At 52.4% G+C, this 210,388-nt stretch overlaps 5 protein-coding genes and 1 non-coding gene across 20 annotated transcripts; 4 read left to right on the top strand and 2 right to left on the bottom strand.

Annotated features, from left to right (window-relative positions):
• Window positions 1-13,765: 13,765 nt before the first annotated feature.
• SERTAD3 (SERTA domain containing 3) lies at window positions 13,766-18,302 on the bottom strand. 4 transcript variants are annotated; one of them, XM_074386330.1, is made up of 3 exons: window positions 18,059-18,302; window positions 16,199-16,364; window positions 13,766-15,008 (listed from the first exon to the last, which is right to left on the bottom strand). In XM_074386330.1, the coding sequence occupies exon 3, from the start codon at window positions 15,000-15,002 to the stop codon at window positions 14,415-14,417; it is 588 nt and encodes a 195-aa protein (XP_074242431.1). In that variant the 5' UTR covers window positions 15,003-15,008; window positions 16,199-16,364; window positions 18,059-18,302; the 3' UTR covers window positions 13,766-14,414. The 4 variants fall into 4 exon arrangements, with proteins under 4 accessions (XP_074242431.1, XP_010329323.1, XP_010329324.1 ...); XM_010331021.2 differs by lacking the exon at window positions 16,199-16,364 and having other exon boundaries at window positions 18,059-18,300; XM_010331022.2 differs by lacking the exons at window positions 16,199-16,364; window positions 18,059-18,302 and adding an exon at window positions 17,972-18,038.
• A 3,289-nt stretch (window positions 18,303-21,591) lies between these two features.
• BLVRB (biliverdin reductase B) lies at window positions 21,592-41,750 on the bottom strand. Its single transcript, XM_003943169.4, has 5 exons — window positions 41,526-41,750; window positions 35,096-35,260; window positions 34,870-34,959; window positions 26,517-26,645; window positions 21,592-21,853 (listed from the first exon to the last, which is right to left on the bottom strand). Exons 1-5 carry the CDS (start codon window positions 41,602-41,604, stop codon window positions 21,696-21,698), a joined length of 621 nt encoding a protein of 206 aa, XP_003943218.1. The 5' UTR covers window positions 41,605-41,750; the 3' UTR covers window positions 21,592-21,695.
• A 335-nt stretch (window positions 41,751-42,085) lies between these two features.
• On the top strand, window positions 42,086-151,179 carry SPTBN4 (spectrin beta, non-erythrocytic 4). 6 transcript variants are annotated; one of them, XM_074386328.1, is made up of 37 exons: window positions 42,847-43,183; window positions 47,761-47,842; window positions 49,802-49,988; window positions 69,004-69,155; window positions 71,749-71,922; window positions 75,147-75,238; window positions 77,061-77,141; window positions 80,463-80,578; window positions 82,339-82,451; window positions 82,554-82,741; window positions 82,816-82,933; window positions 83,202-83,360; window positions 85,063-85,365; window positions 87,278-87,428; window positions 95,525-96,455; window positions 98,558-98,695; window positions 102,313-103,063; window positions 106,191-106,393; window positions 112,506-112,596; window positions 116,061-116,207; window positions 117,498-117,761; window positions 126,570-126,794; window positions 127,766-127,855; window positions 130,663-130,941; window positions 131,031-131,161; window positions 132,310-132,514; window positions 133,564-133,944; window positions 136,623-136,867; window positions 141,487-141,625; window positions 141,725-141,809; window positions 142,222-142,418; window positions 143,989-144,617; window positions 145,984-146,053; window positions 146,700-146,992; window positions 148,178-148,351; window positions 148,497-148,539; window positions 150,126-151,179. In XM_074386328.1, exons 3-37 carry the CDS (start codon window positions 49,817-49,819, stop codon window positions 150,282-150,284), a joined length of 7,689 nt encoding a protein of 2,562 aa, XP_074242429.1. In that variant the 5' UTR covers window positions 42,847-43,183; window positions 47,761-47,842; window positions 49,802-49,816; the 3' UTR covers window positions 150,285-151,179. The 6 variants fall into 6 exon arrangements, with proteins under 6 accessions (XP_074242430.1, XP_074242429.1, XP_039321782.1 ...); XM_074386329.1 differs by lacking the exons at window positions 42,847-43,183; window positions 47,761-47,842 and adding an exon at window positions 42,086-42,799; XM_039465848.2 differs by lacking the exon at window positions 47,761-47,842.
• Window positions 56,402-56,508, top strand: LOC120362841 (U6 spliceosomal RNA). Its single transcript, XR_005578642.1, has one exon. It is a non-coding gene; the product is annotated as a U6 spliceosomal RNA (small nuclear RNA).
• Window positions 151,180-151,578: 399 nt separating the features above from the next.
• On the top strand, window positions 151,579-167,316 carry SHKBP1 (SH3KBP1 binding protein 1). Its single transcript, XM_039466249.2, is given in 20 exon segments — window positions 151,579-151,724; window positions 151,949-152,002; window positions 152,114-152,159; window positions 152,276-152,349; window positions 152,846-152,904; window positions 153,152-153,232; window positions 155,227-155,388; window positions 155,469-155,559; window positions 155,649-155,839; window positions 157,780-157,895; window positions 159,418-159,505; window positions 159,621-159,737; window positions 160,295-160,465; window positions 162,982-162,989; window positions 162,991-163,138; window positions 163,439-163,535; window positions 165,924-166,102; window positions 166,721-166,798; window positions 166,801-166,834; window positions 166,958-167,316. Coding segments are annotated over 20 exon segments (2,112 nt in total). The 5' UTR covers window positions 151,579-151,638; the 3' UTR covers window positions 167,190-167,316.
• An 8,324-nt stretch (window positions 167,317-175,640) lies between these two features.
• Window positions 175,641-209,945, top strand: LTBP4 (latent transforming growth factor beta binding protein 4). Of its 7 annotated transcripts, none has more exons than XM_039465861.2 (33): window positions 175,641-175,819; window positions 177,626-177,684; window positions 177,850-177,991; window positions 178,488-178,597; window positions 183,417-183,608; window positions 183,789-184,036; window positions 184,113-184,215; window positions 184,617-184,691; window positions 184,789-184,911; window positions 186,098-186,262; window positions 186,946-187,095; window positions 187,210-187,341; window positions 188,300-188,431; window positions 188,516-188,641; window positions 189,301-189,426; window positions 189,932-190,174; window positions 190,631-190,756; window positions 190,849-190,968; window positions 191,846-191,974; window positions 192,181-192,306; window positions 193,383-193,505; window positions 193,782-193,913; window positions 196,294-196,425; window positions 196,505-196,630; window positions 198,957-199,103; window positions 201,422-201,679; window positions 201,962-202,033; window positions 202,894-203,022; window positions 203,508-203,654; window positions 204,928-205,080; window positions 205,945-206,325; window positions 206,991-207,143; window positions 209,528-209,945. In XM_039465861.2, exons 1-33 carry the CDS (start codon window positions 175,668-175,670, stop codon window positions 209,674-209,676), a joined length of 4,881 nt encoding a protein of 1,626 aa, XP_039321795.2. In that variant the 5' UTR covers window positions 175,641-175,667; the 3' UTR covers window positions 209,677-209,945. The 7 variants fall into 7 exon arrangements, with proteins under 7 accessions (XP_039321795.2, XP_074242425.1, XP_074242424.1 ...); XM_074386324.1 differs by having other exon boundaries at window positions 183,417-183,617; XM_074386323.1 differs by lacking the exon at window positions 175,641-175,819 and having other exon boundaries at window positions 177,450-177,684.
• Window positions 209,946-210,388: the final 443 nt, after the last annotated feature.

Genomic DNA, 210,388 nt, shown 5'->3' with positions numbered 1-210,388 from the left:
GAGGCGGAGGTTGCGGTGAGCCGAGATCGCGCCATTGCACTCCAGCCTGGGTAACAAGAGTGAAACTCAGTCTCAAAAAAAAAAAAAAAAAAAAAAAAAGAAATAAAATGAGGGAAAATAGCGCCTAGTTAGAGGATTGTTTTGAGGATTAAATAAAACAAGTCATGCAAAATCCTCAGAGTAGGGTGCAACGTGTTTTATTATCATTATTATTATTTTGAGACATTCTCATTCTATTGCCCAAGTTGGAGTGCAGTGACACGATGTCTGTTCACTGCAACCTCTGCCTCCCAGGTTCAAGAAATTCTCCTGCCTCAGCCTCCCAAGTAGCTGGAACTACAGGCATGATCCACCACGCCCGACTAATTTTGGTATTTTCAGTAGAGATGGGGTTTCACCATGTTGACCAGGCAGGTCTCAAACTCCTCACCTCAGGTAATCCTCCCGTCTCAGCCTCCTAGAGTGCTGGGATTACAGGCGTGAGCTACTGTGCCCAGCTTTTTATTTTATTTTATTTTATTTTTGAGACAGGGTCCCGCTTTGTCATCTAGGCTGGAGTGCAGGGGTACCATCTCAGCTCACTGCAGCCTCAACTTCCCAGTTCAAGCCATCCTCCTGCCTCAGACCCCCAAGTAGCTGTGACTATAGCTGCAGGCCACCATGCCTGCTTAGCAATGTGTTTCTTTGTTAGTAGTAATGGCTGTTGTAATAAGAGGAGTCCTTAGTTCAAAGTGGATAGACAGGCAGGATAGGGCTAGAGGTAGAGTAGAATACTTGTTTCATGGCTGAATGCGGTGGCTCACACCTGTAATCCCAGCACTTTGGGAGGCCAAGGTGGGCAGATCACTAGATCAGGAGTTTGTGAACAGCCTGGCCAACATGGTGAAACCCCATCTCTACTAAAAATGCAAAAATTAGCTGGGCATGGTGGCATGCACCTGTAATCCCAGCTGAGGGAGGCTGCGGCAGGAGAATTGATTGAACCCGGGAGGCACGGGTTGCAGTGAGCTGAGATTTTGCCACTGCACTCCAACCTGGGTGACAGAGCGAGACCCTGCCTCAAAAACAAAAAAAAATCAAAAAACTCCTGGGCTCAAATTCCCCGCCTTGGCCTCCCAAAGTGCCAGGATTATAATCATGAGCCACAGCATACAGCCTAGAGATAGGATCCTGACAGGCTCTAAAGCATTATCTCAAAGGTTATTTGCTAACTGCAAAGGACGAAATCCTTTTATGATGTAGTCCTCATAATCTTAATCATGTAATGAAATTCTGCATTATCAATGGTGGGACATCCTGACACTGGGTGCCACCTACCAGACTCAGGCAAAGCTGTACAGTTGGATTTAAATTTAATTTAATTTAATCCTAATACATTAGGATTAGGAAGTACATTAATAAGAATTAGGACATACCCTGTGGAGTCTCCCAGTTCACTGCATAAGCAGAATCTCTCCAGGCCTTTAGATCCAAACTTCAGTTTATTGGCAATAGAGAGGAACAAATTAAACACAGTCAGACAAATCCAGAATATGGGACACTCTACAGCACGACTTGGCTATTTTGCCAGAAATTCAATGTCAAGAAAAGATAAAAAATGGTTTGGGGCTGAGTGTGGTGGCTCACGCCTATAATCGCAGCACTTTGGGAGGCCAAAGCAGATGGATCACCTGAGGTCAAGAGTTTGAGACGAGCCTGGCCAACATGGTGAAACCCCATCTCTACTAAAACTACAAAATAAATCATCTGGGCATGGTGGCGCATGCCTGTAATCCCAGCTACTCAGGAGGTTGAGGCAGGAGAACCACTTGAACCCAGGAGGCAGAGGTTGCAGTCAGCCAAGATTGTGCCACTGCACTCCAACCTGGATGACAGAGTGAGACTGTCTCACACACAAAAAAAGGATTCAGGTGGGGGAATATCCCAGAATAAAATATAGTATGTAATTTTTTCATTACAACCAAATTAGCATGTGACCCTTCACTGGATCCTGATTTTGGAGAAAAGAAAGCGACTATAAAGGATATTCTTGGGTCAGCTGAAGAGATTTGAATATAGACTGGATATTAGTTGTTACTATGGAATTCTTGATTCTATTAGAAGTGAAATAGTATTTTTGGGGCTTGTACGTGAATGTCCTTATTCCTTTTTTTTTTTTTTTTTTTTTTTTGAGGCAGAGTCTCGTACTGTCAGTCTGGTCTCAAACTCCTGAGCTCTGGTGATCTGCCCGCCTTGGCCTCCCAAAAAGCTGGGATTACAGGTGTGAGCCACTGCGCCTGGCTTAATGTCCTTACTCTTTTTTTTTTTTTTTTTGAGACGGAGTTTTGCTCTTGTTGCCCAGGCTGGAGTGCAATGGCGTATTCTCGGCTCACCGCAACCTCCGCCTCCTGGGTTCAGGCAATTCTCCTGTCTCAGCCTCCCGAGTAGCTGGGACTGCAGGCAGACGCCACCACGCCCAGCTAATTTTTGTATTTTTAGTAGAGACGGGGTTTCACCATGTTGACCAGGATGGTCTCGATCTCTGGATCTCGTGATCCACCCGCCTAGGCCTCCCAAAGTGCTGGGATTACAGGCGTGAGCCACCACGTCCGGCCAATGTCCTTATTCTTAAGAGATGCTGGCCGCACATGGTGGCTCACACCTGTAATCCCAGCACTTTGAGAGATTGTAGTGGATGGATCACGAGGTCAGGAGTTGGAGACCAGCCTGGCCAACATAGTGAAACCCTGACTCTACTAAAAATACAAAAAAATTAGCCAGGCATGATGGCGGGCTCCTGTAGTCCCAGCTACTCAGGAGGCTAAGGCAGAAGAATGGCTTGAACCCGGGAGGCAGAGGTTGCAGTGAGCTGAGATCCTGCCATTGCACTCCAGCTGGGAGACAGTGTGAGACTCTGTCTCAAAAAAAAAAAAAAAAAAAAAAAATTCCTGCTGAGCTGTTAAGGATAGAATATCAAAATGCTTGCAATTTTCTTTCCAAAGGTTTTGCAAAAGAAACAATATATATATACCTATGTAGATAAAGGCAACTAGCACAATGTTATCAACTCATTACTTTTTTTTTTTTTTTTTAAGACAAGGTCTTGTTCTGTTACCCACACTAGAGTGCAATGGCATGAACATGGCTTACTGCAGCCTTGACCTCCTGGGCTCAAGGAATCCTCCTACCTCAGCCTCCCGAGGAGCTGGGACCACAGGCACATGTTACCATTCCTGGCTAATTCTTCTTCTTCTTCTTTTTTTTTTTTTTGAGACAGAGTTTCGCTCTTGTTACCCAGGCTGGAGTGCAATGGCGCGATCTCGGCTCACCGCAACCTCCGCCTCCTGGGTTCAGGCAATTCTCCTGCCTCAGCCTCCTGAGTAGCTGGGATTACAAGCACGTGCCACCATGCCCAGCTAATTTTTTGTATTTTTAGTAGAGACGGGGTTTCACCATGTTGACCAGGATGGTCTCGATCTCTCGACCTTGTGATCCACCCGCCTCGGCCTCCCAAAGTGCTGGGATTACAAGCTTGAGCCACCGCGCCCGGCCTCTTCTTTTTTTGTTTGAAACAGAGACTCGCTCTGTTGCCCATGCTGGAGTGCAGTGGTGCCATCTCAGCTCACTGCAACCTCTGCCTCCTGGTTCAAGCAATTCTCTGCCTCAGCTTCTTGAGTAGCTGGGATTACAGGTGCCTGCCACCAGGCCTGGCTAATTTTTTGTATTTTTAGTAGAAACAGGGTTTCCCCATGTTGGCCAGGCTGGTCTCGAACTCCTGACCTCGTGATCCACCTGCCTCAGCCTCCCAAAGTGCTGGGATTACAGGCATGAGCCACCACACCCAGCCCACACCTGGCTAATTCTTAAATTTTTTTGTTGTGATAAGATCCACTATGTTGCCCAGGTTGATCTTGAACTCTTAGACTCAAGTGATCCTTCTGCCTGGGCCTCCCAAAGTACTGGGGTTACAGTTGTTGCCTGGCCAATAACTATCAATTAAATCTAGATGAGAGAGTATTTCAGACGCTCAGAATACTTCCCCTCACCCCCCATCTTTTCTTTGTGCTTGAACTTTTTATAATAAAATGAAGGTAAGATGCTAATGAGAACTAGGACCCTGCTAGGCAGATTCACATCTCTGTCCTCCAGAATCCTCCAGAATTTTTTATGGTTGGCAAAAGTGAGGCCTGGACCTGGAGTCTCCCAGTGACTCACTCCAGGTCATACACTGAAGGAAAAGGAAAAGGCCCAGAGCAGTAGCTCATGCCTGTTGTTCCAGCTACTTGGGAAGCTAAGGTGGGAGGATCACTGAACCTGGGAGGCAGGGGTTGCAGTGAGCCAGGATCAGGCTGCTACACTCCATCCTGGGAGACAGAGCAAGACTCTGTAAAAAAAAAAAAAAAAGAAAGAAAGAAAGAAGGAAGGAAGGAAGGAAGGAAGGAAAGAAAGAAAAAGAAAACAAAGTAAAACAGAAAAACTCAAGAGGAATCACTGATTCATTCATTAAGTACCTACCATGTGGTGGCCATTATTGTACATGGTGAGGATATAGCACTGGATAAACCTCACAGATTCTCCCCTCTCATGGATCAGGGTAAGAGGCAGAGAGAGAGAAAATATATATGAACACAAATGCATTCATTGATTTGCAAACATTCATGTCTTGCCTCCCTTTTGAGTGTCAGACACTGTTACAGGCACTGAAGAAACGGTAGTTAAATTATAGAGGAAAATCTCTGGCCAGGCACAATGGCTCACACCTGTAATCCCAACACTTTCGGAGGCTGAGGGGCGCAGTGGCTCAAGACTGTAATCCCAGCACTTTGGGAGGCCGAGGCGGGTGGATCACGAGGTCAAGAGATCGAGACCATCCTGGTCAACATGGTGAAACCCCGTCTCTACTAAAAATACAAAAATTAGCTGGGCGTGGTGGCACGTGCCTGTAATCCCAGCTACTCAGGAGGCTGAGGCAGGAGAATTGCCTGAACCCAGGAGGCGGAGGTTTCGGTGAGCGGAGATAGCGCCATTGCACTCCAGCCTGGATAACAAGAGTGAAACTCCGTCTCAAAAAAAAAAAAAAAAAAAAAATACAAATACAAATACAAAAAATTAGGCAGGCTTGGTGGTGGGTGCCTGTAATCCCAGGTACTCTGGAGGCTGAGGCAGAGAATTGCTTGAATTCAGGAGGCGGAGGTTGCAGTGAGCCAAGACCACGTGACTGCACTCCAGCCTGGGTGACAGAACGAGATTCCATCTCAAACAAAACAAAACAAACAACAAAACAACAACGACAACAAAACAAAAAAGAAAATCAAGAAATTTGGGAGCAGATGAACAATAAACAAATAAATTACCTAGTACCTTAGGAGCAGATAGATGCAAAGGAAAGTAAAAGAAAAAAAGCAGGCCAGGCGCAGTGGCTCAACACTTTGACAGGGCAAGGCAGGCAGATAGATCACTTGAGGTTCGGAGTTTGAGACCAGTCTGGCCAACATGGTGAAGCCCCCATCTCTACTAAAAATACAAAAATTAGCTGGGCTTGGGAGCCTGAGGCAAAATTGCTTGAATCCAGGAGATGGGGGTTGCAGTGAGCCCAGAGAGATACGCAGCTTTGGGGAGGGGCATGTGTTATGTCTGAAGAGGTGACAATTCAGCAGAGACCTGATGAAACAAAGAAAGTAGACCAGCCAGTTGGCTCACTCCTGTAATCCCAGAACTTTGGGAGACAGAGGCAGGAGGATCACTTGAACCCAGGAGTTCAAGACCAGCTTGGGCAACACAGGGAGACTTTGCTTCTACAAATAAAAAATTTTAAGGCCGGCAGCAGCGGCTCAGGCCTGTAATCCCAGCACTGGGGGAGGCTGAGGTGGGCGGATCACCTGAGACCAGCCTGATCAACATGAAGAAACTCCGTCTCTACTAAAAATACAAAGTTAGCAGGGCGTGGTCGCGCATGCCTGTAATCCCAGCTACTCATGTGTCTGAGGCAGGAGAATCACTTGAACCCGAGAGGCAGAGTTTGCAGTGAGCTGAGATCGCCCCATTGCACTCCAGCCTGGGCAACAAGAGCGAAAATCCGTCTCAAAAAAAATATATATATATTTAAAGACTGCCTGGGTGCAGTGGCTCAAGCCTGTAATCCCAGCACTTTGGGAGGCCGAGGAGGGCGAATCGCCTGAGTTCAGGAGTTTGAGGCCACCCTGACCAATATAGTGAAACCCCGTCTCTACTAAGAATACAAAAATTAGCTGGGTGTGGTGGTGGGCACCTGTAATCCCAGCTACTCCGGAGGCTGAGACAGGAGAATTGCTTGAACCCGGGAGGTGGAGTTTGCAGTGAGCTGAGATCGTGCCGCTGTGCTCCAGCCCGGACGACAGAGCGAGACTCCACCTCAAAAAAAGAAGAAGAAAAAAAAAAATTAGCCGGGGGATGCCTGTAGTTCCAGCTACTTGGGAGGAGGATCACTCGACCCTGGAGTTTGAACCTGCAGTAAGCTATCATCGCCCCACTGCACTCCAACCTGGGCGCCAGAGAAAGACTCTGTCTCAAAAACAATAAACGGAAACACGAGAGACGTAGGAAAACTGGAGGAAGAGCCTTCCAGACAGAGGGGCGAGCCAGTGCAAAGGCCCTGAGGTGCTGCCTGGCAGGAGGCAGGGCCAGGGCAGCTGGACGGGGGGAGGGGCTGCCGGGAAGGAGGTCCAAGAAGGGAGGCTCTTAGTCTGCCCTATGGACCTTTGTTTTTCACTCCGAATGGGATCGGAAGGCCCTGGAAGGTGAATCGATGAGCAAAATAATTTTCCTTTCCGTTCAGTGACTTGAAGAATACAAAAATAAGACGGGATAATCGCCTGGAACCAGGGTGGTCCCAGAGAGAGATTCCTCGGGGAGCCGACACAGGAGCTGGGACCAGAACCTGGAGAAGGAGCCGGGCATTCAAAGGCTGGGGGAAGGGAGAAGAAGAGAGGCCGGGCCCGGGGAAACGAAACCTTCAGCCACGCCACGGGGCTCGGCAGGCCCGGGGAGAAGCCTCCGCCCGCTGGGGCGGCGCGGGGGGAGGGGAGCGGGGGGGAGGCGCGGCCCGCCCCGTCCGGCCTCTGGGGAGGGAGGAGGCGCCAGGCCGGCTCCAGGCCGCCGCCACCTCCCCGGTACCCCGGCCGGCGCAGGGCGGAGGGTGGGCAGCGCGGAGGCACCCGGCCTTCCTGCCACGCCCGGGGCCGGCCGCGGGCCCATCCCCCGCCGCAGAGGAGGGCAGGTTGGGGAACGGGTCCTCTGCCCTCGGGGACCCGGCTCCTTCTGCAGAGCCAGGCTTTCCACTTCTGCGGCCAGTGCTTTTTAACCAGTGCGGTGTTAGGGAAGGAGCCGAGCCTCCCGGAGCCTCCGTTTTTTCCATCTGGAAGCGGGGCGCCCCTCCCCGGCTCCACCGCGGTGCCAGGGAACTGCGCGACTCCCCCCCCCGTTCCCTAAGTTACCTGCAGGGCAGGTAGAGAGCTGCGGGGAGGGGGAGGGGGGCCGGCGGCTCCCTTGTTTGTTCGTTTGTTTGTTTTTGAGACGGAGTTTCGCTCTGGAGTGCAATGCCCAGATATCGGCCCACTGCAGCCTCTGCCTCTCGGGTTCAAGCGATTCTCCTGCTTCAGCCTCCGGAGTAGCTAGGATTATAGGCATGTGCCACCACGCCCAGCTAATTTTTGTATTTTTAATAGAGTCGGGTTTTCGCCCTGTTGGCCAGGCTGCTGTCGACCTCCCGACCTCAGGTGATCCGCCCACCTCTGCCTCCCAGAGTGCTTGGATGCCAGGCGGGAGCCACCGCCCCCGTCCAGTTTGTGTACTTTGTAGTAGAAATGGCGTTTCACCGTGTTGGTCAGGCTGGTCGCAAAGTCATGAACTGAAATCCACCCGCTGTGGCCTCCCAAAGTGCTGGGACTACACGGGGAGCCACCTTTCCTGGGGCTTCTTCAGGATTTACCTAAATGACACTTTATCACTGAGGCCCTATCTCGCCGTCCTATCTAAATACCAACCCCTACCTCCTTACTCGCCTGCTTCCTCCCTCCCCCCACAGCGTTTATCACTACCTGGCAGACTTAAACATTTTCACTTCTTTTTTTTTTTTTTTTTTTTTTTTTGAGACAGAGTTTCACTCTTGCTGCCCAGGCTGGAGTGCAGTAACTCGAACTCGCCTCACCACAACCTTCACCTCCCAGGTTGAAGCAATTCTCCTGCCTCAGCCTCCCAACTAGCTAGGATTGCAGGCGTGTGCTACCGTGGCCCGCTAATTTTGTATTTTTAGTAGAGACGGAGTTTCTCCATGTTGGTCAGGCCGGCTGTAAACTCCTGACCTCAGGTGATCCATCTGCCTCAGGCTCCCAAAGTGCTGGGATTGCAGGGGTGAGCCACTGCACCCGGCCTGGCTGATTTTTCTATTTTCAGTAGAGATTGGGTTTCACCATGTTGGCCAGGCTGGGCTTGAACACCTGACCTCAAATAATCCACACACGGCCGGGCGCGGTGGCTCAAGCCTGTAATCCCAGCACTTTGGGAGGCCGAGGCGGGTGGATCACGAGGTCAAGAGATCAAGGCCATCCTGGTCAACATGGTGAAACCCCGTCTCTACTAAAAATACAAAAAAATCAGCTGGGCATGGTGGCACGTGCCTGTAATCCCAGCTACTCAGGAGGCTGAGGCAGGAGAATTGCCTGAACCCAGGAGGCGGAGGTTGCGGTGAGCCGAGATCGCGCCATTGCACTCCAGCCTGGGTAACAAGAGCGAAACTCCGTCTCAAAAAAAAAAAAAAAAAAAGAATCCACACACCTTGGCCTCCCAAAGTGTTGGGACTACAGGCATGAGCCCCAGCACCCGTCCTTATTTATGTATTTATGTATTTATTTATTTTTGAGAGAGTCTTGCTCTGTTTCCGATGCTGGAGTGCAGTGGTGTGATCTTGACTCACTATCACCTCCACTTCCCAGGTTCAAGCTATTCTCCTGCCTCAGCCTCCCGAGTAGCCTGCCATCACACCCAGCTAATTTTTTGTATTTTTAGTAGAGATGGGGTGTCACCGTGTTGGCCATGCTGGTGTTGAACTCCTGACCTCAGGTAATCCACCTGCCTCAGCCTCCCAAAGTGCTGGGATTACAGGCATGACCGGTCCTTTTAATTTATTTGTTTGTTTTATTAGTCTCATTCTGTAACTTAGGCTGGAGTGAAGTGTTGTGATCACAGCTCAGTGTAACTTCAACTCCTAGGCTCAAGGGATCCTCCCACCCAAGTCTTCTGAATAGCTGGGACTAGCATGCCCAGCTAATTTTTTTTCCATTGTTTTAGAGATGTGGTCTTACTATGTTGCCCAAGCTGGTCTTGAATTCTTGGCCTCCGACGATCCTCCTGCCTCAGCCTCCTAAGTTACTAGGATAGTAGTCAGGTGCTGCTGTGCCTGGCATTATTTTTCTTCTGTATTTCACTCTTCCCCCATGGCTACACGTCATGAGAGCTGAGATTGCCTATTTTATTCATGTTCCTGCTGAAGAGTGCCAGGCCCACAACAGGCACTCAGTAAATCTGAGCCATTATTGGAGTCCTTGGTATACCTCAGGCTCCCTCTGACACTTTGTTCTGTGAGGCAGGTATTACTCCACATCTTCAGTTTGGAGTGTGGTGTATATATATATATATATATATATATATATATATATATATATATTTTTTTTTTTTTTTTTTTTTTTTTTTTTTTTTTTTTTTGAGACAGAGTTTTTGCTCTCGTTACCCAGGCTGGAGTGCAATGGCGCGATCTCGGCTCACCGCAACCTCCGCCTCCTGGGTTCAGGCAATTCTCCTGCCTCAGCTTCCTGAGTAGCTCGGATTACAGGCACGTGCCACCATGCCCAGCTAATTTTTTGTATTTTTAGTAGAGATGGGGTTTCACCATGTTGACCAGGATGGTCTCGATCTCTTGACCTCATGATCCACCCGCCTCGGCCTCCCAAAGTGCTGGGATTACAGGCTTGAGCCACCGCACCCGGCTGGAGTGTGGTATATTTAAGGAACAGCAGAGAATGGTGTGATGGGAGTATAGGAGTGAGGGTATGTAGGGGAGATGAGTTCAGAGAGTTGGGAGGGAAGGTTAGCCATTGCTAAGTCTAGAGTTTATTTTTTTTCCTTATTTTTTCGTTTTTGAGACAAGATCTCACTCTGTCACACTGATAGAGTGCTGGAGTGCAGTGGCGCTCTCTCTGTTCACTGCAGCCTCTATTTCCTGGGCTCAAGCAATCCTCCCGTCTCAGCCTCCTGAGTAGGTGGGACTACAAGGGCATACTACCAGCCCAGCTAATTTTATATTTTTGTGGAGATGAGGTCTCCCTATGTTGCCCAAGCTGGTCTTGAACTGGACACAAGCAATCTTCTTGCTTCAGCCTTCCGAAGTGCTGGGATTACAAGCATGAGCCACTGCACCTGGCCGAGTTTTTCAACAACAAATAATTTTTGAGAGCGCACTTGTGCCAAGCATAGTTCTAGGCACAGACCAACACAACTCCCAGAGTTCCCAGGAGTAGGAGGCTACCTAGAGTTGGAAAATAAGTAACTCGAAATTGGGTAGGTGCTACTAAAAGAAAATCAAGGGGCCGGGCATGGTGGCTCACACCTGTAATCCTAGCACTTTGGGAGGCAGAGGTGGGTGGATCACCTGAGGTCACGAGTTCGAGACCAGCCTGGCCAACACGGTGAAACCCCCTCTCTTCTAAAAATACAAAAATTAGCCAGGCGTGGTGGTGTGCACCAGTAATCCCAGCTACTCAGGAGGCTGAGGCAGGAGAATTGCTGGAACTGGAAGGTGGAGGCTGCAGTGAGCCAAGATCACGCCACCACACTCCAGTCTGGGTGACAGAGCAAGACTCCATCTAAAAAAAAAAAAAAGAAAAAAGAAAATCAAACAGGTTGTGGTGGAGTGGTGACCCACCTGGATGTGTTGAGCTAGGAAGGGCAGGGAAGGCCTCTCTCAGAAGGAGATATTAGGATTGGTGAAGCTATTGGGGAAAATGTTGACTGGGCAGATTTAACAGTAAGGGCAAAGGCCCTGGGGTGAGAAGGAGCTGGGGTCAAGGGAGCTGAGTGAAGGAGAGAGTGGGAGATGGAACTGAGAAAATTGTCTAAAGTGAGAGTAAGTCAGTCTTTCTAGGTCTTAGTGGAGTTGGAGTTTTATTCTGAGTGTGACAAGGAGTCACTGGAGGCTGGGTGTGGAGGCTCGTGCCTGTAATACCAGCACTTTGGAGGCTGAGACGGGAGAATCACTTGATTCCAGGAGTTTGAGACCAGCCTGGTCGACAAAGCTAGACCCTGTCTCAAAAAAAAAGGCACTGGAGGTTTCAAGGAGGAAGACGTGATTCAATTGCCGTCATATTGCAATGCAGACCTGGTGGCTTGCTTTTATTTATTTTTATTTTCATTTTTATAGAGCTGGGGTCTCTCCATGTTGGCCAGGCTGGTCTCGAACTCCTGACCTCAGGTGATCCGCCCACCTTGGCCTCCCAAAATGCTGGGATTACAGGTGAGCCACCATGCCAGGCCTTTTTTTTTTTTTTTTGAGACGGAGTTTCGCTCTTGTTACCCAGGCTGGAGTGCAATGGTGCGATCTCAGCTCACCGCAACCTCCGCCTCCCGGGTTCAGGCAATTCTCCTGCCTCAGCCTCCTGAGTAGCCGGGATTACAGGCATATGCCACCATGCCCAGCTGATTTTTTTGTATTTTTAGTAGAGACGGGGTTTCACCATGTTGACCAGGATGGTCTCGATCTCTTGACCTCGTGATCCACCCGCCTCGGCCTCCCAAAGTGCTGGGATTACAGGCGTGAGCCACCGCGCCCGGCCTGTTTTTATTTTTTATAAGCCCACAGCAAACATCATACCTGGTTGCTTTCTTGAGATCCCCTGGGCCACCTCATTCCTCTCTCTCTGATTGGCAGCCCCGTTCAGGTATCCTTTCACTTTCTGACAAGGACGCCTTTCAGGTTGAGAAATCTGTCTTTGACCCAGAAACCACAAGCAAAATCCCCACTCTTTCTTGTCCCGTGGACTATACCCAGGGGTGGTTCCTCCTTGCAACCCCTCTGGAAAAGTCCCTAATGCTGTGTAAGCTTACTTGCTTCATCTCTTCAAAGACCACTGTAAAAGCACAGCCAGTACAGGTAGGTATCACTTTACTGCCTCCTTCACCTCCGTTCTCCTTTTCTGGATCTCAGCAGCCTGGGCCTGCACCTCCCAAATAAAGCATCAGCACAGGCCAGGCACAGTGGCACACGCCTTGTAATCCCAGCACTTTGGGAGGCCAAGACAGGCGGGTCACTTGAGGTCAGAAGTTTTGAGACCAGCGTGGCCAACATGGTCAAACTGTCTCTACTTAAAAAAAAATTCAGGCCAGGCGCAGTGGCTCATGCCTGTAACTCCAGCACTTCGGGAGGCTGAGGCAGGCAGATCACGAGGTCAGGATTTCAAGACCAGCCTGGCCAACATGGTGAAACCCCGTCTCTACTAAAAACACAAAAATTAGCCAGGCATTGCGGCACATGCCTGTAATCCCAGCTACACAGGATGCTGAGGTAGAAGAATTGCTTGAACCCGGGAGGTGGAGGTTGCAGTGAGCTGAGATGGGGCCAAGGCACTCCAGCCTGGGTGACAAGAGTGAGACTCTGTCTCAAAAAAAAAAAAAAAAAAAAAAAAAAAAAAAAAAATGGCCGGGCACGGTGGCTCAAGCCTGTAATCCCAGCACTTTGGGAGGCCAAGGCGGGTGGATCAGGAGACCATCCTGGTCAACAAGGTGAAACCCCGTCTCTACTTAAAATACAAAAAATTAGCTGGGCATGGTGGCGCGTGCCTGTAATCCCAGCTACTCAGGAGGCTGAGGCAGGAGAATTGCCTGAACCGTGGAGGTGGAGGTTGTGGTAAGCCGAGATCGCGCCATTGCACTCCAGCCTGGGTAACAAGAGCGAAACTCCGTCTCAAAAACACAAACAAACAAAAAACATTAGCACCATAACTCTTAATCTGGGCTCTGCTTACTAGCCAACTCTCCTAAAAAGGTCTTTTAGTACATGGGTCTTTGGGCATTTCTTGTCCCTCTGGGCTTTAGCAGCCCATTCAGTGATACATACTCCATGTAACTCAGTTTCTCCCTCCTGTGTCTACCCACGGGGCTGGAGTCTAAGCAGCACCATTTGTAATAGTGAAGGACAAGGCTCTGGAGGCCTAGTTTCAACCTAGCTCCCTGGTCCTTGCTCTTCCTAAGCTGTGTGGCCCTGAATTCTGTGACTTGGCCTCTCTGAACTTCAGGTTCCTCCTGTATGAAAAGTGGGAACAGTACCTACTTCCATGTAATTATGAGGATTAAAGGACTTAATTCAAATCAAGTGGCTAGAAAAGTGCTCCTGACACACACTCATTTTTCTGAGGCTGGAGTGCAGTGTTGCGATCATGGCTTATTGCAGCCTCAACCTCCCAGGCTCAGGTGGTCTTCCCAACTCAGCCTCCCCAGTCCAGTAACTAGGACTACAGGTGTGTGCCACCCTACCAAGGTACTTTTTTGTAGAGGCGGTGCTTCGCCATACTAGCACTTTTGGCCACCCGAAGTGCTAGGATTACAAGTGGGAACTAGAGCACCCAGCCAATAAGCACCCAATAAATGTCATGTACGATGGGACACTTGCCCCAACTATGCAGGGAAGTGGGGCAGATGTTTAGGAATTTACTAGGTCCCTCCCACTGACCCAGTGAAGTTTAGAAACTTAAGACAACATCACTCCTTCCAAAATACTTTTATTAAAAAAAAAATTACAAACAATAAAAAAAAAAAAAGCCACCACAAATTCTGCCTTTCTTTTTAAATAATGTGGCATGGAGCAGTTTGGTTTCCACCCTATTGCACGTGGTCCGGCCAGGCTTTGAAATCAGGCCACTGAGACTGTGGTCCTGCCAAGGAAGTGGGGTTCAGCCTGGAGGGAGGAGACCAGCCCCTCCCACCCCTCAAGGTGCAAGAGGCCGAGCCTGGGTTTCTACAGAGTCCTGGGTTTCTGCAGAGTCCTGGCGGCACATCCCTGCCATCCTTCTACAGGCCCAGCTTTCTTTCTTCCCTGAGGCCCCAGTGGTCACAGGGGAGTGGGAAAGAGCGGGAAAGGCAGAAGATATGTGTAAGTGGAAAATCAGACTCCCAGGAACAGAGTCTCATTAAGGCATTTGGAACAGATAAATTAATTCAAGAAGACCCACCTTCACAGAAGGCTGGGGTAACCAGACACACGCACACATGCAAGACAGTTTGTGGAACCCTGAAATGGGAGGAAAGGAGGCCATAGTCAATGCTTAGAGCCCCCACAAAAACACACCCAGAGTTGCATTCAAGGATCCAGCCCCCCTGAAGATGACACAGGAAGGATCCCCTGCATGACAGTTTTAGGATCCCAGGATGATTTCCATGATGTGATCCAGTTCATTCCACTCCCAGGAACCTGGGGCACAGAAGAGATTGTGAGGAGGCTCCGGTGGGGCCCATGCAGGCTCCTTTTCCACCACAGATGTGTCAATGTCCAGAAAGAAGTCGTCCAGGCCAGAGTCCCCCAGGTACCGGGAGCTCAGAGCTTCTAAGAAGACTGGATCAGGCTGGGGTGGCACTTCATTCTGGAGGCTCAAGGGAGCCACTGGATTCTGAGGGGACTCATCCATGGAGGTCTCCAGCTCCCTGAGGATAGAGCCAATGGTGGCCGACAGGGAGAAATCCTCCTCGCCCAGGAAGAGGGGCTCGGGGGGCAGGGCAGGGGCAGGAGCCAAGGGAAGTGTGGCCTGCAGCTGCTGGAGGGTGTTGTGGATGAGGACATGCCTGCGGAGGCTGGGTGCTCGGGGGCCCAGGCTGCGCTGGACTTTGTCTAGGGAGATGCGGAGCAGGGCTTGCTGGTAGCTCCGAAGGCCTGCTGGACTCCACTCCCACCTCTCCTCTTCCTCCTCTTCTAAATCAGAGTGTTTCCGCTTCAAGCCTCCCACCATGATGCCCTGTGGAGAGAAGAGGGGCACAGGAGCATGTCAGACACCAGGCACTGTACTGCTGGCTCACATCCCACCTTCTCAGGCCAACTGAATTGTTGGTGATTTTTTTTTTCTTTTTTTTTTTTTTGAGACGGAGTTTCGCTCTTGTTACCCAGGCTGGAGTGCAATGGCGCATTATCGGCTCACCGCAACCTCCACCTCCTGGGTTCAGGCAATTCTCCTGCCTCAGCCTCCTGAGTAGCTGGGATTACAGGCACGCGCCACCATGCCCAGCCAATTTTTTGTATTTTTAGTAGAGACGGGGTTTCACCATGTTGACCAGGTTGGTTTCGATCTCTCGACCTTGTGATCCACCCGCCTCGGCCTCCCAAAGTGCTGGGATTACAGGCTTGAGCCACCACGCCTGGCCCATTGTTGGTGATTTTTAATCATCTGAATCTCAGTTAATCATCTATAAAATGAAGGCTGTCTGAACCCTACAAGGTTAAGGAGGTGAGTACATAGAGATCAAGAAAATAAGGGCTGGGCAGGGTGGCTCACGCCTGTAATCCCAGTACTTTGGTAGGCCAAGGTGGGTGGATCACTTGAGGTCAGGAGTTTTGAGACCAGCCTGACCAACATGGAGAAACGCCATCTCTACTAAAAATACAAAATTAGCAGGGCGTGGTGGCTCGTGCCTGTAATCCCAACTACTCAGGAGGCTGAGGTAGGAGAATCGCTTGAACCCGGGAGCCAGAGGTTGTAGTTAGCCATGATCTGACCATTGTATTCCAGCCTGGGCAACAAGGGCAAAACTCTGTCTCAAAAATAAATAAATAAGGCCGGGCGCTGTGGCTCAAGCCTGTAATCCCAGCACTTTGGGAGGCCGAGGCGGGTGGATCACGAGGTCAAGAGATTGAGACCATCCTGGTCAACATGGTGAAACGCCGTCTCTACTAAAAATACAAAAAATTAGCTGGGCATGGTGGCACGTGCCTGTAATCCCAGCTACTCAGGAGGCTGAGGCAGGAGAATTGCCTGAACCCAGGAGGCGGAGGTTGCGGTGAGCCGAGATTGCGCCATTGCACTCCAGCCTGGGCAACAAGAGCGAAACTCCGTCTCAAAAAAATAAAAAATAAAAATAAAAATAAATAAATAAATAAATAAAAGAAAATAAGATCTGGACTTAAGTACAGCTAGATTTAAATCCTACTTACTTGCCTGTTGTGGCCTCAAGCAGTAGTGCATTTACATCCATGAGAATTTCCTCATCTGCAAAGTACGGATCCTAACTCAAATTCCTCTGAGCCTTAAAACTGTTCTTCTACAATACTCATTTCTTCAAACATGGAGCACGCAAGATAAGTGTGGAGCAAATGAGACCTGGATTAGAAGTAGGGAACCCTAAATTTGAATCCTGTCTTGGAAACCGCTCAGCTGCGTGATTGTGGGAAGTGACCTGAGTGAATTACCTCTTAGGGCCTCAGGTTCCTTATCTGTAAAATGGGGACCTTAAAAAAATACTTCTCACCACCGCTGTCAAGGAGATGAAAAGTATGCATAGAGCTCATCACACAGGAACTGCTTAATGAACAAGAGTTGTGTTTGTTTTGTTAGAGACAGGGTCTAACCCGGGGCTGAGTGCAGCTGCGTGATCATAGCTCATGGCAGTCTCCAAGTCCGGAGTTCAATGGATCCTCTAGCCTCAGTTTCCTGAGTAGCTGGGATTACCACCACAGCCGGCCTCGATCAAGAGTTAGTTGCCAGTTATTCACCCAACAGATTTACCGAGTGCTTACTATATTCGAGCCTCTTGGAGCACCTGAATGTTGAGATTCTTCTTCTACAGTCAGGATATTTCGGTCTATGCCCTCTTCCTTTACCGACTGGGAGCGCTCCCAAGAGTAGGAAAGGGGCCTGCCTCATTCCCGCTGCTGTGCTTTCAGCTTCCCCCAAAGCGCGCCCCGTAGGAAAACTTGCTAGAACTCAGCTCAGACCAAGCCCCGCCTCTAGGGGACCCAGCCAATCAGACCTCGGTGCTGCAAGGCTCCGCCCCTTCACGGGTCTTTAAGAGCATCCAGAAACGCCCCAATTTGGCCCAAGGTCTTCTGGGAAACGGGGGCCAACAGCCGCCAGGTACACGAATAGACGTCGAGCACGCACCACAATCCCCAGAGGGCTTCGCTCCTCCAGGGGACGAACCCACTCCCCCGCCCTCCCTCAGGGCATGCGCACAGGGGCAAGGGCGGGTGGGGGAAGGGCACCCGGACGTCCAGCTGCAGGCGCCCGCCGAGCCCCGCCCTCCGTTGCCTCCGGGGCGGCGAGTCTGAGCTCCACGCCCGGAACACCCCTCCCCCACCCCACACTCCGGCTCTAAATCTGCCTTCTCCTGGTGCCTCCGTTCCTTCAAAGTCCCCGATTCTCCTCCCAAACTGCCCTTGGGTCCAGAGATCCAAGTCCGAACACATCGCTCAATGACTACAATGCTACGATCTAGTTCGGGAGACTACGTATCCTAATTTTGATACTTCCTCCCACTTCTATTCTCCTGACTTTCAAACGCCCCTGAACTTCACCTCCAAACTCGCTGTCCGGCTCCAAGACCCGAACACTGAAATCTTTCCGGCAACCCCCTTTCTTTCCCCCACCAGTGAGTCTTGGAGTCCGAGAATCCTTGACTCTATCTGGCTTCTCCAAATGCTCAGGATCTCACTCCCAAATCTCATACCTTTTCCAAGAACACGATAACGCCCCGAATTCATCCTGTCCCGAAGACCCAAGTGGAATCGAATCTCCAAGTTCCCCATCTCAAAAGTTCCTCCCCTCTGTTCTCTCGCTTCTTCAAACGCCCCACGTCCCAACTTCAAACTCCCTCCACTTGAAAATGCTGCCCCAACCTTGCCTCCCCTCCGGGGTCTCAAACTCAGTCTCGGGTCCCCAGACCGTCCCTATCAACACCCTGAATCTGAGACCCCGACCCCGGGTCTCACCCAGACCCAGCCTCCGCAAATCTCCGGGGCGCGCCTCTCCCTCGTCCAGCCCAAGGTAGATTCCCAAGCCAGGCGATCGCTCTTCACCTCAGCTGCCAGGTTCGCCCCGACCACCTTCAGGAACGCCCGCAGCGTCGTGACCAGCCAGTGCCGGGACCCACCAGTGACGGGATGTGGCCTCGCTCACCGCGGCGGGGCCTCTCCGTCTGGTCTCGGGCCCACCCATTCCTGCCCCGTAGCCGAGCCGCGATTGGCTGGAGGCCTGCCCGCCGCGGGGCGTCGATTGGCTGGGCGGAGCCACTGGTCCGTGCCCGGAGACGCCGGACCCGCCTCCCCTTCCCCAGCGCCCTGAGCCATTTAAAGGAGTGCTACTGGCAGGGGGCGGAGCAGCGCCTCGGGGGTGGAGGGCGGCGGAGCCAGCAGACCCGCTTCCTTCCACTCAGCTACTGTCCTTGCTCCAAGATCGTCACCATTGCTTCCTCTGGTCCCTTTTTGATAGGCCTGGACCCTACCGCGGAGCCAGAGGGGCTCACATGTCCCTCCCCACCCCGATGTCCAGGAGGGCGGGGTCTAGCAGCCCGAAGAGGCCGTGCCCCGGGGGTTCCGAGGGCGGACGCTGGGGATGACGTACAAAAGACCAGCCAATAGTGTGGTGCGGCCCGCGTTGCCTAGGCGACTAGAGCTCCGCCCCCTTACTGCCCTTCTCTTGCCTCCCCCGCTCACGTTACCCCTCTGCCCCTTCTCAATCCCCTGGTTTTCTCAGCACGTCCTCTGGTGGTCCCTCCTGGGACACCGTCTCTCCTTCCCCGCTCCATAAAGATGACTGCTCCGCTTCTGTTCATGGCTTCCTACCGCCTCGTGGACAAACTTCAAACTCCTTCCTTTTGCCACAAAGCCCCTCACGACCTGGCCTGAGGCGCTCTCCTGGTTCCTGCCCCACTGAGTCACATCGTTTTTCTAAAATGGCTTCAAGCTCCCCTTCCCCCATCACGAAAACGGAAGGATTTTGCATGTTTTCTTCCCTGCCTTAACCAGTGTCTACAACAATGCCAGGTATGTAATAAGTTCTCAAACATGACAACAAAAGGCTTCTAAATCTTTATTATTAATTATATATATATATATATATATATATATATATATATATACACACACACACACATTTTTTTTTTTTTTTTTTTTTGGTCGGGCGTGGTGGCTCACGCCTGTAATCCCAGCACTTCGGGAGGCTGAGGCGGGCGGGCGGATTACCTGAGGTCGGGAGTTCGAGACCAGACTGACCGACAATATTGAAACTATCTCTACTAAAAATACAAAAATTAGCTGGATGCGGTGGCGCACGCTTGTAATCTTAGCTACCTGGGAGGCTGAGGCAGAAGAATTGCTTGAACCCGGGAGGTGGAGGTTGCAATGAGCCGAGATTGCGCCACTGCCCTCCAGCCTGGGCGACAGAGTGAGACTCCATCTCAAAAAAAAAAAGAAAGAAAGAAAGAAAGAAAAGCCGGGTCTGGTGGCTCATGCCTGTAATCCCAGCGCTTTGGGGAGGCTGAGGCGTGTGGATCACCTGAGGTCGGGAGTTCGAGACTAGCCTGACCAACATGGAGAAACTCCGTCTCTACTAAAAATACAAAATTAACCAGGCGTGATGGTACATGCCTGTAATCCCAGCTACTTGGGAGGCTGAGGCAGAAGAATCACTTGAACCTTGGAGGCAGAGACTGTGGTCAGTTGAGATTGCACCATTGCACTCCAGCCTGGGCAACAAGAGTGAAACTCCGTCACACACACACACACACACACACACACACACACACACACGTTTCCTGTGTTGCCCAGGTTGACTTGATCTCCTGGCCTCAAGCAGTCCTCTTGCCTCAGCCTCCCAAAGTGTTGAAATTACAGGCATGAGCCACCGCGCCTCGAAGGCCTCTGGATATTTAAACTTGTTTCTCCATCCTGAAAATATACCCTCAGTTCCCAGGTTGCTTCTTATTAGAACTCATCTCAAAGGTTTCCTCCTCTCAGAAGCCCTCCCTGGTAGTCCAGGTTGGGTCAGGATCCATTTTAGGATCTCATGGCCTCCTGTGCTGCCATCCCAGTCCTGGACTGTCAGGATATCTCTGTCAACCACCGCTTGGTCTGCAGGAGCACCTAGCACCAGGCTGGACATATAGCAGGTGCCAGTGAAAGTTTGCTAAATGCTTAGCAATGTGACAAAGAGAAATAAGGCAGGAAGAAAACACTGCTAGTGCCCTACCCCTACCACGAGTTTCCCTAAGGGGAGAAGGCAGTTTTCTCCAGGCTACCTCTGGGAAGGGAGGTTTAAGGCTCCTCAGACCAGTTCTTGCTGGTTGGAGTTTGCCAACCAAGTCATTCTGTAGTTTGCAATGTAAGACGAAAGGATTTCTGGGAGGATGAGAGGGAGGGGCATAGGTAGGTGGGTGGTGTGGGTTAGAGGTGGGGAGAAAAAAGCGTCTCAGCTCACCCAGGCCTGGGGAAGGTGTCGTTGGAAACAAAAGAAAGGTACAGTAGATTCCCAAAATAGGACATAATTAGGAAGGAGCAGTTCTTCCCCTTCCTCCTCCGAAATTTGCTCTCCTGTAGGGTCCCCAACTCAGGAAAGCCCTACTGCATTTGGGTTTTTGTTTTTGAGAGGGGGGTCCCACTCTGTCGTGTCTGCTGGAGTGCAGTGGCGTACCTCGGCTCACTGCAGCCTCAGCCTCCCTCCCCAAAGTGCTACTGGAATTCTGTCCCCAGGTTACAGCTCTGAGCTTCTTCCTGATGCCTCCCTTCCATCCCTCAACAACTGTCCACCCAGACTCCCAGGCATTCCCCCCACCCTCTCTCTCCCCGCCTCCTCACAGCTCAGGCTCCAACTTGAACTCCCCCTGGGCTCTGAGCCTCCACTCCTGTGCCCTTCCCATCCGTCTTCACAGAGTAGCCAAAGGAAGCTTCATAAAACCCACACCCAACTGTGCCCCCAACACTCTTACCTCTCTGGTGCTCCACTCCGTGCATAAATCCCCAAAATAAAACACAAACGTTTTTTATTTTCAGAGACAGGGTCTTGATCTGTCCTATAGTTGGAGTACAGTGGCTAGCCTTGACCTTGTGGCCTCAAGCTGTCCTTCCATCACAGCCTCCTGAGTATCTGGGACTACAGGTGCACACCACCATGCCAAGCTAAGTTTTTAAAGATAATTTTGTAGAAATGGGGTCTTAATGGGCCAGGCGTGGTGGCTCACGCCTGTAATCCCAGCACTTTGGGAGGCCAAGGCAGGTGGATCACGAGGTCAAGAGATCGAGACCATCCTGGTCAACATGGTGAAACCCCGTCTCTACTAAAAATACAAAAAATTAGCTGGGCATGGTGGCGCGTGCCTGTGATCCCAGCTACTCAGGAGGCTGAGGTAGGAGAATTGCCTGAACCCAGGAGGCGGAGGTTGCGGTGAGCCGAGATTGCGCCATTGCACTCCAGCCTGGGTAACAAGAGCGTGGCATGAGCCACCACACCTGGCCAGATTCAATAAACTGCTACTGAATAAATGAATGAAAATCTTACACATAGGCAGGCAGACACACTGAAATAGACAGAGGCAGAGAGACGAGGAGTCACAGAGTTGGGTTCTCTAGAATAATTTGAAGCTCTTGGCTCAACATTTATTGCCTCCTTCCTGTGCTCCTCATGTCCCAGAATGCCACCCTCCCTGATGGGGATTGAGTGCTACTGGTACTGGTGGGAGGGATAGGTGCTGTGCCCGTCATACTCATCGGTGGTGAGGCAGTGCAGCATGAAGTGGCCCAGGTCATGTTTGGAGATGACCCTCGAGGGCCCTCGTCCATCCAGGGTCACCGTGTACGCCCCAGTTAGCGGCTGGTCTCCTGTGAAGTAAGAAGACAGGGGCTGGGTGAAGCAGACACCTTTCCCCTCCTGCAAAATTCGACCCCCAGAAAGACCTTCCCAGGGTGCCTACTGTGTGCCCAGCCTGGGTGGCGTGACAGCCAAGAATGGACTTCCCACGTGCAGGTGCTCTTCTGTACCCTTTGTTTTATTCATGCAAGAAATCCTTATTGATTACCTATTATGTGGCCAGGTGCTGGGCACCCAGCAAGCGACATAGCAGACAGGAATCCCCTGCCCTGGCTGGGCACGGTGTCTCACGCCTGTAATCTCAGCACTTTGGAAGGCCAAGGTGGGAGGATCACTTGAGCTCATGAGTTCGAGACCAGCCAACATGGCAAAACCACATCTCTACAAAAAATGCAAAAATTAGCTGGGTGTGTTGGCTTATGCCTGTAGTCCCAGCCACTTGGGCAACTGAGGCAGGAGAATCTCTTCAACCCGGGAGGTGGAGGTTGCAGTGAGCCAAGATTGTGCCACTGCATTCCAGCCTGATGAGGGAGACCATATCTCTCTAGCTCCCGGGTTCAAGTGATTCTCCTACCTCAGCCTCCTGAGTAACTGGAATTACAGATACATGCCACCATGCCTGGCTAATTTTTTTTGTATTTTTAGTAGAGACAGGGTTTGGCCAGGGTGGCCTCAAACTTCTGGTCTTAAGCGGTCCACCCTCCTCAGCCTCCCAAAGTGCTGAGATTATAGGCATGAGCCACCACACCCAGCCTCTGAGTATTAACTTTAAACCTGGGAGATCAAGAAGGACCATGTGGCCAGGAGTGGTGGCTCACGCTGGTAATCCCAGGAACACATACCCTCACCCATGTGGCATTCCTGCCCAACACGTTTATTCTGAATTTGTGGCAGGACGGCTAGAAAATTCCAGAATGTGGGCCATTTAAAGTTACCTGGCCTGGTTAATGTTGTGAGAAATTTTTTTTGTTTGTTTGAGGCGGAGTTTCGCTCTTGTTACCCAGGCTGGAGTGCAATGGCGCGATCTTGGCTCACCGCAACCTCCGCCTCCTGGGTTCAGGCAATTCTCCTGCCTCAGCCTCCTGAGCAGCTGGGATTACAGGCATGCGCCACCATGCCCAGCTAATTTTTTGTATTTTTAGTAGAGACGGGGTTTCACCATGTTGACCAGGATGGTCTTGATCTTTTGACCTCGTGATCCACCCGCCTCGGCCTCCCAAAGTGCTGGGATTACAGGCTTGAGCCACCGCGCCCGGCCTTGTGAGAAATTTAAAGAAAAAGGCATGAGAGATTGTTCCAGACTAAAGGTGGCATGACATGGCAACTAAATTTGATACACAAGCTTCATCTGGATCCTCCTGATGAGGGGCAGGGCAGGTTGAAAAGTTTTTGTTTTGTTTTGTTTTAAACACAAAGTCTTGCTTTGTCACCCAGGCTGGAGTGCAGTGGCACAATCTTGGCTCACTGCAACCTCCACCTCCCAGGTCAAGCAACTTGTGCCTTAGCCTCCCAAGTAGTTGGGATTGCAGGTGCCCACGACCATGCCCGGCTAATGTTCGTGTTTTTCATAGAGATGGGGGTCAGGGGTGGGGGGGCTCTCACCATGTTGGCCGGGCTGGTCTCGAACTCCTGCCCTCAAGTGATCTGCCCGCCTCAGTCTGCTAAGTGCTGGGATTCCAGATGTGAGCCACCTCGCTGGCCCGACAATTGGGGAAATTTGACTATAGAGTGGATGCTAAATGGTGTGACAGAGTAAATGTCACTTCCCTTAGGTGTGATAATGTTTTGTGTTGAGGTATTTAGGAATGGAGCGTGACAATGTAGCAATTCCTCTCAAACGATGAAGCCAAATATAGATGCATATATTTTTACATAATATACACAGCAAAATTATTCGTATATTCACGGAGAGGGGGTGGAGAGAGAGAGAGAGAGAGAGAGAGAGAGAACAGGACAAAATGCTGACCACTGAACCTAAATCAAGGGTTTCTGTGTATTCATAATCCTTTAATGCTTTCCACTTCTCTGGAGGTTTGAAAGTTTTCACACACACCCCCGCCCCCGCCAAAACAAACAACAACAAAAAGCCACTTAGAAGAAAAATCCTTCAAAATACTACTCTGTGCTAAATAATTCTCAGGCCTGATCTCTATTGACTTTTTTTTTTTGAGAACGAGCCTTGCTTTGTTGTCCAGGCTGGAGTGCAGTGGCGCCATTTCAGCTCACTGAAGCCTCCAGCTCTCTGGTTCAAGCGATTCCCCTACCTCAGGCTCCTAAGTAGCTGGGATTACAGGAGTACGCCACGACCACCTAGCTAATTCTTTTGTATTTTTAGTAGGTCGGGGTTTTGTCATGTTGGCCAGGTTGCTCTCAAACTCCTGGTCTTAACCAATCCACCCTCCTTGGCCTCCCAAAGTGCTGAGATTATAGGCATGAGCCACCACTCCCAGCCTCTGAGTATTAACTTTAAACCTGGGAGGTCAAGAAGGACCATGTGTCCTGGTACGGTGGCTGACGCCTGTAATTCCAGCACTTTGGGAGGTTGAGACAGGCGGATCACCTGAGGTCAGGAGTTCTAGACCAGTCTGGCCAACATGGTGAAACCTGTCTCTATAAAAATACATAAATTAGGGCCGAGCACAGTGGCTCATGTGTGTAATTCCAGCACTTTGGGAGGCTGAGGCAGGTGGATCACCTGAGGTTGGGAGTTAGAGACCAGTTTGACCAACATGGAGAAACCCCATCTCTACTGAAAATATAAAATTAGCCACGTGTGGTGGTGCATGCCTGTAATCCCAGCTACTCAGGAGGCTGAGGCAGGAGAATCACTTGAACCTGGGAGGTGGAGGTTGTGGTGAGCCGAGATCGCACCATTGCACTCTAGCCTGGGCAACGACAGTGAAACTCTGACTTGGAAAAAAAAAAACTACAAAAATTAGCTGGGCATGATGGCAGGTGCTGTAATCCCAGCTACTTGGGAGGCTGAGGCAGGAGAATCGCTTAAACCTGGGAGGTGGAGGGTGCAGTGAGCCGAGATCGCACCATTGCACTACAGCCTGAGTGACAGAGCAAAACTCCATCTCAAAAAAAAAAAAAAGAGAGACTTGAGGAAAAACTCACTGAAGTCCATACAGTACACTGCTGGGGATGGGATTCTCACTCAGCTTCTCCACCACACAGCTTCACTGCTGATTCAAAGCTTAGAATTCTGGTCCAAGTAGGGTCCTGCTAAGTCTCCCTTAATTGAACTCAAAATGTTGAACCGTATTTGAACCTGTAAGTTACAGACCTCTTCCCGTCAGGGTCCTCAGAAGGCAGAGGGCAAAGCAGATTTGCTCTTCTAGTGGGCAGGCAAATGTGGAGGAGATGCCAGTGGTGGCCTCAGGGCCTTTGCACTGCTGTCCTGTCACCACAGATCCTGCTTCCTTCAGATATTCACTCGCCTTGCTCCCTCACCGCATAAAGCTATCTCCTTAGAGAGCTAAAAAAACAGCACTCCACCACTCCCTTTCCTGAGCTTTAGTATTTATTCATCTAACTAATCACTACCCAATATTAATATCTATCTTGTCTCTCTCTCTTTTTTTTTTTTTAAATGGAGTCTCACTCTGTCACCCAGGCTGGAGTGTAGTGGCGTCATCTCAGCTCACTGCAACCTCCACCTCCTGGGTTTCAGCGATTCTACTGCCTCAGCCACCCTATTAGCTAGGATTACAGGTGCATGCCACCGTGCACAGCTAACTTTTTGTATTTTCAGTAAAGACCGGGTTTCACTGTGTTAGCAAAGATGGTCTCAACTTCCTGACCTTGTGATCTGCCCGCCTCTGCCTCCCAACATGCTGGGATTACAGGGGTGGCGGCCTTCCTTTTTTTAAGACAGTGTCTCACTCTGTTGTGCAGCCTAGAGTGCAGTGGCTCTATTACAGCTCACTGCAGCCTTCATCTCCTGGGCTCAAGCCATCCTCCCGCCATAGCCTCCCAGTAGCTAGGACCACAGGTGTGTGCCACCATGCCCAGCTAATTTTTTTTTTTTTTTTTTGGTAGAGATTGGTCTATGTTGCCCAGGCTGGTCTCAAATGTCTAGGCTGAAGCTATCCTCCCCTCTTGGCTTCCTTAAGTGATGGGATTACAGGTGTGAGCCACCACACCTGGTCTGTCTATCTATCTATCTATCTATCTATCTATCTATCTACCTATCTACCTACCTACCTACCTACCTACCTAATCTCTATCTCCCACATTATAAATGTAAGCCTTGGTTGGGTGTGCTGATACATACCTGTAATCCCAGCTACTTAGGAGGCTGAGGCACAGAACCCATAGACATAATGGATTAAACCATTAGCCAGTGGTAATCCCCCTCAGCCTTCAATCCCTCACCACTCCCCAGAGCTTAAAGTCCCAACCCTCTAATCCAGCCTTGGTCTTTCTGCCTGGGGGCTGCCAGCTATCAGTCAACTCATTAGCATATAAAAAGACATTTATCATTTTGGAGATTCCAAGGATTTTAGGAGTTGTATGCCGGGAAACAGGGTCAAAGACCAAACATATATGCCGCAATATCATAGGAAGGTTTGCAATGTTAAGGGGGTCAGGGAAGGCCTTGTGGATCTCCAGAGGGCAGGAGGGAACAGGCAGATGAGGAGGGTGCCACCGGGTCCCTGCCCCGCTTACCTATGTGTGGTGGCATCACAGCCACATACTTCAGGCCTGACTCCTGCAGCACCTTGTGCATCCGGATGTGGTCATCGGTCACGGCCTGCAGTCGTGGGGGCACCTTGCTGGGGTCCCAGAGCAGGAAGGCTGGAGGGGGACACATGGCAGAGTTAGCCTGGGCTCTTTTTAAATTAATTAATTTATTTTTATTTTTATTAATTTTTTTAATAACCCTTTTTTTTTTTTTTTTTTTTAAATTTTATAAAGAATGGGGTTCGGCCGGGCGCGGTGGCTCAAGCCTGTAATCCCAGCACTTTGGGAGGCTGAGGCGGGTGGATCACGAGGTCAAGAGATTGAGACCATCCTGGTCAACATGGTGAAACCCCGTCTCTACTAAAAAATACAAAAAATTAACTGGGCATGGTGGCGCGTGCCTGTGATCCCAGCTACTCAGGAGGCTGAGGCAGGAGAATTGCCTGAACCCAGGAGGCGGAGGTTGCGGTGAGCCGAGATTGCGCCATTGCACTCCAGCCTGGGTAACAAGAGCGAAACTCCGTCTCAAAAAAAAAAAAAAAAAAGAAGGGGGTTTCACCATGTTGGTCAGGCTGGTCTTGAACTCCCAACCTCAGGTGATCCACCTGCCTTGGCCTCCAAAGTGCTTGGATTACAGGCGTGAGCCACCACACTTGGCCGTAGACTGGGCTCTTTTTTTTTTTTTTTGAGACAGAATCTCACTCTGTCACCCAGGCTGGGGTGCAGTGATGCAATCTCGGCTCACTGCAACCTCCTGCCTCCTGGGTTCCAGCAATTCTCCTGCCTCAGCTTTCCCAGTAGCTGGGAATACAGGTACATACCACCACGCTCGACTCATTTTTGTATTTTTAGTACAGACAGGGTTTCACCATGTTGGCCAGGCTGGTCTCAAACTCCTGATCTCAGGTGATCTACCCACCTCTGCCTCCCAAAGTGCTGGGATTACTGGCATGAGCTACTGTGGCTGGCCAAGGGCTGGCTTGTCTTGATGCTAGGACAAAACCCTGCCATGGCTCACCATCGCCTTCCTGTTGCAAAAACAGGGGAGTCCTCTGGGCCTCTTCTTTCCCTCACACCCCTGATAAGAGCTGTCTGCTGATCACTGTCATTCTAAATCTGATCTCTTCTCACTCGGCCTGGTCCTGTCCACTGTTACCTCTTGCCTGGACCAGCCCAGCAGCCTCCTCCCTGGTCTCTCAGCCCCTCCTTCCCTCATGCCAAGGAGCCCATGAACACCCCTATCAGTTCACATCCATAGATCCATATCACTCAGGGGAGAAGCAAAGTCTTCATGGCCCTACCTGATGTGGCCCATCAGCTCTGTCACATCCCTGCTTACCCTGCCTACCACTCTCCCTTACACTGCTCCAGCCTTCTGCCTCCCAGCCTTGGCAACGTCTGATCCCTCTGCCCCGATGCATTTCCCTCTCTTTTTCTTCCCCTCTGAGACGGGCAGATCAAGAGGTCAAGATAATCGAGACCATCCTGATCAACATGGTGAAATCCCGTCTCTAAGAAAATCAGTCAGTCAATCAATAAAAATAAATAAAATACAATTTCAAAACCCCGCCTCCCCGGCCCAGCTTACCAGTCTCTTTTCAAAACTCCGTCTCCCCAGCCCAGTTTACCAGTCTCTTTTCTTGGGGCCTTGATTTCTCCCTAGGACCCTTCCCCTGCCACCACACCCTAGAGTTATCCTGTGACTCTATCACATTTCCTGCTCTAATCCCAGCCCTTCGAAGCGCCTGGAACATTGTAGGTACTCACTAAATATTTGTTCAGGAATTATCAACAAGCTGTAACTTGGCCAAGCTATACCAGCTGACATTTATAGAACATTTACCTCGAGCCAAGAACTATGCTAAATATTTTAGGAGCAGTTTGGTGAATAGTTAAGAGCTTGGGTTCTGCCTCAAGTCAAGTTCCAGATCGACCACTGGCCAGCTGCCTGTTTTCTCAAGTGCACACTGGGATGATATAAATTGTTCAAAGCCTGTGGGCACAGTGGCTTACGCCTGTAATTCCAGCATTTTGGAAGGTTGAGGTCGGAGGATCAGTTGAGCCCAGCAGTTTTAGACTCACCTGGGTAAGATGGTGAGACCCGTCTCTACAAAAAATTTAAAAATTAACCAGGTTGGCCGGGCGTGGTGGCTCACAGCCTGTAATCCAAGCACTTTGGAGGCCAAGGCGGGCAGATCACCAGAGGTCGGGAGTTCAAGACCAGCCTGACCAACATGGTGAAACCCTGTCTTTAAAAAAAAAAAAAAAAAAAAAAAAAAATTATCCAGGCATGGTGATCCACACCTGTGGTCTTAGCTGCTCAGAAAGCTGAGGTAAGAGGATTGCTTGAGCTCAGGAGTTCGAAGCTGCAGTGAGCTATGACTGCACCACTGCACTCTAGCCTGGACAACAGAGCAAGACCTTGTCTCAAAGAAATAGGCTGGATGTGGTGGCTCACACCTATAATCCCAGCACTTTGGGAGGCCAAGGTGGGTGGATCACCTAAGGTTGGGAGTTTGAGACCAGCCTGATCAACATTGATGAAACCCTGTCTCTACTACAAATATAAAATTAGCGAGTGTCATTGCGGGCACCTGTAATCCCAGCTACTCGGGAGATTGAGGCAGGAGAATTGCTTGAACCTGGGAGGTGGAGATTGCGCTATTGTACTCTAGTCTGGGCAACAAGAGCAAGATTCCATCTCAAAAAAAAAAAGAAAGAAAAAGAAAAAAAAAATAGTTTGAGTAATGTTAGTGGTTATAAAAAGGTGTGTGACAGAGACCAGCCTGAGCAACATAGCCAGACCCTTGTTGCAATAAAAAACTTTAAAAATTAGACAGGCATGGTGGCACATGCCTGTGGTCTCAGCTACTCAGGAGGATCCTTTGACCCCAGGAGTTGGAAGCTACAGTGAGCTATGATCACATCACTGCTCTCCAGCCTGGGTGACAGAGGCAAGACCTTGTCTTAGGAAAGAAAAAATAAAAAAGAGGTGTGACACAGAGTAAAACACAATCAGTGGTCCCTATGATTGTGTCATTCATTCGTAGAGAGCAGGTGTTCCGATTTTTTTTTTTTTTTTTTTTGGAGTGCAGTGGTGTGATCTCCACTCACTGCAACCTGCACCTCCAAGTTCCAAGTGATTCTCCTGCCTCAGCCACCCGTGTAGATGGAATTACAGGCGCCGGCCACCACACCCGGCTAGTTTTTGTATTTTCGCTAGAGACGGGGTTTCACCATGTTGGCCAGGCTGTTTCTCAAACTTCTGACCTCAAGTGATCCACCCGCCTTGGTCTCCCAAAGTGCTGGGATTACACGTGAGCCACCACACCTGGCCAACAAACATATTCCTTATTTTAAATTTGTGACTGTCTCAAAAATACCAAAAACAGGCCGGGCGCGGTGGCTCAAGCCTGTAATCCCAGCACTTTGGGAGGCCGAGGTGGGTGGATCACAAGGTCAAGAGATCGAGACCAACCTGGTCAACATGGTGAAACCCCGTCTCTACTAAAAATACAAATAATTAGCTGGGCATGGTGGTGTGTGCCTATAATCCTAGCTACTCAGGAGGCTGAGGCAGGAGAATTGCTTGAACCCAGGAGACGGAGGTTGTGGTGAGCTGAGATCGCGCCATTGCACTCCAGCCTGGGTAACAAGAGCGAAACTCCGTCTCAAAAAAAAAAAAAAAAAAAGGGAGGCCGAGGTGGGTGGATCACGAGGTCAAGAGATCGAGACCATCCTGGTCAACATGGTGAAACCCCGTCTCTACTAAAAATACAAAAAATTAGCTGGGCATGGTGGCGTGTGCCTGTAATCCCAGCTACTCAGGAGGCTGAGGCAGGAGAATTGCCTGAACCCAGAAGGCGGAGGTTGCGGTGAGCCAAGATCACGCCATTGCACTCCAGCCTGGGTAACAAGAGCGAAACCCCATCTCAAAAAAAAAAAAAAAAAAAAAAAACAAAAACCAAAAACAAACGAAAAAACCCAAACAGTTTAGGAGAACAAAACCAAAACCAAAACTATTTGTGTACGTGCATGTGCATAGTTAACAAATTATAAAACACAGTCACAATTCTGAAATAAGGAATACGTTTGTTGGCCAGGTGTGGTGGCTCACATGTAATCCCAGCACTTTGGGAGGCCATGACTGGTGGATCGCTTGAGTCCAGGAGTTCGAGACCAACCTGGGCAACATGGCAAAACAAAATTATGTCTCTACCAAAAAAACAAAAATTAGCCAGTCTCATAACCCAGTCTCAAAATAAGTTAAGTAGATACAAATTAAAAAAAAACAAAACTTTTTTTAAAGGAATATGGTTGTTCACACAACTATTCTAACTTTTCTGTTTAAATTTTTTTTTTTTTTTTGAGATGGAGTCTTGCTCTGTCACCCAGGCTGGAATGCAGTGGCGTGATCTCAGTTCACTGCAACCTCCTCCTCCCGGGTTCAAGCAAATCTCTGCCTCAGCCTCCTGAGTAGCTGGCATTATAGGCGCCACCACCACGCCAGCCTAATTTTTGTATTTTAAGTAGAGACAGGGTTTCATCATCTTGGCCAGGCTGGTCTTGAACTCCTGACCTCGTGATCCACCTGCCTCAGCCTCTCAAAGTGTTGGGATTACAGGCATTAGCCACCACACCCAGCTGTTTGAAAATTTTTACAATAACAATTTTAAAAAGTATGTTAAAGACCTACACATTGAAATAAGCAGCCATGATATATGTATGCTGACTTAAAATGGGTCAGAAAAAAACCACTGTGTGTCTGTGAACAGATAGGGGTAGGTATACTGGTCTCCTTTCAATTTTTCATACGTTTCAGATCATTTCCAAATAAAAAGTTAAGCTGGATTCAATGGCTCACACCTGTTGTCCCAGCTATTTCAGAGGCTAAAGTGAGGGGATTCCTTGAGCCCAGAAGCTCAGTGGTATGATGAGCTATAATCAGGCCATTATCCTCCAGCCTGGGTGACAGAGCGAGACCTTGTCTCTAATGTTTTTTGTTTATAAGTGAAAAAACAAAAACAAAAACAAATCCTGGCACACATAAGACTTTAATATTTAGAAAACAATCAGGCTGGCGCGGTGGCTCAAGCCTGTAATCCCAGCCTTTGGGAGGCCGAGGCAGGTGGATCATGAGGTCAAGAGATCGAGACCATCCTGGTCAACATGGTGAAACTCCGTCTCTACTAAAAATACAAAAAATTAGCTGGGCATGGTGGCACATGCCTGTAGTCCCAGCTACTCAGGAGGCTGAGGCAGGAGGATTGCCTGAACCCAGGAGGCGGAGGTTGCAGTGAGCTGAGATCGCGCCATTGCACTGCAGCCTGGGTAACAAGAGCGAAACTCTGTCTCAAAAAAAAAAAAAGAAAGAAAAAGAAAACAATCTAAACAAAAAAATTTTGAATAAAAGAAAGCAAATTAAATCAATTTTACAGATTTGTTCTCTTTTTCATGGAAGCAAGACTTAAATCGGTTTTCAGGACATAGGAGAGTCTGGGCACGGTGGCTCCCACCTATAATCCCAGTCCTTTGGGAGGCTGAGGTGGGCAGATTGCTTGAGACCAGGAGTTCAGCATCAGCCTGGCCAATGGCCAACATGGCGAAATCTTGTCTCTACCAAAAACACAAAAATCAGCGGGGCGTGGTGGCGGGTCCCTGTAATCCCAGCTACTCGGGAGGCTGGGACAGGAGATTGCTGCAGCCCACGGTCTCGGTCCGCGGCATCATGAACCAGGGAGGTGGAGCCGCAGTTGCAGTGAGCTAATACCGCATCACTATGCTCCGGCCTGGGCGATGGAGTGAAACTTCATCTGAGAGAGAGAAAAAGCCATGGGAGAAAACAACAACAACAACAACAAAACTAACAGCAGACCAGTTCAATCTGGGAACAAAAGTAAGACCTTGTCTCTACAAAAAAATTAAACAATTAGCCAGGCTTGGTGATGCATGCCTATAGTCCCAGCCCTGGGAGGCTGCGTGGGGAGGATCTCTCTCTTTTTTTTTTTTTTTTTTTTTTTTGAGACAGAGTTTCCCTCTTGTTACCCAGGCTGGAGTGCAATGGCGCGATCTCGGCTCACCGCAACCTCCGCCTCCTGGGTTCAGGCAATTCTCCTGCCTCAGCCTCCTGAGTAGCTGGGATTACAGGCACGCGCCACCATGCCCAGCTAATTTTTTGTATTTTTAGTAGAGACGGGGTTTCACCATGTTGACCAGGACGGTCTCGATCTCTCGACCTCGTGATCCACCCGCCTCGGCCTTCCAAAGTGCTGGGATTACAGGCTTGAGCCACCGCGCCCGGCCGGGGAGGATCTCTTGAATCCAGGTTGAGGCTTCAGTGAGCCATGGCTGCAGCACTGCATTCCAACCTGAGTGACAGAGCAAGACCCTGTCTCAAAAAAAAAGAGTGAGCCGTTCTGAAATCACAAGTTTAGTATTACTTTTCCATTTCAAAGCTTTAGGGAAAAAAAAGCCATAAATGATTTTGCTTCCTACCCTCCAGCTAGCTCTGGCCTCCAGGCCTCTCTGCTTGCTTTGTCCTCTGCCTGGAGCGTAATTACAATCATCAGACAGCCCTCCCTCTTGTGACTTCCCTTTCCAGGGATGCAATTTGTGTGATGAAACACACTCGAGGTCAGGAGTTCAAGACCACCCTGGCAACATGGTAAAACCCCCTCTCTACTAAAAATACAAAAATTTGCTGGGCATGGTGGCAGGTGCCTGTAATCCCAGTTACTTGGGAGGCTGAGGCAGAAGAATTGCTTGAACCTGGGAGGCAGAAGTTGCAGTGAGCTGAGATCACATCATTGCACTCCAACCTGGACGACAAAGCAAGATTTCGTCTCAAAAAAAAAAAAAAAAAAGCAACACAGAGATGAGGAGACGGACAGCTGGGTGCACATCCCAGCTCTGCCAGCCGCAGCTATGTGAACTCTGGCAAGCCAACTGGTCTTGTGCCTCAGCTCCCTGAGCTATACCAGGGACACAATCATAACAACAGCTGGTATCTTCTGAGCACCTGCTGTGTACCTACAAATAGTAGGTGCTCAGAAGATAGCAGCTGTTGTTATTATTGTATAAGCACTTAGAGGGGTTTTGGGAGAATTTAGTGGCATTCATCTCTAAGGTGCTCAACTAGCACCCAGTACACAGTAAATGCTCAGTAAATGCTGTTAAAATGAACTGCTCCTGGTCAGGCATGGCTCACGCTTGTAATCCCAGCACTTTGGGAGGTTGAGTCGGGCAGATCACTTGAGCCCAGGATTCAAGACCAGCCTGGCCAATATGGCAAAACCTTGTCTCTACTAAAAATACAAAAATTAGCATGGTGGTGCATGACTGTAGTGCCAGTTACTCGAGGGGCTGAGGTGGGAGAATTGCTTGAACCCAGGAGGTGGAGGTTGCATTAAGCTGAGATTGCACCACTTCACTCCAGCCTGGGAGTGACACCCTGTCTCAAAAAAAAAAAAGAATTAACTGCTCCTGTTACGCACTGTGTAGCCTTCCTTTTAGATTATGCAGGACAGTCTGGGTGCAGTGGCTCACACCTGTTATCCCAGCACTTTGGGAGGTTGAGGTGGGCAGATCACCTGAGGTCAGGAGTTTGAGATCAACCTGGCCAACATGGTGATCCCCGTCTCCACTAAAAATACAAAAATTAGCTGAGTGTGGTGGTGCACGCCTGTAGTCCCAGCTACTTGGGAGGCAGCGGCAGGAGAATCGCTTGAACCTGGGAGGCGGAGGTTGCAGTGAGCCAAGATAGCTTCACAGCACTCCAGCCTAGGCTTCAGAGGGAGACTCCATCTCAAAAAAAAAATCCCAAAATAATTAAAAATAAATCAATAGATAGATTATACAGGATAACTATTTGCCTAATGTCCTTGTCCCCATAATCGGGAGCTCTGTAAAGGCGGAGACCTAGTGTATATCCACGCTCTATCACTTCCTCTGGGAGGCCCACCCTGACGTCTCTCACTCAGCCTGGGTCAGACGCCTCCTCTGGACTCCCACAGTCCTGTGACAGTTTCTCCTACCCTGGCCCTGTCCGCTCTGCCTGTGCCTCCCCCATCCCAGCTCTGATTATCTGGATGTCCGTTTGATCATGGATCTGTTTACCCCTCTCTCCCATCTGTGATCCTTGTGTGTAGAGGGCCCCGGGCTGTGCAGGTCACCACTGTGTCCCCAGCATCACCCAGTAAGGTTCAGACACAGCTAGCTGGTGCTCAGTAAATGCACAGTAACACGGAATGGCTTCAGTGTCACCTTTCAGAGGGCCATGGGCTGCCTCCCCAGTACTCACCACCCAGTTCAGACCCACCACCATGATCCCGCCACCCACCCGAGGTACAGGCCACGACCTTGTCCACACCGTGAGCCTTCATGGCTGCCACAATGTTCCGGGCACCCTCGGACATCACTGTAGTGGGACCTTAGAGGGGACAGAGAGCGGCTGTCACTGGTGGGTGGCGGTGGCGGCAAGGGTGGCAGGGGTGGGGCTGGAGGCGGGGGTGGCGCTGGGGGCCGAGGTGCAGGGGAGGGCCGTGGGCAGAGGGGGGGCTCAGTACTGAGGTCATTGCGGGTGCCCAGCAGCACGATGACAGCGTCCTGCCCAGCCACAGTCTTGTCCACATCGGCTGCCTGTAGAACATCCCCCACTACGACGTGGGCCGGCTGGGGCCCCTCCGAAGGCAGCCTGGAGGAGTCCCGCACCAGCACCGTCACTTCGTAACCTGTGGGCAAAGAGGAGCAGAGAGTCTTGTCAGTGGGCTCACTGGCTGGCACTCTGGGGCTCCAAGGGCTGGGTTCTGGAAGCCACCATAAACTCTCAAATTCATCCCCTCCTCTGTTCTGGGGAAGTGGTCTTCAAACATTTTTTGTTTTTGTTTTTTTTTTGTTTTGTTTTTGAGACGGAGTTTCGCTCTTGTTGCCCAGGCTGGAGTGCAATGGCGCGATCTCGGCTCACCGCAACCTCCGCCTCCTGGGTTCAGGCAATTCTCCTGCCTCAGCCTCCTGAGTAGCTGGGATTACAGGCACACGCCACCATGCCCAGCTAATTTTTAGTATTTTTAGTAGAGACGGGGTTTCACCATGTTGACCAGGATGGTCTCGATCTCTTGACCTCGTGATCCACCCACCTCGGCCTCCCAAAGTGCTGGGATTACAGGCTTAAGCCACCGCGCCCGGCACATTTTTTGTTTTTTGTTTTTGAGACAGGGTCTCCCTCTCTTGCCCAGGCTGGAGTGCAGTGGCGCAGTCACAGCTCACTGCAGCCTCGACCTCCTGGGTTCAATTGATCCTCCCATCTCAGCACCCCAAGGAGCTGGGACTACAGTGTGCACCACCATGCCCAGTTAATTTTGCAATTTTTTTTGTAGAGAAGGGGTTTTGTCATGTTGCCCAGGCTGGTCTTGAACTCCTGGGCTCAGGTGATCTGCCTGCCTCAGCCTTCCCATGAGCCACTGTGCCTTGGCCTTCAAACATTTTTGCTGGCATACCTACAATTGATGTTTAGTATTGGGCTCATTGTTAAAATAGACCACACCTTGGCCAGGCGAGGTAGCTCACACCTGTAATCCCAGCACTTTCGGAGGCTGAGGCGGGAAGATCACCTGAGGTCAGGAGTTAGGACCGGCCTGGACAACATGATGAAACCTCATCTCTGCTAAAAATACAAAATTAGCCGGGTATAATGACACATACCTATAATCCCAGCTACTTGGGAGGCTGGCGCAAGAGAATCACTTGAACCTGGGAGGTGGAGGTTGCAGTGAGCTGAGATTGTACCAGTGCACTTCAGCCTGGGTAACAGATCAAGGCTCCATCTCAAAAAAAAAAAAAAAAAAAAAAAAAAAGCTACCTGGTTGTTTGCCATTATTATGCTGTTTTATTCTTTTATTTTATAGAGTTAGGATTTCATTCTACTGAGCAGTCTAGGGAAATATAAAGATACAATAAGGCCAGGTGTAGTGTGGCTCATGCCTGTAATCCCAGCACTTTAGGAGGCTGAAGTGGGCAGATCACTTAAGGCCAGGAGTTCGAGACCAGCCAGCCTGGGCAATATGGTGAAACACCATCTCTACTAAAAATACCAAAATTAGCCGGGCGCGGTGGCTCACGCCTGTAATCCCAGCACTTTGGGAGGCCGAGGCGGGTGGATCACAAGGTCAAGAGATCGAGACCATCCTGGTCAACATGGTGAAACTCCGTCTCTACTAAAAATACTGAAAATTAGCTGGGCGTGGTGGCGCATGCCTGTAATCCCAGCTACTCAGGAGGTTGAGGCAGGAGAATTGCCTGAACCCAGGAGGCGGAGGTTGCGGTGAGCCGAGATCGCGCCATTGCACTCCAGCCTGGGTAACAAGAGCGAAACTCCGTCTAAAAAAAAAAAAAAAAAAAAAAAAACCAAAATTAGCCGCGTGTGGTGGTGCACACTGTAATTCCAGCTACTCAGGAGGCTGAGGCATGAGAATTGCTTGAGCCTGGGAGGCAGAGGATACAGTGAGCCGAGATCACATCACTGCACTTAAGCCAGGGAGACAGAGCAAGACTCTGTCTTAAAACAAAACAAAATAGGCTGGGCACAGTGGCTCATGCCTGTAATCCCAGCACTTTGGGAGGCCGAGGTGGGTGGATCACTTGAGGTCTGGAGTTTGAGACCAGCCTGGCCAATGTGGTAAAATCCTGTCTCTACTAAAAATACAAAAAATTAGCCAGGCATGGTGGCAGGCAACTGTAATCCCAGCTACGTGGGAGGCTGAGGTAGGAGAATTGCTTAAACCCGGGAGGCAGAGATTGCAGTGAGCCAAGATCATGTCATTGCACTCCAGCCTGGGCAACAAGAGCGAAACTCCATCTCAAAAACAAAACAAAAAACCACACAAAACCCCCAAAGAGATATGATAAAAAATTTAAAAAAGAAACGGGGTTTTGCCATGTTGGCCAGGCTGGTCTTGAACTCCTGGGATCAAGTAATCTGCCTGTCATGGCCTTCTATAGTGCTGGGATTACAGGCATGAGCCACTGAGCCCAGTCTTTTATGCCCTTTAATCATTTTGTGACCTTATCTCCTGGCTTGGTGGAGTCCTGAGTCTCCTTGGCCCCTTTCCTGGGTCCTCCCTGGGCTCCTGGACCCAGTCCTGCCCTCTCCAATCCACATTCCACACAGCAGCCACCCAGAGCTTTCCGCAGTGATATTTAAGTGCTTCCCTGCTCAGGTGCCTCCTGAAATCCTGAAATGCCCTGTGATAAAACTCATGCTTCTCATGCCAGCCTTCCAGGACCCTTGGGATCTGGCTTCCCCTCTCCAGCCTCTGCTGAAGCCTTTGCCCTCTTCACCCACGGCACTTCTTTTTAGTTTTTTTTTTTGAGACAGAGTCTCACTCTGTTGCCCAGCTGGACTGCAGAGGCACCATCGTGGCTCACTGCAACCTCCACCTCCTGGGTTCAAGTGATTCTCCTGCCTCAGTTTCCCGAGTAGCTGGGACTACAGACACCTGCAACCATGGCCGGCTAATTTTTTTGGTATTTTTTTAGTAGAGATGAAGTTTCAGCACATTGACCAGGCTGGTCTCTAACTCCTGACGTCAGGTGATCCACCTGCCTCAGCCTCCAAAAGTACTGGGATTACAGGTGTGAACCACTGCGCCCAGCCCCCACTGCACTTCCTTCAGTTCCTCAAATGCATGGTGCTGCTTCCTGCCTCCTGGCCTTTGCACATGCTGTCCCCTCTGCCAGGAACACCCTTCACCCTCTTTACCCGGTCCCCCCCAGTCACTTGTACTTCCTCTGTCACGGCCCTCCTTATGCTGACCTGCAGCAAACCAAGCACCCTGTGGGTTTAGGGACTGTGTCATATTTACTGCCATCTCCCTGGCCCCCCCCCCCTTTTTTTTTTTGAGATGGCATTTCACTCTTGTCGCCCAGGCTGGAGTGCAATGGCGTGATCTCACAGCAAACTCCGCCTCCCAGGTTCAAGTGATTCTCCTGACTCAGCCTTCCAAGTAGCTGGAATTACAACTGCCTGCCACCATGCCTGGCTAATTTTTGTGTTTTTAGTAGAGGTGGGGTTTCTCCATGTTGGTCAGGCTAGGCTCAAACGCCTGACCTCAGGTGATCCACCTGCCTCGGCCTCCCAAATTGCTGGGATTACAGGCGTGAGCCACCACACCTGGCTTTTTTTTTTTTTTTGAGACAGAGTCACTCTCTTGCTCAGGCTGGAGTGCAGTGGCACGATCTCTGCTCACTGCAACCTCTGCCTTCCAGGTTCAAGCGATTCTCCTGCCTCAGCCTCCCAAGTCGCTGGGATTACAGGTGTGTGCCATCATGCTTGGCTAATTTTTGTATTTTTAGTAGAGACAAGGTTTCACCATGTTGGTCAGGCTGGTCTTGAACTCCTGACCTCAGGTGATTTGCCCACCTGGGCCTCCCAAAATGCTGGGATTATAGGCATGAGCCACCATGCCTGGCCTTGTCCTGTCCACATTGATGGGGAAACTGAGGCAATTTTAGGCAACTGGGCCAGGATCACACAGCTAGTAGGTAGAGAAGGTTGAATTTTTACCTGAGTCTGATCCAGAGACTGCAAAATTCAACGCTAGTCTAAGTACTTCCTATATAATATCTCATTTAATTATCACAAGAGCCCTAGGGCAAGCACTACCAGTTTCGTCTCCACCTTACACATATTTGGGTACACAGATGACAAGGCATTTGGCCACACAGGCTGTAAGCTTGAATGCGGGAAGGCTGGCTCCAGAGTTCATGCCTGTCAAGACTCTTGGCCCTACAGAACCATTGTGAACTCGTTATTCCAAGCCCTTTCTTTTCCTTTTTTTTTTTGAGACGGAGTTTCACTCTTGTTACCCAGGCTGGAGTGCAATGGCGCGATCTCGGCTCACCGCAACCTCCGCCTCCTGGGTTCAGGCAATTCTCCTGCCTCAGCCTCCTGAGTAGCTGGGATTACAGGCACAAGCCACCATGCCCAGCTAATTTTTTATATTTTTAGTAGAGACGGGGTTTCACCATGTTGACCAGGATGGTCTCGATCTCTTGACCTCGTGATCCGCCCGCCTTGGCCTCCCAAAGTGCTGGGATTACAGATGTGAGCCACCGTGCTTGGCCCCCTTTCTTTCCTCTTTCTTTTCTTTCGCTTCCTTCTCTCTCTCTCTCTCTCTCTTTCTATCTTTCTCTGTCACCCAGGCTGGAGTTCAATGGTGCAGTGGCAGGATCTTGGCTCTCTGCAACCTCTGCCTCCCGAGTTCAAGCGATTCTTGTGCCTCAGCCTCCCAGGTAGCTGGGACTACAGGTGTGTGCCACAACGCCCAGCTAATTTTTGTATTTTTAGTAGAGATGGAGTTTCACCATGTTGGCCAGGCTGGTCGCAAACTTCTGACCTCAGGTGATCCACCTGCCTTGGCCCCCTAAAGTGTTGGGATTACAGGCGTGAGCCTGTAATCTTTTTTTTTTTTTTTTTTTTTTTTCATTTTAGATACAGGGTCTCACTGGGTCACCCAGGCTGGAGTGCAGTGGCACAAACACAGCTCACTGTAGCCTTTGGCTCCTGAGCTCAAGCGATACTCTCACTTCAGCCTTCTGAGTAGCTGGGACTACAGGCATGCATCACCACGCCCAGCTAATTTATTTTTATTTTTTATATTTTTGTAGAGATGGGATCTTGCTCTGTTGCCCAGGCTAGTCTGAAACTCCTGGCCTCAAGCTATCCTCCCGCCTTGGCCTCCCAAAGTGCTGGGATTACAGGCATGAGCCACTGTGCCTGGCCTGCCCTTCCTTTGGCTATTGGGGACAGCAAAGCTGAGAGCTGGGAAGAGATTTTTCAGCACCACAGCTTTGAAGCTCCCTGGGCTCCAGTTTTCAGTTCCCCTGAGTGCAGTCCCAGCTATGACCAGCAGGGTGGGTGAGTGGAATTCAATGGAATTCAGTGGTTTTTCCAGGTGACTCAGCACCTCTCAACTTCTCTCTCTTACTTCCTTCTCCAGTACTCCCCAATAAATGCTTATCAGCAAATTGGTTTTTACTGAGGCCCACAGCTCCCCACTCTCCACCAGTCACGATCCTCACGTGGTCTCCCTGGGGAAGGGAAGAGGTATGGATGGGCCTAGTGAAGAACTTTCAGATTCCCTCCAAGGGAGGCAGCAGAGTGGGGTCCTGGCGGCCTCCACCCTTTTGGGGCATGCAGATAGTCAATATCTTTAGAGTCACCAAGGCCTGCTGGGGTGGGGCCCCATATCTGGAAGTCCCAGGCCCAGCTGGGAGTTGGTCAAGTCTGGGCTGTGGGGGCAGGGGGTGCTGGGAGATGGTTATCTCCTTTCCTGCCCTCTCTCCTGGGGCAACTCCAAATTTTCAGCCCTCAATGGCTTTCCCAGGACTCCTGTCCTCAGGTCTTCACTCACGTCTCTCTGTGACTCCTTCCCATTAGGTACTCACAGCAATCTGAGCCCCCAACTTTTTCATTTTGCAGCTCCGTGCACCAGCCGAGAGCCTGAGGACTCGTGATTAAGAGCATGAGCTGTGTTCAAATCCCAGCTCTGTCAGTTACCAGCTGTGTGATATTGGGCAAGTCACTCTCTGGGCCTCAGTCTTCTCATCTGTCAAGTGGGGTAACACAAATTCCCATTCCATTTTGAGAGCTCCCATGTGAAGAGACGACAGAGCAAGACTGGCTTGCGAACAAACACCACCTTGACCACAATAATGACAACGGCATTGCATAAGAACCCTGGACTTATATACACACACTGTGCCTCTGGATTCCTCCCAGGGCTCCCATGGTCCATTCCTCTCTACCTTGAACTCACATAAACTTGGATCCCACAACCTTCCCCATTTCTGCCCCCGTGGCCACATGCTTTGGCCACTGAGTCCTCACCTGGCTGGGGCGCTCAAGGCTCCAGCCGGCCTCGGCCCGGCCGCATGGTGCCCCTTTTTAAAGCTCTGCCCGTCTTTCCCCTGACATGCCCCGCCCGCCCCAGCTCATGCCTGCTTGCACCGCCTGCGCCAGAGTGGTGAGCCCGGTCTGGCCAGTGGCGCCGAAGATCGCGATCTTCTTGACGGCCATCCTGCGGGGTCGTGGGGGGTGCAAGGCCTCAGAGTCTCGGCACGCGCGGGAACCGACTGGCTGGTGGGCGGCGCTCTCTGCGTTGTTCCTTCCTACTCAGGCAGGAACAACGGGGCGGAGCTGGCTCTCAGGGCCACTCCTCAGCCTCGCTCCGCCCGCGGTTGAGGCTGAGGGGCGGAGCCTAACGCGGGTGGGCGGGACGAGTCAGTTTGCATTCGCTCATCGCCCAGCACCGCCCTCTCTGCCCGCCACTTAGACTGGGAGGCGGGGCCACAGAAGGCCACGCCTCCACGTAGCCACAAATAGAGTGGGCGGAGCCGGGATAACGTCGCTCAGCGCCCTGCCTCCGTGCTCTACCTCCCAGGAGGGGCGGGGCAAGGCGAGCCACGCCCACGGGCTCTCGTAGCTCCCGCCCCCTCTCCCGGCTCCAGGAGGGATCTTGGGCGCACGCTAAGCCGCAGGGCCTCTCAGAACCAGCAAGGGGAGAAAGTGAGGGAGGACCGAGTGCGTGTGTGCACTTGCTTGTAAGGCACTGTGTCACTGCGTATCTATGCACTTGTATGACCTGTGTGACTCAGTGACTAGGAGGGCAAGCATGACTGTGGCAACACCTCGTGTCATTCTCCGTGTGTGATCCCATGTTACAGTGCTACTACACGTGCATGACACCACGTGTGGCAGGCATTGATTCTGTTCTTTTGTGACCTTGTGGTGACACGGTGGGTGACACTGTGTCAGCCTGTGCGGTAGGGTGAGGTGTCTTACATGGAAGCGTGCGACTATTAGACCGTGACAGTGTGTGACGCCACATGTCTCATGTGAGGATGTGTGACACTGGGGCCCCATTCGTGTGTGTGGCTGTGGGTGTCTGTTGTGCTGCTGTTTGCGACCCCCTGCGACTGTGATGTGTGCGGTGCGGCGGTGCAGATTCGAGTGTGTAGAGTGTGTGACACTGTGGCTGTGACACTGGGCGCGATTTGTGGGCCTATGACACTGCTGGTGATTGCCGGGGAATGTGCGGTTGTGTGTGACAGGTGCGTTTGTGTGTGACGCCGCGTGGGTGGTGGTGACTATTGGAGTATGTGGTGGTGGGTGACACTGTTCCAGTGTGGACGCCGCGTGTGACAGCGTGAGGGTGTGACCCCGTGGGACCCCACAGGAGGGAGTGACGGTGGGCGAGCGCGTGGATGCGGGGGTGAGTTTCTGCGCCGACGCCCCCGTGAGTGTGGCAGCGTGGCGAGCGTGACCCCGTGGGAGTGTGCAGCGCGTGACGCCGCCGTGCCCGTGCAGCCGTGCGCCCCACGCCGCGGCCGGGTGTGACTGCGCGTGGGCCTCAGGAGGCTGGGCGCGGGGACCGCGGGCGGGAGGGGGTCCCGGGGGCGCGCGGAACGCGGCGGCGGCGCGAGCGAGGGAGGCGCGGCGGCGCATGCGGATCTGGCAGAGCCGCGGGCCGGCAGGGCCGAGCTGAGCCGGGCTGGGCCGGGCCGAGCCGGGCCAGGTCGGGCCGTGGACGCCGACAGGGAGGGCTGTCGGGCGCGGCGAGCAGCGGGGACAGCGGCGCCAGCGGCCGCCGGCCCAGGTGAGCGGAGAGGGGGTCGACAGCCCCTCCCCCAGCATGTCCCCACCTGCCGAGCATCCCTCCTCCGCGCGCGCCGGGCATGGCCGGAGCCCCGGGTCTCCTCAGGTGGAGGGAGGCAGAGGGTCGAGGGGAGGACAAGGCCCCAAGCCCCACCCGGCCCAGCCTCCGCGCAACGCGTGGGTCTTACCTTCAGCCTTGTCCTTCCCAGGCCCCCTCCTTGGGCGCGGTGTCTGGACCTCAGGGAGAGGCGGGGCCTGGGAAGGGTTAAAGCCTCTGATGCCACCGCAACCCAGAGCCCCCCCAGCCTTTGTGGGGGGCCTCCTTCCCGGCTCTCCCCCACTACCTGCTTTCTTCCTTCTCATTCAATCACATAATGGCCAGAGCTGATCCTCGGCCTGGCAGAGTGCTCAGGAGTGCGAAGGGCCTCCCCATCCCTAAGTGTCCTCCACTGAAGAAAACAGTTGTAACCACTGTTTAACAGGGAGGGAAACTGAGGCACAAAGAGGCCAAGTTAAAGATACTCGGTTAAAGATACAGCAAGAATAAAGCGGGACTTGAACTCATTTCTGTCTCACTCCAGATCAGGCACATGAATTTGCTGAGATAGGTGAGGGAAAGATGATGATAGCAAGCAACATGGATCGAGGGCTTGCTGTGTATCTATACCATGATCTTGCATTATTAACTTACTTCTTCTTCAAATGGGTATGATTATCATTAACTCTTTTTTTTTTTTTGAGACGGAGTTTCCCTCTTGTTGCCCAAGCTGGAGTGCAATGGTGCGATCTTGGCTCACTGCAACCTCTGCCTCCCGGCTTCAAGCAATTCTCCTGCCTCAGCCTCCTAAGTAGCTGGGATTACAAGCATGAGCCACAATATCTGGCTAATTTTGAATTTTTAGTGAAGACAGGGTTTCACTATGTTGGTAAAGCTGGTCTCCAACTACTGACCTCAGATGATCTGCCCACCTCCTCGGCCTCCCAAAGTGCTGGGTTTACAGGTGTGATCCACCACCCAGCCTACTTTTTTTCTTTTTTTTTTTTTGAGAGGGCATCTCGCTCTTGTTGTCTGGGCTGGAGTGCAATGGCACCATCTTGGCTCATTGCAACCTCCGCTCCTGGGTTCAAGCAATTCTCCTGCCTCAGCCTCCCTAGTAGCTGGGATTACCCATGCCCACCACCACACTTGGCCAATTTTTGCATTTTTAGTAGAGATGCGTTTTCACCATGTTGGCCAGGCTGGTCTCAAACTCCTGACCTCGGGTGAACCACCTGTCTTGGCCTCCCAAAGTGCTGGGATTACAGGCATGAACCAACATGCCTGGCCTACCTTTTTTTAAATTTTTTTGGTGACGTAGTCTTACTCGGTTGTTCAGGCTGGAGTGCAGTGGCCTGATCTCCGTTTATTGCAACCTCCACCCCACAGGTTCAAGCGATTTTCCTGCTTTAGCCTCCCGAGTTGCTGGGACTACAGACACGCACCACTAGGCCTGGCTAATTTTTGTTTTTTGTTTTTTTTTTAGTAGAGATGGTTTTTCGTCCTGGCCTCAGGTGATCCACCTGCCTTGGCCTCCCAAAGTGCTGAGATTACTGGCTTGAGCCACCATGCTGGGCTGTCATTACTATTTTGCAGATGAAAAAGAGTGGAACTGCTGGGCACAGTGGCTCATGCCTGTAATCCTAGCACTTTGAGAGACCGAGGTGGGTGGATCACCTGAGGTCAGGAGTTCAAGACCAGCCTGGCCATCATTGTGAAACCCCATCTTTAAAAAAAAAAAAAGAGAGAGAATGGAGGTGGTCCAGCCACAGTCACACAGGTGATAGTCAGCTGTGTGCTTACTTTCACTTTTCCATGGAAGGAGGGAAAAACAAAAATGGATTTGGGATTGAGCACAGTGGCTCACATCTGTAATCCCAGCACGTTGGGAGGTTGAGGTGAACAGATATCTTGAGCCCAGAGGTTTGAGACCATCCTGAGCAACACAGCAAGACCCCATGTCTACAAAAAATACCAAAATTAGCTGCGTATGGTGGAGCTTGTCTCTAGTCCCAGCTACTCAGAAGGCTGAGGTGGGAGAATTGGTTGAGCACAGGAGTTGGAGGCTGCAGGGAGCATGATTGTGTCACTGCTTTCCAGCCTGGGTGATAGAGCAATACCTTGTCTCAGGAAAAAAAAAAAAAAAGGATTTTAGTGTGTCCCCCTAAGGGACAAATTCTACTCTACTCACTTTATTGACCAAGACCCAGACCCTCCCTTCCTAGAATTCAGTGGGTTGGCAATTATCTGGGTCTTTTGAGAACATTGATCTCCTAACTTCCTCCCTTGTTAGTCTTAGAATCAGGCCTGGGGGCCCAGAAGGTAGAGGAGATACATCTAATGTCACTCACCCCTTTAAATTTTATCATTTTCAAAATTATTTTTTATTTGTTTTTTACTTTTATTTTTATTTTATTTTTTATTTTAGATGGAGTTTCGCTCTTGTTGCCCAGGCTGGAGTGCAATGGCATGATCTTGGCTCACTGCAACCTCTGCCTCCCGGGTTTAAGCAATTCTTCTGCCTCAGTCTCCCAAGTAGCTGGCATTAAAGGCATGCACCACCACGCCCAGCTATTATTTTTATTATTTATTTATTTATTTATTTATTTTTGAGATGGAGTCTCACTCTGCCCAGCTAATTTTTGTATTTTTAGTAGAGGTAGAGTTTCACCATGTTGGCCAGGCTGGTCTCAAACTCCTGACCTCAAGTGATCAGCCCAACTCGGCCACCCAAACTGCTGGTATTACAGGTATGAGCCACTGTGCCTGCCCCCAACTTTAAGTTTATTTTCTTCTTTTTTAATTTTCTTTTATTCCCCTTTAAATGGACAATATAGGCTGTGACCATATAGTAGTTAGTACTCTGCATTGTGCCCACAGCAACTTCGGTTCAAATCTGAGTCACGGCACCAAAAAATAAACATTAAAAAAAAAAAGGGCCGGGCGCGGTGGCTCAAGCCTGTAATCCCAGCACTTTGGGAGGCCGAGGCGGGTGGATCACGAGGTCAGGAGATCGAGACCATCCTGGTCAACATGGTGAAACCCCGTCTCTACTAAAAAAAATACAAAAAATTAGCTGGGCATGGTGGCACGTGCCTGTAATCCCAGCTACTCAGGAGGCTGAGGCAGGAGAATTGCCTGAACCCAGGAGGCAGAGGTTGCAGTGAGCCGAGATCGCGCCACTGCACTCCAGCCTGGGTAACAAGAGCGAAACTCCGCCTCAAAAAAAAAAAAAAAAAAGAACAATATAGCGGTGTTCAAGAGCATAGCTCTGGGGTCAGGCAATGTGACAGTTAGCTATTGCTGCAATAATGCTGTATACAAAGCCACCCCAAACTCGGTGTCTTTTTTCCCCCCTTTAAGATGGATTTCATGCTGTTGCCCAGGCTGGAGTGCAATGGCCTGATCTCGGCTCACTGCAGCCTCCACCTCCCAGGTTCAAGCCATTCTCCTGCCTCAGCCTCCCAAGTAGCTGGGATTACAGGTGCCTGACACCACACCCAGCTAATTTTTGTATTTTTAGTAGAGACAGGGTTCCACCAAGTTGGCCAGGCTGATCTGGAACTCCTGTCCTCAGGCGATCCACCCGCCTTGGCCTCCCAATGTGCTCTGGGATTACAGGCGTGAGCCACCATGCCCAACCGAATCACTGGAGGCCAAGAGTCTGAGACCAGCCTGGCCAGTGTGGTGAAACCCTATCTCTACTAAAAATACAAGTTAGCTGGGCATGGTGCCACGTGCCTGTGGTCCCAGCTATTCGGGAGGCTGAGGCACGAGAATCGCTCGAACTCGGGTGGCAGGGGTTGCAGTGAGCAAAGATTGTACTGTTGCACTCCAGCCTGGGTGACAGAGCAAGACTGTCTCAAAAAACAAAAAACACAAAACACAAAACACAGAACCTTTACTTAGCTGTTGAGTCTGAGCTCAGCAATTTAGGTTGGACTCAGCTGGGCCGTTCTTCTGGTCTCTGCTGGGGTCAAAGTTGAGGGTGGTGTTGGCAACCTTAGGTGGCCTTGGTTAGAATGACTAGAGCCTTGCACATAGTCTGGCCCAGGTGTGTTTTTCTCATGGCAACAGTAGAGTAGAAACACGCAGTCTCCTGAGTCCCAGGCTCAGAACTGGCACAGCAGCACTTCCACCTAATTCTGCTGGCCAAAGCAAATCATATGGCTAGAGTCAATGGGTAGGGCATGCGCCCGCTGTATCCTACCGTAGCAGTAGGAGGACACTGAAGAGAGTTACATGGCAAAGGGTGTGGCTACAAGGGTGAAGAATTATGGCCATCAGTGCAAACATTCTATCACCTAGATTTTTATTGTTGTTTTTTCGAGACGGAGTCTTGCTCTGTCAGCCAGGCTGGAGTGCATCGGCATGATCTTGGCTCACTGCAGCCTCCGCCTCCCGGATTCAAGTGATTCTCTTGCCTCAGCCCCCTGAGTACCTGGAATTACAGGTGCACACCACCACACTCAGCTAATTTTTCTTTTCTTTTCTTTTCTTTTTTTTTTTTTTTTTGAGACGGAATCTTGCTCTTTTGCCAGGCTGGAGTACAGAGGCACGATCCCGGCTCACTGCAACTTCCATTTTCCAGTTTCAAGCGATTCTCCTGCCTCAGCCTCCCAAGTAAGTGGGACTACAGGCATGCACCACCACACCAGGCTAATTTTTTTCTATTTTTAGTAGAGACGGGGTTTCACCATGTTGGCCAGGATAGTCTGGATCTCTTGACTTCGTGATCCGCCCGCCTCAGCCTCCCAAAGTGCTGGGATTACAGGCGTGAGCCACTGTGCCCAGCCCTATGACCTATGTTTAAATCCTAGCTACTTACTAGCTGTGTAACCTTGGAAAAGTAGGTCAACTCCTCTGTGCCTCAGTTTCCTCCTCTGTAAAACAGGTGTAGTAATGGCCAGCCGTTAGGGAATTAAATTTGTGCAAATAATAAGAGAATGTAGATGAAGTACTGCCCACAGTGCAAGTGTTCAGTATCTTTTCATTATTGTTATTACTGCGTTACAGAACTCTATTGTTCTAATAATAACAGTGACAATTTGCTGAGCCCTTAATATGTGCCAGGGGCTAAGCCATGTGTTTTACCACATCCTGTGAAGTGGTGAGGGTGAATATTATTATTATTAAGAAATAAGTCTCAAAAAACAAAAAAAAGTTAAAAATAAATAAATAAATAAATAAATAAAGGCTGGGTGTGGTGGCTCATGCCTGTAATCCCAGCACTTTGGGAGGCCGAGGTGGGCGGATCACCTGAGGTCAGGAGTTCGAGAGACCAGCCTGGCCAACATGGAGAAACCCCATCTCTAAAAAAAGAAAAACAAAGAAATAGGTTTCACTATATTGCCCAGTTTGGAGTGCAGTGGTGCTATCACAGATCACTGTAGCTTTGACTTTTTGGGCTCAAGTCATCCTCATGCCTCAGCCTCCTAAGCAGCTGGGATTACAGGTGGCAGCCACCACACTCAGCTAACTTTTTTGTTTTTTTATTTTTTAATTTTTAATTTTATTTATATATTTATTTTTAAAGATGGGGTTTCACCATGATGGCCAGGCTGGTCTTGAACTCCTGACCTCAGGTGATTCACTCCCCTCGGCCTCCCAAAGTGCTGGGATTACAGGCATGAGCTACCGCGCCTGGCCAACTTTTTTGTTTTTCTCAAGACAGGTACTGGCTTTGCTGCCCAGACTGGAGTGCAGTGGCACAGTCTCGGCTCACTGCAACCTCCATCTCTCGGGCTCAAGCCATCCTCACACCTCAGCCTTCCGAGTAGCTGGGATTATAGGCACGTGCGACCACATCCAGCTAATTTTTGTGTGTGTGTGTATATATATATATATATATATATATATATATATATATTTTTTTTTTTTTTTTTTTTTTTTTTTTTTTTTTGCGATGGAGTTTCACTCTTGTTGCCCAGGCTGGAGTGCAGTGGTGAAATCTTGGCTCACCGGAAACTCCGCTTCCTGGGTTCAAGTGATTCTCCTGCCTCAGCCTCCCAAGCAGCTGGGATTACAGGCATGTGCCACCATGCCCAGCTAATTTTGTATTTTCAATAGAGATGGAGTTTCTCCATGTTGGTCAGGCTGGTCTTGAACTCCCAACCTCAGATGATCTGCCTGCCTTGGCCTCCCAAAATGTTGGGATTACAGGTGTGAGCCACTGCGCCTGACTAATTTTTGTATTTTTTTGTAGAGACAGGGTTTCACCATGTTGTCTGGGCTTGTCTCGAAGTCCTGGGCTCAAGCAATCCGCCCTTCTCAGCCTCCCAAAATGTTGGAATTACAGGCCTGAACTACTGCGCCTGGCTTATTTTCATTTTTGTAGAGATGAAATTTCGCAATTTTACCCAGGCTGGTCTCTAACCCCTGGGCTCAAGCTATTCTCCTACCTCTGCCTCCCAAAGTGCTGGGATTACAGGCATAAGCCACTGTGCCGAGGCCCTATCGTTATTATTATGGCCACTTTAAAGACAGAGAAACTGAGGACAAGAGAGGGGACAGGACTCAATGACAGTCACTGTTAGAAATGGGACCTGATCCTAGACCTAACCCATCTCTCCCCATGTCCAGGCCTCACTTTCCCCGATGGCGCAGGTACCAGGGGAGGTGGACAACATGGAGGGCCTGCCTGCCCCTAACAACAACAACCCTGCCGCCCACTGGGAGAGTCCGGATCGGGGCTGGGAGCGGGAGCAGCTGGCCGCCTCCACCGCAGCCGCCTCGCTCTTTGAGTGCTCCCGGATCAAGGCCTTGGCAGGTACCTGGGGGAGGGCTGGGGTGGGATGAGGAGGAGGGGGAAGGGGGAAAGGTACCCAAGAACCTTGGTGGCTGGGAGGGTGGGAAGAGAGACCAACCCTGTCCAACAGAACTGTCAATGGCGGCGGAAATAGTCTATATCCGTGATGTCCAATATAATAATCACTAGTCTGTGTGGCTTTTGAGCACTCGAAATGTTGTTAGTGCTATGTGACAGACTGAGTTTTAAATTTTATTTGGTTTTAACCGAATTTATTTTTATAATTTCCGAGACGGAGTCTTGCTGTGTTGCCCAGGCTGGGGTGCCGTGGTGTGATCTTGGTTCACTGCAATCTCCACCTCACTGTTCAAGCCATCTTCCCACCTCGGCCTCCCGAATAGCTGGGACTACAGGTGTGCACCACCGCACCCAGCTAATTTTCTTCTTGTATTTTTAGTAGAGACAGGGTTTCACTGTGTTTGCCAGGCTGGTCTCAAACTTCTGACCTTAAGTGATCCACCTGCCTTGGCCTTCCAAAGTGCTGGGATTTCAGGTGTGAGCCACTGCATCGGGCCCAATTTTAATTAAATTTAAATAGCCACATGTGGCTTGTGACTGCTGTGTGGGGGCCGTGGAGCCTTAGAAACTTAGAAATGCGCTGGGCGCGGTGGCTCAAGCCTGTAATCCCAGCACTTTGGGAGGCCGAGGCGGGTGGATCACGAGGTCAAGAGATCAAGGCCATCCTGGTCAACATGGTAAAACCCCGTCTCTACTAAAAATACAAAAAAATTAGCTGGGCATGGTGGCACGTGCCTGTAATCCCAGCTACTCAGGAGGCTGAGGCAGGAGAATTGCCTGAACCCAGGAGGCGGAGGTTGCAGTGAGCCGAGATTGCGCCATTGCACTCCAGCCTGGGTAACAAGAGCGAAACTCCGTCTCAAAAAAAAAAAAAAAAAAAAGAAATTTAGAAATGTACAGTCCCAGAAAGGTAGGACTTTGTAAGCATATTCCCTTAGAATCCCGAAATGCAAAAAAAAAAAAAAAAAAAAAAAAGTGGGCAGGGGGAGTTGGGGTCTGAGAAAAAAAAAAAAAATCCCAAAATGCAGAGCCATCAGATCCTAGGAACTTGAAATGTGGTACTCAGAGATTCTTAGACCTTTCGAAATGAAGACCTTTGGCCAGACACAGTGGCTCACACCTGTAATCCCAGCACTTTGAGAGGCAGAGGTGGACAGATTGCTTGAGCTCAAGAGTTTGAGACCAGCTTGGCCAACATAGTGAAACCCTGTCTCTACTAAAAATACAAAAACACTTAGCCGGGTGTTGTAGTCCCAGCTATTTGGGAGGCTGAGGCAGGAGAATCACTTGAACCCAGGAGATGGAGGTTACAGGGAACTGAGATCACGCCTTTTCACTCCAGCCTAAGCAACAAGAACGAAACACCATCTCAATTTTTAAGATGGGGTCTTGTTATGTTGCCCAGGCTAGTCTGGAACTCCTGGGCTCAAACAATCCTCCCACCTCAGTCTCTCAAAGTGGTTTGATTACAGGGGTGAGCCACAGTGCCTAGAGGTCACCCTATTGTGATGTATCAGAACAATATTAGCAAAGATCATAGAACTTTACAGTTATAGAAAGACCTTAGACCTTCAGAATTGCAGACCCTTGAACCTTAGTACTTAGTATTCAAAGGGGTTGGAACCTTAGAAGTGTTTGATCATCAGCATTAAAACTGACAGAGACCCTGAGGAGCCTCAAAGATATGTAACTTCATAATCATAAGCCTTTAAAACATGACACCCCGGCACTTTTACCCTTCAGACCTTAACATCTTAGAAACACGGAGTACTAGAATCATAAAATATAGATGATCATAATCATGAATTCTTAAAACCAAAGATCAGAATCAGTTCCCTCAGAATTTTAAAACTTTAGTAACTCAGCAGTTTATAATCACAGGATCTCTGATACTAAGATTTTTGGAACTTTATTTTTATTTTTATTTATTTATTTTTTTTGAGACGGAGTTTCGCTCTTGTTACCCAGGCTGGAGTGCAATGGCATGATCTCGGCTCACCGCGACCTCCGCCTCCTGGGCTCAGGCAATTCTCCTGCCTCAGCCTCCTGAGTAGCTGGGATTACAGACACACGCCACCATGCCCAGCTAATTTTTTGTATTTTTAGTAGAGACGGGGTTTCACCATGTCGACCAGGATGGTCTCGAACTCTTGACCTCGTGATCCACCCGCCTCGGCCTCCCAAAGTGCTGGGATTACAGGCTTGAGCCACCGCGCCCGGCGGAACTTTATTTTTTTATTTTTATTTTTTTTTATTTTATTTTTTTTTTTTTGAGACGGAGTTTCGCTCTTGTTACCCAGGCTGGAGTGCAATGGCGCGATCTCGGCTCACCGCAACCTCCTCCTCCTGGGTTCAGGCAATTCTCCTGCCTCAGCCTCCTGAGTAGCTGGGATTACAGGCACGTGCCGCCATGCCCAGCTAATTTTTTGTATTTTTAGTAGAGACGGGGTTTCACCATGTTGACCAGGATGGTCTCGATCTCTCGACCTCGTGATCCACCCGCCTCGGCCTCCCAAAGTGCTGGGATTACAGGCTTGAGCCACCGCGCCCGGCCTGGAACTTTATTTTTTAATTAAAAAAAATTTTTTTTTGAGATGGAGTCTCACTCTGTCACCCAGGCTGGAGTGCAGTGGCGCGATCTCTGCTCACTGCAACCCCTGCCTCTCAGGTTCAAGTGATTCTCCTGCCCCGTATCACTACGCCTGCCTGAATTTTGTATTTTTAGTACAGACAGGGTTTCACCATGTTGGCCAGGCTGGTCTTGAACTCCTGACCTCATGATCCGCCCACCTCAGCCTCCCAAAGTGCTAGGATTATAGGCGTGAGCCACCACTCCCAGCCTTTTTGGAACTTTGTAAGATATCAAGCAGAGGTGTCCAACTCCAAGGCTTCTGGGGAAGCAAGTGACACAAAAAAGTGAGTGGACTGGGGACCATGGTCAACTGGAGAGCAGTCACTAGCTCCAGCCATCAGGAAACACAGGCCCAAAGTTACTAGCTCTGATATTTGTCGGGAATTTCTCAATTAAAACAAATCTGGGGCCAGGCACAATGGCTCACACCTGTAATCCCAGCACTTTGAGAGACCAAAGCAGGCAGATCGCTTGAGCCCAGGAGTTCGAGATCAGCCTGGCCAACATGGTGAAACCCTGTCTCTACTAAAAATATAAAAATTAGCCAGGTGTGGTGGTGCACACCTGTAGTCCCAGCTATTTCGGAGGCTGAGGTGGGAGAATCTCCTGAACCCAGGAAGTGGAGGTTGCAGTGAGTGGAGATCACACCACTGCACTCCAGCCTAGGTAACAGAATGAGACCCTGTCTCAAAAAAATAAGAAATCTGGCTGGACACAGTGGCTCACATCTGTTATCCCAGCACTTTAAGAGGCTGAGACAAGCAGATCACCGGAGGTTGGGAGTTTGAGACCAGCCTGGTCAGCATGGCAAAACCCTGTCTCTATTAAAAATACAAAAATTAGCTGGGCATGGTGGCATGTGCCTGTAATCTCAGGTACTCAGGAGGCTGAGGCAGGAGAATTGCTTGAACCCAGGAGGTAGAGGCTGCAGTGAGCTGAGATGGTGCCATTGTACTCCAGCTTGGGTCACAAGAGCAAAACTCCATCTCAAAAAAAAAAAAAAAAAAAAGAGAGAGAGAGAAATCTGTATGTGCCACAAAGTATGAACCAGATTCAGCTGATGGCTTGCCAGCTTTGTGTGATCTAGAAACCTAGACTGATGAAAACATACACTCGTGGAAACTTACAATCATATTTTCAGAGTCTTAGAATCTTAAAAAGGTAGGAACATATCAAATTAGAATTCTAGAATTTACTACTTTAGTGTAAGTGAGTTTGTTTTCAGTTTGTGTTTGTTTTTTTGGAGGAGGGGGTCTTCCCATGTTGTTCAGACAGGTCTCAAACTCCTGGTCTCAACTCAGCCTTCTGAGTAGCTGGGCTTACAGACCTGTATCACCACTCCCAGCTTTAGAATTTTTAATTATTATTATTATTTAGATTGCTGCCCAAGCTGGAGTGTGGTGATACAGTCATAGCTCACTGCAGTCTTCAACTTCTGGGCTTGAGTGATCCTCCCACTTTAGCCTCTAGAGTAGCTGAGACTATAGGCATGTGCCACCATGCCTGGCTAATTTTCTTATTTTTCTTATTTTTGTAGAGACAGGGTCTTGCTATGTTGCCCAGGCTGATCTTGAACTCCTGGACTCAAGTGATCCTCCCTCCGTGGCCTCCCAAAGTGCTGGGATTACAGGCGTGAGCCACCACGCCTGGCCTATACGGTTTTCTCGATCTGTCACCGAGGCTGGAGTGCGATGGTGTGATGACGGCTCACTGCATCCTCGACCTACCAGGTCACCTGTCATCCATCCTAGCACTGTGGGAGGCTGAGATGGGAGTATCAGTTGAGCCCAGGAGTTTGAGACCAACCCGGGCAACATAGTGACACCCTGTCTCTATCCATTTTTTCAACATTGAAGAAAATTGCAAGCTGGGCACGGTGGTTCACGCCTGTAATCCCAGCACTTTGGGAGATGGAGGCGGGTGGATCACGAGGTCAGAAGTTCGAGACCAGTCTGGCCAATGTAGTGAAACCCCCCTCTCTACTAAAATTACAAAAAAATACAAAAAATTAGCCAGGTGTGGTGGTGTGTGCCTGTAATCCAGGCAGGAGAATCTCGTGAACCCAGGAGGAGGAGGTTGCAGTGATCTGAGATCGTGCCATTGCACTCCAGCCTGGGTGACAGAGTGAGACTCTCTCTTTATTTTGAGACTCCGTCTCAAAAAAAAAAAAAAAAAAAAAAGGAAAAAAGAAAAGAGAGAAACAAAGAAAGAGAGAGAGAGAGAGAGAGAATGAATGAAAGAAAGAAAGAAGGCCGGGCACGGTGGCTCACACCTGTAATCCCAGCACTTTGGGAGGCCGAGGCAGGTGGATCACGAGGTCAGGAGATCGAGACCATCCTGGTCAACATGGTGAAACCCCATCTCTACTAAAAATACAAAAAATTAGCTGGGCTTGGTGGCACGTGCCTGTAATCCCAGCTACTCAGGAGGCTGAGGCAGGAGAATTGCCTGAACCCAGGAGGCGGAGGTTTCGGTGAGCCGAGATCGCGCCATTGCACTCCAGCCTGGGTGACAAGAGCGAAACTCCATCTCAAAAAAAAAAAAAAGAAAAGAAAAGAAAAAAGAAAGAAAGAAGGAAGAAAGGAAAGAAAGAAAAAGAAAGAAAGAAAGAAAGAAAAAAATTGTTTGGACCCATATTCAATGTGTTCTCCTAGTCACCCTCCGCAGTTTGTGGCTCAAAATTGCCATTGATCTGTGTGAGGCCTTTCTCCTTGTATTTGTTAATTCTCTTTTATTCCCATATCTCAAATCAATTTTGTCTCCCCTGCAGGCAACCATTGAGATTGTTTCTTCTTTTTTTTGAGACAGAATCTGGATCTTTCGCCAGGCACCAGGCTGGAGTGCAGTGGTGCGATCTCGGCTCACTGCAACCTCCACCTTCTGGGTTCAAGCGATTCTCTTGCCTCAGCCTCCTGAGTAACTGGGACTACAGGCATGCACCACCATGCCCGGCTAATTTTTGTATTTTAGTAGAGATGGGATTTCACTGTGTTGGCCAGGATGGTCTTGATTTCTTGACCTCGTGATCTACCCGCCTCGGCCTCCCAAAGTGCTGGGATTACAGGCGTGAGCCACCGTGCCCAGCCTTGTTTTTGTTTTGTTTTTTGTTTTTTGTTTTTTGTTTTTTTTGAGACGGAGTTTCGCTCTTGTTACCCAGGCTGGAGTGCAATGGCGCGATCTCGGCTCACCGCAACCTCCGCCTCCTGGGTTCAGGCAATTCTCCTGCCTCAGCCCCCTGAGTAGGTGGGATTATAGGCACGCGCCACCATGCCCAGCTAACTTTTTGTATTTTTAGTAGAGACGGGGTTTCACCCTGTCGACCAGGATGGTCTCGATCTCTCGACCTTGTGATCCACCCGCCTCGGCCTCCCAAAGTGCTGGGATTACAGGCTTGAGCCACCGCGCCCGGCTGTTTTGTTTTTTAAATAGAGACGGGGTCTTGCTATGTTGACCAGGCTGGTCTTGAACTCCTGGACCCAAGCAATCCTCCCATCTCAACCTTCCTGTTGGGAGGCCACCACTTCTGACTCCATTCAGATAGTTTTAATGTGAATCCTTTCCTTTGTGTGGGGATAATTGCATTGCTAATGAGTAAGCATATATATATATATATTTAACTTTTTATTATTAAAGTGGTTCATGCATGAATGGCAGATAAATCATGCCAGTATTTCCACAAACGAGCACTCTCTTGTAACCAGCACCCATATTAAAAAGCAGAATAGTGCTCGATTCAGCAGCATATATGCTAAAATTGGAATGATACAGAGAAGATTAGCATGGCCCCTGTGCAAGGGTGACATGCAAATTCGTGAAGCATTCCCTATTATAATTTTGTTAAAAAAAAAAAAAAGACAGAATATACAATGGGGTATGGTGACTCATGCCTGTAATCTGAGTGTGTTGGGAAAGTAAGGTGTGATGATCACTTGAGGCCAGGAGTTCAAGACCAGCCTGGGCAACATAGAGAGACCCCATCTCTCCACAGAAAAAAAAAAAAATTTTTTTAATTCACTGGGTGTGGTAGGACGAGCCTGTAGTCCTAGCTACTCAGAAGGCTGAGGTGGGAAGATTACTTGAGCCCAGGAGTTCGAGGCTGCAGTGACCTAAGAAGGTGCCCCTGCCCTCCAGCCTGGGCAACAGAATGAGATCCCATCTCTAAAAAGCAAACAAACAGAATGTGACATATGACAGCCCCAGGAAAGCATCCTCAGGCCACCTCCCTATCACTGTAGTCGAAAGGTGTTCTCTCTTCTGACAGCTCAGCTTTATTTGCTGGTGTTTTAACTTTATGTAAATGGAAGAATGCATTGCTGTTCTGTGTCTGCCTTTATTCACTCAACATTATGCTTGTGGGAGATTTGTCCGTGTCTCCCTGTGCTCGTGGGTTGTTCCTTCTCCTTGCTGTACAGTGTTCCGTGGTATGAATGTACCACACTCTGTTTATCCATTTGCCTGTCAATGAGTGTTTGGGTTACTGCTGGTTTGTGACTACCATAAATGGTGGTGTTAGGCTGGGTGCAGTGGCTCACACCTGTAATCCCAGCGCGTTGGGAGGCCAAGGCAGGCAGATTACTTGAAGCCAGGAGTTCAAGATCAGCCTGGGCAATATAGCAAGACCCCATCTCTACTAAAAGTCCAGAAAAGTCTGCTGAGTATAGTGATATGTGTCTGTAATCCCAGCTACTCGGGATGCTGAGGGGGGAGAATTGCTTGAACTCAGGAGGTGGATGTTGCAGTGAGCTGAGATTGTGCCACTGGACTCTAGCCTGGGTGACAGAGTGAGACTCTGTCTTAAATAAATAAATACATACATAAAGTAAACGGTGGTGTTCTTGAGTTTCTATTTCATAATTCCGGTGGGCCTAAGCACTTGTTTCTGGCGGTTTACACCCACCCAGGAGTGAAGCTGTCCAATCATACAGTAAGTGTATATCTTTGTTTTTTGTTTTTTGTTTTGTTTTGTTTTGTTTTGTTTTGTTTTGTTTTTGAGACGGAGTTTCGCTCTTGTTACCCAGGCTGGAGTGCAATGGCGCGATCTCGGCTCACCGCAACCTCCGCCTCCTGGGTTCAGGCAATTCTCCTGCCTCAGCCTCCTGAGTAGCTGGGATTACAGGCATGCACCACCATGCCCAGCTATTTTTTTTGTATTTTTAGTAGAGACGGGGTTTCACCATGTTGACCAGGATGGTCTCGATCTCTTGACCTTGTGATCCACCCGCCTTGGCCTCCCAAAGTGCTGGGATTACAGGCTTGAGCCACCGCGCCCGGCCTTTTGTTTTGTTTTTTTTTTTTGTTTTTGAGACGGAGTTTCACTCTTGTTACCCAGGCTGGAGTGCAATGGTGCGATCTCGGCTCACCGCAACCTCCGCCTCCTGGGTTCAGGCAATTCTCCTGCCTCAGCCTCCTGAGTAGCTGGGATTACAGGCACGCGCCACCATGCCCAGCTAATTTTTTGTATTTTTAGTAGAGACGGGGTTTCACCCTGTTGACCAGGTTGGTCTCGATCTCTCGACCTCGTGATTCACCCGCCTCGGCCTCCCAAAGTGCTGGGATTACAGGCTTGAGCCACCGCGCCCGGCCTTTTTTTTTTTTTTTTTTTGAGACGGAGTCTTGCTCTGTTGCCCAGGCTGGAGCACAGTGGTGCAATCTTGGCTCACTGCAATCTCTGCCTCCCGGATTCAGGTGATTCTCCTGCCTCAGCCTCCTGACCGGCGGGGATTACAGGTGTTCACCACTACACCTGGCTAATTTTTGTATTTTTAGTAGAGACAAGGCTTCACCATGTTGGCTAGGCTGGTCTCGAACTCCTGACCTCAGGTAATCTGCCCGCCTCCCAAAGTGCTGGGATTGCAGGCCTGAGTCACCGCACCCAGCCTGAGTAAGTGTATATCTTTTATTTACATGTATATATGTATTTGTTTTGTTAATTGAGATGAGGTCTCACTGTGTTGCTCAGGCTGGTCTCCGACTCCTGGGCTCAGCCAGTCCTCCTGGGCTCAGCCTCCCAGAGTGTTTGGATTACAGGTGTGAGCCACTGCGCCCAGTCTCTTGTCTTTTGTCCATTTTCTCATTACTTTGTCTGCCTCTTCCTGATGGTTTTGCAGGAATATAAGCACTTAGGCAGACATATGTGTTGTGAATGTTTTCACCCACTCTGTGGCTTATCTTTTCACTGGCTTAATGGGGCCTTTGATGAACAGATTTTTCCTTCTTCCTTCTTTCCTCCCTCCCTCCCTCCCTTCCTTCTTCTCTCTCTCTCTCTACAAGATCGCACTCTGTTGTCCAGGCTAGAGTGCAGTGGCTCAGTCTCTGATCACTGCAGCCTCAACCTGAGGAACTGGGATCACAGGCATGGGCCACCATGCCCGGCTAACTTTTTGTATTTTTAGTAGAGACAGGGCTTTGCCATGTTGCCCAAGCTTGTCTGAAACTCTTGACTTCAAGTGATCCCCCTGCCTCAGCCTCCCAAAGTGCTGGAATTATAGGCATGAGCCACTGTGCCCGGCCTAAAAGTCTTATTGTAGTCCTTTTACATTTAGATTTGTAAGCTGAATGAAATTTATTCGTGTGTATTATTGTGTACAGTGCAGGTCAGTTTGCTGTCTTCCCCCATACAGATGTCCAGTTGACTCAGCTCCATTAATTAATTTATCCTTTCCCTACTGAACTGCAGTGTCATTTTGTCATAAATCTGAGAGCCACTTACCTATGGGTTTCTGCATGCAGGTATTGCTAACTCATATAGTTTTATCATGTTCCAGAGTGCATTCCTTCCTTTTTTTTTTTGAGACAGAGTCTTTCTCTGTTACCCAGGCTGGAGTGCAGTGGCGCAATCTCAGCTCACTGCAACTCTGCCTCCTGGGTTCAAGCCATTCTCCTGCCTCAGCCTCCTGAGGAGCTGAGATTACAGGCGCACAGCACCACACCTGGCTAATTTTTGTATTTTTAGTAGAGATGGGGTTTCGCCATGTTGGCCAGGCTGGTCTCAAACTCCTGACCTCAGGTGATCCACCCACCTCAGCTTCCCAAAGTGCTGGAATTACAGGCATGAGCCACTGTGCCTGGCCTATTTGTTTATTTTTAAGACAGGGTCTGTTGCCGAGGCTGGAGTGCAGTGTTGTGATCTCAGCTCACTGCAACCTCCAGCTCCTGACCTCAAGCGATCCTTTCACCTCATCGTCTCCAGCACTACAGGTACTGGCAAGCATGTAGCAGGGACCACAGGTGCACCCCACCATGCCTAGCTAATTTCTGTATTTCTGTAGAGACGGGGATCTCCCCTGGGCTTGAACTCTTGGGCTCAAACAATCCTTCTACCTCGGCCTCCCAATTTGCTGAGATTACTGGCCCATAATGAACCACTGCATCCAGCCAAGTTAAAGTCTTACTCTCAGGAAATGTGTTTCACCTGTGATTGTTACGGGAGAAGAATGCATAAATGGTAAAAAGCGGGCATAAGAGCACTTGCCTATAGTCCCAGCTATTTGGGAGGCTGAGGGTGGGAGAATCATTGGAGCCCAGAAGTTTGAGATCAGCCTGGACAACATAGCAAGAACCCCATTGCTACAGAAAGTAAAAATGAAAGGCTGGGCGCGGTGGCTCACGCCTGTAATCCCAGCACTTTGGGAGGCCGAGGCAGGTGGATCACGAGGTCAAGAGATCGAGACCATCCTGGTCAACAAGGTGAAACCCCGTCTCTACTAAAAATACAAAAGTTAGCCGGGCGCGGTGGCTCAAGCCTGTAATCCCAGCACTTTGGGAGGCTGAGGCGGGGTGGATCACGAGGTCGAGAGATCGAGACCATCCTGGTCAACATGGTGAAACCCCGTCTCTACTAAAGATACAAAAAATTAGCTGGGCATGGTGGCACGAGCCTGTAATCCCAGCTACTCAGGAGGCTGAGGCAGGGGAATTGCCTGAGCCCAGGAGGCGGAGGTTGCGGTGAGCCGAGATCGCGCCATTGCACTCCAGCCTGGGTAACAAGAGCGAAACTCCGTCTCAAAACAAAAACAAAAACAAAAATTAGCTGGGCATGGTGGTGCATGCCTGTAATCCCAGCTACTTGGGAGGCTGAGGCAGGAGAATTGCTTGAACCCAGGAGGCGGAGGTTGCAGTGAGCCAAGATTGTGCCATTGCACTCCAGCCTGGGTAACAAGAGCGAAACTCCTTCTAAAAAAGAAAGAAAAAGAAAAAGAAAAACATAGCCAGCTGTGCTGCACACTTGGAGTCCCCTTCGGGAGGCTGAGGTGGGAGTGTCTCTTGAGCCTAGGAGGTCGAGGCTGTAGTGAGCTGTGATTGTGCCCCTGCACTACCACCTGGGTGACAGAGTGGGACTGTCTCAAAAAGAAAATAACTCAATATAAGCACAATAGCAGGCATAGGAAAACTGTCATTTGGCCTGGAGTATTTACGTTTGTTTGTTTTGAGTCAGGGTCTCCTTCTCTTGCCCAGACTGGAGTGCAGTGGTGTGATCACGGCTCACTGCAGCCTCGAACTCCCAGGCTTAAGCGATCCTCCCATCTCAGCCTTCTGAGCAGCTGGCATCACAGGTGCACACCACCATGCCTGACTATTTTTAATTTTTTGTTGTTGTTGTTTAGAGACAGGGGTCTCACTATGTTGCCCAATCTGGTCTCAAACTCCTGGGCTCAAGTGATCCTCCCACCTTGACCTCCCAAAGTGCTCAGATTACAGGTGTAAGCCACCACACCCAGCCTGGTCAGGATTCTTGGCACCCCAAAGGTATGTGTCAGCTATGGTCCTGGCAGGAAGCATATGGCACCCCACAAGGGGTAAGGTTGGGGCGAGTTTAATGAAGGGGTATTTACATAGGGGTAGGTGGGGCTAAGGGAACCTACCAGTGCAGTTGAGACCCCCAGTGACTGGAGCACAGGAGGGAGTGGTGAGAGAGGAGAGAGGCGTCGTCAGCAGTAGCTGGGGATGTAGGAAAGGAACCAGGCACTACCAGGAGCAGGTCAGGCAGGGAGGGAGGGAGCAGGAAGGAACAAATCCCTTGACCCCTTCTCTCTCCTCTGATCTCCGGCTGGTCAAACCTGGCTGGAAGTCTGAGGGGCTCTGAGGTTTGCAGAGGCCATTCATATGGTCCACACTGGCCAGCCTCCCTGAGCCCACCACAGCACAGGGAAGAGGAGTGGAAGGTGGCACCAGAGGGGCAAACGGAGGACCCCTGCACAATAAACACACCAACATTGTTGGCATTCAATGTCGTCTCAGGTCAGAGCAGCACTCTGATTATATATATATATGCATATATATATATATATAAATATATTATTATTTTTTTTTTGAGACAGAGTCTTGCTCTCTCACTCAGGCTGGAGGGCAATGGTGCAATCTCTGCTCACTGCAACCTCCACCTCCCAGGCATAAGTGATTCTCCTGCCTCAGACTCCCAAGTAGCTGAGATTACAGGAGCGTGCCAATACGCACAGCTAATTTTTGTATTTTTTGGTAGAGAGAAGATTTCGCCATGTTGGCCAGCTGGTCTCAAACTACTGACCTCCAGTGATCTGCCTGCCTCGGCTTCCCAAAGTGCTGGGATAACAGGAGTGAGCCACCATGCCCAGTCCCATGACAGTATTTTTTGTTTTGTGATTTCATTTTGATGATACCCAAAGAAAGTGAATGGAACTGATCCTGGGCTGGGTGTGGTGGCCCACACCTGTAATCCCAGCACTTTGGGAGGCTGAGGCAGGAGGATTGCTTGAGCCCAGGCGTTTGAGACCAGCCTGGGCAACACGGCAAGATCCTGTCTTTACCAAAAATTAACCAAGTGTGACATGCACTTATAGTCCCAGCTACTGGGGAGGTTGAGGCGGGAGAATAACCTGAGCCCAGGGAGGTTGAGGCTGCACTGAGCCTTGATCACACCACTACACTCCAGAGCCTGGGTGGCAGTGAGACCCTGTCTCAAGAAAGAGAAAGAGAGAGAGAAAGAAAAAGAAAAAGAAAGAGAGAAAGAGAAAGAGAGAGGGAGAGAGAAAGAAAAGAAGAAAGAGGAAGAAAAAGAAAGAAGAAGAAAACAAAGAGAGAGATCCTGGACCATCCGAATGGCAACTTCATAAAGGATGTTACCCTCAGATATTTTGTTTTTTTGAGACAGGGTTTCACTCTGTTACCCAGGTTTAAGTGTAGTGTTGCAACCATAGCTCGCTGAAGTCTCAGCCTCCTGGGGTCAAGGGATTCTGTCGTTTCAGCCTCCTGAGTAGCTAAGACTATAGGCACAGACCACCATACCTGGCTAATTTTTGTATTTTTAGTAGAGACAGGGTTTCACCATGTTGGCCAGGCTGGTCTTGAACTCCTGACCTCAGGTGATCTACCTACCTCGGCCTCCCAAAGTGCTGGGATTACAGGTGTGAGCCACCATGCCCGGCCTAATTTTAAATTTTTTATAGAAATGGGTTCTCGCTATGTTGCGGAGGCTGGTGTGGAACTCCTGGCCTCAAGCAATCCTTCTGCCTCGGCCTCCCAAGGTGCTGGGATTACGGACATGAGCCACCATGCCTGGCCTGATTTTTCCATTCCTGACTACAGTCTTGTTAGCATGGAGCAAGAGTCAAGAACTGAAATGCCCACTGAGACCAGATGGGCCACATAGGCTGAGAGAGCTGGGACCTCCCATAAGCGGGCAGCGGCCACACAGCCCCTGTGACGGATGGCAGCCTGGCAGGAATGGAGGTTTGGGTTGCTGTATCATGTGTGATATTTCATGAGAAGTAAAAAATCTAAATTTTTTTTTTTTTTTGAGATGGAGTTTTGCTCTTGTTGCCCAGGCTGGAGTGCAATGGCTCAGTCTTGGCTCACTGCAAACTCTGCTTTCCGGATTCAAGCAATTCTCCTGCTTCAGCCTCTGAGTAGCTGGGATTACAGGCATGTGCCACCATGCCCGGCTAATTTTGCATTTTTAGTAGAGATGGAGTTTCTCCATGTTGGTCAGGCTGGTCTCGAACTCCCGACCTCAGGTGATCCGTGTGTCTCGGCCTCCCAAAGTGCTGGGATTATAGGCGTGAGCCACTGCACCCAGCCAAAATCTAAATTTTTTTTTTTTTTTTTTTTTGAGACGGAGTTTCGCTGTTGTTACCCAGGCTGGAGTGCAATGGCGCAATCTCGGCTCACCGCAACCTCTGCCTCCTGGGTTCAAGCAATTCTCCTGCCTCAGCCTCCTGAGTAGCTGGGACTACAGGCATGTGCCACCATGCCCAGCTAATTTTCGTATTTTTAGTAGAGACGGGGTTTCACCATGTTGACCAGGACGGTCTCGATTTCTTGACCTCGTGATCCACCCGCCTCGGCCTCCCAAAGTGCTGGGATTACAGGCGTAAGCCACTGCGCCCGGCCTCAAAATCTAAATTTTATTTTTTATTTACTGTTTTGATTCTTTTTTTTTTAAATTGCATTTTAGGTTTTGGGGTACATGTGAAGAACATGCAAGATTGTTGCATAGGTACACACATGGCAGTGTGGTTTGCTGCCTTCCTTCCCCTCACCTGTATCTGTCATTTCTCCCCATGCTATTTCTTCCCACCTCCCCACCCTCCCGTCCCTCCCCCCAAAATCTAAATTTTTTAAAGACAAAATCTTCTTATTTTAAAATGTTGATAACTGATTTACATTTTTATAAAATGCAGTGGGGGTGCAACCAAATATATTTCAAAGGCTGGGCGCGGTTAAGTTAAAAAAAAATACAGATAAGTAAATGTATATTTTCTACTGCTGGAGTAAGAAGCAATACTTTTTTAAAAAATTGTATTTTTAATTTTAATGGGTACAGAGTAGGTATATATATTTATGGGATACTTTTGTGTTGCAGACAATCCAATTATACTATTTTAGTTATTTTAAAATGTACAATTACACCAGGCGCAGTAGCTCATGCCCGTAATCCCAGCACTTTGGGAGGCTGAGGTGGGTGGATCACTTGAGTAAAGGAGTTTGAGAAAAGCCTGGGCAATATGGCTAAACTCCAACCACTGAAAATACAAAAATTAGTGGGGCATAGTGACACATGCCTGTAGTCCCAGCTATTTGCAGGGCCGAGGTGGAAGGATGGCCTGAGCCCGGGAGGCAGAGGTTGCAATGAGCTATGATCTCACACCATTGCTCTGCAGCCTGGATTTGATACAGGGCAGACCCTGTATAAAACAAACAAACAAAAAACAGAGAAAAAACTTCAATTCAATTATTATTGAGTATAATCACTCTGTTGTGCTGATATCAAATACTGGATCTTACTCATTCTTTCTGTATTTTGTACCCATCACCCCAGCCCTCCACCCCGCTATTGATAGTGTTACAAAAGGCAGATTTTATAAAATTATTCAGAGATTTCAAATGATTGAAGGGGAAATGGACTGGAAATACACATCTTTATTTCTGAATTAATAGAAACTTGGCTGGGCGAGGTTGCTCACTCCTGTAATCCCAGGACTTTGGGAGGCTGAGGCGGGCAGATCATGAGGTCAGGAGATCGAGACCATCCTGGCTAACACTGTGAAACCCCGTCTCTACTAAAAATACAAAAAAATTTAGCTGGGTATGATGGCACGCACCTGTAGTCCCAACTACTCTGGAAGCTGAGGCAGGAGAATCGCTTGAACGTGGGAGGCAGAGCTTGCAGTGAGCCAAGATCATGCCACTGCACTCCAACCTGGGAAACAGAGTGAGATTCTGTCTAAAAAAAAAAAAAAAAAAAAAATAGGAAACAATAATACAAGTGCTATTATTTAGTAATGAAATTCTAATAGTAACAGTACAGGCTAAGCTGCCAACAAATTGATATAACAGTACAGTGGCTTAATGGAGAAGCTATTTCTCCCTCCCAGATAACCTTGAAATAAGCAACCCAGTTGGTAGGAAGACTTAGAGTGGTCAGTGTAGATTCCAGGTTAATTTAATCTTGTGTTCTGCAGACCTTGACCTTGCTTTTCTAGTTTATGGGAGTCGGGAAGAAAGAGGAAGTCCAGGGAGCAATTTTCTTTTTGTTTTTTAAACTTTGTTTATTTATTATTTTTTGAGATGGAGTCTCACTCTGTCACCTAGACTGGAGTGAGGTGGCACGATCTCCACTCACTGCAACCTCTGCCTCCTGGGTTCAAGCGATTCTTCTGCCTAAGCTTCCCGAATGGCTGGCATTATAGGTGCCCACCACCATGCCTGGCTAATTTTTGTATTTTTAGTAGAGACGGGGTTTCGGCATGTTAGCTAGGCTGATCTCAAACTCCTGACCTCAAATGATCCACCCGCCTCAGCCTCCCAAAGTGCTAGGATTATAGGTGTGAGCCACCATGCCCAATCTAAACTTTATTATTTATTTATTTATTTATTTTTTGGACGCAGAGTCTTGCTCTGTAGCCCAGGCTAGAGTGCAGTGACACGATCTTGGTTCACTGCAAGCTCCTCCGCCTGGGTTCAAGTGATTCTCGTGCCTCAGCCTCCTGAGTAGCAGAAATTACAAGCGTGCACCATTAAGTCGTGATAGTTTTTTATATTTTTAGTACAGACAGGGTTTCGACAAGTTGCCTAGGCTGGTCTCGAACTGAGCCCAGGCAATCCACCTACCTTGGCCTCTCAAAGTGCTAGGATTACAGGTGTGAGCCACTGTGCCCAGCCTTTTTAAAGCTTTAAATTATGAAATAATTACAGATTCTTAGGAAGTCACAAAGATAAAACAGATGATAAAAAAGATGGCTGGGCACACAGTGCCTCACACCTGTAATCCCAGCACTTTGGGAGGCCGATGCAGGTGGATCACGAAGTCAGGAGTTTGAGACCAGCCTGACCAACATGGTGAAACCCCATCTCTACTAAAAATACAAAAATTAGCTGGGCGTGGTGGCACGTAACTGTAATCCCAGCTACTCAGGAGGCTGAGGCAGAAGAATCACTTGAACCCGGGAGGCAGAAGTTGCAGTGAGCTGAGGCCACTGCACTCCAGCCTGGGCAACAGAGTAAGACTCCTTCTCAAAAAAAAAAAAAAAAAAAAAAAAAAAAAAAAAAAAGAAAGAAAGAAAAGAAAAAGAAAAGAAGGAAAGAAAGAAAGAAATGTAACTGGCTAGGTGTGGTGGCTTGAGTTTGTAATCTCAGCACTTTGGGAAGCCTAGGTGGGAGGATTGCTTGAGCAAAGAAGGTTGAGACCAGACTGGGCAACATCCCGAGGCCCTTGTCGCTACAAAAATAAAAATAAAAAAATCAGCCGGGCGTGGCGGCATGTGCCTGTAACCCCAGCTACTCAGGAGGCTGAGGTGGGAGGACTGCAAAAGCCCGAGAGGTTGAGGCCGCAGTGAGCCATGATCGTGGCACTGCATTCTAGCCTGGGCAACAGAGCGAGATTATGACTCAAAAAAAAAAAAAAAAAAGATGAGTAATTCTACTAAAAATGTTCAAAGGATTTGAATAGACAATTCTCCAAAGATATACAACTGTTTGATAAGAGCATGAAAAGATTCTCAGCATCATTAGCCGTTAGGGAAGTGCAGAAGGAAACTACAGTGAGGTAACACTTGACACCCACTAGGATGGCCGTAGTAAAACAAAAAAAAGTCGGGGGAGACGACCCAGCGCAGTGGCTCACACCTGGAACCCCAGCATTTTGGGAGGCCGAGGTGGGTGGAGCGATTGAGTCCAGGAGTTTGGGACCAGCCTGGACAACATAGTGAGACCTGTCTCTACACCAAATACAAAAATTAGCCTGGCCTGGTGGCAAGTTCCGGTGGTCCTGGCTACTTGGGAGGTTGAGATGGGAGGATCACCTGAGCCTAGGAGGCAGAGGTTGCAATGAGCCAAGGTCATACCATTGTACGTCAGCCTGGTCAACAAAGTGAGACCCCCATCTCAAGAAACAAAAAAGGAGGGGGTGGGAAATGGCAAGTGTTGGCGAGGATTTGGAACCTTCACACATTGCTGGTGGGAAGGTGAAATGATGGCGCAGCAACTTTTTTCTTTTTTTTTTTTTTTTTGAGACGGGGTCTGGCTCTGTCCCTCTTGCTGGAATGCAGTGGCTTGAGCACAGGTCACTGCAGCCTCCATCTCCCGAGCTTAAGCAGTCCCTCTTGCCTCAGCCACTCAAGTAGCTGGGACTACGGGTGCATGCCACCCTGCTTGGCTAATTTTTTGTAGAGACAGAGTCCTCACCATGTTGCCCAGTCAGGTCTCAAACTGCTGATCTCCAGCAATCCACCTGCCTCAGCCTCCCCAAGTGCTGCGATTACAGGCCTGAGCCACCACACCTGATCTGTGGTGCAGCTACTTTGGAAAACAGTTTGACAGTTCCTTAAGACCAGGTGCGGTGGCTCATGCCTGTAATCCCAACACTTTGGGAGGCCGAGGCCATGGCTGTATTTATCTGTGTCCCCACTGAACTGAGCTCTGCGAGAGCCCTGTCTGTATTCACAGAGCCTTGAACAGGCACAGAGTGTGCATTCAAATATTTATTGAATTAATGAATGACTAGAGCCAACTGGGGTCATGAGCAGGGAAGGCTTCCTGTGCAAGTGATAGCTCAGGAAAACTTCAAAGGATAGGAAGGTTATCACCAGGTGGGTGGTAGAGAGTAGAGGAAGGCGTCCCAGGTAGGAGGAGGCGTGGCTGCTAGGTCTCTCTTTTTTTTTTTTTTTTTTGAGACTGAGTCTCACTCTGTCACCCAGGCTGGAGTGCAGAGGTGCGATCTTGGCTCACTGCAACCTCCACCTCTGGGTTTAAGCAATTCTCCTGCCTCAGCCTCCCAAGTAGCTGCGATTACGGGCATGCACCACCGCACCTATTTTTGTGTGTGTGTGTGTGTGTGTGTGTGTGTGTGTGTGTGTGTGTATTTTTAGTTGAGACAGCGTTTTACCATATTGGCCAGGCTGGTCTCGAACTCCTGACCTTGTGATCCACCTGCCTTGTCCTCCCAAAGTTCTGGGATTGCAGGTGTGAGCCACAGAGCCTGGCCGACTCTCTCTCCCTCTCTCTCTGTCTCTCTTTTTCTTTTTTGAGACGAGGCTTGCTCTGTCGCCCAGGCCACAGTGCACTGGCAAGATCTTGGCTCACTGCAGTCTCCGCCTCTCTGGTTCAAGCAATTCTCCTGCCTCAGCCTCCCAGTAGCTGGGATTATGGCCGTTGGACACCATGTCCGGCTACTTTTGTATTTTTAGTAGAGATGGGATTTCACCATGTTGGCCAGGCTGGTCTCAAACTCCTACCTCAAGTGATCCACCTGTGAAGCTGGACTCTTGCAGAGAGCTGGGACTGAGCAGGCTTGGCTGGCGGAGGGCTGGGATGAAGGTGGAAGCGCTTGGGGGCTCATCAGGGCCTGTCCTCCAGATGAGCGGGAAGCTGTGCAGAAGAAAACCTTCACCAAGTGGGTGAATTCGCACCTTGCCCGCGTGGGCTGCCACATCGGGGACCTCTATGTGGACCTCCGGGACGGCTTCGTGCTCACAAGGCTCCTGGAAGTGCTGTCTGGGGAGCAGCTGGTGAGGGGGTCTTCATGAAGGGCTGGGGCAGGGGTCCTCCCTGGGGTCTCAGGCTGGGGTTTGGGCTTCTCTGGAAGGGCTTAACTGCAAGCAGGGGCCTGGCTCATGGGCGAATGGAGCGTGCTAGAAGGGCCCTATGGGTAAGAGGTCCCTGTACTCGGCCGTGTGGGGCTGTGGCGCAGGGGCGGAGCTCGGTTGTGGGAAGCCTGGGCGCTTGGCTGAAACCGAAGCCAATGACCTGCCAGCTCCGGTTGCGAGGCGGGGCTTCGGTGGCAGGGGCGGGGCTCTGCTGCAAGGGGTGGGGCTATTGGAGAAGGCCCGAGCCTTGTTAGAAGGGTCTGGCCTGGGTTATGAGCTATCAAGGGCATGGCTATAAAACGGGGACAGAACTGTGTTGCGGGTTGGGAGTGGGTAGTGGATGAAGGCGCGGGGCTCTAGGCTAGCGGGCAGTGTTCGTTGGTAGGGTGAGACCTAGGTCGTGGGTGTCTAGGGACGCAGACGATGTTCTGGGGTGTGGCTTGTTGTATGAGCTAGGCTGTGTCTCCGGGCTTGAATGAGGTTTCATCTAAAAGCGTGGGATTCTCATGGGGTAGAGATTAGTTAAAGGACTGGAGCCTGGATCTCAGGGACTTGTGAGAGGCATGGCTATAGAATAGGAACAAACGGCCGGGCGCGGTGGTTCATGCCTGTAATCCCAGCACTTTGCGGGGGCCAAGGTGGTAGGAACACTTGAGCCCAGGAGTTTCAGACCAGCCTGAGCAACATAATGACACCCAGTCTCTATGGGTTTTTTTTGTTTTTTTTTTTTTGTTTGTTTGTTTTTGGCCCGGCGTGGTGGCATGAGCCTGTAGTCCCAAGTACCCAGGAGGTTGAGGTGAGGGGATTGCTTGAGCCCGGGAGGTCGAGACTGCAGTGTTCCATGATTGCACCACTACTCTCCAGCCTGGGCGACAAAGCAAGACTCTCTCTTTTTTCTTAATTTTTTTTTAATAGATGTGGCCTCACTATGTTGCCTAGTCTGATCTAGAATTCCTGGACTAAAGCGATCCTCCAGCCTCAGCCTCCCAAAGTGCTGAGATTACCGGCATGAGCCACCGAGTCCGGCAGAGACACTGTCTCAAAAATAAATAAATAAACCCGAGCGCTGTGGCACGACGCCGTCTCAAAAAAAAAAATAATTAAAAATCAAAAAGCATTAGCCGAATGTGGTGACGGGCATCTGTAGTCCCAGCTACTTGGGAGACTGAGGCAGGAGAATGGCTTGAATCCAGGAGGCAAAGGTTGCAGCGAGCCAAGATCGCGCGACTGCACTCCAACCTGGGCGATAGAGTGAGACTCCGTCTTAAAGACAACAACAACGAAAACAAAACTCAAAAAAAGAATAGGAACAAACGCTATTGGAAGGAATTGGGCTACGAACAAGGGAAGAGCACTGGGGCTGGGCGGAACTTGAATGAATAGGCGTGGCCCTAGATAGGGACAGGAAAGGGAAGCAGTGAGGGGTGTGACGCAGGATTTTTTTTTTTTTTTTTCTTTTTTTTGAGACGAAGTCTGGCTCCCTCATCCAGACTGGAGTGCAGTGTCGCGATCTCGGCTCAACTGCAGCCTCCTCCTCTCAGGTTCAAAGGATTCTCTTGCCTCTGCCTCCCGAGTAGCTGGGGTTGCAGGAGCGCGTTACCACGCCCAGCTAATTTTTGTATTTTTATTTTATTTTATTTTAAGATCGAGTCTCGGTCTGCCGCCAGGCTGGTGTGCAGTGGCGCAATCTTGGCTCACTGCAACCTCCGCCCCCCAGGTTCCAGCGATTCCTCTGAGTAGCTGGAAATACAGGTGCGCGCCACCACGCCTGGCTAATTTTTTGTGTTTTAGTAGAGACGGGGTTTCACCATGTTAGCCAGGATGGTCTCGATCTCCTGACCTCGCGATCCACCTTCCTCGTCCTCCCAACGTGCTGGGATTACAGGCGTGAGCCACTGCGCCCAGCCCTAATTTTTCTGTTTGTAGTAGAGACAGTGTTTCACCATGTTGTCCAGGCTGGTCTCGAACTCCTCGACTTAAGTGATCCATCCTCCTCGGCCTCCCAAAGTGCTGAGATTACAGGCATGAGCCACCGCGCCCGGGCGGCCACGGGGTTAGTGGCAAAACATGGGTGGATGAGAGAGGGATCCAACGTCAGGACCAGGGATGTGGCTGTGGCTGGGGGTGAGGGCGGTGGTTGTCAAGGGGGCGTGGTTGTCAGGTTGGAAGTGGGGCGCCGGTGAAAGGGGCAGAGCCAGGGATGTGAATAAGCCTTGAAGAGATGTGACTCTTGAAAGGGTCTGACTATGGGAAGGAGCAGGACTTCTTCTTCTTCTTTTTTTTTTTTTTTTTCCTTTTTTGTTAGTTTATTTTTCTTTCTTTTTTCTTTTTCTTAGGCAGGGCTTCTTTAGGACTGTGTCCTGCGTCTTTAATAAAACGGGAGGAGGGCGGCCTGATCCTGGATACTCAGGGGGCGTGGCCACGGGAGGCGGGCTTCTTTGGAAGGGGCGGGGCCGAGGGCGCCGTACTCCTGTCTGTCCAAACCTCCGATCGCCCGACGCCCCTGTCGCCCTAGCCCAGGCCCACGCGCGGCCGCATGCGGATCCACTCACTGGAGAACGTGGACAAGGCGCTGCAGTTTCTGAAGGAACAGCGCGTGCACCTGGAGAACGTGGGCTCGCATGACATAGTGGACGGGAATCACCGGCTGACGCTGGGGCTGGTCTGGACCATCATCCTGCGCTTCCAGGTGACCCTGGGGTGGCCCCTGCCAAGCCCCGCAAGGGTAGGACTTAGAAAGGCGTTCCCCGGCCGCGCACGGTGGCGCCTGCCTGTAATCCCAGCACTTTGGGAGGCCGAGGCGGGCGGATCGCTAGGTCAAGAAATCGATATCATCCTGGCCAAGATGGTGAAACCCCGTCTCTATTAAAAATACAAAAAACTAGTGGGGCATGATGGCGGGCGCCTGTAATTCCAGCTACTCAGAAGGCTGAGGCAGGAGAATCGCTTGAACCCGGGAGGTGGAGTTTGCAGTGAGAGATAGCGCCACTGGACTCCAGAGTGAAACTATGTCTCAAAAAAAAAAAAAAAAAAAAAAAAAAAGGCATTCCCCACCATTTACCCATTCATTCATTCCTTCAAATAATGTCCTAATATGCTCCAGGAACCCTATTCCAGGTCGTAGGGATGAAAATAATGATAAAAATAATTGTCACGATCACCATTGTCATGATCATCGTCTTGTAGCAACCCTGTTCCAAACACTGTTCTAAACACTCGACATTTAATACACACAGCAACCCCATAAAGTTGCTGTTCTCAAACCCCAGGAGTTTGAGAACAAGTTATTATCCCATTTTACCAGTGAGGAAATGGAAGCCCAGATAGGTGGCGTCATCTGCCCAAGATCACACGTAGCTGGGTGCTGGAGCTGAAATTCGAATCCAGGCAATCTTGATCCAGTACAGAGACAAATAGACTAATGTGTGCCTTTTAGGAGCTTACATTGGGGTGAGGAAGACAAATGATAAATACACAAATATGTAAAGAAGACATACATGGGAAAAGGACCAGCTCTAGGTAGAGAAGAAGTTTAAAAAGTTATGCAGGGCCATGTGAGGTGGCCTATAATCCCAGCACTTTAGGAGGCCGAGGTGGGAGGATCACTTGAGGTCAGGAGTTTGAGAACAGCCTGGTCAACATAATAAAACCCTTTAAAAATTTTAAAAATCAGCCAGGCATGAAGGTACATGCCTGTGGTCCCAGCTACTTGGAAGGCTGAGGCAGGAGGATCGCTTGAGCCCAGTAGTGTGAGGCTGTAGTGAGCGATGATTGTGCCACTGCATTCCAGCCTGGGCAACAGAGTGAGACCCTGACTCAAAAAAAAAAAAAAAAAAAAAAAAAAGCTAGGCAGAAAAGAACAGATTATGATAAAACAGTAATAGGGATATAAAATGTCAGGTTGGTGGTGTTGAGATTTTAGACGTGGTCAGAAAAGTACAGTCTGGGAAGCTGATGGCTGAAAAACATACAAAGATAAAGGGAGAATGCATTCCAAGCAGGAGGCACAGCAGATGCAAAGGCCCTGAGGTAGAAATGAGCTTGGCATGTTGGAAGTATAGAGGAAGAGCAGTGTGGCTAGAGCATGGGAGGCAATGGACATGAAGGATATGAGGCACATGGGGTGACAGGGGCTAGGTGATCTGTGATGAGCAATTTGGATGTTTTTCTGTCTGAGATGGGGAGAGGTTGCAACATTTTATCAAGGGTAGTTGCATACAAGTTTAGAAAGATCCCTTTGGCTGAGCCGCAGTGGCTCATGGCTGTAATCCCAGCACTTTGGGAGGTTGAGGTGAGAGGATCACCTGAGTTTAGGAGTTTGAGGCCAGCCTGGCCAACATGGTGAAACTCTGTCTCTACTAAAAATATAGAAATTAACTGGGCTTTGTGGTGCATGCCTATAATCCCAGCTACTCAGGAGGCTGAGGGAGGAGAGTATGAGTGTGTGAGCCAAGACCACACCACTGAATCCAGCCTGGATGATAAAGCAAAACTCTGTCTCAAACCAAAGAAAAAAAAAAAAAAAAGATCCCGCTGGGTTGAAGGTGTTCACCAACATTGGCAGCTGAGAGCCCAGGAGGCAGGAGGGGAAGACACTCAGGGAGTGGAGTGGATGGGCCTTAGGGGAGGGGAGAGGGAGAGGGTGTCCATGGAAGACTGAGAGCTCTGACCTGGGGACTTGTGGATGGTGGGGCTATCCTGAGACAGGGACAGGGAGAAAGGGCAGGTTTGAGGAACACCCTGAGGCCAGTTTGAGATGGGTCTAGTGGTTCTGGGTCCAGGTCATTGGAGTTGAGGGACATCTTGGAGTTCACTGGGTCCTGGGGATGGAGCTCAGGGGACAGGGAGACACTGGAGACAGGAATGGACACTGTCAGTACAAAATTGAGGAATGAGATTATGGGAGTGGGAGATCACAGCTGGCAGCTGGATCCCTGCAGTAGGCACTGGGACCTCCTTGGAAGGGTCCTGGTTCTCTCCCTTAGAACCTACATGGCAAACCCAGTTCTTGAGTCCAGGACCCAAGTCTCAGATCCCCACCTTAGACTCTAGAATCCACTCTAGATTCTGGGTCATTCTGAACGTTATCAAACACTACTAAGTGAGATGCAGCGGCACTCAAAGCAGGTAAACATCCCTGTGGTCCTGGAGCAGTCACATTTTAGTGAGGAAATCTGATGAAAAGATAAAACGTATAGGTGGTGATAAATGCTGAGAGGATAATAAAACAGGGAAGGGGATATGAAATTCGGGTGTGCGATGAGATTTGAAATCAAGTGGTCAGTGAAGGCCTCACGGAGAAGGTCACGTTTGAGTAAAGACCTGAAGGAGACTGGAGCCATGTGGGGACTTGGGAAAAGGCTGTTCCAGGCAGAGGGAACAGCCAGTGCTAAAGCACCAAGGATGCTGGTGACTCAGGGAAGAGGCCAGCAGGTGTGGAGTGGAGTGAGCTGTTGAAGATGAGGTCATCAACTTCATGAAGGGAGATCATGGGGACTTCTTTTACCTCCAATGAAATAGAGCTACGGAGGGTGTTGAAAAGAGGAGCAAGGATCTGATTTGAGTGTTCACAGGGTCCCTCTGTCTGTCATGTGGGGAACAGACTGTGGATGCAGGAGTAGGGAGGTCAGCATGAGGGCCTCTGCTCTAGCCTAGGCAGGAGAGGGCGGTGTCTCAGACAAGGAAGGTGCCCAGATGCTCAGTTTGGAGGCTTCCTTGGAAACTGAGACCTGAGTCTCAACTGCTGCTCCGCCAATTGTGGCTATCCCAGCCCACTCCAGAACTTATCCTCACACTCCCCTGTCACCTGCCACCCTCTCTAGTAGCAGATGGTGAGTGGGGTGGGGGTGCGGGGGCGTCTCCAAGCCTCAAGCTCTCCAGGCTCCGGTAGCCAAATTTTTTGTATCTTCACAGATTCAAGTCATCAAAATTGAGACTGAGGACAACAGGGAGACGCGCTCAGCCAAGGATGCTCTGCTCTTGTGGTGTCAGATGAAGACAGCCGGGTAAGCACCCCTACACCTTCTTTAGGAGCTTAGGCAAGTAGACCCTTTACCTCTGCAGTTCCTTCCCAGACAACAGCTCAAGGGGCATCCCATTGTCCTCAGGGTCAAAATGTTACATCTGAAGCTAACCAACTGATAAATGAAATGTGTCTACTTCTCCAGCCTTGACAAATAATCTTTCCTAACATGCTGGAAGGCCAGGTTCAAATTTATTTGTTTACTTAGACACAGGGTCTCACTCTGTCACCCAAGCTGGAGTGCAGTGGCGTGATCAGAACTCACTGCAGCCTTGACCTAGGTTCCAGTGATCCTCCCTCCGCAGCCTCCCAAGTAGCTGAGACCACTGCATCCCACCCAGTTTCAAATGTATGCCTCTTGGGCTTCCTGGGCACAGTGTCTCACACCTTTTACTTTGGGAGAATGAGGTAGGAGGATTACTTGAGACTAGGGATTTGAGACCAGCCTGGGCAAGATAGCAAGACCCCATCTCTACAAAAAGCTTTTTCTTTTTAGTCAGCCAGGTGTGGTGGCACATGCCTGTAGTCCTAGCTTCTCAGGAGGCTAGGATGGGAGGATCATTTGAGTACAGGAGTTCAAGGCTGCAGTGAGCTACGATCATGCCACTGCACTCCAGCCTGGGCTACAGAGCAAGACCCTGTATTGAAAATAAATAAAAACAGAACTCTTGGACTCCTCAGAGCTCAATGCTGGAAAGAGATAGACTGTCCCTAGCCTGCTCCCTTCTCTCTGTCCCCCACTCTATTTCATCCTATACTTCAAGAGATCTCACAGTCACCTATGTGGACCCCAGCGCTATGTCCAAGCTCTGGCCACCCTGGTCCCCTGTGAGTGTCACCTTTCTGCCTCACAGAGCATACACAGGAAAGTTCAAAGTCCTGGGTCCCTTCAGTGTGGCCGAGCTGATGGCAGGGTGGGGCGCAGGCTCTACTGGGCATGTTCCCTTGGGCGCCCAGCTCTCTGCCCTGCAGGGCGCAGTAAGACATGAATCTCAAGTGCCCTCTGGAGAGCAGCCCCTGGGAGAAAGGAAGGAGGGGTGGGTATGGGAGGGAGGTGGGCTTCTCTGACTCATCCTTCTGGGCTGTCTGTCTGCCTTGCAAGGAAGACCATGGAGACTTTTGGCGTCTGTTCCTCCACGTGTCTGTCTGTTGTGTGCCTGCTTTTCCTTGTGCTTATCTCTCCTCTTCTCCCTCCCTCCTTTCCTCCTTCCCTTTTCTCTTCCTTCATGTCTGTCTTTCTCCCTCCTCTCCTTTCTCTTCCCATCTCTGCCTATATCTTGCTCTCTCTCCTTCCTCCCTCTCTCCTCCTCACTCTTCTCCTTTCTTTTGCTTCTTTTTCTCTCCTTTCCTGTCTCTCCTGCTGTCTATCTCTCTATCATCTGTCCATGTATCTATCTATATCTGTCTATCTATCATCTGCCCGTGTATCTATCTATCTATATCATCTGTTCATGTATCTATCCATCTATATCAATCTATCTTCTGTTCATCTATTACTGTCTATGTTTATCTATCATCTGTCCATCTGTTACTATCTATCTTCTGTTCATCTATCTATTGTCTATCAATCATCTATTATCTATCATCTATCAATCAATCTACCTGTCTGCCATCTATCTGTCATCTGTCTATGTATCTACCTTTCTCTTTTCTACCCACCTGCTGACCCACCCCTCTTTCTTTCTATGTTCTACCCTCTGTCTCACCTTCCTTCCCTATCATTCGATCTCCTTCTGCCTTTTTCCCTCCCTCCTCCATCCTGCCTCTCCCGATCTCTGCCTCTGTTTCTCCCTTCACACTTCCAGCTACCCTGAGGTAAACATCCAGAATTTCACCACCAGCTGGCGGGACGGATTGGCCTTCAATGCCCTCATTCACCGGCACAGGTACCACCTGGTCTGGGGCACCATGTCCCCACAGCTGCACACCTGTACATGTACCTGTGTAGATGGCATACACAGGCACAAAGACCCATCCCTTCAGCGCTACACACACATACACTTTCCTTTCCCTTCACTCACATGTCCTGCACATTTACACGCAGGAACACACACCCACACAGGCTCCTGTCCAGGCCACATACCCTGTGCACACGTGAGCCCTCACACAGATGTGCGCACACACAGATACCCAGGCACGTGCACAGCCTCTCCCCAAGGTAGGGAGCTCTCTCCCCTATCGCTATCTATGCTGCTGTGTGCCCAACACCTCCTCCTATCAGAAAATGCTTTCTGGGGCTGGGCTCGGTAGCTCACGTTTATATCAGCACTTTGGGAGGTGGAGGTGGACGGATCACCTGAGGTCAGGAGTTCGAGACCAGCCTGGCCAACATGGCCAAACCCCATCCCCACTAAAAAAATAAAAATAAAAATAAATAAACAAATAAATTAGCCAGGCATGGTAGGGGCATGGTTGTACACACCTGTAATCCCAGCTACTGGGGAGGCTGAGGCAGGAGAATCACTTGAACGTGGGAGGTAGAGGTTGCAGTGATCTGAGATAATGCTACTGCACTCCAGGCTGGGCAACAGAGTGAGACTCTGTCTCGAAAAAACAAAAATGAAAACGAAAAGAAAATGCTTTCTGGCCGGGAACAGTGGCTCACGCCTGTAATCCCAGCACTTTGGGAGGCTGAGGCGGGTGGATCACAAGGTCAAGAGATCAAGACCATCCTGGTCAACATGGTGAAACCCCGTCTCTACTAAAAATACAAAAAATTAGCTGGGCGTGGTGGCGCGGCCTGTAGTCCCAGCTACTTGGGAAGCTGAGGCAGGAGAATTGCCTGAACCCAGGAGGCAGAGGTTGCGGTGAGCCGAGATCGCGCCATTGCACTCCAGCCTGGGTAACAAGAGCAAAACTCTGTCTCAAAAAAAAAAAAGAAAAAGAAAAAGAAAATGCTTTCTGAAAGTGAGCCCCAAGAGTTCCCGTCCCTGGCTCCTGCACACCCATGGATTCATACCTTGGGGCCTGCCATTGAAATGGCTGAGGGCCAGGCACCCACTCAAATTATACCCACATTATGATCGCTCACATGACATATTGGGGAAACTGAGGCCCAGAGGCTGGAAGGGGCTTGTTGTAGCATAGCAGAAGCCAGAACCCAGCTTGTTCTGTTGTGGACACTCAGAACCCCGTCCACTCAGAACCCCTGCCTCTCACAGCTACGCACACTCGTATGCACATAGGGAGACTCAGACCCACTTCCATACACACAAACTCACAAGCTGCACCAGGGTCATACACTAGGTGACATTTGCTCAGTGTTTTCTATGCACCAGGCATGGTTCTAAGTGCTTCCCACTAAAGCATTCAATAGTCAATGTATCCACTGAATGTGTCCAATCCACCTATGGGCTGGCTATTATCTATCCATCTATCTATCTATCTATCTATCTATCTCTCTCTCTCTCCATCTATCCATCTATCTAGAGAGGGAGTCTCACTCTGTCACCCAGGTTGGAGTGCAATGGCACGATCTCAGCTCATTGCAATCTCCTCCTCCTGGGTTCACGTGATTTTCCTGCCTCAGCGTTCTGAGTAGCTGGGATTACAGACATGTGTCACCAAGCCTGGCTAATTATTATTATTATTATTATTTTTGGTATTTTTAGTAGAGACATGGTTTCACCATGTTGGCCAGGCTGGTCTTGAACTCCTCGCCCCAGGTGATTCGCTCTCCTTGGCCTCTCAAAATGCTGGGATTACAAGCATGAGACACCACTCCCAGCCTATTAATTTTTTGTTTTGAGATGGAGTCTCACTCGGTCGCCCAGGCTAGAGTACAGTGGTGCAATCTCCACTCACTACAACCTCTGCCTCCCAGGTTCAGTAGATTCTCTAGCCTCAGCCTCCCAAGTAGCTGGGATTACAGGTATGTGCCACCATGCCTGGCTAATTTTGTATGTTTAGTAGCAATGGGGTTTCACCATATTGGCCAGGCTGGTCTCAAACTCCTGGCCTCAAGGGATCCGCCTGCCTCAGCCTCCCAAAGCGCCGGGATTACAGGCGTGAGCCACCACGCCTGGCCAGCAGGTGCTATTATTATTCCCATTTTAGAGGAAACCAAAGCACAGAGAAACGAAGTAGCTCACCCAGAGTGATACAGGCAGGATGTGACAAAGCTGGAGCTCAAGCTTTGATGAGCTGGCTCTGGTCCTCACACTTCTTCTTCTTTCTGAGATGGAGTTTTGCTCTTGTTGCCCAGGCTGGAGTGCAATCGCTTGATCTCAGCTCACTACAACCTCTACCTCCTGAGTTCAAGTGATTATCCTGCCTCAGCTTCACAGGTAGCTGGAATTACAGGTGTCCATCACCACACCCAGCTAATTTTGTATTTTTAGTAGAGATGGGATTTCACCATGTTGGTCAGGTTGGTCTCGAACTCCCAACCTCAGGTGATCTGCCCGCCTCAGCCTCCCAAAGTGCTGGGATTATAGGTGTGAGCCACTGCTCCTGGCTTGGTCCTCACACTTCTAACCACTGCATAACACTACACAGGTATCCCCAAAGTAAGTATATGTGTCCTGGCCAGGCGCGGTGGCTCACACCCGTAATCCCAGCACTCTGGGAGGCCTAGGCAGGCGAATCACTTGAGGTCATGAGTTCAATATCAGCCTGGCCAATATAGTAAAACCCCGTCTCTACTAAAAATACAAAAATCAGCAGGGTGTGGTGGCACATGCTTATGATCCCATCTACTTGGGAGGCTGAGGTACAAGAATCACTCGAACTCAGGAGGTAGAGGTTGCAGTGACCCGAGATCGTGCTGCTGCACCCCAGCCTGAGCAACAGAGTGAGACTCCATCTCAAAAATAAAGAACAGAAAAAAAGGACATGTGTCCTCACACAACACACATAAGGGCAGTACACACTCGTATTGTCATATGATTTCACAGAGACACACAGCAGGCAGGCACTGTGTGAGCTCATCTCTTCCAAGCACACGCAGGCTGGTCTACCCATACGTCTGTGCATGCAGGAAATGCACATGCACACACACATTCCTGGGAACCCACGGAGACATGCCCGCGTCCATCACGCTCACATCACAGCTAAATGCTGCACAGCACACACAGCTTGCCCCTTGGCTAGATGGTGCCCTTCTGCCCCTCGCCTTGAGTGGCGCTCAGACAAGGGTGGCTTCTTCCCTGCTTGCCCAACGGCTCTGGAGCCTGCCTGCTGCCTGCCTGCTCTGTGCCCCTGCCCAGGCCCGATCTCGTGGACTTCAGCAAACTCACCAAGTCCAACGCCAACTACAACCTGCAGAGAGCCTTCCGCACAGCTGAGCAGCACCTGGGGCTGGCGCGGCTGCTGGATCCTGAAGGTGAGCCCCGAGTGGGCCCAGTCCAGACTTCCTCTTGGGGGACACCCAACCTTAATGTCGTGTCAGACTCCACTCCCTCCCACCCTAGCACCATCCCAAATCCTGAGGTCTCTCCAAATCCCAACCCTCTCCCCAGCCTCCTCCCCTTCCACCTCCCTTCCTCATGTGCAATCCCTCCCAAGTCCCATCCTCACACCACTTCTTCTCTCATCCCCAGCCCTGTCCCCGTGTAACCCCTCCTCTTCCCCATTCTCAGTTTCCTCCCATGCCCAACTCCCCACAACCCTGCTTTCAACCATCTCCGAAAACCAACTCCCACTCCCCTATCCCAACCTCAAACCCAATAGCATCTCCAATCCCATCCCCATCCCCATCCCTAACGCCAAAGCCATGGTCACGTGTCCCCATCCCCTCCACATCTTCAGCTCTAGCTCCATTCCTATCCCCACCCTAATCCCTTTTCCAGCTGCATTTCGCCCTAGCCCATTCCCACGTCTGTCTCTCCCACAACTCCATCCTCATCCTCAACTGCTTTTCCACTTCTAGTCTAACCCCAACCTCGTCCCTGACTTCAGCCTCAGCCCCAATCCAGGATCAGCCCTGACACCCATCTCCCATCATGAACAAAAGCTGCTCCCTTCCTCTGAGCATCCACTGTGTGCCAAGCATGGGGCTGGGAACTTCATGAGAGCTGTTCAGTTTCATCTTCACACTGACCTGATGATAGAGAATTTATCAACTCTGATTAATTATTATTTTTTTGAAACAGAGTTTTGCTCTTTTCACCCAGGCTGGAGTGCAGTGGCGCAATCTTGGCTCACCACAACCTCTGCCTCTCAGGTTCAAGAGATTCTCCTGCTTCAGCCTCCCGAGTAGCTCGGATTACAGGCATGTGCCACCATGCCTGGCTAATTTTTGTATTTTTAGTAGAGATGGGGTTTCTGCATGTTGGCCAGGCTGGTCTTGGACTTCCCACCTCAGGTAATCCACCCACCTCGGCCTCCCAAAGTGCTGAGATTGCAAGCATGAGCCACTGCACCCAACCTATTTTTATTTATTTATTTATTTATCTTTTGAGACAGAATCTGGCTCTGTCGCCAAGGCTGGAGTGGAGTGGCGCTATCTCAGCTAACTGCAACCTCCGCATCCCCGGTTCAAGCAATTCTTCCATCTCAGTCTCCCAAGTAGATGGGACCACTGGTGCCCACCACCACACTTGGCTAATTGAGAGGTTGAGGCGGGCAGATCACATGAGGTCAGGAGTTCGAGACCAGCCTGACCAACATGGTGAACCCCCATCTTTACTAAAAATACAAAATTAGCCAGGCATGGTGTTGCATGCTTGTAACCCCAGCTACTTGGGAGGCTGAGGCAGGAGAATCACTTGAACCCAGGAGGCGGAGGTTACAGTGAGGTGAGATTGTGTCATTGCACTCCAGCCTGGGCAACAAGAGCAAAACTCCATTCTTTTTCTTTTTTCCCCACCCAGCCCCAAAACTCCATTAAAAAAAACAAAAAACAAAAAACAACAGTATACCTTTTTCTCCGCAGTGGTTTATATGTGTCAGGTCAGCCACTATTTAATCCCAGGAGGTAGATTTCTGTTTGGCAGATACAAAACCCGAGGAACAGAGAGATTAATTATCTTGCCCAAGGTCACACAGCTAGTGAGAGTGGCTCCTCTATCTCTCCACCCAATACCTTCAAGTGCCCTGTCAAAGTGCCCGCTGTCTTGTTCCCTGACTCCCTCTTCCTTCCAGATGTGAACATGGAGGCTCCAGATGAGAAGTCCATCATCACTTACGTGGTCTCTTTCTACCACTATTTCTCCAAGATGAAGGCTCTGGCTGTGGAGGGGAAGCGTATCGGGAAGGTATAAGGAGCCAAGGAGTGGGTGAGTGGGAAGCTGGGAGCTGGCGGCAGGCCCGGGTGGGGTGAGGCTGACCCCACCCGCCACCGTCCTCTGCTACATCAGGTCCTGGACCAGGTGTTGGAGGTGGGGAAGATCATAGAACGCTACGAGGAGCTGGCGGCCGAACTGCTGGCCTGGATCCACCGTACTGTGGGCCTCATCAGCAACCAGAAATTTGCCAACTCCTTAAGTGGGGTGCAGCAGCAGCTCCAGGCTTTCACGGCCTATTGCACGCTGGAGAAGCCTGTCAAGTGAGGCCCAGCTCTGGAGGGAGGGTGGGCAGGGATGGCATGATGGCAGGGCTCCTGAGCTCATGCCCCTTCAGGTTCCAGGAGAAGGGAAACCTGGAGGTGCTGCTCTTCAGCATCCAGAGCAAACTGCGAGCCTGCAACCGTCGTCTCTTTGTGCCTCGGGAGGGCTGTGGCATCTGGGATATTGACAAGGTGAGGCCGGGGATCCAGGGGAGAGGCGGAATTGCACTGCGGAGTGGTATAGGTTGTGCACTGCTCAAGGGACTCATTCATAGAGTGGGCATGATGGATTAGATATTCAGTCTGACACTTTTTCAGCAGTCAAGTGTCATAAGGAAGCAACATATTTTCCAATTTGCATGAAGTTGCCATAAATGCCATGAGTATCCTCAGACTAAGTCAAGACCATTAAACTGCAGGGAGCTGCCAGAGTCTGACTGCCTCCTCTCATTTCCTGCAGGCATGGGGTGAGCTGGAGAAGGCCGAGCATGAGCGAGAGGCTGCCCTACGGGCTGAGCTGATTCGGCAGGAGAAGCTGGAACTACTGGCACAGAGGTTTGACCACAAGGTGGCTATGAGGGAGAGCTGGCTGAATGAGAACCAGCGTCTGGTCTCCCAGGTACACGGTGTAGGGCTTGGCTGTAGGTGGTGGTGGAGGGGGGGAAGGAAGGGCGGGGCTCATGGTCCCAGGACCAGAGGGAGACTTGATGTCCTAGGCAACAGGGAAGAGTTGGGTTAGTCTCCTGGTGACAAATGAGGATGGGGGCTGGGCCTGGTGGCTCACACCTGTAATCCCACCACTTTGGGAGGCCAAGGCAGGCAGATCACGAGGTCAGGAGTTTGAGACCAGCCTGACCAACATGGTGAAACACTGTCTCATCTAAAAATACAAAAATTAACTGGATATGATGGCACAAACCTGTAATCCCAGCTACTCAGGAGGCTGAGGCAGAAGAATCTCTTGAACCTGGGAGGCGGAGGTTGCAGTGAGCCTAGATCAAGCCACTGCACTCCAGCCTGGGCAACAGAGCAAGATTCCATTAAAAAAAAAAAAAAGGGAAAGGGAGAATTGGTCTTCTAAGTGATTGATTAGGAGAGTGAGGCTGGTCCCCAGGGTAACTGGAGATGGCAGAATTTGTGTCTTCAGAAATAGGGGGAGTGTTTAGCTAGATTCTTTTTTTTTTTTTTTTTTTTTCGAGACGGAGTTTCGCTCTTGTTACCCAGGCTGGAGTGCAATGGCGTGATCTCGGCTCACCGCAACCTCCGCCTCCTGGGTTCAAGCAATTCTCCTGCCTCAGCCTCCTGAGTAGCTGGGATTACAGGCACGTGCCACCATGCCCAGCTAATTTTTTGTATCTTTAGTAGAGACGGGGTTTCACCATGTTGACCAGGATGGTCTCGATCTCTTGACCTCGTGATCCACCCGCCTCAGCCTCCCAAAGTGCTGGGATTACAGGCTTGAGCCACCGCGCCCGGCCTAGCTAGATTCTTAAGTGACAAGGGAGGTTGTATCTGGTGTCTAGGGTAACTCAGGAGGATAGAATTGGTTTCCTAAGTGACAGAGTCAGGTAAACCTGGTCCCTCATCTCCAGGACAGGGAAAGCATGGGCCTCTTTCCTGGGTAACAAGTTTAAGGTTAGAGATGTAACAGGAGAATGGGACTTGTTTCCCGGGTAACTGAAGAGTGCGAAGCTGATCTCCAGGGAAACAGGGGAGTGTGGCGTTGGTCTCTAGGGCAATGGGGAGGGTGGGTCTGGTCTCTAGGGTAACTTTGGAAGATGGGCTGGTCTCCAGGGCAACAGGGAGGGGGTGGGTCTGGTCTCCAGGGTAGCTTTGGAAGATGGGCTGGTCTCCAGGGAAACGGGGAGGGTGGTTCTGGTCTCCAGGGTAACTTTGGAAGATGGACTGGTCTCCAGGGCAACAGGGGAGGGTGGGATTGGTCTCCAGAGTAACTCTGGAGGGTGGCATTAGTCTCCAGGGCAACAGAGGAGGATGGGGCTGGTCTCCAGGGCAACAGGGGAGGGTGGGGTTGGTCTCCAGGGTAACTCTGCAGGGTGTTACTAGTCTCCAGGGCAACAGGGGAGGAAGGTTGGTCTCCAGAGCAACTGGGAAGGGTCGAGCTGGTCTCCCAGGTAACAGGGAAGGGCAGGGCTTGTCTCCAAGGTAACAACGGAGGGTGGGGCTGGTCTCCAGGATAACTAGGGAGTGCAGGGCTGGTCGCCATGGTAATGGAGGAGGAAGTCCCCAGGGTCACACAGGGTCAAGGTAACAGGCAGACTGCTGAGGCAGCATGGGTGAGCGTCTGACCTGCACTACCCCAGGACAACTTTGGGTATGAGCTGCCTGCAGTGGAGGCAGCCATGAAGAAACACGAAGCAATTGAGGCGGACATTGCAGCCTACGAGGAGCGGGTGCAGGGCGTGGCGGAGCTGGCCCAGGCGTTGGCGGCTGAAGGCTACTATGACATCCGGCGGGTGGCAGCCCAGCGTGACAGCGTCTTGCGCCAGTGGGCCCTGCTAACTGGGCTTGTGGGTGCCCGGCGAACACGGCTTGAGCAGAACCTGGCCCTGCAGAAGGTCTTCCAGGAGATGGTGTACATGGTGGACTGGATGGAGGAGATGCAGGTGCCAGGCGGGGGCACGGATGCGGGTGGGGTGCCAGGAGGGAGGGAGACGTGGACGCTGAAAGAGTTGACGGAGAGCTGGAGATGGTGAGGGAAGGGCAGAGACAGAAGATAAAGAGAAAGCCGGGGAGACACAAAAAGAAGGAGAGAGTGAGAGAAAGATGCAGAGATGGACAAGAGAGGCAGAGAAAGAAACAAAGAGTGAGAGTCACAGATGAATAGAGAAACAGAAAAATGCTGGGCACGATGGCTCACATCTGGAATCCCGGCACTTTGGGAGGCCAGGGCGGGTAGATCACTCAAGGTCAGGAGTTTGAGACCAGCCTGGCCAACATAGTGAAACCCCGTCTCTACTAAAAATACAAAAAAAAGGCAGGCTTGGTGGCATGTGCCTGTAGTCCCAGCTATTTGGGAGTCTGAGGCTCAAGAATCACTTGAACTCAAGAGGCAGAGGCTATAGTGAGCTGAGATGGTGCCACTGTGCTTCAGCCTGGTGACAGAGTGTGACTGTCTAAAAAAAAAGAGAGAGAGAGAGAAATGGAAAAAGACATAAGATATAGAGTCAGAGTAAGCCAGGGGTGCAGACAGAGAGAAGTGACAGTTTGAGAGAGAGGAAGAGAAATCAGAGACAGAGACAGAGAGAAGGGGAGACAGACACAAAGGTGGCAATCGAAATCTATGTGGCTCCAGAGAAAGACACAGGAAGATGGAATCAATTTGAGAGAGAGAGAGAGAGAGAGAGAGAGAGAGAGAGAGAGAGAGAGAGAGAGATGAAACAAGGAAGATAGAAGCCAACTGGGTGTGGCGGCCCACACCTGCAGTGCCAATAGTTTGGGAGGCCAAGGTGGGCAGACTGCTTGATCCCAGGATTTGAGACCAGCCTGGTCAACATAATGAGATCTTGTCTGTACAAAAAATTTAAAAGTTAGCTATGCATGGTGGCGTGTGCTTGTAGTCCCAGCTACTCTGAAGTGGGAGGATTGCCTGAGCCCAGGAGGTTGAGGCTACAGTGAGCCATGATTGCACCACTGCACTCTGGGTGACAGAGCGAGACCCTGTCTCAAAAAAAAAAAAAAGAAGAAGAAGAAGAAGAAAAGCAGCAGCAGGGCACAGTGGCTCATGCCTGTAATCCCAGCACTTTGGGAGACCAAGGCGGGTGGATACCCTGAAGTCAGGAGTTCGAGACCAGCCTGGCCAACATGGCAAAACCCCATCTCTACTAAAAAATACAAAAATTAGCCGGGCATGGTGGCAGGTGCCTGTAATGCCAGCTACTCAGGAGGCTGAGACAGTAGAATCGCTTGAACCCAGGAGGCAGAGGTTGCAGTGAGCTGAGATCATTCCTATGCACCACAATCTGAGTGACAGAGTGAGAATCTGTCAAGAAAGAAGAGAAAGAGAGACAGAGAGAGAGAGAGAGACAGAGAGAGAGAGAGAGAGAGAAAAGAAAGAAAAGAGAGAGAAAAAAGAAAGAAAGAAAGAGAAAGAGAAAGAAAGAAAGTGAAAGAAAGAAAAGAAGGCAGGCAGGCAAGCTGGAAGCTGAACGGGAGATGCAGACAAAGAGAAAGAGGCGGAGGCAGAGAGAAGGAGACAGAGCTCAGAAATGTGGAGCCCATGAGAGATGGAAACATTCAGAGAGAGAGACAGGTAGAGAGAGGGGAAGACAGAGACAGAACACCATGGCTAGCTGTGAGTGCCCATAGCAGCTGGGCACTCTGCTTTCTTCTGATGAGGAAACTGAGGCCCAGGCCGCAGAGCCGATAAGAAGGTCTTGAGGTGGGTCCGTATCTTTCCAAGACGGGTCAGAGTCGGGAGTGGCGGTGCAGAGCAGCAGGGGCCAGCGCAGGCGATGGGGGAGGGCGGGCGGCCCAGGGCGGTGCCCGAGGTGTGCTCAGTGCTGTCCCCGCTTGCAGGCTCAGCTGCTGTCCCGGGAGTGTGGGCAGCACCTGGTGGAGGCAGACGACCTGTTGCAGAAGCATGGACTGCTGGAGGGGGACATTGCGGCCCAGAGCGAGCGGGTGGAGGGCCTCAACGCCGCTGCCCTGCGCTTCTCCCAGCTGCAGGGTGAGTCTTGGGGCTGGGGCGGGGGCTGGGGGCGGAGACTTTCAGAACTGGTGCTGATAGAGGCAAGAGTGACTCCTGAGAGACAGAAGAAAAGAGTGAGCTCCCTGTCCTTGGAGGCATCTAAGCAGAGCCTAGGATCACATTCCATTAGGGAAGTCATGACTCCTCAGACTTGACTGGTAATTTTTGTCTTAATGTTTTCTTTCTAACGTTTATGTTATTTTAATGCGGTATCAAGGAAATCTTTTACTTGAATTTTCTTTTTTTTTTTTTTTTTGAGACGGAGTTTCGCTCTTGTTACCCAGGCCGGAGTGCAATGGCGCGATCTCGGCTCACCGCAACCTCTGCCTCCTGGGTTCAGGCAATTCTCCTGCCTCAGCCTCCTGAGTAGCTGGGATTACAGGCACGCGCCACCATGCCCAGCTAATTTTTTGTATTTTTAGTAGAGACGGGGTTTCACTATGTTGACCGGGATGGTCTCGATCTCTTGACCTCGTGATCCACCCGCCTCGGCCTCCCAAAGTGCTGGGATTACAGGCTTGAGCCACCGCGCCCGGCCCACTTGAATTTTCTTTAGCAGTTCTCTTTTATTTCTTTTTAGCCTAGAACCCATAAGATGGTTCTGGAAATTGCAGGAAAATTATTTTAAAGCAGTAAGTATAGAATCTCTGAAATTGAAATGAGCCTTGAATGTTCTAGCTAGCCTGGTATAAGTGACAGAGAGGCCTCAGGTCATCAAATGTTGGATCGTGATAGAGAGTCCAGGTTTCTCTGTGTTCCCCAGCAGGAAAATCATGTATTTTGCATAGTCTAGTCCTCCTACCTCTACCGTGGGCCATTTCACTCTCTGTACACCAGCGCTGCACCAAGCAAGCTGATGGCTAATGCGTTTGAGAGATACTAACCTAAATCATCCACTGTAGCTGGATAAAGGCATCTCTTTGGGGACTTAACAGAAGTTGGGGAGAATCAGTGCCCTGAGTGGCAAGATGGACCACTCCACCTCTTCCTGCTTTAGATTCTGTAGTAATAACTCATGTTTATTGAGCACTTGTTATGTGCCAAGGCCTTCACAGACTGATCTCAATGAATACCATTTAAAAAGACCTGTGTGGGCTGGGCACAGTGGCTCATGCCTATAATTCCAGCACTTTGGGAGGCAGAGGCAGGAGGATTGCTTGAGCCCAGGAATTCAAGACCATCCTGGACAACATAGAAAGACCTCATCTCTGTCAAAAAAAAAAAAAAAAAATAGCCGGGCATGGTGATGCCTTCAGTGCTAGCTACTTGGAGTCTGAGACAGGATGATCATTTGAGGACAGGAATTGGAGGCTTCAGTGAGCCATGATCATGCCACTGCACTCCAGCCTGGGTGACACAGTGAGACTTTGTCTCTTAAAAAACAAAGTGGCCAGGCACGGTGGCTCATGCCTGTAATCCCAGCACTTTGGGAGGCCGAGGCAGGCGGATCACGAGGTCAAGAGATCAAGACCATCCTGGCCAACATAGTGAAACCTGGTCTCTACTAAAATACATAAATTAGCTGAGTGTGGTGGTGCATGCCTGTAGTCCCACCTACTACTCGGGAGGCTGAGGCAGGAGAATTGCTTGAAGCCGGGAGGCGGAGGTTGCTGTGAGCCGAGATCACGCCACTGCACTCCAGCCTGATGTCTGGCGAAAGACTGAGACTCTGTCTCAAAAAACAAAAAACAAACAAACAAAAAAAGCAGGCCAGGCATGGTGGCTCACTTTGGGAGGCTGAGATGGGCGGATCACCGGGCGGATCACTGGATGTGGGGAGTTCAAGACCAGCCTGACCAACATGGAGAAACCCCATCTCTATAAAAATAAATAAATAAATAAATAAAGCAACCCTGTGTTAAGTAATGTATAGTCAGGGCCTGTTTAGCAGCAAGTGATAGAAATTCAGTTCAAATGGCTTAAGGTGAAAAGAAAGTGGATTGCCTAAGGTAACCAAAATGATCAGGGATGCCCAGGCAACATGGCGAAACCCGTCTCTACCAAAAATACAAAAAATTAGCTAGGCATGGTGGTGTGCGCCTGTAGTCCCAGCTACTCCAGAGGCTGAGGTGAGAGAATCACCCGAGCCTGGGGAGTCAAGGCTGCAGTGAGGCAAGATTGTGCTACTACACTCTAGCCTGGGCAAACCGAGTGAGACCCTGTCACAAAAAAGAACTGTCTGGGGAAGGGTGAGTTTTACTTCAGGCATGGCTGGATCCAGGTATGGTTCAAGGGTGGTTTTAAGACTCCATCTGAGGCCAGGCATGGTGTCTCGTGTCTGTAATTCCAGAGCTTTGGCAGGCCGAGGTGGGAGGATTGCTTCAAGCCAGGAGTTTGGGCAACATAGCGAGACCCCCATCTTTCTGTCTAAAAAGAAAAAAAAAAGACTCAGGCCAGGCGCAGTGGTTCACACCTGTAATCTGAACACTTTGGAAGACCGAAACCGGCCGATCGCTTGAGGTCAGGCATTCGAGACCAGCCTGGCCAACATGGTGAAACCCCGTCTCTCCTAAAAGTACAAAAAAAAAAAAAAAAAATTAAAAAAATTTAAAAAATTAGCTGGGCATGGTGGTGCACACCTGTAATCTTAGCTACTCGGGAGGCTGAGCTGGGAGGTTTGCTTGAACCCAGGAGGCAGAGGTTGCAGTAAGCCGAGACCACACCACTGCACACTCCAGCCTGGGCGACAGACAGAGACTCCTTCTCAAAACAAAAGACTCCATCTCTCTCATCTCTCTCCATCTCTAGTCTCTGTGTTGGTGTCACTGTCGAGCAGTCCTGCCCCTTGTGATGTAAATCTGGGATCATTCAGCCTCAGGTATATATACTTCCTAACAGGTTAGCAGAGCCAATGGGACACAGGGCCCGTCCCTTTCTCCCAAGAGTTCCGACCCAAAGTCCTAGGAGAGCTTGCGTTGGCTCACAGCGGGTCCCATCATTGCTCAGCCAATCATTGTGGCCCCTGGGCATGCAGTGATCTAATTGGCCACATGCCTGAGACCCGCCTATCCCAGGGCCAGGAGTGGGGCAGGCGCATTCCAAAGACTTAAAGACTGAAAAAGAGGAGACAGAGACGCCCTTACCAGACACAGGGACATGGATGCTGATAGGCAAAACCAAGACTGGCTCTAACAAGGTTCCTGTCTTAGTTATATCAGTGCCCTCCAGCCGGAGACCACCAGGAGTCCTTCTGTGGTCAGACCAAGCTGGGTTTCGTGGCGCTTTGCACACACCATGGTGAGCTGTGGGACATCTCAGCAAGAAAGTATGATGGGGGGCTGGGCGCAGAGGCTCACGCCTGTAATCGCAGCACTTTGGGAGGCCGAGGCGCGTGGATCACATGAGGTCAGGAGTTTGAGACCAGCCTGACCAACATGGTAAAACCCTATCTCTGCTGAAAATACAAAGAATTAGCAGAGTATGGTGGCGCATGCCTGTAATCCCAGCAACCTGGAAGGCTGAGTAGGAGAATCACTTGAACCCGAGAGGCAGAGGTTGCAGTGAGCGGAGATCACGTCACTGCACACCAGCCTGGGGAACAGAGCGAGACTCTGTCTCGAATATACGTATATATATGATTGAGGGCTTATTGTAGGATTTGGGCTTGTGTTAGGCGATTTGGAAGATGATTCGGTGTAGTGAGTTTTGTGGTGGATTGGGTGCTGTCGGCGTGGGAGTGACAAGGTGATGGGCATCTTAATCATTTTGATCTAGGTGGTGGGAGGAACAGATGGAGACTGTTGCAGTAATTGGTAGCCATCATGCATCTTAGCCAGGCGAAGGGGATGTGTGATCATTTTTGTGGTTTGCACAGTGACCTTGCTTTTGTCTGTGCTCAGCATGATTAGGGGGTGAGTCTTGGTTTTGTCCTACTCCATCTCGGTCACAGAGTCACAGAGTGGCCCCATCTGATGTTAGTGTTCTGTGAGATTGTTTTATTATTGTTGTTGTTTGTGGCTTTTTTTTTTTTTTTTTTTTTGAGACGGAGTTTTGCTCTTGTCACCCAGGCTGGAGTGCAATGGCGCGATCTCGGCTCACCGCAACCTCCGCCTCCTGGGTTCAGGCAATTCTCCTGCCTCAGCCTCCTGAGTAGCTGGGATTACAGGCACGTGCCACCATGCCCAGCTAATTTTTTGTATTTTTAGTAGAGACGGGGTTTCACCATGTTGACCAGGATGGTCTCGATCTCTCGACCTTGTGATCCACCCACCTCGGCCTCCCAAAGTGCTGGGATTACAGGCTTGAGCCACCACGCCCGGCCTCTTTTTTTTTTTTTTTTTTTTTTTTAAGAGACTTGGTCTCTCTGTTACCGAGGCTGGTCTTGAACTCCTGGACTCCTGGGCTCAAGCAATCCTGCTGCTTCTGCCTCCCAGAGTGTTGGGATTATAGGCGTGAGCCACTGTCCCTGGCCATTTCTTTCTTTCTTTTCTCTCTCTCTCTTTCTTTCTGTCTACAGAGTCTTGCACTGTCACCCAGGCTGGGTGCAATGCCGTGATCTTGTCTCACTCCAACCTCTGCTTCCTGGGTTCCAGCGATTCTCCTGCCTCAGCTTCCTGAATAGCTAGGATTACAAGCACCCCCGCACCACGCCTGGCTAATTTTTAAAATTTTAGTAAAGACAGTGTTTCACTATGTTGGCTAGGCTGGTCTCGAACTCCTGATCTCATGACCTGCTCTCCTTGGCATTCCAAAGTGCTGGGATTACAGGCGTGAACCACTCTGCCCGTCCCGGCCCTGGCCATTTCTGTGAGATTATTTATGCTTAGAACACCATGGTTAGCTGTGAGTGCTGACTGCAGTCAGGGCTGCTTTTTTCTTTCTCACTGATGAGGAAACAGGCCCAGGCCAGAGAGCTGATAAGGGGGCCTTGAGGCTTGTCCATATCTCTCCATTAAGATGTCTTCCTCCTTGATCCAGAGCCCACAGCCCTTTGGAATCTTGGAGTATTATTAGAAAAGGAAGAACCTGTCTGGCTTGCAGGTTGGTGGGGAAGTTTCTAGCCCTAACCGACCTGGGTCACATTCTAGATGCAAACGCTGAAGTTTACCTTCCAAGCCCGAGTGTGAACATCCTGACCCTGGCTCAGCCCCCTCCCATCCCTGCCTCAACTCCAGGGGAAGTTGTTGGGACCCTCTCCTTCACCTTAGCTAGGTTTGTCCCAGGAAGCTCCCTTTGCCCTCACCTTGTGAGTTCTCAGCTCCTGTGACAATCAGCAGCACAAAGAATACAGCAAAGGGGCCAGCGAGGGGAGTGCAAGTGTGGGGAGTGCATTGTCATGGTGATGGGAGGCAGTGCTGCCTGATGAGTGGTCCAGAGTGTGTGGTCCTCATGGACTGCTTGTTTGCTAATTCTGGGGCAATCTTTCCCCTCTCTGAGGCTTAGTTTTTTCATCTGGAAAACAGGGCTGATAAGGATACTGGCCCCATAGGATGGTTGTGAGAATCAAATGACATTGTGTCAGAGTAAGGGCTGGGTACAAGGAAGCTATTTTTTGTTTTTTTTTTTCTTTTATTTATTTATTTATTTATTTAGAGATGGGGTTTCACCATGTTGGCCAGGCTGGTCTGGAGCTCCTGACCTCATGTTCCGCCCACCTCAGCCTCCCAAAGCGCTAAGATTACAGGCATGAGCCACCGTGTCCAGCCTGTTTTGTTTTGTTTTCTAAGACAGGGTCTTGCTCTGTTGCCCAGGCTAGAGTGCAGTGGCTCTCTCTTGGCACACTACAGCCTCAACATCCCTGGCTCAAGTGATCCTCCCACCTCAGCCTCCCGAGTAGCTGGGACTACAGGTGTACACCACCACATCTTCTAATTTCTGTATTTTTGATAGAGATGGGGTTTTGCCATGTTGCCCAGGCTTATCTCAAACTCCTGATCTCAAGTGATCTGCCCGCCTCAGTCTCCCAAAGTGCTAGGATTACAGGCATGAGCCACTGCATCTGGTAAGACACCATTGTTGTTGTAACTGTTGTTCAGTTGGATATCTTGTGGTTTGAGTCAATATCAGTGAATGTCCAGAATTACAGAAATCCCACATTCCACCTAGGGCAGTGTCTCTCTCACTTTTGTGATCCAGCAAGAAATATACAGCCAGGCGCAGTGACTCATACGGCAGTCCAGATGTTCAAGACCAGCCTGGGCAACATAGTGAGACTCCATCTCTACAAAAATCTTAGAAAAAAATTAGCCAGGCATGGTGGTGTGGGCCTGTAGTCCCAGCTATTCAGGAGGCTGAGGAGGGAGGATTAATTGAGCCCAGGAGTTGGAGGCTGCAGTGAGCCATGATCATGCCATGCACTCCAGCCTGGGTGATAGGGTGAGACCCTATCTCTAAAGTAAATAAATAATTATACTTATGACTCAGAGTTCACATGCATACATGCACACACATACTAACACAGAAGTTTTTATAAAACAATACTTCCAGGCCAGGTGTGGTGGCTCATACCTGTAATCCCAGAACTTTGGGAGGCTGAAATGGGCGGATCACAAGGTCAGGAGTTTGAGACCAGTCTGGCCAACATAGTGAAACCTTGTCTCTACTAAAAATACAAAAAAATTAGCTGGGTGTGGTGGTGTGCACCTGTAATCCCAGCTACTCGGGAGGCTGAGGCAGGAGAATCGTGTGAACCCGAGAGGAGATTGCAGTGAACCAAGATCGAACCACTGCACTCTAGCCCAGGCAACGGTGCGAGATTCCATCTCAAAAAAAACAAAACAAAACAAAAAAAACTTCCCCGACCTTGTGTTGCATTGCGATATTTTCCATTCATTCTATTCTATTCCACCAAAGAAATGCTGGCCGTGACCCATTACATTAATTTCACAGTTTTCTAATCACTAGCCATCCAGGAGGAAGGTGAAATATATATATGTATATTTTAGAGATGGGGTTTCACCATGTTGGCCAGGTTGGTCTTGAACTGCTGACCTCAGGTAATCCACCCACCTCAGCCTTCCAAAGTGCTGCGATTACAAGTGTGAGCCACCACGCCCGGCCGGAAGGTGAAATATTTAAGGAAAAGGAGTTCAGGGTTGAGCACAGTGGCTCACACCTGTAATCCCAACAGTTTGGGAGGCCAAGTGGAAGGATTGCTTGAGGCCAGGAGTTCAAGACCAACCTGACCAACATCGTGAGATCCTGTCTCTATCATAAGAACAAAAAGAAAAAAAGAGTGCAGGTAATCACTAGGATTGATAGATAATACAACAAAGGATAACAGAGGGAACCCAAAAACATGGCTTAAGAACAGAGAAGTTGGCCAGGCGTGGCGGCTCATGCCTGTAATCCCAGCACTTTGGGAGGCCGAGCGGGCGGATCACTTGAGGTCAGGAGTTTGAGACCGGTCTGGCCAACCTGGTGAAACCCCGTTTCTACTAAAAATACAAAAATGAGCCGGGTGTAGTGGCGTATGCCTGTAATCCCAGCTACTGGGGAGGCTGAGGCAGGAGAATCGCTTGAACCTGGAGGTGGAGGTTGCAGTGAGCTGAGATCACACCACTGCACTCCAGCCTGGGCAAAAGAGCAAGACTCCGTCTCAAAAAAAAAAAAAAAAAAAAAAAAGAAGAAGAAGAAGAAGAAGAAGAAGTTTCGTTTGATCCGGTTCTGACATGAGCGCAATTTTCACTCAAATATAATTTGAGATGCTCTGACTTCATCCATCATTCAGTCAACAACTCACTGCATTCACTAGGCTCTGTGTGCCACTCTGTGCTGCGCAGTGATGGGGATAGGGTGTGACCGAGACAGTCCTAGGTCCTGCTCTCAAGCAGCTCTCAGTCCAGCTGGGGAGACAGGAAAAGGCGGTGACAACACAGAGTAGTCAGGCCTGGGATGGGGAAGCAGAGAAGCCTGAGAGGGTGGAGAAGGAGCCTGCTCCAGCCTTGGAGTGTCAGGGAGGGCTGCCTGGAGAGGGGCCGCGTGACCCGGTACCTGATGAAGTCACTCCAAGGACAGGGTAGGTAGCCCGCACCATGAAGTCACTCCAAGGACAGGGTAAGATAACCCACACCATCCTCTCTTGGGCGCCCCTTGACTTATGACCAATCCTGGATGCTCCCCTTCTCCTGGCTCAGGCTACCAGCCCTGCGACCCGCAGGTCATCTGCAACCGCGTGAACCACGTGCACGGCTGCCTGGCGGAGCTGCAGGAGCAGGCGGCGCGGCGGCGCGCGGAGCTGGAGGCCTCGCGGAGCCTGTGGGCGCTGCTGCAGGAGCTGGAGGAGGCCGAGAGCTGGGCGCGCGACAAGGAGCGCCTACTGGAGGCTGCGGGCGGCGGCGGCGCGGCGGGCGCGGCGGGCGGCGCACACGACCTGTCTAGCACCGCGCGCCTCCTGGCCCAGCACAAGATCCTGCAGGGCGAGCTGGGCGGACGGCGGGCGTTGCTGCAGCAGGCCCTGCGGTGCGGCGAGGAGCTGGCTGCGGCCGGCGGCGCCGTCGGCCCGGGCGCGGAGACGATGCAACTCGTGGGCCTGGCGGAGCGCGCGGCGAGCGCCAGGCGCCGCTGGCAGCGGCTGGAAGAGGCGGCGGCGCGGCGCGAGCGGCGGCTGCAGGAGGCGCGGGCGCTGCACCAGTTCGGCGCTGACCTCGACGGGCTCCTGGACTGGCTTCGCGACGCTTACCGCCTGGCAGCCGCCGGCGACTTCGGCCACGACGAAGCGTCCAGCCGCCGCCTGGCGCGCCAGCACCGCGCGCTCACTGGGGAGGTGGAGGCGCATCGCGGGCCCGTGAGCGGCCTGCGGCGCCAGCTGGCGTCTCTCGGGGGCGCCAGTGGCGCAGGGCCACTGGTGGTGGCGCTGCAGGTGCGCGTGGTGGAGGCCGAGCAGTTGTTCGCGGAAGTGACCGAAGTGGCCGCGCTGCGGCGCCAGTGGCTGCGGGACGCGCTCGCTGTCTACCGCATGTTCGGCGAGGTGCACGCTTGCGAGCTGTGGATCGGTGAGAAGGAGCAATGGCTGCTCTCCATGCGCGTGCCCGATTCACTTGACGACGTCGAGGTGGTGCAGCACCGGTGAGCGCGCCCACGTGGGACTCCAGGGTCCCCTCCTCATGCACCCAGTCTCACCTTCATTGGTTCAACAGTTCCCATATTCGTTCGGCTGGAACTCGGGGTTCCAATCCCTGCTTCGTCCATTCCCAGCTTTGTAACAGTTCTGCAACCTGCCTAACCTTCCTGAACCTCAGCTTGCCCACCCATAAAATGGGGGTAATATTAGTCCCTACCCAGGTTTGTGGTGAAGGGTAAATGAGTTCATACATGCAGAACACTAAGCGAATGCCTGGGGCTAGAGGAAGCATTCCCCCAGCGTTTGCTCTTATTATATTACCCAGGCTTACATTTGCCAAGCATGAAATAAACGACCTAAGCTTCCACAGGGACACCTCAGCTTGGCTCCTCCGCTGGAAGGCCTCCCACTGCCCCTGCACAAATGTCACCTCCCTAGCTATTAAAACAGCTCTGACCCTTGCCACTTTGTATTCCTTCATCCTGTTTTCCATTTCTTTGTAGCACTTACCACCCCGTGACATATTATATAGTGATTTGTCTGCTGGCTGACTGACAGAATTGCTCAATGAGTGGGTGAACAATGTGTGTTCCCCCTCCGCACCACTCTGTCTGAGCATCTTGTTCATTCATTCAGCAGGTGTTTACTGAGTGCCTGTGCCATCTTAGGTCTCGTGCTGGACACTGCTGGAAACACAGGGCTGCTCCTTGCCCCTACTGTGCCCACAGTTGCCCAGTTCTTTGAAACATTGATTTAAAGATGGGAGGACCATGTCCAGCTTAAAATAGACCTCAGTGGCTGCCATGTGGAGGGTGGGTTGGAGCGGGTGAAAGTGGTGGCTGGGAACCCAGAGAGGCAACCAGGGAGGGGACCCAGATGGACCCATACAGGATTAGACCAGGGTGGGAGGTAAGTGAACAGGCCATGGAGGCTGATGGGCCAGGGCGATTTTCCAAAACAAGGCCCAGGGCTCTGGCCTGGGGAATGACAGTGCTGTCTCCAACATGGGGGCCCAGAGGAAGAAAAAATCTGAGTCAGGTGGGTGTGAATAGCCCCAAGAAGGTATTGGGGGTTGGAGGTTGGAGACACCAGGCTTGGAGGTTGGAGACAGGTTCAAAAGGTAAGAGGTTGAGGCTGGATACTGAGATGTGACTGTCATGAGTTAAGGGGCAAAGACCAAGGCTGTGGGGTCGGGTGGAATCGCTGAAGAAGGGTGTGAGGGAAGAGAGGACTCAAGGTGGAGTTGCTGCTGAGGAATCTCACATTTTAAACCTCAGGTAGAGGCTGGGCACGGTGGCTCACACCTGTAATCCCAGCACTTTGGGAGGCCGAGGCAGGTAGTCACATAAGGTCAGGAGTTTGAGACCAGCCTGGCCAGCATGGTGGAATCCTGTCTTTACTAAAAATAGAAAAATTAGCCGGGCATGGTGGTGCATGTCTATAAATCCCAGAAGGCTGAGACACGGGAATTGCTTGAACCTGGGAGGCAGACTTTGCAGTGAGCTGAGATCACACCGCTGCACTCCAGCCTGGGCGACAGAGACTCTACCTTAATAAATAAATTAACAGCAGGTAGAAGAGGAGGAGCTCACAAAGGCGGCTGAAAACTGAGGGTGGATAGTTAGAAGTAGAACCAGTAGAAGGCATTTCATAAAACCAAGGTCCAGTCGGGTGCGGTGGCTCATGCCTGTAATCCCAGCACTTTGGAAGGCTGAGGCAGGTGGATCACATAAGGTCATGAGTTTGAGAACAGCCTGGCCAGCATGGTGAAATCCCGTCTCTACTAAAAATAGAAAAATTAACCAGGCGTGGTGGTACACACCTGTAGTCCCAGCTACTTGGAAGGCTGAGACACGAGAATCGCTTGAACCTGGGAGGCGGATGTTGCAGTGAGCTGAGATCATGTCACTGCAGTCCATCCTGGGCAACAGAGTGAGACTCTGTCTCAATAAATTAAATTAAATTAACAGTAGGTAGCAGAGGAGGAGCCCACAAATGCGGCTGAAAAGTGAGGGTGGAGAGTTAGGAGTAGAACCGATAGAAGGCATTTCATGAAATCAAGGTCCGCAGGATTCGGGCGTCTGAGCATCTCCATCCTCCTTTGCAGATTCGAAAGCCTGGACCAAGAGATGAACAGCCTGATGGGCCGAGTTCTGGATGTGAACCAAACAGTCCAGGAGCTGGTGGAAGGAGGCCACCCCAGTTCTGATGAGGTGCGTTCCTGCCAGGACCACCTCAACAGCAGGTAGGAGGGCCTGGGGCTGGGGGTCCCTCCCGTCCTCTCCTTCCACACTCACACAGCCATGGGCAGCAAAGACGTGCAATCTCAAACCCCTGGCATCATAATGGCCACCTGATAAATCAACATGTTGACCAAAAATCATAATACCTAATGCTGGTGATGATGTGGTGAAATTAAAATAGACTTTTCAGTTGGCTGTTCATTTGTCCAGAAAGGATTTATTGAATATTTGCAATCTGCTAGGAGCACTCCCAAGCACTTTTTTTTTTTTTTGAGACGGAGTTTCGCTCTTGTTACCCAGGCTGGAGTGCAATGGTGCGATCTCGGCTCACCGCAACCTCCGCCTCCTGGGTTCAGGCAATTCTCCCGTCTCAGCCTCCTGAGTAGCTGGGATTACAGGCACACGCCACCATGCCCAGCTAATTTTTTGTATTTTTAGTAGAGACGGGGTTTCACCATGTTGACCAGGATGGTCTCGAGCTCTCGACCTCGTGATCCACCCGCCTCGGCCTCCCAAAGTGCTGGGATTACAGGCTTGAGCCACTGCGCCCAGCCGCAAGCACTTTATATGCCTTTTAAAAGTATCCCAATATTCTTCTGGGCACAGTGTCCCATACCTGTAATCCTAGCACTTTGGTAGGCTGAGATTCGTAGATCACTTGAGCTCCCACATTCAAGACCAGCCTGGGCAACATGGTGAAACCCCATCTCTCTCTACAAAAACAAACAAACAAACAAACAAAAAAATTGAGCCAAGCATGGTGGTGCACACTTGTAGTCCCGCTACTTGGGAGGCTGAGATGGGAAGATACCTTGAGCCCGGGAGGTGGAGATTGCAGTGAGCAGAGATTGCGCCATTGCATTCCAGCCTGGGCAATAGAGCCAAACCTTGTCTCAAAACAAAACAACAACAACAAAACCCAATATCCCAATTTCCATAGTCAAGGTCCTAGAATTCAGCTCTGTCTCTCTTTGTCTGTCTTTTTGAGATACAATCTTGCTCTGTTTCCCAGGCTGGAATACAGTGGCATGATCATGGCTCATTGCAGCCTCCGACACCTAGGCTCAAACGATCCTCCCTCCTCTGCCTCCTGAGTAACTGGAACTACAGGCGCACACCACCATGCCCGGCTAATTAATTTTATTATTATTATTATTATTATTATTATTATTTTGAGACGGAGTTTCGCTCTTGTTACCCAGGCTGGAGTGCAATGGCGCGATCTCGGCTCACCGCAACCTCCGCCTCCTGGGTTCAGGCAATTCTCCTGCCTCAGCCTCCTGAGTAGCTGGGATTACAGGCATGCGCCATCATGCCCAGCTAATTTTTTGTATTTTTAGTAGAGATGGGGTTTCATCATGTTGACCAGGATGGTCTCAATCTCCTGACCTTGTGATCCACCCACCTCAGCCTCCCAAAGTGCTGGGATTACAGGCGTGAGCCACCGCACCCGGCAATTTTATTATTTTTTTGTACAGACAGGATCTCACTATGCTGGCCATGCTGGTCTTATAATTCCTGGGCTTGGCTGGCCATGGTGGCTCCTGCCTGTAATCCCAGAACTTTGGGAGGCTGAGGCAGGTGGATCACCTGAGGTCAGGAGTTCAAAACCAGCCTGACCAATGTGGTGAAACCCCATCTCTACTAAAAATACAATAGTTATCCAGGCATGGTGGCGTGTGTCTGTAGTCCTAGCTACTCAGGAGACTGGGACAGGAGAATTACTTGAACCTAGGAGGCAGAGGCTGCAGTGAGCCAAGATCACACCACTGTACTCCAGCCTGGATGACAGAGAGAGATTCCGTGTCAAAAAAAAAACCCCAAAAAAACAAAAAAAACCTCCTGGCCTCAAGTGAGCCTCCTACCTTGGCCTTCTAAAGAGCTGGGATTACAGTGTGAGCTACTGCTCCTGGCCTAGAACTCTTCAAGAATAGTAACAAACTAATCTCAGTACCTCTGGAATGCTACCAGCAATTCTCCCGGTGTAAGTTCATAGATGAAGACGCAGCTCCAAAGACATGAACTCCTTATCCAAGATTACTCAGTCTATAAGTAGGAGTCAAATGCAGTTCTGGCTGAATCCTGAGCTGGGGCTGTTTATCAAATATATCCAGTCTTCCTGCTAACACTATGGGGTGGAAACTACCCCATGTTAGAGAGGAGAAACTGGATGCCTAGCTATTTTTTTTTTTTTTTTTTTTTTTTTTATTGAGACGGAGTTTCACTCTTGTTGCCCAAGCTGGAGTGCAATGGCGTGATCTCAGCTCACCTCAACCTCCTTCTTCTGGGTTCAAGCAATTCTCCTGCCTCAGCCTCCCAAGTAGCTGGGATTACAGGAACGCGCCACCATGCCCGGCTAATTTTGTATTTTTAGTAGAGACGGGGTTTCTCTATGTTGGTCTGACTAGTCTTGAACTCCTGACTTCAGATGATCAGCCTGCCTTGCCTCCCGAAGTGCTGGGATTACAGGCATGAGCCACTGCGCCCAGCCTAATTTTTGTATTTTAGGGGTCTCAGCATGTTGCCCAGGCTGCTCTCCAACTCCTGAGCTCAAGTGATCCACCTGCTTCTGCCTTCCAAAGTGCTGGAGTTACAGGTGTGACCCACCGCACCTGGCTAAGAAATTTTAAAACATTAAGTTATTTAAATATAATAATAAGCTGGGAGTGGTGCATGCCTGTAGTCCCAGCTACTCAGGAGGCTGATGTGGGAGGACCGCCTGATCCTGGGAATCGGAGGCTTCAGTGTGCCATAAACGAGTTTGTGAATAGCCACTGCATTCTAGCCTGGGCAACATAGTGAGATCTCATGACTTAAAATTTTTTAAAAATCTAAATATCTAATGTGTTAATATAACTAACATATTTTTATAAAAAGTAACTTTTCAGGCCAGGCAGGGTTGCTCACGCCTGTAAACTCAGCACTTTGGGAGGCTGAGGCGGGCGGATCACCCGAGGTCAGTGGATCAAAACCATCCTGGCCAACATGGTGAAACCTCGTCTCTACTAAAATACAAAAAAATTAGCCAGGTGTGGTGGCAGGTGCCTGTAATCCCAGCTACTCAGGAGGCTGAGTCAGTGGAATCACTTGAACCCTGGAGGCGGAGGTTGCAGTGAGCCGAGATTGCGCCACTGCTCTCCAGCCTGGCGACAGAGCGCGACTCCCTCTCAAAAAACAACAAAGGAAAAAAAAACACAAAAACTATAGTACTAAGAGTGGCATTGTTTCGTCCCTTTGCAATCTCTTTAATATCTGGTTTAAGAGAACGCAGCTGGGCTTCTCTTAAGCCAGAGTCGGCTTCTGCATTCGGTCTCTCCTGCTGCCTCTGGAAAACTCCACTGAACACTAGGGAAAGAATGAGAGTGAAAAAGCAAATAGCATCTTAACACATTTTTTAAAAGATAGTTTTGTCCTCGATCAGATTACATGTTGAGAGCTGCTGCTCTAAGCAAAAGTGCTGGGTAGGGTTCCATCATACACCAGCAGAAACCGGGGCGACTTTTCCAAGATCACACAGTCGCTGGATGGCCAGGGCCTGGATTCTACCCTGGGTGGGCGGGACCTCCGTGCCCAAAAGGAGTCTCTGTCCTCTTCGAGTCACTCTCTTTCCCGTGGGCAGGTGGAACCGCATCGTGGAGCTAGTGGAACAGCGCAAAGTGGAAATGAGCGCGGTCCTGCTGGTGGAGAACCATGTGCTGGAAGTGGCCGAGGTGCGCGCCCAGGTGCGTGAGAAGCGGCGAGCTGTGGAGAGCGCGCCCCGCGCCGGCGGCGCCCTGCAGTGGCGTCTTAGCGGCTTGGAGGCCGCTCTGCAGGCGCTCGAGCCGCGCCAGGCGGCCCTTCTGGAGGAGGCAGCACTGTTGGCTGCGCGCTTCCCGACGCAGGCGGCGCGGCTGCGCCAGGGCGCAGAGGAGCTGGGCGCCGAGTGGGGCGCGCTAGCCAGCGCGGCTCAGGCTTGCGGCGAGGCGGTGGCGGCAGCAGGGCGCCTGCAGCGCTTTCTGCATGACCTCGACGCTTTCCTGGACTGGCTGGTGCGCGCCCAGGAGGCGGCGGGCGGCAGTGAGGGGCCCCTGCCCAACAGCCTAGAAGAGGCGGACGCGCTGCTGGCGCGCCACGCTGCGCTCAAGGAAGAGGTGGACCAGCGCGAGGAAGACTATGCTCGCATCGTGGCGGCCAGTGAGGCGCTGCTGGCCTCCGACGGCGCAGAGTTGGGCCCGGGCCTGGCACTGGACGAGTGGCTGCCGCACCTTGAACTTGGCTGGCATAAACTGCTCGGCTTGTGGGAGGCGCGCAGGGAGGCACTGGTCCAGGCCCACATCTACCAGCTGTTTCTGCGGGATCTACGCCAGGCGCTCGCGGTGCTGCATAACCAGGTGCGCGCTCGGGGTTTGCAGTTCGGAGAGGGAGGGTCCGAGGCCGTGGGGGATTACAGGGACAGGGACATGCGGGGGTGGGGAGGAGGAGGGTGTTTGCTGGGACCACTGGGTGTTGAGGTGGGTGGGAGTTGAGCGAGAGTATTCAGAATGGATATCTGGGTCTGTGGATTATCCAAGCGTGTATGGAAGTGTGTATGTAACAGAATTTGAGGGTTATGATGAGTGGGATCGGTTGGTGTCTTATTCGAGGTGACAGTTTGTGGATTATCCGGAGTAAGTAATGTGCGTGGATATTTACTGGAGTGGCTTCCTGGGTTCGTGGATTATCAGGAAGGAAATAAGACTATGAGGCTGATTGGTGATGGTTAAATGGGGTTCAAAGAAGATCTTGGTATGGATAACAAAGGATTAGTTTTATGGAGGCTGAAGGGTTACTGGGATCAGTCAGTGATTGTGGATTACATGGTGGGATGCCTAAATTAGCACATTATCTTCATTTTTGGGGATGACAACTATGGATTCTCTGGAGAAGTAACTTTGTGGCGAGAGGAACCAAGTGCAGTGGTTATCAGGACAGCCGATCCAGTTTGGAGATTATTCTGGGATGGAAACCAAGTCTGAGAGTTTTGGCAAGAATGCCCAGTTTTCAGATTGTCCAAGAGTAGTTTCCAGTGTCTTTAAAAGGGTGCTTGCCTAGGCTGGTTATCTAGAGGATGCTGACCCAGTTTAAGAATTATCTAAAGTGGTCCCAAATCTTTTTTTTTTTTTTTTTTTTGAGACAGAGTCTCGCTCTGTCACCAGACTGGAGTGCAGTGGCATGATCTCAGCTCACTGCAACCTCTGCCTCCTGGGTGCAATCGATTTTCCTGCTTTAGCCTTCTAAGTAGCTAGGACTAAAGGCACATGCCACCACGCCCAGCTAATCTTTGTATTTTTAGTAGAGATGGTGTTTCACATGTTGGCCAGGATGGTCTCGATCTCTTGACCTCGTGATCTGCCCACCTCGGCCTTCCAAAGTGCTGGGACACAGGTGTGAGCCACCATGCCCAGCCTGCAGCCCAGTTTTTAACAGGCCGTGGACTGGTACCCCTCTGTGGCTTAGGGCTTGGGAAATCCTGATCTAGGGACTTGGGGAGAAAGGACAGAGAGCCCCTGAATCACAAGATTACTAAATATGAAGCTGAAGTGGCCTTGAGAGACCCTTCTGACCCACCCATTTAAAAAATAGAGACACAGCCGGGCGCGGCTCACACCTGTAATCCCAGCACTTCGGGAGGCCTAGGCAGGCAGATTACAAGGTCAGAAGATCAAGACCATCCTGACTAACATGGCAAAACCCCATCTCTACTAAAATACAAAATATTAGCCAGGTGTGGTTGTGATGGTGGACACCTGTAGTCTCAGCTACTTTGGAGGCTGAGGCAGGAGAACCCCTTGAACCGGGGAGGTGGAAGTTTCAGTAAGCCAAGATCGCGCCACTGAACTCCAGCCTGGTGACAGAGTGAGACCTGGTCTTTAAACAATGTATAATAATAATAATGGGCCTGGCAAGGTGGCTAACACCTGTAATCCCAGCACTTTGGGAAGCCAAGGCAGGAAGATCACCTGAGGTCAGGAGTTCAAGACCAGCCTGATCAACATGGAGAAACCCTGCCCCTACTAAAAATATAAATTAACCGGGTGTAGTGGTGCATGCCTGTACTCCCAGCTACTCGGGAGGCTGAAGCAAGAGAATCACTTGAACGCAGGGGGTGGAGTGAGCCAAAATGGCACCATTGCACTCCAGCCTGGGCAGCAAGAGCAAAACTCTGTCTCAAATAAATAAGTAAAAGAGATGGGATCTTGCTATGTTGCCCAGGCTGGTCTCCAACTCCTGGGCTCAAACAATCCTCCTGCTTTGGCCTCCCAAAGTGCTGGGATTACAGTAGGTGTGAGCCACTGTGCCTGGCCCTGACCCACCCATTTTACCAGTTAGAAAAGTAACCCTGGAGAGGAAAGAACTTCCTTGAGTTCAGACAGTACCCAGTTTAGTTGTCTTCTTTTTTTGATACAGGACCTCACTCTGTCACCTGGGCCTGAGTGTGGTGGCACGATCACAGCTCACTGCAGCCGTGACCTATGGGGCTCAAGCAATCCTCCCACCTCAGCCCTTCAAGTAGCTGGGACTACAGGCATGTGCCACCAAGCCTGGTTAATTTTTTTGGTATTATTATTAACGACAGGGTTTCACCATGTTGCCCAAGCTGGTCTCGAACTCCTGGGTTCAAGTGATCTTCCTGCCTTGGCCTCTGAAAGTGCTGGGATTACAGGCATGAGCCACCATGCCCAGCCTTCAGTCTTCATATTAACCAAATATTTACTGAATGTCTCTTCTGTGTCAGGCACTATTTTGAGGCTGAGCACATCTCAGACAAAAAAATAGAAAATCCTGCCCTCATGTGGTTGACATTCTAGAATGTGGAGGAGACAGTAAACAAGTTAATGCATCTCTAATATTGCAGGTATATGCTATAAGAAATAATACAGGAGGGTTGGCCAGGCGTGGTGGCTTTTGCCCATAATCCCAGCACTTTGGGAGTCCAAGGTGGGCAGATCACCTGAGGTCAGGAGTTCAAGACCAGCCTGGCCAACATGGTAAAACTTCGTCTCTACCAAAAATACAAAAAATTAGCCAGGCGTGGTGGTGTGCACCAGTAATCCCATCTACTTGGGAGGCTGAGGCAGGAGAATCTCTTGAACCCAGGAGGTAGAGGTTGCAGTGAGCCGAGATCGTGCCACTGCACTTCAGCCTGGGCAACAGAGAGAGACTCTGTCTGCCCCACCCCTCCCACCACTCCCAAAAAAGAAATAATACAGGAGGGTAGTGGGATGGGCCTGGGGTGGGAGTTGATATTTTTGGCAGGGTGGTCAGAGACCTGAAGAAATTGAAGGAGCCAGCCATGGGGGTATGTGGAGGGATAGACTGCCGGGCAGAGGGACCAGCAACGCCCCCGAGGTGGGACCACACCTGGAATGTTCTATGCTAGCAAGGTTTTGGGGGAGTGGTGGCAAGCCAGGCCTGCAGCCTCTCCCAGTCCCAGAATGGAAGGAGGCTGACCTTTGCACCATGCCCCTTCCTTCCCAGGAGATGGCGCTGTCTGGTGCGGAGCTCCCGGGCACGGTGGAATCAGTGGAGGAAGCGTTGAAGCAGCACCGGGATTTTCTCACCACCATGGAGCTGAGCCAGCAAAAGATGCAGGTGGCCGTGCAGGCTGCGGAGGGCCTGCTGAGGCAGGGCAACATCTACGGGGCGCAGGCCCAGGAGGCTGTGACCCGGCTGCTGGAGAAGTAGGTCCCCCAGAACCGTCCATCCCAGGGAGGGGGCAGAAGATGGGGCACAGCACAGGGGAGGGGTGTGGGAGGCCAGGGTCCCATTCCTTTCATCACGATTTGTTTCTCTGTGCCCTTTTCTGATTTCCATTTAATTCCATGTTGTCTTAGGTTTGATTTAGGTCGATTTAGGTGGATTTTCTTTTCTTTTTTTTTTTTTTTGAGACGGAGTCTCGCTCTGTCACCCAGGCTGGAGTGCAGTGACACGATCTTGACTCATTGTAACCTCCACCTCCCAGGTTCAAGAGATTCTCCTGCCTCAGCCTCCCGAGTAGGTGGGACCATAGGTGCATAGCACCACACCCGGCTAATTGTTGTATTCACCATGTTGGCCAAGCTGGTCTTGAACTCCTGACCTCAGGTGATCCACCTGCCTCGGCCTCCCAAAGTGCCAGTTACAGGCGTGAGCCACTGAACCCAGCCTTAAGTGGATATATTGTGAAAAGGTAACCTGAGGCTGTCAACCCGAAAGATACAGAAGGATATACAGTGAAAGGTTTCTGTTTCAAGCCTGCTCTCAGCATGGGATAGCTGGTCCTCTTGTTAAAATCTTAGGCTGGGTGCAGTGGCTTATACCTGTAATCCCAGCACTTCAGTAGGCTGAGGCGGGAGGATTGCTTGAGCCCACAAATTTCAGACCAGCCTGGGCAACACAGTGAGACCCCTTCTCTAAAAAAAAAAAAAAAAAAAAAAAAAAAAAAAAAAAATTAGCTGGGTGTGGTGATGAGTGCCTGTAGTCCCAGCCACTCTGGAGGCCGAGATGAAAGGATTGCTTGAGCCTGGGAGATTGAGGCAGCAACGAACTGTGATCACACGGCTGCACTCCAGCCTGGATGACAGAGCAAGACCATGCCCCCCCTTAAAAAAAATATGTTAACTTATTTCCCTGGATGCCCATTATCCATCCTGCTGTCTGCACCTTCCTTGGGAACCCCCAGAACTCCTCAGATCCAGCAGCTAGAGGCCAGGCACAGGTGTGCTCCTGCTTGCCTGATGGGACAGTGTTCCCTGCCAGGCTGGTTGTCGGATATTTGCATAAGCACCTCTGCCTGGCCCCAGCCACTCTAGGAAGCATGCGGAGTGAGTGTTCGCGTGTCTCTGTCTCTTTCTCATCTCTCGAACCTCATTGTTCTCTGCTTCTGTCACCATCTGCCTCTTGCCACCACCGTCTTGTCTTTCCTGGCACCAATCAAGCAAAGACATTTTTTTTTTAATTTATTTATTTTTGAAACGGAGTTTCGCTCTTGTTACCCAGGCTGGAGTGCAATGGCACGATCTCGGCTCACCTCAACCTCCGCCTCCTGGGTTCAGGCAATTCTCCTGCCTCAGCCTCCTGAGTAGCTAGGATTACAGGCACGCGCCACCATGCCCAGCTAATGTTTTGCATTTTTAGTAGAGACGGGGTTTCACCATGTTGACCAGGATGGTCTCGATCTCTTGACCTCGTGATCCACCCGCCTCAGCCTCCCAAAGTGCTGGGATTACAGGCTTGAGCCACCGCACCTGGCCTGAGCAAAGACATTTATTGAGCATCTACTGTGTGCCAGGCAGTATTGTAGGTAGGCCCTGAACAAAACAGCACCACCACCTCCAGCCATCATGGGAAGTCCTTTCTTGTCTTCCAGACCTGGTTCTGTCTGTCACTAGAGCATTTCTGCTCCTCCTGATGACCCTAAATTTCTCCTCTCAGGCTCTCTGGCTCTCTCTGGCATGATCCAGGCGGGAAGAGGACCCAGTACCCCCCTGCCACCTTTGCCTTCCCATCTTCTGATGGAAAGCATCCCTGGACACTTCACTGTGCCACCCCCAGCCCCAAGACCTCTACCCCTTTTCCGTTTAGGGCTCAGGTATCCTTTCCCTAGATTTATCTGGGGCAAGGCTGCAAGTTTCTAAAGGAAACTTTTATGGGAATTCGGTTCTTAAGGATACAAACTCATCATTTAGTGACCTCCCTCTTCATCCAGGCCTGGATCATTCCTTCCTTAGCCCCACCATATATATATATATATATATATATATATATATATATATATATTGAGACAGAGGTCTTACTCTGTTGCCCAGGCTGGAGTGTAGTGGTGCAATCATAGCTCATTGCAACCTGGAACTCCTGGGCTCAACCAATCCTCCTGCCTCAGCCTCCTGAGTAGCTGGACTACAGGTGTGAGCCACGGAGCCTGGCCTGTTCCACATTTCTTGAGCACCTGCTGCACACCAGGCTCAGCAAAACGAGGAGGAGGAGCCCGGGGGACTGTTCATTCCATCATTGACTCATTCATTTCTTTTCCGTCATTCATTAATTGCTGCTTTCACTCTACTGTTCATTCACTCATTCTCTAGTCAATTAAACACGTACTGAGCTTGTGCTCTGTGCGGAAGGCGGGGTGACCACAGAGATGACCAGGACAGAACAGGATTCCTGCCTCACAGAGCTCAAACGTTATCTGACAAGGAGGGACCAGAATGCTTGGGGCTGGGATGGAGGAAACCCAGGCAGAAAGGTCAGGGCCTCAATGGGAGACGAGCAGGGGCTATGGGAGAGGCGGCATTTGCCCCAGGCTTGTGGTGGGTGAGGAGTGGACACGGAGGGACTGAGATGGACTCATCTCTGCACTTCCCCACCATTTAGTTGCCTAAGGACACATTTCCCACCCTGTGGGAGGAGTGGGAGGGGTTTCCACATCCACAAGGGGGCAGAGCCATACAGAGCTGGGGGCTAGGGCCCTGGAGATCCTAGACCTGGCTTCCTCCCTCAACATGTGAGATTCGGGGCAAGTCATTTAGAGCTTGGGCTTGCCTGGCCCGTCACCTGGAACCTGTGTGTGAGAGGTGCTGTTCTTTTTTGGTTTTTGGAGACAGAGTATTACTCTGTCACCTAGGCTGGATTGTAGTGGTGCACTCTCTCCTCACTGCAACCTCTTCCTCCTGGGTTCAAGCGATTCTCCTGCCTCAGCCTCCTGAGTAACTAGGACTACAGACATGTGCCACGATGTCCAGCTAATTTTTGTATTTTTGGTAGAGACGGGGTTTTGCCATGTTGGTCAGGCTGGTCTCAGACTCCTGACGTCAAGTGATCCACCCACCTCGGCCCCCCAAAGTGCTGGGATTACAGGCGGAAGCCACCATGCCCGGCTGCGAGGTGCTGTTCTTATCTGCATTTTGCATTTAAGGCTCAGAAAGGAAAACTGACTTGCCCTGAGTCACAGCCAGGAAGTGGCACAGCCTGGATTTGAACCCTGTTGTTTTCTTTTCCTTTCTTTGTGTGTGTGTGTGGGGGGGGGCGAGGGAAGACAGGGTCTTGCTCTGCTGCCCAGGCTCTAGTGCAGTGGTGCGATCACTGCTCACTGCAGCCTCGACCTCCTGGGCTCAAACAAACCTCCTGCCTCAGCCTCCTGAGTAGCTGGGGCTACAGGCATGTGCCACCTTGCTGGGCTAATTTTTAATTCTTTTTTTGTGTGTAGAGATGGGGTCTCACCATATTGCCCAGGGTGGTCTCAAACTCCTGGGCTCAAGCAGTCCTCCTGCTTTGGCCTCCCAATGTGCTCAGATCACAGGCGTGAATCGCCGCTCCCGTCTTACTCTGCTGTCTCTGTTCTCTCACCCTCATGGAGACTCAGGGTCTTCCTCATCTCTAGGACTGATGCTTGACAGTTTGGCTACATAAGGCCTGGAGGGATTGATTTCAGCTCAATTTCAGAGGCGTTTTGTCTTTCCTGGCTCCTGAGCTAAGTTGAGCAGGAGGCAGTCAGTGCTTCTCTTGCTTGTCTCAGGCCCTTCCTGTTCCTTCTCTCTGGTTCTGTCTCTGGAACTGTCTCCTACACACTCTGTCTCTTTGCCTCCGTCTATCCATCTTTTTCTGTATCTGTTTCCGGCTCGCTCTGTTTTTCTCTCCCTCCGTCTGCACCTCTCTAACCCTGTCTTTTCTGCCTCTGTCTTTCACAGACAATGTACTTTTGTTTCTCCCATCTCTTTTTCTCTCTGCCACTGCGTCTCTTGCATTCATTGATTTAACGATTGAGCATGTACTGTGTGCCAAGCCCTTTTCCTAGGCACTGGGGACACATCAATGAACAAAACAGACAGAAATCCCTGCCCTTGTGGAAATCATATATCCTAGCATGGGAGACGGACAAGATAAATAAGTAACATACAGCACGTGTTAGATTTTGTTAAGTGCTAAGGAGAAAATTAAAGAAAGGCTGGACGCGGTGGCTCATGCCAGCACTTTGGGAGGCTGAGGTGGGTGGATCATGAGGTCAGGAGTTCAAGACCAGCCTGGGCAGCATGGTGAAACACCGTCTCTACTAAAAATACAAAAATTAGCTGGGCGTGGTGATGTGTGCCTGTAGCCCAGGTGTCCCCAAACTTTTTACACAGGGGGCCAGTTCACTGTCCTTCAGACCGTTGGAGGGCCGCCACATACTGTGCTCCTCTCACTGACCACCAATGAAAGAGGTGCCCCTTCCTGAAGTGCAGCAGGGGGCCGGATAAATGGCCTCAGGTGGCTGCATGCGGCCCGCGGGCCGTAGTTTGGGGACGCCTGCTGTAGTCCCAGCTACTCGGGAGGCTGAGGCAGGAGACTCACTTGAACCCGGGAGGTAGAGGTTGCAGTGAGCTGAGATCGTGCCACTGCACTCCAGCCTGGAGACAGAGTGAGACTCCATCTCAAAAAAAAAAAAAAAAAAAAAAAGAGTCAAAGTGTTGGGGAGTGGTCAGGGGACATTGTGAAGAAGGTGATCGTTAAGTAGACGTTGGGGGAAGGAGCATTCCCAGCAGAGGGGACAGTCAGTGCCAAGGGCCTGAGGCTTGCTCAAGGGAGAGGGAGAAGGCCAGTAAAGTTATCACAGAGTGAGGGGAAAGAGTGTGAGGAGGATAAGAGTTTGGAAAGGTGGGGGTGTGGGGTCTGGAAGGTCAGAAAGTCTGAGATTGGCCGGGCACAGTGGCTCACTCCCATCCCAGCACTTTGGGAGGCCAAGGCAGGCGGATCATGAGGTCAGGAGTTTGAGACCAGCCTGGCCAACATGGCGAAACCCCCTCTCTACTAAAAATACAAAAATAAGCTGGGCATGGTGGCAGGTGCCTGTAATCTCACTTACTCAGAAGGCTGAGGCAGGAGAATTGCTTGAACCTGGGAGGTGGAGGTTGCCGTGAGCTGAGATCGGGCCACTGCATTCCAGCCTGGGTGACAGAGGGAGACTCTGTCTCAAAAAAAAAAAAAAAAAAAAAAAAAAAAAAAAAAGAAAGAAAGAAAAGAAAAAAAAGAGAAAGGACTCTACGGACTCTGAGGGGAACCCTGGGAGGATAGTTTCATTCTCTCTCTCCCTAGGGATGACAGCAACAGGACAGGCATGCATGGGTGCCCATGTGGATCCCAGCCCCATCCACCGGGCCCCTTGGGCACTTTGCCCTGCACTGTGGGCAGGAAGCCAGACCGCCTGGGGCCATGGTCCCAACCGGCTCCAGGGTGTGAGGCTTGGGTCCAGCCTAGTCAGTTCAGTCAGGCCAAGGACCTGGCTCTCCCTGCAGGAGTGCCCGATTCAGCTTCTCTGCGCCCCCCTCGTCCGTCCATCGGTCCTCTGTGGGGCTCCTTGTCTGCTGCTCCCTGAGTATCTTTCTGGCTCTACCCTGCTCCATCTCTTTGCTCATCTCTTCTTATTACCTGTCTTCCTGGTGTCTCTTCGCACTTTCTCGTTTTGTTTTTGTTTTTTGTCTCTGGTTATCTCTGTCTTTAGTTCTCTGTTATCTTTCTCTCTGGGGTTGCCTCTTTTTCTCTCCATCGGTATCTTTTTCTTTCTAGGTGCCTATCTCTCCTTCTCCCTCTGTCTCTCTTACTCTGTCTGTCTCTCTCTGCCCCTCTCCAGCCCTGTCCCTGGCTTTGCCCCGCTGATGCTTTTTTTGTCTGCCCTAGACTGCCTCTCCCCTCATCCCCACCTTGGTCTCTCCTCCTCTTCTCTTACATATTCTCCACGCCCTTCTTCCCCTACCCAGCCCCATGCCCTCACAAGCCTACTGCCAGCGCCGTCCCCCTGCCCGCGGGGCCTATCCCCAGCCCCTATCTCCCCATCCCCAGGAACCAAGAAAACCAGTTACGGGCCCAGCAATGGATGCAAAAGCTACACGACCAACTTGAGCTGCAGCACTTCCTCCGAGACTGCCACGAGGTAGGAACTCCAGCTGTTCTGGGAACGGGGTTTAGGAGGGAGGGAAGTGCTCCTCGGCGGAGGTGGGGGTGGGGACGCCCCGTCTAAGTGGGTCGCGGAGCGATGCTCGCTCTGCGCCGCTAGGAGGCGCGTGGGGCCGGTTCTCAGTGCGCATGCTCCGCAGCGCTCTGCCTGCCCACGCCGACTCCCGGGAAGGAGGGAGGGGCCCCGGGCGCCCCTGGCAACCGCGCGTATCCGCGCCTACGGGTCCCGCGGCGACGCGCGCTGATCTCACCTTTCTCTCCCGAGATTTGTGAGAATCCCTCTACCTCCGGAGAGGGACGGAGCGGGCGGTGGGGATAGGGGTTGGGGACCATGGGGGGCCAGCGGCCCTGTGTGCTACTTCAGCCAGCGATGGCTCTGAACCAAGCCCTCGCCCCTTTAAAGGTATCTGGGAATCAAGCCCCTTCCCTTAAGGGTGAGCTGCACACATTGGGGAAGATCTCCCCTAATCAGAGATGGTCCAGGCCCCCTTCCTTATTAGTGACAGTTCAGGAGACTTGCTGGCTTCCCCTCCTTCCCCTGCATTCCATAGAAACGATTCTAGACTCTGGACACATTAGAGATGGCCCAGTAAACATTTTCCTAAATCCTAAACAGAGACAGTCCTGGCCACGAGCCCATCCATCTGTGTAACCCAGGATCATCCCCTCCTCCGTCATCACCCCGTACAAAGTTTCTTTCAACCAAAGATGGTTCAAGAACCAGGACTAACAGCTAAACCCCTCAGCCTCAGTTAAAGATGATTCGACCCCCCACCCATGTTGAACGCCCATGGGAGATTGTTCTCTCTGCATATGAAATAAACAGGGGCCTCCCTACCCCGCTCCCCCCATAACTGGGATAGGCTGGGACTTGAGCCATTGGAGGAACCCACTGTTCCCCCTCGCCCCCACTGGAGATTGTAAGGGATGTTCCAGGTCGCCCTCCCATGTCCCCTGTCCACATGTGGTGGCCAGGAGCCCGAGCCTCTTCCCACTAGAGATGGTTCAGGAGGCCCTCCTCCAGCCCCCTCCCCATAATCTCCACTCTCCCATAGTGAGGCAGTTCAAGGCCCAGGCGCCTCCTTCCGGCATTAGATTTGGTCCCGGAGCACTCCCCATCTCTCGTGAGATTGTTCTGGACCAGGTAGTAATCATCTGAGATGGCGCAGAAGCCCCCCACCCGAAGCCTTGGGGCGAGTGGTGGTTCCTCCTGCACCGCCACCAGGGGCCCCGCAAAGAGGCGGGTAGGGAGGCAGGCAGGGGGTGCGCGCGGGCGGGCGCGCGGCCGCGGCGCGGGGGCCAGGGAGGGGCGCGCGGCCGCCGGAGCCTCAGTCGTTGCCGCCGCTGCCGCTGCCGTCGCAGTGGAGGGGCAAACACCTGCCCGCCCGCCGCAGGGACGCCCCGCCAACGCCACTGACGCTTCAGGTCTCGGGGGCGCCCAGGGGAGGGGGCTGGCGCGCACCCCGCGGAGAAGGCGGGGGAGGGGGCTCGGGCGCGTGCCCGCCCGCCGGGGCCGCGGGAGGGAGGGGCGGGGCTGCGCGGGGGCGGGCCGGGAGGGCGCCAGGACCCCCGCCCTGGGGGAGGGGCAAGGACGCCGGGAGCTGTCCGCGGTGCTGGCGCGGGCGGAATTGAGGAGCCGGCCCCCAGGGGAGGGGAGCGAAGCGTGGGGGGTCTTCTAAGACCACTTCTAGGGTAATCTGGATTTGCCCTGAGGGTTCAGGGCGTCTCAACCTCTCGGGAGTGCCTGTTCTCCGGGTAATGGGGGGCATCTACGATTTGCCCTGGGGCCGGGGGTTTCTCAACCTTTTGGGGGGGTTTCTTGTTTTGGGGGATCTGTATCAGCCTTGGATGATAGAGGTGAATCACTTTTGGGGGGCTCTGCCTTGAGTGATGAGGGATCTTGGATTTTCTCTGGGTCTGGGGGACTCTGACTTTCGGGGGCTTTTCCTGGGGTGTTAGTCTGGTTTTGCCTTCCATGATGAGGGAATCACTTTTGAGGGGGTTTTACTTTGAGGATAGGGCACTGTCTCTTTAGGGGCTCTGCTTTCACTGCGGGCTGTGGCTGCCGTTGGACTCTTCCCTGCGCGTCAGGAACCTGTGAATTGAGTTGGGGGGTTCAGCACTGGATTTGGTTCTAGTGTGTGTATGGAGTGTGACGCTGTCCAGGACCCCTGGGGAGCACATGCTCAGGGAACGTGGGCTGGGGTTTGGCCGGCTGGGGATCTGGGGATTTGTCCTTGGCTATGACTGCATTTGCCTCCCGGGACCTCGGAGCTGGGAGTCCGGTGTTTTTTTTTTTTTTTTTTTTTTTTTTTTTTTTCTGTTTGCGGGCAGGAGGAGGGAGGATCTTGTGACTGGAGTGGGGAGGAGAAAGGGGAGGAGCAAACTGTTTCAGGTGCCAGGTTTGGTCATGAGTGGGGAAGTTCTGGCTTGGAGAATAAGTCTGGTTTTTTACTGGAGGAGGGTGGGGGAGGCTCAGAAAGCAGCCTGTGATTGATCCTGCCCAGGGCGGTGAGGGGGGCCTACTCTTGGTGCTTGCGTGTTCGTTGACTGGTTTTGTTGATGGGTAGGTGGACTAGAACTGGCTTTAGTTGTAGGGGTGGGGGTGCTGGCTGGCTTGGGAGGTTCGGTCTGATCCACGATGGGGAGTCTGGGGCTAGATTTTGGGGTGGACTGGTTTGGAGAGCCAGCTTTGTTTTTCACATTTGGCTGGGGTTGGCTTTGGCTTAGGGCTAGAATTGGTCATGGTTTGGGGATCTGTGGTCTTAAAGTCCCAGGGCTAGGTTTGGGGAGCCCTGTGGGCTCATTAGGGGTGCTGGATTGTGATTGTGGAGGATGGGTCTATTCCAGATTGGAGGGCCGGTTTAGAGAGAGCTAGAGTTGGCTTTAATTGGGAGATCGTTTGGGGGGTTGATCTGGCCATACTGGAGGAACTGAGGCTAGATAGGGGGCTTCATTTGATGCCCTTGGGAATGGATTAAGGTTCTTGAATTGGTCCTTATTGGGGGGGTGGCTAAGATTGAATGAAGGATCTAAGTGTGGTTATGGGAGGGGTGGTGCTGGAGATGAATTGGGAGTTAGCTAAATTAGGTTGGAGAGCTTGTTTTGGGGGGTGATTTCTCTCCAAGTCGAAGGGGCTGACTGGGCCTGCCTTGGGGGCTTGTGAGGAGTTGATGAGGGCTTCCTTCAGGACAAGCGGCAGGGGGGCAAAGGATTGGGCATTCTGGGTACCCTTCCATCCGTCCTCTACCCAGGAAAGAGCTTGAGCTGCACCTGTCCCCAACATAAAGACCTCACTTGCAAACGTTTCCCATCCTCCCCTCTTCCCTCCACCCATACACCCTAGCAGCCGAGGCCCTGAACCTGGGGCTTCCTGGAGGGGATGGGGGGCTGTGGCAGGTTGGGGGGATGGGCTGAGCCCTCCTTCCCTGTCCTGCACAGCTGGATGGCTGGATTCATGAGAAGATGCTGATGGCGCGGGATGGCACGAGGGAGGACAGCCACAAGCTGCATAAGAGATGGCTCCGGCACCAGGCATTCATGGCCGAGCTGGCTCAGAATAAGGAGTGGCTGGAGAAGATTGAGAGGGTGAGGAAGCTAATGGCCCCCCTGCCCATGCCGAGTCCAAGAGACCTTCAGGGAGCCCATGTCTGACCTGCTGTACCCTCTGCTGCCATGCTGCTGGTCTCACACCTCTGGACTGACTCAAATCAGCTCCAGATCTGCTCCTAGCTATGTGGGTTTGAGTGATTCACCTAACATCTTTGAGCCTCAGTTTGCCCATCTGTAAAATGGCCGGCATCTCTTCTGAATGGTGCCTCTGTCCTCCTGTTTATTAAATATTTCACTCCTTCCTATAACCTCCTCTACCAGGTTCCTTCCGTATCATTTGAAGCATTAAGATGGAAGATTGGGAAGATAAGCTGGGACAGCCCCTGGGAAGCCCAGGGTTATAGTAAACTTTGGATTCTTACAGCCTTACTGTCCTGGGTTCTAACTCTCTGTGCCTGTTACCAGCTGTGGGGCCTTAGGTAACTGTGTTAACCTCGTGGAACCTCAGTTTGCTCTTTTATAAAATTGAGGAAATAATAAATATAGCTACTACCTGGGCTCTTGTGCACGAAAAGTGCTTCATACAAGGCCACACACCTAAGAGCTGTAATTACTATGGTCTTGTTTTTCAATACTTAATGTTACCTAAGTGGCTCTGGGCCACTTGACTTCAGCCTTGGAGGGACTGAGACAGATATTTGCCCCAAGCCTCAACCCCAGAACTTCCCCCTACTCTGGCTGAACCCCTAGACCTACAGCCCTGGATATGCCCACTCTTCCGACTTACACAGAGACACCCAGGTTGGCCTTAAACCCTTAAGTGGTCATTAATGTTCCATAAATGGTGGCATATGGTGAAGGCAGTCTTCTTGATTAGCGTTTAATGGATGTTCATTCTCTCCCTGCCTCTCTGGCTCCCTGCTACTTTCCTGTCTGTCTGTCCCTCTCTCCTTGTCTTTATGGTCTTCCCCCCATATTTCTGATTTTCTGCGCCTGTCTCTGTATTGATCACTCTGTGGCTATTTGTCTCTCCCTGTCTCCTTCCCATGTCTCTGCGTCCCTCTGTCTCTCTCTGCTCTCTGTCTCCCTCTCCTCTCCTCTGTCTGTCTTTTTCTTTTTTTGTCTCTCTTCCCCGGTTCCTCCCATTTCTGGGCCTATCTCTGCATCCACCCCTCATGTCTCTCTCTCCCTATGTGTCTACAACTCTCTGCCTCCGATTCTCTTTTCACATCTTTACCTGTGTCCTGTTGCTCTCTCATGTGTCTCTGTCCCTCCCCACCATTGATCCTTCTTCCCCATCTCTTGCCATCCACGTGCCTGGGGCAGGAGGGCCAGCAGCTGATGCAGGAGAAGCCCGAACTGGCGGCCTCCGTGCGGAAGAAACTGGGCGAGATCCGCCAGTGCTGGGCAGAGCTGGAGAGCACCACCCAGGCCAAGGCACGGCAGCTCTTTGAGGCCAGCAAAGCAGACCAGCTGGTGCAGAGCTTCGCTGAGCTAGACAAGAAGCTCCTCCACATGGAGAGTCAGCTGCAAGATGTGGACCCTGGAGGGGACCTGGCCACCGTCAACAGTCAGCTCAAGAAGCTACAGGTATGGCCAGCCTGGCCCAGATGGGGGCTCCCTATGCCACATGGGGGCCAGGTCAGGGTCCAACCCCACTTAAGGTATTTCAGATGGAGGAGATTTAATACAGGGATTTATTTCAAACTTGTGGAAGAGCAGAAAGGGATTACTGAAGCAATCCAGCTAGTAATAACTGTTGGAAGCAGCCACCACCCGCAAGGTATGGAGTACAAAGGAAAAAGGAGGGAAAGAAACCAAGGAAAGAAACCAAGGCTCAGGGTAGGGAAATGGCTTTGCATAGAATAATAGTGACATTCGTTCAGCATTCCTCTACCAGTCTCTAGGCCAAGCATTCACTGACTCCTTCCAGCAACTTCTGGAGATTGGTACTGTTATTATCTCGTTTTACCAGTGGGGGAAACTGAGGCACAGAAAGTAAAGCCCCTGGCCCAAGGACGCAGAGCTAATTAGTCTCCTTTATGAAGCAGGGTGCTCTTAGAGAACAGACACAGCGTCTGCTTTGTGTCTGCTCCCAGCTTGGCAGCTCGATGCTTGGTACACAGCAGTTCGTGTGGAACGACCAGCGGTGAATGTGGCCATTGCTTCTCACCTCCCAAGGAGTAATGGCTCCTACCTTTGGTTTTCTTTTATTGGTTGGTGGTGGCGTTTGTTTTTTCCTTTGAGATAGGGACTCACTCTGTTGCCCAAGCCAGAGTACAGTGGCTTGATCTCAGTCCATTGCAGCCTCAAACTCTTGGGCTCAAGTGATTCTCCTACTTCAGCTTTCCAAGTAGCTGGGACCACAAGCGCACACCCCACTCACCTGGATAATCTTTTAAAACTTTTTAAAGAGACAGGGTCTCAGTATATTTCCCGGGCTGGGCTCAAACTCTTGAGCTCAATCAACCCTCTTGCCTCAGCCTTCCAAAGTGCTGGGATTACAGGTGTGAGCCATGATATCTGGCCCACGTGACTGCTGCTTTTACGTGTCAGGACAATGCCTGACTGACTGACAGGAAACTGAGGTTCCAAGAGTTGAGAGGTGAGCTTGCTTGTCCAGAGTAGGAAATAGCAAACCCTGGATTTCAATGTTGTGCCCTTGACTCTTCACTCCTTTTTGATATACTTCCTGCCTGTGTAGATGTGCTTCTGTAGGGCTTGGCATAGTGTGTGGCCAAAAAAAAAAAAAAAAAAAAAAGGCTGGTAAGAAATGCATAACAGGCTGGGCACAGTGGCTCATGCCTATAATCCCAGCACTTTGGAAGGCTGAGGCAGGCAGATCACAAGGTCAGGAGTTCGACACCTGTCTGGCCAACATAGTGAAACCCCCTCTCTATACGTTAAAAAAAATATACAAAAATAAAGAAGAAATGCATAATGACACTGATTAGTATTTATTCATTCATCTCTGCATCAGATAATTATTAGGTACCCACTACGTGCCAAGCATTTTCTGGGTGTTGGGATATAGCAGTTGGCAAAATGGATGAAAAGTTACTGCCTTCAAGTCGATCCCACTCTGGTGGGGGAAACAGGCAAAAGAACAAAGACAAGCAGATCCAAATGTAACGGAGGCCAATGAGGTCAGCACTTTATTTATTTATTTATTATTATTATTTTTTGAGACGGAGTTTCACTCTTGTTGTCCAGGCTGGAGTGCAATGGTGCCATCTCGGCTCACTGCAACCTCCACGTTCTGGGTTCAAACAATTCTCCTGCCTCAGCCTCCTGAGTAGCTGGGATTACAGGCACGCGCCACCATGCCCAGCTAAATTTTGTATTGTTAGTAGAGACGGGCTTTTGCCATGTTGACCAAGCTGGTCTGGAACTCCGGACCTCAGGTGATCCGCCCACCTTGGCCTCCCAAAGTGCTGGAGTTACAAGTGTGAACCACCACACCCAGCCAATGAGGGTCATTACTTTATATGGACCAGCAGCTCTCAAACGTCTGGGTCTCCAGGACCCCCTTATACTAATTTTTTTTTTTTTTTTTTGAGATGGAGTCTTGCTGTGTCGCCCAGGCTGGAGTGCAGTGGTGCAATCTCGGCTCACTGCAATCTCTCCCTCCTGGGTTCAAGTGATTCTCCTGCCTCAGCCTCCCTGGTAGCTAGGATTATAGACACCTGCAACCACACCCAGCTAATTTTTTTTGTATTTTTAGTAGAGGCAGGGTTTCATCATGTTGGCCAGGATGGTCTCTATCTCCTGACCTCATGATCCGCCCACTTTGGCCTCCCAAAGTGCTGGGATTACAGATGTGAGCCACTGTGCCTGGCCCTCCAGTTACACTCTTAAAAGTCATTGAGATCCTCAAAAAGCTTTGTCTGTATGGATTAGACCTATTGACATTCACTGTATTAAAACACATTTTAAACAAAGCAACGTGGATGATTGGGCACAGTGGCTTATGCCTGTATTCCCAGCACTTTGGGAGGCCAAGGCAGGAGGATCACTTAAGCCCAGGAGTTCCAGACTAGCCTGGGCAACATAGCGAGATCCACACGCTTGTGGTCCCAACTACTCAGAAGCCTGAAGTAAGAGGATCACTTGAGCCCAGGAGGTTGGTTGAAGCTGCAGTGAGCCATGATTGTGTCATTGCACCCCAATCTGGTCGGCAGAATGAGACCCCCGTCTCAAAAAAAAAGTAATTTGAGTCATCTCCCTTGTCCTCCACCCCACACGCTCCAGCAGGCTCCCTGGGACCCCACCTTCCAGGTCTTGGCCACGTGACCCAGAATCCTCTCTCAGGGCCTCTTGCCAAGCTGTGCTTCCTGGCCGAGAAGCCAGATGGTGGAGTCTCAAGTCACAGCTCCCCAGCCCTCAGGGACCTGGCCAGCTGGTCAGCCTCCACCACAGGCCTCTGCTTAGAGGGGTGGAGGCTGGTCTCCTGCCATCTGAGAAAAAGCACTGGAGGCTTTGCAGCTGCCAGGCTCTGTCCCTGGGGACACCTCACTTTTTCCAGGCCCACTCCCACCCTAAGCAAAGCTCTTTCTCTGGCCAAGGAAACACCACCTCCCCGCATTCTGCTTCTCTGCTCCATGTTTTTGTATCCAGCTCAGCATGGCCTGAGAGAGGAGTGCAGATTCAAGGCTGTACGGCCCCAGTCCTTGCTCTGTGTGACTTAAGGCAACAAGGCAAGGGACCCCTCCTTCTTTCTTTCCTTCCTTCCTTCCTTCTTCCCCTTCCCTTCCCTTTCTTTCCTCCCCTTCCCTCCCCCCTTCCCTTCCCTTCCTCCTTTCTCTCTCTCTCTCTCTCTCTCTCTCTCCCCCCCCCGTCCCTGTCTCTCTCTCTCTCTCTCTCTCTCTCTCTCTATCTCTCTCTTTCTTTCTTTTCATCTCACTCTGTCGCCCAGGCTGGAGAGCAGTGGCACAATCTCAGCTAAGTATGTTTTCACAATTCATAAATTATGTCTCCAATTTATGAAGACACAATTGGATCAGTAACTCCAATTATGTCTTCACAAATCTCCTTGTCTTCTTTTCTGAGCACCACTTTCTTCTGTGTTGGCCTCATTATCAGGGAGTCCCTGATGTTGGCAGGATGACCCCAGGATGCCAGGCCTATAGCCTCCCAGTTTAGGAAACCCATGGGAAAGACAGCATCTCTTCTGTGTATATATACTTTCCTGGCAAAAGTGGGGAGAGTGGCTGGGCACAGTGGCTCACACCTGTATTCCCACACTTTAGGAGGCCGAGATGGGAGGATCTCTTGAGGCCAGGAGTTCGAGACCAGCCTGGCCGACATATTGAGACCCCCACCTCTACCAAAAAAGAAAAAGTGGAAAGAGTTTTCATTGGCTCATCTGAGGTCACATGCTCATCTCTGACCCAATCCTTATAGCCAGGGTGTTTTCAGTGTGCTGATTGGCCCCACTTGGGTCATGTGATTACCCATGGCTCTCTAGGTTTCATTCGCCCTTCTGGAAGCTCAGGACCTGACAGTGAGTTTTGATGTGTTTGGAAGGAGAGGATGGATTTTGGGCAGGCAAAACCAATAACTGCACTACAGAACCTTGGAACAAGAAGTCTTGGCTTGGTTCTTGAGTTTTGGGTTTTGTTTTGCAGTCATTTGCCATAATCTGCTACCACTTAATTTTTTTAATTGTTATTTTGTTTTCTTCTCTAGTTTTCCTCCATCTGTTTAGAATTACAAGGGTAATACATAAATATATTCTTTTGGGAAAAAAAATTGACTAACCCAGCAGTCTTCAGCAAAACCCAAAGTCTCCCTCTGATCTGCCTCCCAATCCCACATCCCAAAGGGAGCCTCAATTATTTTGCATGCATCTGTCTACACCTCTCTCTGTGCATCTACAAGTCTACATATATGGATATTTAATGTTTTTATTTTATTTGCTTTTCATGTTTAATTTTTTTTAATTTAAAAGAAAAACAGCACTTTCCAGTCATTCATGTTTAATTTCCATTTTTGAATAAATGAATTTGCATGGTTAAGACATCAAAAACTCTAAGGAAATCCTATGGGGAAATTATCTCCTTCATCCCTGTTCCCCATTCAGTAAGTTCTCATCCTCCCAATGAGAACCATCTGTTATAAACTTCTTGTTTACTCCAGGGAATTTTTATGCATGTGCAATCCACTACAAGTTTATATTCATAGGTAGGTTCTAAATTGCTTTTTCTTCTTAACAGTAACTCTTGGCTATTATTTCATACTGGTCTTGATTTGTTTAACCATTTTATTCTTTTTTTTTTTTTTTAAGAGAGGAGTTCTCATGCCAGGCATGGTGGCTCACGCCTGTAATCCCAGCACTTTGGGAGGCCGATGCAGGCGGATCACAGGTCAGGAGTTCGAAACCAGCCTGACCAACATGGTGAAACCCTGTCTCTACTAAAAGTACAAAAATTAGCCAGGCATGGTGGCAAACGCCTGTAATCTCAGCTACTCAGGAGGCTGAGGCAGGAAATCGCTTGAACCCGGGAGGTGGAGGTTACAGTGAGTTGGTATTCCACCACTGCACTCCAGTCTGGGTGACAGAGCACAACTCAGTCTCAAAAAAAAAAAAAAGAGAGGAGGTCTCACTGTGTTGCCCAAGCTGGTCTCAAACTCCTGGGCTCAAGCAGTCCTCTCACCTCAGCCTCCGCATAGCTGGGATTCCAGGCATGAGCTGCTGCACGTGGCTTAACCATTTCTCTCCTGATGAGCATTCAGGTTGTTTCCATTTTTTCCCATCACAAACTCTGCTCTGATTACATCTTTGTGGATCTCTGCCAGTATTTCTTTTTTTCTTTTTAAGATTTATTTTCTGGCTGGGCATGGTGGCTCAAGCCTGTATTCCCAGCCCTTTGGGAGGCCGAGACGTGTGGATCACGAGGTCAAGAGATCAAGACCATCCTGGTCAACATGGTGAAACCCTGTCTCTACTAAAAATACAAAAATATTAGCTCGGCATGGTGGCGCGTGCCTGTAATCCCAGCTACTCAGGAAGCTGAGGCAGGAGAATTGCCAGAACCCAGGAGGCGGAGGTTGCGGTGAGCCGAGATCGCGCCATTGCACTCCAGCCTGGGTAACAAGAGCAAAACTCTGCCTCAAAAAAAAAAAAAAAAATGATTTTCTTTTTAAATTTTATTTATTTATTTAATTATTATTTTTATTTTTTATAGACAGGGTTTCACTATGTTGGTCAGGCTGGTCTTGAACTCCTGAGCTCAGGTGATCTGCCCACCTTGGCCTCTCAAAGTGCTGGGATTACAGGCATGAGCCACCACGCCTGGCCTATTTATTTATTTTGAGATAAGAGTCTTGCTCTGTCACCCAGGCTGAAATGGCGCAATCTTGGCTCACGGCAACCTCCACCTTCTAAGTTCAAGCAATTTTCCTGCCTCAGCCTCCCAAGTAGCTGGGATTACAGGCATGCACCACCATGCCTAGCTAATTTTTGTATTTTTAATGGAGATGAGGTTTTACCATGTTGGCCAGGCTGGTCTCAAACTCCTGACCTTGTGATCTGCCCACCTTGGACTCCCAAAGTGCTGGGATTACAGGCGTGAGCCACCATGCCAGGTCTGTGCCAGTATTTTTTTAGTTATATTCCTAGAAGTGGAAGTACCAGTGCTGAGTCAATCAGATGCACATTTTGCATTTTGATTAAGACCTGCCAAATTGCCTTCCAAAAAGGCTCTGCCAATTTACACCACCACTGACAGTGGCTGAGTGTGCCCACCTCCCAGCATCTTTTCCAGTGTTAGATACTGTAAGTCTTTTACATTTTTGCTAACCTAATGTTAGAAAAAGGATATAGATATATAGAAAATGATGTCTTGGCTGGGCATGGTGGCTCACTTCTGTAATCCCAGCACTTTGGGAGGCCAAGGCAGGTGGATCACCTGAGGTCAGGAGTTCAAGACTAGCCTGACAAACATGGTGAAACCCCGATTTCTGTTGAAAATGCAAAAATTTAGCTGGGCATAGTGGCACGTGCCTGTAATCCCAGCCACTCCAGAGGCTGAGGCAGAAGAATCACTTGGAGGTGATTCCAAGGCCATTCTTCCCAGGAGGTAGAGGTTACAGTGAGCTGAGATCATGCCATTCCACTCCAACCTGGGCAAAAAGAGCAAAACTCTGTCTCAAAAAGAAAAAAGAAAAGGATGTCTTGTTTTAGTTTGCATTTTCCAGCTGATTAATAAGACTGGGCACCTTTTTATATGCTTATTTCTTTTGTCTGTTGCCTGTTCACATCTGATACCCATTTCTCTTTTTGGGCACTCCTTTTTCTTTGCTGATGTCATTCATGCATACATTGAACAAATCATAACTGAAGGCCTATTGTGTACCAGAAATTGTTCTAGGCTTTCAAGAATACAGCAGTGAGTGTGACAGAGCCCCTCCCTTCATTTGGGTCACATTCTGGAAGCCGGGGACCAGTAAAATTACAGAAGTACCCAGAAGCAGTGACTCACATCTGTAACCCCAGCACTTTGGGAGGCCAACGTGGGAGAAGAGTTTGAGCCCAGGAGTTCAAGACCAGCCTGGGCAACATAGCAAGACCCCCATCTTTATGACAATTTTAAAAAATGAGCTGGGCATGGTGGTGTGTGCCTGTAATCCTAGCGACTTGGGAGGCTGAGGCAAGAGGATCCCTTGAGTCTGGGAGTTCGAGGCTGCAGTGAGCTATGATCTCACCACTGTACTCCAGCCTGGATGACAGAGCAAGACCCTGTCAGAAAACAAAAACAACACATTCCCCCCAAAATATAGAATTGTCTGATGGTGGTAAGTGCTATGAAGACAAAGGAAGCAGGATGGAGGGAAATTCTTTGATTGTTAAAGAAACTAGTGCCTTGCTCTAATATATATCAATTTTTAGTTTGTCGTTTGCCTTCCAACTCTCTGAAATTTTGGTTGATGCAGAAAGCATTTTTATTTTTATGTGATCAAATTTATAAATCTTTCCATTTATGTTTTTTATCCTTAGAAAGATTTTCTCCATCCCAACATTATAAAAGCATTTGCTCAGGTTTTCTTTTAATGTCTTATGGATTTACTCACTCCATTTAGGTCTTTAATCCATCTGGAATTGTTTTCAGTACAAACAGCAAGGAAAGGATCCAGCTAAACTGGTTAGCCACTTAGCCCATGACCATTCATTAAGTAATCCATCTTTTCCTTGGGGATTTGAATTGGTACCTATGAAACACATGCATTTTCCTGTGTATTTGGGTCTGCTTTTGCATTCCTGTCTATCCTTATGACACAGCCGCCATCCAAATCACTATAGCTTTGTATTTATTTTGATAATATTTTAGTGTCAAATTTTTTTCAGCCTGTAATCCCAGCACTTTGGGAGGCCAAGATGGGCAGATCGCTTGAGGTTAGGAGTTTGAGACTAGCCTGATCAACGTGCTGAAACCCCATCTCTACTAAAAATACAAAAATAAATTAGCTGGGCATGGTGGCAGGTGCCTGTAGCCCCAGCTACTTGGGAGGCTGAGGGACGAGAATCGCATGAACCTGTGAGGTGAAGGTTGCAGGGAGCTGAGATCAGCCAGTGCTCTCCAGCCTGGGTCACACAGTACAGGCTGCTTTGCTCATCCATCTCAAAAAAAAAAAAAAAAAATTTTTTTTTAGTTGGGTGTGATGGTCCATGCCCATAATCCCAGCATTTTGGGAGGCCGAGGTGGGTGGATCACTTGAGGTCAGGAGTTCAAGACCAGCCTGGCCATTATGGCGAAACCCCATCTCTACAAAAATACAAAATTTAGCCAGGCATGATGGTGAGTGCTTGTAATCCCAGCTACTCCGGAGGCTGAGGCAGGAGAATCACTTGAACCCAGGAAGTGAAGGTTGCATTGAGCCAAGATTACGCCATTGCACTCCAGCCTCGACAGAGCCAGACTCCTTCTCAAAAAAAAAAAATCATTAACAAAAAATTATTACTAAACTTGATAATAATGATTTTTGGAAAGTTGACTCTTTGGACAAATTCTTTAACTTCTCTTGGCCTCAGTTTCCTCCTCTGTAAAACAGGGAGACTACCAATGGGTTGTTCTGAGAACTAATCAATTAATGGACCACTTTAGTTCCGGGTCAGGTAAGCCTCTTTGAGAAGGTAATACTCCAGCTGAAATCTGATTGACAAGAGCATGCCTGGCAGAGGAAACAGCAAAGGCAAAGGCTCCCAGGCAGGGACTAGCTTAGTGTGATGCAGGTTCATGCGGAGGGCATCGCTCCTGGAGGGGACTAAGCAAGGAGAGGGTGGAAGGGTTGGCCACAGTGAGGGATCTGGCTGTCACTGTAAGGGTACCGGAGAGTCACAGCAGGATCGAGAGGGCCGGTGGGCCCCGCTGACCCTGCCCCTGTCCCCTGTCCCTGCAGTCCATGGAGTCGCAGGTAGAGGAATGGTACCGCGAGGTGGGAGAGCTGCAGGCCCAGACTGCAGCGCTGCCGCTGGAACCTGCGAGCAAGGAGCTTGTGGGCGAGCGGCAGAACGCGGTGGGCGAGCGCCTGGTGCGCCTGCTCGAGCCGCTGCAGGAGCGCCGCCGGTTGCTGCTGGCCTCCAAGGAGTTGCACCAGGTGGCGCACGACCTGGACGACGAGCTGGTGAGGCCCGCGCGGGAGCCCGGGGTGGGGCGGCGGGGGCGGAGAAGGTGGGCACGGGGTGGGGCGGAGGATGGAGAGGGCTGAGACGCTCCCACTCATACGCTGAAAAACGCATTCGGCCCTACATTCATTCATTCACTCATATTCATTTACTCACTTTGAATCATTGATTTATTCATGAAGTCACTCATTTATTGATTCACTCATCCATCCTTTGTCCTTTCCTCCACTCATTTATTTACTTATTATTCATTCACTCATTCACGCCTCTGTTCATTTCCTCATTCCATTACTCAGCTTCCTGATTTGCTCATTCATTTGCTCACTCAGTTGATCATTCTGGCCCCAGCGGTGTGTTTGGATGATACTGGGGCCACAGGGATGACCAAGACAGACCTCATTGTGCCCAGAGGGCTCGGAGTCCAACAGGGAAAATAGACTTGTCCCCAGACGGTGACAATTCAGGGTGGTTAGAAATATGATAGGGGAGTCTAGGGGTTTGTGGGAGCCCAGAGAAGGCAACTGGCCAAGGTTCAAAGTCAGGGAGGGCTTCCTGGAGGAGGGGATGTCTGAGCTGAGGTCTGAAGGAAGAGTACTAGTGAGCCAGCTGAGGAAATGGGAATGGAATTCCAGGAAGCAAAACCTGCTCGTGCAAAGGCCCGTGGTGTGAGCCTGGCTTGAGCACAGCGAGCAAGACAGAGTATGTCAACAGAGGAGGCTGAGACAGTGTGGTGGCGCCTGTAGTCTCAGCTACTTGGGAGGCTGAGGTGGGAGGATTCTTTAAGCCTGGGGGTTTGGTTCCCATCCCCCCCCCCCACACACACACACACAATAGAGGGAGGAGGCTGAAGACGCGACTGGGCTCTCAGGCAAGGAAGGGCCTTGGATGCTGCGCAAGTGTAAAGTTCAGTTGTGATGCAGGGGTTCTTGGATGCATTCCCTCCTTGACCTGCCCCCTGTGTCCCGTCCAGGCATGGGTTCAGGAGCGGCTGCCACTGGCCATGCAGACAGAGCGAGGCGACGGCTTACAGGCGGTCCAGCAGCACATCAAAAAGAACCAGGTGAGCAGAGCCAGGTGAGGGAATAAATTAGGACACATTGGGATACACATGATAGACAACGTCTGAAGGTGGTTAAAGAGAAAACAATGAATTTATTGGATTTTGGAATTAACAGGAATGTGGACGTCGGATACCGACGTATTCAGGGCCTTCCATATATTTTCTTTTTTTTTTTTTTTTTTTTTGAGACGGAGTTTCGCTCTTGTTACCCAGGCTGGAGTGCAATGGCGCGATCTCGGCTCACCGCAACCTCCGCCTCCTGGGTTCAGGCAATTCTCCTGCCTCAGCCTCCTGAGTAGCTGGGATTACAGGCACGCGCCACCATGCCCAGCTAATTTTTTTGTATTTTTAGTAGAGACGGGGTTTCACCATGTTGGCCAGGATGGTCTCAATCTCTTGACCTCGTGATCCACCCGCCTCGGCCTCCCAAAGTGCTGGGATTACAGGCCTGAGCCACCGCGCCCAGCGCTTCCATATATTTTCATGACTCTTGGCTCTGTTTTTTGGGTTTTTTTTTCTTTTTCTTTTTCTTTTTTTTCTTTTTTTCTTTTTTTTTTTTTTTGAGATGGAGTCCTGCTATGTCACCCAGGCTCGAGTGTAGTGGTGCCATCTCCACTCACTGCAACCTCCACTTCCTGAGTTCATGTGGTTCTCCTGCCTCAGCTGCCCAGGTAGCTGGGATTACAGGTGTGCACCACCACGCCTGGCTAATTTTTGTATTTTTAGCAGAGACGAGGATGTCGGGGGGTGTCTCACCATGTTGGCCAGGCTGTTCTCAAACTCCTGGCCTCAAGCGATCCAGTCCTTGGCCTCCCAAAGTGTGAGATTACAGGTGTGAGTCACCGCGCCCAGCCTGTTTTTCTGAATAAGCTTTCTCATTCATTTCTCTGAATGAGCCACTTCTCCTCTCCTGGTGATAAAAGGCCTCCAACAGGTTCGGGTTTACCTCCCGCCAGCAAAACTGAAGAGAATTTTCAGCAATATTCTCAGGAATAACTCTCATTGTCTCAACCTGCGGCCCATGCCCACCCCTGAACTAATGATGGATGGGGATTTGGACTGCTCCTTGAGCTGGCCTGGCTTAAGTGCCCTCCCCTGGAACTTGCTGCTGGAATCAGCCTTAGCTTAATTTCCAAGGCTGAGATGGAGGCAAAGGGAGTTCCCCAAAGGAAAATCAGGGGCTTGTGACTAGAAGGAAGGGGAATGGCTACTGGACAAGGGAAAAGTAAGACAACAACGAACAAAATCACAAAACATTGAGTTAGCCAGGTGTGGTGGTGTAGTCCCGGATCCTCTGGAGGCAAAAGAGGGAGGGTCCCTTGAGCCCAGAGGTCAAGGCTGCAGTGAGCCTTGAACATGCACTGCACTCCAGCCTGTGCAACAGAGTGAGACACTCTCTCTCTCCTCTCTCCTCTTTCTCTCTCTCTGTCTCTCTCACACACACACACACATACACACACACACACACACCCCAAAAACAAAAACCACCATAGGGACAAAGGACAGAGATAATTAGCGAGAGGGCGCTGCTGTTCCCTAACCTGAACAAAGTCGGGGAAGGGGATTTTGAGCTCCTAAAAATCTCCGAATCTCTGTTCATTCCTCTGGACCTTAGTTTCCACATGTAAATAAGTAGAGTTGGTCTAGAGCAGTGGTTCTCAAACTGCATAGCAGGGGAACCCCTTGGTCAAAGCAACTACGTTACCAGAGCCTAAAGCAAGACACATAAAAGAATAATAATAATAATAATGCATTGGGCCAGGCACAGTGACTCAAGCCTGTAATCCCAGCACTCTGGGAGGCCAAGGCAGGTGGATCACAAGGTCAAGAGATTGAGACCATCCTGGGCAACATGGTGAAACCCCATCTCTTCTAAAAAATACAAAAATTAGCCAGGTGTGGTCACATGCCTGTAGTCCCAGCTACTTGGGAGGCTGAGGCAGGAGAATTGCTTGAACCTGGGAGGTGGAGGTTGCAGTGAGCCGAGATCGCGCCACTGCACTCCAGCCTGGCACCTGGTAACAGAGTGAGACTCTGTCTCAAAAAAAAAAAAAAAAAAAAAGAAAGAAAGAAAAAAAAATAGCCAGGCATGGTGGTGCACACTTGTAGTTCCAGCTACTTAGGAGGCTGAGGCAGGAAGGTCACTTGAACCCAGGAGTTTAAAGCTGCAGTGAGTGCGATAGTGCCTCTGCACTCCAGCATGGGCGATAGAGCGAGACCCTGTCTCTAAAAAAGCGAAAGAAGACGTTCTGGCTGTTGTTATTTTTGTTGACCAGTTGAGGCACACGAAAAGTTAAATAAGGTATTCTGCAAGTACAGAGTGGCTGAGAGAACCTTCTGGGGCACGAAAGTGTTCCACAGGCTGATCTGGGCGCAGCGGTGTATGCGTGTGCACAGATGTGTGCAACTGTATACCTAAGGCTGGTGCACTTCACCGTATGTAAACGATACCTCAGCTGCTAAGTTGCAGGGTTTCTGTGTTAGGGCCCATCTTGGGTCGGCAAGCGTCTTGGCTCAGAGCAGTCTCTGGAACTAGCCTTCTGTGTTCAAATCGTGTCACTCCTTACTGGCTGCTTGTTCTTGGGCGCCGTACTTCACCCCTCTGTGCCTGTTTTCCCACCTGTAGCATGGGGTTATGACAAGTGAGGGGGTATCAGCAAAATGCTTACATGGTCCCGGCACGTGGTAAGCGAACTGGGGGTGCTTGTTAATTGCTCCGTGGGCCGTGCCAGCAGCAGAGGAGCCTGTGGTCTTGCAGGGCCTCGGAAAGAGTCCTCTCCACCCCCACCCCCACCTCCCATCCCCAGGGCCTGCGGCGGGAGATCCAGGCACACGGGCCACGCCTGGAGGAGGTGCTGGAGCGCGCGAGTGCGCTGGCGTCGCTGCGCAGCCCGGAGGCAGAGGCCGTGCGCCGGGGCCTCGAGCAGCTGCAGAGTGCCTGGGCCGGACTGCGGGAGGCGGCCGAGCGGCGGCAGCAGGCGCTGGACGCCGCCTTCCAGGTGGAGCAGTACTACTTCGACGTGGCCGAGGTGGAGGCATGGCTGGGCGAGCAGGAGCTGCTCATGATGAGTGAGGACAAGGGCAAGGTGCGCCCGGGCTGGGGGTGCGGAGGGCCTGGAGGCGCTGGAGCCCGGGCCGCCGCTGCCGCCTCATCGTGGGCGCTTTGTGCCCCCAGGATGAACAGAGCACCCTGCAGCTGCTCAAGAAACACCTGCAGCTGGAGCAAGGCGTGGAGAACTACGAGGAAAGCATCGCGCAGCTGTCGCGCCAGTGCCGGGCGCTGCTGGAGATGGGGCACCCGGACAGGTGGGCGGGCGGGGGGCGGGGGTGGGGGAGGAGCCGGTTCACAGGAATGGTCCCGCAGGACCTGAAGCTTGGCTGTTGGGAGTTGGAGCCGCGCTGGAATTGGACATTGGGTGGGAGAGGTCCTCCTTGCTGTGTGCTGGAGCCCTTGGATTTGGCAAGTGGGCAGGCAGGAATTGGTGGGGACACGGCCCAGGGATGGTTGAGAGGGTGGGGCCAGGAGCACCCAGATTTGAGTGTAGTGGTGGTGACCTTGTCGGGGGAGAAAAGAGGAGGCAATGTCTGGGACTGGGCTAGAGAAGAATTTGCTCAGGACAGGCAAGGGCCTCTTTCTACCCAGTGTCTGGGAGAACAGAAAAGCCTGCGCTGAGATTGGCCATAGGGGTAGGGCCAGAGACCTCCTGGTGCAGTGGGGTGATGTTGCCTGGTGGAGGCTGGTGATGAGCTCCAGGCCTGGACCAGGGATGAAATCTGAAAGGAGGTACAGGGAGCAGCTTCTGTCTAAGTGGGCCCAGAGACTGGGGATAGAGGTGGGGTGAATTGGCTGAGGACCCAAGCTGGAAGTCCAGAGTCGCACCCAGGTTCCTGGATAGCAGGGGCATAAAACTGAGATAGAAACTGGGTGAGGCTGATGGAGGTGAGCTTATGCATCTAGGGAAGCAGAGTTTTGCCTGCATGCTGAGATGCGGGGCTGTCTGAACCCAAGACTTGCAGAAACAGAGTCCTGGCCAGGCATGGTGGCTCATCCTCTGATCTCAATACTCTGGGAAGCTGAGGCAGAAGGATCGTCTGAGAGCAGAGGGAACATACTGAAACCTCATCTTTAGAAAAAATCTAACAGCCGGATGTGGAGTCGCACACCTGTGGTCCCACTTAGGAGGCTGTGATGGGAGGATTGCTTGAGCACGGGAGGCAGAGGCTGCAGTGAGTTGTGATTGCACCACTGCACTCCAGCCTAAGCAACAGAGCAAGACCCTGTCTCCAAAAAAAAAAAAAAAAAAAGAAAAGAAAACAGAACCTTGCCCAGGGACACAACCTTGCCTGAAGATTCTAAGGAGACACAGCCCTGTCCTGGGGAGGGGATTTAGGGGGTTCACGCTCTGCCCCAGAAGTCTCAGGGTCCATCCCTGCTCCTCCGTGTCCCCCATCAGTGAGCAGATCAGCCGGCGGCAGTCCCAGGTGGACCGCCTGTATGTGGCACTCAAGGAGCTGGGCGAGGAGCGCCGGGTAGCCCTAGAGCAGCAGTACTGGCTGTACCAGCTCAGCCGCCAGGTGGGCGAGCTCGAGCACTGGATCGCCGAGAAGGAGGTGGTGGCTGGCTCCCCCGAGCTCGGCCAGGACTTTGAGCACGTCTCGGTGAGTGTCAGTAGTAATAAGTGATACCTTGGCCAGGCACGGTAGCTCGCGCCTGTAATCCCAGCACTTTGGGAGGCTGAGGTGGGTGGATCACGAGGTCAGGAGTTTGAGACCAGCCTGGCCAATATGGTGAAAACTTGTCTCTACTAAATATACAAAAATCAGCCAGGCATGGTGGCGCACGCCTGTAATTGCAGCTACTCAGCAGGCTGAGGCAGAAGAATGGCTTGAATCTGGGAGGTGGAGATTGCAGTGAGCCGAGATCATGCCACTGCACTCCAGCCTGGTGACAGAGCGAGACTCCATCTCTTCCCCCGCCCCCCGCTTTTTTTTAAAGCACAAGGTTCTATCTCAAAATTTAAAAAGTGATAGCAAGAGCTACCACTAAGGTTCTCTGGGTCTCAGTTTCCCCATTTGTAGTATGATCATAATAGCACCCACCTCATAGCTCTGTTGTGAGACAAGCTCTGAAGACCCTGGCTGGCACACATGGTGCCTTACACAGTGTTAGTTATTATTATCAGCTCATCACTTTATTATTATTGTTACCATTATTGCTAGGGGTTTAATGGGTGTTAGATATTTTTGATGATGATGATGATGATGATTGTCATTACTCTTACCTACCACAAAATGGTAGCCTCTGTTACCATGTGGTGGCTCATGCCTGTAATCCCAGCACTTTGGGAGGCCGAGGCAAGGGGATCACTTGAGGTCAGGAGTTTGAGACCAGCCAGGCCAACATGGTGAAACCCCATCTCTACTAAAAAAAAAAAAAAAAAAAAAAAAACAGAAAAATTAGCTAGGCGTGGTGGCAGGTGCCTATGGTCCTAGCTATTTGGAGGCTGATGCAGGAGAATCACTTGAACTGGGGAGGTGAAGGTTGCAGTGAGCAGATATTGCGCCACTGCACTCCAACCTGGGTGACAAACAAGACTCTGTCTCAAAAAGAAAAAAAAAAAGAACGGTAGGCTGGAGGGGGCTGGTGTGTGCTGCCCCTTTGCTCACTTAGCTGTACCTGCCCCCCGCCCACCACTTCCTCATGGCAGGTGCTGCAGGAAAAATTCTCAGAGTTCGCCAATGAGACAGGCACGGCAGGGCGGGAGCGGCTGGCCGCTGTGAACCAGATGGTGGATGAGCTGATCGAGTGTGGCCATACAGCAGCAGCCACCATGGCCGAGTGGAAGGACGGGCTGAACGAGGCCTGGGCTGAGCTGCTGGAGCTCATGGGCACACGGGCCCAGCTGCTGGCCGCCTCTCGGGAGCTGCATAAGTTCTTCAGTGACGCCAGAGAACTTCAGGGACAGATTGAGGAGAAGCGGAGGCGGCTGCCCCGCCTGACCACCCCGCCTGAGCCAAGACCCAGCGCCAGCTCCATGCAGCGGACCCTGAGGGCCTTTGAGCACGACTTGCAGCTCCTCGTGTCCCAGGTGGGGCAGGCGGGAGGGCCCGGACAGCTGTGGGCAGCAGGGTGGGCAAAAACCAGGCTGTGGAGCAGGTCAAAATTAGGCAGTGGGACAGACAGAAAGTAGACTACAGAACAGGAAGAAATTAGATAATGGAGCAGATGAAAAATAGACTGATGGCCCAGCGCAGTGGCTCACGCCTGTAATCCCAGCACTTTGGGAGACCAAGGCGGGTGGATCACCTGAGGTCAGGAGTTCAAGACCAGCCTGACCAACATGGAGAAACCCCATCTCTACTAAAAATACAAAAATTAGCCAGGCATGGTGGCACATGCCTGTGATCCCGGCGACTTCGGAGACTCGGGAGGCAGAGGTTGCAGTGAGCCAAGATCTCACTCACCATTGCACTCCAGCCTAGGTAAGAAGAGCCACACTTTGTCTCAAAAAAAAAAAAACAGAAAAACAGGTTCCAATAGAGATTGGGCAGTGAGTCTCTGAAAACTGCAAAGTGAATTTTACCTAAATCCAGATTGAGGATCTACAGGTAACTTTGAGAAGGATAAGAGGAATTTGACTGTAGTGCCGGTAGAAATTAGACAACAGGTCTCTGATAGAAATCATGACTTTTCTGAAAGTCATCTGATGGGGGTGAATTTAATGGGAAAGGCAACGGAGCGATTAGAAATTAGGCAGAGGGTCTGGCCAGAATTGGGAGGTGGACCTGAGCAGTCAGTTGGAAATGAAGCTGCAGGCCTAATACAACTCAGGCAGCAGGACTGAAAGCAACTGGGTGCCAGGTCTGATGGAAAGTAGATGTTGGGCAAGTTTTTTTCTTTTTTCTTTTTTTGAAACAGAGTCTCATTCTATCACCCAGGCTGGAGTGCAGTGGCACGATCTAGGCTCACTGCAGGTTCAAGTAATTCTCCTGCCTCAGCCTTCCGAGTAGCTGGGAGTATGGGCGCACACCACCACGCCCAGCTAATTTTTGTATTTTTAGTAGAGATGGGGTTTCACCATGTTGGCCAGGCTGGTCTTGAACTCCTGACCTCTGGTGATCCACCTGTCTTGGCCTCCCAAAGTGCTGGGATCACAGGCATGAGCTACTGTACCTAGCTGGCAATTATTATCGTTACTGAGATGGAGCCTTGCTGTCGCCCAGGCTGGAGTGCAGTGGCACAATCTCAGTTCACTGCAGCCTCCACCTCCTGAGTTCAAGCGATTCTCCCCCTTCAGCTTCCTGAGTAGCTGGGACTACAGATGTGAGCCACCATGCCTGGCTAATTTTCATACTTTTAGTAGAGATGGAGTTTAACCACGTTGGCCATGTTGGGCTTGAATTCCTGACCTCAAGATTTCTGCCTGCCTCAGCCTCCCAGAGTGATGGGATTACAGGTGTCAGCCATTGCTCCCGGCCCAATTATTTTGATAAATCCTACAGATGATTTAGAAATCAGGCTGAGAAATTGATAGCAACAGATGGTGGATCTGTTAGAGATGGGGAGGTCACATCAAAAAAAATCAGGTGATTGAACCAACAGAGTGAGCAGCAGGCTGCAGTGGCTCATGCCTGTAATCTCAGCACTTTGGGAGGCCAAGGTGGGAGGACTGCTAGAGCCCAGGAGTTCAAGACAAGCCTGAGCAACATAGTGAGACTCTGTCCGTATTTAAAAATAAATAGGCCGGGCGCGGTGGCTCAAGCCTGTAATCCCAGCACTTTGGGAGGCCGAGGCGGGTGGATCACGAGGTCGAGAGATCGAGACCATCCTGGTCAACAAGGTGAAACCCCGTCTCTACTAAAAATACAAAAAATTAGCTGGGCATGGTGGCACATGCCTGTAATCCCAGCTACTCAGGAGGCTGAGGCAGGAGAATTGCTTGAACCCAGGAGGCGGAGGTTGCGGTGAGCCGAGATTGCGCCATTGCACTCCAGCCTGGGTAACAAGAGCGAAACTCCGTCTCAAAAATAAATAAATAAATAAATAAATAAATAAATAAAAATAAATATATATATATATATATACACACATATATACATACACACACATATACATATATATATACATCTATGTAAACATAGATATACATATATATGGTGTGCATGTGTATATGTATGTATATATACACACATATATATACCCAGGATGTCAAGGCTGCAGTGAACTGTGTTTGTGCCACTGCACTGCAGCCTGGACAACAGAGCAAGACCCTGTCTCATGAAACAAACCAAAAAAACCCCAAAAGGTAAATAGAGTGAGCAGAACTCATAGAGTAGAATGAATGGAAATCGAGCAGGGGACTAATGGCAATTGAACAGACATCCTGCAGGAAACTGGGCTACTACGAAGGAGTGGGTTTGAAATAAATCAAGTTAAAAAAAATTAGATAGCACATCTAAAAGACATCCAAGTGGAAGTGGGTTCCTGAAAGACCCAAGGTAGGGGTGGGCCTGCCTGAAAAAATAGGTGACAGACCCAGTAGAGACAGAGCTCTGAGACCAAAAGAAATCAGGCAGCAGACTGAAAGAAGTCGGAACTCGGGTAAGTCAAAGAGAAATCAGGCGGCAGATATGACAGGAGCCTGGTTGTGGGATCACAGTGTGAAGCTCCTTATATGTTGAGGTTCTGCACTGGAGCAGGTGGGGGGAGGGAGGGCACAGCCTGAGCCCTGCAGAGGACTGGCACCCGACCTGGCATCCCCCTCAGGTGCGGCAGCTTCAGGAGGGGGCGGCCCAGCTGCGGACGGTGTATGCAGGTGAACACGCCGAGGCCATCGCTAGCCGGGAGCAGGAGGTGCTGCAGGGTTGGAAGGAGCTGCTGTCCGCCTGTGAGGACGCCCGCCTGCACGTCAGCTCCACGGCAGACGCCCTGCGCTTCCACAGCCAAGCCCGCGACCTGCTCTCCTGGATGGATGGCATCGCCAGCCAGATTGGGGCGGCCGACAAGCCCAGGTGCCCCTCCTCCCTCCTCGAGCTTCCTGCCCGCCTCTGGCGGCCTCCCCCAGCCGTCCCCATCCCACTGAGAGACCCTTTCCCAAAGGAATGACAACAGCCAATATCCATGTTGCACCTCTGTGTGCCAGGTACTGGTTAGGTGCCTCATGTGTATTCAGACCCCTTTTTAGCCCTGGCATTGGAGACTGGGGTCATGGGCATCGTCCTTCTGTCCCCTGTCCTTCCCAGTTGCCCATGATCACCCTCTCCATGGGATGTCACAGCGTGGAACAGGCTAAAGACAGGATGGACAGGGGAGCTGTGGGACTGTATTTGTCAGGGTGGGTGAAGAATGATAATAATTCCAGCATCGCAGTGGCCTCACTTAGTAGGTATTGGCTTATTGCTCACATAGTGGTTGGATGTGAGTGTCTGGCAGAAGCCTGTCCCCCGGTGATTGGGAGCCAGGGTCCTTCCATCGTGCTGCCCTGGGAATCACATGCTGGACCCTCTGCATTCCGCTGCAGATGGGAAAAGACAGCAGGAGGATCACACGGGAGGTTTTAGGGACAAAGCTGGCCCACACACACCGCCAGCCCAGTGGCCCAACCTGTCAGCCAGGGAGGCTGCAATTTTTTTTTTTTTTTTTTTTTTTTTTTTTGAGATGGAGTCTCACTCCGTCATCCAGGCTGGAATGCAGTGGTGTGATCTCAGCTCACTACAACCTCCGTTTCCCAGGTTCAAGCAATTCTCTTGCCTCTGCCTCCCAAGTAGCTGGGACTACAGGCGCCCACCACCGTGTCTAGGTAATTTTGAATTTTTAGTAGAGACGGGGTTTCACCATGTTGGCCAGTCGGCTCTCGAACTCCTGGCCTCAAGTGATCCACCTGCCTCGGCCTCTCAAAGTGCTGGGATTACAGGCGTGAGCCACCGCGTCTGGCCTAGGCCAGAAGTTGAGTCTTACGGTGTGGCCAGGAAGAAAAGGGCCTGGGGAATCAGGGACACCTGGCATGGTTTCTGTGAAGGCACGGCCTGGAGCCTGCATTCATTCACTCAGCAAATATGTATTAAATGCATGTGGTGTGCCACGTGGCAAGCAAGGCCAAGCCCTTACCCTGAGACAGCTTATGTTCTCATAGCACTTAGTACTTTCTGAAATACAGCATGGGGCCAGGCGCGGCAACTCATGCTTGTCATCCCAGCACTTTGAGAGGCCAAGGCAGGCAGATCACCTGAAGTCAGGAGCTTGAGATCAGCCTAGCCAACATGGCGAAACCCCATTTCTACTAAAAATGCAAACATTAGCCAAGCTTGGCGGTGTGTGCCTGTCACTTCAGCTACTCGGGAGGCTGAGGCAGGAGAATTGTTTGAACCTGAGAGGTGGAGGTTGCGGTGAGCCAAGGTTGCGCCATTGTACTCCACCCTGGGTGACAAGAGCGAAACTCTGTCAAAGAGAAAGGAAAGAAAGAAATGAAAGAAGGAAGGAATGTAAGGAAGGAAGGAAAGAAAGAAATGAAAGAGAAAGGAAAAGAAAATGAAGGGGGGGGGAGGGAAGACAGAGAGAAAGAAAGAATAAATATATATATCATAGGAAAGGAATGATAGCTGGCAAGGGTCTCTCTGAGGACGTGTGTTCGATTTGACTGGAGATCTGAATGAAGTGATGGGTGAGTCAGGTAAAGTTTGAGGGGAAGAGTTTTCTAGGTGGAGGGACCCACAGATGCAAGGGTGGAGAGGCGGGCTGTAGTTAGGCATGTGTGAGGAAGAGCTAGAGATCACTGTGGCCGGATGAAGGGAGGGAGAGAGGGAGTGTAGGGTGAGAGGAAGTGAGGTCCGAGGGACACTGGGGCTGTGGAAGCCACACGTGGTAAGGAGCCTTCTGTATGGGGACGGTGAGAGTCATGGGAGAGTTCAGAGCAGAGAGTGATGTGATATGTACATTTGAGAAAAATAGGCCAGGTGTGGTGGCTCACACCTGTGATCCCAGCACTTTGGAAGGCTGAGGCAGGTGGATCACCTGAGATCATTCGTTTGAGACCACCCTGGCCAACACGGCAAAACCCCATCTCTACTAAAAATGTAAAAATGAGCTGGGTGTGGTGGCAGGTGCCTGTAATCCCAGATACTGGGGAGGCTGAGGCAGAAGAATTGCTTGAACCTGGGAGGCAGAGGTTGCAGTGAGCCGAGATTGTGCCACTGCACCCCAGCCTGGGTGACAGAGCAAGACTCCTCAAAAAAAAAGAACAATTAAATATACACAGAAGTAGAGGTAACCCACATGCATATCACAAACACTTGGCTTGAACAACCATCAACATTTGACCAATCTAGCCAGGTAAGGTGACTCATGCCTGTAATCCCAACACTGGGAGACCGAGGCAAGAGGATTGCTTGAGCCCAGTGAGCCAACACAACATAGTGAGACTCCCATCTCTACAAAAAAGGGAAAAATTAGTCAAGCATGGTGATGTGCATGTCTGTTGTCTCAGCTACTTGGGAGGCTGAGGAAGGAGGATCACTTGAGTCCAGGAGGTTGAGGCTGCAGTGAGCCATGATCATGCCATTTCACTCCAGCCTGGGCGACAGAGCAAGACTCTGTCCAAAAATAAATAAATAAATAAAAATTAGCTGGGCATTGTGGTGCATTGCTTGTAGTCCCAGCTACTCTGGAGGCTAAGGCAGCAGGATCGCTTGAGCACAGGAGGTAGATTCAAACCATAGCATCAAGCTATGATTGCCAACTGATGGAACCTTCAGAAACTTGGAATTTGTTTTGGACATATGAAGGCTTAGAATGGTGCTGTCCAATAGTTATGTAACGTGAGTCACAAATGTGAGCCACTTCTGTCATTTAAAATTTTGTTGTGGCCCTACTAACAAAGCAAATGAAAATTAATTTTAGTCATACATTTTTAACCTGACGTGCCTAAAGTATTATCACTTCAACATGTAGTCAATATTAAAACTATTAATGTGGCCAGTCGCAGTGGCTCATGCCTGTAATCTCACATTTTGGGAGGCCAAGGAAGGCAAATCACCTGAGGCCGGGAATTCGAGACCAGCCTGACCAACGTGGCAAAAACCCATCTCTACTAAAAATAAAAAATAAAAAATAGGCCGGGTGTGGTGGCTCAACCCTGTAATCCCAGCACTTTGGGAGGCCGAGGCGGGTGGATCACGAGGTCAAGAGATCGAGACCATCCTGGTCAACAAAGTGAAACCCCGTCTCTACTAAAAATACAGAAAATTTGCTGGGCATGGTGGCGCGTGCCTGTAATCCCAGCTACTCAGGAGGCTGAGACAGGAGAATTGCCTGAACCCAGGAGGTGGAGGTTGCGGTGAGCTGAGATCGCGCCATTGCACTCCAGCCTGGGTAACAAGAGCGAAACTCCATCTCAAAAAAAAAAAAATTAGCCAGGCTTGGCGGCAGGCGCTGTAATCCCAACTACTTGGGAGACGGAGGCAGGAGAATTGCTTGAACCCGGGAGGCTGAGGCTGCTGTGAGCCGAGATCAAGCCATTGCACTCCAGCCTGGGCAACGAGAGCAAAACTCGATCTCAGAAACAAAAAACAAAAAAACTATTAATGAGACATTTTACATTATTTTTTACACTAACTCCTCAAAATCTTGTGCACATTTTACACTTCACATCAAACTTCAGACTGGCCACATTTCAAGTGCTCACATGTCTAGTAGCTACTGCTTTGGAGAGCACAGACTTGGGAAATTAAAATCATTGGCCAGTGGAACCTTCAGAAGCCTAGCTAGAAAAAGTTAGGAAATTTGGATATTGGCTGGGTGTGGTAGCTTACACCCACAACCTCAAACTGAGAGGCAGAGGCAGGTGGATTGCTTCAACCCAAGGGTTTGAGACCAGCCTGGGCAACATAACAAGTCCCTGTCGCTACAGAAAATAAAAAGTTAGCTGGGCATGATGGTGTGCACCTGTGCCCTCAGCTACTTGGGAGGCTGAGGCAGAAGAATCCTTGCATGAGCCCAGGAGGTTGAGGCTGCAGTGAGCTGTGACAGCCTGGACAATAGAGCGAGACCCTATTTCAAAAAAAAAAAAAAAAGGAAAGTTTGGATCTTGGAATCCTAGAAGGTTAGAATCACAAAAGGGTGAAATTTTAGAAACTTGGAAAGTTTGAATCATTGAATTAGTGAACTATGGATGCTCAGAGCTTTGTCATTGAAAGCAGGTGTCTCAGCCGGGTGCGGTGGCTCACGCCTGTAATCCCAGAACTTTGGGAGGCCGAGACGGGCAGATCACCTGAGGTCAGGAGTTTGACACCAGACTGGGCAACATGGCAAAACTCCGTCTCTACTGAAAAAGCAGAAAGTAGCTGGGTGTAGTGGCGGGCACCTGTAATCCTAGTTACTCAAGTGGCTGAGGCAGGAGACTCGCTTGAGCTTGGGAGGAGGAGTTTGCGGTTAGCCGAGATCACCCCACTGCACTCCAGCCTGGGCCACAGAGTGAGACTCTATCTCAAAAAAAAAAAAAAGAAAAAGAAAAAAGAGTTATCTCAAGGTGGTGTGGGATGTCAGCCTCAAGAATTTGGGGTCACCAGGAGCTGTATGTGTGGGCGGGCTGAGGAGGCTACCCGTGGCTCAGATCCCTGCCTCCCACCCACCGCAGGGACGTGTCATCAGTGGAGGTGCTCATGAACTACCACCAGGGCCTGAAGACTGAGCTGGAGGCGCGGGTGCCTGAGCTGACTGCCTGCCAGGAGCTGGGGCGATCTCTGCTGCTCAACAAAAGTGCCATGGCTGACGAGGTGGGGAGCAGGGAGGGGGCCCCCCTCTGCCACCTGGGCCCATTGGGGTGAAAGCCATTCTACACCCTGACTTTCCTCCCACGCTCCTGCCACTCCCAGATCCAGGCACAGCTGGACAAGCTGGGAACCAGGAAGGAGGAGGTGTCGGAAAAGTGGGACCGCCATTGGGAGTGGCTGCAGCAGAGTGAGTGGGAGCCAGGCACATGTGGCTCAAGGGCACAGGGACATGCTCCAGCCTGTCCAGTGAGGCCCAGAGGGTGACAGGAGCATGCTTGTACCCTATCCATGGATCTCCAGAAGCAAATATAAGGGCCTGGAAGGGTGGACAAGGGGGCTGGCTTGCCATTGAATCTCCCCCGCTAAAAAAAGTCTTAAAGTCATGGGTGGGGGGACATTAAGGAAGGAGGACTGGGAGTCAGAAAGGAGGAATGATGCCCGCTGAAATAGCCCCAGCCTCTGCCATTCCTGCAGACCACAGGATGGTCAGTGCTGGGGTATGGAAAGCCAGAGGGGTGTGGAAGGCCAAGGGAAACAGCCATTGCCCCGGGAAGGGCCCCAGGTGCCCCAGAGTCCTGACCCTGCACGCCCCTCCTCAGTGCTGGAGGTGCACCAGTTTGCCCAGGAGGCGGTGGTGGCTGATGCCTGGCTCACAGCCCAGGAGCCAATTCTCCAGAGCCGGGAGCTGGGCAGCAGCGTGGATGAGGTGGAGCAGCTTATCCGGCGACACGAGGCCTTCCGAAAAGCGGCTGCAGCCTGGGAAGAGAGGTTCAGCTCTCTGCGGCGCCTGACCACGGTCAGCTCCCTCGATCCTGCCCCATTACCACCCACCCCCAACAAGACCCCCACACCCATGGCTCTCTGTGACACAGACACACTCAGACATGTGGTCAGTCCTGTGTTGTGTGAGTGCCAAGACAGACCCTTGCTAGGCTCCCAGTGGAGCAGAGGAACAGACCTGTCACCAGTGACAGCCCAGAGTGTCAGGGTTGTGATAGGGGAAGAACAAGCAGAGGGTTGGTGCCTGGGATAGGGGAGAGTAAAGGGGAACTGGCCTGGGCGATTCTATTCTGAGACTTGAAGAATTAGGTGAGGAGACTGTAGTAATAAGGCTTAGGCCAGGTGTGGTGGTTCATGCATGTAATCCCAGCACTTTGGGAAACCAAGATGGGCAGATCACTTGAAGCCAGGAGTTTGAGACCAGCCTGGCCAACATAGTGAAACTCCATCTCTAATAAAAATACAAAAATTGCCTTGGCGTGGTGGTGCACACCTATAATCCCAGCTATTTGGGAGGCTGAGGCAGGAGAATCACTTGAACCTGGGAGGCAGAGGTTGCAGTGAGCCGAGATCGTGCCACTGCACTCCAGCCTAGGCAACAGAGTGAGACCCCATCTCAAAAAAAAAAAGGCTTAAAGTCTGGATGGGGTAGCTCACATCTGTACTCTCTTTGAGAGGCCTAGGCAGAAGGATCACTTGAACTCAGGAGTTCAAGACCAGCCTTGGCAACATACTGAGAAACCGTCTCTACCAAAAACAAAAGCAAATAAAGAAAAAACAGCCAGACATGATGGCACGGGCCTGTAGTGCTAGCTACTCAGAGGGGTGGCTGAGGCTAGAAGATCACTTGAGCCTTGAGACCTGGACGTTGAGGTTGCAGTGTGCTATGATCTTGCCACTTGCACTGCAGCCTGGGTGATACAGCAAGACTGCCTCAAAAAAAAAAAAAAAAAAAGGTCTTAGGTGGGGCACGGGGGCTCATACCTGTAATCCCAGCACTTTAGGAGACCGAGGCAGGCAGATCATGAGATCAGGAGTTCGAGACCAGCCTGGCAAACATAGTGAAACCCCATCTCTACTAAAAATTCCAAAAAATTAGCTGGGCGTGGTGGTGGGCTCCTGTAATCTGAGCTACTCAGGAGGCTGAGGCAGGAGAATCGCTTCAACCTGGGAGGTGGAGGTTGCAGTGAGCCAAGATCAGGCCACTGCACTCCAGCCTGGGCGACAGAGCGAGACGAGTGAAACTCCATCTCGACAACAACAACAAAAGTTTTAAAGTCGCGGGTAGGGGGACATTAAGGAAGGAAGAATGGGAGTCAGAAGGGCACGCAGAGAAATTGATTTAGCCAAGTTAAAAAAAGTGATCTAGGCCAGTTCTTAAAAGAGCAGTAGGTGTTTGCTGGAGAACAGGCTTTAAAGTTCTTGGCAGAGAGCAAAGCATCGCACAGGCCTGGGCACCTTGCTTTTTCAAGGAACGGATGGATCCCTTGAGTGGTGAGGCAGAAAACCCAGGCCGCCTCCCCGGACCTCCCCCTTACCCCCCGGGCCCCACGCTTCCAGCCTGACCCGGGTCCCTCCATCCCTAGATCGAGAAAATCAAGGCGGAACAGAGCAAGCAGCCACCCACCCCGCTGCTGGGGCGCAAGTTCTTTGGGGACCCCACGGAACTGGCGGCCAAGGCGGCGCCCCTGCTGCGGCCAGGGGGCTATGAAAGGGGCTTGGAGCCCCTGGCCCGCCGGGCCTCGGACACGCTGTCGGCCGAGGTGCGGACCCGGGTGGGGTATGTGCGCCAGGAGCTCAAGCCCGAGCGCCTCCAGCCGCGCATTGACCGGCTGCCGGAGATCCCGGGGAGGGTGGAGCCCGCAGCCCCGCCGACCGCACCAGAGGACGCGGCGGAGACCCCCGCGACCCCCGCGGTCCCCGTGGTGGCGGAGCAGGTCCGGTCACGGCCGGAGCGCCAGGAGTCAGCTGATCGCGCGGAGGAGCTGCCCAGGAGGCGGCGGCCGGAGAGGCAAGAGTCGGTTGATCAATCCGAGGAGGCTGCGCGGAGGCGGCGGCCGGAGCGGCAGGAGTCAGCGGAGCACGAGGCGGCACACAGCCTTACCCTGGGCCGCTACGAGCAGATGGAGCGACGGCGCGAGCGGCGTGAGCGGCGCTTGGAGCGGCAGGAGTCCAGCGAACAGGAGATGCCCATCAGAGGAGACCTGGTCAAGGGGTGAGGCGCCGCCTGTCACCAGGAAGTGGGGGAGGGGGAGGCAGAGAGCTCCTAGGACCGCACAGGCCCACTGAAGGGGCTTCAGGGCTCAGAACTTCCCAAGGAAGGCGATACCGTCCCGGTACCCATTTTGCAGAGGTGTAAACTGAGGCTGCAAGAGAATCGATGTGTCCGTTATTACACAGGAAGGGAAGTCCTTCAGGCTGAAAGAAAAGGCACACTGCCTTCCTCCAGACGCAGGTTCTTGGCCCCTGGGTTGTGACTCTTGCATCAAGTCTCCCAGGTGCCCCAAGGCAGGATTTTTGTCCTCTCTATACCTGAATTTGTCCACTGGGCTAACGGTGGAACCCTCACGTCCTTGATTGGAGCATAGGCCCTTTATCACAATTCTGTCAGCAGCTTTATGAAGTGGGAGCTGCTGTCTTCTCCATTGTGTGGCTAGGGCAACTGAGGAACAAAGAGGGCAAGTCACTCAGCTTAAACTAACCAGGACTTTCAGAATCCAGGGTTGGCCAGGGTGTGTTGTGCAGATGTGTCCAACCCTCTGTGTTATGTCTCCAGGAAGAGGCCTTTGGTCAGGAGACACAGACTTCTTGACTCCTTTTAAATTTCACACTTGATAAACATTTGCTGAGTGCCCACTCTGCCTGGCATGTGCTGAGTTGAGCGGTGACTGAATCAGTCCCACCCCTGACTTTAAAGACTCACAGTCCATTGGGGAAAACAGGCTTGTCATCAGTGATGACCCCGAATTATCTGGGCTGGAATGGGAGTGATCCAGGGGACTTGAGTCAGCAGTGGGTGGAGAAAGGCAACATTTGCAAGTTGTTCTTTGTGCTGCTTAAAATTCAAAGAGGCAGCCAGGGGAGTTGGCTCATGCCCGTAATCGCAGCACTTTGGGAGGCCAGGCAGGTGGATCACTTGAGGTCAGATGTTTGAGACCAACCTGGCCAACATAGCAAAACCCTGTCCCTACTAAAAATACAAAAATTAGTTGTCGTGGTGGTGCACGCCTGTAGTATCAGCTACTTGGGAGGCTGCAGCAGGAGAATCGCTTGAACACAGGAGGTGGAGGTTGCAGTGAGCTGAGACTGTGCAGCACAGCACTGCACTCCAGCAACAGAGCAAGACTCCGTTTCAAAAAAAAAAAAAAAAAAATTAATGGGGAGAGATGTTTGATCCTCCATTCTGCAGACATGTCGCAAACACCTGTGGTACCTAAGGCGAGCATCTGAGAGAAACAGCTACAGAAGTGGGCAGGGGCCTGGCATTTCCAGCTAAAGAGCAGAGGCTCCTCTGCCCACCCAGGCAGGTCTGTGGGAGAAGGAACCTTGGTTCCATTAGGTCTTTGTCTCCCATCCCGCAGGAAGGCCACCCTGGCTGACATTGTGGAACAGCTGCAGGAGAAAGAGGCAGGCCCAGGGCTGCCTGCTGGGGTAAGTTGAGCCTTGGATGGGTGGACTTACGGGAACCCCTTTTTCAGAGCAGGAGGCAGGATCTCAGAACCAGCCAGTGCCTAGCCCTGGCTAGACCCATCCCCTACCTGGGCCCTGCAGAGACAGCATGGACTCTCAGGGCCCCCAGAATCTGAAAATGTCCCCCGTAGAAAGATGGGGCGCCTACCTAGGAGACCCCTACTCCCCTTCCACACACACACACACGCACACACACACACAGGCTCTTCCCACATCTGTTCTGTACTCCGTATTTCTTCAGCCCAGTGGGGTCCCAAATTTCTTCATTGCCACACACACACACACACACATACACACACACAGCAGGAAGCCCCCGATTCCTCCTGCAGACAGTGGGGGCACACCCTGCTTGCACCCCCACCTCCGGAGATCTGGCCGCCTCTTCCCACCGCCGAGAGGGATTCCAAACCAATGACTTTAGGGCCCCACTTCCAAGACCCGTGGGGCCCTAAGAATTGGGCCTCCAACCCTGAGGTCCTCCCATACTCGCCTCCAAGACAGATGGCCCTGCAGACGGATGGGACCCCAGACCCATGAGCTCCCCCAAACAGATGACCCCCACACCCCCTCCATGGACAGCACCCCTCTTCCCCCTCCCTTCACACAGCCGTCGCTGCCTCAGCCACGCGAGCTTCCCCCCGGCCGCCTGCCCAACGGGCTTGAGCCGCCCGAGCGGACACCTCGGCCGGACCGGCCCCGGGCACGGGACCGGCCCAAGCCGCGACGGCGGCCCCGGCCCAGAGAGGGTGGTGAGGGCGGGGGAAGCCGGCGCTCGCGCTCCGCCCCGGCCCAGGGCGGCTCCGCCCCCGCGCCTCCGCCACCGCCCACTCACACAGTGCAGCACGAGGGCTTCCTACTGCGCAAGCGCGAGCTCGACGCTAACCGCAAGTCGTCCAACCGGTGAGCGTGTGGGCGGGGCTTTGGAAGGCGGGTCTCAGGTTCAGGGTGTCCAATGAGTGGAGAGGTGGGACTGAGGAGGGGGGTGTGGCTCAACTTCAGGCCCTCCAACCGGTGGGGGTGGTAGGTGGGGCCAGCGGAGGGGTGGGGTTCAACTTTCCTGATTCCAACCAATGAACAAGAAGGGGCAAGACCTAAGATGAGTGCATCTAATGGCTGACGGGTGGAGCTTAGCTGGGAACTGAAGGAAAATATCCTGAAAGTGAGTAAATTGGAATCTAATCTCTTAGCAACCAACCCAGGAGTTGACTAGCTAAATAGCAAACAGGGAGGCGTCTAGTTGAGAAGGTTTCAATGGCTTGTCGTGGAGCCTTGAGAGGTCATCCAACCAATGAGTGGGGTGGGTCCACCCTTGAACTTTCAAACTGGGGGAGGGTCCGAAAAGGGGCATAGCCCAAACTAATGAGGGTAGGGGTTGGGAGGGGGGAGTAATCTCTTGCAGGTGTTCCAAATGAGGGTCTAGTCATGATGCGCCTGCTCTTGGAGTCCAGCTCCTGCTTGTCCAGCCTCTTTTTGTCCATCTGAGAGGCAGAATCTGGGGACAAGTGAAGCCAAAAAGGGGTAGCACCAGCCAATAATGGAGTGAGGGCTAGACCCAAGATATGAAGTGGGCAGGACAGATTCAGATTTTGCTAGCGGAATCTATAGGTGGTCTTTCCGTTTTGTATCTAATGCCAAGGTAGTACTAAACAAGGGCACCTCGTACATCTTGTTCTTGGAGGGATTTCTCCTGGATCAGGGCTTTGGATGGCTGGAGAGACAGGAATTCCTTATTCCAGACAATAGATCAATCGACCTTCCTCGAGGAAGCTCCATGAGTGGGGAGGAATGAGTGGAGCAAAGGCTTATGGAGGAGACAGCTTAAGTCCTGCCTTCAGGAAATCCATTATGGGAGGGGATAAGGAAGGGAAACCCCAACCCGGGCAAAGGCTGGGTACTGAGAGACTTAGATGCTCCCCTCGGGGCAGCAACAGCCATAAATAAGAGCGTTTTCGGCATATGGCCCAACTAGGGTGCAAAGGTGCAGAGGTAGGAAAGCTCAGGTATATTCAGCCCATGAGGATGTTAATGGAGAGTCCTCAGGCAGACTGCTGCGGCTCTGCCTTGAGCCCCATTTTGTCGCTCCAGGTCGTGGGTGAGCCTGTACTGTGTGCTTAGTAAGGGGGAACTGGGCTTCTACAAGGACTCCAAGGGCCCAGCATCCGGGAGCACACACGGTGGGGAGCCGCTGCTCAGCCTGCACAAAGCCACCAGCGAGGTGGCTAGTGACTACAAGAAAAAGAAGCATGTCTTCAAGCTCCAGTGAGCCCCCCAGTGGGCAGGAGGGAGGGATCAAAGGCTCAGCTTCCCCTCCCAGTGGGACCCTGGCTTCCCTGGGGGACAGCTGGTGGGCAGGTGGGTTGGGCCCCTTCCCCAGATCCCTCAAGTCCTGTGTCCCTTCCTGCAGGACCCAGGATGGCAGTGAATTTTTGCTTCAGGCAAAAGATGAGGTGAGATCTGGTCCGTTCCTTCCTCTGTGTGGATGTCAGTAATGACCTGGCTGGCTGGCTCCTGGCCCAGAGTGATGGGGCTGTGAGAAGGGACAGGCACAGGCCAAAGTTATCAGGGCTGTAATGGGAAAGCCCACAGGCACTGAGAGCCCAGAGGAGGTTCCTAACCCAGCGGGGAGTGGGAAGGCCTTCAGGGAGGGCTGCCTGGCGTTCCTAATGACAAAGTCCAACCTCCTTGCCTTGGCTATTCAGGTGAGACTGGAAAGATAGAAGAGAGTTCACCTTACAAAGGAGTGATTCAGCCAGGCATGGTGGCTCATGGCTGTAATCCCAGCAATTTGGAAGGCTGAGGTAGGCAGATCATGAGGTCAGGAGTTCGAGACCAGCCTGGCCAACATGGTGAAATCCCGTCTCTACTGAAAATACAAAAATTAGCCGGGCATGGTGGCCGGGCATGGTGGCAGGCGCCTGTAATCCCAGTTACTCAGGAGGCTGAGGCAGGAAAATTGCTTGAAACTGGAAAGCGGAGGTTGCAGTGACGCGAGATCCTGCCACTGCACTCCAGCTTGGGCAACAAGAGCAATATTCTGTCTCAAAAAAAAAAAAAAAAAAGTGATTCATAGTGCCGGGGGTCTTAAAAAAAAAGGGGGGGGGTGATTTAGGTCGTGCATCTTGGCTCATGCCTGTAATCCCAGCACTTTGGGAGGCCAAGCAGAAGATTGCCTGAGCCCAGGAGTTCAAGACCAGCCTGGGCAACCCAGAGAGATCCCATCTCTGCAAATAATAATAATAAATTAGCCAAGGGTTGCGTCACACGCCTGTAGTCCCAGAGACTTGGGAGGCCGAGTGGAAGGATCACCTGAACCAGGGAGGTCAAGGCTACAGTGAGCCATGGTTGTGTTACTACACTCCAGGCTGGGGGACAGAGTGAGATTCTGTCTCAAAAACAGGAGGGAGTGGGTGATCTAGGTAGAGGCAACTGCAAGTGCAGAGGACCGGAGGTGCAGAATTGCAAAGGGTTAACCCCATCTCTACTAAAAATACAAAAAGTAGTCAGGCATGGTGGCATGTGCCTGTAGTCCCAGATACTTGGGAGACTGAGGCATGAGAATCTCTTGAGCCTGGGAGGCGGAGGTTGCAGTGAGCCAAGATCGAGCCACTGCACTCCAGCCTGGGGGGACAAAGCAAGACTCTGTCTCAAAAAAATTAAAAAAGTTTCTTATAATAGGTTTATTGTGAGAATTAAATTGCTCCATATTTAATTGATACATGATAAATTGGTACTTAGCACAGGGCCTGGTAAATGTCAAGTGCTCTAGTAGTGCCGGCCCATATTATTATTGTTGTTTATGCCATTTATCTCTGTAGTAGGAAGTATATTTAGTCCTATTGCATAGGTTTAAGGGAATTAATCCACTAAAGTGGAACAGAGCCTGACACACATTGCTATGTAACTGCATCATCATCATCCCTTTTTAACAGATGAGAAAACTGAATTTCAGAGAGGGTAGTCTGATCTGAGATTCACCTGTTATTCCAGCTTCTTTCTTCCAAATACGGACTCTGTGCCCTGTTTCTTCACTCAGGAGGAGATGAATGGCTGGCTGCAGGCTGTGGCTGTCTCAGTGGCGGAACACGCAGAGATCGCCCGCTGGAGCCAGACACTACCCACTACTTCATCCACAGACGAGGGCAATCCCAAGAGGGAAGGCGGAGACCGTAGGGCCAGCGGGCGCAGGAAGTGACTTCCCACCCCCACGGCCTGACACATCTCATCGCCCCTCTTTTCCGCACTGTGGGCACAAAGACACTTTTTCTTCCACAGGGGCGGGAGCCCCTAGTTCCAACACTGAGGACGCGTGACATGGTGGGCACAGGAAAGGAGGGGACTTCTCCTGCACCCCAAGAATTGGTGGGGAGATTGCTGCCCCTATAGCCATATCTCGGCCCCTTCCCACTCACCACCCCCACCCCAGGTGCTGGGGCTCCCTTATTTTTATGCAATAACTGAGCTTGATGGGGGTGGGCAGGGGGCCAGTTGAGCCAAGCCCCCTGCCCCTATCTGCAGATTCTGCCCCAAGAAGCTGGGGTGGTGGGGGAGATAAATCCTGCCCCCCTTTCCGCCCTAGGGATGGGCACAGGGGCGCTGGTGAGGTCCCCTGGACCATCCAGGGTGCTAGGGGGTAGGGAGGGGACACCCCCTCCCCGCCTTTACCTCACTTCCAATGCTGCCTTGATCTCTGTCTGGGAGGGGGGAGTGAAGGGACCCTAGCCCCTGCACTCTGCCGCCTCAGAGCCATGCGGTTAATTCCTGACTTAGTTTATTTTTGCAAAACGTCGACCTCCTCCTCCCCCGCCCCGCATCCGCGAAGGCTTTTAAAGGGAGGGGCGTCAAAGCTCAAAACTGTCTTCCTCTCTCCTCCCCCCTCCAGTTGTAAATGCCACTTCATGAGGGGAGGGGCGAGGGGAAGCCCTCCCCGTGCATGCTTCTGGCTGGAGCACCTCCCTGGGGAGTGGGGGGACTGGGTTGTGGGCAGCCCCCATGGCCGCCTGGAGAAGCCGCTGGGGCCCGGGAGTGTGGGTCGGTGTGACGGGCGCACACTGTATGTACCTATAATAAACCTTTTGGCTTTGACGGTCTATGCTACTTTGTTTGGGTTTTCTGGGCTGCGTCTGGCAGGATTGAAAGGAGGGCTGTGGTGGCCGTGGGGGTGGGTGTGGGGTGGGGAGGAGGCACGGGGGTAGCGTGGCTGCGGAGAACATCTAGATGTACCTCTTGATGTGTACTTAATTCGGGTCTAAACACACGCCCCTTGATGATGCACCTGGATGCCATACCTAAAACAAGAACCTAGAGGGATGGAGAATGTTTTGTTATGCTTCGTAATAAACTTCCCCAAAGGAGACACCGGGTCCGCCCCGTCCAGTCCAGGAAAGGCGGACCCCTTTAAGGAGGCGGAAAAGTTAACCTCGATGGGCAGGCGTTCTGTCCAATCGTCAGTGACCCCTGGAGTCTCTAGCCCAATGAGCAACCGGTAGGGGCGGGGTCCGGGTGCACACCCGGAAGTGAGTGCGGGCCAGCCGGCTCGCCCGGGGGCCATGGCAGCTGCGACTTCTGCAGCCGAGGGGGTCCCGATTAGGGGGCCTCCCGGGGAAGTGATTCATCTGAATGTGGGAGGCAAGAGGTGAGTGTGGGAGACTCCTGAGGTTCCATCCTTGGGGGCGGGAAGCGGAGTGGGAGTACCCTACCCGCCTCTCCTGGGGAAAATTCCTGTCCATCAAGGGTTGCTCCGCCCCCTGTTGGAAGCGCGAGAGCCTGGAAAAACGCCGGGGGAAGGGAGGAGAGGGAACCCTGGATTCTGCTGGAGGGGACCGCATTCCTCACCCGTTCCTCTACTTCCCCGCCCAGATTCAGTACTTCTCGCCAGACGCTCACCTGGATCCCAGACTCCTTCTTCTCCAGGTGATCGGGAGAGCGAGTTTGGGACGAGGGTAGCGGGGATGGAGAGGGCTTGGGAGACCTAATATCCACTCCCCCGGCCCTTGACGCCTGCTCGGTGTCTCTTCCTTGCAGTCTTCTGAGCGGACGCATCTCGACGCTGAAAGATGAGACCGGAGCAGTAAGTCGGGCAAGAACTGAAATGGGACAGGGGAGGAGTTGGGGTCGGAAAATGGGCAGGACCCCTACTCAGTCCTGCCCTTTACCCCATCCATCCTCTGCTCTCTTTTCCCGCAGATCTTCATCGACAGGGACCCTACAGTCTTTGCTCCCATCCTCAACTTCCTGCGCACCAAAGAGTTGGACCCCAGGTTGGCATGGAAAAAGGGGAGGGAGTCCCTCACTGTCTTCACCCCCTGAGAAGTTCTTTCATTTCCTCGAATGCCCACTTGACCTCCATTCTTTTAGAATTCTCATTCGGAACCTTGATCACAGGCTTAGCGCGGTGGGGTTGCTCACGACTGTAATCCCAGCACTTTGAGAGGCTGAGGTGGGAGGCTTACTTGAGCCCAGGATTTAGAGACCAGTCCAGGCAACATAGCGAGACCCCATCTCTAAAAAAACAAATAAGCAAAACTTCATGAGAACCTTGATCATGTTAAAATTATGTCCTTCAATTTCTCCCTACACACACACACACACACACACACACACACTTCACCCATATCATCACTCCTTAGAATCTTGATTCCATCAAAACTTTCTACTCCTTTACATTCTCTGTGCAGTTTTGAAAATTTCCCCCTCAGAATTCTCTGCTCAACCCCACCCCCTGGATCCTGACCTCTAGTCAATTCTGCTACCCAGGGGTGTCCACGGTTCCAGCCTCCTCCATGAAGCCCAGTTCTATGGGCTCACTCCTCTGGGTAAGTGGGGGCCCCAACTATCATTCTCATTGTACAGAAAACCAACTTGTTAGTGATGCTGCCTGCCCCTCTTCCCCTTCTCTTCTGAAAGATGGCTGGGATGGAGCTTCGGGCACTGGATATGGTCCTGGGTCTGTATTGATACTGAGGGGAGTACTGGTATTCCGTGTAGAGAGAAACGGAAAAGGGGAAATGGGGTGGCCTCAGCATCCCCCTATGTCCCAGCCTTTAAGTCTTCCCGTTGCAGTTCGTCGCTTGCAGCTTCGAGAGGAGTTGGATCGATCTTCTTGCGGAAACGTCCTCTTCAATGGTTACCTGCCCCCACCAGGTGGGCACTAACAATGGAATGGAGGGGTGTGGAGGTGGACTAAAGACTACATTTCCCATAAGGCAGAAACTCTTGGGTGCCTGTGTTGTGAACTCTGAGACACGATGGGAGGTGTAGTTCCCTATCAGATGCTTGGGCTGATGCTTGGAAAGGAAGTCGGAAATATCATTTCCCATGAGGCAATGGGCCAGCTAGCTCTTGAGGCTCAGAAGGATGCTCTGGAGCCCCATGGGAGTTGTAGGCCAGATTTGGTTTCTTTGTAGGGGGAGCTTTGGAAGACCTGGGATTCTTTGCACGGAGGGGAGAAATATTAGTGGGAAGTTATTGACCATAATGCCCATGATAGCCACCCCACTGGACATGGAAGGTATGGCCCCAGTGGTTATTGGGACTCGGCTTTTCTAATTGGTAGAAGGAACAGAGTAGGGAAATTTCATCTACAGCTTTATTTCCCTGACTGCTCTCGGTACCTACTACCTTCATGAAATTTGCCAGGTATAAAGACCTGTAGTAGTATTTTTCCAACTTAGTTTTATACTGTTTTCCAAAAACAATCATTTTTTAAATTAACTAATTAATTACCTTATTTATTTACTTATTTGAGACAGGGTCTGGCTCTGTCGCCCAGACTGGAGTGCAGTGGTGCCATCTTGGCTAACTGCAACCTCTGCCTCTCAGGTTCGAACCATCCTCGCACCTCAGCTCCACCACCAAGCAGCACTCACCACCATGCCCGGCTAACTAAAAAAAAAAAAAAAAATCATTTTAAATACAAGCTTTATATCACAAATACAAAGTAAACATGAAAATAAACATAGCAGTGTTATTAAACTCTGGTGAGGCCTGGAGCAATGGCTCACACCTATAATCCTAGCAGTTTGGAGGCCGAGGCAGGTGGATCGCTTGAAACCTGGAGTTTGAGATCAGCCCAGGCAACATAGCAAGACCTTTTCTCTGCTAAGAATAAAAATAAATTGGCTGGGTGTGGTGGCTCACTCCTGTGGTCTGAGCACTTTGGGAGGCCAAGGTGGGTGGATTATGAGGTCAGGAGTTCAAGACCAGTCTGGCCACGATGGTGAAACCCTGTCTCTACTAAAATACAAAAATTAGCCTGGCATGGTGGTGGGTGCCTGTAATCCGAGCTACTCAGGAGCCTGAGGCAGAGAATAGCTTCAACTCAGGAGGTGGAGGTTGCAGTGAGCCGAGATCGCACCACTGCACTCCAGCATGGGCAACAGAGTGAGACCTCGTCTCAAAAATAAAAAATAAAAATAAAAAAAATTATCCAGGTGTGGTGGGGTGCACCTGGGGTCCCAGCTATTCGAGAGGATCGCTTGAGCCTGGAGGTCAGGGCTACAGTAAGCTATGATCTCAAATTACATCCCAGCCTGGGTGACAGAGCGAGATGCTATCTCAAAACAAAACAAAGCAAAAAACAACTCTGGCTAGATGCTATTGCTTGCCAACGGTGCAGTCTTCTATTTGTTAAAAGGGAAAATTACGGCCAGGTGCGGTGACTCACACCTGTAAACCCAGCCCTTTGGGAGGCCAAGGTGGGCGGATCACCTGATGTCAGGAGTTCCAGACCAGCCTGGCCAACGTGGTGAAACCCCGTCTCTCCCAAAAATACAAAAGATTAGCCAGGTGTCATGGCAGGCGCTTGTAATCCCAGCTACTTGGGAGACTGAGGCAGGAGAATCACTTGAACCTGGGAGGCAGAGGTTGCAGTGAGCCGAGATTACACCGTTGCACTCCAGCCTGGGCAACAAGAGCAAAACTCCAACTCCAAAAAAACAAAAGGCTCAAGGGAACGGAAAGGGCAGTAATTTGCTGTGTGGTTCAGGGTCATTTCACGCCATGTCACTGCCCCACCTAAAATCTTCACCCAGAGACTATGTCCCACACATGGGGAAATCAGTCACTGCCATATCTTAAGTGCTTGCTATGTGACGGCCACGATTACCATGACTGTTACTCCACCTCTTGTTCTCTAGCGTTCCCGGTGAAGCGGCGGAATCGGCACAGCCTACTGGGGCCTCAGCAGCTAGGAGGGCGCCCGGCCCCCGTCCGACGGAGCAACACGATGCCCCCCAACCTTGGCAATGCAGGGCTGCTGGGCAGAATGCTGGATGAGAAGGCGCCTCCCTCACCCTCAGGTACATTTCTATCTCGTGGGAGGTCGGGGAAGCTGTGGGGCCCCTGTGGCCCTCTTCTGATGCCCGCTCTTCCCCTCAAGGGCAACCTGAGGAGCCGGGGATGGTGCGCCTGGTGTGTGGGCATCATAACTGGATCGCCGTGGCCTATACCCAGTTTCTAGTCTGCTACAGGTGCTCGGGGAGGGAGTGGCAGGAGGTCCCAGCCCTGTTGACGAGGAGGGCATGCAGTGAGGGTTGGTGATGTCCCCTGAACCCTGCAGGCTGAAGGAAGCCTCTGGCTGGCAGCTGGTGTTTTCCAGTCCCCGCCTGGACTGGCCCATCGAACGACTGGCACTCACAGCCCGGGTACCTGGCGGGGCTTTGGGTGAACATGACAAGATGGTGGCAGCGGCCACCTACAGTGAGATCCTGCTGTGGGCTCTGCAGGTGGAAGGTGGTGGCTCCGAGATAGGTATGACCTCAAGACTTTTCCAGAACCCTCTGTCCTTTAAATTCTATGGCCCATTAAAATAACCTACCCCAGGCCAGGTGAGGTAGCTTAGGCCTGTGATCCCAGCGCGTGGGGAGGCCGAGGCGGGTGGATCTCGACGTCAGGAGATCAAGACCATCCTGGCCAACATGGTGAAACCCTGTCTCTACAAAAATTAGCTGGGCGTGGTGGCACATGCCTATAGTCCCAGCTACTCAGGAGGCTGAGGTAGGAGAATCACTTGAACCCAGGAGGCAGAGGTTGCAGTGAGCTGAGATCGAGCCACTGTACTCCAGCCTGGTGACAGAGCAAGACTCTGTCTCAAAAAAACAAAAAATAAAACCCACAATAAACTTCTCAAACCCATAAGAATTTTCTGCCCCATTAGATCTCTTTGTGTCATTAGAATGCTCTGGCCCTTCAGAATTCTATATCCTGTTAGAATTCCTTGGCTTGTTAGAAAAATCCACCCACGTACAACCACATACAATTCTCCCTCCATCAGAATTCCCTGCCCAGTTAGATCTCTTCATTTTGTTAGAATGAGCCATTCTGTATCACCATTAGAAATCTCTGACTTGGCCTGGTGCCGTGGCTCACGCTTGTAATCCCAGCGCTTTGGGAGGCTGAGGTGGGCAGATCACTTGAGGTCAGGAGTTCGAGATGCCCCTGGCCTACACGGTGAAACCCCATCTTTAAAAATACAAAAAATTAGCTGGGTGTGGTGGCGTGCCTGTAGTCCCAGCGACTCAGGAGACTGAGGCAGGAGAATCACTGGAACCTCGGAGGCGGAGGTTGCAGTGAGCTGAGATTGCACCACTGCACTCCAGCCTGGGTGAAAGAGTGAGACTCCATCTCAGGAAAAAAAAAAAGAAAGAAAGAAATATCTGACTTATGGCTGGGCACAGCAGCTCACACCTGTAGTCCTGGCACTTTGGGAGACCGTGGCAGGAGGACCGTTTGAAGCCATTACTGTACCACCACACCATTTCCCACGCCAGCCTGGGAAATGGAGCAACACCCTGTCTCAAAGCCACAACAACAAATCTCTGACTTACTAATGTGCTTGCAAATAAATGTAGGCCCTCGTAAGATCCCCTTGCCTCCGCTGGAGGTTTTCTGTGCCTTGTTGTAAAGCTCAGTGCTGTTAGAGTTCCAGTCCCTTTAGAATCCCACACCCCATCAGAAATCTCCTGGCCTACTTTATTCTTTGTAATTCCTGCTAGAATCTTTACTTTTTTTTTTTTTTTTTTAAATTGAGATTGAGTCTTGCTCTGTTGTGTAGACTGGAGTGCAGTGGTGCAATCTCATGTCACTGCAACCCCTGCCTCCCGGGTTCAAGCAGTTCTCCTGCCTCAGCCTCCCAAGTAGCTGGGACTGCAGGTGTGCACTACCACACTCAGGTAATTTTTTTTTTTTTTTTTTTTGAGACAGAGTTTCGCTCTTGTTACCCAGGCTGGAGTGCAATGGCACGATCTCGGCTCACCGCAACCTCCGCCTCCTGGGTTCAGGCAATTCTCCTGCCTCAGCCTCCTGAGTAGCTGGGATTACAGGCACGCGCCACCACGCCCAGCTAATTTTTTGTATTTTTAGTAGAGACGGGGTTTCACCATGTTGACCAGGATGGTCTCGATCTCTCGACCTCGTGATCCACCCGCCTCGGCCTCCCAAAGTGCTGGGATTACAGGCTTGAGCCACCGCGCCCGGCTTTTTTAATATTTTTAGTAGTGATGGGTTTTCACCATGTTGGCCAGGCCAGTCTCGAATTCCTGGCGCAAACCACTATGCCCAGCCCCTGATGGAACCTTCTGTCCTTCAAGGCTTCTGTGATCCTCCTGAACCCTCGGTCCTTGGAATTCTTCCTCCCACCTCTCCTCCTCCATGAGGCAGGATTCCAGCTGAACCCCTTTTGCACACTGCAGGGGTCTTCCATCTGGGGGTGCCTGTGGAAGCCTTGTTCTTCGTTGGGAACCAGCTCATTGCTACAAGCCACACGGGGCGCATCGGGGTGTGGAATGCCGTCACCAAGCACTGGCAGGTCAGTGTTCCCTTCCCAGTTTTCCAGACTGTACAGACCCAGGGAGGGGTTTGCTTCTGTCCCCACCCCACCTAAACCTGGAGGAAGCCAGAGAATCGGCAGCTGGCTAGAGCCTGGGGATGTCTGTGATAAAGGCCTAAGAGCATCAGGGAAGCCTTCCTGGAGGAGGTGCTGCAGAGCCCACATGAAGCTTGAATGGATTTGAAAAGCGGGGGGAGGATTCTCTTGGGACTGGGTGAGAGAGCAGTTAGGGAAGTCGCTGGAAGAGACAAGAACTGGCTTGGCTCAGTGGCTCACACCTGTAATCCCAGCACTTCGGGAGGCTGAGGTGGGAGGAAGGCTTTGGGAGAAAGACAGAGGCCGAGAAAGAGACAGAGAGAGTGGGAGAAAACTAAGCAAATAAAAATAGAAAATCGGCCGGGCGCGGTGGCTCAAGCCTGTAATCTCAGCACTTTGGGAGGCCGAGGCGGGTGGATCACGAGGTCGAGAGATCGAGACCATCCTGGTCAACATGGTGAAACCCCGTCTCTACTAAAAATACAAAAAATTAGCTGGGCATGGTGGCGCGTGCCTGTAATCCCAGCTACTCAGGAGGCTGAGGCAGGAGAATTGCCTGAACCCAGGAGGCGGAGGTTGCGGTGAGCCGAGATCGCGCCATTGCACTCCAGCCTGGGTAACAAGAGCGAAACTCCGTCTCAAAAAAAAAAAAAAAAAATAGAAAATCAGAAAGAGGTGACAGAGAAGGGTAGACAGAGTCAAACCAAATTGAACTACTGTGGCAGATGGAGGAACTTAGAGAGGTAAAGGGAGATGAATTAGAGTCATGTCAGAAGTATAGAGTCAAGGCCGTGTGCGGAGACTCCCACCCGTAATCCCAGCACTTTGGGAAGCTGAGACGGGGATGGCTTGAGCCCAGGAGTTTGACACCAGCCTGGGCAACATAATAAGACTCTGTCTCTACAAAAAAATTAAAATTTTGGCTGAGCGCAGTGGCTCAAGCCTGTAATCCCAGCACTTTGGGAGGCCGAGGCGGGTGGATCACGAGGTCAAGAGATCGAGACCATCCTGGTCAACATGGTGAAACCCCATCTGTACTAAAAATACAAAAAATTAGCTGGGCATGGTGGCGCGTGCCTGTAATCCCAGCTACTCAGGAGGCTGAGGCAGGAGAATTGTCTGAGCCCAGGAGGCGGAGGTTGCGGTGAGCCAAGATCGCACCATTGCACTCCAGCCTGGGTGACAAGAGCGAAACTAAGTCTCAAAAAACAACAACAACAACAACAACAAAAATTAAAACTTTAAAAAGTACGGAGTCCAGGAGAGGCCAAGAGTCAGAGAGAGAGATACACAGAAGGCAGGAAGGGAGGTAGCAAGAGGGACAGAGGTCGGCCTGTGGGGGCTGGGCTGGGGAGCAGGAGGGGGGTTCTGGAGGGGAAGAGAGGGCCCATCCTCTGTGAGGCGTCACCACGGAAGCAAAGGAGCGCAAGGGCTCCCGGCTGCAGCTTGTCCTGCCCGCCCCCAGGTCCAGGAGGTTCAGCCCATCACCAGTTATGACGCGGCAGGCTCCTTCCTCCTCCTGGGCTGCAACAATGGCTCCATCTACTACGTGGGTGAGCAGCAGCCCGTGTCCTGGGTGCCCGAGAGCCTCCCCTGGTAGAGCGGAAGACGGGGAGACAGGCCGGGGCACGTGGAATAAACCCACTCTGCCCTCTCTGCCCACCTCAGATGTGCAGAAGTTCCCCTTGCGCATGAAAGACAACGACCTCCTGGTCAGCGAGCTCTACCGGGACCCGGCAGAGGATGGGGTCACCGCCCTCAGTGTCTACCTCACCCCCAAGACCAGTAAGCTATGACCCGGCTTCCCTGGCGCTGTCACCAGCCAGCCCCAGCCTGCAGCTGTCCCCCAGCTCGTGTAGCATGACCCAGGGGGTTTATCGGGGGCGGCAGATTCGACTTGTCTTTTCTTCTTCTTCTTCTTCTTCTTTTTTTTTTGTTTGTTTGTTTGTTTTGAGACAGAGTCTTGCTCTGTTGCCAAGGCTGGAGTGCAGTGGGGCAATCTGGGCCCACTGCAACCTCCACCTCCTGGGTTCAAGCAATTCTCGTGCCTCAGCCTCGTAAGTAGCTGGGACTACAGGCACACACCACCATACCTGGCTAATTTTTGTATTTTTAGTAGAGTCAGGGTTTTACCACACTGGCCAGGCTGGTCTCGAACTCCTGACCTCAGGTGATCTACCCACCTCAGCTTCCCAAAGTGCTGGGATTACAGGCATGAGCCACCGCACCCCACCTCTCCTTGCTTTCTGGCTGTATCTCTGTTCCATACCTGTCTCTTTCCCTATGCCCTGGTTCCTGTCTCTGTGGCCCAGGCCATCTCTTCATCCTTGGCCCCTCACCAGGTGACAGTGGGAACTGGATTGAGATCGCCTATGGCACCAGCTCGGGGGGCGTGCGGGTCATCGTGCAGCACCCAGAGACTGTGGGCTCGGGGCCTCAGCTCTTCCAGACCTTCACTGTGCACCGCAGCCCTGTCACCAAGATCATGCTGTCAGAGAAGCACCTCATTTCAGGTGAGCCTCCCTGGGCTGCTGGAGGTGCTGGGAGAGACGGCTCAGATGGAGTGTGGAGCCAGGAGGATGAGAATTTCCACTGGGGAGGGACATTATGTGGGAAGAGAGCTCACTGGGAGAGGACTGACCTGGGATGGGGCTGTCATTGCAGAAGTGAGAGAACACCGTAAGGGGATCTGTCTGGGGAAAAGTGAATCTGTGTGTGTCAGGGAATCCAGCAATTCACTAAGGACTTATGGGGCACCCACTGTGTGCCAGGCATAGGGGATACAGTGATGAACAAGATAGGCCAAGTCCTTGCCCTTGTAGAATTGACATTCTAGCGGGGATGGCAAACAATAAATATATAAAAATGGAAATCAGTGGCCAGGTGCAGTTGCTCACACCTATAACCCCAGCACTTTGGGAGGCCAGGGTGGGTGGATCACTTGAGGTCAAGAGTTTGAGACCAGCCTGGCCGATCTGGTGAAACTCCATCTCTACCAAAAATATAAAAAGTTAGTCATGTGTGGTAACACGCACCTGTAATCCCAGCTATTCGGGAGGCTGAGGCGGGAGAATTGCTTGAACTTGGGAGGCGGAGATTGCAGTGAGCCAAGATCGTGCCACTGCACTCCAGCCTGGGCAACAGAGCGGGACTCCATCTCTAAATAAAGAAAAATGCAAATCAGGGGGAGCACTATGGCTCAGCACTTTGGGAGGCCAAGCTGGGAGGATTGCTTGAGGCCAGGAGTGTGAGACCAACCTAGACAACAAAGTGAGACCTTGTTTCTATAAAAAAAACTTTGAAAAATTAGCTGATGTGGTGGCTCGCACCTGTGGTCCCTGCTCCTTGGGAGGCTGAGGCGGAGGGATCACCTGAGCCCAAGAGTCAGGGGCTGCAGTTGGTGATGATTGCACCCCTGCACTCCAGCCCAGGCAGCAAAGCAAGACTCTGTCTCATAAAATAAAATACTAATAAAATAATCTAATTCAGGCCGGGCGCTGTGGCTCACGCCTGTAATCCCAGCTCTTAGGGAGGCAGAGGCGGGAGGATAGCTTGAGCCCAGGAGTTCGAGACCTGCCTGGGCAATATAGCGAGACCCCGTTCTCCACAAAAAGGAAAAAAACAAAAAGACAAAAAAAAAATCTAATTCAACACCAGGCAGTGATAAGGGGTGTGAATAAACATGAAGTTGTGTGTGGCTAGAGAGTGTGAAGTTGCTGGAGACGGGTCATTCAGGGAAGGCCTGAGGAAGGACGTTTCAACAGAAATAATGGAATGAGCAGCGTAGATCAGTGGGGACAAGCATTCAGACAGAGGGAACAGACACTGTGAAGGCTCTGAGGTGAGGATGTCTGAGGAAGCGCAGGGATCCCCTTGTGCCTGGAACAGAGTGAATGAGGGGAGAATGGGGGGAGATGAGGGTATGGAGGTGACAAGGGCAGGAGCCACAGAGGGCTCTGAGCAGGGGAGGGACATGGCTACACTCAGGCGTCCACAGGCTCCACCTGGCTGCCCGTGGGAACACACTACATGGATAGGACAGGAGGAGCAGGGGCCTCTGGGAGTGAGGTGCTGACATGGTTCAGGCTTGGCAAAATGGACCAGGACCAGCGTGGGGCAGAGGACAGGGGAAGGTTAGACCAGGCTCTGGAACAATTCTTGAGGCAGAGGCAACTGGGTTTTTTTTGGTTTTTTTTTTTTTTTTTTTTTTTGAGATGGGGTCTTGCTCTGTTGCCCAGACTGGAGTGCACTGGCATGATTTTGGCTCACTGCAACCTCCGCCTCTCTGCCCAAGCGATACTGCTGCCTCAGCCTCCCGAGTAGCTAGGACTACAGGTGCATGCCATCACGCCCAGCTAATTTTTTTTTTTTTTTTTTTTTTTTTTTTTTTTTTTTGAGACGGAGTTTCGATCTTGTTGCCCAGGCTGGAGTGCAATGGCGCGATCTCGGCTCACCGCAACCTCCGCCTCCTGGGTTCAGGCAATTCTCCTGCCTCAGCCTCCTGAGTAGCTGGGATTACAGGCACACGCCACCATGCCCAGCTAATTTTTTTTTAGTATTTTTAGTAGAGACGGGGTTTCACCATGTTGACCAGGATGGTCTCGATCTCTTGACCTCGTGATCCACCCGCCTCGGCCTCCCAAAGTGCTGGGATTACAGGCTTGAGCCACCGCGCCCGGCTAATTTTTGTATTTTTAGTAGAGATGGGGTTTCATCATGTTGGCCAAAATGGTCTTGATCTCTTGACCTTGTGATCTGCCCACCTCGGCCTCCCAAAGTGCTGGGATTACAGGCGTGAGCCACTGTGCCTGGCGGCAACAGGGTTTTTAACATTTGGAATTCTGTTCCACTGGAGGCTTCGTAAGAAAAAAAAAAAAAAAGTGGAATTCTGGGGAGGAGAGGATTCTCTGAAAGTGAAGGACTCAGGAAAGCCTGACCCTCCTGAAACGGGGCTGTGGTGGGGCTCTGGAGGGGTGGGTGTGTTGAGCCTGCACCAGGCCTGACCTTCTGCTCTCCCTGTGTCCCTCAGTCTGTGCCTGACAACAACCACGTGCGGACGTGGTCTGTGACTCGCTTCCGAGGCATGATTTCCACCCAGCCCGGCTCCACCCCACTGGCTTCCTTCAAGATCCTGGCGCTAGAGTCGGCCGACGGGCATGGTGGCTGCAGTGCTGGCAACGACATTGGTGCTGACTGACTCCTGGCCCCTGCACCCCACTGACCCCCTACCTGACCCCTGTTGACCTCCACTGATTCCCACTCGCTGCCACCTGACCCAGGAGCCTGCAACGATTGGGATGTCCCGACCCTTGAGGCACCTGAGCTCCACTGGCTGCCGAAACCCTCAGCCCTCTCTTGCCCTGCCCAACTCCAACAGCCTGGGGACAGGATCGGGGTCTTGGGGTGGTGGGTTTCATCAGTGCGGAAGGGAGTCTGAGGCCCAGGGGACCCCAGCTGGCCCTGACTCCTGCCCCTGCCTGTCCCAGGCCCCTACGGCGAGCGGGATGACCAGCAAGTGTTCATCCAGAAGGTGGTGCCCAGCGCCAGCCAGCTCTTCGTGCGTCTCTCTTCTACTGGGCAGCGGTGAGGACTGTCCTGTCCAACAGCGGGGAGGTCAGGGGAGAAGGCAAGATGGCAGCTAGGTCACTGAGGCCAGAAAGGGGTCCCAGCCAGGCAACGTTGAAGGAACAAAGGCTGGGAGGGAGGACAGGCCTGGTGGGTTTGGGCAGGAGGTATTAAAGGTGTGACAGGTGTGGGTAGGGGTGACCTGGAACCCAGCCTGTTGCAGGCAGGGCCAGGTTGGGGGCACAGGCAGAGGGGTGAGGGTGGGATGGGGGGCACAGGCAGAGGGGTGAGGGTGGGATGGGGGGTCCAGGCAGAGGGGTGAGGGTGGGATGGGGGGTCCAGGCAGAGGGGTGAGGGTGGGATGGGGGGTCCAGGCAGAGGGGTGAGGGTGGGATGGGGGGTCCAGGCAGAGGGGTGAGGGTGGGATGGGGGGTCCAGGCAGAGGGGTGAGGGTGGGATGGGGGGCACAGGCAGAGGGGTGAGGGTGGGATGGGGGGTCCAGGCAGAGGGGTGAGGGTGGGATGGGGGGCACAGGCAGAGGGGTGAGGGTGGGATGGGGGGTCCAGGCAGAGGGGTGAGGGTGGGATGGGGGGTCCAGGCAGAGGGGTGAGGGTGGGATGGGGGGCACAGGCAGAGGGTGAGGGTGGGATGGGGGGCACAGGCAGAGGGGTGAGGGTGGGATGGGGGGTCCAGGCAGAGGGGTGAGGGTGGGATGGGGGGTCCAGGCAGAGGGGTGAGGGTGGGATGGGGGGTCCAGGCAGAGGGGTGAGACAGGGATGGGGGGTCCAGGCAGAGGGGTGAGGGTGGGATGGGGGGTCCAGGCAGAGGGGTGAGGGTGGGATGGGGGGCACAGGCAGAGGGGTGAGGGTGGGATGGGGGGTCCAGGCAGAGGGGTGAGGGTGGGATGGGGGGTCCAGGCAGAGGGGTGAGGGTGGGATGGGGGGTCCAGGCAGAGGGGTGAGGGTGGGATGGGGGGCACAGGCAGAGGGGTGAGGGTGGGATGGGGGGCACAGGCAGAGGGGTGAGGGTGGGATGGGGGGCACAGGCAGAGGGGTGAGGGTGGGATGGGGGGTCCAGGCAGAGGGGTGAGGGTGGGATGGGGGGTCCAGGCAGAGGGGTGAGACAGGGATGGGGGGTCCAGGCAGAGGGGTGAGGGTGGGATGGGGGGTCCAGGCAGAGGGGTGAGGGTGGGATGGGGGGTCCAGGCAGAGGGGTGAGGGTGGGATGGGGGGCACAGGCAGAGGGGTGAGGGTGGGATGGGGGGCACAGGCAGAGGGGTGAGGGTGGGATGGGGGGTCCAGGCAGAGGGGTGAGGGTGGGATGGGGGGTCCAGGCAGAGGGGTGAGGGTGGGATGGGGGGTCCAGGCAGAGGGGTGAGGGTGGGATGGGGGGTCCAGGCAGAGGGGTGAGGGTGGGATGGGGGGTCCAGGCAGAGGGGTGAGGGTGGGATGGGGGGTCCAGGCAGAGGGGTGAGACAGGGATGGGGGGTCCAGGCAGAGGGGTGAGGGTGGGATGGGGGGTCCAGGCAGAGGGGTGAGGGTGGGATGGGGGGTCCAGGCAGAGGGGTGAGACAGGGATGGGGGGTCCAGGCAGAGGGGTGAGGGTGGGATGGGGGGTCCAGGCAGAGGGGTGAGGCAGGGATGGGGGGTCCAGGCAGAGGGGTGAGGCAGGGATGGGGGGTCCAGGCAGAGGGGTGAGGGTGGGATGGGGGGCCCAGGCAGAGGGTTGATAGTGGGATGGAGGGCCCAGGCAGAGGGGTAGGGGTAGGATGGAGGTGGCCCAGGGAGCTTTAGGAGCCTTGCTTCAGCTGGGCAAAGAGGATGTTCTGGAAGAAGGGACTTTGAGCAGAGACCTAGAGGGCAAGTGGGAAGGAGCAAAAGAAAGAAGGGACAGGCAGGGGGCCGCAGGCTGAGGGAACCATATGTGCGGAGGCTGGGAAGGGCCAAATAAGGTCACACGGGAAGGACACGTGGGCTCTCGGGCTGGGGCACAGAACAGGAGGTGAGGATGGGGCGCAGATGTGGGCGAGTCCTCGTCAAGCTGTGGATGGGCTGAGGCTGTCCTGTTCAGGGAGCTGCGGCCACTGCTCAGGGGATGAAAGGAGGCTTGATGGGAGGCCAGGAGGCTGATAGGAGGTTGGGGAGCAGCTAGGATGGGACTCGGGCCTTCCCTGCAGTGGGAACTGGGAAGAGCAGCAGCTCTGGGGAGACTCCCTGGGAGTTTGGGGTCAGGGGTGTCCAAGAGGCTGCTGGACCCTTGTAACTGGAACTCGAGAGAAAAGCAGGCTAGGGATGGATAACCACTGGGGTGGCCCTGAGAGGCAGGAACTGCAGCCACAGTGGTGGGGGCTGGGACCAGGAAGTGTGAGAAAGCGAGGGTGACCACCTACCCCAATGCTCCCCACAGGGTGTGCTCTGTGCGCTCCGTGGATGGCTCGCCCACGACGGCCTTCACGGTGCTGGAGTGCGAGGGCTCCCGGCGGCTCGGCTCTCGGCCCCGGCGCTACCTGCTCACTGGCCAGGCCAATGGCAGCTTGGCCATGTGGGACTTAACCACCGCCATGGATGGCCTCGGCCAGGCCCCTGGTACTCTGCCCCACCCCAATCCCGTCCCAAGCCCCGCAACCTCACCCAGAACCACGTCCCACAGCTGATTTCTTGATCTCTCCCAGGCTCTTGCCCTCTGACCCTTGACCCCCTCTCTCTGTCCCCATCCCTTCCTGCCCTTGTTTTTCTTTTCTTTTTTTTTTTTTTTTTTTGAGACGGAGTTTCGCTCTTGTTACCCAGGCTGGAGTGCAATGGCGCGATCTCGGCTCACCGCAACCTCCGCCTCCTGGGTTCAGGCAATTCTCCTGCCTCAACCTCCTGAGTAGCTGGGATTACAGGCACGCACCACCATGCCCAGCTAATTTTTTGTATTTTTAGTAGAGACGGGGTTTCACCATGTTGACCAGGTTGGTCTCGATCTCTCGACCTTGTGATCCACCCGCCTCAGTCTCCCAAAGTGCTGGGATTACAGGCTTGAGCCACCGCGCCCGGCTGCTGCCCTTGTTTTTCAACCGCTGTCTCAGCCTCTGACCCCGGTGCATTGATCTCTGCTTCCTGTCGCCTGTCCTGACCCTGGATACTTGCACCGCAATGCAACCCTGGCCCTTGCCCTGTGATCCCCGTCTTGCCCCCTGACCCTGCTTCCGTGTCCCCCAGCAGGTGGCCTGACAGAGCAAGAGCTGATGGAACAGCTGGAACACTGTGAGGTGGCCCCACCAGCTCCCTCGTGGGGCTCTCTCCCAGCCCCTCACCCCGAATCTCCCTCACCAGGTAGCCACAACTGCACTTCCCCCTCTGAGCAATGGGAGGAAGAGGGGACAGTGTGGTGACTCCGGGGGCAGAGTGGCCCAGCTTCCCCTTGAAGACGTGTACTTACTGTCCTTACTCCCTCAGCCTCCACTCAGCCTCCAGCAACACCTCCTTGTCCGGCCACCGTGGGAGCCCGAGCCCCCCGAAGGCTGAGGCCCGGCGCCGTGGGGGAGGCAGCTTTGTGGAACGCTGCCAGGAACTGGTGCGGAGTGGGCCGGAGCTCCGACGGCCACCCACGCCAGCCCCGTGGCCCTCTGCTGGTCTCGGCACTCCCCTCATGCCTCCCAAGATGAAGCTCAACGAAACTTCCTTTTGAACCACACAGCTGCCATGATACCTTGGGATGCCCTGGTCCTGGGGTACTCAGGTACCTCCCTTGCCCTGTGGGAGCCCTGGGTTCAGGGCCAGGGCCTACTTGGAATAAATAGTCATTGTTACTAGGTCCCCATCTTCCCTCCTTTTCTGGAAGCCAAAGTCAACCTCCCCAATAAAGTTCTCACTGCTAACATCTTGCTTATTCTTTTTTTTTTTTTTTTTTTTTTGAGGCGGAGTTTCGCTCTTGTTACCCAGGCTGGAGTGCAATGGCACGATCTCGGCTCACCGCAACCTCCGCCTCCTGGGTTCAGGCAATTCTCCTGCCTCAGCCTCCTGAGTAGCTGGGATTACAGGCACGTGCCACCACGCCCAGCTAGTTTTTTGTATTTTTAGTAGAGACGGGGTTTCACCATGTTGACCAGGATGGTCTCGATCTCTCGACCTCGTGATCCACCCGCCTCGGCCTCCCAAAGTGCTGGGATTACAGGCTTGAGCCACCGCGCCCGGCCACATCTTGCTTATTCTTAGCAGGTTTATGACTCCCCAGGAAAGGGGTGGTGGAGATGAGGGACCTGACCTGATATATATAAAATCAGGAATGTCTACCTCTCTTGTTTAAGCAAAGGGAAGCCAGGCACGATGGCTCATGCCTGTAATCCCGTCACTTTGGGAGGTCGAGGGGGGCGGTTTGCTCGCACTCAGAAGTTTTAGACTAACCTGGGCAACATGACAAAACCCATCTCTATAAAAAATACCACAATTAACCAGGCATGGTGGTGTACACCTGTGGTTCTAGCTTCTACTATTTTTTTTTTTTTTTTTTATGATGGAGTTTCACCATGATGGCCAGGCCGGTCTTGAACTCCTGACCTCAGGTGATCCACCCACCTTGGCCACCCAAAGTGCTAGGATTACAGGTGTGAGCCACGGCACCCAGCCAGTCAGCTTCTTGAGAGGCTGAGGTGGGAGGATCGGATCACTTGAGCCTGGGAGACCAAAGCTGCAGTGAACCATGATGACATCACTGCACATCAGCCTGAGTGACAGAGTGAGATACTGGCTCAATAAAAAAAAAAAAAAAAAAAAAGGTGTTGAAGGGGAGGGAGGAATGTATTGGCTTATTCTTTGCCTTCAGGTATGGCTGGATCCGGGGGTTAAACACTCATTGAGAATTTTTTTTTTTTTTTTTTTTTTTTTTGAGACAGAGTTTCGCTGTTGTTACCCAGGCTGGAGTGCAATGGCACGATCTCGGCTCACCGCAACCTCTGCCTCCTGGGTTCAAGCAATTCTCCTGCCTCAGCCTCCCGAGTAGCTGGGACTACAGGCACGTGCCACCATGCCCAGCTAATTTTTGTATTTTTAGTAGAGACAGGGTTTCACCATGCTGACCAGGATAGTCTCGATCTCTTGACCTCGTGATCCACCTGCCTCGGCCTCCCAAAGTGCTGGGATTATAGGCGTGAGCCACCGCGCCCGGCCTATTTTTTTTTTTTTTTTTTTTTTTTTTTTTTGAGACAGAGTCTCACTCTGTCATCCAGGTTAGAATGCAGTGGCACCATCTCAGCTCACTGCAATCTCTGCCTCCCAGGTTCAAGTGACTCCCATGCATCAGCCTCCTGAGTAGCTGGGATTATAGGCACCTACCACCACACCTGGCTAATTTTCGTATTTTTAGTAGAGACAGGGTTTCACTATGTTGGCCAGGATGATCTCAAACTTCTGACCTCAGGTGATCCACCTCAGCCTCCCAAAGTACTGAGATGACAGGCGTGAGCCACTGCACCTGGCCTAGAATATCTTTTCATCTCTCAACTTACCTCTGGAATGCTTCCTCAGTCAGGTTTTTTCCTGTGGCAAGGTGACTCTAAGCAGCTCCTTAGCAACTCTTTTCTCCCTAGCAACAGCAAAAATCACAGGACTGATTCTCATTGGCTTGAATTGAGTCAGGTGGCCATTCCTGAACCAATTACTGTGGCCAGAGTGATGAAGGACTTCCATTATCCCAGCCTGGATCACGTGTCCTCAAGCCTGAAGGTGAGGTCAGCCCCACGTGGGTAGAGTGGAGGAGGAGTGCATGGAGGGAAGAACAAGCAGAAAAGAGTGGCAGATGTAAGTGGATTGGTTACTGCATCCTTAACATTTGTACTCCATACCTCGATGCGGCAAACATCTCCACCTGCATCCCTGACTTTGCTGTTTCTTAATCTTTTAGGCAGGGCGTATGGGACAGGTTCAGCTAACCTATGCCTTGACATCCTTGGGATTTATTTATTTACTTATTTGTATTTGTATTTTTTATTTTTTGACAGTCTTGCTCATGTTACCCAGGCTGGCGTACAGTGGCACAATCTTGGCTCACTGCAACCTCCACCTCCTAGGTTCAAGTAATTCTCCTGCCTCAGCCTCCTGAGTAGCTGGGATTATAGCCACCTGCCACCACTCCTGGCTAATTTCTGCTTATTTATTTATTTAGAGACAGAGTCTCACTCTGTTGCCCAGGCTGGAGTGCGGTGGCTTGATCTTGGCTAACTGCAACATGCACCTCCCAGGTTCAAGCGATTCCCCTGCCTCAGCCTTCCAAGTAGCTGGGATTACAGGCATACACCACCACGCCAGCTAATTTTTGTATTTTTTGTGGAGGCAGGGTTTTGCCATGTTGGCAAGGCTGGTCTCAAACTCCTGACCTCAGATAATCCACCCACCTCGGACTCCCAAACTGCTGGCTGGGATACAGGTGTGAGCCACCTCGCCCAGCTGGCCTTGGGATTTTTTTCCCTGAAAATAACGCCCATTCCTATGGCACCTCCACAGGGAGGTTTTCTGCATTTTTTTCCTTTGTGCCAATAAAAAAGGGACAGAAAGTGGGGACAGACTAGGAGTAAAGGGCACTAGAACATGCTAATTCTAGAATTCCATAGTCTCTGGAATTCCAGAGCTTCTGAAACATAGTGGAGCCCAGTGCGGTGGCCTGTGCCTGTAGTCCCAGCTACTCGGGAGGCTGAGGTGGGAGGATCGCTTGAGCCCAGGAGTTCCGGGCTGTAGTGCGCTATGCCCATCGGGTGTCTGCACTAAGTTCAGCATCAATATGGTGACCTCCTGGGAGTGGGGGACCACCAGGTTGCCTAAGGCGGGCTGAACCGGCCCAGGTGGGAAACAGAGCAAGTCAAAACTCCCGTGCTGATCAGTAATGGGATCGTGCCTGTGAATAGCCACTGCACTCCAGCCTGGGCAACATAGGGAGACCGCATCTCTCAAAAAACTAACAAACAAAAAGCCACAGTAGAGAGGGGTCTCGAATGTCAGGACATCTTGGCCACAATGCTATTCTGGAGTGCTTGTGGATTAACAATATTAGAGAATCCAGAATGTGGACTTTCTGACAAAAAGGACCCGGAAAATCATTGATTGATTACAGGTGTGAGCCACGGCACCCAGCGTCTAGATTTGCTGACATCCCAGATTCCTCTCTCTCTGTCTCTCTCTCTCTCTCTCTCTCTCTCTCTCTCTCTCTCCCTCCCCCTCTCTTTCTCTCCTCTCTCTCCTCTCTCTCCTCTCTCTCCTGTCTCTCTCATTTCTAGAATGAGCCCAGGTGCAGAGGCTCACGCCTGTAATCCCAGCACTTTCGGAAGCCGGGGCAGGCAGATCTAAATAGGAGGGTGTCAGGGGAGTTCATACCCATGAATCTCCACCATAAATCTTGCATGCCAGGATGTCTGGAATACTGAGAAGTATAGGATACAGAAAGGAATCTGTTTAACTAGGAAATGTAGAGAATGGGAGAGATCCTGGACTATTGGCCCTTCCAGAGCACTGGAGGGTTTGTTTGCAGTTCAAGAAATCCATAATGGCAAGAGGTTCCAGAGTATCAAAGAATCTATAACACAAATAAGAGACCTAAAAGGTGAGTGCTAGGCCAGGCGCCGTGGCTCATGCCTGTAATCCCAGCACTTTGGGAAGCCTAGGCAGGTAGATCACGAGGTCAGGAGTTTGAGACCAGCCTGATCAACATGGTGAAACTCCATCTCTATTAAAAATACAAAAATTAGGGCCGGGCGCAGTGGCTCAAGCCTGTAATCCCAGCACTTTGGGAGGCCGAGGCGGGTGGATCACGAGGTCGAGAGATTGAGACCATCCTGGTCAACATGGTGAAACCCCGTCTCTACTAAAAATACAAAAAACTAGCTGGGTGTGGTGGCGCGTGCCTGTAATCCCAGCTACTCAGGAGGCTGAGGCAGGAGAATTGCCTGAACCCAGGAGGCGGAGGTTGCGGTGAGGCGAGATCGCGCCATTGCACTCCAGCCTGGGTAACAAGAGCGAAACTCTGTCTCAAAAAAAAAAAAAAAAATTAGCCAGGTATGGTGGTGCGCACCCATAATCCCAGCTACTGAGGAGGCTGAGGGAGGAGAATCGCTTGAACCCTGGAGGCGGAGGTTGCAGTGAGCCAAGATCATGCCACTGCACTCCAGCCTGGGCGACAGAGTGAGACTCCATCTCAAAAAAAAAAAAAAGATGTAATGAATGTCCCACAAATCGAATTTAAAGAACAAAAAAGTAAGTGCTTCTGAACCCAGGTATTCTGAAATAGCTGTGTCTCAAACCCTAGTTTTGTTTTTGTTTGTTTGTTTTTGAGACAGGGTCTCACTCTGTTGCCCAGACTGGAGTGCAGTGGTGCCGTCATAGCTCACTGCAGCCTCGACCTTCTGGGCTCCAGCGATCTTCCTGCCTCAGCCTCCTGAGTATCTGGGACTACAGGTGTGTGCCACCATGGCCAGCTTATTTTTAATTTTTTTTGAGGAGACATTATCTCACTATGTTGCCCAGGCTGGTCTCAAACCATTCTCCCGCCTAAACCTCCCAAAGTGCTGGGATTACAAGTGTGAACTACCATGCCCAGCCTCAGACTCTAGAAAATTTTTTACATGCCAGGATATTCAGCTTCTTTTTTTTTTTTTTTTTTTTTTTTTTTTTTTTTTTGAGACGGAGTTTCGCTCTTGTTACCCAGGCTGGAGTGCAATGGCACGATCTCGGCTCACCGCAACCTCCGCCTCCTGGGTTCAGGCAATTCTCCTGCCTCAGCCTCCTGACTAGCTGGGATTACAGGCACGTGCCACCATGCCCAGCTACTTTTTTGTGTTTTTAGTAGAGACGGGGTTTCACCATGTTGACCAGGATGGTCTCGATCGCTCGACCTCGTGATCCACCCGCCTCGGCCTCCCAAAGTGCTGGGATTACAGGCTTGAGCCACCGCGCCCGGCCTAGGATATTCAGAATATTGGGGGATATTGGCATATTAAGAATTCTAGTATGTGGGGGGAGGGGCTGAAGGTCAGGAAATCTAGAATATGGTGTTTTGTAATGCTCACAGATCTAGTATATTAGGGTCATTTTTTATTTCCAAGCCAGAGAATCCAGAACGCTCATGTTTCTGGAATGCTGGTCATTCTATTTGTATTTTATTTCTTTTTTACATTTTAATTAATTTATTATTTTTTGAGACAAGGTCTCACTCTGTCAGCCAGGCTGGAGTGCAGTGGTGTGATCTCAGCTCACTGCAACCTCTGCCTCCCAGGTTCAAGTGATCCTCCCACCTCAGCCTCCCGAGAAGCTGGGATTACAGGTGTGCACCACCATGCCTGGATAATTTTTGTATTCTTAGTAGATAATTTTTGTATTCTTAGTAGAGATAGTAGAGATAGGCCAACACAGAGATTTCACTGTGTTGGCCAGGCTGGTCTCAAACTCCTGACCTCAAGCAATCTGCCTGCCCCGGCTTCCGAAAGTGCTGGGATTACAGGCGTGAGCCACCGCACTTGGCCTCATTCTAGAAATGAGAGAGACAGGAGAGAGAGGAGAGAGAGAGAGAGAGGGAGAGAGGGAGAGAGAGAGAGAGAGAGAGGGAGAGAGGGAGGAATCTGGGATGTCAGCAAATCTAGAACGCTGAAGAGTTGGGTTATCTAAATGCTAGAGATAGTATTATCCTAGTATAGTACTAACTGCGTGTGTGTTTTTGTGCATGAGAGGGCATGGGGGGAGGGGTGGAAGATTCTGGAATGCCGGGCCACTAGAACTCTGAGGGATTCTGAAGGGTTGAGATCAGTTAGGATCTAAGGGGTGACAGACACAACTCTGGGAGATAGTGACACTGATACGGGGGATTGGGAGCTGGGGACTCCAAATTCTAGGGGGAGGGGAGGCCAACGCCGGAAGTTGCAGTGGTGAGCCAGAGGCTGTTGCCTAGCAACAAGCATTGAAGATGCGCTGGATCCCGGACAGCAGGGAGAAATTTCAGCAGCGCCCCCAGCAAATGCTCCAGCTACAGGGTAGGAGGGGGTGAGGGGGGAAGCGGGCAGGGATATGCTGTCCTGCAGGGTCATGTGAGCAGGGGTCTTGGGGGCTTATACAAAGACAGGGTCATGGAATACAGTCATTGGGCAGAGCCGGGCTCTGGGACAGCCCACGAATGGCTGTGAATGGAGTGTGAGTGCCGTGGTCACTGCCCCAGGGACTGTGTCCCTGGACGGTGCTGGACCCAGATTTCTGGGTGTCAGTGTGAGATGGAAGCATGGATTGTTGTAGGTGGCAGAAACGGTGTGTAGCCGTGTGAGTCAGCCTGTGAGTCTCACTGTAAGCTGGGGTGGTGGGGGGTGGTGAAGGGCTTCCCCGTCAGTCCTGCACACCCTCCTGGACTGGAAGACGGAGCAGGAGTAGGGGGGTGGGGATACAGTCGGATCAGCTGCGGTTCTTGGTCTGGGGTGGGCTCCATGGTCAGGGCATGTGGCCTAGTACCCTGTGTGGGTGGATCCTGGGATCCACGAGGTGGGGGCGGAGCTAACGCTACAGATCTGGGAACCTTAAGAATCCAGCTGTTGTGCGATATGGGGCCTGGAACCCCAAAGCGAGACAAACATAAAAGGGGTGGGCTTGGGATCCTACATGTGGTCCCGTCCCAATTTTCTGTGGGAAAGGGTGTGGCCCGAAACTCAGTGGAGGGGGAGGAAGAAGAGGAGGGGGGAAAAAAAAAAGAAACTCAGTGGAAAAAGAGGTAATTAGGGGGCGGAGTCTGAAGCTCTAGGGGCGGTGCCTTTGGGAAAGAAGGGGCGTCTATTTCAAAGAATATAGTTAGGATGGAGCCTTGAATTTATAAGGAAGGGAAGAAGCTGAGCTTGAGACTCTGAGTTTGAAGGCTTCAAGCCTGGAACCCACTAAATCGGGTGTGGACGGGGTTTAAGGCTCCCTGGGGCTTGCGGCTTCTAGTTAGTGGTGGAGACTCTTAGGCAAGGAGGGGATCAGAACTTTCTTTTATATAGGTTTATTATTTATTATTGAGACGGGGTCTCACTCTATCGTCCAGGCTGGAATGCAGAGCAGTGGTGCCATCTCAGCTCGCTGCAGCCTCCGCTTTCCAGGCTCAAGCAATCGTCCCCTCGGCCTCCTGAGTAGCTGGGACTACTGCTGGCACATGCCACCACGCCCGGCTAATTTTTGGATTTTTAAGAGAGATGGGGGTCTCGCTATGTTGTCCACGCTGGTCTCAAACACCTGGACGCAAGCGATCCACTCACCTCAGCCTCCCAAAGTGCTGGGATTGCAGGCCTGCGCCAGGGTGCCCAGCTGGAACTGGGAACTCTAAGGAGAAAGTCTGCAATTCTAGGGGGTGGAAGGCTGCTCTTGGGAGCATTCAAAGACTCAGTCAAGGAAGGGGGTCTGATACCCTTTGCGGGTAGCGATAAGTGGGGTGCAGGAGGGACAGAGCCGGGAGCCCCCTGGGAACGGAATTTGTGGCTCAGGGGCAGAGCCTGGCTGGGTTCACTGAGGGGCAGAACTTCGGGGAACAAGTTTTGCTGATGGTGAGCCTGGAACCCCTGAAGCCTAAGGCCTTGAGATGGAATCAATTATTTGAGAAGATCCAATGTGAACTTGGGACCCTCAGATGGGGCAGGACCTGGGGCCTAGTGTGGGGTTGGTGCTCCGTAGGCAGAATCCTCAGTCTCTCGCGTGGAAAGGGGTAGCCGTGGGGGGCTTCCAGCTGGTAGGCCAGCGAGGGAGCTAAATTCTGGCCAAATTCTCCCAGAACTGGGAACAGAAGCCTGAGGCCTGCCAGAGGGAGATCAGCTCAGGGGACCCTGCCTGCCCCCATCCCCCGCCTCCATATTCCTCCCATTGTGTAAGCACCCCTACTCTTCGGGCCTCTGCTCCACGAGAAGGTTCACGGAGCCGGTACCCGAGTCCTCACTTCCCCCTCACCGCGTGGGGAACTCGAGGTGCCCCGCGCCCCGCATCCGGCACCTGTCCCTGCTGCGTTCTGATTGGCCGCGCGGCGGCGCCGGGCTGTGATTGGCGGGAAGTTCGCGGCCCTTGGCTGGACGGTGGAGAAAGTGAGTCGGCCTCGGGCGGGGGCGGGGGCGGGGGCCGGGGCGGGGCTGCGGCCGGACCCGCTGGACCGCCCGCCCGCCCGGAGCGGGACTCCGCGCCCGACACGATGCGGAGGCCTGGCCCCAGCGGCCGCCGCCCCCTCCTGCTGGTGCTGCTGCTGCCGCTCCTCGCAGCCGCCGCCTCCGCGGCCAGCCCCAGCCCCAGCGCCAGCCCCAGCCAGGTCGTCGAGGTCGCAGGGGTCCCCGGCCGCCCGGCCAGGTAAGCCTCGCTGCGGCCCCTGCTTCCTTGTACCCTTTCCCCTGGTGGTCCTGGAGGACCGCGGCTTTCGGATTCAGGGGAACTCTTAACACACTGCTGCGATGCGGAGGTGAAAGGAGGGCTCTTGGATGAATTAGGCGCCCCAATTTGTAGAGGTTAGAATCCGGGAGCCCTGAGATTTTTATGGGAAGGAGTCCCCTCCACTGTGGTGGAGCAGGTTAAGTCTCCAGGGAATCCTGAGGTGTCTTCCGGGAAAGATCTCTAGTTTATTGGGGCGGGGGTGGGGTGGTTCAGCTCTCCTAGGATGATAGAGACGTGTGGGGTCTTCGGGCTAGGATGGAGTTCCCCAAGTTTCATGGGTGGTAAGGAGGAAAGGTATTGGGGGATTCTGGAGGGACTTTATGAGGCCGTTGATTTGTCCTGGTTTTCTAGGATTTGGGGGCTCTGTGTTCATGAACAAGGACCTTTGGGTTTTTCGAATCTGTCAGGAAGACATGGATTCTTGGGTTGATGGCGGAGGGGCTTGTGGGGAGTTGGGTGGAGTGGAGGAGTCCTCAGGCTTCAGAACTGCTGGGGATGCTCCAGTTTCCTAGAATTAAAGGACTCCGGGATTGAATGAGGTTCCAGTGATTTCACGGCGAGAGATCCAGAATTCCCTATAGATCTGGGGGCCATAGGCGCCCCTCCAGTCTGCGGGTGACGGGACTGAAGGAAGCCGTCTGCCCAGCACCCCCACCCACCCTCCCCGCCCGGCGGCCCAACGCTCGGTTACAAAGGCCCCGGGCTCGGCTCCCGCCTGGGTCTCTGCGAATGCGTTTAGTAACCCGAGCCGCGGCGGGGGCGGGGCCGGGAAGGGGTTAACCCGGAGAAAAGGCGGGAGGGACGACGGCAGGATCGGGGATCCCCGAGGCTCCCCCCCAGGTGGCCTCATCCTCCACTGGGCCCCACCCACTTGAGAGGGGCCCAGCCGCCGGGCACCCCCTTCTCTGCACCCCGCTACTGCTCTCCTCTCGGAGTCTGGGCGCGCTCCCTTGTCTCTAGCCCCCCCCTTAGCCTGGGGATAATGGACTTGTCTGGGGGGCCCCTTCTTTGCGACGCACTTGAACCGGAGCTGGAAGCTCAGCCACTGAGACCCTCTGGGCTCGGAGATGTTTCCAAGAACGGCACCCTTCTCCTGGTCAGGCGGGAAACTGAGGCCCAAAGACCAAGATTCGCAGGCTTCTGGACACATCGTGCAAGGGCTAGAACTCAGGCTCTGGGATTCCCAGTCCTGGACTGTGACGCCTTTATCCTCCACCTCAGCACCCTGCTGGACCCAGTCAAAGGGGAAGAGCCTTCCCTCCCCAGCTGCCGAGGCCTGTGGAAGTGGCGCCACCTGTCGGCCAGGCTCAGGATGGCGTCTGAGTCTCGGACCTGGATATGGGGAGGGCGGGGTTCTGCATTCCCAGACAGCCCGGGCTTAGAAATGCGCTTATAAATCGAGTCTTTCTTTCTTTCTTTTTTTTTTTTTTTTTAATCGCTTTTAAAATAACGTATTTTTTCAGTAAAGCCTTACCGCCAAAACCTCTTCATAAGACAAATAAAAGTAAGGTTGCTGTGCCCTTCAGCCCAGATCGTCTAAATCAATTTGCCTCCCGTTGTACAGATGGAGAAACTGAGCCGTGGGGAGAACCTCAAGTTAGTTAGTTACATAGCTGTTTCAAGCCCCCCTCAGGATTCGTCTTGGTTTCCCCTCCTCCGATCGCGCTCCTTTGCAGAGTTCTGGGGCGCTAGGGGCATAAGTGACTTCCACCCCACTATTTATAGCGTTGCTACTTGTCGCTGCTGCCCAGGCCAGACGTCTAGGAGGAGCCGCTGCATCCGAGGTGGGTTCTGGCAGGTGGAATATGAGTAGGGAGCAAAGTGGGGTAGGAGGAGAGGGGCAGGGAGCTCCCCTTCCCACCCCTCATCCCAGCGGGAGAGTTGGATGAATTTGGTAGAGAAGTACTTGGTCTCCTCCTTCCCCACTTAGTCCCTGGCTGTCTCCCAAGCCTCCTGCAGGGTCCGAAGCTGCCAGCCCAAAAAGTGTGCGGGCCCCCAGCGGTGCCTGAACCCAGTGCCTGCAGTGCCTAGCCCCAGCCCCAGCCCCAGCGTGAGGAAGAGACAGGTGTCCCTCAACTGGCAGCCACTGACGTGAGTGGGCAGTCCCTCCCCTACCAAATCCTCAGGAACTCCCAGCCTTGTCCCCGCTCCACCTCCCCCCCACCTCCCCCCCCACACCCTATCTCTCCCTCTCTCTCCCCCTCCCTCGCCGGCTCTTTCACTATCAGCCTGTATGTCTATTTCATCTCTTCCCTCCCTATCGCAGTCTCTTTCCATCTCTGCATTATTTCTGACTCTGCTGCTTTCCAGTTAACCTGTCTCTTTTCCTCTCTCTGTGTCTCTCTGCCCGTCTCTATGTCTAAGTCTCTCTGCCCTTTCTTTCTTTCCCCCAACCCTCCCCCATCTCTGTTTCTCCTAGGGTCTTTTTGTTTCTCTCCCACTAGAGGCCTGGTCCCCATAAATGGGTGTTGTGGGGGGAGGGTTGGGCAGAGCCGCTACAGAAAGACATTTTCCTGGCATGGAGGCTCTTTGGTGGGGAGGTCAGCTTAACCCGGTGACAGCAGCTTTTCCGTCCTCTCCCACCCAGGCTGCAGGAGGCCAGAGCTCTACTGAAGCGGCGGCGGCCCCGGGGGCCTGGGGGCCGGGGACTACTGAGAAGGAGGCCCCCACAGCGTGCCCCCGCTGGCAAGGCCCCTGGTAAGCACATCCGCCTTTCCTCCGCCTGGGGCAAGGGGGGTTCCGGGCCAGATAAAGCCGTCTGGTTCCCACGGTCCAGCCGCCGCCTACCCGCCCCCCATTGTAGCTCAGCCCCCATCCCCAGGACGAGGCCCCCTCTTGGGACCCCAGCGTCCGGCCCTGTGAGGTGAGCCCGGGACAGGACCAGACGCAGGCCAAAGGCGCTGACCCGCAGGGGTGGAGCCGGGAAGCCAGGCGTCCGGGCTCCCCGCGGCTGAAGAGGGAGGGCGCGCTGGCCCGGCAGAAAGCGCCGCCGAACCAGCCCAGACAACAAAAGCGATTGTGCGGGTTGGCGCCTGCCTGGGCACCGAATGCTCAAGATTTCGGGGCGGCTGGGGGCCAAAGGGCTCCTCCTGTTTCCCGAATCTTCCCCCTGCCCTCCTCCCACTCCAGCTCTCGACCCCCAGGCTAGAACTCAAACCCTCCTGTCTCAAACATCCTCAAAACCCTTCTCTTGCTGTAGCCTTCAGCCCAGATGTGACCCCTCCCCCTAAAGTCTTCCAGATGTGAGCCTCGGGCCAGATGTTAGTACCCCCGCCCACAGCCTCCATCCAACGCTTCCTTATCCGTTGTGACTTCTTCCACCAGGTGTGGTGTTCTGGCCAGATGTGGCCGCATCTTCAGATGTGTTCACCCCCACCCACCTCCAGCCTCCTGCCCAGGATCTAGACACCCAATTCCTTTACGTGCCCAGGTGCAGCGACCCTTCTCTCTTCCCTCAGATGTCCCACCTGGCTGCCCAGATGTGCCATGATAGCCCCCTGTCTAGACGAAGCCCCTTTCTCTGTGCCCAGGGCAGAAAAGGAGACAACTTTTAGCTGTCTCCCCAAATGCGGCCCCCACTACTCTTTATGGATTTCCTCTTTATGGATTCAGCTCTGTCTGGGGGGAAACCCGCCCGCCCCCACCTGTTCCCTTCCTCGCCGCTCCCCTACAGTCCTGGTCCACTTGTTGGTGTGCGGATGGGGACAAAGGGGGCGCCCGGCTCACCCCTGCGAGTCTAGCGCCCAGCCTGCGAGTCTCTGGCTAAGCGCCCAGCCCCACGCGCCCCCGCGCGGCCGCCGGGGAGGGAGTGGTGGGGAGGGGGGGCCTGAGCGGGGGCGCGGCCGCCCTCCCCCGCGGGCGGGCGGGCGGGCGCGGCCGGGCCCCTCGGGCGGGCTGGGGCGGCGGCGCGGCGGAGCGCGGCGCTGCAGCCATGGCGGGCGGCGTGCGGCTGCTCTGGGTGTCGCTATTGGTGCTGCTGGCGCAGCTAGGGCCGCAGCCCGGACTGGGCCGGCCGGGAGAGCGTCTCCGCGTGCGCTTCACTCCCGTCGTGTGCGGCCTGCGCTGCATCCATGGGCCGTCCGGCTCCCGCTGTACCCCGACCTGCGCGCCCCGCAACGCCACCAGCGTGGACAGCGGCGCACCCGGCGGGGCGGCCCCGGGGGGACCCGGCTTCCGCGCCTGTGAGTGCGGGGTGGTGGTCCCGAGAGAGCAGCTCCCGGGGGGAGGAGGATCCCTTGGGATGGAGGAGACAGTCCTCCAGGGAGAGGGAGCCCAGATTCCACATGCAACAGTGCAGGGGAATCTCAGGGGCTATTTCAGGAAGGGGGCCCCGAATTCCTGGCTTTTGGGGTTGGGTCTTGAGGGTTCCTATTTTGCAAGCAATGAGGGTCCTTAGGGGCCTGCGATGTCCCAAGTAAGGGAATTGGCGCCGGCTTTCAAGCCTTCGAGTCAGAATGGGGATCTCAGAACTGAGGGACCTGAGAACATTTGGGACGGGGGCTTGGATTCCGAGACGCTGAGTAAGGAGTCCCCAGAAACCGAGCAAGAGTCTCAGGGCTGCGTGGTGGACGTCTGAGTTTCTGTGTCTTTGGGTGGGAAGGTTCCGTATGGGAATGCCTGTGAGGAGGGAGACTGGAGCTAAGAGGGAGAAGGGGGTTGTGTGTGTGTTGGGGGGATGTCTCCCCAGGACATCCCCTGAGTTGCAGGGGTCCCACGTGCGAGAGAAATCCAGATAAGAGGCCTTACGGAAGGGGCGCCCCCTGGGGGCGGAGGCGACAGGAGGAGTATGTACCGGGCACTGCTAGAGATGGGGAGCCCTGGGGGTTCAGGTGAGGTGGGGGAGGGCACGCCACCTGTTGTTCCAGGATGCAAAAGTGGGCAGACTCGGGGGTCGGGGCCTCCCTGCCCCCGACCCGGCAGACCCTCTGGAGTGGGGAGTGGGGGCCCCTGGCGCGGAGAACTCGCCCAGCCTGGCCACCAGCCAGCCCAGCCCGGCCGGCGTGAGCTCATCTCCCGCGTGAGACCCCGCCCGCTGCCACTCCCTCTCTCCTCCCCTTCCTCCCTCTTCCGTTCACTCTTTCCCGGCCCAGCCCCAACGTGCCTGTGCCAGGCACCATGCCCAGGTGGGTGCCAAGCCCCTGGGGGTGCAAGGAGGGGCATATGAAGTGGGGGCTGACCTCAGAGGGACCCCTATGTCCTCAACTCCCCGCTCAGCCAGGGCTGTAGGGCATGATGTTGGCTGTGCCCATCTAGCAGCCCACCCTGGGTGTAGGCACCCCCAGGGAGCTGGCATGGGGGCCTGCGTTCAGGCCTAGAGAAGGCAGAGAAACGCCCTCGGAGCCTGGGAAATGCCCTCAGACCTGGCTGGTTTCCCACTACCTCCCTCAGAGACCCTTCCCATTTTGCAATCTTAATTCCTAGTTAAGCCTCTCCTAGGCCCCACTACCTAATTAAAAGCCCGCCTTAGAGCACCCTAGAGTCCCGACCCCACACTCCTGCTTAGGGGAGCCCCAGACATTTGGTCCCAGGCCCTAGACCTCCTCTCCACCCCTGGCAACAGACTTTAGGGACCACTCCTCCAGTGAAGTTCCCTCTCATTCTTGCTTCCCACACCCCACACTGTGCCTTTACCCAGAGAACTCTGTAGTATCCTCTAGATGTCCTGCTCTTCTAGCTCACCCTCCTCCCCAGGAACTTCTGATCCCATTTATCTTCAGAGAACCCCAGAGTTGGTGTTGATAAGTGGATTTCCCCAAGAGGACTCCAGACCCTGTGCTCCTCTCAGGCAGCCATTAATAAAAAGGCTTTGGCACCTAATTGCTTAGCTGGGAAGGGAGGGGATTCCACATAGGGTCTCGGCCCATTGAGGCTCTTAAGTGCTGATAACCTCCAGGAATTCCACTTCTCTATCTAAACCCTGTTTTCAGCACCCTCAAACTGGTTGTCTCCTTGGAAGCACTAGAATCCTGTCTTCTAGGTAAATGTCCCCAAAAGGACTCCTGCTGAAAGGGCGCCTCAGTTTCCTCTGAGCTAGGTTCTCCATCCCAGAAACCTCCAGTGTCTTTCAACTCTAGAGGACTGCCTGCCCTTTAACCGATCTCCTCCCAGGACTCCAGTCTCTTTATCCTTCTAAATGGAGGTGGCTCTCCGTGTCCTTTCCTCTCTACAGTTGTGACTCAGAATCCCACACACGCCTCTCCCGGCCGCCTGCCTCCTCCCTCCCCTACGCACAGCTGTCTCCAGCTGTTCTCTGCAGCTCCGGGAGAGAGAGGGAGGGGGTGCTCTCGCAGGACAGTCCGGCCTCCTTTGGCTCCACGGTCTCGGGGCTCCCCAAGGGTCGGGAATGCGGAGCCGCCGCCCTGCCCCCGCCGCACCTCTCTTTGTTTACCCCGCCGCACAGCTGGCAGTGCCCCGCCCAGAGGTGGCCTGGGGCCCAGCGAGGGCGCGCAAAGGGGAGTGGAAGCGCGTTCCCGCTCGTGGCCCCGCCCCGGTGCTACTGGAGGCGGTGAGGCAGAGCTAGAACTCTAAAGCCCCAGCCGGAGAGGAGGTGGGCGGAGAAAAAGCGCAGTGGGCAGAACTAGGGCTCCCGGACGGCCTGGAGGTGGGGTGGGAGGGGCGTGAGCAAGTGAGCCGGGCGAATCGGAGTGCGGAAAGGGAGGTGGGCGGGGCTAGAGGCGGCAGGTTAAGCTCCTGGATGGGCGAGGTTTAGCATCCTGCGGGTAGAAGGTAATGTGAGAGGGGCTAGAAAGGGGGCACAGCCAGGGGGCGGGGCTAGGACTCTGTGGACTACGCGGAGGGAGTATGGGCGGGCTAGCGAAGGAGACCGAGTTGGGCGGGGAGTTACGCCAGGGAGTGGCTAAAATGTGGTTTGAGTCAATGGAAGGGATCAGCGTTGGGTCGGAGGGGCTGGAACAGCAAAGGGTTCTGTTGGACTACGGAGTGGGCGGGGTCAGCGCCGTCTTGGCGGGGCTGGGACCCCGTGGACTCGGCCAGAAAGTGGGATGCGAGAGGTTGACATGAAAGTGAAAAAACAACCTGAGGGCTGGCTGGGCTCACGCCTGTAATCCCAGCACTTTGGGAGGCTGAGGCAGGAGGATTGCCTGAGCCCAGGAGTTCAAGACCAGCCTGGCCAACAAAGAGACCCCGTCTCTACAAAATTAAAAATCATAGCCCGACGTGGTGCACGCCTGTGGCCTCAGCTACTCAGGTGGCTGAGGTGGGAGGATCACTTCAGCTTAGGAGGTCCGGGCTGCAGAGCCATGATCATGTCACTGCATTCCAGCCTGCGCAATCGAGCAAGAGCCTGCCGACTTAATAGGTGGGGCTGTACCTCTGATGACTGAACGACTGAACTGGGCCAATGCTCAGGCCGAAATTGGGGCGGGGCCATATGACAGCTGAGGGCGGAGCAATTTAGAAATAAATGATACCTCGAGGGCGTAGGGACTTCGCTGGCCACAGGGGAACCTGCCAGGAGTGGTGGCGCCTCTCCTGAGTGTCCTTGTTTTCCTCCCAGTCCTATGTCCCTTGATCTGTCACAATGGCGGTGTGTGCGTGAAGCCTGACCGCTGCCTCTGTCCCCCGGACTTCGCTGGCAAGTTCTGCCAGTTGCACTCCTCGGGCGCCCGGCCCCCGGCCCCGGCTATGCCAGGCCTCACCCGCTCCGTGTACACTATGCCACTGGCCAACCACCGCGACGACGAGCACGGTGAGGAAAGTATGGCCAGAGTCCCCTCCGACCCCTCTGTCAAGCCTTTCACCGTGCCCCTGACCCTCACCTTTCCCGCCTTCCCGAGCACCCTTGCCCAGTCCGCCCTCCCCACTTTGTCTAGCCCCAGCTCGTAAGAACCCATGTAGACATCCCTTTGCCCGGCCGTGCCTTCCCTAGGAGTGGCGTCTATGGTGAGCGTCCACGTGGAGCACCCGCAGGAAGCATCGGTGGTGGTGCACCAGGTGGAGCGTGTGTCCGGCCCTTGGGAGGAGACGGACGCCGAGGCGGTGGCGCGGGCGGAGGCGGCGGCGCGGGCGGAGGCGGCGGCGCCCTACACGGTGCTGGCACAAAGCGCGCCACGGGAGGACAGCTACTCAGACGCCTCGGGCTTCGGTTACTGCTTTCGGGAGCTGCGCGGAGGCGATGTGAGAAGATGCCGGTGGGGAGGGGCCCGGAGCGTGCCTCTGCGCGGGGGCGCGCTCACCCATCACTTCCCCGCAGTGCGCGTCCCCGCTGCCGGGGCTCCGGACGCGGGAGGTCTGCTGCGGAGGGGCCGGCTTGGCCTGGGGCGTTCACGACTGTCAGCTGTGCTCGGAGCACCAGGGTAAGCCCCAGGACGTCCTCGAGGTGCTCGGAGCTGGGGAGGGGTGAGAACCTCACCGATTCTCCTTCTCTGCCCTAGATAAACCCGGTTCACCAATTGTAGCCACGCCTATCCCACTGTGGAGGCCACTTCCAGTCCTGAGCTATTCATACCGCTCTGGGACCACCCACCCCATTTTCTGGCTTTGGCCACTCTGTTCTCACCCTGCCTTTGTGCCTCGGCCCTTCTCATGTACTTTGGGAGGCTCCAATGTGGCCATTTCAAACTGCCAATCTAAGGCTGACCCTGTACTCAAACTACAGCCGACATCTTTTAGTCCCTCTCACCCCGTCTTCGGCTCCGCCCACTCCATTCTCGCTCCGCCCACCCGTCCATGGCCCACCCCTCTCCTCTGGCCTCAGGGAACTCCGAAAGAGTGGGCGCCCCAGATAGACCTTGTCCAACCGGCTTTGAAAGAATTAATGGGTCCTGCGAAGGTGAGACGGGGCAGGGGTGGGAGGAGCTTGGTTCTGGGGGCGGGATTTGCAGGGATCAAGTTCCTGACTTCACTGTGACCCTCCCCAACCCTGGCAGATGTGGATGAGTGCGCGACTGGCGGGCGCTGCCAGCACGGCGAGTGTGCAAACACGCGCGGCGGTTACACGTGCGTGTGCCCCGACGGCTTTCTGCTCGACTCGTCCCGCAGCAGCTGCATCTGTGAGCCACCAGCAGGGGGCTGAGGCTGGGTCTCATGCCCGCCTGCCCTCAGACCACGTCCCAGAGCATCCTGGGGGATCAGACCCCCCGAGATCTTCCCAGACTCCCAGGTTCCGCAGAGCCACCTCAGAACTTCTCAGATTCTCATATAGCCTCAGCATTCCCGGACCATCTTTAGACCTCTCAAGCCTTTTGGATTTAGATCCTCCAGACACCCAGATTTTTTATTTTATTTTATTTATTTATTTATTTATTTATTTATTTTTGAGACAGTCTCACTCTGTCGCCAGGTGCCAGGCTGGAGTTCAGTGGCGCGATCTCAGCTCACTGCAACCTCCGCCTCCCGGGTTCAAGCAATTCTGCTGCCTCAGCCTCCCGAGTAGCTGGGACTACAGGCGCGCGCCACCACGCCCGGCTAATTTTTGTATTTTTAGTAGAGACGGGGTTTCACCATGTCGGCCAGGATGGTCTCGATCTCTTGACCTCGTGATCTGCCTGCCTCTGCCTCCCACAGTGCTAGGATTACAGGCATGAGCCACCACGCTCGGCCCTATTTTTTCATTTTTTATTTTTGAGACAGGGTCTTGCTCTGTCGCCCAGGCTGGAGTGCAGTGGCACGATCTCGCCTCACTGCAACCTCTGCCTCCTGGGTTCAAGTGATTCTCCTGCCTTGGCCCCCCGAGTTGCTGGAGTTACAAGCGGGCATGACTATGCCCCGCTAATTTTTTTTTTTTCTTTCTTTTTGTATTTTTGGTAGAGACAGTTTCACCATGTTGGCCAGTCTGGCCTCAAACCCCTGGCTTCAAGTGATCTGCCCGCCTCGGCCTCCCAAAGTGTTGGGATTACAGGCATGAGCCACCGCACCTGGCTCTCCCAGACTTTCTTGAATCCTTTTCAGACTCCCAAATCCTCTCATGCCCCTCCACTACTCGACTTTCTTCAGAGCTCGAGATTCTTCTCAGTTTCTCATTCACCACTGACACCCCACTGAGGCTCCAAGCCATTCTCAGACCTCCAGAGCCCATTGATCTCATTCAGACCCTCTCAGACCTCTCCCAAATGCCCCTCATACCCACCAACCACCCCCCACCCCCGCCATCCCGGAACCATTCCCCTGTCTCCCAGATCCCTCAGTGCCGCGCATTCCCAACCCCGCCCTGAAGAATTTCCTCCTCGCTCCTGGCAGCCCAACACGTGATCTCAGAGGCCAAAGGGCCCTGCTTCCGCGTGCTCCGCGACGGCGGCTGTTCGCTGCCCATTCTGCGGAACATCACTAAACAGATCTGCTGCTGTAGCCGCGTGGGCAAGGCCTGGGGCCGGGGCTGCCAGCTCTGCCCACCCTTCGGCTCAGGTGAGACCCTGCGGCCGTGCCTAGCCCCACGGGCAACACACGTGGCGCTCATTCTACGCCCCAGCCTCCAACCTTGAGGCTCACCGCCCTTAACATGGCTGGGCTGCAGCGTTGGCCAGGCTCCCCCTCTGAGACCGCAGGCCTCAACTGGAGTCCATGGCTCCACCTCTATCCGTAGCCACACCCACCCCTCCATCCGCAGCCACACCTACTTCTGAGCCCCCAAAATAGGTTTTGTCTCTGAGCACCCACGCCAGCCCCACCCTGTCTCTGAGCTCTGATCAAGTCCCCAGCTTCTGAGATACTGCCTTCAGCTTAGCCCCCACTTAGGCCTCCCCTGTAAGAATGCCCCTCCCTGAGACACCTCCCTGGAATTCTATCTTCTGCTTAAAACTAAATTCTACAAGGGAGCTATTTCCTAGCCTCCAACTCTGTCCCTATGGACCCAAACCAGACCCTGCCCTCAACCCTGTCCCTGCCACCATCCCAACTAGGGGAAAACGCTCTTGGCCCCACTTTAGCCTCTGAGACATCCTACTGTTTGGCCAGGAAACCCCCCATCCCAGCCTCCAACTCAAACTCCTGACAGTCTCCAGCCAAGCCCTGTCCCCAGCCAAGGCCAGAGTGGGACTTCCTCCCACTCTCTTGTTCTCTCTCTGCCCCTCTCTCTTTCCTGTTCTCAGAGGGTTTCCGGGATATCTGCCCGGCTGGCCCTGGCTACCACTACTCGGCCTCCGACCTCCGCTACAACACCAGGCCCCTGGCCCAGGAGCCACCCCGAGTGTCACTCAGCCAGCCTCGTACCCTGCCAGCCACCTCTCGGCCATCTGCAGGTGAGCTGGCTCAGGCAGGAGTGAGTGCCATCTTCAAGGGGCTGCCCCAGCCCCATAGTGAAAGGAGGGAGGAGACGATTTGGGCTTCACTTGCTGGTACCTCTTCCTTACCAGGCTTTCTGTCCACCCATCGCCCGGAGCCCCGGCCTGACCCACAGCCCGACCCTCGGCCCGATATCCGGCCCCGCCCTGAGGTTCCCTTGCCCAGCATCCCTGCCTGGACTGGTCCTGAGATTCCTGAATCAGGTTTGGTAGAAAGAATTGAGGGCATTGGGCCGGGAGCGGTGGTTGATGCCTGTAATCCCAGCACTCTGGGAGGCCGAGGCAGGTGGATCACCAGGTCAGGAGTTTGAGACCAGACTGGCCAACATGACGAAACCCCTTCTCTACTAAAACTACAAAAATTAGCTGAGTATGGTGGCAGACGCCTGTAGTCCCAGCTACTTGGGAGGCTGAGGCAGGAGAATCGCTTGAACCCACGAGGCAGAGGTTGCAGTGAGCCGAGATCGTGCCATTGCACTCCAGCCCTGGCGACAAGAGCAAAACTGTCTCAAAAAAAGAGAAATAATTGAGGGCATTGATGAAGGTATTACAGGTGGGATTCTGGGGGAAGAGACTCTAAGGTGGGGATTCCAGAATACAGCAAATAGGAATGTTACAGGAGAGGAATTCAGGAGAGGAATTCTGAGAAGAGATAAGCATTTGAAGGGTTGGATGGTAGTTAGATCAGGAGCTGGAATGGGAGTTGGGCTCTCCTGTGTCAATTGAGCAAGCCATTTAACTTCTGAGACTCAGTTTTTTCGTTGGTAAAATGGGGATCATTGCTGAGATGTCGCTGAAGTGTCTGACACATAGTAAGTGCTCAGATGAATACTTAACGGTATTTTTCATTATCTAATATTATTAGATAATTATTTCTCAGGGAGGGCACTAAGATTGTATCTCAGGCAGAGGGTTGGAGAGCAAAGTATTCAAAGCCAGAGACCTTCGGGTGGCCAAAGATCTGATGAGAACGTTTCCAGGATAAAGGAAATGGAGATCAGAAGAAGACTGGGCGACTGGGCTTGCTTGGGGAGGAGACATCCAAGAAGGTGTTTTAGGCAGCCTACGGGGGCGGTGGGGGGCGGTGGGGGGCGGATCGTACTGGGAAGAAAGGGATGGAGGATTCGGAGATGGGGGAACCCTGGCTGACTGGACCCCCCAGGTCCCTCCCCGGGCATGTGTCAGCGCAACCCCCAGGTCTGCGGCCCAGGACGCTGCATTGCCCGGCCCAGCGGCTACAGCTGCGCTTGCGACTCCGGCTTCCGGCTCAGCCCCCAGGGCACCCGATGCATTGGTGAGCAGGGCGGAGGGGGCGGGAGGAGGCGGGGCAGGGGGCTTTGCCCGGTCACCTTGTGACCAGCCCCCTCCGTGTCCTCAGATGTGGACGAATGTCGCCGCGTGCCTCCGCCCTGTGCTCCCGGGCGCTGCGAGAACTCACCAGGCAGCTTCCGCTGCGTGTGCGGCCCGGGCTTCCGAGCCGACCCGCGGGCTACGGAATGCCTGGGTGAGAAATTCGCCCCACCCGGCTTCAGGCCCACCCCAGGGTCTCGCTCCTGCCCTCACTCCAGAGCCTCTCCAGCCCTCCCACGCTTGCCCTCGTGGGTCCCGCCTCAGGACTGCGCTGCCCATGCCCTTGGCCCCGCCCCTCCCTGCCCCGCCTCCACCCCTCTCCGGCCTCCCTTTGGCCCCACCCCTACCCAGCCCCCAGACTGCCTCTCCCTGTCCGGGCCTGGTCGCGGCTCGTATTGCTCCGCCCCCACGCTCAGGCCCCGCCCTTGTTGGCCACGCCCCCTGCCCCAGACTCCCTCCCTCCCCCAGGCCCCGCCCCTGTCCTGCAGCCGCTGTAACCAATCTGACCATGACCCCTGATTCCAAACCTGCCACCCCAGAGACCCATCCCCAAACTGCTTTCTTCTCTAGCCCCGACCCCACCTTCCCTTTGCTGGGTCCCCTAAGCTGTCCTTCCTGCCCTTGCCCTACCAAACCCTGCCCTCCCCCGTTGCCCCCTCTCACTGTGCCCCTCTCCGCCTGTCCTGGCCCGGTCCCCAGCCTGGCTCTGGCCCAAGCTTGGCCCAGCTCCCGCTTCTCCCTACCCCCGCCGGCCCGCGTCGCTTTTCCCGGGACTGTCTGCCCCAGTCCCAGCTGCCTGGTCTGTACCCACAGACGTGGATGAGTGCCACCGCGTGCCGCCGCCGTGTGACCTCGGGCGCTGCGAGAACACGCCAGGCAGCTTCCTGTGCGTGTGCCCCGCTGGGTACCAGGCTGCGCCTCACGGAGCCAGCTGCCAGGGTGAGGGCCTGGGAGGGGCAGCTGGGAAGGGGTACGAGGGGAGGGGTGGAGCGCAGTGATGAGGGCCAGAGAGACTGAACAACAGGGCAAAGAGAGCTGATTGATGGGGGCAGAGGCCAGGCTCTGGAGTAGACGTGTGGCCTGATGGCAGTAGAGAGAGACCTGGGATGGAGAGGCCAAGTGATGGGAAACAGAAAGGCTGAGTCATGGAAGACGGGGAAGCAGAGTGAAGAGGGATGGAGATGTCAGTAATCGGGTGGGTAAGGGGAGCAGAGTTATGGAGGACGGGAGGAGGCCTCCTCCTGGGGACTACAGAGGCAGAGCTCTACGAGCCAGCCAGGCAGCTTAGTAGGGTTCGGTGGAGGATGTAGAGTCATGATGGTGACAAGGAGGAATAGTGATGGGGTCAGGGGGCCAGAATGATGGAGGGTGGAAAGCCAAAGTGACAGAGGTAAGAGAGGAGGCAGAGGGGACCAAGCGACCCTGGGTCCCCTTCCCCATGCAGATGTGGATGAATGCATCCAGAGCCCGGGCCTTTGTGGCCGAGGGGCCTGTGAGAACCTGCCCGGCTCTTTCCGCTGTGTTTGCCCGGCTGGCTTCCGGGGCTCGGCGTGCGAAGAGGATGTGGATGAGTGTGCCCAGGAGCCACCGCCCTGCGGGCCCGGCCGCTGTGACAACACGGCAGGCTCCTTTCACTGTGCCTGCCCGGCTGGCTTCCGCTCCCGAGGGCCTGGGTCCCCCTGCCAAGGTGAGGGTGCTAAGCTTAGCCCCACTGCACCACTGTTTGCTGTGGGGACTGGAGACAGATTATTGAGGGGCAGAGATGCAGAGTGATGGGGATCAGGGATGGCTAACAGGGGCTGAGGGGTGGGGGCCTCACTCCAGAGTCTTCTCTCCTTTCAACAAAATAAGATAGTGCTCCCCATCCCTCCTCCCTTTTGTACTCTTGTGCTTATGGGAACTCTAAGGAGGAGTCACCTGAGGCAGGGCAGGCAACATGGAGTTGGTGCCTTAGCCCCACCCTAGTAGCTGGAGAGGCTATTGAATGGGGACACGAGGAAGGTGTCTGTCCTCCTGGGAAGAAGGAGCAGCCTGAACCTAGTCCAGGAGGCTGGCTCAAGACTGGAATGCTGGGGTGGGTAGCGATGGCCATGGGGATGGGTGCAGGTCCCTTTCTCAGCCCCATTGGTCCTCTCTGCCCCAGATGTGGACGAGTGTGCCCGTAGCCCCCCGCCCTGCACCTACGGCCGGTGTGAGAACACAGAAGGCAGCTTCCAGTGTGTCTGCCCCACTGGCTTCCAACCCAACACTGCTGGCTCCGAATGCGAGGGTGAGCCCGGGGAGGGAGGGAGGCATGTGTATGGGTGTGGGGGGAGGGCATTGGGCTACTTCTTCAAGGCCACCCTCTCCTCTGCCCCCTAGATGTGGATGAGTGTGAGAACCACCTGGCATGCCCTGGGCAGGAGTGTGTGAACTCACCCGGCTCCTTCCAGTGCAGGGCCTGTCCTCCCGGCCACCACCTGCACCGTGGCAGATGCACTGGTGAGACCAGGCCCTGGCTGTGACCTTGGGCCTGCATCATGACCCCTGACCCTTGACCCAGATCACAACTGTGAACTGGCCTATAACTCCTGACCTGGACCTCAGTACCTCCGTCCCCAGGGCCCGTGACACCTGACCCTGACCTGGACCACAACTCTTGACCCTGAATGTGACCCCTGAGACCCAACTTTACACTGATATTGGACCCTAACCATCACCCTTGATAGTCTCTGCCCATACCCTGATAGCAATTGTGACCCTCCTGACTCCGGCCCTGAATGTGACCTGTAACTCCTGAATTTGACTGTGACATTTGGCCTTAATCATAACCACTCACCATAGCACTGACCATAACCTTGACTGCGTGACTCTTGGTCCGGTCTCTTTCACTGCCTCTGCCTATTTTCGGAATCCCTTCTCTGGAACCTCGTTGGGTTCCTGATCCCTGACCCTGGCCCCTGACTTGAGGCAGAATTCTGGACCCTGGCTGTAACCTCTGACCCTAACTGGACTCAGATTCCAGTCACTGATTCTGACCCATGGTTCAGCTGAATCCCATCCAATGAGCCTGGTTTCTAATACTTGACTGGTCCCTTGCCCTAGTTCATTTCTGATCCCTGTCTAATTCAGAGTCCCTCCTCCTGACCCCCAAATCCTGACACAGACAGTTCCTAGAAACCTAGACCCACAAGACTGGTAACCATGGTCCTCAAAACCCGGGAACCTGTATCAGCCCTACCCACCTCTGCAATAGAGCCCTCCCTTAGTTTCCAACTCATGACACTTCCCACCACCTCCCCCAGACCCCCTCCTCCAAGAGGAGTCGTCCGGTGTGTCCCTTGACTGGGCCCTTTCTGAACCCGCCCACCCCCCACAGATGTGGACGAATGCAGTTCGGGTGCCCCCTGTGGTCCCCACGGCCACTGCACTAACACGGAAGGCTCCTTCCGCTGCAGCTGCGCGCCAGGCTACAGGGCGCCGTCGGGTCGGCCGGGGCCCTGCGCAGGTGAGCATCATAAGGACCTGCCATGAGTCTGGGAGAGGGGCCTGGGTTCCAGAGCAAAGCCAGCTGGAAAGGTGGAGGCGGGACCATGCACTGTGGGAGGAGCTTAGAAACCTGCCATTGGCGGGGTCGGGGTGATTGCGTTGTGGGCGGGGCTGATGTCTGGGAGGGCGGGTTCCATGATCCGCCCAATCTCCCGCAAACCCTAGACGTCAACGAGTGCCTAGAGGGCGACTTCTGCTTCCCTCACGGCGAGTGTCTCAACACCGACGGCTCCTTTGCCTGTACTTGTGCCCCCGGCTACCGGCCCGGACCCCGCGGAGCCTCTTGCCTCGGTTCGTACCCAGGCTGGTCCTGGCCCCGGAAAGGGTGGGCTTAGAGCAGGAAAAGGCGGGAAGGAGAAAAGAGGGCGCAAAGGGGAAAACGAATTTTTGGCCAGTGTCCTTTTTTCTTTTTCTTTTTTTAGTTTTCCTAAGTAGCATCTCAAAGCAAGGATTTTTTTTTTTTTTTTTTTTTTTTTTTTTTTTTTTTTTTTTTGAGACGGAGTTTCGATCTTGTTACCCAGGCTGGAGTGCAATGGCGCGACCTCGGCTCACCGCAACCTCCGCCTCCTGGGTTCAGGCAATTCTCCTGCCTCAGCCTCCTGAGTAGCTGGGATTACAGGCACGCACCACCATGCCCAGCTAACTTTTTGTATTTTCAGTAGAGACGGGGTTTCACCTTGTTGACCAGGATGGTCTCGATCTCTCGACCTCGTGATCCACCCGCCTCGGCCTCCCAAAGTGCTGGGATTACAGGCTTGAGCCACCGCGCCCGGCTTTTTTTTTTTTTTTTGAGACGAAATCTCACTCTGTCGCCTAGGCTAGAGTGCAGTGGCGCAATCTCCGCTCACCGTGACCTCCGCCTCTCGGGTCCAGGCGATTCTCCTACCTCAGCCTCCCTAGTAGCTGGGACCACAGGGGTGTGCCACCACGTCCGGCTAATTTTTTTTTTTTTTTTTTTCTATTTTTAGTAGAGGCGGGGTTTCACAGTGTTAGGCAGGATGGTCTCCATCTCCTGACCTCGTGATCCGCCCGCCTCGGCCGCCCAACGTGCTGGGATTACAGGCTTGAGCCACCGCACCTGGCTGGCCTGAGTCTTCCAGCACGATTGTGGGCAGCTGGTGGGAGTCTCGAGGCAGTGACGGGGAGGGTTTGGAGGGGTAAAGGGCGGAGTCTGGGTATTTGGGCAGTGATTGGAAAGAAGCTGGTTAAAATCCGTCGGGGGGCGGGGCTTGCAGGGACTGGGGCGCCCGAGGCAGGTTGGGGAAGGCGTGAAAGGTCTAGGAGCGCCGAGGGTGGCGGAGTGGTGTGGCCTGGAATGTCAGGCAGAGGGGAAGTTGGGCCGGGCTTTCGGACGCCCTGTCCCGCAGACGTGGACGAGTGCAGCGAGGAGGACCTTTGCCAGAGCGGCATCTGTACCAACACCGACGGCTCCTTCGAGTGCATCTGTCCTCCGGGACACCGCGCTGGCCCGGACCTCGCCTCCTGCCTCGGTGAGAGGCCCCGCCCCGGCCTGATTCCTCCTCCCTCCGACTCTGCGACTCGCCCGTTGTCTTCCAACCTCTGTCTTTCTTCCTCCGCTTCTCCCCTCCCCTTACCTCCTTCCCCTGCCTCCTCTCCTAGTTTCCCCATTTCTCCTCCACTCCCCTCTTCCCCTGCCCTTTTCTCTGCTTCCCCGGCCTCCCCCTTCTGACTCTCCTCTTCCCTCCTTGTCTCCCCCGTCTTGCCTCCCCGCTTCCCACATGCGACCACCCGACCTCCCTCCTCAGACGTGGACGAATGTCGCGAGCGGGGCCCGGCCCTTTGTGGGTCGCAGCGTTGTGAGAACTCCCCTGGCTCCTACCGCTGTGTCCGGGACTGTGATCCCGGGTACCATGCGGGCCCCGAGGGCACCTGTGACGGTGAGCCTACCCCCAGCCCCCTCTGCCAGCGCTTGCAACGGGGTGCTGGAGGCTGCTCTCTTGGGGACCAAGGAGGGGCGCCCTGCCTCCCGGACTTAGGGAGAGGGAAATAAGCCGCCACCTTGTCCCTGTATTTACTTGTGTCTGGATCACCGCCAAGCCTCGCTTCCAGCTGCAGCCCATTTCACCTCTGCAGTTGAAACCAGGCCCACATTTTAGGCTATGCCCCCAGGAAGACACCTCCCCAAATCTGCTAGGTCCCGCCTCTCCCAGTCCGCCTCTGCATTAAAACCCCCTCTTCAGGCCCCTTGTCTTCCTAACACGTTTGGACGCGCCCTTTCCCCGCCCTTCACCACTCCTACTTCCAAAGCCTTCCCTCCAAAGAGGCCCAATCCCGGCGGCCCTGGGCCCCATCCTTTCCCAAGGTGAAATTCTCCAAGCGTTGGCCCCCACCCGTTTAAGCCCTGCCTGGCCTTGGTCTCTTCCGACTGGCCTTTCCGGGCGGAACACAGAGGCCCACGCCTCCTCTCTCTGCTCCGCCCAAAGACCCGCCCCTTGCCTTCTCTTACTTTCCACGCCTTCCCTCCTGCCCGCCTATTTCCCCACTCCCGGGTCAGACTCCAGAGGGGCAGGAGAGTGGGGCTAATCTTCCACACAGTATGTATATATTTTGTGTCGGGGGAGATGGCGTGTGAGTCCGCATCTTGTGGAATACATGAAACAAATCATCTGTGGGCTGCCGTTGACTCTGCTAGATCTCTGACTCATGGAAGTCTAGTTTCGTGAGATCTTATTCATTCATTCCACAAGAATTCATTAAGCACCTACTCTGTGGCAGTGTCTGGAACAGGAAATAAGTGTGCAACAGGAAATAAGTTATATAAAAACCCCTGCCTTCCTGGAGTTACTGTGGCGGGAAGTGGAGATAATAAATAGGTAAATAAATTCAAGATTTATACAACAACAAACTGAGGGGCACCTACTATGTGTCAGGCATTGTTCCTGGCCCTGGAGAGGGAGCAAGGAACAAAGGCAACACAAATCCCTATTGTCGAGTTTGCATTCTAGGGAGACGACAGTTGGCGTGCACAAAATACATATGTATAATGTCAGGTTTAGGAAGGAAAACAAAGGACAGGTGGGACAGAGATGACAGAGCAGTGTTGGGAAGAGTGCTAGACGGGCTTGACCTAGACCCCTGAGGGACGTGAGGGAGGCAGCCACGCAGCTAACCGAGGGGAGACTGTTCATGGCAGAGGGAACAGCCAGTGAAAGGCCCTGAGGCAGGACCATGCTTTCAAACAGCAGTGAGGACTTAAGAGTTATCAACTGGCCGGATGTGGTGACTCACGCCTGTCATCCCGTTGTTTTGTGAGGCTGAGACGGGTGGATCACCTGAGGTCAGGAGTTCGAAATCAGCCTGACCAACATGGAGAAACCCCGTCTCTACTAAAAATACAAAATTAGCCGGTCGTGGTGGTGCATGCCTGTAATCCCAGCTATTCAGAAGACTGAGGCAGGAGAATCGCTTGAACCCAGGAGGCAGAGGTCGCAGTGGGCCGAGATCATGCCATTGCACTCCAGCCTGGGCAACAGAAGCAAAACTCCAACTCAGAAAAAAAAAAAAAAAAGAGTTATCAACTATGCTGGGTGTAGTGCCCATGCTTGTAATCCCAGCTACTCCAGAGGCTGAGGTGGGAGAACTGCCTGAACCCAGGAGTTGAGGCTGCAGTGAGCTATGATCCTGCCACTGCACTCCAGCCTGCACAACAGAGCAAGACCTCTGTTTTTAAAAAAATGGGCAGGTATGGTGGCTTACACCTGCAATCCCAGCACCTTGGGAGGCTGAGGCAGGTAGATCACTTGAGGTCAGGAGTTCAAGACCAGCCTGGCCAATATGATGAAACCCCATCTCTACCAAAAAAAAAAAAAAAAAAAAAAAAAAAAGGCTAGGCATAGTGGCTCACATCTGTAATCCCAAGATTTTCAGAGGCCAAGATGGACGGATCACTTGAGGTCAGGAGTTCGAGACCAGCCTGGCCAACATGGTGAAACCCCGTCTCTACTAAAAATGTAAAAATTAGCAGGGCATGGTGGTGCAAACCTGTAGTCCCACCTGCTCCACAGGCTAAGGCAGGAGAACTGCTTGAACCCAGGAAGCAAAGGTTGCAGTGAGCTGCCACTGTACTCCAGCCTGGGCAACAGAGTGAGACTCCGTCTCAAAGAAGAAAGTTACCAACACTGTTGATCTTTAGAAGCTCAGGCTCCTAGAATACCAGATTTCTAAAGACATCTTAGTCTTGGGGACTGGAAGTGATGTTAGGAACTTCTGGATTCAGCCCTTTGACTCCCCTTTTATCTCCTCCATATTCTCCTGCAGATGTGGATGAGTGCCAAGAATATGGTCCCGAGATTTGCGGAGCCCAGCGTTGTGAGAACACCCCTGGCTCCTACCGCTGCACACCCGCCTGTGACCCTGGCTATCAGCCCACGCCAGGGGGCGGATGCCAGGGTGGGTGTCCATCGTGCATCGGGTGAGATGTGGAGATAGTGGAAGGTCTAGAAATGGCCTGACTGTCTGGTGGTTGCAGATGTGGACGAATGCCGGAACCGGTCCTTCTGCGGTGCCCACGCCGTGTGCCAGAACCTGCCCGGCTCCTTCCAGTGCCTCTGTGACCAGGGTTACGAGGGGGCGCGGGATGGGCGTCACTGCGTAGGTACGGGGCTTCAGGGGGTGGATGGGACCAAAGTGGGTGGGAGAGGTTGGTCAGGCCCTGCCCCTCCCCATATATCTGAACAAATGAGAACTTTGGGGTTGTGGAATTTAGACTTTGGAACATAAGATCATCTTCATGCCAGGCGCGGTGGCTCACACCTGTCATCCCAGCGCTTTGGGAGGCCAAGGTGGGCGGATTCCCTGAGGTTGGGAGTTGGAGACCAGCCTGACCAACATGGAGAACCCCCATGTTGGGAGTTCTCAAATACAAAATAGCCGGGCGTGGTGGCGCATGCCTGCAATCCCAGCTACTTGGGAGGCTGAGGCAAGAGCATCACTTGAACCCAGGAGATGGAGGTTGCGGTGAGCCGAGATCGTGCCATTGCACTCCAGCCTGGGCAACAAGAGCGAAACTCCATCTCAAAAAAATAACATATAAAGTATATAAATGTATAAAGCACTAATCTTAAGTGTTTATAAACAGTAATTTTTCCTAACATTTTATGAGGGAAATTTCTAAATGCGAAGCAGATTGAGAGAATCGTAGAAGGAACATCTGCCTATTCATGATCCAGATTATATTAGCATTTTATTATACTTGCTTCCTCACATAGCTCTTCATTAATGTAATTTTTTGGACAGAGTTAAAAGTAAATCGGCCGGGCGCGGTGGCTCAAGCCTGTAATCCCAGCACTTTGGGAGGCCAAGGCGGGTGGATCACAAGGTCAAGAGATCGAGACCATCCTGGTCAACATGGTGAAACCCCGTCTCTACTAAAAAAAAAAAAAATACAAAAAAATTAGCTGGGCACTGTGGTGAGTGCCTGTAGTCCCAGCTACTCGGGAGGCTGAGGCAGGAGAATTGCTTGAACTCAGGAGGCAGAGGTTGCGGTGAGCCAAGATCGCGCCATTGCACTCCAGCCTGGGTAACAAGAGCAAAACTCCATCTCAAAAAAAAAAAAAAAAAGTAAATCGCAGGCATCAGTCTGCTTCCCTGTAAATTCTTCAACATGCATATCACTAACCATAGTTCAGTATGTGTTTACAGGTATTTTCTTCTCTCTTTATTTATTTATTTATTTTTGAGGTGGAGTCTTCCTCTGTTGCCCAGGCTGGAGTGCGGTGGTGTGATCATAGCTTACTACAGCCTCTAACTCCTGGGCTCAAGCCATCCTCCCTCCAGAACTCAGCTCCTGAGTAGCTGGCACACACAACCATGCCTGGCTAATGTTTTTAATTTTTGTAGAGATTAGGTTTTTCGTTTTTTTTTCTTTTTTTGGAGATGGAGTTTCACTCTTGTTGCCTAGGCTGGAGTGCAGTGGCACAATCTCGGCTCACTGCAACCTTCGCCTCCTGGGTTCAAGCAATTCTCCTGCCTCAGCCTCCTGAGCAGCTGGGATTACAGGTACCCACCACCACACCCAGCTAATTTTTTATATTTTTAGTAGAGATGAGGTTTCACCATGTTGGCCAGGCTGGTCTTGAACTCTTGACCTCAGGTGATCCATCCACCTTGGCCTCCCAAAATGCTGGGATTACAGGCCTCAGGCACCATGCGCAGCCTGTAGAGATGAGTTCTTGCTCTGTTGCCCAGGCTGGTCTCGAACTCCTGGCCTTAAGCAACCCTCCTGCCTTTGCCTCCCAAAGCACTGGGATTACAGGCATGAGCCATTGTACCTTACAGATATTTTCACTCGACGTTCAATTTGTATACAGTGAAATGCAGGAATCTTTTAAGTATGCATTCTGTAAAATTTTCACAAATGCAAACACAACAGGTTTTATTTCTTTAAAGGGAATTAAAACTATAAAGCCCTGGGATATATTTGAACTCCAGGCATAACTGGATCCAGGAATTTTAACAAGGCTATTTCTATCTTCTGTGAGTTCTGCTTTCTTTTACTGCATGATTTTCAGGCAGATTCTTTTTTACGACGACGAAGGTGGCCCTAGAACCTCTGGGCTAACATCCCCAGTTGGCAACCCTAGAGCTAAAAAGGGAGGTTCATTTTCAGTATTTCTAGCAAACTGTCAGGCCTGGCTTTGATTGACCCAGTATGATCACTGCCCGTCTCTGAACCAGAGACATGCGGCCATCTGTTTGGTTATTCCTGGAACTTGTGCCCTCCTCTCAGAGTAGATGTAGCTCCACTCAAAGCACAGGGTTCCCAAGGGAAATTCAGGGATTGTCACTATAAGAAAAGCAGATAATGGGGTCTGGGCCATTAAATACACCCATTATATTTGAAAGCTCAGACTTTGGGACCTTTGGAATCATAGAAGCTTGTAACCACTCAGTGCCTCTCCCCTGTTGTCTCCTGCTTACAGATGTGAATGAGTGTGAAACACTCCAGGGTGTATGTGGAGCTGCTCTGTGTGAAAATGTAGAGGGCTCCTTCCTCTGTGTCTGCCCCACCAGCCCGGAGGAGTTTGACCCCATGACTGGACGCTGTGTTCCCCCCCGAACTTCTGCTGGTGAGACTGATGCGTCTATTTAACTGATGGCTGCTGGCCCCATGAGAAAATTATATGATCTAATCATTCCTGATATGGATAGCTACCATCAGTTAAATACTGCTGTTTTAAACATCAACAAAAAATACATAGGTTAATATGGGTAGTGAGACTGTGTCAGGATAAACTAAGTCCTGGCCCTGACTCTACCGGATTCTTTCATTTAGCAAATGTTCACAGGGCATCCACTGTGCTCAGGCCATCTTCTGGGCACTGAGGACATAGCAGTGACCAGGAGGGATCCCTGTCTGTCCTCAAGGTGTTCACAAGCCAACGGGACAGACAGAAATATCACCAGATAGTGACACTCTAGAGAAATCGACAAGGTGGGAAAAGCCCAGGGGGGTTTTGGAGGAGGGGCTAGGCCCAGCATGAGAAGAGGGTTGGGGAGGGCTTCCTGTCTGAGAGGACAACTGAATGGAGAGCTGCAGGATGAGGAGAATAAGCCAGGCCTGATGTGTGAGGAGGGCATTCTGGGCAGAGAACATAGCAAGGGCAAAGGCGTGGCAAAACCAGAGAATTTCTGGCTTGTTAGAGGAACTGAAACAGGTTCAACATGGCATGATTTAGAGAGCAAAGGAAGGGGTTGGAAGAGATGGGACCAGGGAAGGAGGCAGGCGCCCGATCACGCTGACTTAACCACAGTAAGGGTGGCCACTGTGGCACCATGGAAGGAATTTTGAGGTTTTATTGGAAAATTTTTCTCGAATATTTTTTAGACAGGGTCGTACTTTCACTGAGGCTGGAGTGCAGTGGGGAGATTGCAGCTCACTGCAGCCTTCACCTCCTATGCTCAAGGAATCCTTCAATCTCAGCCTCCAGAGTAATTGGGACTACAGGCGCACACCACCATGCACGGCTAATATTTGTATTTTTTGTAGAAACGTGGTTTTGTCATGTTGCCCAGGCCGCAGTGTTTTTTATTTTTATTTTTTTTTAGACAAAGTTTCGCTCTTGTTGCCCAGGCTGGAGTGCAATGGTGCGATCTCGGCTCATCGCAGCCTCGACCTCCCGGTTTCAGGCAATTCTCCTGCCTCAGCCTCCCGGGTAGCTGGGATTACAGGCACGTGCCACCATGCCCAGCTAATTTTTTGTATTTTTAGTAGAGACGGAGTTTCACCACGTTGACCAGGATGGTCTCGATCTCTTCACCTCGTGATCCACCTGCTTCCGCCTCCCAAAGTACTGGGATTACAGGCGTGAGCCACCGCGCCCGGCTACATTTAAAAATTTAAAAAGCCAGGCACAGTAGCTTCCCGCCCCCACCTCCCCGTCTAGGCGTCCCCAGCATCTGTTGCGGGCATCTTTACATCCATGAGGATCTACTGTTTAGCTCCCACTTATAAGTGAGAACATGGCGTTTGGTCTTCTATCCCTGCATCATGTGCTTAGGATAGTGGCCTTGAGCTGCATCCATTTTGCTGCCAAGGACACGATCTCCTTCTTCGTGGCTGTGCAGTTTTCATAAAAGGGTTTTGAGCAGGAAGCAGAATCCGATTTTGAAACCTCCCTTTGCCCGCCATATGAAGGTGATGGCAGTGGGTGATGCTGGAGGCTGGGAGCTCGGGGAACAGGCTAGGGCAGGGGCCTGGGAAGGAGAGAAGAGGCTGGTAGGAGAAACACCCAAGAGGCCACGGGGACAAGCTGTGGCTGCCTGGGTGGGAGCTGTGTCCAATACAAGGCATAGGTTGTTTTGAGATAGAGTCTTGCTGTGTTGCCCAGGCTGGAGTGCAGTGGCATGATCTCGGCTCACTGCAACCTCCACCTCCTGGGTTCAAGCGATTCTCCTGCCTCAGCCTCCCAAGTAGCTGGGATTACAGGCGCATGCCACCACACCCAGCTAATTTTTTGTATTTTTAGTAGAGACAGGGTTTCACCATGTTGGTCAGGATGGTCTTGAACTCCTGACCTCAAGTGATCCTACCACCTTGGCCTCCCAAACTGCTGGGAATACAGGCAGAAGCCACTGCACCTGGCAACAAGGTGAAGCCTCCGAGCCAGTTTGGAACACACCAGATAAGAGACCCAGAGAGGAAGCCAGGAAGTCCCCTCACCACCCACCCGCGAGGTTAGCTGCAGTGACGGCAAAGTGTGAGGTGGGGAGGCAAGAGATGCAGAAATGACAGGAGGTGACAGTGTGGGAGAGACAATGACAGAGGAGTGTAAGAGGTGTGGAGTCTGGTTCTCTTTCCCCATCTGTTGGCCTCAGTTTCTCCATCTACGATATGGCAGGGTTGGGGGTTCATCCCACCCTGGGCTAAAGCCCTTTGTCTCCCCAGGCACATTCCCAGGCTCACAGCCCCAGGTACCTGCCAGCCCCGGTCTGCCGGCCAGGCCACCCCCGCCTCGCCGACCCAGCACACCCAGGCAGGGCCCTGTGAGCAGTGGGCGCCGGGAGTGCTACTTTGACACGGCGGCCCCGGATGCATGTGACAACATCCTGGCTCGGAATGTGACATGGCAGGAGTGCTGCTGTACTGTGGGTGAGGGCTGGGGCAGCGGCTGCCGCATCCAGCAGTGCCCGGGCACTGAGACAGGTAGGCATGGGCTGATGGGGATACAGGGCCAAGGGCTTGAGTGGAAATATTGGGTGGGGTGTGGGCCTGGGACAGGGGACACATTTGGACAGGGCGTTGAGGTACTAGTACTGTCAGGGGAAGGGTGAGCTGCCAGCCAGGTGGGCATGGGCGGGCATGAGGCTGAGAGGTAGGCACTAACAAGCACGGGGCCAGAGTGACTTTTGTGACAGGTGGGCATGAGCAGGCTGGGGCCGGGGCTGGGGCTCTGGTGTCCTGACTCAGACTTGTCTCTGTGTGTAGCTGAGTACCAGTCATTGTGCCCCCACGGCCGGGGCTACCTGACACCCAGTGGAGACCCGAGCCTCCGGAGAGGTAAGGCCAGCCTTTGACCCTGCCTCCCCTCAGCTCTGAGGCCCAGCTCTGTCTCTTCCTCCTTTGCCTCTGTCTCTCCGCCTTTCTGTTTCTCTGTATCTGTCCCCCACTCCACCCGTCCTCTTTTTTCTTTTTCTTTTTCTTTTTTTTTTTTTTTGAGACGGAGTTTCGCTCGTTACCCAGGCTGGAGTGCAATGGCGCGATCTCGGCTCACCGCAACCTCCGCCTCCTGGGTTCAGGCAATGCTCCTGCCTCAGCCTCCTGAGTAGCTGGGATTACAGGCACGTGCCACCATGCCCAGCTAATTTTTTTTTGTATTTTTAGTAGAGACGGGGTTTCACCATGTTAATCAGGATGGTCTCGATCTCTCTACCTCGTGATCTGCCCGCCTCGGCCTCCCAAAGTGCTGGGATTACAGGCTTGCGCCACCGCGCCCGGCCTTTTTGTTTTTTTTGTTTTTGTTTTTGTTTTTTTTTGAGATAGTTTTGCTCTTGTTGCCCAGGCTAGAGAGCAATGGTACGCTCTCCGCTCACTGCACTTTCTGCCTCCTGGGTTCAAGTGATTCTCCTGCCTCAGCGTCCTGAATAGCTGGAACTACAGGCATGAGCCACCATGCCTGGCTAATTTTTTTTGTAGTTTTAGTAGAGACGGGGTTTCACCATGTTGGCCAGTCTGGACTCCAGCTGGCCTCAGCTCATCTGCCCACCTTGGCCTCCTAAAGTGCTGGGATCACAGGCAGGAGCCACCGCTCCTGGCCGTTCTATTTTTCTTTCCCCGTCTCTACTTCTTGGTCTCTAGCACCACCTCTGTCTTCCCTGGCCATCCAGCCGCCCCCATCTCTCTTTCTGCTTTTCCCACAGATGCGGATGAATGTCAGCTCTTCCGAGACCAGGTGTGCAAGAGTGGCGTGTGCGTGAACACGGCCCCCGGCTACTCGTGTTATTGCAGCAACGGTTACTACTACCACACACAGCGGCTGGAGTGCATTGGTACGAGCCCCACCTCCCCCGACCCTGGCAACTCTCCTCAACCCCTAGCCATGCCAGCTCCTCTGGAGTGTGGCCACCACCAGCGGGAAGTCCTTCCTGGAGTCTAGACTTCCCAGCATACTGCCAACGTGCTGGGAAGAGAAATGGGAATGGGTAGCGGGAGTTGAAGGGGAAGCCTCTTTATTTTTTTTTTGAGACGGAGTTTGGCTCTCATTACCCAGGCTGGAGTGCAATGGCGCGATCTCGGCTCACCGCAACCTCTGCCTCCTGGGTTCAGGCAATTCTCCTGCCTCAGCCTCCTGAGTAGCTGGGATTACAGGCACGCGCCACCATGCCCAGCTAATTTTTTGCACCCTTAGTAGAGACGGGGTTTCACCATGTTGATCAGGATGGTCTCGATCTCTTGACCTCGTGATCCACCCGCCTCAGCCTCCCAAAGTGCTGGGATTACAGGCTTGAGCCACCGTTAATCACCCTCTCCCTAGATAATGACGAGTGCGCTGATGAGGAGCCGGCCTGTGAGGGCGGCCGCTGCGTCAACACCGTGGGCTCTTACCACTGCACCTGCGAGTCCCCGCTGGTACTGGACGGCTCGGGGCGCCGCTGCGTCTCCAACGAGAGCCAGAGTCTCGGTAATCCCCTAATCCACAACGCCCCTCCCGCGCCATCCGGGCCCATTCCCTTGGCTCAGCCTCACACGTGCAACCGGGCCGCGCCTTCGCGGCAGCCACGCCCCATTGGGCTGCCACTCAGCCTCGGTCTGTGTCCTGTCTCAGGCGAGCTGGCCAGGTGGTTAAAGGCAAAAGTTTTAGGGGCAACCTTTGCATGTCGCCTCTTGGAGTCCAGCTTCCTTTCTGCACACTAGGTGAAGCCCCTACCTTATAAGGTGTCTGTGACGAATTTGATTTTTACGGACAGGATGCAGTGTGGTCTAAGTGCCACGAGTGCTACCTGTTAATTTCTGTCTCTTTCCAGCTGTGCGTGGGTTTCTGTTTTTCGAGTTTTCTCTGAATTTCTGACCCCCTGTGGATCTTTGTTTTCATCTTTCTCCTGCCTCTGCATCTTTGTTTTCCTGTTTGGAGTCTCTGACTCTTTGGATGTATTTGTCTGTCTCTCTCGGGTCTTTTTTCTCCTTTTTGTCTCTCTTTCCCTATCTTTAGGCCTCTGACAGTTTCTCTTGAAGCTGTCTCTTGAATACTCTGTTTTGTTTTTGAGACAAGATGTCGCTCTGTCGCCCAAGCTGGAGTGCAGTGGCATGATCACAGCTCACTGTAGCTTCGACCTCTCATGCCCAGGTGATCTTCCCACCTCAGCCTTGTGGTAGCTGGGACTATAGGAGCCTGCCACCATGCCTGGCTAATTTTTTTTTTTTTTGGGGGGGTAAAGATGGGGTTTCACCATGTTGCCTAGGCTGGTCTTGAACTCCTGAGCTCAAGCGATCCACCCATGTCAGCCACCCAAAGTGCTGGGATTCCCAGTTCTAACAACACCCTCTCTCTGTGCGTCTTGCCACCTCTTTTTGCCCACTGTCCCAACCAGTTTTATCTAATTTCCTGTGCCCTCAGCACTTCCCCTCATACACTGGGATGTCGGACAATGCTGAGAAGCAAACAGTCCTTCAGAGGACTTGGGTAGAGCCCTCTCAGAGCCTACCTCCCAGCCCCTGGACCCTTTCTTCTGCCCTCTCCTATATGACAGTTTCAATCCAGAGACTGGATTGAGAATCCTTGTTCCTCAATCCAGAACCCTGGAGCAACCTCGGAGGAATTCCGGAGTTAGATCACAGCTGATGAGAAGGATTTGTTGACAGGCAGAGGGCAGCTGGGCTGCTCAGCAGGGGAGGAGCCCAGCCCCGGGGAGGACCTGAGTGCCAGGCCCACTGACTCACGATGTCTTTACCTGCAGATGACAATCTGGGAGTGTGCTGGCAGGAAGTGGGGGCTGACCTCGTGTGCAGCCACCCTCGGCTGGATCGTCAAGCCACCTACACAGAGTGCTGCTGCCTGTATGGAGAGGCCTGGGGCATGGACTGCGCCCTGTGCCCCGCCCAGGACTCAGGTACTGGCACTGGTCTAGGCTGAACTCAGAGGCCTTGCCCCTTGGGCTCCAAATCCAGGCACTGAGATCCCCAGCCTCTCCCCAAACTCGGCCCCTTAGACCACCCCCATGTGGCAGCCCATCCCAAAATCTTGGTCCCCAAGTCACTTTCCAAAGACTTGCAAGTCTCAGCCACAGACATCCCTGACTCAGCAGATCCCACAGTACCAGCCCCACAGACCCTGAAGTCTGGTCTCTCATACCCTCAGCTCCTGGTCTCTAGAACCACAAGACACAGGCTTTGAGATGTCCTCCCCTGAATCCTGGACCCTTAGACCTAAAAGACCAGCTGCTCAGACCTCAGCATCCTGGCCCCAGACCCCATGGTCACAGCCCCACAGACCTCCAAGTCTCATTGCCTTGGACACCACATCTGGGTGCCTAAGGCCCCAACACACAGCCCCAGAGACTCCTGTCTTGGTTCCTACAATGCCTGAGTCCCTCAATCTTCCACTCTTAGGAACCCAGTTCCGAAGGCCCCAATCGTGGGTCCTCAGCCCTCCAGGTTCCAGTGGCTCAGACCCTCTCTCCCATGCATTCTGCCCACTCAGGTCCACAGAACACCCCCATCTAATTTCCCTAGTCCTAGCTCTCATGGGTCCCTCAAATGCCAGCCTCTCAAACCCCGATTCTTAGCAGGCTTCATAACCCTTGATGTCAGCATGTCCGAATCGCAGTCTTAGCCTTCAGATTCTCCGTGCTGGCTCCAGAAACCCCCGGGCCACCTAGGACCCTTCCCCACTCTCCTCTTCCCAGAGGTGGGTACGGGAGTGGTGGGTGTAGGGCCAGCAGGGGCTCATCATTTGCCGTGGCTTCTCTTCCCAGATGACTTCGAGGCCCTGTGCAATGTGCTACGCCCCCCTACGTATGGCCCCGCGCGACCAGGTGGCTTTGGACTCCCCTACGAGTATGGCCCAGACTTAGGTCCACCTTACCAGGGCCTCCCATATGGGCCCGAGTTGTACCCACCCCCTGTGCTACCCTATGACCCCTACCCACCGCCACCTGGGCCCTTCGCCCGCCGGGAGGCCCCTTATGGGGCACCCCGCTTCGACATGCCAGACTTTGAGGACGATGGTGGCCCCTATGGCGAATCTGAGGCTCCTGCCCCACCTGGCCCAGGCACGCGCTGGCCCTATCGGTCCCGGGACACCCGCCGCTCCTTCCCAGAACCCGAGGAGCTACCTGAAGGTGGAAGCTATGCTGGTGAGTACTGCCAGGGGATCAGGAGACTGAGATGGGGTGAGGAGCGCAGAGAGACAGGGAGGAGGGAGGGAAGCAGGAGGTGAGAGGAGACGGAACACAGGCGCAACTTGAGAGAGCCACGGAGAGGGACAGAGAAGTGCCTGCAGCCCAGCAAAGAAAGAGAAGGCAGGCCAGGCGCTGTGGCTCATGCCTGTAGTCCCAACACTTTGTGAGGCCAAGGCGGGCAGATCACCTAAGGTTGGGGGTTCGAGACCAGCCTGACCAACATGGAGAAACCCTGTCTCTACTAAAAATACAAAATTAGCTGGGCGTGGTGGCACATGCCTGTAATCCCAGCTACTCAGGAGGCTGAGGCAGGAGAATTGCTTGAACCTAGGAGGAGGTTGAGGTGAGCCGAGATCATGCCATTGTACTCTAGCCTGCGCAACCAGCTTCCAAACAATTTCAATTTTTTGAAATTCCATTTCAAAAAAAAGAGAAGGGGGCCGAGGGAAAGCTGGCGGGAGAACGTGGTAAGCCTACTGGCCCCAAAGCGTCCGCCACAGCCCTGGAGTGGGATGGACAGTATAGACGAGGAAGACAGAGCCAAGGACATGCACCCACCATGGTGGGTAAGGGACAGAAGGCAGGGACCTCAAGTCACAGGGTCCCTGCATTCCCCACAGGCGCCCTATCTGAGCCCTATGAGGAGCTGGAGGCAGAGGAGTGCGGGATCCTGGATGGCTGCACTAACGGGCGCTGTGTGCGTGTCCCGGAAGGCTTCACCTGCCGCTGCTTCGATGGCTACCGCTTGGACATGACCCGCATGGCCTGCGTTGGTGAGGGGCGGGCGAGGGGCTTGTCCAGAGACGGTGGAAGCCCTGACTAGAGGGGGCTGGTCAGGGACGGGAAAGGTCCTCACTACAGGGGATGGGCCAGGCCAGAGGGGAGGAGTAATTCTTGTACCTGGGTGAGGCTTGACCACCGGGCTAGGGCCGGGCCTTGAAGCAGGACAGAGGGATAGAATCCTGCGAGTGTGCCGGGCGCGGTGGCTCACGCCTGTAATCCCAGCACTTTGGGAGGCCCAGGCGGGTGGATCACGAGGTGAAGTGATCGAGACCATCCTGGTCAACATGGTGAAACCCCGTCTCTACTAAAAATAGAAAAAATTATCTGGGCATGGTGGCGCGTGCCTGTAATCCCAGCTACTCAGGAGGCTGAGGCAGGAGAATTGCCTGAACCCAGGAGGAGGAGGTTGCGGTGAGCCGAGATCGCGCCATTGCAATCCAGCCTGGGTAACAAGAGTGAAACTCCGTCTCAAAAAAAAAAAAAAAAAAAATCCTGCAAGTGTGACTTGCAGTGCTACCTGGGGCAATTTGCAGGACCTCTTTGAGAGCCTCAGCCTTCCCACCTGTATGATGGGAATATTAAGTCTGTCTAGTTTGGATGGTAGTAAAGCCAAGCGATTAAAATCAAGACCTCAGGAGGGCCGGGCGCGATGGCTCAAGCCTGTAATCCTAGCACTTTGGGAGGCCGAGGCGGGTGGATCATGAGGTTGAGAGATCGAGACCAGCCTGGTCAACATGGCGAAACCCCATCTCTACTAAAAATACAAAAAATTAGCTGGGTGTGGTGGCGCCTGCCTGTAATTCCAGCTACTCAGGAGGCTGAGGCAGGAGAATTGCTTGAACCCAGGAGGCGGGGGTTGCGGTGAGCCGAGATCGCGCCATTGCACTCCAGCCTGGGTAACAAGAGTGAAACTCCGTCTCAAAAAAAAAAAAAATAAAATAAAAAATCAAGACCTCAGTCACGCCCGGTGGCTCACGCAACACTTCGAGAGGCCAAGGTGGGTGGATCATCAGGTGAGGAGTTGGAGACCAGTCTGGGCAATATGGTTAAACTCCGTCTCTACTAAAAATACAAAATTAGCTGGGTGTGGTGGCACATACCTGTAATCCCAGCTACTCGGGAGGCTGAGGCAGGAGAATCGCTTGAACTCAGGAGGTAGAGGTTGTGGTGAGCCGACATCGCACCATTGCACTCAGCCTGGGTAACAAGAGGGAAACTCTGTCTCAAACAAAAAAGAGCTTGGGCCGGGCGCGGTGGCTCAGCCTGTAATCCCAGCACTTTGGGAGGCCGAGGCGGGTGGATCACGAGGTCGAGAGATCGAGACCATCCTGGTCAACATGGTGAAACCCCGTCTCTACTAAAAATACTAAAAATTAGCTGGGCGTGGTGGCACGTGCCTGTAATCCCAGCTACTCAGGAGGCTGAGGCAGGAGAATTGCCTGAAACCGGGAGGCGGGGGTTGCGGTGAGCCAAGATCCCGCCATTGCACTCCAGCCTGGGTAACAAGAGCGAAACTCCGTCTCCAAAAAAAAAAGAAAAGAACTTGAGGGGGTCACATAGACCTCAGGCTTAGTCCAGCCACTCTGGATAGGTCACTGTCCCTTACCTAATTTTTCTCAACTGAAAAATGGGTACAAAGATGTCATTTCGTAGAACTGTGAACATTAGCACCGATTTACAATGACACTGAGACATACATACCAATGGAGGCACGTGTAAAATGAATCTCAGTGCCTACCTAATAGGGGTATTAGAAGGACAAAGTTAATACTCGTAATGTGCTTAAAGCAATGCATGCACATTTGTTCTGGTTGACACCATCATCAGTATTTTTTGTTTTCTTTGGAGACAGAGTCTCACCCTGTTGCCCAGGCTGCAGTGCAGTGGCCCCATCTCAGCTCACAGCAACCTCCGCCTCCAGGGTTCAAGTGATTCTCCTGCCTCAGCCTCCCGAGTAGCTGGGGTTACAGGCGTCTGCCACCACGCCTGGCTAATTTTTGTATTTTTAGTAGAGACGGGGTTTCACCATGTTGGCCAGGCTGATCTCAAACTCCAGCCTCAAGTGATCCGCCAGCCTCAGCCTCCCAAAGTGCTGGGATTACAGGCATGAGCCACCACGCCCGGCCATTATTTTCTTAACAAAATCCTAGTGCTATATGGGCCACCATACCCATGTTACAGAACACGAAACTGAAGTGCAGAGAGGTTAAGCCACCTACCTGGGCTCACACAGCCAGCAGGTGGCAGTGGCCAGACTGGAATCCAAGCGAGAGGCTCAGCATCTGTGCTCCTCTGTTTCAAGAGCTTAAGGGACTGGGGAGGCCAGCTTCAGGGGCCCCAGCCTTGAGCAGAGATCCTTGTCCCCGCTCCGCAGACATCAACGAGTGTGATGAGGCGGCCTCCCCGCTGTGCGTCAATGCGCGCTGCCTCAACACGGATGGCTCCTTCCGCTGCATCTGTCGCCCGGGATTCGCGCCCACACACCAGCCGCACCACTGCGCACCCGCGCGGCCCCGGGCCTGAGCCCGGCACCCGCTGGCCGCCCACCCGTGCCTGAGCACGCGGGGCCCCTGCCGCTCATCCTGTAGCCCGCTTGTGCGCATGTGCACGGGGCCGCCCGCCCGGACCTGTAATAGGGACCTACGGTCACCTGGAAGCCCTGACGCCCTGCAGTGTCCCCCGCCAGCCCCAGCGCCTCCCAGCCATGCCGTGGTCCCGGGCCTGGCCCAGGGGACCCTTCACATTCCCTCTCCCTTTTATAAAAATTTCCATTAAAAACCACCTATTTTGTATCTTGCCTCTGCCTGCCTTTCTATTTCTCAAAATCTAGCTCCTGTTTATGTTTTGAGTCACTAAATGACATTGCCTTCCCATCTGACCCCAAGTTTTGTCTGTCTCTGTTGTTCCATCTCATCTCTGATTCTGCTTCATTTTCTCTGCCTAACCTCTACATCTTGTCTTTTCATCTCTGTTTCTGCATGCATCTTTTTTTCCCTTCTATTGGTTTCATTCTCTCCTTAATCTAGAGTAATCTTGCCTCTGGATTTTTTTTTTCCTCGAGACAGTCTGGCTCTGTCACCAGGCTAGGGTGCAGCGCCACAATCCTGACTCACTGCAACCTCTGCCTCCCAGGTTCAAGCGATCCTCGTGCCTCAGCCTCCCAAGTAGCTGAGACTACAGGTGTGTACCACCACGCCTAGCTAATTTTTTTATTTTTAGTAGAGATGGGGTTTCA

This window comes from Saimiri boliviensis, chromosome 14 (assembly GCF_048565385.1).
Source record: "Saimiri boliviensis isolate mSaiBol1 chromosome 14, mSaiBol1.pri, whole genome shotgun sequence".
Classification (NCBI taxonomy): domain Eukaryota; kingdom Metazoa; phylum Chordata; class Mammalia; order Primates; family Cebidae; genus Saimiri; species Saimiri boliviensis.
This window is presented reverse-complemented; position numbering and strand designations above follow the sequence as displayed.

What these genes read in the sequence shown, in the direction of transcription:
- SERTAD3 (XM_074386330.1), bottom strand. Translation starts at nt 15,002, where the DNA reads ATGGTGGGAGGCTTGAAGCGGAAACACTCTGATTTAGAAGAGGAGGAA.
- BLVRB (XM_003943169.4), bottom strand. Translation starts at nt 41,604, where the DNA reads ATGGCCGTCAAGAAGATCGCGATCTTCGGCGCCACTGGCCAGACCGGG. An exon ending in GGGCACCCGCAATGACCTCA is followed by an intron (nt 34,960 to 35,095) that starts GTACTGAGCCCC and finishes GTCCCCTCTAAG; the next exon opens with GTCCCACTACAGTGATGTCC. An exon ending in TGTGATGCCACCACACATAG is followed by an intron (nt 21,854 to 26,516) that starts GTAAGCGGGGCA and finishes CTTACTTCACAG; the next exon opens with GAGACCAGCCGCTAACTGGG.
- SPTBN4 (XM_074386329.1), top strand. Translation starts at nt 49,817, where the DNA reads ATGGCGCAGGTACCAGGGGAGGTGGACAACATGGAGGGCCTGCCTGCC. An exon ending in CAGGACCACCTCAACAGCAG is followed by an intron (nt 98,696 to 102,312) that starts GTAGGAGGGCCT and finishes TCCCGTGGGCAG; the next exon opens with GTGGAACCGCATCGTGGAGC. An exon ending in AACCGCAAGTCGTCCAACCG is followed by an intron (nt 146,993 to 148,177) that starts GTGAGCGTGTGG and finishes TTGTCGCTCCAG; the next exon opens with GTCGTGGGTGAGCCTGTACT.
- LTBP4 (XM_074386322.1), top strand. Translation starts at nt 177,465, where the DNA reads ATGGAGAAACTGAGCCGTGGGGAGAACCTCAAGTTAGTTAGTTACATA. An exon ending in GTCCCGCAGCAGCTGCATCT is followed by an intron (nt 184,912 to 186,097) that starts GTGAGCCACCAG and finishes CGCTCCTGGCAG; the next exon opens with CCCAACACGTGATCTCAGAG. An exon ending in GCCTGGGTCCCCCTGCCAAG is followed by an intron (nt 190,175 to 190,630) that starts GTGAGGGTGCTA and finishes TCTCTGCCCCAG; the next exon opens with ATGTGGACGAGTGTGCCCGT.